At 42.4% G+C, this 288358-nt stretch overlaps 1 protein-coding gene and 1 pseudogene across 5 annotated transcripts; one reads left to right on the top strand and one right to left on the bottom strand.

Annotated features, from left to right (window-relative positions):
* Window positions 1-17933: 17933 nt before the first annotated feature.
* FGD3 (FYVE, RhoGEF and PH domain containing 3) lies at window positions 17934-207168 on the top strand. Of its 5 annotated transcripts, none has more exons than XM_060239800.1 (19): window positions 17934-17951; window positions 103053-103223; window positions 106780-106951; window positions 109027-109621; window positions 137889-137978; window positions 149533-149669; window positions 152592-152748; window positions 154142-154280; window positions 159758-159816; window positions 163375-163521; window positions 169664-169756; window positions 172474-172553; window positions 172907-172937; window positions 173776-173877; window positions 175298-175363; window positions 188235-188357; window positions 190745-190894; window positions 199922-200062; window positions 205909-207168. In XM_060239800.1, exons 1-19 carry the CDS (start codon window positions 17939-17941, stop codon window positions 206131-206133), a joined length of 2691 nt encoding a protein of 896 aa, XP_060095783.1. In that variant the 5' UTR covers window positions 17934-17938; the 3' UTR covers window positions 206134-207168. The 5 variants fall into 5 exon arrangements, with proteins under 5 accessions (XP_060095783.1, XP_060095780.1, XP_060095782.1 ...); XM_060239797.1 differs by lacking the exon at window positions 17934-17951 and adding an exon at window positions 44440-44545; XM_060239799.1 differs by lacking the exon at window positions 17934-17951 and adding an exon at window positions 44440-44545 and having other exon boundaries at window positions 199925-200062.
* On the bottom strand, window positions 96645-96795 carry LOC132573074 (U2 spliceosomal RNA; annotated as a pseudogene).
* Window positions 207169-288358: the final 81190 nt, after the last annotated feature.

The following is a 288358-nucleotide window of genomic DNA, read 5'->3' on the forward strand; positions in this document are numbered from 1 at the left end:
GCACCTGCTAGCATGGCCTTGGGTCAGCCATAGCTCTGGCAGAGGTTGTCCTTGAAGGGGAGCTGCTGTGAGAGCCCTCTCCAGCCCCACCCACCTCACAGGGTGTCTGTTGTGGGAGAGGAAGGTAAAGGAGATTGTGAGCCGCTCTGAGACTCTTCGGAGTGGAGGGCGGGATATAAATCCAATATCTTCTTCTTCTTCATCATCTAGTCCAACCCCCAGCACAATGCAGGAAACTCATAAATACCTCCCCCTAAATTCACAGGGTCCTCATTGCTGTCAGATGGCCATCCAGCCCCTGTTTAAAAACTTCCAAGGAAGGAGAGCCCACCTGTATATATTATACAAAGAGCCCACATACATATGTATTATTAGCAACCTCTGACACCCACTTGCAAATAACTATATCACAGGCCATGTGGAGGCTAAATAGACTTTTTGGTGCTCCCCAGAAAAATCTGTAAACTAAAAAAAAGTATGTGAGCATTTAAATCCCCCCAAAAGCATCTTTGGCAATTAATGGCAGCTGCACAGCCTAGGGCTCTGCGCTTAGTGCAGTTGTGGTGCCTGTATAGCCTGGGAGGGAACCATACTGGGCCCTGTGGCGATAGCAGTGCAGCCCAGGACCTGCACTGGGCCTGACATCCACTATGCAGCCAAGGCTTCTGTGTTCGGCCTTGTGACAGTTGAGCGCCCCAAGATTTGTTCTTGTCCTGGTGGGGGCTGTGCAGCCCACGATCCATCCTGGGCCCAGTGGCAGCCACACTAGGCATGCTACTATTGCTGATCCAACCTGGTCTACCAGCAGTGGAGATGCGGGTCTGGGAGTCACACTGGTGCAGGCCTGGTGAGAAAGTGGGGGCAGGGAATTCTCCCTCGCAGGCTTACAGTTGTCAATGCAGTTTTTGACATGAGGATTATTTTTACTCTTGGGAAAAAAGATCAAAGTGTTTAGAAATACTAATCTCCCTTTGGATTAGTTTGCCTATGCTGGTGTTGTGAAAAATATAAAAATGTGCCTCATTTAAGTAGGGTTAATTACGCAGGAGATTTTTAATTAGAGAAGCAGCCAGTGTACCAGTGCACAATAATCACTCTTCTGTCTCCTAAAAGTCTAAACAAAAGTGACCCAGATTAGCTCAGCTGCTCACCTAAAACTTCATATTATTTAATTAGCTTTCCAACTCACAACATCACGATAGCAAGAATTTAAAAACAAACTGAAGTAAAATGCCAGTAAGGATTGCCTAATGCAGGGGTCCCCAACATGGTGCCATGGCACTCATTGGTACCTTTCCCTGGTACCTGCCAAGGGTTTTTAGAAAGTGGGTGTGATCAGGTGGGCCTGTTGTCCAGCAGGGCTTCTGATTGACCACTGGAGATCAGATTGACTGTACAAATTAACATAATGTTTTGGTGGCAGCTTTGTTCTCTCACTCCTCTTTCCCAATGCATTTTTTAAAAATTGCACCTATTGTACTTTGCACTTGAGTTTCCTTTGTGTGTGGCTTCACCTTTTACTGTGGCCAGTTTGTGGCTGTGCCCACCAACTTGTTGACATAAATTGACGTTCTTCTTCTTCTGAGCACATGGTGATTTTTTTTCTAGGCTCACCCTTAATGTATACTGCTTGCTGCAGTAGTTATAACATATAGTTTCACGGTACAGAAATTCAGTATAAATTAATGCTTGTCTGGGTCTTTTTGTGACAATATTGTTTTCAGGGCTTTTTTGAGCAGGAATGCACATGTACACAGTTCTGGCTGGCTTGGTGTCAAGGGGTGTGGCCTAATGTGCAAATGAGTTCCTGCTGGACGTTTTCCTACAAAAATTAGTTTCTGCTGGGCTTGTTCTACACACACAAGAAAAAGCCCTGTGTGAAACAATGGTGACACCAGGGGTGTGGCCTAATATGCAAATGAGCACCAATTCATCTTGTGAGGTAGGTGGGGCTGAGAGAGTTCTGAGAGAATTGTGGCTAGCCCAAGGTCACCCAGCAGGCTTCAAGTGGAGGAATGGGGAATCAAACCCAGTTCTCTTGATTAGAGTCAGCCTCTCTTAACCACTACACACCACTGGCTCTCCCTTCTGTTCTTCCTTCATCCATTTTCTCATCACAATAGTACTGTGAGGCTGGTTGGGCTGAGAGAATATGATTGGCTCAAAGTCATTCAGAAAGCTTTCATGGCAGGATTGGAATTCAAACCTGGGTCTCCCAGATCCTGCTCCAACATTAACATGGCTGGCACTGGGTGTCAGCTGCTAAGCTCAAGTAGGTTCAAGCCATCTGAATGTGTGTTCATGTGAAACTTGCCTTTTAAGAATATGAGTTCTAATTTTAAACATTTGATTTATAAATAGGGAGCTTTTTAACTTAGCAAAGGAACTTTGTGCACTTAGCAGAGAATCATATGATGGCAAAAGCACATGAGGGTCACTCTGAGGATAACATCATTCAGCAGGGAATAAAAATACATATAAACCATATGAAAATTGCAAGGAAAAACTATCTATTTTTATTTTTTGAAGTTTGTAGCCTCAGATATTGTATAAAATGCATAGAAATTTATATATAGACTTACCTATCATGGACATATTTTGGAAATCTTCTGCAATGTGAAATACACAGCATCAGAGAGAATGGAACTGTGCATAAATGATTTCTCTTTAACATGAATGAGTGTCAGCATTATCACACAATATACAATATTGATGAGTTAACCTTTTATTGACCTGCAAATATCACCAGCTTTCCTGTTGTGTTATTTATCTCTTAGAGATACAAGGTGATTAACAGAAGATTCTGTTTTGCACTATAAAAGATTACTGCGTATGATCATTTGAAACATACTTATTTCAAATTAAAAGTGGAGAAACAAACAAAAAATTAAAAGCACTAGAAAATACTATTTATGTCAAACAAATGTATTTGTGTTGAGAAAATTCAGGAAAGTTCCTGGAAGCAAATAAAAAGAGAACATTAGAAAAAGTGATGGATACATGAATGTATTGTCCAAATTATTAATGCATTTAATTTTCATGAAAATTATATCAGTCACAATACCCAACAGAAGATAAAACTGAAGAGATCTTCTTCGTGGCTTCTGTGCATGCATACCTATGGGATATCACGCATCTGTGCTGATCCCATTTAGTAACCTACCAAGCTAAACACATTTTCATGCCATTTCTAGTGTCATGTGCAGGACTCCACCACACATGCCCATTAGAATGGGCACAAGGATCATGCCATTTCCTTTCTGACCATCATGCTGATCGTTGATAACTTACTTTCCCCCTTCTTTTTTGAGACCTTTTTTATTATTTTGTTTTCTGGGGTTTTTTTCTTCATTTCTATCTCTTCTGGAAGTGACAGTTTGAGGCTAGTGACTTTTATAAACTTTCCTCCGAACCAGGGTTGGGGCCATGCCTCCTCTTTTTGCTTTTTCTCTTTTCCTTCCCCCTCTCCCCCAGTTATTCCTGAAAACTGTCTTATGGGAAAACATTGGGGAGGGGGTATTCAAGCAGTGCTCCAAGTGTGGCAATAAGATCTTGCCTCCAGCTGGCCATTCCCTCTACCTTCAGTGTCCAGGAGAGGTTTACTGAACTAGGTCAATGTAATGTATGTGGACTCAAGTGAGAACTGAGTTGGGTGTTCCTGCCTGGCTCATTGGAGCCTGACAGCCAGAGCTTGCTTAGCCTTGATTATGCTGAAATCAATAAAGAGCTGATATTGCACTACCACCTTGCCTCATCATTGCCTAGAACCCACTATATTATAGTGGTGTCGAAGGTGGGATCCTGGTGAGCGGTCCAGCAGGCATTGCATCGCACATCGCTGTTCCGATCCAGCACCGCACTCCACACCGCCACAGCTGACAAAATAGCCGCTATGCCAGGACCGATTCAAGCCTTCAATGTGGCCTGCCCGGAGACCTGATTAGAGCAACTGGAGAACCACATCGACTACAACGAGGTCACAGGATGCAAGAAGAAGGCGCTGCTGCTCAGCTCCTGTGCCATGGATGTCCTAAAGCTGGCCCAAGGTCTAATGGTGCCCGTGACCCTCAAGGTGCCCATCTTCGATGAGATCATTGCGGCCCTCACGACTCACTTCGCCCCGCAACCAACTGTACTGGCCCACCACCTTGTTCTCGGAACGCTGCCAACAACCTAATGAGTCAGTGGCCGACTTCAGCACAACCCTCTGCTAGTTGTTGCTCCACTGTGACTTCCTGTCCTCGATGAAGCGCTTAGGGAACGGTTCATTTTCAGCCTGTGGGATGAGAAATTGAGGCGAAAATGGGTGGGTAAAGACAACACTGACCTAGCCAAGGCCACCAAGGAGGCTATGGCATATGAGAAATCAAGGAAGGAAGGAGTGAGCCACCGCCTCTGCACATTGGGCTACCGCCTCCTTGTCCGAGTCAGAAGACGCCGGGGAAGACGACGCACTCAAGCTACGGCAAGCAGCACAGAAGAAACCACGAAGTCATTCATCCAAGACCACACCTGCTTGAGAATGTGTCAGCTCTGGGGACCCCCACGAGCGATGTTCCTGCCGATTTCGAGACACTGCCACCAGTGCGGAAAGACGGGCCATCTAGCAAGGGTCTGCCGTTCCTGGTCCAAGCGCTCCACTCTAAGAAGTGCTGCCCAGCGGGATCTGGGCAGGCACCAGGACGCCGCCATGGCGGAAGACTCCACTCCATCGTCATCCATGTCAAGCAGGTATGCCAACTTCCCCTGCCCTCCCCCGAGAAATTGCAAGTGACTGTATTCATTGAGGGCAAGCCATGCAAAATGGAGGTGGACACGGGCTGGACAGACTATAATTTCTCTTAGGACTTTCCAAAGGTTATGCCCAGGGGGGGAAACCAAATTGCATCCATCCCCGTTTGTGGTCCGGGACTATCAGAAATGGGAGATCGCAGTTAAGGGAGTGGGGTTCTTGAGGGTGAAGTATGGTGACATCTCAGGAAGGCTGCCCCGATAGTTGTTGAAGGGGACTTGGGCAGCTTGCTGGGCCAAATGTGGTTTGGACCCTTAGGGATCCAGGTAACCGGATTAAATCAGGTTCCCACACAACCCAGGGACTTTCAGAGCATCTATGGAGAGTTCCCGGCAGTTTTTGATGGGACCCTGAGAAGTTACACGGGCCCCCCAGTGTCCCTGCAACTAAATCTGAATGTTCAGCCCATAAAGCTGAAGGCCTGGCATATTCCCTTCACCCTCAAACATAAGATAGAGGAGGAGCTAGACCTCCTAGTGGCTCAGGGAGTGTTGGAGCCGGTTGCTAATACCCACTGGGAAACGTCCATCATCACCCCAGTCAAGCCCGATGGCCATATCCGCCTCTGTGCGAACTATAAGTGCACAATAAATAAGGTGCTGCAAGGTCATGCCTACCCAGTGCCGGTGGTGAACCACGTGTTGGCCTCCTTAGCAGGGCAAAAATTTTCAGAAAATTGGACTTGGCTCAGGCCTATCAGCAGCTTCTGGTGGCCGCTGCGGCAGCTGAGGTGCAAACGATAGTGATGCATAGAGGCGCTTTCAAGGTTAAGCACCTCCAGTTTGGGGTCAGTGTGGCCCCGGGGATCTTCCAGAATCTAATGGACTTTCTTTTGAAAGGTATCCCTGGGGTCCAGCCATTTTTCAACAATGTGTTAATCACTGCAGCCACAGAGGACGAGTTTGCCTCCTGCCTCCGCGCCATCCTCCAACGTTTTGACTCAGTGGGCCTAAAGGTGAACAGGGCGAAATGTATGCTGGGGGTACCCAAGACTGACTTCCTGGGGTATTCAGTTGATGCGAACGGTATCCATCCCTCGAAGGAAAAGGTAGAGGCCATTGTGATGCTCCCACCCCCACAAATAAAGTGGAACTACAAGCTTTCTTAGGCTTCCTCAACTTCTACCACGCCTTTCTTCCCCACAAGGCAGCGGTAGCGAAACCCCTCCACCATTTGCTGGACAAAAGGGCCTTGAGCGTGTGGGGCTGCCAGCAGGCCACCACATTCCAAGTAGTGAAGGACCTCCTCACGTTGAACAGCCTGCTGGCACACTTAGATGAGCAGCTGCCTGTCGTTGTGGCCTGTGATGCGTCTCCTTATGGGGTGGGGGTGGTCTTAGCACATGTGCTGCTGGATGGCCATGAGGTTCCCATGGCTTACTATTCAAGGACATTACAAAAGCCTCAGCGCAACTACGAGCAAATAGATAAGGAAAGGTTGGCCATTGTTGCCAGTGTAAGGAAATTTCACAATTATTTGTACGGCCGGCCCTTCACCATACTCACAGACCATAAACCCCTCCTAGGCCTGTTTGCCCCCGACCGCCAAACATCCCAGCTGCTATCGCTCCTGGTCTTAAGGTGGTCCATTTTCCTAGCAGGGTATCAGTACGACCTACAATACCAGCCGGGAAAGGCTATGGGCCATGTGGATGCCTTGAGTCGGCTGCCGCTACCCTCTGGGGACCCAGATCTGGCGCCTGTGCACCAGATCATGTTGCTAGAATCCCTTCCGGACTGCCTGGTTCATGCAAAAGACATTGCTCGATGCTCGGCCAAGGACAAAATCCTCTCCTGAGTTCTCAACTGGGTGTGGAGGGGATGGCCCATGGGCCAGATGGGCTCAGAGTTTGCAGCATTTGCTTCCCACCGGGACGAACTATCGGTTCATAAGAGCTGTTTGTTATGGGGGGTTCGGGTAGTGGTGCCCCCTGTTCTGCTGCAGAGAGTCCTCACTGCACTTCACGACTCTCACCTGGGAAAGGCTCTTACCCACAGCTATGTCTGGTGGTCAGGAATTGAAGATGCCATGGAGTCTTGGGTGGCGAGGTGCCAACCATGCCAGGAGACCCAGCCAGCACTGCCCAGAGTGCCAGCCTAACAGTGGGAGTCCACACATAACCTGTGGTCCCGCCTGCACCTGGAATTTGTGGGGCCCTTCCAGGGACAACTATTTTTCCTAATAGTGGGCTCTTACTCTAAGTGGTTGGAAGTTGTCCCTGTTGCATCCACTTCCTCCTGGGCCACCATTACAGCGCTCCGCAGGGTTTTCGCCACCCAGGGGCTCCCAGACACTCTCGTCTCAGACAATGGGACCACCTTCACATCAGGGGAGTTCCAGGACTTCTGCATCCGAAATCTAATCCGGCACCTTAGGTCAGCCCCTTTTCACCAATGGCCAAGCGGAAAGGATGGTGCAGTCCACAAAAGAATCACTCCACTGCATCATCCGGGGGACTGGGAGGCCCACCTCGCTGAGTTCCTGCTAGCCCAGCACGCCATTCCCTGCACTGCCACCGGCCACTGCCCGGCCAAGCTCCTCATGGGCCGGCGGCTGTCGACGCTCCTAGACTGCATGCACCCTGATCGGGCCCCAGCCCTGCAAGAGATGCCCAACATGGTCCAGCACCCAGGGGTTTCGATATGGGGGACTTAGTGTATGCCAAGAACTTTGGGGGTGGCCCAGCATGGCTTCTGGCCAGAATCTCAAGGGTGCCGGGGTCAGTCATGTATGAGGTCACAACCGAGGGGGGGCCTCACTATGCACGGCACATAGACCAATTGAGGTCGTGGGAGGCGCCTGGGAACAAGGTCGAGGAAGACAGCGGGCCATGGGACCCACTGGCAGTTCTGGCTCCTACAGCACCCGACCCAGCAGTGGCTGCAATCCCAACCCCCGATCTTCCGCCAGAGCTGGAAGCATCTGGGAGCCTGGAACCACCAACAGAAGCTTCCGCATCCCCAGCCTCTCTACCATGCTCGAAGCGGCCGCCGCACCGCCACCACCTCCAGCACCCAGGCAGTCAACAAGGGAGCACCACAAACCTGCTTACCAAAAGAACTATGTATGTCAGGGCTTGTGAACTAGGAAGGGAGGGATGTGATGTATGTGGACTCGTGAGAACTGAGTTGGGTGTTCCTGCCTAGCTCATTGGAGCCTGACGGCCAGAGCTTGAGGACTTGGGAATAATGGGCAGCAGGATCCTAAACCCTACTGCCCTGCTCCAATCATGGGCCTCCTGCTGGTTTGTATGGACCACACAAACATTTGCACAGGAACACAGGTGTGTATATAGTTGGCCCAGTTTGGCAGTCTCATGCTTAGCCTTGATTATGCTAAAATCAATAAAGAGCTGATGTTGCACTACCACTTTGCCTCATCATTGCCTAGAACCCACTATATTATAGTCATGTATCCACTGCTCCAAATATTCCAAACAGACATGGAAAAACTGAGCAGCCCAACTCCACATTGCACTCCTTGAATTGGTGCTCTCAAATCCAAAAATGGCTTCCTCCCAGGATGCCCTGGACTGTGCATTGACTGTGACCCTTGCCTTGACATTGACTTCCACTCCATCAACATCTCAGACTCCTGATGAAAATCGATCAATGCTGAAATGCTCAATCCCAGTCAATGGTTTGGATACCTCCACTCCTGCCAAAACATGCAGGGAGGATAAGGAGCACAAGAAGGACAAACACAAGGAGCATTAAAAACACACCAATCAAGCCAAAAGTCCTTGACAATGCCCTGATAACGTGGCCCCTTTACTGTCTCCAACTTCTCAACTCACCCATATGAGGTCTGTCACCAAACTGAAAACTCCTTCAATTCAGCAGATTCGTCTCTCAGATTTGGAGCATGAGACTGATCTTGCTCAGTAGACCTCTCGATCAGAATCATCCAGCACAGAGAGAAGTCTTACCAAACAGAGTTGAGAAAAGGAATCTGTTGCCCTTTCTCTCCCATCCATACATTCTACAGCGTTCTGTTACCTTTTGGCCAAATGCCCACTACCTGGACCTGTATGTGCTCATTCCACAAGAGCTTTAGCTGCTTCCACTGCATTCCTCAAGAGCACTCCTTCATATGATATCTGCAAGGTGGCCACATGGATGACACCTCACATCTTCATGAAACATTATGTCCTGGATGTCCGTCTCACCCAACTTCTGTGGGATGGTCAGTGTGTCTAAGTCCCTTCCAGCACCCTCCCCTAGGTAGGTCTTTTGCTTGATATTCTTCTTTAGGTGTGATGCACAGAGACCATAAAAAAAGATAAATAGACTGCTTGCCTGTAACTGATGATCTTCAAGTATTTATCTGTGCATTCACCCGCCCTCCTTTCCCACTGCTGTTGGTCCTCTTGTTTGAGATTTTCTCTTACAGTGATCAGAAGGTATTGGTGGGATCCTTGCACTTATTCCCGTGAGCATGTGCAGTGGAGCCCCTGCATACGACACTGGAAAGGACACAAAAATCTTTTTAGCTTTGTAGGTTACCGATTGGGATTGACACAGGTGTGTGATATCCAATAGATGTGGATGCACAGATGACCACTTGAAGATCATCTGTTACAGGTAAGCAACCCTTTTTAAAATCAAAATTAAAAATCCTTAAATTAACACAGGCAGATAGACAATCAGTTGATTACATTGTTACTTCACAAGTAATCTCATACAAGGCAATAAAGTAAATGTTAGTCCTTATAACAGGAAAAGACAGTTCTTGTGTTAATATCTCGCAGTTTTCTATGCTGTATTGAAATAATCTGTGCATGATCTTTAGCCAGAATCTATATTCATGCTTTCTGGTCAGTTTGAGATCTCAAGAGGAATAAGCCAGGAATGTGCTATCTGTAGAACTATTTTGCAAAATGCATAAAAGGAATAGACACAGTGAAGCACTAAATTTAGTAATTAAAGAATTTGTTGCAGTGCTTGTTAAGAAACTGCAATTTTTATTTTATACCTTTATAGAGTGATGGTTCTTCCCAGACTGACATACTTGCTTCACAACATTGGAGTGTTAATTCCTTATAATTTTAAGTGCTTTGCAAAAACTTATTGCTGATGTCATAAAGGCAAGGAAGAAGGAAAATGTTAAATTAAACACTGCGCAGGATAAATGGTCTAATAGTGGGCTGGAATCCCAACCCCCTAATGTTAGTGGGTGAAGCATAATAAATTAAGTAAAGTATGATGATCTGGCTATAATTCATATAGAATTAGGACACCCTTTTGCAGATGAAGATAAAAGCAAAAATCAATCAATCCATCTGAGGAAGTATATAATTTTAAGAGAGACACCTCCCTTTGAAAAATGATTTTCTCTGCTCTCCCTTTCCCCTCCTCTTTCCTTCTGAATAGGTAGTGTGTATATATTATCCCCCCATAACTGTTATGCTGTCTTTTATTTGTATTGTTTTATACTTATGAATTTTATTGTATTTATTGTAATTATATATTTGTTTTAGATTGCTGAATGTTTTTATTGATGCTTTCTCCTGTTCGGAGCCTGGCCACAGGGGAGAGTGGGCAGTAAGTCTAATAAATGAAATGGGGGAGGGGGAGCAGTAAAGGAATTTTGTCTAAAATCTATTTTATACTGCTAGTAGTTGAAAGCCAAACTCAAAAAGTTTAATGAACAGATGGAATAGAGATTTGGACTCTACAGTTGATCCAGATGTTTGGAATTTTCTGAGAACGTTACCATTTTATTTCACTTGCAGCTCCATAAATATGCTATTAAAATGATAGTTTAAATCTCCTTTAATGACAGCAACAATTTATTAGAAGTTGATTATTACTACTGTTAATACTTTTCAATTGTGGTTATTGTTTCTTTTGAATTATATGTCACCAGTATCCTTTGTCTTAATTTGATAACTGCAGCTTACCTAGTTTTGGCTAGCCCTGGTCGCTCAAGAGAAAGATTAGTTGGGAAAAGTGACTGAATTATATAAAGTGGCCAGTCGTATAGTACTACCAAAATCAAGTCAAAAACTATTGGATGACCAATGATTCAGCACACAAAATGCTGTGTTGTAAAGCTATGATATTTATGACGTAAATATACTTAGCTTGTAATGATTTGTATGTTTAAATATTGTCATTCATAAAAACATTAAATCTGTATGTATAATTTGTATGCAAATAACAGCTTGAATTGATCAAGCTGACATATAAAAGTAAGTTATATTAGGTGCTGCAGTAGAAACACAAACTTCGTTGTTTTCAGTAATAATGAAAAATGTATGACATGTCTCTCCTATCATAACCTAGTCATCTGCTATCAGAGACTACAATCTATGTCTTAAGTTGGTTTGGCCAGATATGTTATCCTTCATCAACCTTGGATGGGAGGATGTGATGGCCATAATCCTTTGTAAGGTTTTTTTTAAAGGTAGTCCCCTGTGCAAGCACCAATCGTTTCCAGCTCTGGGGTGACTTCACATCACAATGTTTTTGCAGCAGACTTTTTTACGGTATACTACCGATCTCGGAAGGATGAAGGCTGAGTCAACCTTGAGCCAGTTACCTGAATCCAGCTTCCATTGGGATCGAACTCAGGTCATGAGTAGAAAATTTGACTGCAGTACTGCAGCTTTACCACTCTGTGTCATGGGGCCTGTAAGTTTTTTTTTATCAGTATGTAAAAACAGGACTCTTGCATTGCCTCAGGAGGCACACAGGGTTAGTAAGGAACAGACTTCATAAAAGAAAACAGTGAAGCAGTGTATTGAAAATATAAAGTTACAAGAAAATAAATAAAAGACTGAAGACTAAAAGAAGGAATAAAAAGAAATTACTGAAAAAGTAGAGAAATGAACAGAATACCCAGAAAACAAAGCTGCTGAAAACCCAATGAGATAAAATTGAATACCTGGAAATGGCTAGATAGTAATGCAATTGAACTGAACAAGTAGCATTCTAGCTTTAGTCTCCTTGAAATCCTTCTGTCCATTCTGATTTAAAGCTAAATTCCCAAAATGATTTTAAGTCTAGAGCAGCGTCCATAATTACCTCTGAGCGGATTCAGGAGCCTTCTCCTCTTCATTACACCAATAAAGAGAATTCAGATCACTCATCTTTCAGGCCCCCTTGACCTATGAGGCCCACCCTGTCCTGGATTTTCTCCCTACATTTCATTTGATCAGGTACCTCGGTGATGTACCAATCCTTAAATGAGGGGATAAAGACATGGAAATAATTTTCACTTTTGTTTACTTTAATATCCAATCTCATTTCCAAGGAGACAGTGTATGTGATGATAATATCCTTTGGACCAGCACCTTTGTATAACTTGATTTGGTTCCTCAACATTGTTATATTTGTGCTATATCTCACTTCCCTGCTCCTGTATCTGACATCTGGGTCTGCTTTCTTGCTCTTGTCCTGTCAATAAACACAAGTAATTTCTAGGATATTCGGGTACTTTTTTCCATGCCAGAATCCTAAGAAGGATGCAGCTTTGCATCAATGGTTCTAAGGGTCCCTATTATATAGAGGTCAGGTTCTGTTTAGGGTCTCTACAGACATGGCACCTTTCTGTAGCTTCTTGATCTTCTTTCGTATTTGTGTCAGCTCAGCAAGCATGTATTTTGTACCTATGTCTCTACTATATTCTCTTTAACAACAACAAAATTTTATTTGTATCCCGCCCTCCCCGCTAGAGCAGGCTCAGGGCGGCTAACAGCACAATTCAAGCTTCAATCATACAGGAATAAATAAAATTACATTTAAACAGTTTAATTAAAATTCAGATTAAATTTTAAAAGTTAATTAATAAAAGTGCTAATGCTATATTTGCTTTTATGATGGCAGTTTTTCTTAACAATTTCCTTCTTCTTCAGCGAAAGCCAATCGGAAGCGGATGGTCTTGCAGGCCCTGCGGAACTGTTCACTGTTCTTTAGTCAATTTCCAGTCCTTTCTCAGTCTCAAATTGTTTTGGATAACTGTGGGAGCATGTTCCCCTAGAAAAATGTAAACAAAACTTGTGATTCCTGATTGTATTCTAATCAGTAGTTTTTCAGCAAAAAGGGCTACCCAGGTTCTTTTGCAATTTAAATCCATTATGGTTCCACATAACCAGGCCAAGACTGAGCTAAATGCAAGTTTTAATCTAGTTCAGGAGCCTTGTCCGTTGCCTCTTGAAAAAACTCCAGACTAGGGATGAACACGGCTGGCTGATAAACTAGAGTTCATCATAAATATTGCCCGGTTTGTGGTTTGCGAAGTGATGTTTGTGAACTGAAGAACCCCCACAAATTGGATGCAGTTTGTGGTGGTTCAGTTTGGAGCCAGTCTGGTCTAGTGGTTAAGTGAACAGACTCATCTGGGAGAACCAGGGTTGATTCCCCACTCCTCTACATGCAGCTGCTGAGTGATCTTGGGTCAGCCACAATTCTTGCAGACCTGTTATCTCAAGAGCAGTTATCTGAGAGCTCTCTCAGCTCCATCTACCTTACAGGATGTCTGTTGTGGGGAGAGGAACGGAAGGAGATTGTCAGCTGCTCTCTGAATGAAGGGCGGGATATAAATCCAAACTCCATCCCACCAGTTTGCAAGATGGTGAATCTTTTTTTAACATTTCTTGTAGGATGCTGATATTAATGTTAAACCATGTTTTCAAGGTTGATAAAAACAAATATACTATTTTTTTGTTGTAAAAACAAAATAAAGTATTATTCTTTAAAATTGGTAATATTGGAGGGGAGGATAAATCCAGAAAAATGGTTATTTTTAATGTTTGTAATACTGGGAAGCAATGTAGCAGGAGAATTGTTAAGATGACAATTCCTAAACGTACAGAGATTTATTCTGCTGCCTTAAATAATACTAAAAAATTTAGAGTGCTAGTTTGATACTTATGCCTATATGTTGGTTAAACTCTCATTCTTAAACAAAGATTACAGTCCTAATGCAGAAAGTAAGTTACTGTGCAACATTTGTACAGGGTTTTTTTTACTCTTGCAGAAAAGAGAACAATATAGTCTAGCCTTCTTGCACCTGCATGCACTAGATTTGCAAGTTTTAAAACCATGCAATGTCAGTAGTTCATCTAGTATGGGTCTGAGACGCTTTGTTGGTATCAAATACCCATCCTCCTCCTCCCAGCTGTTGTTTACAGGGTTCATCATTGAATAGTTCAGAAAGGGGAATATAAGTTGAGTCGGGAATCAGGCTGCCCAGCTTGGATGGTGCATTGCTTGTGCTAGCCCAGCAGGTGAGGTGTCTGGGAATGCTCCTGGATGCCTTGCTCTCCAAGGAGGCCCAGGTCACCACAGTTGCCAGATCTGCCTTTTAGCATCTTCATCAGGTCAGGCAACTGGCCCCATATTCTTCCCCCAGGACTTGGCTATAGTGATCCATGCAATGGTCACCTCCAGGCTTGATTACTGTAACTCACTCTATGTGGGCTTGTCCTCATGGTTGATCCAGAAACTTCAGTTGGTGCAAAATGTGGCAGTGTGCCTGCTGATGGCATTGTCTGTGTGGGAACAAATTCAGCTGGCATTACACCAACTGCACTGGCTGCTGATTGAGTACTGGATCCTCTTCAAGGTACTGGTATTGACCTTCAAAGCCTTGTGCAGCCTGGGACCGATATACCTAAGGGACCACCTTTCTCCATACATGCCCAAGAGGGCCTTGTGTTCTGCCTAGCAAGATCTGTTGGCTGTCCCCAGCCTGAGAGATGTCTGCCTAACTTTGCCCAAGACCAGGCCTTTTTCTGCCCTAATCCCAGCCTGGTGGACCATGGTCCCACATGTGGGACCTTCTACCATTCCACAGGGCCTATAAAATGGAGCTGTTCTGCCAGGCCTTTGGCTCAGGCAGCTGGTGTCCAATAAAAAAGTCACCCCCTCCCTTGCTGAAGACACCACTTCTGTGCAGCCCAGAATAACAGAACATCGGAGTCCAGCAGCACCAGTAACTCAGATTGTGCGCACAACAAATTGTGCAACTGTTTTAAATTATCAAATGTATTTTAGTTATTTATGAATTATCTATGTTCACTGAATGGCCTAATTATTGTCTGTGATCCGCCCTGAGCATGCTTGTGAGGAGAGCAGAATATAAATCCAATAAATAAATAAATCTCTATTGACTAGAAATGTCTGTTGAATATGGAGTTTGGAATTGGTGAGAGCATATTCAGGGAACTGATCATTTGCGAATAGTTGATAAATCTCAGTTCATCAAGCATGTCCACATCAGCATTTCTGGACCATACTCTGGTGAGATATGATTGACCAGTTTGCATGGGATACTATTGAACAATCAACCCCCGGGTAAGTACTGCTAGTGATTTCCTTAACTGCAAGTTTTTCATTATTTAAGTATAGTCCTGCAGTGATAACCTTTTCATCATCAGTGAGCATCAATGACCATCCCACTTGCAATAACTGGTATGTGTGCCTCTTTGAGTTGTTCAGGAATCATTTGGTGGGCAAGTTGCTGCAAATTGAGTTTGTTCTGAGATGATGTCTATAACTTAGGTCATCTGAGCAGGAGTTCACATATCAGGACACTCCACAGTCCGTGTCACAAGCTCAAAGTGAAGGTCTTTTGTTTCCTTGCCACAGTCATCCAGACAGTCACCGGCAGCCTGGGACAGCCACAGAGGGCAGGGCCTTGGGGCACTGGGGAAGCGCATGCTTTTCCCTGGTCTGGCTCTTCCCTTTAGAAGCTGTTGTTGTAGCTGGGCCCCCTTGCAGTTGGTGGGTACTTTCTGCCCAGCTCTGGCGGCAGTTTGTACTTTGGTATATACAAATTACATGGAGTGACAGTACAGGTAATTAACACAAAGCAAAACCGACACTAGGCAATAAATTCAATGTTCGGTTCTTTAAGTTCTTCTAATTAGTTCCAGAGGTGCTTAGACATACGGGGTAAGTGCAAACCTTGTAATAAATATAGGAATAAGGGAAGTGAACTTGTTGCTACATAAAATTTATTCATTATATTTTATTAGAAAAAGGATAAAACGAATGCAAAGATCTGAATTCTTTCTTTGGTATCCAAAAAAATCTTGATTGAAGGTCAGCCTATGAATAGTGTAATTAAAATGTAATTTGTATCTTAATGATGACTTCATAAGTTGTAATATGTATCTTTATATTTTTATTAATAAAGAAGAAAAAGAATATATAGACACAAATCCTTTTTTTTCCGTTTTAACAATTTATTGAGGTTTATTGACGCTAATTCTTTCTTGATGTCTAAAAACTGAAAGTCAGCCTGTACATATGAAATAATATTGTAAATTATATTAATATTTAACTATTTTTGAATTTATTAGTTGTATCAATGCATAATATGTTTTGTTCTAGCTCATACTACTGATGAAGATTATAGTTTGTACTTTGGGCCATACCATTTTGGGGGACCCCCCTTCAGGGGTCACAGGGTGGAGCCAGGCAGTGTAACGCTCAGCTCAGAGGCTATTGCTCTACTCCATTCCCAGATGGTAGCAGTACCACACAGATGCTTGCTCCCCGGTGGGACAATAGGACTTGCCACCCCAGGTTCCTCATAGTGGGGCTGGAGTGGGGTTCTGTTAGCTGATAGGCAGGTTGTCTGATGCCTGGATCCTTGCCCCATGTTGCACAAGTGGCTGCAGCCAATACAGCTACGGCCTGTTTTATTCCAGCTTGTCTGTGCATGGGTTCGTTCTTGGTTCCCCCCTTCACCTCCTGGCCCTTAGGACTGCAAATCAGTAGCAGTACTGAGTAGGCTTCTCATTGCATTGTACTTGATGCCAACTGGGCAACGAAGCTTGGTGCAAAGTGTGCAGTGATACTATCAATGATACAGGTGTGGTGGTAAAATACTCCTTCAGTATATGTCTACCTTCTGCAGCAAAGGTTTAGATGAACTCTGGATCAGCTTCAGAGCTGGAGAAAAATGGCATTTCGTTTCTTTACACCAACTTCCCACCAACTCCTGACTGGAAGTATGCAGCGTCACTGTAATGTGCTCCGTTCTAACTGGTGATGATGTTTTAAGTTTGGGACCAAAGCAGTACCAATGAGAGCAAAGCCTAAGTTGGTCTCATAGCCAGCGTAAGTAGCCAGTTTCCTACCACCTGCTCTGGGGTCCACTCATTAGGATCAGTGCTCTTGGTTGAGTCATCCTTCCTCCTAACGAGGAGCAGCAGGGCCCAAATACTGTAACACTCCCTCACTGGGGTCCCCTGCTTCTACAAGGGACCCTTCTTGAATGCTCAGTTTGCATGGGGTACTATGCAATGATCAGCGTCCTCAGAACTGCTACTGATATGCAGTCCTAAGGGCAGCGGGGCGGGGGTGGGGAGAAGAGGGGAGACAAAAAACAAACCCCATTCACAGAGAAGTTAAAGTAAAACAGGCCATAGTTTTATCAGCTACAGCCATTGGTCTGACATCCCATCCACTAAACCAGGATGGAGAAATGCGAAGGACAAGTTATGTGGTTTAGCATCAGGCCTCTGCTCCCTTTCCAGCAAATCCCTTTCTTTTCTCAGCACAGCGGGGATTATTTAGCAAGAGGCCAGTGGAAGATGACTCCTTTTCAAAGGCCGCCTGAGACTGGCAACCCACAGAACTGGACAAAACACCACCTTCTTCCCACTTTGAGGTAGCCTAGCTGGCTTGGACCCCCTCCCCTTAGTGTGCAGTTCAGGCCCAGTCTTTTACCCACAATCCCAGCGGCCTTGAGCGGGGCCAGAAGAGTTTTTTGCTCTTGGCTGTGGGCTGGGAGGAAACCTGAAGCCGAGACGCCCCCCCCCCCCCCCCCCCGTGAGGAGGCTGCACCTGGCTCCTTGGCAGGCCGGGCGCGTTCCTTCGCGCCAGGTCGCACGCCCTCGTTGCCTGACTCTAACCGGGGACGAGCCGCTGCGGGGCCGGTTGAAGCGGCAATCGCCGCCGAGCCTTTTTCCGGTGGAGGCGTCTTGTCCTCTACCCGTCCGGTGCTTCAGGGCAAGATGCAGCCTCTGGAAAGAAAGCGCGCGCGAGCCAGACCGGGAGCGACTGCCCGTCTGCCCCTCCTCCTCCTCCTCGCCTCGTGAAGCTTCCTCCTGTGCATCGCCCGGTCGTGCTCTCCAGCCCTCTTCAGAAGCCTTTCCAAAGAGTTTCTGCAAGGAGAGGCGGGAGTGTGATGGAGTCGGAGGGTAAGTTTGGCAGTCTTCGTCGTTTGGAAGGCGGAAAAGAAATGTATATGCGAAAATTCGATTTCTTCTCATTGCAAGCTGAAGTTTTCCTTGTCTGCTCCAAGACAGCGTGCATGTGCTTCGCATCTCTGCGTCTAAGGAAAACTTTCCATGCAAGTTGGAACTTGACTGCCAGATTTCTCTACGCAAGAGCCAAGTTCTTTTCTGTCTCCCGTACTTTACTAAAAGAGTAGGGCTTTGTGTGTGTATGTATACGCACATACACACGTGTGAGCGCGGGCCGTGGGGGCAGTGTGTTTTCAGTGGGTTGGTTTTCTTTCAAAAGCTTCAGCATAAAAGGTTAGCTGGAGGTGTTAATGAAAACTTGCTCCCCAGAACTTTGTTTCAAAACTTGAAACTAGCCTGCCTGGACTAACAAAATTCAGAGTCCCACGCTTCACTTAATGAAGACAAAAAATGGTTTATTCTGGCTGTGCTTAGGAAGGGAACACCTTGTTTTAAAATGTTGAATTATAAAGGTTTGGAAATTATATTTTGGCATTGAACATCCTCAGTACTCTGACTTCGTGGTGTGTTCTGAACTGAATTGCATCTTCGTGCATGTTAATAATGATTGTATTGGAGATTTGATTCAGAGCATTTTGCAAAACGCTGTGTAGGGGAATTCCCATAGTTTAGAATTGCCATGCTGGCTCACATCAAGAACTACCTAGTCCAGCACTGTTTCTGTTAGTGGCTGGCAGAGATGCTTGGAAATCTCTTGAGCAGGGTGTGACGTTGACCAATTTTCCCGGCTATTTACTAGTTTGGTTTTTCAGCTCTGATGTATCCATTGTGAGAGGCAGCAACCAGAACTGTGCAACATATGTGACATGGAGTACCAGAACTTCACACAGTTAAAGCAAGGTTCACTCTGATGTTGACTTTTTCCTGTCTTGTTCAGTTTTCCACACCTTCCTGAATTGGCCTGTCATCTGTTTGCTTTCTTCAGTGCTGCACACAAATGTTATTTTCTCTCCCTCTGTTACATCCACACATAACTGATTCAACCCTGACCTGTGGAAGAGTCCTGCTTAACAACAGGCAACCTCAGATTATGGCTGGTAGTCTGCCAAGTTAATTGTGTGGTGGATTTGGCAGACTGGAGCAGCTGCTGTGTTCCATTATTGTTCAGTGGGAATGGACACCGAGTGCATATTGCCTCTTTTACTGAGAGGTATCCCAGGAGTGTTTGAAGCTTGAACCAATTTCTAAAGATCTCTCCAGAGCGATGAAGTTAAAGTTTCCTTTAGAAGACTAAGTACTCTTTCAGAAGGAGCTTCAAGTTCAGTGCTCAGGTTAAACTTGAAACTCAGTTCTTCCCTTCTCTCCTGACCTGACTACACAAGAACGAGAACAGGGGTGGCAAAACTGTGGTTTGGGAGACACATATGGCTCTTTCACACATATTGTGTGGCTCTTGAAGCCCCCACCGCATCGGCCAGCTTTGAGAAGGCATTTGCCTCTTTAAATCACTTCTCCAAGCCAGCCAATGGCTTGGATAATGCATTTAAAATTGCTTTCTTTCTACTTTGTCTCCCTCCTCCCCATCTATTTGTTTTCCTTCCTTGCTTCAGCTCTCGAACATCTGACATTTACCGTATTTTTCGGACCATAAGATGCACTTCCCCCCCCAAAAAAAAAGTGGGGGGAAGGGACGATAGGACGTACCTTCCTCCAGGGGGGGGGGCAATCCGCTGCCTCCGCCTCCGATCCCGGCGCTTGCTTAAGCATCAGAGCTGGAGCCAGGCAGACAGGCATGGAGGAAGCACCCGACCCCTCCGCAAACCCAGCGCTTCGCGAGCGCCGGCTGCGGAGGGGGCAGCATGCTTCCTCCGTGCCTGTCTGCCTGGCTCCAGCTCTGATGCTTAAAGCAAGTGCTGGGATCGGAGGGCGGAGGAAGCGATCCTGGCGCTTGCTGTAAGCGTCAGAGCTGGAGCCAGGCAGACAGGCACGGAGGAAGCATGCTGCCCCCTCCGCAGCCGGCGCTCGCGAAGTGCTGGGTTTGCAGTGGGGGCAGCGTGGAGCGATCCCAGCGCTTGCTGGAAGCAGAGCTGGAGCCAGGCAGGCGCGGGGGAAGCGCCGGGATCGGAGGCGGAGGCAGCGGATCGCCCCCCCCCCCAGGAGGAAGGTGCGTCCTATGGTCCGGAGCGTCTTATGGACCGAAAAATACGGTATGTCTTGCGGCTCTCAAACACCTACATTTATTCTATGTGGCCGTTAAGCAGGTTTGGCCACCCCTGAACTATAATAAGCCTTCCCAATAGGGGCCAAATTGTTAACATTAAAAAGCATGGTGAGACTCTGTTTTTGGCTCCTGTTTGTCCTGGGCAGGGAATAAAAGCATATGAGGTACAAATGAAGATCAGATGCAAGAGATCAGACTATAAAGTTGAATTACATTGCTTTAAAAACAATTAATGAACAATAGTGGAGAAGATCTTGGTATGCTGAACCCATGCTGAGTTGGAATATTATTGTTTTGCTTTCTTTTTCAAATGTACCCACCTAAAATTTTCTGGAGTTAAATCTTTTTGGCATGTGTTAATAATTGCACATGCTAGAATTGGACCTGCACATCTATATATTTAGGCACTTTTAAGAAACCAGTTGGAGCTATTAATACATATGTTGTACTTTCAGTTTTTCCATTTGATCCTCTGACCCATTGTGGTCTTTAGCATAGGCTTGCTTGTCTCAGCAAGAGCTATTTTAAAAAAGCAAACAAACCAAGCCTGAGATTAATTTTTAGGATATTTGAAAGCCTATTTATAAATCTCATTATTGGTTACATTTTCCATTTCCTTGAGTAAAAATGGCTATATATAAACTGAAGTTCTGTACCCCTCTAAAACTTTGTAAAATACAGTTGCTCACCCAGGCTCTGTGAGCTGTTGTGCTAAGGGCACAGAGTAAAAGAATAGCTCATTTACAAGTTGGGGTGGGAGCAGGGGAAGGCTTACTTATGGGGCAGCCTAAGCAAGTGCTCAGGGCTCCATGCTTAAGGCCCATGATGTCCAAGAGGTGGTATACTATATGACCTACTGAAGAATCTATCACACAGTGTATTGAATCAAAAATTTGAGTGTTGTTATCTATCTAGTCTATTTGTTGGTCATAATTACCTCCCTCCTCCCCAAATAATGCACACACATAATCAACCTAGCTAACATTTAGAAACACCTACTAACTTCTTTCCCCCTCCCCAAGTTATAGCTAGAGTACATTGTTTTTCAAGCCCAATACCATGCATTCACATGGAGATGTTAAATAAATCTAAAGCCATGATGACACTCCTATTATAATATTATTTTCCTTTTTTCATACATTTTCTATATTGTTTTGATGAATACTGGAAAGGAGAATAAAGTTAAAACACAAATTGTGGTGCATTTGTAAAGTGACGTGTATTGTGAAACTGGGTGCTCTATTCTTGTTCAGAGCAGGTGGTGTGGGAATAAAGGGGCCCCAGACTCACTAATATTGGTTCTGCCTGTCAGCACTTTAGGCTTCGGCAGATGTCTGTGCTCCTAGCTGCTGTGCCATCCCACTCACTTTTTCAGAATGTAGTAGGGATGGATGAGGAAGGGGAACAGCTGTAATTGTTTGTTGGGTAAGATACAATGGCCTAGCCTCCACCACCCCTCTAATTCTGAAGCAGTATTGGGGCATTCCAAGAAGACTCAGAACTGTATGCTGGGCTACAAATTAAAACTGCTCCCCCAGAGTCATCTATTTATATCTGACAGATTTTGCTGTATTAAAAAAGATTTGGAAGCAAGCATGTTCACCTGTAGGCAATGGTGATGTGTTTCAGGAGATCAGAGGAGCAGTGTGTAAGCCTAAATGCCCTCCAAACGAGGTTGGGGAATTAGTTAGGTGGGCACCTGGCTCACTAGGAATCTTTTACCAATGTATACAAGAATACACGTCCAGAAAAGTGATGCTTAAATATTTGGGACTCTAATTTAGTAAAACCAATTATAATTTATTAAGAAAAATATAGTCTTCCATACAAGATAAAAAATACACATACAATCATACACACACACAGTCCTAAGAAATATAGATAGATCGATAGGGGAACATAAAGGGTAGACACACAGGGTAATATTACCTATCGTAGTCTTCAAGGAAGGCTCCAATGGCGACAAAAGAGGACGGGGGAAATGGACCCAAAACTGTGGCCAGAATTGGGGATGGATCTAGACAGCGGAATTGGGATACTACTAGAAGCACACATGAGTGGAGTTGGGTCAGAGGTTATAAGGACTCCCTTGAGCCCTCAAGGGATGGGAGGTAGGAGGGAGGAGAAAGGGGAGGCTCTGCAATGACCAGGAGGACTGGACTATTGTAGAGCCAATAGCAAGTTCCTTGGTGGCACCTAATTGGGTACCTGTCTTGACCAATGAGCTTGCCTGGATCCTGGGTACCTGAAAGAATTTCCAGATTGAAACAGGCCGTGGGGTAGGCTCCAAAGTGACAGAATAGAAGTGATTACTGGGTGGGGAACACTTAAGATTAGATGGACTTATCTGAAAAGGTGACAATAGAGAATCAAATATTGACCTAGGTATCACCCGGTTTAGACAAAAGACTTGGCTCATGCAGGAGATGGTCTTCCTCTTTCTTAGTCTTCTTCCTGGCACCAATCTTTGTCCTGGGTTTTGTTAGACAAAGGCTTGAGTGGTCTGGCAGGATCCATGCCTGGATAAGCTTGATTGCCTTATGCAAAAGCTGAAGCAGCTGTTGGATATGGAGTCAGGAAAGCAAGATGGATTCTGGTGGTGTTAGCCTTTGGTTCATGGAAACAGGCTGGAAACTGTTTGCTTGTACAGTTCATGGTGGCATGGCTTCCTTTACTGCAGCGGCCAAGACTGGGCACACAAGGAGCAGAGTTCTGGCTAACACCCATCAGAGGTGTAGAATGCAGCTGCAAAGCTGAGGCTTATAGTATCCACATAAGCCTTAGAAACTGTAAGCAAAATCCACTTCTTAGAGCAGATGTGTGAGAGTCAAAACTCCAGGCATCCTGGCAACCATACTGGTGATCATGATGTCCATATGTATGAAAAGTAGGGGGCTTTCCTTACAAGTGCAGGAGAACTGAAATTAGAGAGGTTATCTGTGATGTTGCTGGTGGATCATCACTTCTGGAAAGCACAGATGTATGCCCTTGTCATTGTAGTGAACATGTTAGTGTAGCTCCTAAGACATGGAGATGATTAGATTAACATTACAGGTGAAGTTCATCTGCAGGCTGGCCTCATCCAGTGGTGCAATGACTACCAAGCATCCATCCTCTCCTACTACAGGATTACAGAGCATCTGAGGAATGAGAAGCAGAAGGAAACTTATTAAATAATTGACTTGTTCTGAAGCCAGCTAGATCATAAAAGACAGAGCAGCAAAGCAGCAGCAAAGTACTATTTTTCCTGTCATTTTGTCTGCAAAGTGCAATCCAGGAGATGTGGTCTGGATGGATAATGACCTAATCAGTTTATTGACACCTAGATACCATTCCTGCCAGTCTGGCATTTGCTGTCTGCAGCGCTGAGTCACTGGTTTGTGATACTCTGCAAGAGATTGGTAATATAGGCAGTCACATGTTAATTTTCACTGGTCATCAATTCAGCAAATATGAGCTACTGGAGATAAAACCCTTGGGGAAGCTTGGAGACTATTTAAAACTACAATCCTAGAAGGTTAGATAAAAATATATACCACAAGTCAGAAAGGGCACAAATAGGTATAGAAAAAGGCCTTAATGGTTAACAAACAAAGCAGTGGAAGCTGTGAAAGGTAAGAAGGATTCTTTTAAGTGGTGGAAAGCTACTGCAAGTGAGGTTAATAAAAGGGAACCCAGGCTGTGGTAAATTAAATGCAGGTCTGTGATCAGGCAGGCCAAAAGTGATTTTGAAGAGCATATTGTAAAAAACATATAGACCAACAATAAAAATTTCTTCAAATACGCTAGAAGCAGGAAACCAGCCAGGGAGGCAGTGGGGCCCTTGGATGACCAAGGGGTAAAAGGATTACTGAAGGACAATAGGAAATGGCTGAGAAGGTGAATACACTTTTTGCCTTCATCTTCACTGTGGAAGATGAGAAGTATTTGCCCACTCCAGAACTGCTGATTTCAGGAGAGGTGTTGAAGGACCTAAGTCAGATTGAGGTGATGAGAGAGGAGGTCCTATGACTGATGGACAATTTTTTTTTTATTTATTTAGAATTTATATCCCGCCCTTCCCACGAGTGGCTCAGGGCGGCTTCCAATAATAGATCCGACATAAAAATTAAACAATATTTAAACATGTAAAGGATTAAACATTTAAAACAGATAATTTAAATTTAAATACCAATTTAAAAACTGGTAAGCCCCGGATGGCATACATCCAAGAATTTTAAAAAACCTCAAGTGTGAACTTGTGGATCTCCTGACAGAAATATGTAATCTTTCATTAAAATCTGCCTCCATTCCTGAGCACTGGAAGGTAGCTAATGTCACCCCCATCTTTAAAAAGGGTTCCAGAGGAGATCTGGGAAATTATAGGCCAGTCAGTCTGACTTCAATACCAGGAAAGTTGGTGGAAATCGTTATTAAAGAGAGAATTAGCAGGCACATTGATGAACAAAAGTTATTGAGGAAGACCCAGCATAGGTTCTGTAAGGGAAGATCTTGTCTCACTAACCTATTAGAGTTGTTTGAGGGGGTGAACAAACATGTGGACAAAGAGGACCCAATAAATGTTGTTTACCTTGACTTCTAGAAAGCTTTTGATAAAGTTTCTCATCAAAGGCTCCTAAGTAAGCTCAAGCGTCATGGGGTAAAAGGACAAGTCCTCTTGTGGATCAAAAACTGGCTAATTAATAGGAAACAGAGTGGGTATAAATGGGCAGTTTTTGGAGTGGAGGGTGGTAAGCAGTGGGGTACTGCAGGGCTCAGTACTGGGTCCAATGCTTTTTAACTTGTTCATTAATGATTTGGAGTTGGGAGTAAGCAGTGAAGTGGCTAAGTTTGCGGATGACACTAAATTGTTCAGGGTGGTGAGAAGCAGAGAGGATTGTGAGGCACTCCAAAGGGATCTGTCAAGGCTGGGCGAGTAGGTGTAAACATGGCAAATGTGGTTCAACGTGGCCAAGAGCAAAGTAATGCACATTGGGTCCAAAAATCCTAACTATAAATACAAGTTGATGGAATGTGAACTTGTGGAGACTGACCAAGGCAGAGATTTTTGGGTCGTGGTAGATAATTTGCTGAAAATGTCGAGACATTGTGCGACTGCAATAAAAAAGGCCAACACTATGCTGGGAATCATTAGGGAATTGAAAACAAATCAGCCAGTATCATAATGTCCTTGTATAAATCGATGTTGCGGCCTTATTTGGAGTACTATGTACAATTAAGAGATGAAAATCAGCTGTTTTCTCCTTATAACCCAGCGCCTTACTGGCAAAAGCCAATGCAGACAGACGCCCCCTAATGGATCGCATGGCCAGTCCCTTACCTCGTAGAGAAACACAGTAGTGGAGCAACTGCTCCACCGGGAGGAGCCAAACGATGCAATACCCCACCTCAGCCCTAAAGTCCTCAAACTGCTGCACAGCATGTTCGTAAGACTTCCTGGTGCTAGGCGCAATGGCTAGGCTTATCACTCTGCAGGCCTCGGCTCTCCAATCAGCCATCGCTCCTGGGGCAGTGACGCCGCCTCTTGATCGGCATCTGGGGCCAGCTGATGAAACCTCTCCGTCTGTTTACGAGTGAGAGTGTCAGCCACCCTGTTATTCACCCCAGGAACAAGCTTGGCTAACAACAATATGTTAAGCCGCAGACAGCGCAGAGTGAAGGCCCTCACCAACCTCATAACCTGCTGGGATTTGGATGAAAGGGAATTAATGACATGGACTACCGCCATATTATCGCACCAGAAATGAACTGTGCGATTGGCCATATCCATCCCCCACAGCCAAACTGCAACCAGAATGGAAAAGAACTCGAGAAACGTAAGATCTCGTTTCACTGCTCCCTGCATCCAGGAGTCTGGCCAACCGTCAGGGCACCAATTTCCATGGAAATGGACTCCAAAACCCAAAGATCCAGCAGCATCAGACATGACCTGAAGCTCAGCTTCAAGCCTCATGTCTGTTCTCCAAAAGAAAATCTAATTAAAGGGCTCCAAAAATTCTTGCCAAACCCCCAAATCTTCCCTCATGCTGCTGGTAACCCGTATTCTATGCTAAGGCAAGCGTAAACCTGCCATGGCATCACAAAGCTTACGGAGAAAGGCTTGCCCAGGGGCAACCACTTTGCAAGCAAAGTTAAGATGCCCAACCAGCTGCTGCAACTCAATCAAGGAGACTTTCTGTTTAAGAAGAAAGGAATGAATCCTGTTCCTTAAGTCCACTAATTTTTGGAAAGGCATCCTGGACAGCTGCCCCAGGGTATCCAGCTCAATCCCCCAAAAGATCAGTTTTTTGGGCCGGACCCTCCGTCTTTTCTTGAGCCAAAGGAACCCCAAGTTCTGCGGCCAGCTCCATAAAGCCAGACAGCAGGCATGCATAGCGCCCAGTCCCCACAGGACCCACAAAAAGGTAGTAATCCAAATAATGAATGACATCCTGCAAACCCACTTTTTCGTGAACAGCCCATTCCAAGAATGTGCTGAAACACTCGAAAGTTGAAAACAATACAGAGCAGCCCATTGGCAATGCTCTGCCCATGTAAAATGAAACCGGGGCCCCTGAAAAGGGCACCTAAAACCAAATTTAAAACCTTTTAGCAGGTAAACGCTATCAGCCCTCCACGGGTACCTGGATAGCCAGTGTTCAAGCAGACCCACCTTTATCGGACTGGGCCCCTTTTCCAGCCTGATAACTTCCTCCCCCTCCTCCTGGCTTCTTTTGATTTTTATGTACCCAAGCTTTTGGGCAGTTATTGAAAGAGTGAGGCCTGCCACATATGGGGCATTCATGCTTGAACTGACAAGCCTTTTTACTGCACATTCCCTGAGAGCCGAACTCCCAGCAAAGCAGGCGGGGATGAACCACCTGCCCTGCAGAACTGCAGGAAGTTGCAGGTGACTTGGCCACCAAATGACCTCTGTCAGAGTGATCGCCCAAATTTGGCTGTGCAGGAGACATGACCTGCAGCCACAGCTGCTGGTAAATCCGGTCCCACTGAAGGGAAGGGTACAAAGCAGCCCTCATCCTGAATTTCTCATCGTACTGCATCCAAGCAGGCCTGCTAAACGTTGTGTACCTGTTATAAATTATGTCCATGTACTGGATGAGGGCGGCCGCCCTCCAAGGCTTAGCCCGTACAATCACCCCGGTGTAGATAAAAAACCCAGGCAGCCAATTAGCCCAAGTCCGATCTACTTTGCGCTCCTTTAACTTTTCCTTTTCTTTTTCATCTAGATCCTTCTAGACGAAAATATATAATATTATATATATATATATATATATATATATATATATAAAATAAATATTATATATATATTAGAAGCATATATATATATATTATAAATATTATATATATATTAGAAGCAGGAAACCAGCCAGGGAGGCAGTGGGGCCCTTGGATGACCATGGGGTAAAAGGATTACTGAAGGAGGATAGGGAAATGACTGCGGGGTGACATGATAGAGGTTTACAAGATAATGCATGGGATGGAGGAAGTAGAGAAAGAAGTACTTTTCTCTCTTTCTCACAATACAAGAACTCGTAGGCATTCGATGAAATTGCTGAGCAGACAGGTTAAAACGGATAAAAGGAAGTACTTCTTCACCCAAACGGTGATTAACATGTGGAATTCACTGCCACAGGAGGTGGTGGCGGCCACAGGCATAACCACCTTCAAGAGGGGATTAGATAAAAATATGGAGCAGAGGTCCATCTGTGGCTATTAGCCACAGTGTGTGTGTGTGTATATATATATAAAAATAAACAGAGTGTTGGACTGGATGGGCCATTAGCTTGATCCAACTTGGCTTCTTATTATCTCTTTTTTTGAGAAAGTGACTACCTTGCTGGATCAGGGGAATGCTGTAGACATCATCTATCTTGATTTCAGTAAAGCTTTTGATAAGTTTCCACATACTATCCTTTTTGACAAGTTCGTAAAATGTGGTTTGGATCCTGTTACCGTTAGGTGAACCTGTAACTTGTTGACAGATCGCACCCAAAGTGTGCTCGTGATTGGCGCCTCATCTTCTTGGAGAGGTGTGACAATTGGAGTGCCTCAAGAATCTGTCCTGGGGCCTGTTTTGTTCAACATCTTTATAAATGATTTGGATGAAGAAATAGAAGAAATGCTTATTAAATTTGCTGATGATACTAAATTGGGAGGGGTTGCATATACAGTAGAAGACAGAAACAGGATACAGGATGATCTTGACAGGCTGGAAAACTGGACTAAAACCAGTAAAATGAATTTTAACAGGGATAAATGTAACGTTCTGCATTTAGGTAGGGAAAATCGAATGCATGGTTATAGTATGGGGTAGACTTGTCTTAGCTGTAGTATGTGTGAAAAGGATCTAGGGGTCTTAGTGGATCATACGCTGAACATTAGTCAACGGTGTGATGTGGTGGCTAAAAGGCAAATGCAATTTTGGCTGTATCAACAGAAGTATAGTGTCCAGATCATGTGAAGTGATGGTATCGCTTTACTCTTCTCTGGTAAGACTTCACCTGGAGTGTTGTGTTCAGTTTTGGGCACCACATTTTAAGAAGGATATAGACAAGCTGGAACAGGTCTGGAGGAGAGCGACAAATATGGTGAGGGGTCTGGAGACCAAGTCCTATGAAGAAAGGTTTAAGGAGCTGGGCATGTTTAGCCTGGAGAGGAGGCAACTGAGAGGTGATATGATCCCCATCTTCAAGTACCTGAAGGGCTGTCATATAGAGACTGGTGTGGAATTGTTTTCTGTGGCCCTGGAAGGTAGGACCAGAACCAATGGGTTGAAATTAAGTCAAAAGTTTCTGACTCAACATTAGGAAGAACTTCCTGACCATTAGAGCGGTTCCTCAGTGGAACAGGCTTCCTCGGGAGGTGGTGGGCTCTCCTTCCTTGGAGGTTTTTAAACAGAGGCTAGATGGCCATCTGACAGCAATGAAGATTCTGTGAATTTAAAAAGGTAAAGGTAGTCCCCTGTGCAAGCACCAGTTGTTTTCGACTCTGGGGTGACGTTGCTTTCACAACGTTTTCATTGCAGACTTTTTACAGGGTGGTTTGCCATTGCCTTCCCTAGTCATCTACACTTTCCCCCCAGCAACTGGGTACTCATTTTAGGGGGAGGTATTTGTGAGTTCCTGCTTGTGCAGGGGGCTGGACAAGATGACCCTGGATGTCCCTTCCAACTCTATGATTCAAAGGGCCCTGCCTGCCTAGCAATTTTTATAGGCCCCGTCTGCAGCCTCAGTTCCCCCAGCCCCCTCTGGAGTCTGCATTTTTATCACCTGTTGGTGCTAAGCAGACTGAATGCTGGATTAAATTGGGCTGGGTGACTGAGGAAGCCTGGTGGTCTGCTGCTGACTGCTACCTACCCCAGGCTAGACCTTTCCCAGTCCTACTCCTGGCTTAGTGCATTGCCTGGCCTGGTTCCTGGTTCAACTCTGGGCCATCTGCAGCTGGACTTGGAAGCAGAAAGGACATTAAGGCCCTGTCTTTCTTGAAGGGATGGGATGATTTTTTTACTGATTCACCCCCCTCCCCCTTCTGCTTATATGTGGTGGTGGATATCATGAAAATTATGCATGGACTTTTTTAGCTCATCATCAGCTATTGTTATTTTATGTGTGGCCCAAGACAATTCTTATTCTTCCAATGTGGCCAGGGAAGCCAAAAGGTTGGACACCCCTGTTCTAGGGAGTCCACAGTGTTAAAACTGGTGTCTCAGCTGTTACCATTCTGCCTTGAGTGACTCTGCTGGGAATTAAGCTTCTTTAGTCATTTTACCTTCTAAGGAATCTACAGTATTAAAACTCTCCTCCAACACCACAACACTTATTAGTCTAAACTCATTTGTTACAGAGCTAGATCTGACATAAATGGGACTTTGTGGGGCCAGGCCATATGTGTCATAAACGTAATGCCAGATAGCAGAGATATAAACTTTATAAAGGATACAAACACAATTAAATATTTTTTACTTGAAATACAAACATGCTTAAAACTCTTGCTGTATTTTGTTTGAAAGGAAAGGTGGGGAAATAGTGGGATTTGGCAATTCAATTTTAAAACAAAACATCAAGATAAAGCACAAGGATCACACCAGAAATTAAAAATGTAAAATGCTCCAGGTGATCACACCAGAAATTAAAAATATAAAATGCTCTGAATCTAAGAAAATATGAAATGGCTGGGCATTGCAAGCTTCTCCCCCTCCCCATGAGTCTATTCAGATTGGCAATGGCTCTCCAGTGTAATATCCCCCTTTGGCTGTGGATTCCCAGATTAGAATACTCACTAGCCACCAGTTCTCAGGTCCATTCAGAAGAGACAAGCTGGCTTAAAGCATCAACCCTTTCCTTTGCAATGACACAACTGCAGCAAGTAACAGCTTCAGCTGGCCATAGGAACATTGGAAAGTGAAAATGAGTTCCACTCCATTGAAACACATCACAGCACAGATATGCTTCCTTCTCTCCTTCTAGGGTTGCCAACCTGAAGATCTCTTGGAATCACAACAGATCTCCCAACTATGGAGGTCAGTTACCATTAGGGTTGCCAGCTCCAGACTGGAAAGTTCCTGGAAATTTTGGCGTAAAGCTTTGGTAGGACAAGCTTTGGGAAGGGAAACAATCTCATCAGAGTATAATGCCATAGAATCCACCTTCAAAAGCAACAGTTTTCTCCAGGAGAACTGATCACTGTCATGTGTAGAGCAGTTGTAATTCTGAGTGATGTTCAGCTCCCACCTGGAGGTTAGCAGCTCTTGTTCTCCTGGGGGAAATGGCTGCTTTGGAGGGTGGACTTTATACCCCTGTGAGGTCCCTCCCTTCCTTAAACCTCATCTTCTCCAGGATCCACCCCTCAAATCTCTACAAATTTCCTAACCTGGAGTTAGCAACCTTATCTTCTTCTCACTCAGCAGCCAACCTACCTTTATCTGCCCCTAAGCTTTCCTTCTCTGCCCCCAGCAGCCTCTAGCTAGGAAAAGTGTGGCCCAGTTGTGTGGTGCCAGCCCCTGGGCCAGGCCCACTTGCATGGTAGGGAACCCTCAAGAACTTGTGGGGTGGATCCTCCTTCACCATGCCCAGGCCAGGAGCAGCTGGCAGCTTTCACCACTGCTGGGCCTGGAGCAGGTGCTGGCATCCACTGTGGCTGAGCTCCCTAAGTGTATTTTGGGGGAATTTAATCCCACCTATATATATTATTTTTGATTTAAGTGTTTTCTGAAAACTTGATGAGTCTCCCAAATTACAGAAAAATCTGTTTAGCATCTGTATGGCCCTAATCTGTATGGCCCTAATGGATTTAGGTGTCCGTAGATGGGGGCCACTTGTCACTATTAGTATATAATGTATTTGGCACAGTTACTTCTTTGCTTTTTTAACCTGAAAACTCAGTTTTCCGTCTCTGCAAGCATGAAGACTGGAAACATTTTATTTTAAAAAGTTGAAACCTGAGACTGTGTTGCTGATAGAATACTAGGATATGCTATGTAATATTCCTGGTAAACAGACGCTAATTCCATATGGATAATAACAATCCATGTATCTTATATCTTTGAAGTATAAAATAAGTAAAAATGAATTTTTAAAGAAGTAATAAAGTGGGATCTAGAGCAGCTGCTCTTGTAAAGGCAACATTCCCATTTGCAGTGCATTTTTATGAGCCATTTACAAATCCCTTCAAATAATACCTTGTAAATATAATATTAATAAAGTAGAATCAAGAAGCAATGCAAATAGATTGAGTTAGATTTTGGTACAGGTATGATTTGAACCAGTTCCTCTAATAATAAATGTCCAGATGAAACTCAGTGGCCAAGTTGTGTATCATAAAATGTGTTACTTCTTTAACTTGTAAAAATTTTAGTAAAGAAGTCTTGCATGGTTATTTTGCAAATTATGTGTAAGTGCTGATACAATTTGGCAGTGAGGCTTAGTGATTGTAAATTCCCAAATAATGTAATTAGATTTTGGTTTAGAGACATTCTTCTGAAGACTCATAGCTAGGAATAACTGTTTTCCATAGGACCCACTGTGCCATACTAAACAGTGCAGTGCTAAACAGAGCTACATCCTTTTAAGCCAATTGAATTTAATGGGTTTAGAAGGGTGTAACTCTGTTAAGGGTTGCAGTGTTATTCCCACAAGGGATCTAAACACAAACAAATCACATGCCATAATATCCTGGAACCTGTGTATAAATCTGATGTGAATGTGCATTCTCTGTCCCTGTGCATTCTTTTTCTACCATGTATCATATGCCGCTTTACACCTATTTTGTAAAGCAAATGAAAATATGCACCCTCATCTGCTGTTCTTCAGCTCTAAGAAATGGGTTTAATCCAGGAGTGTCAAACATGCAGCCTGGGGGCTGAATCAGGCCCCCAGAGGGCTCCTATCAAGCCTGTGGCCAGCTATATGTTATCTGCTTCCTTCTCCCTCTCTCTTGCTTCCTTCTGCATCGCAGCTTGCTTTGCCAAGCTTGCTCAGTTGCACAGGAGCTACAGAGCAAAGTCTCTATTTTCTCCATTGGCTGAGGCTTGTCCTTTGGGGAGGAAGAAGGGAAGGGATGGCTTACTTCAAAGGAAGCTCTGGCTCTTTCCTTTCTTCCCTAGGGGACCAGGAGGTGGAGGAGCCTCAGCCAATAGAAGGAAGAGAGGCTTGGCTGAGTAACTTTGCTGTGCAATTGAGAGAGTCTGGATTGCATGGGAGAGTTACAAAGAAAGCACCTTTAAGACCAACAAGTGCTAATGTTTTAAGCATGTTTTATTTTAAGTTTTAAAAAAATCTTTGTGTTTGTCTCTGTCCTTTATAAAGTTTATTTCTCTGCTACCTGGCATTACATTTTATGATGCACCTGGCCCAGCCCAGCAAGGTCTCATTTATGTTAGATCCAACCCTCATAACAAATGAGTTCGACACCCTTGGTTTAGACAATACCTTGAAGCTTGTGAATGTCTTTGAATTGGGGCCAGTTTAAGGGTTTTTTTCAGCCGAGGAAGCTGAGCACATGTTAAGACATTTCAGGTATCTGAACTATTAAACAACAGCACTGAAAAAGAACAGTTTACATAAGAACTACCTGGAAGGCTGTGTTATGTCTTGGCAAAGTAGACTGATAACTGTATTAGTATATTAGATGATAATACAAGTGAAGTTTGTCAACAGTATTACGCTGTTAAGCAGACTGCTAAAAAGTATTAACATCTGGTTCAGTTTTACACTGCTTTTTGTTGAGTTAATCAGACTGGATATTTGATAAGTAACATCTATTAACTATTGGTTTTCATTGCAGAGTTTACCTAAATGTGAAAACTAATGTTCCGTTGTAGAGATTTTAATTAGTGCATCATTATATTACTGTGCCAGCTCTGTGTTTTCCTTGATGAAAGTACTGAAATATGTTTAAACGTCTTCATCCTATTTGCTGGAAAAATCCTTAAAATATTTCTGTCCCCACCAGTCAAATGAAGCTGAAATAAAGCTTCTTGTTTTCAGATCAGTGTTCCTAGAATAAAGTGATCTATAATTTATGTAGTTATTTTTGCACACACATATATTCCTTTTAAGGTTTCCATCCTGTTCTCCCTTCCTCCATTTATCACATTTTTTTTGTTTGTATGGAAACTTTGAAATTCTAACCACGCTGGTTTCTGAGGATTTTCATGTCTAATGTCCAGTTTCTGCCCATTTATTGCCTTGTGTAGAGACACTGTGGCCTATGTAAAGAGCAGAAGTTCATTGCTGGTATATATTACTTTAAAAGATGTGCAGATGAACTGTTGGGAAGGCATATATACTCTGTATATGAATATGCCAACGAATCCTTCTTATGAGACAATATCCCTTCACTCAGCAGGCTCAGGATATTCCACCTCTTGTTCTATAGCACAGCCTGTAGTTGAGTCCAGTGTGAAGTAATATCATTTGGCATAGGTATTTGCTTAAGTAACACTGAACATTGTTTAATAACTATATACAGTAAAGCAAACAGTAAGCTGAGAGAGAAAACATGCTTTGTGGCAAACAGGGAGGGAGGGGCCAGTTCAATAGCAAACTGACACCACACAATGTATCACATCTTCTTTCCACCACCTGCAGTTACTTTTTACTTTTTCCATTCAGATTAGGCTACAGTGAACTATTCCAACATGAACAAGCCCTTGGTGCTATATGGCTGCTGGTGCTGGGTCTAGTGAAAGTTACTCTTAACTCACAGCTCAGTAAATCTATATTTATACTACCAACATGTAAAGACACGTCCTTTCTTTGACTAGTGGTCTTTGACTTATGGCCTTTGACTGGAAAACCAGAGCTTTTACATCTCTGTGTAAACATTTGAAAACAAAATGTTTGCTATATGAAAAGAAGTTTGATTGAAGATCTTTTCCCTAAATAATTGTGGTACTCAATGAAGCGTCTGGTGCTTTGTAGAGGTGTTCCATATTCTTTTTGTGCAGGTGAATGAGACCTTGATGGTATATGGCTTATGCTAGGATGCATAGTTTAAACAAGCACATTTGGGCTAAACAAGCAAGAATGTAAGCTCATGTGTGATTAATGCATAATGTCTGTTTTTATGAAAGTTTTTTTGTATTGTGTTTTGGTATATAAACAATATTCACTCTTTATTTTTTGATGTTTTTGGTTTACCATACAAATAAGAACATAGCTCAGCAGATTTTTAGTCTTAATAGCTGTACAAGATTTTGTAGAAGAGGATGGAAAAATATTTTGTTCAATCTGAGTTCTTCTATGGGTTGGCAGAGGCATATCTTTTGATGACACAGTCTCAAAGGCATTAAAAGACTTGGGCTAAAACCAGTTACAGGAAGTTGTATTGTAATAAGGCACTGTTAAATATTTTAAGGCCTCATGATTTTTTTTTAATGTTAAAATGAACAACTTGATGCTTTCAGGCTATATTTTATTTTCTTTTAAAACATTTTATTGTATTGTGATATATTTAATAACACTTTGATGGCTTCCCCTTAGATGGATGACTTCAGTTACAGAAAGTAATTTTATGCCTGACTGAGGCATGAATGAATAAAGTGCTTGTAATTTTGCTGTCTCATAGCCTTTCATCAGCATAGTGTAGCTGAATCATCTCTGCTTAAAGTGACCTCTGTGGTGTGATGCAACTGCAGTTTCATGCTGCCCTTTGTATCTTACTTGGTAAATGGGTGGTATTTGTGTAATGCTTGGGGGCTGGGGGAAGCATCCTGGAGATTTAGAGTGCACATTGTCTAAAAATTCAGATCTTAAAAGACCGAGCATAGAAAATTCCTATCATTGTGTGTGGATCCACTTGCTTGTTCCTGATCAACAGTCACACTTGCTGAAAACCAACTTTAGTAGGTAGCTGGCTCCATCCCCCCTCCCCCACAACCAGGAGCACTGCAAGTCATCCCTTCTTCTCCCAGCTAAACCTGGTGCAAGAAGAAGAAGAGATTGGATTTATACCCTGCCCTTCACTAGCAGAACGAGTCACAGAGTGGCTTACAATCTCCTTTCCCTTCCCCTCCCCACAACAAGTACCTTGTGAGGCAGGTGGAGCTGAGTAAGTCCTGACAGGAGCTGCTCTTGAGAGGAACACCTCTGTGAGGATTTGTTAGCGACTCAAGGTCACATCAGCAGGTGCATCTGGAGGAGTGGGGAGTCTGTGCACTTAACCATTACACCAAACTCCTGGTAAAGCAAGGAGGTTGACCTCAGAAATCAGAGGGACTGTCCAATCTATACAGTAATTTTTACTTGGTGATACTGGGGAAGGACTTATCACATCCACTGTGTTCCTTCTTCAGAACAAATCTATATAGTTCTCATAGTTGATTTCCACTTATGCAAATATCTGATGTATGGGCCAAGAGCCACAGTTCTTGATTTATTAAACATATATGCTGCTTTTGAAAAGGAAGTGTTTTAAAAACAGTATATAAATATATTTACAACAAGAATAAAATAAAACAATTCAAACATATATAGGGAAGCTATATAGCCAATGAAAATTGGTGACTAGGGTAATAATAAAACCTTCACAATGTGGAACTTGCATATCCTAAGGTTTAGTAGTGGTAGATCCTCTCAGCAACAGGAAGAAGAAGAAGATGAAGATATTGGATTTATATCCTGCCCCTAACTCCGAAGAGTCTCAGAGCGGCTCACAATCTCCTTTACCTTCCTCCCTCACAACAGACACCCTGTGAGGCAGGTGGGGCTGGAGAGGGCTCTCACAGCAGCTGTCCTTTCAAGGACAACCTCTGCCAGAGCTATGGCTGACCCAAGGCCATCTCAGCAGGTGCAAGTGGAGGAGTGGGGAATCAAACCCGGTTCTCCCAGATAAGAGTCCGCACACTTAACCACTACACCAAACTGGCTCTCAGTGGGTCTAAAGCATCCTTTACCTCTTTAATTGATCAGAAAGCAATTGTAGAAGCAACAACAAACAAGTGTATCCAGAATATCAGTGTTTCCAGCCAGTATCACCCTCTTTTTTTCTGAATTCAACTGGATTCTCACATCTGCTTGACTGTTACATTCATTCAGGTCAACAAATGAATGCAGTTAGAAATACTTTCCTAATACTTGAAAAATCTCAGTTACTAGACCACCTAACAAGAAATCCCAGCCCTTTCAGATTGCAAATCAATTTTGGACAAATTTTTGTTTTGTCCTATAGAAAAGTAATTGATGCCCTGGACCAAGGTTTCCCAGGGGTACAACCAATCAAGCCATGTTTTACTCTTACTTTCTAACTGCTATGGAAACCCTTTGATTCTTCTTTGGAACAAAAGAAGGAAGCAGCGTTCTTAAAACCAAAGCAATTGCATGCTTGGTATGCAAGGACTTGATTGCAGTGTCTTGAAAAAGTTTCAGAATAGCAGTTTTCACTTCCAGACTGCTCTCTTTTAGGCTGCTGTGAATTACTTGTGCTCCTAGAAACTGCTTTCACATCCCACTTCTAGCACTCCATCTGAGGTCCTCACTGAATTTTGAACTCCCACTACTGTTCTAGACCTTATTCCTCACTGTTACTTTAGTTCCTTTGGCTCTTACATTCAGCTGCCTTAAACAGTGCCCTTGAAAACTCCCATTTATTTCAATGAACTTTTCTCAGATAAGGTCAGTTCCTGCGAGAAAGACACAATCTTTGGATCTCAGGAAGGTTGTTATGGTAAAGCCAGGGACCTTTTCTCTTCTCTTGTGATTTAATATTGTTATACTTCTTGGATTGGGACAAATGTAAATCAAAAGAAATAAGATGAAAGCCAATTCAAAGAAAAGACAGGACAGGACAGTCTTAAGAGCTATCATTAACAAAGGACATGTGTAGGTTTTAAAAAGTTCCTTCCATTAGTTGGTCAAATTCCTATGGCTTCTAAATACAAATAGCAATGTTCACATAGTCCTAGCATATTGTATAACCTAATAAACACTGAGCATAGTCCACTGAAATCTGTGCAGGTATTCCTAACATTAACTTATGCTGCTGTTGCTTTGGAATGAAGGCCTTGTTCATAATAGTTGGCTATACAGAGTGTGAGTTCAAAGTTTAGAACATAGGAATTCTGCATGTGGCAACCGTATGCCACACCAAGAAAGTTAGGAGGTTCACCATATGAGCAGCAGTAACAGCCCACAGATGTGCCACATGTTACATGATTCCCTACCCCACCTCCTTGCTTGGTGTTACTTGAATCAATCATCGGGACTAAACGAGTACAGGATAGTGATGCATAAGTTAGGCCGTGATGATGGCCCAGCATAGTAGTGATGAGTGATGGACTAACCATCTGTTTTGTCACTAATCCACAATATGCTAGTGAAAGCGACATACATTTATTATTTTTGGCTGGCAAAGTAATTTAAACTTATAGGGATTGGGCTTCTTAGTAATAACAATTTCCCTTGGGGGAAAAAAAGGTTTTACTTGAAATGCATTTGGGATTTTTTTTTTAAAAAAAACTTGTTTCCTGTGTGGCTGCTCCTGTTCTTTTCTGAACTCATGAATTACCCAGGCACTCCATTTCTACTGGCTGTGAATTATTTTCCTTTGTTAATGATAGCTCTTAGGACTGTCGTGCTTTTTCTCTTTGAATTGGATTTCATCTTATTTTTCTGCAGTGAGTTTTTCAATATTGTTGCCTCATGTGTATGTGCACACTCACTCTGTCTCCTTGTCTGTACACAACCAAATAGAATAAATGAACCTGACAACCACAGATATAATCAACCATATAAATGTATTTAGGGAGAAACTGATTTTCTAAATGACATATACATTTTTTTGTCCTTTTGATTTCTTTGTTAGTTTGACTAAAAAGAGGGCGGGCAGACTGCATTATGCTTTCCTTCTGTAATATTTTAAAAGTAAGTGTTTACTCAGACTGTGATCCTCTCACACACATTAAGGCGTCAATCCTATGCTTGTTTACTGGTAGGAATGCCACCCTTCAGGTGGAACATGGGGATTTATTGGAATTACAGCTTATCTCCAGGCCACAGTTATCAGTTCCCCTGAAGAAAATAGATGCTTTGGAGGGTGAACTCTATACAATGAATCCTATACAATGAATCCTATACAATGAATCCTATACAATTGGAGGGTGAACTCTATACAATTTCTTCAAATATATTAGAAGTAGGAAACCAGCCAGGGAGGCAGTGGGGCCCTTGGATGACCATGGGGTAAAAGGATTACTGAAGGAGGATAGGGAAATGGCTGAGAAGCTGAATGCATTTTTTGCCTCCATCTTCACTGTGGAAGATGAGAACTTTTTGCCCGCCCCAGAACCACTAATTTTGGAAGGGGTGTTGAAAGACCTGAGTCAGATTGAGGTGACAAAAGAGGAGGTCCTACAACTGATAGACAAATTAAAAACTAATAAGTCACCGTGTCCGGATGGCATACATCCGAGAGTTCTGAAAGAACTCAAAGTTGAACTTGTGGATCTTTTGACAAAAATCTGTAATCTTTCATTGAAATCTGCCTCCGTTCCTGAGGACTGGAAGGTAGCAAATGTCACCCCCATCTTTAAAAAGGGTTCCAGAGGAGATCCAGGAAATTACAGGCCAGTCAGTCTGACTTCAATACCGGGAAAGTTGGTAGAAAGCATTATCAAGGACAGAATGAGTAGGCACATTGATGAACACAGGTTATTGAGGAAGACTCAGCATGGGTTCTGTAAGGGAAGATCTTGCCTCACTAATCTGTTACATTTCTTTGAGGGGGTGAACTAACATGTGGACAAAGGAGACCCGATAGATGTTGTTTACCTTGACTTCCAGAAAGCTTTTGATAAAGTTCCTCATCAAAGGCTCCTTAGAAAGCTTGAGAGTCATGGAGTAAAAGGACAGGTCCTCTTGTGGATCAAAAACTGGCTGAGTAATAGGAAGCAGAGAGTGAGTATAAATGGGCAGTCTTCGCAGTGGAGGACGGTAAGCAGTGGGGTGCTGCAGGGCTCGGTACTGCGTCCCATGCTCATTAACTTGTTCATAAATGATTTAGAGTTGGGAGTGAGCAGTGAAGTGGCCAAGTTTGCGGATGACACTAAATTGTTCAGGGTAGTGAGAACCAGAGAGGATTGTGAGGAACTTCAAAGAGACCTGTTGAGGCTGGGTGAGTGGGCGTCAACATGGCAGATGCAGTTCAGTGTGGCCAAGTGCAAAGTAATGCACATTGGGGCCAAGAATCCCAGCTACAAATACAAGTTGATTGGGTGTGAACTGGCAGAGACTGACCAAGAGAAAGATCTTGGGGTTGTGGTAGATAACTCACTGAAAATGTCAAGGCAGTGTGCGATTGCAATAAAAAAGGCCAACATCATGCTGGGAATTATTAGGAAGGGAATTGAAAACAAATCAGCCAGTATCATAATGCCCCTGTATAAATCGATGGTGCGGTCTCATTTGGAGTACTGTGTGCAGTTCTGGTCGCCGCACCTCAAAAAGGATATTATAGCATTGGAGAAAGTCCAGAAAAGGGCAACTAGAATGATTAAAGGGCTGGAGCACTTTCCCTATGAAGAAAGGTTGAAACGCTTGGGACTCTTTAGCTTGGAGAAACGTCGACTGCGGGGTGACATGATAGAGGTTTACAAGATAATGCATGGGATGGAGAAAGTAGAGATAGAGGTACTTTTCTCCTTTTCTCACAATACAAGAACTCGTGGGCATTCGATGAAATTGCTGAGCAGACAGGTTAAAACGGATAAAAGGAAGTACTTTTTCACCCAAAGGGTGATTAACATTTGGAATTCACTGCCACAGGAGGTGGTGGCGGCCACAACCATGGCCACCTTCAAGAGGGGTTTAGATAAAAATATGGAGCAGAGGTCCATCAGTGGCTATTAGCCACAGTGTGTGTGTATATATAAATTTTTTGGCCACTGTGTGACACAGAGTGTTGGACTGGATGGGCCATTGGCCTGATCCAACACGGCTTCTCTTATGTTCTTATGTTCTTAATCCCACTAAGGTCCCTGTCCTCCCCAGGCTCCATCCCCAAATCCTCAGGAGTATTCCAACCTGAAGCTGCAAGCCCTACTTCCCACTCCCTACTGGTGGCCTCGGGAGACCTAGCAACCCTATTTATTGGAATAAGCCCCAGGGAACTTCTGGGCAACCTGCAAAGGATTGCAGTTTGTATCAGTCTTGGGGGTGTGGGGGGCGAGAGAGAGAATTTTTTTGTGAGAAATCGTTATAGAATAACATCTGCATGGTTAAATGTCTGACAAAGCATTAATGCAGAATTCTGAAAACTCAGACTAGTGTTTTAGAGACTTGATTGTCTGGCCTAGGGCAGATGGGGAAATGCTGACCCTTAACAAGCATTAAGGAATTGATAGACATGTACTTCAAGCTCTCTGTCACGAATGAATCCTGTCTGTCTCCCATTATCATTGTTTATTAGTACCATTGTCCTTAGTCAATAAAAACCTGGGGGCTATTTGACCCAAGCTTTGAAATGTTGGGATATGTGAAGTTAAATTTCTGTAAAATCAGAGAACTTGAAAAGTGAAAACCTCCAGAAGCCTGTTTAAGTCTGATGAAATTGCTCACAGTGAATGCTTTTCCATATCTACTGACACACAAGGCCTGATATCTGTGTAACCTTTATAACATTATTTTAAAGTGCAGAAACATGACCAGCACTTCCGTTTGTTATATTAAGCAAAATGTAGTTTTGTTGTTTTTTCCCTTATTCTGCTGTGTTGGATGTCAAAAGAGATTTCCTACAGGATTAATACATTTTCTCTATGGGTTTCGGTCTGCTTGTTCTGGTGCCAGACAGCAAGGAGAGGTCACACTTAAATAGATTAGCAGGGGACAGAGAGAGATAAAACCTTATCTGAACTACTGGAATAGACAATACTTTCCATTATGTGCTTGCTGTGGATTGGAAAATAATGAAAAGGGTGTCTAATACAGTGATACAGCTGGCATACAATATAAATCTGTTGACCATACAGGTCTGCTTGATAAATTGTCTGATTCAAAGTAAGGAATGTTGAGGCCCTTTGCCTCTCCATGAACTATAGCTCAGAAAAAAGGAAGGCAAGGCAAGATCTTACCAAAGCAAGGATTCCTCCTACCTTGCCAGTCTTTGTTGGTATCTGTGCCTCTCCAAGCACAGAATTTTTGCCTTGGAAGGGACTGATGGAGAAGAAAGTCTGTGCTGCCATTAAGGTGTCATGTGCTAATGCAGGGACATAAAGCAGCCTGGTCCATGGCTCTTCTGGTCTTCCTTCAACTTGCCTCTTCAGTGTTTGTTAGACGACATTGCCTCCTTAGGAATTCCAAGTCCAGAGCTGCACTAGTAAGAATTGCATGGAAACCAGACATTTGCCTGGTGTTGCTTGTCTCATTCTAGCATTGCAGATATGGGAGAAGCTCTGCCTGGAGGAATTTTGCCTTCTAAACCTTTGTTAAAGTTATAGCAGTGAAGCAATTCAGTATGGTAAACCTGTGCCCCCTTGCCTCTCTGGCCTGTGATCAGTAATTTTGCTTCCAAAGCTCCTGGCCATAGGTTAACAACTTTTCCCTCTGACCGTTTGTTTTCACTTTGTTTACATAGCAAAGGGAGGGAACAAGTTAAATATTTTTGTAGTTACTGGATTCTCCAAGCAGGGGTTGTTTTGTAGAAAAATAGGTGGTGGAGCTCATTAGCATAACTCATTAGCATATGTCATCCCCCCACCAGCCAAAAGCAACCTAGGCCTTGCTCACCTGGGGGTATCCTCGGTGGCCCGCCCCACTGTCAAAAGGCCAGCAAGCCACCTGCCACCCCAAAAAAGGGTGTTGTGGGCTTCTCCAGGGGTTAATGAGGGCTACTGGGTGTGTGGCAAAACTCCTGGTGGCTGACTGGCTGCCCGCTCTTTTAATCCAAGGATTGTTATGCAGCTGCACCTACTGTTCAATGGACAAGGTAGGTAGGAGGAGCTGTCAGAAAAGTTCAGGAGCTGCGCTTCTTTGAGCTCCTGCTGAATTAAAAGCTTGTCTCCAGGCATTATGAGTTGTTTCTGTCAAAGGTGAGGCCCAGGAAGCAGCACCAACCTGGGTGCAATGACAAGAAAAAGGAAAGATTAAGGGACGCAAAGAACACACAAGACAAGGAATGGTGGCAACAGAAATTAATCTCACCTGGAAGCTTCTTACAAGGGGTCTTTATAGCACAACCTGTTCTGACCTTGATAGCCTGGCGGGCTGCTCAAATTGTTGCCACTTACACTGGATATGGTTGTCCAGATAGACTTATTTATTTATTGACTTCATTTATATTCTGCCATTCTCCCTCATGGGAATCCAAAGCTGCCTACATTGTTCTTTCCTCCATTTTATCCTGGCAGCAATTTTGCAAGGTGTGACTGGCCCATGGTCACCCAGCAAGCTTCCATGGCAGAGTGGGGATTCAGAAGCTGGATCTCCCAGATCCTAGTCCAATACTCTGACTGTTGCACCACACTGGATCTCAATTTAGTTCTCCCTGCCATTCATCAGGCTCAGGATCTGCTGTAGGTCTGAGTTCTCACAGAATGGTCATTCAGAGATTGCCTGAGAGTGACCTTCAGTTCTGCTCCTGTAACTGACTAGAAGATGGTCTATGAAGCTCTAGACAAACATATTGTCTGTTTCTGTTTACTGATATCTGAAAATCAGATATGGAGGAATTGAAGAACTACTAAAATATAAAGTTAGCAATGATATTTCAGGGTCTGTTTTTTTAAACAACGACAACATTAATTTGTGGGCAGTTCCTCAGAGTTCATAAAAGTTCTTTTCAGAGGCAGGTTAATGTAGTGTATAAATACATCAAGAGAGAACAGTTCTTGTAGTGAGGCCATAAGGCTGCACTTAGCCTTAACAGTATTAGACATAAACACTTATTATAACACCACACTTTACTCTCTGGCCTCTTTCTTGTGAGAAGGAAAAAATCAGGGACACTGAACTGAAAATATCCTCATACATAGATAAAGTTTCTCATCACTTACAAGGGGGTCAAGAAACATCTGCATGCATAATAGTTCTACTGTCTCCTTGGGTCAGTTTTTTTTTAAAAAAATGGTTAGATATAATTAAAATTAAAAGAGGTTCTGTGCAGTCTGTTAGTTAACTGCAAACTGCTGAATTAAATTTCTCATTCAAAAATAGTTTGCTGGTTTTGTTAGAAGCATTTTAAAAGGGGAAATGGGGTGTGGTAGTGGGCAGGAGAAGAACAACTTATACACTCTAGTGGGATTTTCTTCTTGAGAAGCTCTTGCTCTCATTTTTTTTGTAGAGTTGCAGGAGTTAATGAGCAACTTTGAGATATTCAGAAACGCTAATTTTCTGAAAAGTCAGCAGTGTACTGGCTCCGCTGCTTTCCGTTTTCTTAAAGAACAAGGAATAGTTAATCATTTTTCTTTAACTACGTACTGTTAAGTTAGGAAAAGCAGGATAGTGAACCTGTTTTGCAGTTCTTTTTTTCCACTTGGTCTTTAATTATTGCCTTGATGTGGCCCTCGCAATATAACTGTATAGTGGAATTTGGGTTTATTTTTTAAGACAGGAAATGATAAAGTGCTGTATTTTTTGGTGTGCCTACACCCAGGTGTTCCACTTGGAAAAAAGATAGTAGCAAACTTTTTTAAAAAATGTGTATGAAGATCAGAGGCTCACTTTTTCACAGAGTGAAGTTAACAAGAGAGTGCAGTTCTGCTAACAATCAACTATTCTGGGTATGGAAGAGCTTATGTTCGGCAATGTGAAAATGTAACTTAGCATTGCTCATAAGAGAATCTTGATGGAAAATTGCAGCTTTGTTGTATTTCTTCAGTTTGGAATACCAACAGGATTTTTTCCTTTTTGCCAACTGATCCATAAAACTTTGGCTGGTAGGAATGTCATGGGAAGACAGTAGGATATTCAGTGACTTTGGGGTAAAGGGCTAAGGGAATTCCTGTTTTACTACACTGCTTTTTAGTGTTGTTATTAAACCAGACTCATTTGTACTCAGTGCACTTGCTAGTCCTGCTTGCTGCAGTATTTTTAGGGAGTTCAGGTGGAAGAGAGGTTTGCTTTGGCTCCTGCAGTGATTTGGTCAGCTTGCCAGATGAAAAACCTGTCTGTCATCTTTGATAATCATCATCTACTGCCAGCTGATGCTCTGCAGGAAATTCCTAATTGTTAATTTTGGGGGGGATTTTTTTTTCACTGCCAATTTGACTTACTTTAGGGTTGGCAAGAGTTGCTCTAGGCACTGAGGCAGCCAAGAAAAGTAAGACATTAGATAATGCATGCAGAGAAGAGAGAGGCATTTCTTCTGTTTAGATTTCAACTTGTGTTAATCTTCCATTTTTCTCTTGCTTGAAGTCTATGAATTTTTCTGCGTCTATTAAAAATTGGCTAAGACGGAATTTTGTGAATGTCTGTATAAATGTTCTTGCCATGTATTTTAATCCTTAAACACAGGTTCTAAAGTTTCTACCTCATATTAAAATTCCTTCTTTTCAGACAGGGTTAAGGGGAAATAGAACTTTTCTCCCAGCAGGATGTGACAGTAGTTGCTGTGTTTGGAATTTGCAGGAGCATGCTGCTTTAACTGACATTAGCAGTAGGGGGACATCAGATGCTTTTTGTTGGTTGGGTCCATTAAATGTTTGGCTTATCAGTCACCTGACGAAGTATTTTTTGAGTGTATGTGCTTTGTACACTTAAACCCCATGATTTTCATATATTTTACTTACAGGGAATGCTTCCCACATTGAATTGTCTGCCAATAAACCTCTTCAGGTTCTGAAGATTAAGAACTATGTTTCAGGATACAGGCTCTGCGCAAGGCATTGGTTAGTAGGCCTCACTGTTGTCTTTGTACAAACCAACTGTTCCCTAGCACACACCCAACACTTTTCCAAAGCTGCACAAAATAAAGATTGTTCTAGTGGGAAGCATAAGCTGTATCAGATGTTGCAATAAACTGAGATAAAACAGATGTTTGTTGGCGTTGGACATGACCACAGCTTTTTTGTTATGCTCATGCACTACTGTTGTGCAAAGCCAGTTCAGTGTAGTGGCTAAATGTAGGGAAGCTAATCTGAGAGAACTGGGTTTGATTCTCCACTCCTTCACAAGCACCTGCTGAGTGACCTTGGATTAGTCTCAGTTCTCAAAAGAGCAGTTATCTCAAGAGCAGTCCTCGAAAGAGCTCTCTCAGCTTCACTGCCTCACAGTGTTGTGGGGACGGGAAGGAGATTGCAAGCCACTCTGAGACTCTGAGTGAAGGGCAGAGTGTAAATCTTCTTCTTGCTCCCCCCACCTCTTGTGCAAAGAGCTGGATTGAAAACGTTTTTGTTTGACCAAGTCCCAATTTCCTGTAACATCTGAATCCAGGCAGCTGGGTGAATTGGTGTTCGTTTATTACCTGAACATAAGAGAAACCATGTTGGATCAGGCCAATGGCCCATCCAGTCCAACACTCTATGTCACACAGTGGCCAAAACCAAAAACAAACAAAAAACCCCCAAGTGCCATTAGGAGGTTCACAATTGGGGCTAGAAGCCCTGCCACTTTGCCCTTCCCAAGCACCAAGCAGAGCATCACTGCCCCTGACAGAGAGTTCCAACAATACGCTGTGGCTAATAGCCACTAATGGACCTCTGCTCCATATGCTTATCCAACCCCCTTTTGAAGCTGGCTATGCTTGTAGCTGCCGCCACCTCCAGTGGCAGTGAATTCCACCCTTCACCCTTTGGGTGAAGAAGTACTTCCTTTTATCTGTTCTAGCCTGAATGCTCAGCAATTTCATTGAATGCCCGCAAGTTCTTGTATTGTGAGAAAGAGAGAAAAGTACTTCTTTCTCAACTTTCTCCATCCCATGCTTAATCTTGTAAACCTCTATCATGTCACCCTGCAGTCAACGTTTCTCCAAACTAAAGAGCCCCAAGCGTTTTAACCTTTCTTCATAGGGAAAGTGTTCCAAACCTTTAATCATTCTAGTTGCCCTTTTCTGGACTTTTTCCAATGCTATAATATCCTTTTTGAGGTGTGGTGTCCAGAATTGTACAGAGCATTCCAAATGAGACTGCACCATCGATTTATACAGGGGCATTATGATACTGGCTGATTTGTTTTCAGTTCGCTTTCTAATAATTCCCAGCATGGTGTTGGCCTTTTTTTAATTGCAATTGCACACTGTCTTGACATTTTCAGTGAGTTATCTACCACAACCCCAAGATCTCTCTCTTGGTCAGTCTCTGCCATTTCACACCCCATCAACTTGTATTTGTTGCTGGTATTTTTGGCCCCAATGTGCATTACTTTGCACTTGGCCACATTGAAACTCATCTGCCATGTTGACGCCCACTCACTCAGCCTCAACAGATCCCTTTGGAGTGCCTCACAATCCTCTCTGATTCTCACCACCCTGAACAATTTAATGTCATCTGCAAACTTAGCCACTTCACTGCTTACTCCCAACTCCAAATCATTAATGAACATGTTAAAGAGCATGGGACCCAGTACTGAACCCTGTGGCACCCCGCTGCTTACCGTCTTCCACTATGAAAATTGCCCATTTATACTCACTCTCCGTTTCCTATTAATTAGCCAGTTTTTGATCCACAAGAGGACTTCTCCTTTTACTCCATGACTCTCGAGCTTACTAAGGAGCCTTTGATGAGGAACTTTATAAAAAGCTTTCTGGAAATCAAGGTAAACAACATCTGTTGGGTCCCCTTTGTCCACATGTTTGTTCACCTCCTCAAAGAACTCTAACAGATTAGTGAGACAAGATCTTCCCTTACAGAACCCATGCTGAGTCTTCCTCAATAACTTGTGTTCATCAATGTGCCTACTCATTCTGTCTTTGATAATGGTTTCTACCAACTTTCCCGATGTTGAAGTCAGACTGACTGGCCTGTAATTTCCCGGATCTCCTCTGGAACCCTTTTTAAAGATGGTGGTGACATTTGCTACCTTCCAGTCCTCAGGAACGGAGGCAGATTTCAATGAAATATTACATATTTTTGCAAGCAGGATTCTAGACTGTGGTGTAATTCCAGTGAAGAATCATGGTTTGTGGGCAGTTTGTAAAATCCAGTTCATTCAGGCACCTGTATTCAGATCACATGACTGGAGATTGATTGATCCAGGAAGCTTTCAGCCCAGCTATGCAAATAGGAAGAGGCGGAAGTTGGAAGCATGCAAGTGCGGTGAACAACCTGCATTTTTGTCAAGGGCTGGCAGTCCTCTTTTTATGTTCCCTATGCCAGTTTCGGAGAGGTAGCGGAACTAGAGATCAAATTGCCAACGTTTGCTGGATTATGGAGAAAGCACGGGAGTATCAGAAAAACGCCTATTTCTGTTTCATTGACTACACTAAAGCCTTTGATTGTGTGGATCACAGCCAACTGTGGCAAGTCCTTATACAGATGGGAGTACCAGACCACCTCACATGTCTCCTGAGAAATCTGTATAAGGGTCAAGAAGCAACTGTCAGAGCAGGATATGAAACAACTGATTGGTTTAGAATAGGAAAAGGAGTTCGACAAGGATGTATATTGTCACCCTGCTTATTTAATTTATATGCAGAGTACATCATGCGGAATGCTGGCCTGGATGAAGCAGAAGCCGGAATTAAGATTGCCGGAAAAAACATCAACAACTTCAGATATGCAGATGACGCCACTTTAATGGCAGAAAGTGAGGAGGACCTAAAGAACCTCTTGATGAGGGTGAAAGAGGAGAGCACAAAAGTAGGCTTGAAACTCAAATTCAAAAAACTAAGATCATGGCATCCGGCCCCATTACACCTTGGCAAATAGAAGGGGAAGACATGGAAGTAGTGACAGACTTCACATTTCTGGGATCCAAGATCACTGCAGATGGTGACTGTGGCAATGAAATTAAAAGACGTTTGCTTCTTGGGAGGACAGCTATGGTGAACCTGGGCAGCATAATAAAAAGTAGAGACATTACCCTGCCACCAAAAGTCCGTATAGTCAAACTGATGGTATTCCCAGTAGTAATGTATGGCTGTGAGAGCTGGACTATAAGGAAGGCTGAGCGCAGAAGAGTAGATGCTTTTGAACTATGGTGCTGGAGAAGAATCTTGAGAGTCCCTTGGACTTCAAGAAGATCTAATCAGTCAGTCCTAAGGGAAATCAACCCAGACTGTTCCTGGGAAGGTCAGATGCTGAAGCAGAAGCTCAAATACTTTGGCCACCAAATGAGAAGGGAGCACTCCCTGGAGAAGATCCTGATGCTGGGAAAGACAGAAGGCAAAAGAAGAAGGGTATGGCAAAAGATGAGATGGCTGGACAGCATTACTGATGTAACAAACACGAATTTGAGCAGACTTCGGAAGATGGTGGAAGACAGGAGGGCCTGGTGTGACTTTGTCCATGGGGTTGCAAAGAGTTGGGCTTAACTGTGTGACTGAACAACAAAAATACCAGTTTGTCTGAATGCAGCTTTAGATTTTTCCTGGTATACAGTTTGAAAATGACTGGCACAAGAAGCATACACAATTACTGCAAAAACTTGCATTCATGACACTACCATATAGTATGGTTACAAAAATGTTATCGTAGGATGGCATACGTCATTTCCTCTCCCTATCTCTTACTGTGAAATAAGTTAGGCTGAGCAAGAGAGACTGGGCCAGGATCAGCTAATGAGCTTCATGGCAGAGAGAGGATTTGAACTGGTGTTTCTGATGCCCCAGACAAAGAGTTTTATACCACAATCCATCAGTGGAAAGCATTAATAGCCACAGGTCTTTCCGGCTCTCCCCTACCCCCAGCAGCTACTTCTGATCTCAGGAAAGTTTAATGCAGGCATCACAGGACCCATGTGGAGTAACAGCTTTGCCAGTCAACCATTTCATTGAGAGCGCAGATGGCCCACTTACTGGGAGTGGGCTGAAGAGTGGGATCAGCTACCTTGAGGTTTTTATTTTTTTATTTTTTTAAAAAGGAAGCTCATGTACCACATGTGATTAAAGTCTTCCAGGGCAAAATTCCTCAGCTCATGATATGGCTCACAGATGACTTTGTGAAGATTTTCATTCCCTGGAAGCTATACAAACTAAATTTCTTAGATCCCTATTTGGTGTGCCATGCGTTCCTAATGCCTTTCTTAGAGCAGATCCAGGGTTGATTCTCTTGAAGCATGTGACTGGTTTCAAGCTATATGCTTTTGGCTTTGGCTGAATTTCAGTCCGATTAACCTCACTAATTTTTTACTGACAGTTTCTGTCGAGGATGGATGAATGCTGCTAAGGAGAAGTTGCAACTTTATGGATGTAGTCCCACAATGCTACAGCATCTTTAACTTTGGGGACCAAACGAAAAGCAAATTTGGGATGCAGCCTTCCAAGTTAATAAGAGCATAAACTCAAACTTATCTGGCATCAGGGAACCACAGCAAAATTTTGTCCTGGCAGAATACCTTTATGCTTTAGAATTCACTAAATATCAAAGAGCCTTCACTTTGGCCTTCTTTAATGTCTTACCTTCAACTCTTCTGGTGGGGAGATATGCATGTACCCCCTATTCTCAGCTTGTCTGTCCTTGTCAGTTGAATGTGGTTGGAACAGTTAAATGGTTTCTATTCAGTTTATTTTATAAGGACATTGGTTCCTTATAAATCATCCCAATTCCATCCAGTTGTCCTTTAAAGTGGCCAGATTTTGTGCTTTGGCTTGTTTAATAAGGAATCACCTACTTAAATCTTTTTAATGAAATAGTGCACATAACATGGAAGTTACTTTATAATGAGGTTATGGGTTCTGTTTTCTTACTGTATTTAGACATGGTTCCTCTTATGTGTTGCTGTCTTGATTATGTTATTGCTGGCTGATCTGGGTTCATAATAAAATGAAGTTAAATAAATAGCTACATCAGGGGTGTTGAACTCATTTGTTATGAGATCGGATGTGACATAATGAGACCTTTTTGGGCAGGGCCATGTGTGTCATAAAACGTAATGCCAGATACTGGAGATAAAAGGCACAAACAAACACAACAGTTTTTTTTTAAACTTAAAACATGCTTAAAAGATTAGCATTCTTGCAATATTTTGTTTAACAGTCTCCGATAACTGACACCTCTTGCTTTGAATTATTGCTTCAAAAACTGGAGACAATGTCTGTGTTGTAGCAATCTTGAGTATGCTGTTCAAGTGTTGTTCAGGTGTGTAAGTTGCAAACCTACTTTTACTTTAGTAACATTCATTATAGAAATCTCATGGTCAGTGCTTTGAGCCTAGGACCCAGAGGAAAACATGAAATGGCTGGGCATTGTGAGCTTTTGTATGTAGTTGCTTCATGTGTACTGGTCAAGAACATGTGAAGGCACCATTTATTTATTTAATTTATTTTAGTAAATTTCTATTCCGCCCATTCCCCGTAGGGCTCAGGGCAGAGTACAACATATAATAAAACAATAAAATACAATAAAAACATTTTAAAACAGACAACTCAACAGCACTCAGATTACCATGACATCACATATTGCCCAGCCTAGCCATCTCACATCATGATATCTCATAGGGATGGCAGTTTTATTCCAGTTCCTAGCACAGATGACAATGCTGGCCGGGGAGGCCAACCAGATCAAGAATAAATGCCCACAGCCTCAGTTAAAAGCCTGGCAGAACAGCTCCGTTTTACAGGCTCTGCGGAAGGCTAATAAGCCAAGTAGGGCCCAGATCTCAATAGGGAGCTGATTCCACCAGGTTGGGGCCAGGACTGAAAAAGCCCTGGTCGTAGTTGAGGTGAGGCGGGCGTCTCTTGGGCCGGGGACGGCCAACAGATGTTGGGAGGCCGAACATAATGACCTCCTGGGCATATATGAAAAGAGACGGTCCCGCAGGTATGTTGGTTCGAGGCTGCGTAAGGCTTTAAATGTTAGCACTAGAACCTTGAAGCAGATCCGGTACTCGATGGGCAGCCAGTGCAGACTGCAGAGCACCAGCTGAATGCCCACCTGTAAAGGTGGTGCAGTCAGCAGGCGAGCCGCCGCATTCTGCATCCGCTGCAGTTTCCAGATCAGTCTCAAGGGTAAGCCAGCGTAGGGTGAGTTACAGTAGTCTAGTCTGGAAGTGACCATTGCATGGATCACTGTAGCCAGATCCCGGGGGGGATAGATATGATGCTAGCTGCCTGATCTGCCGAAGATAACAAAAGGCAGACCTGGCAACCATCGTGATCTGGGCCTCCATGGAAAGGGAAGCATCCAAGATCACTCCCAAGCTCCTCACCTTTTGGGTTGGCACCAGTGTGGCACCATCCAAAGTTGGGAGCTCAATGCCCGTACCCACCCCACCCTGACTCAGGTGCAGGATCTCCATCTTAGCTGGATTCAGCTTCAACTGGCTCTGTTGTAACCACCCAGCTATGGCTCCCAATGCCTTGGACAACTGGTCAGGGGCAGGGACTGGCCGGCCACTCATCAACAGATAGAGCTGGGTGTCATCAGCGTACTGGTGGCAACCCAGCCCAAAACCTGGGAAAGGGGGCGCATATAGATGTTAAATAAAATTGGCCAGAGAATGGCTCCCTGTGGCACTCCACATATAAGTGATATAAGTGTCCATCAGTGGCTATTAGCCACAATGTGTGTGTGTATATATATATATAAATTTTTTGGCCACTGTGTGACACAGAGTGTTGGACTGGATGGGCCATTGGCCTGATCCAACATGGCTTCTCTTATGTTCTTAAGTGGATGCCGCAAGGAAGTCTGCTCGCCAAGCACTGCCCTTTGTCCCCGTCCCCGGAGAAAGGAGGAATACCATTGCAAGGCCACCCTCGAACTCTGGCAATGGCAAAGTGGTGGGTCATAAGGTCGTAATCGACCGTGTCAAATGCTGCTTACAGATCAAGAAGTACCTTGATCCAGATGCCATTTTAAGTCATCTATGAGAGCAACTAGGACAGTCTCCGTGCCATGGCCTGGGCGAAAGCCAGACTGGAATGGGTCCAAGGTGGATGTCCAAGGAAAACCTGTAACAGTGTGTGTTTGTGTTTGTCTACAAAACTATAGTCCTCCCCAGAAAAATAACCACAACTGCTCTGTGGTAGTGCAAGAATAGAGAGACAGACATGTATAGTGGTCAGTATCAGCCTACTATCTGGAAGTTCAAAATCCCCAGTCTGCAAAGGAAATTTTTGGTCTGGACACACACTCTCAGTCTAATCTGCCTCACTGACTTGTTATTACCTCATCTAAACAGTTCACATTGCTTTCCTGCTTGGAAAGATTGAATCATGAAGACATGAATATAGTGAAAAGGGGGAGGTAAACCCAGTTGCACCTAGGAGAGCCCTGGTATAATGAGCCACTAACTAACTAACTAACTAACTAACTAACTAACTCTCTCTCCTGTAGCAAGGTAAAAAGTTCATACCTTATATATAACTTTTGTATCTCTCCCATGCAATAGAAGGAACTGGTCAAAGGATGTCCTCCATCCCCAGGGGACAAGGAGGGGGAGGAGCCTCAGCCAGTAGAAGTGAAGCTTGGGTCAGTAACTCTGCTGAGCAATTGAGATAGCCTGGCAAAGCAAGCTCTTCCTCTCCCCCTTCCTCCCCAAGGAAGAAGTCTCAGCCAATGGAGAAAATAGAGGTCTCTCTGTAGCTTCTGTGCAGTTGAGCAAGCCTGGTAAAGCAAGCTGCAATGCAGAAGAAAGCAAGAGAGAGGGAGAAGGAAGCAGATGACAGTAAGCTGCTCTTTGACCTGACAGGAGCCCTCCAGGTGTTGGATACAGCCTGTGGGCTGCATGTTTGACACCCCTGAGCTATGTGGTTTGGGAGGCTGCAGTGGGGACTGGAAAATGGGCAAAATCACTCTCTTCTGCCTCTTTTTACATAAGAGGCAGAGGGAGCAGTTTCATCCCTTACCTCCCCCCCCACCTTCAATCCCTCTTGGCTTGAGTGACCCTGGGAATAAGCTTTGGTGACCATGGGAATTTGGGTTTACTGACTCTGGGAATAAGCTTTTTCAAGACTGAAAATGTCTTCTGGGGTGAGGGGAGGGCCAGGAATATTGTGGATCCTTGCATGGACCTTGAAAGATTGTTGCACTAGATGCAAACCGACAGATTAACAGCTATATACTAAATAAATTGTAGTCATGGATGTCTGACATAAGAGACAGTTGTTCATACACTCAGTAAGCAAAGGGTCATAACAGTTCTTCAGTTTTTAAAAAGAAAACAGAAAAGTAAGAAAACCTCTGTTTACTATCTCAACTCTGTGAAACTCATCATTACTGTATCTATATTACAAATAGGGTATCTCAAGCTGTTGAAGGACTACTGCTGAGACAATTTTTTGCTTTTCCATCTAGTTGCCCTCTCAGAGCAAACTACATAATACTTCTTTGACTTCTGGGTTTTGGCATTTCGAGTTCGGTGGGATCCGCTGAGCTCGCCTTCAGCGGCCCCCTGAACCGGGCAGTAGGAGGAGTACCACAGCTCTGTCATCTCGAAGGAGATGCTGGAGGGGTCTCCTGACAGCAAGGGGCTTTACAGGAGCCAGGGAAACAGTGGCGGCTAGTCTCTGTTCCTCCTGTCCGCTCCGATGCTCCACCGCCACAGTCACCATGACGGCAGCTAGAGATGAATGCCTGACTGCTTTTTTCTTCTAACAAGCTTCTAGTACATCATTCTTCTACCTTAATCATTGAAATACTACCATGCAAGTAAGTCTATTTTCTAATACTACCGACTAATGGATTTTCTACCATAATATCAATTGGGACTGTTCAAAAAAGGGGAAGAGGAGGATATCCCCCCTTCCCCTCAAATGAGGCTTCAAAAAGACAGAGAACAAACTTAAGACATCCTCAATGACTTAAAATTGGATTAAACATAGATATTTCAAACAGATTTGGCTTACAATAAAACAAGCTATAATGAGAACATTATTTTATTACAATACGGTCTGAATAAAAGTTGGATATACCTGTAAGAGAAATGCATCTGATACTTGATCAGGACTGAAACGATTATGAGGCTTCCGGTCTGAGTTTTCAACAGAGCTGCAGCCCTCTGAATAAGGGGGGAACTTAATCCTTTGTTCAGGGTAGTAAAGAACCTTTTTGGGGTTCTCTGCCCACATTTCTCAGTTAGAGATTTGACCAAGATGACGCCAGAATCTCAGTTTAAATCTCAGACCTCAGCTTAAAATTTACAACGAAGGTTGTCTTTTTGAGGCTTTGCAGAGCCGGCAAGGAAGGGGAGCGTCATTCAACATCTACAAAGGATTAAGAGCCATTCAATTGGCTTAAGCATGTTTGGATCTCATTCTCTTTTGGGACTGATATGCATTTAAAAGAACAGGAAGACCGAAGGTGAAAGAACATAGCTGCTAAGGTACTTTGATCTTTATCTCCACTTCGGGACATTTCTAAGCTAATCTAAATAATAGTAGAAGCTGTAAAAAGCCTGAGCAGGGACGAAATAAGAGGGAGAGAAGAGACTGTTTAATTTGGACTCTGTTAATTTAAAAGCTTTAATAGAATTTGGAAAAGAAGGAAATTGTTATGAATACCCGTGGTCAGTGACGTAGGCTTCTGTGTTTTCGCTCTGTACTTGCAATCAACATAACAAGCATTCAAAGACTGCGATATTTGGAGAATGAGAGCTGAGCATTGTGACCCAGGAAGTGAAAGCTGATGGTGTTCTGATAGCCAATGTAACAAGGTTTGCAAAAATCGCGATAGCTGGAGAACGTGAACCAGGAAGGAGAGAAGACCAAGACCAAGAAGGAGGTCATTGCTAGGAATTTTTAACCATAGAGAAAATACGATCGCCATTTTGAAAGAGAGAAAATTGCCAAATTTGTTAAAAATCAATATCTCAGCCCAGGAAGGTAGGAGAAAAACGAAATTAGTCTTATTTTAAACAGCAAGTTCTAAGCTATCGGACTTGGTGCCGAATTTAGATTTGGAGACCTTTTGAGTTTTTTTTTGGGGGGGGGGTTATGTCAGAAGGAAGATTAACTCGTGCAAGGTCTCACTCTTTGGATAAAATGCAAAGCCAATTTGATACCATGGAAGCCAGGATTATGAAGGGTGTGGAGAAAATGATAACAGCTCTTTAAAAAGATCTTTAAAAAGATATTGGAGATCTTAAAAAAGAAGTTGAAGATTTTAAAGATGAACTAGGTATGGTTAAAAACAGGGTCAAGGAGGTTGAAGAGAAAGTGGATATACATGCTTCCACCCTGCTAAAACTCCAAGAGAAGGTTACAATCCATGACTGCAGATTAATGGAAACCCAAGTGCGTCTGAGAGGACTACTGGAAGGGGAGGAGACGGATTTAATGGATTATATGGTGAAAATCATTGCTGACTATTTAGAGGAAGATCCTGAAAAATTTAGAAATATGTTGGATAGTGTCTACAGAGTTAACTCAGCATATGCAAAAGACAAAGGCCTACCAAGAGACATTGTTATAAGACTAAGGTCCAAGGACATGGCAGGAAAAATTCTAAACAAAAGTTTTCAAAAAACCTGGGCAATAGAAGGGAGTAGAGTCAAAATAATGAAAGAGTTACCAAGACAAGTTATTAATGACAAGAAGAAAAATAAGAGACTAACAGAGAAGCTGTGTTCAGATGGCACAAGATACAGATGGATATTACCCGAAGGTCTGGGCTTTGAACAACGTGGAAGAAGGGTTACAATAAGGAATGAACAAGAGATGTATAGCTTTTTTGAAGAGAATAAAGACTCTGCACCATAATGGAGTACAAGTTACTATCTTGGAATATAAATGGACTAAATTCACCACAAAAAGGAAAAGCAACATTTCATTGGATTAAAAAACAAAAATGTAATATAATTTGTCTACAGGAAGTTCATATACAACAAAAGGATTATAAATTTTTGTGGAATAAACATTTGGGATTGGAATTTTTTTCATTGGCGGAACAAAAGAAAAGAGGGGTGGTCTTTTATATTAAAGAACAACTAGAACCAAAATTGATATTTAAAGATAAAGATGGAAGATATATTGCAGTGGAAGTGATGATGGAGGCAAAAAACCCATTGTTACTAGGATTATATGCGCCCAATGGAGCGAAAGACATTTTTTTTAAAGACATTAATTGACAGTTGGACGAAATGTCACATGACCAGATTTTGATGATGGGTGATTTCAATGGAACAATATAAAATAATATAGATAGATTTGAAGAAGATTGAAAAAGAAGAATGATAAAGAAGGAAGATTGCCAAATTCTTTTTTTGAGTTGGTTAAACAAGAAAATTTGGAAGATATTTGGAGAAAATTTAATCCTGAAGTTAAGAGACTATACCTTCTTTTCAGCAAGACATAACTCTTTTTCCAGAATAGATATGTTATGGGGCTCCAAAAGTTTGGGCCTCATAACTAAAAAAGTGGAGATACTACCAAAAGTTTGTGCAGATCATAACCCAATATGTTGGATTACAAAATTGCAAAAGAAAACAAGAAGATGGAGAATTAATGAGGACCTGCTACAAGATAAAGATACTGTGACCTTTCTAGAAAAGGAAAAGGCAGCGTTTTTTCAAATAAATGAGACTGATGATATAGAATTCCAGACGGTTTGGGACACTTATAAAGCAGTTATGAGAGGACTACTAATTACATTGAATAATAAAGATAAGAGGGTCAAAGAAGAGCGGTTGCTAGACCTACAAAATGAAATAAAGAAAAAAAAGGGGAATTAAAAAAAGGCCAGGAAAAAAGAAATTAATAAAGGAAATTACAATACTACAATCCCAAGTAAGACATTTGTTGAATAAAGAACTAGAATGGAATTTAAAAGTTTGCAACAGAAAATGTTTGAAGGCGCGAATAAACCCGGGAAGTACTTAGCCTGGCAATTGAAGAAAAAGAAAGAAAATAAAATTATCAACAAAATTATGGTATGGCAAATGAAAAAGAGATAGTTGATCAAGAAGGAATTAAAAGAGAATTTTTTAAATATTATGCAAATTTATTTAAAGATGTGAAAATTAGAAAAGAAAAAGTGGAAGAGTATTTACGAAATATCAAGACAGCATCCGTGACTGAGTATATGAAAAAGACTTTAAATGACCCAATAGAAAAAATTGAAATTGAAGCGGCAATAAAGGTAATGAAAGTAGGCAAGGCTCCCGGACCAGATGGATATACAACTAAATTTTATAAAACTCTTAAAGATGAGATAGTTCCAAAATTGCAAAAACTGTTGAATACGATAAGAGAAAAAGGGAAAATTCCAAATACCTGGAAAGAAGCTGTAATTTCGTTGATCCACAAAGAAGATAGAGATGTCACAAATGTAAAGAACTATAGACCAATTTCACTATTAAACAATGACTATTAGATTTATACAAGAATCCTGGCAGAGCGACTTAAGCAATATTTGATTAACTTTATAAAGGAAGATAAAGCTGGATTTCTCCCTAAAAGGCAAATAAGAGACAATGTAAGAGCTGTTGTAAATATTGTAGAATATTATGAGAAACATCCAGAAAAAGAGGTGGCTTTATTTTTTTGTGGACGCAGAAAAAGCCTTTGATAATCTGAACTGGGACTTCATGTTTGCAGTAATGGAAAAAATAAACTTGGGGGAGCATTTTATAAGAATGACGAAAGCAATATATACGGATCAGTATGCAAAACTGTGTATAAATGCAGACCTTACAAAAGAAATGAAGGTGAGCAAAGGTACAAGACAAGGATGTTCGCTTTCACCATTGTTGTTTATAATGACTCTTGAAATTTTGTTAAGACAAGTACAAGATGACAAAGAAATAGAAGGATTAAAAATCAGAGGATTTTCTTATAAGTATAAAGCATTTGCAGATGATATTGTGTTTATAACTGAGAATCTGATTCAAGTGATACCTTTGTTGATAGCTAAGATAAAAGAATATGGAGAATGGGCAGGACTATACATAAATAAAGAGAAGTCGAAATGTTTATGTAAAAATATGCAACCATGTAGACAGAAAGAATTGCATACTTTGACGGGATGTGAAGTTACTTCTAAAGTTAAATACTTGGGTCTAGAAATAACTATGAAGAATATTGATCTGTTTAAAAATAACTATAAAAAGTTATGGTGCAAGATGAACAAAGATATGATGAAATGGAACAGACTTAACTTGTCCTTGTTGGGCAGGATCGCTGCAATTAAGATGAATATTTTACCAAGAATAATGTATTTGTTCCAAACTATTCCGATTGTGAAAGATAGCAAACAATTCAATAAATGGCAAAGAAAGATTTCCAATTTTGTATGAGCCGGGAAGAAACCAAGGATTAAGATGAAAATTTTAACAGATACTAAGGAGAGGGGAGGTTTTCAGCTTCTAGACTTAAGACTGTATCACGATGCAGTTTGCTTGACATGGATAAAGGATTGGATAATGCTGTTAAATAAAAAAACTTTTATGGCTAGAAGTTCATGGGAATAAATTTGGCTGGCATGCTTATATGTATTATGGGAAAAATAAGATGGATGGTCTTTTTTCTCACCATTATATTAGAAATCGCTTACTAAATACTTGGATAAAATATAAGAAATATGGTGATGAGAGAAAGCCGCTTTGGATAGTGCCAGCAGAAATAATAAAAATAACAGCTGAATCTGATGAAGAAAGAGCGATGTCATATAATCAGCTGCTAAAGACTCAAGGTGATAAAGTTGAATTAAAATCTGCAGAAGATTTAAATAATAAGTATGACTGGTTTCAAATGCAACAAATAAAAAGCTTGATGGAAAATGATATTAAATCTGTTGGAATTAGACGTGAACAAACGGAATTGGAAAGGGTTCTGCTTGGAGATAACGAAAAATTAATATCGAAAGTATATAAATTATTATTGAAATGGTCTACAGAAGAAGAAGTAGTAAAATCTTAAATGATTAAATGGGCAATTAATGTGAACAGAGAAATACAAATGGATACATGGGAGTATCTTTGGAAGAACTCGATGAAAATATCAACATGTCAGAGTATCAAAGAGAACTGTTTTAAGATGATGTATAGGTGGTATATGACTCCGAAAAAACTGGCAAAGATGAGTAAAAAGATGTCAGATAGATGTTGGAAATGTAAAAATCATGAAGGTTCTTTTTTTCATATGTGGTGGACTTGTGAAAAAGCGAAAAAGTTTTGGCAGATGATACAACAAGAAATTTCTAAAATTTTGGGATACGACTTTAAGAAAGTTGCAGAGACTTTTCTGCTGGGATTACAAATGGAAAAATTTCCAAACGAAGATAGAACTCTAATTTGGTACTTGCTCTCAGCTGCTAGGACACTGTATGCGCAGTTGTGGAAGCAAGAAAAAATACCAGAGAAATGGGATTGGATTGTGAAAGTTTTATCGTGGAGTGAGATGGACAAATTAACAAGAACTTTAAGAGACTATGATTTGGATGTGTTTAAAGAGGAGTGGAAGAAATTTAGAGGATATATAGAGAAAGAGTGGAATGTAAAAAGACATTGGACAATTTTTTAACATGAATATGAGAAAAGAAAGATATTGAACTTTGATTGGTTAAGGGTACCTTTATAACTGAACTTAAGTATATAACCTCGGCGGGAGTCTAGTAACGGAGGGAGGGGGGATTGGAAAATATCATATGGGTTAGAGATAGTAATTATATAATTAGATATTGTTACCATATGTTATCAATAAAATTGTTTAAACACAAGGACTGAAACGACTATAACCAGAATGTAAGAGAAAAGCACATGGCTTGAGGAGATTTAGAAGGATACAATATCTGGAACTTTGAGTTATTTTTCAACTTTGATTAGCAGACTGAGTTATACTGTTAAGAAGATGGCATTGCAACTTGAAGTGATTGATAAAAAAGATGTTTTGGTTACCATATTCTCTTTAAAGTAGGAAATCGGTTTGCTGACATAGCTGATACAAAACAGAGTGGAAACTTTTATTTTGAAATACAGCAAAATTGATAATCTGCATGAGCGGAGTGGTAAAGAGACCCCAGAGTTGAGAGAAGTGGATAAGGATCCATTGGGAAAGGATCTGAAAGAAATCAAAATGGAGATAGTGTGCGCAGTTACAAAGAGGAGACGGAAATCAAGACTGATTAAAGTCTTTACAGGAGGAAGTGATGGCGTGGAGGCCTCATTACTTTTAGCAAAATGGATGAATGTGCCAAAGGGAGAAGAGGCAGACTTTATCAAGAAGATCAAGACCTGGAAAGCTTTCAAAAAGAAGGGATTATAAACTATTTCTTTTTTACATAATTGGTTACCATTGAACTAATAAAAGGGAACTGGCATGTGACTTTGAAATGGCAAGCGAGGTTTTTTTTAGAATCCGGATGTTTCGTTTCGGTTTGTCATGTTCATCTATGGCTCGTATATTTTTAAAGCTAAATAGAGCAATTTAATAGAGTGGGTTATACGATTTCTTCCCTAGGCAAAAATAAACAAGTGTGGGAGATGAGGCTATTACTGCTTATCAGACTTGTTTCTCTTAGAGGAATATGAAAATAGGAGTTATAATCTCCAAAAGTTTTTAAAGAATTTTAAATATTCAAACCAGACAAGTAATTTGGGTCAATTTATAATAAGGTGGAGAGTTTGGATGGTGGAGGTGAGCGTTTTGTCAGTGTGAGATATATTCTGTAAATAAATGTACATAGTTAGTTTTACAGCTACTGTGTGCTTGACTTAATCTCGTCGTCTTCAGTGACTTCACTCACTCCAGCAGCGCAGCATCAACAGAGCTCGTCCAAGCTCTCCGCTCTCCGAGCACAAGGCGAAGACTGGGAGGCAGAAGCGGAGACAGCCATTAAGGCGTGCCTGCTCCGCCCTCACTTTCCATAATGCCCTGCCCGCTCTTCCTCCTTATGAAGGGGCAAAACGGCCCCCGGAGACAAGACTGTGCAGCCTGCCTCCGGTTGAGAGCCGCATAGTGCCAACAGATGATCTAGGGCCTTATAAGATATCTGGGATCCCAAATGCAACCCTGAACTTTCCTTGAGGATTGCAAGCAAATACAGAATCATACTTATAAAATTAGAACATGGTAACATTAATATGCAAAGGATCCTATGGCTATATAAGGGGAATATGTTCATAATGGGGGATATTTCACTGCCTTTCACTTCCCAGAGCACAGACCAAAACGTGCTGGGGGATACTGTAAGAAGAGGTAGCAGAGAATATGGCAAAATCATCCCCCCCTGACATGTCTTATGTGGGTTGTAGGATATGGGTAGAAGGGGCCAAATCCCTCCTTACTCTTACATCAGTGGAGCTTTAAAAATCTATCGTTCCATTGCCTCCCAAAAATAACAATTAGAAGAAAGCTACTGTGCCTCTGGATGATTTTCTCTGCACATTTTTCTGAATTAGAACAATGAGAAGCATTTCTTTTCCATCATGAAGACAAATGTAATGTGATATATAAACAGTGGTTTTACATGTCAATGGTAGATTGATATTCTTTTCTGTAGATTTTGATTGAGTCTTGCTTCTTCTTTTGCAGTGCCATTTTCTGTTGCAGAAGTAATCCTGCACTATGAGGGATGTTAATCAGGGCTTTTTTTTTTTTTAGCAGGAACGCACAGGAACTCAGTTCCAGCTGGCTTGGCATCAGGGGGTGTGGCCTAATATGCAAAAGAGTCCCTGCTAGGCTTTTTCTACAAAAAAAGTCCTGGTGTTGATAGATACTTCTACTCATAGACGACATTAATGTATTTCAATGAGCTAAAAACTGCCTGGGACTGAAGGAAAACACTCCACAGTAAAGGACCACCTAATCATGAACTAAAAGCCTTGCATGCAGAACTAAAGCTGAAGATCCAAGGATACAGGCTAACAGGTCAGATTTAAATGCATCTGTTTGTAGGTGCAATATGGGTAATTACAGACTGGCACTTCGAGGCAACTCAGAGCCGAGTCTGAAATCGACCACAAAAATCCTTCCACACACAAAGATCTGCTGCCTGCCCTCATCCCATACTCACCCTGTCCTCTGACCTCCACAGTGTGACTCAAAAAGCTACCACTTCCGAAGTGCAAGCAAATATCTGAGCTGCACGCCAGTCACCTCCTTGGTGTCTAGAAGTCGAAGGGCACAAACGAGGTGCCTTGGTGGTGTGAAACCTCCAAGCTGCCCCAAGACTCATCTGGCTTTTTAAAAAAATTGTTCAGTGCGCACATGTGCATGCGTGCACACACATGCATGCACATGCACATGACTACTGAAAATGTATGGGGAAAATGTGATGGGAATGGTGTGCAATAGCCATTTGAACACGCCCATGTTGCTCCAGGAATGGGGATGGGGGCAGCTTGTGGGGGAGCATGTGGAGGCTCCAGGGTGGCTCTTTTCGAGCCATGCAGATTTGGAACACTTCCCATCCACCCCAAAATGCCCTTCTGTTATCACCCTATGTGTTCCAACAAAAGTTGCCCATTGATTTTAGAATCTCTGGAACATGCTCTGTCCTCTCCCATCCATGCCATTTTTCTTTTTTCATGCCAGAACTGTGAAGTAAATGCAGTTGTGCATCAGTCCACCAGATGACACTTGATGATTATGGTTCAAAATGTAATAAATTCCTACTGACTCCCTCCCATACGTTTTTCACATTGTCTGTTCAATTCTAGACATGTGCACTGCAAAATGCAGATGTTTTACATTTTTATCCTCCCTCTATGCCACTAATTTTAAAAAGAATAAAAAAAGAATGTGCTGTGTGTTTACTACTATTTAATTGGAACACTCAGTGGTAGAAGCTGAATAATGTCCAGATGTCTTTGTTGTAATTGGTAATGAATGAGCTGAGTCTATGAGAAAGAGAAATAAGTTAGTGATGTTCCCACCAGAGCTAATAGAACAGGCAGAATGGTTCACACACCATTTCTGAGGCTTGTTCACACACCATTTCTAAGACTTTTCGTTCAAGGATTAGTATCCCTCTATCTTCACCCCTTTGAAGTAGGTGAGATAAATAATCAGGTGAGGTTTCCAACCTTATTGGGGGGTGGGAATGGGGGGTGCTGGAAGGGGGTGCTCCTAGAAGCGGAGAGTACAGTGCTGTAATATATTATCATGTAGTTGTTTGTAAAGGTAAAGCAGTGCTCATTTTAAATGTGGAAGGAAAAGTGAAGTCCACTTAGTTTTTGTGCTTCAGTATATTTTGACAGCTCACCCTACATGCTTTCTGATTCATGTTACCCATTTTCTTTTCAGGATAACACATGCCTGAGAGAGAATTTACCAGTAATCAGAATGTAGTGATCAGAACATGACTTCTCTTGTGTGCTAAAATGCTTGGACTGCAAGAGCAGAAACTATCATTGTTTCTGTAAATTGTTTCAACACAAGTGGTGTATCTTTTCCTACTGCTTCCAGTCATTCCTCTCTTGTCCTTGCTGTTTATCACTTCATGTAGCATTTTTTTATTCTCCACTTAACTTGATACAGAAGCTGCTGTGCATGATCAGTATGATCAGTTTGCACGGTCTTTTCTTGGCTTGAAAGTGGATGGGTAATGCTCAGATTAATTTGGTTTGCAGCAGCAGGTCTGACAAAAACAGGTCTTGTTGGAAAATGTATATATAATGTTTAATTTCCAAGCGTATTTAGACTTATGTTTTTTTTTAAAGTGAATAGAATTAAGTTGCTTCTCTACATACAGCTAATGACCTTGTAGTAATGAATAATAGCAAGCTTGTCTGTTCTGTCACAAGTATGAGTGTTTCCTGTGTCTGTCATGCTGCCTTAGGCCAATGGTACATGTATATGATGCCCTCTAGTGGTCTGATGACAAGTTATCTATCACAGTGCTTTAAAATTTAAGAGGAGTATTATGGCACTTGGGCCTGCCAGGTGCATAATTTAATTCTCAGTCAGCAACAGAGGAAACCAAAAGAAAAGAAAAGAAAAGAAAAGAAAAGAAAAGGTGAACAGTGAGTCAAAAAGACCTGATTTGTGTCTGTGCAAAATTCAGAAGTGCACAGATAACAGCAATCATTCAGAGCAGTTCCAGGTGGGCAGCCGTGTTGGTCTGAAGCAGTAGAACAAAGTAGGAGTCAAGTAGTACCTTTAAGACCAACAAAGTTTTATTCAGAATGTAAGCTTTCGTATGCATACATACTTCTTCAGACCCCATTCCCTCTTCTGAAGAAGTATGCATGCATACGAAAGCTTACATTCTGAATAAAACTTTGTTGATCTTAAAGGTGCTACTTGACTCCTATTTTGAACAGTTGTAATTTTATAATATATGATATTTAGATAGAGAGATGTTCAGTTTCTGGGAATTTTGATAATATGGCAGAAAAATGGAAGGTGGTGGAAGAGAAATTGTTTAGTTTTTGTTGCGATGATTTACAGACCCACTGGAATTTGAGATTTATAGACTACAAATATGGACCCACAAGACTCGCAGGGGAGGAATCACTCTCCCCTTCCTGGCATCCCACCTTTGCTGCTGCTGGGTCTAACATAGCTCCCCTGTCCATTGCTTACGGACCTGGTGTGGTTCCCTGGCTTTGTACTTGGATCCGCTGCAACTTCTTCCCCCCAACACTGCTGCCATTCCCAGGGCTGCTACAGCTCCCCAAACCCCCTCCCATCACTGACACCATTGCCTCCAGGCTTTGTCCCAGCTTTCTCCCCCCCGCCGCCCCATTGTCACTGTCTCCAGGGCTCCTGCAGCTCCTGCCTCCACCTTCACTGACAACAGTATCATTGAGCTCACCATGGTTCCCAGCTTTGCCACCAGCCTACTGAAACTTCTCTCCCCCCCAGTTACTGCTCACTTACCCTTGGTTTCTGCAGCTCCTGAAACCCCTCATTGCTGACACCAGTGACAGACCCAACACGTTATGGCCCCTGTCTGCAGATACTGTTAGATATATAGATGGGGCCTGCACAGAAGACATGTCAGTCCTGATATTTATTGGTATGCAGCATACTGAAATTCTACCTGGATCTGACTATTGATGAGAAATTTCATACTTCTGTTCCAAGTTATTGTCTTTTAGAAGCAGAGGAGTTGGGGGCAATGTTCCTTCTAAGATATCTTAAGGGGGTTTGATGTTATACTACTACAAGAAACCTGGACTCCACACCAGATCCAACTAGAAGGGTACAAGTCCTATTCCCTCCCAGCCTTCAGGAGTAATACAAGGGGTCGTTTTCAAGCAGAATTGTCTATACTTGTCTCCTCACATTTTGCCTTGGAACACATCACTCTACAGGCAAACATCTCTATGGTGTAGGTCATCAAGCTTCTCCTCAAGAAATTCTCCTTACTTATTGCGAATTTATATGTACCACCCTCTCTAGATAAGCTAACTCTTTTGCAATATTGGGAACACTTGGCCACACTCATGGAGGAATTAAAGAAGAAATTTCCAACCATAGAAATAATTCTAGTAGGCGACTTTAATTCTAGGGTAGGAAAGGACTGTAGCATATTTTTAAAAGCTCTTGATTTTAACCAAGACGATACCCTTCCACCCATTTTCTCCTATCCAAGACGACACCCTTCCACCCATTTTCTCCTATCCAAGGATAGCCTTCTAAATTCAGCAGGCATCTGTCTTGCCAAATTCTGTATGCAATACAACAGAATTTGGTTAAATGGTTTGATTGGCTACCCAAATTCAGGAGAATTCACCTTTGTCTCCCTGAGGGGCTGTAGTGTAATTGATTACATTTTAATCTCTCCTTTATTGAAACCTTATGTCAAAAGATTTTACATTGGGGGATTTTATTATTAGTGACCATTTTCCCCTCATTTTGACTCTTCAAATTGGTCCTCACATTTATCCCTCCTGTAACTTTTCCTTGCAACCGTACAAGACTGACTTATCGCCCAGAATTCCATAAAATGCACAGTTTGGAAAACACAACAGCTTTTCAGATCTGGTCCTGCTGTAGCATTCAGGTCCTCTTTAATATGTGCATCTGACCCTAATGTATCTGTATCAACTTACAATTCTTTAACAACTTATATCTCTGAATCACTGAGTGTCAGTTCAGAGTGCCCAAAGAGAGGTGCAACTTTTCTAGTAAACTCTACACACCGATGGTTTGACAGAGAATGTAAAGAAACAAAAACTCTACTGCGTAAAGTTTACAACCAATACCACAATTCAAAGGCCCTGACCTTGCCATCACAATACTTTGAGCTTAAGACTCAGTTGCACCACCTTATCACAAAAAAGAGGTACAATTATATTAAAACTCAATGGGAAGAGCTATACCATGCTACTACCTTAAAAGATTCTAATAACTTCTTGGCCATAGTCTTGGGTGCATTCCAGGCCGATGACCCATCTATGTCTGCCATTTCCTCTTATGTTTGGTTTCAGCACTTCTCAATTCTGTTCCATCAAGACCTAACTTGTGTTGAACCATCTGATTTTCCTCTCGCCGATTTACCTGACTGGCCTCCTGTCCCTCCAGAGGAAATAAAATAAATAATTACACAACTGAAATTAGGAAAGGCTTCTGGCCCGGATGCCATTTCCTCCGAAATCTTAAAATTAGACCCAGACTGGTGGGCTTCTCTCCTTGCATCTCTATTTACAATTGTAGATCGAACTGGCATAATTCCCTTGGCATGGTTGAATGCAATAGTGGTCCCGCTAAACAAAAAAGGTGATCACACTGACCCTACCAATTACAGACTGATTAGCATCATTGGCAAGCTTTAATCCAAACGTCTATTAGTCAAGCTCAATCTCTGGATGTTGCAGGAAAAAATTCTTGGCCCTGAACATCTGGGCTTCTGCAAAGGGAAGACCACTTTAGACCACTGCATTACCGTATCCCATCTAGTCAACAAGTACACTGTGCAAAATAACCAGACATTATTTGTTGCTTTTTTAGATTTAAACGACTCATTTGATTCAGGGACCTCCTCTAGATAAAGCCAGATAAACTAAACATAGATAAAAGACTCCTTATTAAGAGATTACACACTTCTACCACCTGCCAGATCAAATGCTCATTAGCAGGCAACCTAACATCGAAGATTGCTGCCAATAAGGGTGTCAAACAGGGTAGCATTTTGGCTCCCTTTTTATTCAATCTCTTCCTTAATGACCTGGCTATTCAGCTGTCTGGTCCTGACTGCCATAGTCCAAAACTCGGTGTATTACATGTACCCTTGTTACTTTATGCTGACGATACGGTGCTGCTGTCTTGCTCTAGAGTGGGCTTAAAACACTTGTTGTCCCGTTGTGTTCTGTATTTTACTAGTAATAAGCTCCAGCTCAATTATGAGAAGTCCAAAATCTTAGTTTTCTCAAAAAAGTGGAGACTTTACAAATGGGTTACTGATGGTAAAGAGACAGAGCAAGTCAAGTATTTTAAATACTTAGGTATTTATTTTCAATATAATGTGACTTGGTCTACCCATCGCCAGTATGCAGTGAAGATAGCTAACATCAGTGCATCTGCCATAGCTTGTTTTTTTATGGCAGAGGTAACCAATTTGTGCCAGCTGCCATAAAAATATTCAAAGCCAAAGTGATTTCACAACTTCTGTATGGCATCCCAATCTGGATTGGATTTTATGAATGTACTATTGAACATGTCCAATCCAAATTCTTGCGTAAAATTCTGGGCATGCCAAAATGTGTCCCATATGCAGTTATCTGCTTAGAAACTGGCATGTCTTTAATGGTTACTAGTGCATGGCTCATGACCTTCAAATTCTGGCTATGCTTGCACTACAGCTATATCTCTCAAATGCTCTCTGAATTTAATCTGTCAAATTGGTCAGCATATATTGAGAGAAAAATAAAAGCATTGGGTTTATCCCTAGAACTATTGTCCATGCTGTCCTTCACCACCACAGTCCAAAAAATTAAAAACAGGTTGCTAGAAATTGAGCACCAAGACCTATACAGTCTGGCTAAGAAAACTTGTTCCCCACTGAGTTTTGAGATCTCTCTTAGTATTGGGAAAATGGCCTCATATCTATCTGTCTTGCAGGTGCCACAGCAGCCTAGAGCTTTTTCTCTTGCCAGATGCAACTCTGCCATTCTTTATGGCAGATTTAACAAGATAGCCTGCTCAGTCAGATGCTGTCTCTGTAAGCAAAAATGTGTGGAGTCAGTTACTCATATTCTTCTTTATTGTAATTTGTATACAGATCTTCGTCACAAGTATTTACATCCTCTTTTAGTTAGCATGGTTGATTGTTCTGATGCACTTAAGGTCTATAGACTTTTGAACGATACTTCATCTAGTGTCACTGAGAAAGTGGCTAAGTTTCTTTATTCTGTTTTAAAGGCACGCCAGAGGATCTCATAGAAATAATTTATGTTTATGCTTTTCCTGATGTATATGTATGCATTCATTCCATTTTATCTTTTTTTTTAACCAATTTGCTCTGATATATATCTATATATTTTATGCCAATAAAGGCTAACTTGACTTGACTTGTTCCCTCTAAGCTGCAGAGTCTTGTGAGCAAAAATTCTACTTTGTGAACTACTGGTATTAAAATTGTGAGTTGCTGGCATTAAAGTTGTGAGCTATTGTGTCATGAGCCCTGATGAGGAGGAGCTGGAAGAGTTGCCAGACCTGGACCTGGAAGAGTTGCCAACCAGTTCCTCAGCTGAACAAACAGCAGCTGGCCCATCAATCACTCTCCAGGCACCAGTATCAGCTGTTGACGATCAATCTCCTCCAAGCTCTCCTCCTCCCATCTCAAGAGTTCAAAGCAGGCTCCGGAAAGAACTTTCAGAGCAAAGACATGAGGCACGCCGAGGCTTCAGATCTCTCAGCCCTGAGTTCTAGCAGAGTCACTGACACCCAGGGAGCAGGCTGATTGAGACTCCCATATAGCTCCCACCCAGGACCTGGTAACCTTGTGGAAGCAACAAGTCTATTCTCTGGCTTGCATCCACGCTCCTTCCTGATCCTGACCTGCTTGATTTCCTTGGCACCCTGAACTTTTGGCTTTTGGACATTGACTTCTGATTCCGGTTTGTGATTCTGCATTGGTGACTTGGCTCCTGCTTGACTTCCTGGACTTTGACCTTGGACTGGCTTTGGACTCCTGCCTGCCTGCATCCTAAGAATGTGACATACTGCATAAATTATTGTGCTCTGGGGCCATTTTTCCTGAGCTAAGACAAAAATGTGTGAGTTGGAGGCTAAAAATCCATGAGCTAGCTCACACTAACTTGTTCATAAATGATTTAGAGTTGGGAGTGAGCAGTGAAGTGGCCAAGTTTGCAGATGACACTACATTGTTCAGGGTGGTGAGAACCAGAGAGGATTGTGAGGCACTCCAAAGAGATCTGTTGAGGCTGGGTGCGTGGGCATCAACGTGGCAGATGAGATTCAGTGTGGCCAAGTGCAAAGTAATGCACATTGAAGCCAAGAATCTCAGCTACAAATACAAGTTGATGAGGTGTAAACTGGCAGAGACTGACCAAGAGAGAGATCTTGGGGTCGTGGTAGATAACTCACTGAAAATGTCAAGACAGTGTGCGATTGCAACAAAAAAGGCCAACGCCATGCTGGGAATTATTAGGAAGGGAATTGAAAACTAATCAGCCCCTGTATAAATTGATGGTGCGGTCTCATTTGGAGTACTGTGTGCAATTCTGGTCACCGCACCTCAAAAAGGATATTATAGCATTGGAAAAAGTCCAGAAAAGGGCAACTAGAGTGATTAAAGGGTTGGAACACTTTCCCTATGATGAAAGGTTAAAACGCTTGGGGCTCTTTAGCTTGGAGAAACGTCAACTGTAGAATGACATGATAGAGGTTTACAAGATTAAGCACGGGATGGAGAAAGTTGAGAAAGAAGACCAGTGCTGATCTGGATAACCTTAGAAAAAGGTACTGATTGTTATCTACCATTCCGGGACTATTTTAAAGCAAACACAATAATATTAGAAGGTGGGAAAGAGAAAGTTTGGAAGCTTGGAAGAAGAAAGGAGAAGGGGTGAATTTTGGACTTTGTTAAATTAACGACAGTGTTAAAAATTGGAAAAGAATTTATTGTTTTGTCTATCTGTGGTCGTGGAGTGAAAACACCATCGTCAGAGATCTGCAGTTTCTACAGTCAACACAGGAAATACATCAAGTATCGTGAGACTTTGTTACCAGTGAGAACATGACTTGGGGCAAGCAAAGCAGGAAGTAATTATTGAAGAAGTGGACCTACTCTAGGATTGTATTACCATAGAAAAACATTGGCAGCCATTACTGGGAGGCTAAATGTTTAAAACATTAATATCTGAGCCTGTGAAGGTTGGAGGACGGCGAAATTAGGTTCATTTGAAAGGGCAAGTTCTAATCTATCAAACCTGATAGTTGAAATTTAATTTGGTGATATAAATTTTTTTTTGTTTTTTTAATGTCAGAGTCAAAGGTAACCCGTGCAAGGGCTGCCTCATTGGAGAAGATGCAAGATGAGTTGGAAGCAATGGAAGCTAGGATGGTGAGAGGGGTGGAAAAGATGATAAATGCTTGCAGAAAAGAACTTAAAAAAGATATTGAGAACTTTTAAAAAAGAAATGGAAGAGCTTAGAAATGAAACAGTGGTGGTGTCAAAAAACATGCAGAAGCTAGAAGGGAAAGTTAAACTCCAGGATTCCACCTTATTAAAAATGCAAGAAAAAATAACAATCCATGACTGTAAATTGATGGAGACACAAATATGTCTGAGAGGAGTACCTGAAGAAGGGACAGACTTAAAATAACATGTAATAAAAATAATTGCTGATTTCTTGGAGGAAGATCCTGAAGGGACTAGAAATATGTATGATTATATGTACAGAGTGAATTCATCATATGCCAAGAAAAATAACTTACCAAGAGATGCGGTTATATGACAAAAGAAATGGTGGGGAAAATCTTGAATAAAAATTTTGAAAAGGCATTGATAGTGGGAGGAAGCAGAGTAAGAATAACGAAAGAATTGCCACGACAAGTGATAAATGACAGGAGAACATATAAGAAATTAACAGAAAAACTACTTAACAATGGAATGAGGTATAGATGGATAATACCTGAAGGTTTGAGCTTTGAGCTACAAGGAAGAAGGATTACAATTACAAATAACACAGGAGCTACGTAAATTTTATGAAGAGAATAAAGAATTTGCACCATGATGGATTATAAATTATCTTGGAATGTAAATGGACTAAATTCACCATAAAAATGAAAGGCAATATTTCATTGGATTAAAAAACAAAACTGTAATATAATTTGCTTACAAGAAGTTCATATTAAAAAGAATTATAAATTTTTATGGAATAAACAATTGGGACTGGAATTTTTTTCATTGGCTAAACAGAAGAAAAGGGGTGTAATTTTTTTTTATATTAAACAAGAATTGGACCCCAAAATAATATTTAATAAAGATGGAAGATTTGTGGCAGTAGAAGTAATAATAAATGCAAAAAAACCTTATTATTGGGACTATATGCACCAAATGGTGCAAAAGATGTTTTTTTTTAAAGACATTATAAAACAACTTGATGAAGTGACATACGACCAGGTCATGATTATGGGAGACTTTAATGGAACAATTCAGAATACATTGGACAGATCTGGGGAAAAAAAATAACCATAAAGAAGGAAAATTGCCAAAATCCTTCTTTGAACTGGTTAAACAAGAAAACCTGGAAGACATATGGAGAAAATTTAATCCTGAAGTACGAGATTATACATTTTTTTCAGCAAGACATAATACTTTTTCCAGAATTGACATCTTATGGGGTACAAAGGACTTAGGCATAACTAAGAAAATAGCGATCTTACCGAAGATAGGTGCAGATCATAACCCAATATTATGAATTACAAAATTGTCTAAAAAAGTGAGAAGATGGCGATTAAATGAAGATTTACTACAAAATAAAGAATTAGTGACATCTCTAGAAAATGAAACTAAAGCTTTCTTCCAAATAAATGATAAAGATGATATAGAATTTCAGATGGTGTGGGATGCTTATAAAGCCGTAATGAGAGGAATATTGATTACATTAAACAATAAGGACAAAAGGGCAAAAGAAAAACAGATGTTGGACATTCAAAATGAAATAAAGAAAAAAGAAGGGAAACTGAGGAAAAGGCCAGGGAAAAAGAAAATTATAAGTGAGATTACAATACTACAAGCACAAATGAGACATTTGTTAAATAAGGAATTGGAATGGAATTTGAAAAAATTACAACAGAAGCCCTTTGAGGGAGCGAATAAACCTGGAAAGTATTTGGCCTGGCAACTGAAGAAAAAGAGAGGAAGTAAAATTATTAATAAAATTGTGGTTGATGGAAGAGAGATGGTAGATCAAGAAGGAATAAATAGAGAATTTTTCAAGTGCTAAATTATTTAAAGGTTTTAGTAAAGGAGGAAAGGATGGAAGCGTATTTGCAAAAGATTAAAATAGCACCCTTAAATGAATATATGAAAAAAAATTTGAATGATCCAATTGAAAAAATAGAAATTGAAGCAGTGATTAATGCAATGAAAATTGGAAAAGCACCTGGGCCAGATGGATATACGGCAAAATTTTTAAAATTTTTTAAAGAAGAATTAGTACCGAAACTTCAAAAATTGATGAATATAATAAGAATAAAAGGGAAAATACCAAATACATGGAAGGAAGCTGTAATTTCTTTGATTCCTAAGGAAGATAGAGATGTCACAAATGTAAAGAACTATAGACCAATTTCATTACTAAATAATGACTATAAGATATATACAAAAATTTTGGCAGAACGACTTAAACAATATTTGATAAATTTCATAAAGGAAGGCCAAGCAGGATTTCTCCCTAAAAGGCAAATAAGAGACAATATTAGAACTGTTGTAAATATTGTAGAATATTATGAAAGACATCCAGAGAAGGAAATTGCATTATTCTTTGCGGATGCAGAGAGAGCTTTTGATAATTTGAACTGGGACTTTATGTTTGCAGTAATGGAGAAAATAGAGTTGGGGGAAAACTTTATAAGAATGATAAAGGCAATATATACTGAACAATGTGCAAGGTTATGTATAAATACAGATCTTACAGATGAAATGATAATCAGCAAAGGTACAAGACAAGGTTGTCCGCTTTCACCTTTGATGTTTATAAGGACTCTTGAAATTTTATTGATGCAAATACAAGATGATAACAAAATAGAAGGGTTGAGAGTTAAAGGATTTGTTTACAAATATAGAGCATTTGCAGATGATATAATGTTTATAAATGAAAATCCTACACAAGTAACACCTTTGTTATTAGCTAAAATACAAGTATATGGAGAACTGGCGGGATTTTATGTTAATAAAAAAAAAAATCAAAATTTTTATATAAAATATGCAAGTAAATAAACAAAAGGAGTTGCAGAGACTAACAGGATGTGAAGTTACCTCTAAAGTAAAATATTTGGGTGTGGAAATAACAATGAAGAATATTGACCTGTTCCAAAATAACTATGAAAAACTATGGTGTAAAATGGATGAAGATATGATAAAATGGAATAAGCTTAATTTGTCATTGCTTGGAAGAATAGCTGCAATTAAGATGAATATTTTGCCAAGAATAATGTATTTGTTTCAAACTATTCCGATTGTGAAAGACAGTAAACAATTTAACAAATGGCAAAGGAAGATTTCGGAAGAAACCAAGGATTAAAATGAAAGTTTTAATAGATGCTAAAGAAAGAGGATGATTCCAATTACCAGATTTAAGATTATATCATGAAGCAGTTTGTTTAGTGTGGATAAAAGATTGGGTGATGCTGTTGAATAAAAAACTTTTAGCGTTGAAAGATCATGGAAATAAATTCGGCTGGCACGCTTATATGTATTATGGGAAGAAAAAGATGGATAGTTTTTTCTCTCGCCATTATATAAGAAATAATTTGTTGGATACCTGGATGAAGTAAAAGAAATATGGTGATGAAAGAAAACCATTATGGATAGTGCAAGCAAAAGTGATAAAAATAGCAGCTGATACAGGTGTGGAAAAATGGCTGTCATACAATCAAGTATTAAAAATACAAAGTGGCAAAATAGAATTGAAAACTGCTGTGGAGTTGAATAACAAATACGATTGGTTTCAAATACAACAAATAAAGAGTTTGGTGGAAAACGATATTAAAATGAAGGAATAAGACGAGAGCAAACAGAAATGGAAAAAGTCCTGCTTGGAGATAATGAAAAATTAATTTCAAAAACTTATAAGTTACTTTTAAAATGGTCTACAGAAGATGAAGTAGTGAAATCTCAAATGTTTAAATGGGCAATAAATGTAAATAAAGAAATACAGATGGATACATGGGAATATATATGGAAGAACTCTATGAAACTTTCAACATGTCAGAGTATTAAAGAGAACTGTTTTAAAATGATGTATAGATGGTATATGACTCCTAAAAAATTGGCAAAGATGAATAACAAGATGCCAGACAGATGTTGGAATGTAAAAAAAACATGAAGGTTCTTTCTACCATATGTGGTGAACTTGTGAAAGCGAAAAAGTATTGGCAAATGATCCAACAAGAAATTTCTAGGATCTTGGGATATAAATTCAAGAAAGCTGCAGAGACTTTTTTGTTGGGATTACAAATGGAAAAATTTCCAAAAAAAGATAGAACTTGCTTTCAGCTGCTAGGACACTATATGCGCAGTTATGGAAGCAAGAAAAAATACCAGAAAAATGGAATTGGATTGTAAAAGTTATGACATGGAGTGAGATGGACAAATTAACAAGAACTTTAAGAGACTATGATTTAGAAGATTTTAAAAGGGAGTGGAAAAAATTTAGAAGTTATGTAGAAGACGAGTGGAAAGTAAAGGGACATTGGACAATTTTTGATAATGCTTAAACTTTAGAAGAAAGAAGAATATTCATTTTATTTCTTAGGAATTAAGGGTACCTTTTAATGTTAGTATTTTGAGTAAATAACACTGATGGGGGTCAAGTAACGGGGGGAGGGGTGATTAGAAAGAAGCATATGAGATAGATGAAAAGAAGTTATTAATGGAAATCATTACCATATGTTATCAATAAAATTGTTTAAGCACAAGAAAATCCTGCAGGACTGAGGTTTTATTATATATGGACCTGGCGTTGCACAGTACCAGGAATGGAGACGAGTGCTTCCACTTGGCCCCCATACCCGCTATCATTGGGATGGGTCACAGGCTGGAAGGGGAGTGAGCCCTCTTGTGTCTCAGTCTCCTTCCATTCCTATTTTTTCCTGCTCCCTCCGCTGTACTTTCCCCTTCCCAGGAGCACTGGAATCCCCTGGCCAGACATCTCTTACTGATGGTCTTCACAGAGTCTCAGATCACCAGCAGCATGCACATCAACGTTTTCTGCTCCTCCCACCCACTCACAAAACTCTATCCACTAATATTTCCTATGACCTGATTAAAACTTGTTCCTACTGCTAATAATTTTTTTAAATCCTAGCCAATTAGTTTAAAATCCCCCACACACTATCTATCTAATTAATTGGCAAAATTTATATATCAGTTCAATATAGCAGATAAATTATTCAGTTTGGTCAAAATACAGTCATTTTAAAAAAAAAAACCCTTAGGATGAGCAGTAACATATGGGTAGGGTCATCAGTTTAAAGACAGTCTAAAAACACTGCGATATATCACAGCAGATGATTCATTAACTGGAGGACAGATTTAAAGTGCTAGTGCTCTTAAAATGCTAGTAGGTCTTAAAAAGTTAGAGTGTCTTGAAGTGTCTTTAAGGTGCTGGTGCAAAGTGCAGAAGTGGCAGAGTGCAAAGGTAGCAATTCTATCAAAGTGCTGGTGTGCAATGCAAAGTAGCGGTTCTTTTAAAGTGCTGGTATAAAATATAATTATGGTAGGCTTTTTGTAAAGTGCTAGTACAAGATGTCAGGGTAGCAGTTCTCAAAAGCCGGTAGCTCTCATGAGCCAGCAGGTTTCCCCTCCCTCTGGCCAACAACGCACCTTGTTGGACGTCACAATGACCAGAGGGGTTGAGACTCCCCCTTGAGCTCCTGGATGCTCTGATATTACATCTCCTTCCTTGTGACACTAGCTGCCGGGTCAGTCTAGCCCCTGTCCCCCATCGGGGGCTGGGGTGCCCCCCCCGGCTCTCATCCTGCACTGCCTCGCACTTTTCGCTGGTTTTCCATCAGCTCCTCGCTCCTCCCAGTTGAAAGCCTAAAATCCTCGCCTCTTTGCACCGCCACTCCCCGTCGTTGCACTCCGCTGGCTCACCGCTTCTACCGCTCCCACAACTCCGAGCTCTGACCACGTCAGCAGCTCCCTGCCGAGGGTCCAGGCCAGCACCGCACCAACAACCACTCCGCCGCCACGTACCGCCAGCTCTCTGCTAGCCTCGCCGACTCTCTGCTCCCGCCGCCCAGTGTCAGTGTCACCAAAATTTAGTTACAGCTTCTTTAAAGAAAACATGGAGGGCTTTACAGAGAGAAGGGTTAGATTTGCCCTTGCCCTGCCACGAGCACCCTCATGCCTTTCCTCCCTTCATACCAGTTGCTTGTGGGTTGGATTAGAGCCCTGAATGAGCCAGTTCCATCCTGCAGGCCATAGGTTTGACAGCCCTGGGTTAGATTCTTGTGTATGGCGATGGGGGAGATCCAAGTTCATCTCTGCAGTCAGCCATGAAGATCAAAGTTCAGTCACCATCTCTCAGCCTAACTCTGTCCTGTGATTGTCATGAGGCTAAAATGCTGGTGAGAGCATCTCGGTGAAAGGTTTGCATATTGATTGAGAACATGCTTTTCCATAGCTCAACAGCACCTACGTTTAGAGCCAGGAATCTGTTTAAGGAGTGAAGTTTATTTCCTTGAAGAGAACCCTGAATAAAAATTTAAAGTCCAAATGTTAAGAGATGGATTTGTATTTCTACTTTACTGGGACTAGTTACCAATTCATAATTTGATATGTCTGCTGTGGACAGATTTACATGTGATGATGGATATGTGCAGCACCAGAAAGCTTTGTTCTATAAAGAAGAACCAAGTAGCTTGAGCTGCATTTTAAAGGTTCTTAACCTGTAGTCCATAGACTTATAGCATAACATTTGCACCCAGAATTATTGCCATGCAGCTTTGTTTGTGTTTATTGGTTGGTCATAAAATAAAAGCTTTCTAAATGTGCCATCAGCTGGGTGGTTCTTTTATACAGATAGGGATTTTGTTTGGTAGTGACTGGTTAAAGTGGCTGTACATTTAACTGAATTATGATTGTATTGTTCAGTTGCCAGCAGTACAGTCTACATTGTTAGCTGAATCAAGTTGGATGTGGTACCGGTTCTGTCTGAGGGTGTCGGTTGCGAGTCTTGAAGCACTGGTGCCTGCAGAAAGATAGGGGGTTGATGTACTTCCATTCTCTTCTTCCCCTCCAAGAAATGCATTGGATGCTCACGTAGGCAATAAACATGTCTTTACTTCCAACAGTGCACCACAGCTTTCTGGGCTCTGCCACCAAGGAGTTCAACACCACTCCTTGTGTGTGCTTTCTCCACACTGTTAATCCCTCTCATCTCTAGCCGTCTCCCAGGCTCTGCACACCATGGCCTTTAATGCCCACCCCAGCATTTGGAACCACCCCTGGGATTGGGCTCTGCCACTCTCCATCCTCCTCTAGCTGGTCCAGTTTGAGCCTAAGGGAATGCCTTTATGGCTTAGGGCCACTGAAATGGCCAGCCAACCTCTGATATGTTCTGTGTGTCCAGCCAGGCCTGACCTGTGGGCTGATTCCTATAACCCCAATCCTCTTGGCCCTGCCAGCTCATGCTTGACCAGCCCTTGTTCTTCCAGTTGCTGCTTCCAGGTCAGGATTCAAGCCCCATATGCAGAAACATGTCACATTGAAACTTATAGTTTGAATTACCTGTTGGATATTCTGTTTGGACCACTAGCAAAGTCATCCCAAGCAGAATGCCTTTAAGCCCATTGACTTCAGTTGATGACAGTGTATATGAAAGTGGTACATGTATGCAGTGCAACAAGGAGGGTCATCCTTATTTATTCTGCCATCCTCCATCTTCATCCCTAATAGCCAAGGAAGTGCAGGCGAAACAGTGAACAGGTGCATATTCATTGCCAGCTGATAGGGGAGGGTGAAAAATTGATGTGCTTAGCAGAAAAGTTTATTCTGTTGCAGCACTTAACCTTCACGTTGCCAACTGTGGTGCAATTATGGGAGGATACTCTGGGAAGATAGGGCTACTTATATAGAGCTTCTGCCTGAAAACAAGAGGCCTTTAGCTAAACTTCTCTAAGCGGAAGCATTATGCCAGGAGTATTGAACTCATTTGTTATAAGGGTCAGATCTTACATAAAGGGCCAGCATACATTCGGGACTGCCTCTCCCCATATGAGCCCCATTGGTCTTTAAGATCAGCAACACAGTATCTTCTAGTGATCCCTGGCCCCAGAGATATCCAGCTTGCCTCCATTGGGGCCAGGACCTTTTTGCCTGAGCCCCTGCCTGGTGGAATGAGCTCCCTCGGGAAATTAGGGCCCTGTGGGATCTGTTTCAGTTCTGCAAGACCTACAAAGCAGAGTTCTTCCGCCAGGCTTTTTATTGAGGCACTGGATGTTGCCTTTTATTGGCCTTCCCCTTTCTGGTGGCTGATATCTGATGGACCTTGAGGCCTTATTGGTGCAATTGCTGGAGCAATCCTAAGTTGTATCTGAGTTGTTATATTTTAATTTTAAATCTTATTTTAATTATAATTTTAACTCTGGTTTAATTGTTTGACCTCTGTTGTAACCTGCCCTGAGCCTGCTTGGGGAGGGTGGGATATAAATTGAGGGAAGGAAGGAAATAAATAAGGAAATAAATGGGACTTTATCAGGCCAGGCCATGTTTGTTGTAAAATGTAATGCCAGGTAGTGGAGATAAAAGAACACAGACAAACACCATTAAAGATGCCATGCATCAGTAGGTTGATGCCCCTGTACTGTCTTTAACGGGGAGAAAACCCTTTCTGCAGTGTGCTCTCATGGTTATTTCTCTGAGCCAGCCTAGGACCCAGGGGAAAACATGAAATGGATGGGCATTGCAGGCTCCCCCCCACCCCTTCCCAGTTTACTCAGAGTGGCTGTGGCTTGCCAGGGACTCAGGTTTAAGTCTTTCTAATGATAAGCCACAGCCTTGTCCTTTTAACTGGAAGTGTCAGGGATAGAAGTTAGGACTCTCTGCATGCCAAGCAGAGACTCTTCAACTGAGCCATGACCTGGATAGCCCAGGCAAAAACATAATGCTGATTAAACAAACACTATCTCAAGAAGAATGGAGGGGCAGGGATTACTGATAACTCAGAACTCTAGCTGACTCATCCAGCTCCTGCCTTTAGCTCAATCAACACAAGAGAAAAGGCTCCATTGAGAAGGACAAAATTTGCAAGCAAGCCCCCTTCTCCTCAGCCAGTTCCCTGGATCCCATGGGAGAAATACAAAGGAAGCATTTTTAAGACCAGCGAGTGCTAAGCATGTTTTATTTTTAAACTTTTAAAAAATCTTTAATTGTGTTTGCCTGTGTTCTTTATAAAGTTTATATCTCTGCTACCTAATCTTAAATAGGAACACATATGGCCCAGCCCAACATTGCCCAGCCTGACAAAGTCTCATTTATGTCAGATCTGGCCCTCATGAGTTTGACAGCTCTGCTCTAAGGCCATGGCTTCAGCACTCATATTGAGAAGGAGCGCATAGCTATGTTCCCCTGTGCTGCTGCATGACACATGGCAGAAGATAGAAGACTTCCTATTTGAGGGGACAACCTTATTTGCTTCGTCAACTAACAACCTTCTCTTTCAAATCAAAAGCAAATAAACAACTCATTCATTTGGCATAACATCAGGTCCTGCCACTGTACAAGCCCTGACAGATGTACAGATTTCACCAATGGCAGTCACCATACTCTCGGCACTCACACCAGCAGCCTCACTCATTGCAGTATTCTGTGCAACATTTTTTTTCAGGGTCTGTGATCCAGAGCAGGCATTGATCCAGTCATGGAGGCAGATACTTAGCCTCCCAACATCAGCCACTTCCAAAGGAACAGCAGCAAATTCCAAAGGGCTCTTTCTGACTAGAGCTTTATAGTAGACCAATCTACTGTATTTAATGGTGGCTATTTTTAGTGCCAAATGGCAGGAGAGCATTCATGACACTTGGGTTTTGTCAGTTATTTCTTCAAGGTATAGATTAGAGTTTTGGTAATGACCACCTCTCCCAACATCCTGATCAGGCTCCTAATAGCTCAATGCCTGAGTTGAAACAGGAGACATCATCCCTTCTCTGGAAGAGAGCAGCACAGAGAGTCCCTGATTGAAACCCCATCACAAGAAAGATGGAGGTTTTAGGCTGTTTCTGATTATGAGGGGCCTGAATTTTTTCCTGAATGTTAGAAAATTTAAAATCCTATTGTTGGAGTTAAGTTTTATAAATGTTAACATTAAACTGCTGGTTTTGTGTGCTTCAGGATGCTTATTTCTTTTTATTCCAGGTTCCTGAGGTTTAAATACAATCATGTTTCTTAACAGTATATAATCCTTTCATATGGGCTAGCAAATGCCCCACTTTTACCATAATAGACAGTCTCCTAATTAGTTGGGGGAATTAACTTAAGGAGACAGAACTAGAGGTGGGTAAATAGTATCCCCAGTAATGTTTACAGAGATTTTTCTTTCAAGAAGACTCTTGAAATAAACTAGGCAGATGTTCCAATGACAAGATTTTTATTAAAAAGAAATAGAAGTGAGCAACATGCACACACACACTTAAAACACGAAAACTAGCTAACAGGAAATCAGGGAGGACAGGGACAAAGCAATTTTGGGGAAGGTTATACAATTAACAGTTTCAAAGAGGAACGTCCAAGGAGGCAGCAGCGAAACCACCAGTATTTCACGAAGAGAAGGCCCAAATGCAAGTGGGGGTGTGATGTTTTAACACACATAAACTGCTGTGGAGAAGAATGCTACAATTATAGGGAAAATGTTCCCTGAGTCAGTTTCACCTTTGTGCCCCTAAAACAATGCCTTGATGGGTTTTTGGAAGTGAACAGTGATGTGGGAGAGGTTTGATGAATTTACCTGAGAATGGATAAGGGGGAAATGAGACTGCTAACTGGTGAGATTAGTCAGTAGTTACTTGGGAGACAGACCTGTTGTTCTAAATTATGCATTTCTCTGAAGTGTGGAAAGGCTTGTGTCTGGCTGTGTCATTTTGGACCAGGCAGTGTCTTATATTTATGATTTTTGGAGATGATATTATATGAAAGGTGTTTCTGTATCTCTCTGTCTCTAAACACACTCTGCAAGAGGAGGATTCTGACTGCTAATACCACAGGTATTATCTAAATGTGTTGCAGTTATAGTAGCACACCTAAGGTCTGAAGGTTATTCTGTTTATACGTATGTGGATGACTGGCTGGTTTCTCACACTCATGTGAGAAACTGGAATTGCAAATATCCCTGATTATACAAACATGCCAGGAGTTGGGTTTGGTAATTAATAGCAAAAAATCAATCCTCTCAGAAGACTTCCTTTATTGGCGCCCTTCTGGATGCTACAGTGGCTAGGGCTTTTCTATGGGTAGATAGAGCTTTGCACATCTAGGCATGGATTAGATACCTGTCCAACAACTCGTTTCAATCAGTCCTGTTTTTAGTATTTGAGTATTTGCTGTCTCTCAAAGAGCAGGATCTGGTGATTGCTTCCCTTAAGGGACATTTAGCTGCTATATCTGCCTATCATGCCAAGGTTCACGACAGGATGCTGTTTTCTCATCCAGTGTCCAAAAGTATTTTGGGCCAATCACAATTCTATCAGAACTTTCTCAGCCGCACCTACCTCACAAGGTGCCTATTGTGGGGAGAGGAAGGGAAGGAAATTTTAAGCCGCTTTGTGACTCCTACGATAGAAAAAGTGGGGTATAAAAAACAACAACTCCTCCTCCATGCCTTTTTGTGTACTACTTAGGTAACTCAAGGGGGAGACCAGCTTCAGCAGAGACTATCCATTTCCAAATGGATAGTCTTTGCTATTAGGTTGGGGTGTCAGCAAACCAGTCCACCATATCCTCTGGAACTTTTGAGTGCATTCTACACAGGGGCAGGCAGCATCAGTGGCATTCTGGAGAGGCACCCCCTTAGAAGACATCTGCCAAGCAGTGGCGTGGTCATCATCAGACACCTTCATCAAGCACTATTCTGTGGACATGAATATGAGAAGAGATTCAGCAGTTGGCAGAGCCATGCTGCGCTCATTGTTCCACTGAAACTCACCCCACTTCCAAAGTAAGGAGCTCTGTAGTCTCCAAGTGTGGAACTACAAAGAAGACTGAAGATGAAAGCAGAATTGTAGTTACCTCTAACTTTTGTTCATCAAGGTGTCTTCTGTGCAGGCATGCATTCCCTCCGTCCTGTCCCACTGTGAGTTAATAGGATACAGTGATATTCATGACACTTGTGGCAGCTCAGGAGGACTGAGAGGAATGGAAGAGTTCCTCCCTGAGGCTCATGTGACCATTAGGCAGGAAAATGGCCCCTGATAAGCTCTGCAGGGGAGTGGCTTCCCCAGAGTGAAAACAAATACTGGAGTAGCTGTAAGAGAGTTTTTGGTAGCTGGCCTGCCCAAGTACAGTCCCAGTGTATGCCTGCACAGAAGACACCCAGAAGAACAGCTGTTACAGGTAAGTGCAACACTGTTTTCTTCATGACATCCAAATGCAGTGGTAATGGTTAACTGTTTATTTTAAAGAACTTTAAACCAATCCATTGATACAAGCTTATCCTTTTGCACAAAAAATTAAATAAAATATAGTCTGCAGAACTGCTCTGAGTACTTGTGTGTGCGAAGGAACCATATTTATCGGAAAACAATCACACCGAAATGTACAGACACCTATTACAGTAATACTTCTTGCTCTTCCAGAAGCCAGTTACTCCTTAATTTATTCAGAAATGTACAAAACAAGTCTAAGCATGGATCAAGGCAAAACATGAAAAACATTAAAAGACATTTTTAAAAGTCTTCTGTAGGCAACTTTGGGTCTACATCACCATCTTCAGTTTTCCGTAATGGTATCCTCTGTACATAGCTTTAATATTTTATGAAGGTCCTATCGGTCTCTATGCTGGATGCCACAGTTGTAACTAATAATGGCACTGATTCCCACTTCCCTTGTAGTGAAATAATCAATCTTCAGTGCAGTCCCGTAGGATGTTATTGATATGACTAGCTTATGTAAGTGTTGTCAAAAGATATGAGAAAGGTTTTTCCTCAAGATTGTTCAGGCAGAACTTTATAATGCATTTGCTCTGGGTAGAGTGATTATAAATTTGTGTAGTTCCTCCTCTTTTGCTTGCTCTTTGAAGAAGAAGAAAAAGATAAGAGGTATTGCAATATTTCAATCCATATGGGAGAAATGGTAGCATCTAAATCTTTTTTCCAAATGTCTTCCTAAGTGTATGCAATGTCCCATGCCAGTGTTGCATACTTCTTCAGGATCCATTGACACTGATGTGTGGATGCTGCATGAATTTGATATGATGCATAAGGTAAGAAGGTTTTAGACCTGGGGCTCTTCCATTTGGAGCACAACCAAGGGAAGGAACTTTCTAGTGGTTGTTATGTGGGGCCAATAATGTTTGAATCAGTCCTCAGAGGTCAATACATAGCTGGTATTTCTTCCGATGTGAGTATAATGAATTTGTCTCAGTATAAGGAAGTTTCGTATGTTGCTAAAAAGAGAATAAAGTTCAGATGTTTGAGAGCCACAAGACATGAATACAAGGTGTTTGAGAGCTGGGAGGGAGGGATGGAAAAGAAAGCTACTTTAGCTTTAAATGCATTCTCCAAGCCATCAGCTGACTTGGCTTGGAGAAGTGATTTAAAGAGACAAATGCCTTCTCCAAGCTAGCCAATAGGGTGGTGGGAGCTTTGAGAACCATACAAGATGTGTGAAAGAGGCACATGTGGTTCCTGAGCCACAGTTTGGCCACCCCTGTTCTAAGCCTTAAATGGAGCATTGTGGAGTTTCTAGAAAGTACAATCCATACAACATACATGTCCAGAGTAAAGTTGTAGCCAACTTAAGGCAGCCCTGTAGGGTTTTCAAGGCAAGATACATTGAAAGGTGGGTTGCCATTGTCTTTGCATTGCGACTGTGGAGTTCCTTGGTGGTCTCCCATTCAAGTACCAACCAGCACTGACCCTGCTTAGCTTCCAATAATCGGTTAGCCTGGGTCTATTCAGATAGGAAGTTATAAAATGACATGGTTTCTTGAGAGAGCATCACATACTTTTAAATCTGGAATCTTCAAAGCATTTATATATGTTTTAATCCACCCAGAGTCTTAAGGCTTTCTGTGTTAAAATTTTCTCTCTCCAAATGGAGAGTTTAGGCAGTGCTCACAAACCACAATAAACAACAACAACAAAACCCCCTTAGTGTGTAGGAGTCAGGAGTGCTAGGTTTTCAATCTAACATGAATGGTTGGAGCTGGCTTTTAATGGAAGCACTGACCTGATCCAGCCTGAGCTGGCAAGGTTAGAAGCATTTTAAGCATAAAGCCCATGTGGCATTAGAACCAGCTGTGGGATATGACCAGCTGTTGTCTCCTAAGGCTTTACTATTTGCTTTTTATTCCTTATGAAGTCTGAACTGTTTTTTCTTTAAAAAAAACCCAAAACCTCAAACAAGCAGGATTTCTGATACATGCTTGCAACTACCAGCAGCAGTGTTATAATTCCAGTTTGACACTCATTTTTATTTTATTATTCAACAAGTCCCCTCCTGTCCAGTGCTGTTATTTCAAACATGGTAAGTAGGCACAAAGACTTCTCTGTGGAAATACAAATAAAGCACTTTTCAGGTGTCCCAGTTCTTGATGGTGTGAGATAGCAGCAGCTGCCTTTAACCACCTCCATACTATGATTCTATGGCAACTTTTATGTATTTTAAAAGAGGCACACCAGTTCAGCTTCTCAGTGAAACAATTGAATGCTAAAGCAAATGCAGGCCTGATCTTTGTAGTAATAGTAAAATACATTTTCTTTCTTTCTTGCACAGCCCCCATTCAGCCTTCCTTCAAAGCTTGTCTCTGTTCACAAGCAGCATTTGTCATCAGGCTAGCCCCCTCCCCTTTCCACATTTATTTCCATGGTAACCCTTTAAAGGCATTCTGCAGCCTGAAAACTACTTTTGCTCTTTCATCATGCAAGCTGGCATTGTGAAGGGCTCAGTGCATTTCTACAGCTTCTGAATTAATATTGAAATAACCGGCATTTGGGATGCACAGATTATTTTTATTTTGGGGTTTTTCCCCCTCCCAAGCAAAAGCCCTGATGGAGACAACCTTCATACAACCTAGTGCCAGCACATTGCTTGCTGAGGGAAGGCAGTCTTCATTAATTGATTAACTTTGTGGGTAGGCATCATCAAGAGTGATCATTCTGCGAAGTCAACAGGGCAATTTCCCTGAATCCAAAGGAGAAAAAAATTGGGCAGATGGCTAGCTAGACTTTTCTGGTGAATTGCGGGTAAGCTCCCACACTGATCTATTGAAAATCTCTTTTTTTCCCCTTTATATTTTATGTCAGGTTTTATTTAGAAAAATTGAGTCTTAATAGACATCTGATTTTTATTAAGTTATAAATTTATGTTTTTGTTTTGTTTTTTAAAAAACACTAAATAAGATCTATTTAGCTGCATTTCCACTTGGGATTGTGTGTATTCAGAACGACACTTGGCATTCCACATTGTTTTGGTGCCTTTCCTGCTTCAATGACCTGGATTGACTTTATGATTTTTAAAAAATCAAATTGGTATTTCAGGAACACCTAGTGAGTTAGGCTTATTATGTGCTGAGTATGAAATTCATGGTTTATTAATGGTGTTTAACTGTGTATAACATATTAGATTAGTTGTTAAGGTCACCTTTAATTATAAGCAGATGTATCAGAAACTTTTTAAAATTTTGTGCCTTTGTTTATTGGAAAGCATATACAGGCTGTAATTTATTCTATGCATAGTGCATGAGGGCTTTAAAAATTACACTAGGGCAATTACGTATAGACTTGTTTTATAGTAGTAAATCCCTAGCTACAGTGTGTGGATTTTTTTAAAAAAATCTGAAGTACATAATGATTGGAGAATCACCATGACAACACGGTATCCATTTCACATTTCCATTACTATGCTGTGGGAATATTACAATTTACTCAAGTATTTTTACAGATAAAATAGTCAATACATCACTTTATAACAAAGGAATACTGTTTTATTCTTAAAATGATACTTATAAGCACCTTATGGAACCTTCAGCTATATCAGGGGTGGCCAATGGTAGCTCTCCAGATGTTTTTTGCCTACAACTCCTATCAGCCCCAGCCATTGGCCATGCTGGCTGGGGCTGATGGGAGTTGTAGGCAAAAAACATCTGGAGAGCTACCGTTGGCCACACCTGAGCTATATTATTCTCCATATATTATTTGCTTATTCACCTTTTGTGCCCTCTTCAGATTTTCCCCTTTGTATGGTTTAATTGTTCTATTATAGTATGTGTGTGCACACATGGATTTTTGCTGGTGTATGCAGGTATTTCTAATTTTTGATGTTAAGAATTCAGGTAGTGTATGCCAATAAAATCCATGCAGAGAGAGAGAGAGAGAGAGAGAGAGAGATTATTCCAGACATAATATGACCCTAATTGAGTGGGAATTGAAAATAATATGCTTGAATATATATCTTTTAAGGTACCCCATTCGCCTAATATGGACCCCATGCTCAAAATATCTCTTGGTCCTTGTGGAACTGTTTAAAATCTGCCAGAGGCACATACTGCAAATGTTTCTTCTTCCCTGTATCCTTGTAGCATGACCTCTCCCTCTCTGCATTCCCCACTTCAGTTCAGCATGGCTTCCTGAGATGGAATTAGAGCCATTTTTAAAAAAATGTGTTTACTTATAAATTTATGTGCAATTAGTATGCAAGAATTCAACAGCACACACTTGTTCCATTTAAAAATCACAGATGGTGGTAGAGTATCAAAAAGCTGAATTATTCATATGTAGTTATTGAGGTATTAAGCATCTATTTTGTGGTGTTGATCTATGAGATGCATGCCTATCATGACAGTCTCAAGACCTATGTGAATAACATACAGATGTTTAAGCTAAAGGTGTATCAACAGCTGCACCAGTGAATTATTTGAAAGCATGATGCTTAGTGGTTTTTGCATCAGTGTTGTGATGGCATTGTAGACAGATGGTTTCTCTGAGTGTTTGGAATCAAGATGTCAGAAATGTTTCCAGATGTGAAGGTTGGGCTAGAAAAGTAAAATGTTTATACCTGTGTGTATGGAAATCATAACTCGCTAGCACAAAGTTACATTATTTGGATTTGTGATAAATGTGTTATTATTAAATGATTAAGAATCTTCACTTGCCATTGTGCCATCCTTCAAGAGCACTTGTATAGCTTAGCATAGTGCTTTCCAGGCACCAAAGAACTGTTGCAGGAAGTTAATTTGTTACCATGGAACAATAATGAAAAGAATGTGTAGAAAGGGCAGTGAGTTTTACCTTGGAATTATTATGCCCATAAATTGGAAAGGGGACTGTCTTGCAATTCTTAGTTTATTTCTAGGAAAGCCTAACAGAAATATCTAAATGCAGCAGTTTAAAAGATGATAATGCTGGAGGTCTCCTACAAACTAAAATGTAGTATGTAAGGTCTGAAATCTGCAAACTTGATATAAACCAAGGTTTATTGATTTGTTGAAGGCACTTTAACTAAGGTGTTGCAAATATTACCTTGTCTTTCTTACATCAGCTCAGACTGGATCAAAGATTTGATATGTTGGGCAGAGTCCTCAGGTGTCATCCATCCCAGCCTAGTCTTCAAAATTAAACCATACCACAAAACCAGAACATAGGTATGCCAACCATCTAGGCTTCTGTGCTTTTCAGATTGTATGCCTGGGATTCTTCAGCAGGAGAAAACTTCTAATGCAGAATTACCAATGGAAACTCCTGCAGGTGGTTTGGGATTAATTATTCACAATGGCTCAGTAGGCATTTGCCCTAATTCTGTGGGACTGGAGGTAAAGTTTATGGGTCACTGAGTATTTTGTTTGATTAATTTTGGATTATACAGAAATATTTCAGGATCAAGTTTGCCGAAGGATTTCCTTTCCTTTCTTCTGTTCTTACCAAAAAATGGGTGAATACTTTCATATCTGTTTTGTCCAAATGATGGCTAAAAGGGGCCATTTTTAAAGGGCTTCCATTTCAGCTAACATTTTTTTGACCTTCATTTGATTTCATTTGGAGTCTCAAGGAGGCTAAACGGTTGCTTAGAAATCAATAGTGTTGTGCATGGGAGGTTGTTTTGTTTCTTTCATTCTTCATTGTCAATTACAAATAGACTGTTTCAGTATTAGGTTGTTTTGTTTGGGTTGGGTTCATTATTTCATTTTCATATTTTTATTTTCATAAATCTGTTTCATTATTATTTCCTGTTGGTTTCAGTGGAAGAACTCCCTTCCTTCCTTAGGCCTGTACCTTCTTGGTTTTCCTTAGAAACTGAATAAAACGCAGTGAAGTTGTAATATTCTTCCAGGATACATACATTTCAGATGGATAAAATAAAGGGGTTTCCCTTTTCTGAGACAATGAAAAGCACCTGTATTTAATGTTAAAGTCTAAAGGAGAAATAATAGGAAAGATTCCAAAGAGTAACAATGAAAGCACTGCAACCACTTGAAGTCAATGATCCCCTTCTATTAGGACTTCCTCCAGTGGGGGGTGAGAAACATGTCAGAAGGAAGGGGGTATTTGGATACAAACCAGTGGATTTGATCCAAAGAGTTTTTCTGCTGATGAAAAATGAAAGAGGAGTTCCCCATGACCAGTGTCAAAAAATAGCTCTGTTGCTGATAATGGGATCTTTGAGTAAAAAGCCATGTGAAATGCTGGCTGTAGAAAGAAGTGGAATTGGTGTGAGGATGATTGAAACGACTGATTGGATGCTACCAATTCCTAACATGTATATATTTCAAGAAATCAGGGAGAGGAACATATAGATGACTGCTAGATAATAATTGAATGTTCATTTTCCTTGCAGCACTTGCAGAGTTACCCTGCTTCTTGAAGAGATTATTAGTTTACTGCGCAAGTCTGTATTATCAGGGACACTCTGAGTAGTAGAGTGGGATGACCCAGATGTGCTGGTCATTTATTTTTGGCCTAGGTGTAGAGTAAGGTTGCAGGGTCTCCTTGTGGTTTGGACAAACTGTGGTTGAATTGGGTTTAAACCATAGAGTTTGCCCCAAAACCAGAGTGGCATCAAAAACTTCCAAGTGATGTCATCATGTCAGGGATGTTGTGTGGCAATGTCCCTGTTTAGGGGAGAGATTTTCCCTGCTAACCAGCTTGTCTACGGTGGGGAGAAGCCCCTGAAACCAGAGTTCCCCCTCTGGGACCTGGAGGCTGGCAACCCTAGTGTAGAGGGATTCCATGAAGTCACAAGACAAGGATGTGATAGTTTCCCATGGGTATTAGGCTGTCTTATGGTGAGAGGGTGTTTTATTGCACTTAATTCCCATCTGGATGCTATTAGTTTGTCTGTATTTTTGATTTCATAGGCTCAAGGAAGATAGGGGCTGCAAAGGTCAACACCAGCATCTTTATTAAACCCAAAATGAGTAGCTAACCAATGTGACTTCTTTAAAGTATGTACAGTATGCACATAGTGGCTTAGTCCTATAAGAAAGTGAGCAGCCACATTCTGTGTTCTTTAAAACTTAAGGCAGAGTTATCAAGTCCTCTTAAGATGAAAATAGACATGGAAACTTTCTGCCAATCAGAGTCAAGGAGACTCCCTGAGCCATTTGTAAACGTGTTTTGTATATTAAAAGTTTTCTTTGCTGTGGCAGTGCAATAGAGATGAAAAAGTTTGCTCTCTGCCCATAGGAAAATTACAACTGAATCTGTTTCCAGATGAATTTTTAGTCTTGCTGTTTTAGATCCAAAAGTGGCAACCAGAGACAAATGACATGAAAATGGGAGATTGTTGGTAAGGGTGATGCTTTGGTTGCCCAAATAGCAGTCACCCGGTACCATCTTCTGGAATTAGTTGGTCAAGTAAGAGCAGAACCTCCAAATCATGTTGCCCCCCTCCAAGCGAGCCTCTTTAGAGGGATACCATGGCCAGTGGTATTGAAAGCCACTGAGAGGACCAGGAGAATCAACAGGGATTCACTCCCCTGTCACTTTCCTTGTGAAGGTCATCCGTCAAGGTGACCTGGGTTGTTTCTATTTCAACACAGGCCTGAATCCATCTCCTTCAAAACTTCCAGTAGCAACCTCCCATTGAGGCACCTTGTCCAAGAATGTAGGTTGTTTGGCTCCAGGATTCTTTCCTCAGTAGGGATCTCATGGCCCCTTCCTTCAAAGTCATTAGAACTGTACCTCCCCCAGGGAGGCATTTTTATTATTTTGTCAGCTATATTTCTCATGTGTTGTGAAGTCTAGTCCCACCTTATACATGCTTGTATGGCCCTCTAAATTGTGCTGTAAATCCCAGATTCTTTGTATCTTGAAAACTTTGTTCTGGTTGGGGCAGATATTCCTAGTATAAAGTCTGCCAAACTGAGAATTAAACCTGATGTGTTGCTGATCCAGATGTCTTTCTCATGAGTTATGAAATGAGGCAGGGCCTGACTCTTTTTCAAGTCTAGGCCAACAGATACAATGAAAGCTGTCCATCTCTTGGAAACCTCCTTTACTAAGCTGCAAGCATCAAAGGACAGAGCTTGAGCAGCCATAAGAACAGTGATATTATATATGGTGGTTGATCAGATGGTCAGAAAAAATAAACTGTCAAACACTGGTCACTGAGAATGAGTGCCTACTTCATATTGCGAGTATTTAATTGACAGTAAACTGAATGTGTGTTGCTTTGCAAGCTGTGGGTTTGCTTTTATTATATTTGTTTTTAACTTTTAGCTGTCCATTTTGTGTACCAATGTGGTTTGCTTTCTAGGATATATGTCTGTACATCATGCACTGGCAGTTCTGCTTCTAGGCTTCCTTTATTGCACATGATGTCCCATCTGGCTAACATAATCTGTGGCTTCTTACTCTTAGCTATTTTTATCTTAAAGTCTCTCTTGCTGTTATTTTCAGTCAGAGAATGGGAAAATAATCTTGATTAGTTATTTGCCTTGCATTCATGCTGTATTATTGTGCTGGTTTGTTTTTGTCTGAAGAAAAATAATTGCCCTTTAAAATGACAAAGTCAGATAATTTATTCCAAAGGATGAATATATTTGTCATGTCCTTCTCAGCTGCTTCCCTTTAATAAATCTCAGTCAACGCTGCCTCCCAAATATGGTGATGAATATATGGTACCTTGTAGTGTTTATATTAGAGGGTTGGATCTGTAAATTGATTCCACTTTTGAGGCATCTATGTTTTGGTTTGATAGTTGGATCTTTTTGGGAGCTTTTATGGACTTTCATACAAATCCAACTGCACTTAATTAACTACAGATATGATTCCAAAGTGCCTTAGGTACCATGCAAACCAGATTGGTTCTCTAAACGTCTATTCAATGTCACAACAAAGAAGTTCTGCAGTCAGAAGACTGGAATGTAAAACCCTTTTTTGAAGTCCACAGTAGCTGCTAGATTTGTGAAAGGTATAGAGAAATTAAAAGGAGAATGAATTAAATGTGAAGTGTGTGTGTATACTGTGCTCAGATTATCATATTTCCTCTTGTGTATTTATAATTTATCAAACCATATTGAGTCTCCTCTGGGAAGAAAGTGCTGGGTACAAATTCTTAAATAAATGTATATAAACTACAGCAAGAACATTTTTCTTTGTCAAGAATCATTTAAACGTTTTCTCTGTGTAGGTGGAACTGGTGGCATTCCGCAATGTACAAGGCTCCAGTGATCTTCAAGCTACCTTGAGAAACAGATCACTTGTCTTGAATGTAGTAGGTTGGGGAGGGAAGGACAGAGTGGTGAGCAGGAAAGCTTCAAATGCTGTTGCCTAGGTTCTCCTCACCTCTCTCATGCTCCTGATGTACTGTCATCCTCACTGGTAGCCATGTTTTTAAGTATTACCATCTAAACCAGCATCTCCCATTTGCCAGGTCGTGACCCGGTACTGGGCCACGGAAGCCTCACTACCGGGTCACAAGAAAAGCCAAAGCTAGCCCCGCCCCCAGCAAAGTATGAGCTCTGTTCTGCTTCCTTCGTTTCCCATCTCTCTGTTGTGCAGAGAAAAGCTAGGCTTGAAGACTGACACAGGCTGCAAAGCCTGAGCTCCATTTTCCTTCCTTCCATCCCCCAATGTCTCTGTGTTGTGCAGATAAAAACTAGGCTTGAAGACTGACACAGGCTGCAAAGCCTGAGCTCCATTTTCCTTCCATCCCCCAAAGTCTCTCTGTTGTGAGGATAAAAGCTAGACCTGAAGACTGACATAGGCTGCTAAACCTGAGCTCCGTTTTCCTTCCTTCCATCCCCCAACGTCTCTGTGTTATGCAGATAAAAGTTAGGCTTGAAGACTGACACAGGCCACAAAGCGTGAGCTCCATTTTCCTTCCTTCCCCCAACATCTCTGTGTTATGCAAAGAAAAGCTAGGCTTGAAGACTGACACAGGCCGCAAAGCCTAAGCTGTTTTCTTTCCTTCCGTCCCCCAACTTCTCTGTGTTGTGCAGAGAGGAGCTGAGCTGCTTTTAAAGGCATGGGAAACACGGCCAATAAATATCCTTTTTGGAATAACTGCAGAAAAGCTTGTATGAACTTCATATAACTCAGAATTAATTCATTAATTGCAGTACAGTTCTCTGCTACCTTTCACAGCCCTGTGTTTCTGCCAAGGGAAAGGTATGAAAAATAGCTGTCCAAAGATTTTCTTGAAACCAAGCAAACTTGGTTGTAGCTTGAAACAGGGTTCCAGTAGTAGCAGCTGAAGGAAGGGCCTACTAAATGTGTCAGCATACTTTGAGGTAGAGCAGCTGCCAGGGCTCAGTGTGGGTGGTACACAGTGCTGGCATTCCTGATGGCAATGGCAATAGCACTCCCAACTGCGTACAGTGGCCAGAGCTGTTGAAAGGGTGTGCAGGTGGTGCAGGCAATTGAACATGCGCATTAGGAGTGCTTGCAAGCTGGAGAAGAACACACAAACAGATAGGTGCATGCAGGTGTGGGGGTGTAAAGAGCAGACCCTGGGAATATATGAAAAAGTTGCAGACTGCCCACTTTTCACCCCCATTTTGGCTCAGCATGAGTTTCAGAGAAATTTTTCTGAAAATGAAGTTACTTCAGAAGAAGAGGCAGGTTTGGGGGACTGCCCTGGAAATGACATCACTTGGCCCTTAACCTGGAAGTGACACCACAGGAAAAGACATAATTCTTGTCTCCCAGCTCCTCCCTCAAAGTCTCCTGTCTCCACCCCCAAATTTTAGTGGGCCATGAAGGAGAAGTGTAAAAATAACCGGGCCATGGGGAAACAAAGTTTGGGAAACCCTGATCTAAACAAACCTAGAGACGCAGGTCAGATCCTACTGGAAGAAATCCTACTGATTTTGGAATTTGCACTCCTTTCCTTGCAAAGGCCCGTAGCTATGGTGAGGCCCCCAGGGTCCCAGCCCCACCAGTTCAACACCAAGGCCAGGGTCTCAGCTCCACTATTTGCTACACCAACTTCCAATTCCAAACTGCAAGAGAACCCTCCAAGCAGGGGCTGTGTGAGAGAGGGAGAGACTTCCCCATCCTATGCAGATCTTGGAACCAGCTTCTCTTGCCCGGCAGTTTAAACCATTTGGCAAGAGGAGCCTCCATGTGGGGTCTGTCTGTGATGGGTCGGGGTGGGGGAGAGACACTTTCCTGCTGCAGGCTGATCTTGGAGCCAGGAGCTCAATGTGTGGGGGTGAGACCAATGGAGCAAACAAGCTGGGAGAAGGCATTTGGCTCTTTAAACTCCTCCAAGCAAAGCTGGGGGCTGGGGGGGGGGGGAGACTTGGAGAATGCATATAAAGTTACTTTCTTCTCACCCTCCCTCCCTTTCTTTCTCTGGCACCCCTAAATGGAAAATCCCAGTTATGCGCCCCACTAAATGAAAAATTGTGGCTATGGCCCTGCTTTAGTGCTTCTTAGAAGGCAACCATTAGTTTTAGAAGAACTAGCTAGTGTTTGCCTCTCCATAACTTGAAATAACATTCTTTACTTTATTAAGGAATGATTTTTAGGGCTGGTAGATTTCTATCAGCTTCTGCTATGACAATCACGCTTGGTGTGTTTTTATGGAAACTCAGTTCCTGTTATGAACAAGGTAGTGTGCATAATGAAGCAGAACTATAAATGAAGTGTCATTTTGAGGCTGGTGAAGTGAGAGCTCAGAGCTGGAAAAGGCATTTTGTTTCTGGAAAGAACTAAAGTATAAGTAAGTATTGATTCCCGCCCCCCCTCCTTTCAGTATTAAAAATGCAATTGCAGGCTGCCCTTGAATGCTTTATTTTGACCTCTGTAAGACACAGAGTCTTCATAGCATTTTGGTGCAAATAGTTCTCTATTAGTAAATGGTGCAAGCACTTGAAAAACAGTTCCTGTTAATCTAAACTTGACTAAGATGAATGTGTAGAAAGGGCAGTGAGTTTTACCTTAGCAGACAGTAGCATATTCGTGTGATACAAATGGTACAAGGCACTGATTGTAGGTGGTGTTTGTAAATGGTTTTGTGCTAACAAAATACTTGTCAGGTAATGAAGAAATTAGCTGTAACAACTCTTGACAATTTCCTCTTTCAGGTTTTGCTGATTCTTGAAGTGGAACAATAGATTTCTCACATATGTTTCAGCAGGGGTTGTTTTGTAGAAAAATAGGTGGTGGAGCTCATCTTGGGATTGTTATGCAGCTGCACATACTATTCAATGGACAAGGAGGTGAAAGGTTCAGGAGCTGCGCTCCTTTGAGCTCCCAGTGAATCTGAGGCCTGTGTTTCAGTGATATTTTGCAATTGTAGCAGTTCATTTTAAATAGTAGTTTCTTATGTAAACCAAATAGAAATTTTAAAATGATTAAATGAAAATCCAACAAAACATTGTACTTGGAGAAAAACAGGGTCTCCTTTAAAATTCTAAACAATATAAAGTGCAATATAGTATGGAGCACCAATGCAGCAGATGTTGTTAGTGTGCAACTCAGTCATTTGATTTGCCCTATCCCTATGAACTGAAGTTGCAGATGTTACAGAAAGCAGCAAAGCCATGGAGCAGCATTGCTCTTAGTCATCTTTTAAGCAGACCTGGGTATTTAGCAATTATGAGAAGCAAATGAGAGTAAGATTCTTCATTCTCTTCCTAAGCTCCAGTGCATCCATACATACACTGGGTGGTGTATTATCAGTGTTTTTTTTAGCAATCTTTTGTAACTTGATTTATTTAAAATTGGCTTGTTTACAAATAAGGTTCCTAACACAGTCATCAAATGCTAGGAAAATTGGGTGTATGTGCCAGAGGAGGTGGAGTTTGAGCAGGATATGATGCCATTTTGAGGTGAGGCAGCATAGAGTACCTTGACTATAAAACCTAGAGGATCTTCATAGAATGTCACCATCTAGAAGCTATTTTTCTTGCTCCTCAATTCCTAAAGGGAGGGAAATTGAGGCTGGGTTGATATGCTATGGCATACGTTTCTCTCATCCATTTAACTGTGAAAAATAGCATGCCAATATTGGTATCTAATTTAGAGGCTGGATTATCATTGCTGACGTCTGAGAATGGTTTGAGGGCACATGGTACTGTTATGTTGTGAAAACTTACACAGCAGATACCATGAAATCTGGCTGGTATATTATTGGGAGACTGCTTGGGAGCCTCATGTAAATTGTTCTGAGCATTCAACAGGAAGAATAGAACATTCATGGGACTGAATTCTTTCTTTAAAGTTCATTTCTAAATTAAGTGAATTTCCATTGCTGTATTTTCATTTTAAATTACCTAGTTTGAACTGGAATAATAAAAAGATTAATGACTTTCATTAGTAACCCAGGTTTAAACAAGTTGTCTCTGTTTGGGAAAATTATTAATTCTTCAGATACTACACTTGATCTTAGCCAAAAGGTTGAGAAGCTCTTTTATGTTAGCAAGACTCAATGTTCTACCCTCAGCGGTATAGTCTGGGAGGTTTGCCAACATCCCTTATCAGGATACAGTCTGCCCATGTAATGGAAGGCACCTTGAAACGGTCGCCCATGTCTTACTTTATTGTGATTTTTATGGGGAAGTGCGGGACTGCATAATCAAACCTATTCTGTCTAATTTTTATGGATTACCTGAAATGAAATTAGTTTTTTTCCCTACTATCTGACCAATGTTCCCATATCACAAGCCTGGTTGAAAAGTACCTTTAGGCTGCCATAACAATCAGGGAGCAAAAGACTAGATCCACTTCTTGATGTTTGACTGGTTTTTATAGCTGAAACTCCATGTAAATTTGCTATGCTGTACTTTTTATTTCTATGCCAATAAAGGGATTTGGATTTGGAATTCTTCAGATAACTCTCTTTTAAATATGTAGATGTGTGGTCTTTGTGTAGGAAGCCAAGTTGGCTGAATAGAAAAGCAATATGCTTCCTTCATGCATAATATGCCAAATAAGGATATGAAACCCTGCACCATGAAGGGGAGAATATTACTATAGTTTAAGCCAGGCTACATAATGTGTTTCTGAATGTGTAGCTGCCTGCTGTTTTGTTGCAATGTTGTATTGCTTTGCTAAGGCCAATTCAATTTTAGAGCCAATTTTGTAAGTTACTTGCGTGGCGTATCTGCTGCTTCCCCATGGCTGGATATTTTTCTGCAGTGGTAGTAATATCTATCTGGATATAACATGGAATGAGCTCATTTATATAGGATGGAGCCATGTCTGTGTTGTGTAGGCACCCTGGACTAGTTGTGCACCAGCATGAAAACACTACTGACTGAACTCAGTGATTTATATAGGATGGAGCCATGTCTGCGTTGTGTAAGCACCCTGGACTAGTTGTGCACCAGCATGAAAACATTAATGACTGAAGAGTGGTGCACATATGTGGACCACTCTTGCAACTGTGGTTTATTAAGATCCTTAAAGCCAGGCTCTAAAATTATGGTATGTAGTTGCCTTGCTGCAGTGTATACCAGGATATCAGCCAGGTTTCTGCTTAGGGCACTGAGGGAGAGAATAGAGATGTTAAAACCACAGATTGCTAATGCAAGACAAAAATTAAATGTTTGCAAGCCACATTAACTAGCCATAGTCAAAATAAAGCCATGCTTTTGAATTATATCTCATCAAGCCAGTTCAGACATGATATGAGAAGTTGTAGCATATTTTATCTGTAGGTAGTAAAACAAGGATTCGACCTGCAAAGGATGATTGAATCTAGCTTCTTCTGGCTATCTCAGCTTGCCTTATGGAACCCAGTTAATGGGCTATTACCTATTTTCTTGCCACCAAGACAGAAATAAGCAAGCCACTCGCAGAGGCCTGCTGAGTGAGGCCTTCCCTTCTTGGATGTTAGTAAAAGAAGCTGCAAGACTTTCATGGTAACCCTTTGCCTCCCTGAGTCGGAATGAAGAGTCGGACACAAGGTATTGGTATAACTAAGGGCCACTTTATTAAGTATAATAATAAGTGGCAAGGGCAACAAGAACTGTGGCCTGGTCTCAACAGACCGCTCCCCTGCCATTAGTAGGTGAGAGACCCAGCCCCCCCAGCCAGAGCTATGTGGCACAGCTCCTGCTAGGCCAGCCCAGCAAGGAGGCAAACTCCCAGAGGGCCTGACCACCAGACGCACATCTCAATGGAAGGCACCCTCTAGCCGAGCCTCCAGGACAGTCTGCATCCTCGCACTCAAGGGCATCAAACCCAAGGGCCGATTCTGCCAGACCCCTAAATCCCCAAAAGAGGGATGCTTTCTGGTCCTCCCCTAGCCGCATAGAATCATAAACCCATTAACAACCTGCCAAACTAAAGTGACCAACCTATTTTACAGCACCTCCCTATAGCCAAATCCACAGTCCACTGACTTGCTATGTAGGGTAGGCGAAAAAACAAACTGCCAATCAGCTGTGGAGCAAAAAATTCCTACCCGGCCCCCCAAAGTATGAGACGACCAGCACTTGCCGACATAAAAAACAGGGTGGGAGGGAGAGCTGATCTCAGCCTGGAGACTGAGTAGGGGGCGGATGGTGCTCCTGCTATCACAGCAAGCCCTGCCCCTTCAAAAACGCACCCAAATGGTCTGCGAAAGTCCTCCGTTTACTCCCAGGGAGGCAAAGACATTCCAGCAGCCTAGCAGCATGCTGCTGGCTGCTAGAAACGAATTTCTCACCAAAACCTGGAAAATAAATATACAGTTGAAATGGATTAAATCTGCATTACTTACCAGAGAAAGCAAGTACCAAACAGCAGCAGATGTGAATGCTGACTTAGGTTAGATGTAAAAGGCTTCAAGGAACACTTCATCTTCCCTCCATCCTGCCCCATCCCCAGTCAATTGTTTTAGAAAAATAAATATACATAGGTTTCTTGTATAATCCATTCTGTGGCTAGAGAATGGGCATTAGGGCTTCATTACTGTTTCTTTCCTCACCTCAGGGATGCATCCAAGGGGTGTACCACATTTCTGTGTCTTTAAGAATACGGAATTAATAAAACCACCTGTTGCCAGTTAGATTCATAGCTGAGGACGGGGAGCACCAGTGAGAGCCAAATGAAGGCAAGAGCAGTTTCATTTTTGAGGTGGCTCTTAGGCAGAGTGAGCACAGAGCATTAGTGGGAAAACATGCCAGAATTAAGCCTTTGTACATAATGTAAGGCAGAGATGTTCCACCAGGTGTTTGGTTGATGACAGTGACAGTTTTCATCTATCTGGCACTCCTGTCTTCTCCCCCCCCCCCCATCCCCCATGAGGCAGTGGCACAATCAATAGCTTAGTGTCATCCTGTTAGGTCACTTTATGGTATTTCTATTGTTTTAACTGTTAAATTGATACATGACTTCTTATTATTGTACACTGCCCTGAGCACTGCTTTGCATGGGAGGATGGTTTAAAAACCCAATTTAATAAATAAATAAAGCAAACTATATTTAAGATTAACTGTGGTTAATACTGTGGTTAATAAGCCAGTTTCAGATCCTGGTTTGAAGCATCCAAATTAACCATGGTATGATGGCACAAGCTTAGATGGTCAAATAATTATGTTTATACTTTGTTTAAGCTGTAGTTTCATGTTACATCTGCATTGAGACAGTGACTGATTTTAAAATTCAGTTGGTGATAGAAGTGTACCATTCTTATAAATTATTTTGAGTTGCCATTTGTTTTCTATGCCTAACTTGTTGCTGTCAGTATGTGTGTAAGTTGATAGAAGAATATGTTATTATTTAGCTTGTTATATGTGGCAGGATGTTGGATTTTTTTTTAAAGATAATGTATGTTTCTTGTTTTCACTTATTACGTAAGTGGTGGCTTTTAAAAAGGAAGTGGCTTTTTAATCATTAACTAGAAGTTCACTGAACTGTGTTCAGTGTTCTTCACAGTCAAGTTATTAATTTTTTTGAAAATGATTTTTTTAAACTGGTGTGAGTTAATTGAAGTATGTGAGATAATGGAGATATTTTCTTTTATTTATTTATTTATTCATTCATTCTTCGCATTTATATCCCGCCCTCCCCGCCGAAGCAGGCTCAGGGCGGCTAGCAACAATTAAACACCAAACAATAAAACAGTGAGCAAACAATTAAAATTGGCAATCAATTACCAGTTAAACAATTAAAACAGTTTAAATTAATTAAAACAATTTTTGGTGCTAGAGTTGGTACCATACATTCAGCGATGTTCAGCGATGTTGGGCATCTACTTATACTGTAGTTCAACTAAAGGCAAGTTGCAATAGAGCTGTTTTGCATGCCTTGCAGAACTGGGCAAGGTCCCGCACGGCCCTTACATCTTCTGGGAGTTGATTCCACCAGTGGGGGACAGCAACTGAGAAGGCTCTTTCTCTGGTAGCCTGCAGTCTTACCTCCCTCGGCCCGGGGATTGACTGTAGAGTCTGTGATCCAGATCTAAGTACCCTCTGGGGAACATGTGGGGAGAGATGGTCCTTAAGGTAGACAGGTCCTTGGCCATATAGGGCTTTAAAGGTGATAACCAGCACGTTGTAGCGAATCTAGAATACTATTGGCAGCCAGTGCAGTTGCCGCAGTCCTGGCTGCATGTGCTCTAGGCTTCCCAACCCTCCCGCCCTGGCTGGGGACCCCAGGATTTCCACCCTCTTCCCCCGCTCCCCAAAAAACTGGAAGTGGGGGGAGGGGGGAAACGGCGCCGGGGAGCATGGCAAGCCGCCCCATCCTGGAGCGGCGAGGCCGTCGCGCTGTGCCGCCCCCTCCCCGCCCACCGCAGCTGCTCCTCCGAGATGGGCCCAGGCTGAGCCCATCTCGGAGGAGCAGCCAAGAGGCGGCAGCAGCGCAGGCAAAACCAGGGGAGGGCGGAGGCAGGCCAGGAGCATGGCGAGCCGCGAATCCGGGCCCTTCTAGGACCCGGACTCACAGCTTGCCATGCCCCCAGCCCGCCTCCACCCTCCCTCCGATTCCACCCCAGAGGCGGAGCGGGTGAGGCCGCCGCGCCGCTGCCACCTCTTCTCCGCTCGCCGTGGCTGTTCCTCCAAGATGGGTTCAGGCTGAGCCCATCTCGGAGGAGCAGCCATGGCGAGTGGAGAAGAGGCGGCAGCGGTGCAGCGGCATTGCCCGCTCCAAGACGGGGCGGCTTGCCACGCTCCCCGGTGCCGTTTCCCCCCTCCCCCTAGCTCCACCCCAGTGTCTCCTGGCTCCACCCCCAAAGTCTCCTGGCTCCACCCCCAAAGTCCCCAGATATTTCTGGGGTTGGACTTGGCAACCCTAATGTGCTCCCGTATAGATAGACCCAATAACAGCCTGGCTGCCACGTTCTGCACCAACTGCAGTTTCTGGATCCGAGACACGGGCAGCCCCATGTAGAGGGCATTGCAGTAGACTAGTCTCGAGGTGACTGTTGCATGGATGACAGTTGCTAAGTCGCTGCGCTCCAGGAAGGGGACCAACTGTCATGCTCGCCTAAGGTGGAAAAAGGTGGATTTCGCAGTGGCGGCTATCTGGGCCTCCATAACCAATGTGGGCTCCAGTAGCTCCCCCAAGCTTCTGACTTTGGGCGCCGATATCAGTGGTGCCCCATCAAAAGCTGGTAGAGGGATTTCCCTCTACCTTTACTTAAAATATGCTGCTTTACCAATTTATAATTCAGAGCAAATGAAGGGGAAGAATATATATTTTGACAGAAGGCAGTAAGAATTCATTCACTTCTATTAAAACACTCATCATTTCACTAAGCATTGAAAATAATTAATTTAGACTAAGCTTTTCACTGTTGGTAAGGCCCCTCAACCAGTGGAACAGAATTTTCCTGCTTCTTCTCTACCTGTTATAGCTTGTCCCATAATGTTGCTACTGGGGGTATAGGAGACCCTCAGCAATAGCATAAGGGGCAAATTGGGAGTCTGAAGGAGGAAGGGGGAACTGGACAAAATTATACCTCCCCTTCCATTAGCAGAAAATTTAGTTCCAACCTAATAAGAACAGTGTTTACACCAAACACTTTCCTTTTAGTCCATACCCCTTTGAGTCATAACACCAAAGATTGCATGTAAATTGTAATTATGTTAGCTCTCTTTCTTGCATACTTTATATTAATTTAAATAAAATATATTATTCCACCTTTTGGTACATACATTAATAGTCCATACCATTAAAGGGAAGAACCAGCACTCTGAATAGTGCTTGGAAATTGAACTGATGTTGTGAAGTCCCACTGAGCTTCCTTGCACGACCCATCTGGGAACAGCATAATATTTGGGAAAGTTTTGATATGTTTTATAGCAGGAACATATACATACTTAAACAATAAACAACAGTCATTTTATGTCATTTGTTTTAAAATTTGGCAAAAATAATGACCTATGGCATATTTATCAGCTTGGTTACCTAGTTAGTAGTATTAATTTACCCCTGGTTTGAGGAAGAAAATGCCTTGCCTCAGCTTCCTGGTTTTGTTCAGTATCACCAATTTGTGAATTTTATGTTCATTACCATTCAACATTAGAGTATTTCAGAGACTAGTAAATATCTGCTTTGTAAATTATTAACTGTGAATTTCATTAGTCTAGCATTTTCATTTCAGCAATCCATTGTATAAAGCTAATGGTAAGAATGGTTTTATTTTAAGCTAATGTGTTACTCTTTTGTTCAGTAACAGGTTCATCTTTTAATATTGTTCTTTAACAATATTTATATTGGTCAATTCCTTTTTCCAGGTTTTCCCCATTCTTCTTTTCAAATTAAATGTCATATTGACTCAAGACCTGTCCTAGAAACATGTGGCGAACTGCAGTGCATTGAGCCTATACAATGTACACTTCAAACTGGAAGAAAATCCAAAACCAAACCTTATCTGGCTAAAAAATATCTTCTCCCTAAACCTCAAGGTATGTACTTGCTTCTTCCTGTATTCATAGTTTTTGTATTTATACTCCTGTAGCAGTCGCGTCATCCTTTCGAGGAGGTACTTAATCAAAATGGCCTTTGTGGCTGCATATTGGTGACTAGACTGCATGACCTCATCCAGTATCCACAAGAAGACCAGTATAAATTTCACTGTGAAGCACATTGTGTTTGTTGTGAGTTATTCCCATTGAGTTATTCCCCATTGAATAATCAAATGTTACTGTATCTAGTCCTGTGTTCTTCACTGTAGAGTCTACTACTTTTATTTCTAAAAAATTATATGAAGGGTCTAGAAAAGGGGCTTCTGGCAGCCAGCCCTTGCTATTCACACAATTAAGTTTCTATCCCAAGTCTGCAGGTGACTTAGATGCCTCAAGGGCACTAATTGGTGTGCAATACAAGGCCTGCTACCTGATTTAGCCTTCGGTTAGCTTTCCGCAGACAAGGTTCAGCCAGCCTTAGAAAACGTCATATTCAGTGTTTGCTTGTTAGACTGAGCAGTATATCTCTATGGGTAGCTAGGCTAAAGTCCTCCCCACTTTCTATAAATTTTTACCTTTGAAAAGCCACTTCTTGCCTACTTCTGCTTTTGGCAGGTAGGTAAATTTTCCATCTATCTGTGTTGCAGATGCCTTCTTCCTTTCTGTTAAATGCCTTCTTCCTTTTGGCCAAAGATATGAGAGATCCACTTTCAACCCCTGGAGTTTACAAAATACCCTGCTCCTGTGGTGCAGTCTACATTGGCACTACCCAACGCAGTATCAACACCCGTCTCACCGAACACAAGAGACACTGTCGCTTGTTTCAGCCGGAAAAATCAGCTGTAGCTGAACAAGCACTTCAAGAAGGAGACCACGTCATCCACTTTGAAAGAACTGAAGTCCTTTCTATGGTCTCACATTATCACACCCGCCTGAACAGAGAAGCTATTGAGATTTACAAACACCAGCACAATTTTAACAGAAAGGAAGAAGGCATTTTCATCCACCAATCTTGGTACCCAGCTCTGCAAAACACCCTACAGACTATAAATTGCAGAAAGTCACAGAACAACCAGAAAATTCCACAGAACAATCAGCACAGTCAACAACCATCTTCCTTATCTTCACACCCCTTCCAACCCTCCCAGCAATTAACACAGAACAATGGTCACATTCAACAGCCAGTTTCCTTATCACTACCCTTCCAGGAAGCCCCACCAAACAATGGGCACATCCACAAACCAATTGCCCTTTCACCACACCCCCTCCAGCCTAGAAATAGCAGCTCTCCAGCAGCCCTGGCCCCACTCAATGCACAGCAGCCAAGAAGGTCAGAGCGCCTGCTCCAGCTGCAACGCCACTGAGGATGTTCTCCGCAGCTGAGAACGAAACGTCTGGAAGGAAAACTTTCTCCAGTAGAACACCGCACTTGAGCCCGAAAGATTCTACAAACCCTAATGATGTTACCAGCCGTGAAAACCTGAAATCTTTGATAATGGGATCAGTGTTTCCTCTAAACTTAGTGTGAGCTAGCTCACAGTTTTTTAGCATCCAGTTCACACATTTTTGTCTTAGCTCAGGAAAAATGGCCCCAGAGCAAACTAATTTATGCAGTAGCTCACAACTTTAATGCCACTAGGTCGCTAAGTAGAATATATAGCCTGATTTCATCTGATTCGGAAGCTAAGCAGGGTGGGACACCATCAAGGAAGACAAACCACCTCTGCTTCTTGCTGGCCTTGAAAGCCCTTTGCTGGGTTGCCATTAGGGGTGTGCACTTGGTATAAACTGAGCCAACCCCCCCTCCCGATAAATAACTTATTGGCATTTATTGGTTATTCTCTCAGCTGGTTACCAAGTGGGCTACTGATTCAACTATTCAAAAAAGGCCACCCCCAAAAATCTTGAAAATATTTGGGATTTTCTGGGACCACCAGATAGCCACAGTTAAAGGGCACTCAAGGATTGCAAAAGGCATGTAAAGGGACCACAATCCCTTTTAAACCTGACTGCCCAGCAGAGCCCGCAGGATCGACTCCTTGGTGGGTTGTTAGGCAGTCTGGTCTAAACCCAGTAGAGCTTCAGCTCAGTCAATCTCAGTTTCAGCTGGCTTGCAAAGAGGAACCAGGCCAGGGTTGGTCAGGGTGGCAGGAGCTGACAGTTCTGTGCCCCTCAACTGGGGCTGGCTCTTCTCTGCAGCTTGGTTTCAACCAAGCTGCAAAAAGGAGCCAGCTCAGGATCAGCCAGCACAGCACGGCTTTCAGCTCCACCTGATCCTCTTGAGGTTTTTTCCCTTAGATCCATTGGACCAAAAAAATCCAGGAATCCCAAATATTTCCTGAATCCAAATACTGTACCAGTATTGAGATTCGGGAATATCAGGAAATATCGGTTATTTTTTTTGAGTTCATTACACCCGAACTTGAATAATACTGGCGTTTTTTTGCATACCTTTAGTCAAGTTGCAACTTGATCACGTTTTTTTAATTTTTACTATATTTATATTCTACCTTGCTTGCTGAGATTAAGTGAAAGTCGGTACAATCAATATGAAAGGACATCTAATATACAGTGTAAATTGATAATGTCAATATGAATAGACATCTAATAAGCAATGCATTAGGACAAGCAGGGCTTTTTTATGAGCAGGAATGCACAGGAATTCCAGCTGGCTGGCCTCAGGGAGTGTGGCCTATAATGCAAAAGAGTTCCTGCTGGGCTTTTTCTACAAAAAAGCCCTGAGGACAAGTAATACAGAATCTAGATACGGATATGAACTGAGATTATTTGCCTTTTACTCAGTTTCTCTGTAACTAGGTTATGGGTCGATTATGGAGCAGAAGGAATGCATGAACCTGTTGCTATGAGTTACTGTTTATATACTTGAAAATAAAACATGCAAACAAAAATGATTTAGTCTCATGCATATGGGTTCCAGCATTTTCAGAAAGGTTTATCACAGTAGGTTAAATGCACTGGTGTTTTTCTTTTAACAAAAAAGCAGTTGCAGCACATGGTTTTAAAGTAGGTGCTTTGTTACCCAGCAATGTGTTCAGTGTAGCAGCAAAAGAGGAAGGATATTTATGCAGATTATGCCACAAAGAGGTGGAGGAGGGGGAAGAAGAAAAATTCGGTCTGTTCTTTGCTTTCTGAACTTATATAAGGAAAAAATTGAGAGAAGATGAAATCTCTAAATCTCTAAAGACTTATGTTTGGGATTTTCTCTGGCAGAATTTGGTGTTTTCAGCATTAGTTTTAAGAGACATTCAGCACAGTGCTAAGGGTGGTGAAGTTTGCAAAACTCAGTTTCTCTGTGTGCTGTGCATCCTGTTTAGCAACAAGGAAGCGGTCACATTCTGTCACCTTTTGACAGAGCTACCAAAATGTAAAAGAGATGGCTACTACTTTTGGGTTTAAGACAAATTATTATGTTTTATATATAAACATATCCTATTGTGGCATTGCTTCCAGGACAGTAAAGTCACGATTGTTCCAATTTTTCATTGGAGTGATTGACTTTGTTGCTATTGAACCAGAATATTGTGGGTTTTTTTAGTACCTCCTAAACCTGTGCATCTCCAGCCGGCTGGGCAACAGAAAATTCCTCCAGCACCATCTCGACCTTTGCCAGCAGATCCCAAGTTATCAAAAAATCTTGTGACTGAAGAAGAAGCAACACAAACATCGGCAGACATCAGTAAGCTCATTAAAAAATTTGAAAGTATCAGGTAAGTATTGCTGTTCAGTGTTACTGATGTCTACTGGCCTTCCTTTTTTGTGAAAAAGATATTTTTAAAAATCTAAAAATAATGTATCAAATCATAACTGATACATTTAACTGTGTATCAGTCGATGTTAACACTACTTGTGCTAATTCTGTCTTGAAACTCAGGGACAATTTTTAACTCCTCTCAACAATGGCTGGTTGTTTATTGGTGAATGGTTGAAAGGGCATTTATCAGTGGAGGCTTTCTTTGCACTTCATTAAAAATTAATGGATTTCTGACTTCCAGATTTTATAACTAACAGTAGATGCAAGGATGCTGATGGACTACCAGCCATGAATCTAGGAATGAGCACAAATATGTTGCTGTATACTAATAAGCTCTTTGATTTTTTGCCCCTGGACTCAACATCTTTGAGGAACAGTTTGGCTGGTTCTGTAGAAATGGTTGATTTCTTGAAACTTACATAAGTACATTTTTCTTGAAGTGTACTTATGTCAGTTGTTGCATTGATGAATATTAAAAGGGGTCTACTATGTATGATTTTTAAAATGATTTTGCCCTCTTTGGATGTTGCCATTTTGATATGAACATAAGCCTGTTCATTTTGATATGAACATAAGGGGAGGATGGGATACAAATCTAATTAAATAAATAACATAAATATGTTCTTCATGGATCTTTTAATGACCTCAATATGAATTGCTTCCATTTTGGATTAATTTTGTAGAGTACAGTGACTCACTGAATATATTTCTTTAAATGCTTAAAGGCTCACATTAGTAGTTTTAATTTTATTATTTCTTTAAAACACTGAATTCTGTCATACTTGGTTACATGAAACAATCAGGGTCCTACGAGACCTGCCACAGTTCCGTTGGGCCTGTAGGACCAAACTGTTTGGTGTAGTGGTTAAGTGTGTAGAGCCAGTTTGGTGTAGTGGTTAAGTGTGCAGACTCTTATCTGGGAGAACCGGGTTTGATTCCCCACTCCTCCACTTGCACCTGCTGGAATGGCCTTGGGTCAGCCATAGCTCTGGCAGAGGTTGTCCTTGAAAGGGCAGCAGCTGTGAGAGCCCTCTCCAGCCCCACCCACCTCACAGGGTGTTTGTTGTGGGGGAGGAAGGTAAAGGAGATTGTGAGCCGCTCTGAGACTCTTCGGAGTGGAGGGCGGGATATAAATCCAATATCTTCAATATCTTCTTCTGTTCAAGCATGCCTTCAGTAGTTAAGGGGAGGTAGCAGATGTCCCACAGCACTGACAGTCCCACTGGACAAATATAGATATTGAGAAACACAAACATGCATCTTGGATTTTATGGTTAAAATGTGTAGAATTGATTTTATTGTATATTGCTTTTTAGTATTTGTTGTGGTTTTTAACTGTTGTTAGCCTCCCTGAGCCCGTTAGGGGAGGGCAGGATATAAATCTGATAAAAATAAAATAAAATAAAATAAAATGGTGCAATACAAATGTCTGTAGCAGTCATTCTGGTTATATTTTCCAAAATTCCCCAGAAAGTCCAGAATTTAGTTGCCTTGTAATTCAGTGAAAGCTAGTAGGTTGCAGGGCCAGTGAAGACTTGTTGATGTTTGTGGCATAAATTCAAATGGTGCTTCTCCCTATCAGCAGTTATCCATCCTTAAGTGGCTCCCCCAAAATTGGCCACCCTGAGACAGGCTTTCTCACCCATGCCAATGTTCAGGCTTAGAATCATATAGTTGGAAGGGACCTCTAGGGTCATCTAGTCCAACCCCCTGCACAATGGAGGAAACTCACAAACACCTCCCCCTAAGTTCACAGGCTCTTCATTGCTGTCAGATGGCCATCTAGCCTCTGTTTTAAAACCTCCAAGGAAGGAGAGCCCACCACCTCCTGAGAAAGCCTGTTCCACTGAGGAATCGCTCTAACGGTCAGGAAGTTCTTCCTAATGTTGAGCCAGAAACATGAGTAAAGCATGGATTTCTGACATCTTGATCCAGAAGTGTTATGGTACTTGCTAAAATAGATTGTTTGGGGCAGTTCAGGAATTGGCAAGGGGTAAATATAATCTAGAGTCCTTTTGTTTTTATTTGCAGGCAGCCTATTCATGTTCACAGAAATCAGTTAAATTTAACTTTTAAAATGGAACCTGGAATGGACTTGTCTAAACAGTGTTGCCCCAGTATCTGTGATGCAGTAACTTCCAGTGCCTCTCCTACAAATGAAAATAAAGAGATTGATGACAGAGAAAGCAGCATGTTGTATAGCACTGAAATGTCTAATGCAGACATTATGAAAATTAAAGAACTAAATATAGAAGATACCACAAACACTGAAGACTGTGTTGATGTGAGCATCAGCAAAACATCTACAGAAGATCTTGGTCATAAGGACTCCACTGTGGATCTAAATGGCAATGGCAAAATTCCCAATAGGGATAGCGGCATTGACAGTCCGTCTTGTAGCGTGGGAGGAGAGACTTTTCTGAATGAAGATGGTGCAGATCAGAAAAAAACAACTGTGTCTGGTAATCCAGCAGAAATGGAAACTGATAAAAAGGGCATCATTTTTTCTGCTGGTGCACAAAAGAGAGATTCTGCTCAGGATGAAGACAGTGATATTGATGAGGGGAGCAGTGAAGAGCAGGAAACAGCAGAGATGTCAAAGCTAGAAATAGTGGACATAAACAAGGTAAAATAATAACTTGCCTGTTACCTTCATTACAGCACATGAATCAGAAGTGTACTTTCAGAAAAAAACATTCTTCATAATATTTTCACGTTTCCTCATACTGAATCAGAACATTTGTATACCTGGTACTGTCTGTTCTGACAGGCAGTTATTCTCCAAGAGCCCTCAGGTAGAGTGATCATTTTTGTGTATGCAAGAAATTATTTCACCAATCAGCGATGCCCCCTTCCTTGTCTTTTGGTTAGTGTGTGTAGTCATTTGAAATGTTTTGCATAAATGACCTTTTACAAGAGCAGCATACCAGTATTATTGGCTAATGTGCAAACAGCCATGAATCAAACAAACCTTGTAATAAATTCCACAGGGTTTTAAAGCGTTATTTAGATCAATGGGTAATGAAAAAATACTACCAAGAAAAAAACTTGACAATCTGTTATCACAAAATGTGTTTTTAAAGCTAAAGCCACTGTACTACATTGTACTACTTTCTGCTTATTGGTCCCTAATTCCTGTCTCTTTGTATCCCCTTGTATTTGACTTCATCTGCACCATTATATTCCATGGATCATAGAATTTTACTGTCTTTCCCTACTTTCTCCTTCTGTCTGTTCCTTTAGATACTCTCCACTTCCTTGTCTCTCATCTACACCCTATGAGGCTTCTTTCCATTTCCCCTCTTCTTTTCAGTCCTAATCTGCAACATCCCCACCCACATGAGCACATAAAGCTGCTGCCTTATCATATATATAATAAAAGCCCAGTGCATTGGCATATTCCTCAATTTTTATTGGAAGATGTGGCAACCTTAGGAGTGGCCTTGCACTCTGTCTGTCACCCACCCCCAATCATTGGGTAGCCTCGCTGTGACCCGTCTACTGCCGGCCCTGTTAGGCCAGAACACTACCTGTCAGCCTCTGACCTCTTTTGGAGACAACTCTCTGCTGAGAGATTGGCCTGGAGCCTTACTGGTCGCTACTGCCTCTCCTCAGTCCATCCCCCCCAGCAATGCTGCTACCGTTTTGCCACCTCCAACTAATATTCCCCACCAAAGTTGCACTCGCCCAGTACCCACCCCCCACTGTTAGGGAGGTGAGGTATATATATTATATGACACACATACTTGCTTAAGTAACATTGAACATAATTGAATAACTACATACACTGAAGCAAACTGACAGAAAACAGTTAAATCTCTTCAACTGAAAGAAAAGGAATGTTCCATTGCAACAGGGGGATGGGGCAATTCAGCAGCAACAGAGAAACAGACTATATGCTGACTCTATCAATGCTCCTCTCCACCTGCAAATAGTCTTCACTCTTTCTATTCAAATTAGGCTACAGTGGGCTGCTTGCTTTAAGAGGCAGGAAGCCATTTGAAGGCTCCCTTTCGCTCCCCCGCACCTGCAAGTGGGAGGGGATGAAAGGTAGGCTGCTAACGGCTGCCTACCTTCCTGCCTGCTTGCCTGTCTAACTGTCATTTCTCTGTCTCCCTATCTTCGTTCCTTTCCCTTTATTTTATTCCTTTCTTCCAAACTTTAACATAACTCCAACTTCATTCATCCCTCTCATTCTTTCTCTGTCTTTGTCTTTTTCTTTTGTTCTATCTTCTAATTTTTCTTTCACTCCTTTCCCCCCTCTTTTTTCTACTTCCATTCTGTTCTTTCTCTCATTCTTTGTCTCTATCTCTGTCTTTCTGTCTTTTTATTTCATTCTGGCTGTGATCACACACACTAAATAATGTGCTTTCAATTAGGGTTGCCAAGTCCAATTCAAGAAATACCTGGGGGACTTTGGGGTTAGAGCGAGGAGCAAGGTTGTTACTAGCATAATTGAACTCCAAAGGGAGTTCTGGCCATCACATTTAAAGGGACAGCACACCTTTTAAATGCCTTCCCTCCATTGGAAATAATGAAGGACAGGGGTGCCTTCTTTTGGAGCTCATAGAATTGGACCCCCAATCCAATCTTTTTGAAACTTGGAGGGTGTTTTGAGGAGAGGCACTGGATGTTATGCTGCAAATGTGGTACCTCTACCTCAAAAAACAACTCTCCTAGACCTCCAGATACCTGCAGATCAATTCATTATATCCTAATGGAATCAGTCTCCGTAGGGAATAATGGAATGCCCAGCAGACATTCCCCCCTTGCTTTCTGAGTACCTTGAAGCAGGGGAAGGGCCTCCAAACCGGGGGATCCCCTGCCCTCACCTGGGGATTGGCAACCCTACTTTCAATCCACTTCCAATGCAGTTTCCAGCTGGATTTCCTATGTGAACTGGCAAAATCCAGATTGAAACTGCATTATTTAATGTGTGTGATTGCAGCCTGTCTACCTTCCTTCCTTCAATTTCTTTTTCTCTCACTCTTTTCTCCCCATCTTTTTCCTACCATTCATTCTCTGTCTCTCTCTTTCTTTTTCTTCTGTTTGTCTTTCTTCTTTCCTTCCTGGCACCTACACATTCACCACTACGCTCCCAAATATTTTTCTAGGGTCCATTGTATTTCTTCCTACAACGGGCTTTACTGCTAGTACTGAATAAAGACCATTGATCCATCAAGGACAGGGTGGTCTACTCAGACTGGGAGCAGCTTCAGGGTCTTAGGTCTTTCATATTGCCTACTACGTGATCTTTTAAAACTGAGAATGTCAGAAATTGAACATGAGGATTCACTTCCATTGAGCCACAGATCCTCCCTTTGGCCCTTTAGTTGGTTGAATGCCAGACCCTACAAATAATATGCATACTGTAATAAGATGCTTTCAAGTAAATAATAATCCACTTATGCATACCACTTTGTGTGTAATTATTCAATATAATGAACAAAAATAAAAGTGACAGTTAAGAAGAGGTTCAACAATAGATCCATACAAAAATTTCTAACTCATACAGACTCATAAAACAGGTAAGTACAAAAATGACTGTTCTCATTTCAAGAGACAGTTTGGTGTAGTTCAGTGCGCAGACTCTTATCTGGGAGAACTGTATTTGATTCCTCATTCCTCCACTTGCAGCTGCTGGAATGACTTGGGTCAGTCATAGCTCCCGCAGAGATGTCATTAAAAGTGCAGCTTCTGTGAGAGCTCTCTCAGCCCCACCCACCTCACAGGGTGTCTGTTGTTGGGAAGGAAGGTAAAGGAGATTGTAAACTGCTCTGAGACTCTGAGATTCAGAGTGAAGTGTGGGGTATAAATCCAATATCATCTTCTTTGATCACCTTCTTCTTGTCCAGGACTTCTCATGTGATTTAGTCTTCTGGTTGATTCTTGATGGTTTTTTGATGTAATTTGCACTAAATAGGTCTTTATGGACCTCTAGACATTTTTGTACCTACCTGTATTATGAAGACTGTGATTCAGATTTTTTTGTATGGATTCCTGTTGTTGAACCTCTTCCTAATTGTCACTTTTATTTTTGTTCATTTATTGAATAATTACACACAAAGTGGTTTGATAAGTGGGTTTTTATTCACCTGAGAGCATCTTATTGCAGCATGTATATTATTTGTATTGCCTTTTGAATACTGTAATCCTTCCTTGAATGCCAGACACAGCATAAGAGGTACCCTTATGTATCAGATCAGTGGTCCATCCAGTCCAGCATACTGTTTCACAGAAAAACCTAAAAATAGGTCCTGATGTTGTCAATTATTAATACTGCTATTCAGAAGTTTATTGTCTCTGGATGTGGAGGTTAACTTGTGACTACTGATGAATGTATCCTACCTCAGTGCGTCTAATTTCCTCATTTTCTTGATTGATTTTCTTTTTCATGCTTTATCACCTTTCTCTGGCAGGTGCCTTAGGCCTTTTAGACCTGCTTTAGAAGCTCAAGTGTGACTGCAATATGGGTCAGCTTGGCAGATGATACTCACAGCTTCAAGTCATGCAAAATAGGGAAGAGGGCTGATGATCAGTGTTCATGATGTCACAACTGCCTTTCATTCTCTGTTAGAATCTATTTCTTTTGTTTCTGAGGAAATGGGGTCTCTGCTAGGTGCATTTCTTGTAGCATTTCTCAGTATTTGTGCCACATACAAGTCCAGAGTTTCCCCCAATGCATCCCTTTCCCCCATAGTTTTCTGAATTTACCTCTTATTTGGCCTGTCCTATCATTTCCACACATCTCAGAGAGTTTTAGCCCTTGAATCTTGCAAGCCTGCTCCATAGCTGCATTGGGTCCTTATTTATTTGCATTATTCATAGATCAGGATGGGTTGCCATGTTAGTCTGTCTGTAGCAATAGAAAAGTGTAAGAGTCTAGAATCAGCTTAAAGACTAACAACATTTGTGGTAGGGTATGAGTTACAGCTAATGTCTTCACATAACCTTTATTTACAATCCGTCTTTTTCACTTGGACTCAAGGTGAGTTACACAGAGTGAATCAATACAATTGATAGGATGGACATTAAATGAATAATGCAATAGGCCTTAGAGTTGTAGAGCCAGTCAGAAGTCTAAAACCAAATTGAAGCAAAGCATAAGTATTAACATGACACATCAAATGATGTAAAAATTACATAGTACGACCCTGGTTTCTGCAAGCTATATGCAGAATTATAGACTACGGACCCTAATACTTTATTCAAGTAACTTTGTGAAACATTTAGTACTATGCATGACTGTATTGTCTGCATAGAAAAGCCCTCTTGAATAATTCAGTATTGCATAGTATGGTGAAATCCAGGAAAGTGAGAGTCTTCCTGACCTCTTCAGGCAAACCAATCCATGAGGTGGGAACCACAACAGAGAAAACAAATGTATGGACAGTTGTTAATTTTACCCATTTACAGAAGACCCTGCTCAGATGAGCAACACTGTCTTGGTGGACAGAGGTCTCCAACCTTTTTGACCCCAGGACCGGCCCGCCGACCGCAGCCCTAGGGCTGGCAGGGTGGGGGCACCCAAGTCAGCCCCCCTGCAGCACCTCCTCCTTCCCCCATTTTCCTCCCCCATTTCCTCCTCCCACCTTTGCCACTTTGCAGCCTCGCTACCTCCTCCTCCCCCATTTTCTCCTCCCTCCTTCCCCCCCACGCAGCGTCACCACCTATTAAAGGTGCAACTTGACTCCTACTTTGTTCTACTGCTTCATACCAACATGGCTGCACACTTGGATCTATCCTCCTCCCCCCCCATTTCCTCCCCTTGTTTCCTCCTCCCTCCTTCGCCCCCCCCCCCACACAGCCTTGCATCCTCCCTCCCCGTTTTCACCATTTTAAGACTGGGGAAGGGGCTGTGAAGCTCCTCCCAGGCCGACCCCCCACCAGGAAGGAGGCAAGGGCAGCATCCCTCGCCACTGCTGCTGCGGTTTTCCCGGCTGATCAACTGATCGGTGTGTGGGGGGGTTGGCCTGGGAGGCACTTCACCGTCCCTTCCCCAGCCTTAAAATGGTGAAAACGGGGCGGGGGGGGGAGGCATGGGGAGCAGCGAGGCTGCAGGGGAGGGGGCGAGGCTGTGCAGCCAATTGCAAACAGGCTGCAGCCCAGTACCAGTCCTTGGCCCAGGGATTGGGACCCTTGTTGGTGGAGCATTGGGGGAGAGGCAGGTCTCGCAGATATGAGAGCCCAAGGCCATGAAGGACTTTGTATGTTATAGCTAATACTTTAAATTGAGCCTGGTAACTTATGGGCAGCCATTGAAGTGTCTGCAGTATATGACTACACTCCCAATAATAGACAAACCATGGCATTCTGTGCTAACTAACCTTTATTTACAATCCAGATTGGTTTTGACAGGAGACCAATGTATAGTTCATTTATAATAGCCTTGTGCCAATGTTAATGTGGTGTAGATCCAAATGGCCAGATCAGCCATATCAAGGGACCATCTTTCAAGCTAGGCTGATTTGGTAGAAAGCTTTATTTGCTGCTGCATTAATTTGCTTCTTCAGTAACAATATTGGGTCCAGTATAACCCCAAGGCTATAAACTGGGTCAGCAAGGGTCAGCTAAACTTCCTCAGAAGAGGGGAGCACAATGCCCTTCAAGATCCCCACCTTCCCAACCAGAATTGCCTCAGTCTTTTCAGGGTTTAGTTTCAATTTGTTCACTCTTAACTAATTTACCACAGCAGCCAGGCAGCAGTTCAGGATCTCACCAGAGGATTTAGATAAGGATATATAGATCTGTGCGTCATCCTCATGTTGATAATATCTAACCTCAGAGCTGTGAATGATTTGTCTTAAGGGATTACATAGAGATGGTAAAGCTTGGGGGATAGAACTGTGCCTTGTGAAACTTCACAGGATAGGTCTCACATTGATGACAACTGGTCTCCAATAGCAACTGTTTAATTAATGAGCAGAAGGCTTAGAACAGATAAAAGGAAGTACTTCTTCACCCAAAGAGTAATTAACATATGGAATCCCCTGAAGAAGATGATGAAGAAGAAGATATTCCATGCTAACTGAACAAACAAAGCCTGCAGATAAGTGCAGTAATAGCCACAAAGAGGTATGGTCTTTGTCTACACTCAGATGGAGGTCATCAACTAAAGATAGCAGAGCTGCCTCTGTCACATGTCCTATCCAGAAGCCAAACTGAAAATGGTCTAGAGCTGAGGAATTATCCAAGAAGACCTGGAGTTGGTTTGCTACTGCTCTCTCAGTCTCTTTGCGAAGAAAGGGAAGGTTATAGACAAGGAGAAAATTGGCCACATAATTTTTCTATAGGGATGATTTTTTAAGTAGTGAACAAATAATTTCCTCTTTGAGTGGTTGAGGGAAGGTGCCCTGGCTGATTTATAGAGATACTAAGAGTGACTCTGACATTTGAAGTCAGTGACTTCTTTTCTGTTTGTTTCCTGAACCTTTCTTGTCTTGCTAAGGCAAAAGAACTTTTATCTTTCCTTTGTACCAGCTTACTGGTACATGAATCATGAGAACTGTATGTACCAAGGCAGTACTGGGAAGGGAAAGCACCTTCTCTGTATGGCTGTACAAAAAGAAAAATGCTACAGCAGGCCTTCAGTCAAATGAATCACTACTTGTCTATGTAAGCTATTGTGAAGGTAAATAAGTTAAATTGTAAAGCAATTTGCCTACTGTTCTTTGCATTTATTTCTCACATCAGTTTTTAAATCTCAACAGTTTTAAAAATTACCATTGACCACACTTCCTAGGATTGATGGAATGATGAAGAGCATGATAGTACAAAAGATATCACATTGCAATTTCCATGCCATTGCAATTTCCAACTTGCATGCATTTCATTGTTTGTGAGGCTTTAGTCTGTGGACAGTGAACTTTGGACATTCAGTTAGTTGGCAGTTTGTAGTACTGCACATTTCTTCTGTCCATATTCCAAAGGTCAGTTCTATACTTGACCAGTTGTGTCGCATGGAGGACTTCCTTTTTGTTGTCAATTTAATTGGTGTTGGTGGCCTCAGAGGATGCCTTGCAGCAAGGCCTCCATTAGCACAAAGGCCTAGAGACCTTAATTTTCCTGTTGCAACTATTGCTAGATAACTTTGGATCTAAAGGGGAAAAGAACATCTGTGGTGGCAGCATGCAGGGCTGGCATCTCTGTGAGCTTAGACAGAAACTTCTGAAGGGCTTGGGCAAGGCTTTTTTAATAGAAAAAGCCCAGCAGGAACTCATTTGCATATTAGGCTACACTCCCTGATGTCACCACTATTTTACACAGGGCTTTTTGGTAGAAAAAGTCTAACAGGAACTCAGTTGCATATTAGGCCACACCCCCTGATACAAAGCCAGCTGGAACGGTGTTCCTGTTCAAAAAAGCCCAGGGCTTGGGCATGATTTTCATTGGGCCTGGCTGAAGCAAACACATTTGCTTTTTTAAAAAAACACCCATTATGAGTCTCAGTGCTAGTGCTGGTTAATAGTCTTCCAGATTTACCTTTCTGATATTGATAAGCAGATCTCTGCCAGTGAAGGCCAAGCAGCAATTTCATCCCCTGAATAGCAGCTGGCATGAGAAGATAAGGTGGACCATCAAAACTAGGGATGGACTTGGTCCAGAAAAGGACCACGGTGGTGCGAGGTCCATGGGACCATGAACGATTCCCTAGACCATGAACCTCCACATTTAATGGACCAGGTCATGGTCTGTTTGGTCTGTGATGCCTCACAGCTTGCAAAGCTATTTAAATGGAATGAGTTCCCTTTACATGGCTTTTACAAAGCTGCACAGAGCATGAGCAAAGACCAGGTGGTAAACTGAAAGTGGATGAGCTTGCTGCTCAGCCTTTGCTTGCAGGTTTGTGAAAAAGTAATCCAAGGGGTTAAATTGTTGCTTGGCCTTCTCTAGCATGGATGTGTGGCTTTGCAAAAGCATTTTAAAAGGAACATGAGCAATTTAAAGGGAACATGTTCCCTTTAAATGGTTTTTGCAAGCCCCACCCACACAGACCTTAGCTCCTGGGAGGGTCATGGGAGGTCCGGGTTGGTGGGATGGTATGGACTGGGCTCACAGACCACAAACTGGGTCCAAGTCCATGGTCCCGTCCATGCCTATCCCTAATCATGACTGAGGTTTCATACATTCTCAAGGTATACTAACAAGGTATTTGGCTTGGATGGCTAGCTCACAAATAAGTCACAAGTAACATAGGTACACAGAGAGCCAAACTGCTGATAAAGGCATAACTTGTTACTTTTCGTCCTTAGAGCGTTGAGGCTACCACTGATTTGTGAGAATGAGTGCAGAAATAGTTTCCGTACATCCATATGCATGAACAGTGTACTAATATGAATCAAGGCAGAAAAGGGGCAAGAATGATTGATTGGTGTCATCGCAATCATTATTGGTAGAGTGATAGTGGACATTAAGGCGGAACCTGGAATTATCTTCTGAGAAATTGCAAGTCTCTAAGTACCTTCTGCTACCTTGCGCAGAACAAACATGATGAATAACCACATCGGTGACATAATGAAACCTATAGTGGCAGATCTTTAATTTTAACTATGAAGCTAGTAATGTATATTTACTGAGAGATTACACTGCAGAATTAACTAATCAATTTTTAAGTACAGATCAATATACTCAGGATCAGCTTTGCTAGCAGTTATTTAGCCGTGCACAGCTTGATGATTATACACTTTATTTTACATGAAGCATTTTTCTCTGAGGTTTTTCATTTCACATTTTCTACCAGTTTGAGTTGCACAAAATAAAATTCAATCTAGGCCTCAAAGGAATTTGTCTACAAAAATGGGTACCACATATTTCATTATTAGCCTGAATATTTGCATTCGAAATGAGAAATATCTGGAATGAATTTTAATTTAGTTGAACTTGCATCACTTAATGTGTGTTAGTGAATTCTGTTTATGCACAGGTCACCAAAATTGTTGGGGGATTTCTTTTGTACCCCAGCAGCACAAACCCAAAACTAAAACCTGCAGTTACCAAAACAACCTGCAGTTATCAGAAGGCTAATACATACTCACTAATAAGTTTTAAAACCTCATAGATAAACTTTCTTAGACTCCATGTTTAGGAAAGCAAACAGTTTATTACATTCCAAGTTTCTCCTTTCGACAGAAGGCTTAAAATATAGTTAGAAAGGCAAAACAGGAGATTACATTAGTACAGTTGCTCATACAGTTCCTTTAGACAGAAGGCTTCAAATGGATAGAAAACAGAAGGCTTCAAATGGATAGAAAAGGATTGTTAATTTCTTGGCTGGACTGACAAAGGTCCCTGCCTCTCATACAGTCAGCCCCTTCTGCTCAAAAGTGCAGGGCTTATAAAGGTTTCAGCCCATCCCTTTATCAGATCTACTGGGTCATATCAGTGCTTCTGATGTAAACAATTTTATAGCCAAATATAAACAATCAGAGCCCATATTGCTCTCTCCTTTTCACCTACTTTCTGGGTCTGATACATGGCCATTTCCTGCCATACCATATAAGGAGATTCCTGTCCTCAGAAAACTCTCAACTTTAGATTTTTTTTCTATTCTGCCCTGTTAGTAATATGAATGTATGATAGTGCTGAATAGCTTAGAACTCTGGTGGCCAAGTTCATAACAGCAGCCAAAAATCATAGAGAGAGAGCCAGCTCCAAGAAAAATATAGAGGCTTAAGGTGTTTGCAGAGCTTAGTGCCCATTGCGTAAGAGACCCAACCCAAAATTCTACGACATTTTCCCTCCTTTTGGGACTCATATGGACCAATATCATATTCCCAGTTATATATCTCATTTAGTTCAGTATCTGTTAGGACATAAGGTCTCTTACAGCATATCCTATACATACAAGAGCACATACAAAACACATACATGCAAAAACAGTGTAATAAGCTATGTTTGTACAGCAGCAGAAGAGAACCCCCCCCCCCATGTGTGAGGGGTTCTGACATTGTGAAGATATGAAATTTGGCTTACTCAGAATTTAATATTTAATATTTTTTAAAACTACATTCAATTCAGGACACATCTACAAGCAGATTTTTATATGTTGCGTTTTTTCTTTTAATATGAGGGATCACAGCCCATGCAAACCACACATTTTATGTATATGGTACTGAAAGACTCCATCTCCATTCTTTTCCAACTTTTCCAGCTGTGTAAAAGCTCAAATATGGATTTTCCAATCTGTAAAAAGTAAAGGGTAGTCCCCTGTGCAGGCACCAGTCATTTCCGACTCTGGGGTGGTTGCTTTCACATTTTCATGGCAGACTTTTTATGGGGTGGTTTGCCATTGCCTTCCCTAGTCATCTACATTTCCCCCCCAGCAAGCTGAGTACTCATTTTATGGACCTTGGAAGTATAGAAGGCTGAGTCAACCTCAAGCTGGCTACCTGAACTCAGTTTCTGCCAGGATCGAACTAAGGTCGTGAGTAGAATTTAGGATTGCAGTACTGCATCTCTACCACTCTGCACCACAGAGCTCACACTCTTCACATAGCGGCTGCTTTCCACACTTCAGAGTCTATGCTAAAGCAGCATGGGAGTTACTGATGTGCCGAACAACTTGCCTGGCTCAGGGAGCTGTGGTCTGGTGACATTACCTGCCTGCAAAAGGCAAGTGGGTCCCGTAGTTGGAAAGCTACAATTAATACAATTGTATTTGAGAAATAAAAGAGAGCAAGTGCTATCAAATAGTGCAAAAGGAAGGACCTCAGAATACACTCTACTCTTCCTCATTTTCTTTTCCCTTTTTTAGACCAAGAGAAAGAGTTCTTAAGGATGAATTGGTAGGGTGATTTCACTAAGGTTATGCAGAGAAATACACAACTGCAGGTTTGAGGAAGCTTCTCAGACAATTAGACTTCTCTGTGTAATTATGATTGGAAACCTCTCAAAAAATTCTTTAGATACAGATGATCACACTTTATTACCTCCTAAATTTGATTCTTTTTTTTAGTGGGTATAATAGTGTTTTCTTAATTATATTGAAAAAATATAATTTACTAGGAATAAGACCCATTGTGGAAATAAATACGAGCTGGAGAAAGAGGCTAAGGATAAGTGCCAGCCCTGTAGCCAGGATTTATAAATTTGGAGGATCTTTAACTTTTTTGAGAGGGGCAGTGGCCTTCCCTCTTGCCCCTCTCCCACCTGGAATCGGGGAGGAGGTGGTAACAGTGGCCGCAGCTCTCAAGCAGCCACTCTACCACTCTTTTGACTGCTCTCGCCACAGCTGCCCCCCTGAAATGAAAATCACATGAGAGGGGTAGTGGAGTAGCTGCCAGCTGTGTCCCACACTTTTTAAATGCCCCACTGATCAGCTGATTGGCAGGCCCTTAAAATTGTGCGGGATTCTGGTGACTGCTCTACTTCCCCTCCCACTCAATTTCAGTCAAGGGGGAGAGCCACCTCCTCCCCCTCCCTTCCCTGTGATTGAAATCATGTGGGAGGAACAGTGGAGTGGCCACCAGCCTCCTGTGCAATTTTAAGGGCCTGCTGATCAGCTGATTGGCAGGGCCTTTAAATAGTGTGGGACACTGGCTGCTCCACTGCTCCTTCCACATGATTTCAATCACAGGGAAGGGAGGGGGAGGAGGCGGAGGAAGGAGGAGACTGGAAGAGCAGGGAAAGGAAGAGAATGTTGCAGCAAGGCTGGGAAAGAACTGTCCTCAAGTGGTGGTGGCAGCAGCCAGCGGGACCTAGTAGGGGACCTCAGCCGGACATTGGTGGCAGGCCCCTTTATGGCTATGGGCCTGGTGAGTGCCCTGATCTTGGGCAGTCAGAGTCAATTTGCTGTAGTACCATAGCATGACAATGATCATGCAGATGCTGAAGTTCATCATTCCTTTCTCTCTCTTGGCTTGACTTCGCGAACGAAGATTTAAGAAGGGTGCAGTAGTCCACGTCTGCTGCAGGCTCGCTAGTGGCTGACAAGACCAATGCGGGACAGGCAGATCTGGCCACAGTGGCGGCAGGGAAAAGTCTGATTTGGGGTTGGTCCTGTAGCAGTGCGATTCTTCCTCAATCTCCTTTTGTCCTCAAGACCAGCTATGTGTGCGTTCTCAAAGGAAGAGACAGCCTGGTGGATGGTGTGCCTCCATGCTTTGCGATCTGAGGCTAGGTCAGACCACTGGTGATGGTTGATGCGACAGGTGCCAAGGGATTTCTTCAAGGAGTCCTTGTACCTCTTCTTTGGTGCCCCTCTATTTCGATGGCCAGTGGAAAGTTCGCCATACAGAGCAATCTTGGGAAGGCGGTGGTTTTCCATCCTAGAAATATGCCCTGCCCAGCGCAGCTGCGTCTTCAACAGAAGTGCCTCGATGCTTGTAACCTCCGCCCTCTTGAGGACTTCAGTGTTGGTCACAAAGTCACTCCAGTGGATGTTGAGGATGGTGCGAAGGCAGCGCTGATGAAAGCGCTCAAGGAGTCGCAGGTGATGACGGTATAAAACCCACGATTCAGAGCTGTAGATGAGGGTTGTCATCGCAACCGCTTTGTAAACATTGATCTTTGTGCCTTTTTTCAGATGCTTGTTGCTCCACACTCTTTTGTGCAGTCGGCCAAATGCACGGTTTGCCTTTGCCAGCCTGTTGTCAATCTCCTTGTCGATCTTGGCATCTGAGGAGATGATGCATCCCAGGTAGCTGAACTGCTGGACTGTCTTCAGAACTGATTCACCCACAGTGATGCAGGGAGGGTGATAATCTTCCTGGGGTGCAGGCTGGTGGAGAACTTCTGTCGTCTTCAGACTAACTTCTAGGCCGAATAGCTTGGCAGCCTCTGCAAAGCAGGACGTCATATTATGCAGAGCTGATACCGAGTGGGAGACGAGTGCAGCATCATCAGCAAACAGTAGCTCTCGGATGAGTTTTTCCATTGTCTTGGAATGAGCCTTTAGTCGCCTCAGGTTGAACAGGCTGCCATCGGTGCGATAGCGGATGTAGACACCATCGTCATCATCTAGATCTACTGCGGCTCTTTGAAGCATCATGCTAAAGAAGATCGTAAAGAGAGTTGGCGCGAGAACGCAGCCTTGCTTTACACCTGTGCCTATTGGGAAGGGCTCCGAGAGGTCATTGCAGTGTCCGACTTGGCCTCGCTGGTCTTCATGTAGCTGGATGATCATGCTGAGGAACCTTGGGAGACATCCTAAACGTTCCAAGATTTGCCACAGGCCTTTCCTGCTAACGGTATCGAAAGCTTTGGTAAGGTCAACAAAAGTCACATATAGACCCTTTTTCTGTTCCCTGCATTTCTCTTGGAGCTGCCTGAGAACAAATACCATATCGGTGGTGCTCCTGTTAGCTCTGAAGCCGCACTGGCTCTCTGGGAGGAGTTCTTCTGCAATGGTGGGCACCAGTCTGTTCAGGAGTATTCTGGCAAGGATTTTGCCTGCGATGGAGAGCAGGGTTATCCCCCGGTAGTTGGAGCAGTCTGACTTTTCCCCTTTGTTCTTGTGTAGAGAATGATGATGATTGCATTGCGAAAGTCCTGTGGTAGTTTGCCTTGTTCCCAGCAGGTGACAAGTACTTTGTGAAGTGTGCTATGTAGTACTGTGCCCCCATGCTTCCAGACCTCTGGTGGGATTCCATCAACTCCCGCTGCCTTGCCACTTTTCAGTTGCTTGATGGCTTTAACAGTCTCTTCTAGGGTGGGGATCTCATCCAACTCTGTCTTCACTGGTTGAAGTGGGGTGAGGTGGATTGCTGAATCTTGAACTACGCGGTTGGCACTGAAGAGAACCTGAAAATACTCCGACCACCGGTTCAGTATGGATGCCTTGTCTGTGAGGAGCACTTGGCCGCCTGCACTATGCAAGGGACTCTGAGCCTGATATGATGGGCCATATACTGCCTTCAGGGCTTCGTAGAACCCTCTTAAATCACCAGTGTCTGCACACAGCTGGGTTCTCCGGTGGTCTGGACAGTGGGTCGGTCCGACTACTGGGTATAGGCTCCTCCTCCTCTTCACAGGGTCGGGTCTTCAAACGATCCGGAGGGGGGGAGTGGCCTATACCTCCCAGCTCCCGCCAGTTTTTTCCCGGCCCTGCATGAGCAGGACGGGTTCTTCTCTAGCGCTCCTGAAGCAGTGCAGAAGATCCGGAAAGAAAATTTTCTGTTTGAAAACTTTGGCATTTGGGAGCGTAGGGGTGAGCCCCGACAAACCCGGCAGACGGACGAACGTGCAAGGCTACTCACGAGTAGACCCTGCGGCGGCGCGGAGGGCGTCTGAGGCAATCTGCCATAGGAGAGGCCCTTTGAAGCTCCGTTTCCACCCAGACACGAGTGGAACGGAGCGGAGGAGAAAGGCTGCGGCGGGGAGGACCTGCGCGGGCGATCTAGAGCCTGGGAAAGGGTTCCTTTCTCCTGCAGGCTGATCGCAAGCCTGGACCCTGGGCTGCTTAGCTTCGCATGCTTGACAGACGGGGAGCCCTTGGATATGGGCAAGGTGCTGCTAGATCAGCCAGAGGGCGAAGCTTAAAATTGCTGCCCTCCATTTTGAGTTTTTTCCCGCCCTTTTTGCTAGTGTCTCTTCTCTCACTTCCCTTATAGGGATCTGGTGTGCAGCAAAATGGCGGCTAGTTCCCAGAGCAACTCCCCAAGCGAATTTGACTTGCCTCTACTATCAGGAGCCCTGACACCTCAACAAGAGGCTCAGAATCCCGATCTTACAGGGGAGGATGCCAAGACAAACCTGTTGCAATGGCTATATCGTCCATACAAGGGGTGCGGGGGCATAAGACCTGGTCAGCGCATCCGCATATTAAAAAGTTTTTGAGGGGTGCTGCTCTTCTTAAACCTCCACAGGTGCACAGGTTTCCCTCGTGGAGATTGAATGTAGTCCTTCGGGCCTTGTGTGGGCATCCCTTTGAACCTCTGGCTTCCTGTGGAATCAAGGAATTAACCCTCAAAACACTTTTTTTGGTAGGCATCACCACGGCACAGAGAGTGTCTGAATTGAGGGCCCTGTCGGTTGACAGGGAATTCTGTGTTTTCCATAACGAAAAGGTGGTGCTGAGACCAGACCCATCTTTTATTCCTAAAGTCAATTCTGTTTTTCATAGGTCCCAGGAGTTGGTTCTTCCGAACTTTTGCCCCAATCCTCAGTCTTCTAAGGAAAGGGAGTTGCACTGTCTAGACGTTAGGAGGGCACTCAGTTTTTATATTGAGCGCACAAAAGAGTGGAGAAAGTCTGATTCTCTGTTTATTTCGTTCAGCAAAAAATCACAGGGACGACAGGTTTCCACTTCTTCCCTTAGCAGGTGGCTACGGGAATGTATTGTCCTGGCCTACAAGGCCCAAGGTCAGACCCCTCCAGATGGGATCATGGCTCATTCTCTGAGGGGTGCGGCAACATCAGCTGTGTATCGGTCCTTTCCATCATTAGAAGCTGTGTGTAAGGCAGCGACCTGGAAATCGGTACATACCTTTACCAGGCACTATAAGGTGGATAAATTGGCTTCAGCGGAGGCAGCCTTTGGGAGGCATGTGCTCCAGCATGCACTCTAAATAGGGAAGCCGGTCCCGCTCGGGGATGTTCAGCTTTGTTACGTCCCAGTAGTCGGACTGACCCACTGTCCAGACCACCAGAGAACGGAAGATTTGGTCACTTACCATGAAGCTTCCTTCTCGGTGGACTGGCAGTGGGTCGGTCCGGCCCGCCCGTTAGAGGTTGAGCGGCTTCCTGGGTTTGGGAGATGGATCTTGGAGCCTTGTCTGTTCCTTTCCTGAACAATATTGCTTTCTGTGTTGGCAATATTTCTGTTTCAATCTCCTATTTTGGTGGTGTATTGAAGCGTAATAAACGATTCTCCTTGTTCATCTGTCTCTGTATGTGAATGGGGAGGTTGTGGAACTTTTTTATTCCTAAGGGGTTGCGGCTTGGATACACCTGGCGGGAGCTGGGAGGTATAGGCCACTCCCCCCCTCCGGATCGTTTGAAGACCTGACCCTGTGAAGAGGAGGAGGAGCCTATACCCAGTAGTCGGACCGACCCACTGCCAGTCCACCGAGAAGGAAGCTTCACGGTAAGTGACCAAATCTTCCGTTCTCTCTGCAAGCTTGGTCCACCACTCGTTCTGAATGTCTCGAAGCTTGCGCTGGAGGTTGCTACATGCAGCGCGAAAGATTGCTTTTTTCCCGGGACAGGAGGGCTGAGCAAGATGTGCTTGGTAGGCAGATCTCTTTTTCGCTAGTAATTCTTGGATCTCTTGATTGTTCTCGTCAAACCAGTCCTTGTTCTTCCTTGTGGAGAACCCGAGGACTTCTTGAGAGATCAACAGGATGGTAGTTTTTAGGTGTTCCCAGAGTGCTTCTGGAGAAGGGTCTGCGGGGCAACTGGGGTCTTCAATTCTTGACTGGAGTTTTGCCTGGAAGGCAGCTTTAACTTCGGCTGACTGAAGGCTGCCAACCTGAAGCTTCCTCCGAGGGATACCTCCTCTCCTGGGTGTGGGTTTAAAGTGAAGACGGAGATTGCAGCGTACAAGACGATGATCCGTATGACATTCCGCACTGGGCATTACTCGGGTATGTAAGACATCTCGAAGGTCTCTCTGGCGCACCAGAATGTAGTCGATAAGGTGCCAGTGCTTGGACCGTGGGTGCATCCAGGTTGTCTTCAGGCTGTTCTTCTGCTGAAAGATAGTGTTGGTGATGGTGAGCTGGTGCTCCATGCAGAATTCTAGCAGGAGGCGCCCGTTATCATTGCAGTTGCCAATGCCGTACTCCTTTCCAGGCTTCCGAGTCTTTACCTACTCTGGCATTGAAGTCGCCAAGGATGTCACCTTGTCACCTGTAGTCACCTTGTCCTCTGTAGGGGTCTTCCGTACGAGGTTGTGTAGATCAGCATAGAACGTTCTTTTCTGCAGGATCTGCTTGAAGGGTTGGGGCATACACACTGAAGAGTGTTGCATGCTGCTTGTTTTGAAGTGGGAGGCGCATGGACATGATGCGATCTGAGTGACCTGTTGGCAGGTTTTCGAGTTTGGAGGCCTTTAATCAAAAGTGAATTGACCTATTGGCAGGTTTTCGAGTTTGGATTCTTTAATCAAAAGTGAATTGTTGCCTTTTCCTGTCATATTCAGCCTTGCTGCATTTAGCATCAGTGTGCACTTATAGTGTGATATGGGTTTTTTGGCCTAACATGGTTGTATTATGGTATTCCATACAGTGTTATGGTTGTGTTATGGTATACCATACAGTATGCACCTCAAGGCGGCCATCTTATGTAGGGGAATTGATCTCACTTCAGCTTTCCATCTTCTCTCCCCTCCCTGCACCTTCTACCTAGGAAACATACGGTCTTTCTCCACAGTGTGGAACAAAGCAGGATGCAAGCAACCTCAGCAGGGTATAATGACACAGAGTCCACCCTGTAAAGCAGCTATTTTATTCAGGGGAAGTTATCTCTGCCATCTGGAGAACAATTGTAATTCTAAGTGATCTCCAGCCCTCACCTGGAGATTGGCAATAAGGTTCCCAAGGAGGATATGGCTGGATTGGAGGGTGAAGTCTAAGGGAGGTCTCTGATTGAGGTCCCACCCCTCCTCAAATCCCATCGTCTCCAGGCTTCACCCCTCAAATATCCAGGGATTTCCCAAGCTGAAGTTGGCAACTTTTCTCCTTCCCAGCCAACCATAAACATACCTTTATCTGCCCCTCTGATAAAGCTTTCCATCTACTCCCCCTCTCCCTGCAGTCTCTTATCTAGTAAAAGGACAATCTTTCTCCTCAGTAAGGACCAAATAAGCTTACATCAAAAAAGCCCTGATTAAAATCACCTAGTCAACTTCCACAGCAAGAACCTGTGTCTGGCAGACACTGCTCTGAAGCACTAACTGCTATGCCACACTGGCTGTTATGGGGGGGCTGCTGATGAATAGGAGCAAGCAGGTAGGCTAAGTTAATTAGCATCAAGTCACCCAGAGAGTGCTGCCAGGCCTTAGGTAGGAAACCTCCAAATGGAGCCTGAAGATCTCCTGGTATCACAACTGAACTTCAGACAACAGGTCTCTTTCCTCCCTGGGGAAAATAACAGCTTTGGACTGTGGACTCTATGGCATTATATTCAGCTGAGGCTTCTTCCCTCCCCAAGCTCTGGCTTCCTTAGACACAAAATCTTCAGGAATTTCCCACCAAGCTGGAGCTGGCAACCCTAGTCAGGACTAGCCCCAATGAGTTCTCCCTCAAAGGCCAAAACAGGCCTGGAAGGGGTCTCCTCCTCCTTCTGTATTTTACCAGAACCAAACTTGGAATACTATGGTTGCCTAGCAACAGCCACTGAGGGAAATGGCGGACCTGGCAATACATAGAGAGAGAGAGAGAGGATGTCTGGCATGTATCACTTTTATATTAACAATACTTTGTTTACTTTGTTCACAATAAATTTGTATCTGCAGTCTTGCAATAGATGAATCTGCATGCTGTTAAATTCTTCAGTAGCTACTGGATTTCTAAAGAGCTTCCTTCTAGGGAGCCAGACAATTGATCTGTGTAACTTAATACTGCACAGTCTGTTGATCACCTCCATTCTGAGGTCTTGTGAGAAAAAATTAACCATTATTGATTTCAAGGAACTAGGAACTGAATCTGGAATCTTTTGTAAATTATGTATCACTTGTTTATGATCCATTACTTAATTACTTCATAACTAAGCACACATCCTTTAGATTACTTTGAAAAGTTTTGCATTATGTAACCATGATATTCTCTACATTTTTGACTCAATTCTGTTAGACTTGTTTGGTTTTTTTTAAAAAAAGCCCAGCAGGGACGCATTTGCATACTAGGCCACACACCCCTGACATCACCATTGCTTCATATAGGGCTTTTAGTAGAAAAAGCCCAGCAGGAACTTATTTGCATATTAGGCCACACCCCTTGGCTCCAAGCCAGCTGGAACTGCATTCGTATGCATTCCTGCTCAAAAAAGCCCTGGTCTTGATTATGGGAAATAAAATGAGTATGTTAGTGGGATTTTACTAAATAAAGTAATCATTACTTCTTTTGTGTACAAATATAGATAGGAATTAAAACAATACGATACTGAATTTGCCAGTAACTTTTTAAAATTAATGTTTCCAGCCAGTTTAATGAAATTTTTCAAGTTATTCTGACATCTTTGCATAAATGCTCTGTATCTTATTAATACAAAAGGATACAAAATGTTATACGAAAAGGACAATGATATGCTACCAGCATGAGCAGATATATGTAAAAAGCACGAAGGAAAACCTCAAACCAGTGTTGCATGCTGATACGAATATACTGTAGTAAGTAAGGGAAATGCTAAGGTTACCAGATGTCCTCTTTTTAGCTGTCCTCTTTTGGGCACTTTTTAAAAAAACAGATTAAAATGCTCTCTTTTGTGGTTGAAAAGTTATAAATATTCCTAGTTAACGGTAGTAGCCATTATCCCAGCTTAAATAGTAGGGATATTCAAAATGAGATTTGTCATAGTGATGAATTGTTTGAAGTAGTCAGTCGGGAAATATATCCTTTTTTAATTTTCAAATACAGTTGCCCTAAAACTTTTCATACACACACACACACACACACACACACATTGTTTTCATTAGGACCAGCTACAGTAATACAAAACAGTGTGGAAATTTACTCTTTTTTAATCATCTTAGAATATTTTTGTTCCTTACATGTAGTTTAAATATTCTTCATTCTTGAAGACAAATATTCAAGAATCTTAACAATGCAATACAAGAACATACAATTAAAAATCCAAGTTGTAAGTGAAAGGCCTATTGCACATCTTATTGCAGATTTTCAGACCAGTAAGCCTTTAATCTTAACTTCAGATTCTGTGGCCACCTTATGCACCATTCTTTTTCTTACGGTGTATTTATTTTGCAGCTACAATTTTAAAGATGTACTTTTCCAAATGTCACTTGTTTTGTTGCGGGGAGAGGGGGGGGCTGGCATCCAAAGTTTTTTTTAATTACTCAGTTGCCTTATCACAGCTGCACAGTAGCATCCAGTGAGCGCCTTTCATTTAAATCCTCATTCAGGTTTTGCGCATGAATTATTGTTAGTTCATTGAATGAAAGGAAACAAGAAGTAAGACACGCAACGGAGGAAAACTGATGTTGAATCTGACCAGACTTTTTTTTTAACTGATAAGCAATTGCAAAGCCTCATTTTCCATATTGCCAAACACTAGGGAATTCTCTTCTGTGTTATCGGCCCCTGTGAAAAATGGGAGAGTCACATGATTTCATAATATGGGAGTCACACGATTTCATAATATGGGGGGAAACATGATAAGTGTACAGAATGCACAGTAGAACCCACTGACATTGGCATTGGAAACTGATTGTTGGCAACCTGTGTGGACATGTACCTGGGCAAATTTGGCTGCAAGCCCACCATGTTTTGCACAGAACTGCAAGTTGTTTGGGAGAGGAGTTCTCTAGTAGAAGCTCTGGTGAGATTTTTTCGTCTAGTGCCACTAAATTGAAAAAAAATGGGTATTTTTGCTGGTGCCCTAGTGCAGCTGCATAGTAACACTAATTTCCTGCCCTTCCTTACAAATGTGCATAGTTTTCTCTTTGTGATTCTCTAATTTGATCCTGCACTTTGGTCATGGTCTTCGCAGTTTTTAGAGCCTGTCCTGTTTGGATTGCACTCTGTCCTCCAAATGGATTGATTTGAAGCAATTCTTAAGTTGGCAGTTTGCAGAAGGTCCATATGGCTCAGCCACCATTTTAACGTTAGGTTTCCGAGAATGGCAAAATCGTTCCCCTCCAAATTTTATTCACTAAAGCATTGGTGCGGGGGGCGGGATTCAAAGCTTTAGGCATCCCATGCCATTTCATGTCAATTTCACTCCATGCTGACAATCCCCTCCCCCTTATTTTACTTGAATGCAGCACCAAAATCATTTTTATTTTTTTGCACTGGGGATGGTATTGTTTTCCTCCTGTCTGATCCCCCTTTCAAGTCAATATCAGCAGGGAATGAACTTCACACAGCTCCTTTTAAACTCCCCCATTCTTTTAATTTTTTTTTTTTATCTAGTGATCCATGCCACTTGTCAATTTAAAAAAAAAAAAGAGGGCAAATGATCAGAGTGTAAACTTTCAGGGTCTTCAGAACTCTTACTTAGGCTAGATGTTAACAACTTTTCTGAAAAGTGGTGGGGAAGGAAAAAGTGTTTGCCCAGTGGGCAAGTATATTTACATGAGTGTCTTTGAACTAGTACTTTTATAAACAAGTCTGCCTTCCAAACATCTTTTCAGGGTCCATTTAATAATTCAGTGCCCTTTGAAGAAATGGGCTTGACGAGGACTTTCTTGGCCATCAATTTTTGTACAGTTCTAGGAAGATTAAATGCTCCTTGTCATGTTGCACAGCCCAACGCATCACTGTCATCATGCATTTATTACAGGATGAGCACATGACTGAATAATTGGAAGTCTTATCTATCTATTGTCCAATGAAACATGACAAGAAGGAGCTTATTAATTTTGATAATGCCTCCGTTTTCTGAGTTGCTGACATTTTATGAGATGTATTAGCCTTGATACATATATAAAAAAGAAATGACATGAAAGAGAGGTGATGGTCATTAATTCTAGCAATTTTTCCAGAGCATGCTTGGATGTTCTGAGTAGAACTGTGCTGTGTTATTTTAGCTAGGTAACCATGTTCATAATATAGGGAAGATGGAGGGAGAGAGAGCGCATATAGGATACATGGAAATGTACTGGCTCAGTGACAAGTGGTATCAGTAAGAGAAGCCCTTTTATATATTTATATAAAGTAGATAAGCTTGTTATATGGGAGTTCTCTCATTGCTCTCAGAAGATAAAAAGATTATGTTTCAAATTTCAGATGGCCATGGCATATCTCAACCAATGTATTAATAGCAATATGGTTTGTCTGTTCCTTTGTGTTTTCTCTTTGATACTAAGCAACATAATAGCCTTTAATTTTAACTACAAACACAAATAAACACCAACTTTGAAGTACAACATACTAGTAACATCATCTTTGTGAGAAGAAAAACTTTCATGTTATTAATCATATACATCTGTGTCATAAAAGCTCATAAGTGCTGTGTAAATACATGAAGGACCGAGCCAGAAAGGCTTGAGTGACATACTGCACAAAGGGATTTGATTGGTTAGCATCAGGTGAGCAGAAAGACTTGTAAACTGACTGCTGAAGAGAACTCCATATCAATTTAGCCGTGACTGTGGAAAGTTTAGCTCTGACTGGAGCAGTTTCATACTGACTGAGGACTGGGGAGGTTGGCAAGCAGGAGTGGGTGGATCAGGAAAGACCTCCATTTGAGCCAGATAGATCTTCTAGTTAGAGAGAAGAAATTCCATGCCCAGTTGATAAGGAAGATAGCTCTGAAGAGTGGAGTGATCCCTGGTATGTTTGGAGAAGGAATTTGGGTACTTGGTAGTTATCTTCCTGCCTTTTGAAACGACGCAGGGATTCGGGGGCTGGCCTTACAATGGCTTTCCTCTTTCCTTGAAGGTCAAGGACAAAGGGTGGCGATTGGGGGTGAACTGTCCCAGAGACACACGCTTGATTGCAGGGTGCCTCAGGGGGCGGTGCTCTCCCTGACGTTGTTCAATATCTATATGCGCCCCCTTGCCCAGATAGCTCGAAGGTATGGGTTGGGTTGCCATCAGTATGCTGATGACACCCAGCTCTATCTACTTATGGACGGCCAGCCTACCTGTGTCCCAGAAAACCTGGACCTGGCATTGCAAGCCATGGCTAAATGGCTCAGACTGAGTGGATTGAAGCTAAACCCAGCCAAGACAGCCTGGGTCGTCGTGGCCCGGGAAGGGAAATCCCCTTACCAGCCTTTGACGGTGCGCCACTGACAACGGTGCACAAGGTCAGGAGCTTGGGGGTACTATTGGAGCCTTTTTTGACAATGGAGGCTCAAATAGCAGCCACTGCCAAGTCCGCATTCTTTCATCTTAGGCGGGTGAGGCAGTTAGCCCCTTTCCTGGAGCATGACAATCTGGCAATGGTGATCCATGCAACAGTCACCTCGAGGTTGGACTACTGTAATGCCCTCTACATGGGGCTGCCCCTGTGCCGAACCCAGAAGTTGCAGCTAGTGCAGAATGCCGCTGCCCAGCTGCTATTAGGGCTTCCTAGATGGGAGCACATCCAGCCGGGGCTCCGGGGACTGCACTGGCTGCGAATAATATACCGAGTTCGGTACAAGGTGCTGGTTATTACCTTTAAAGCCCTATATGGCCTAGGACCTGCCTACCTTAGGGACCGTCTCTCCCCACATGTTCCCCAGAGAGTGCTGAGATCGAGTTCTCAAAACCTGCTTGCAATCCCCAAGCCAAAGGAGGCCCAACTTAAGTCGACCAGAGACAGGGCCTTTTCAATCACAGCCCCTTGCTGGTGGAACCAGCTACCGGAATAGGTGAGGGCCCTGCGGGACCTTGGGCAGTTCCGCAGGGCCTGTAAGACAGTCCTCTTCCGATTGGCATACAACTGATCGGTACTTGAAAATTTCAAATAGAAGGCTGTAGTATGGTACTTTGGTAAATGGCTTTGTTTTACTGTTTTTACTGGTTTATTGTTTAAATGTTGTAAATTGATGTATTTTAAAACTTAATCCTATGTTCGAATTTTTGTGTTGTGAGCCGCCCTGAGCTGCTTTGGTGGGAAGGGCGGGATATAAACTAAATAAAATGAATGAAAATGAAATGAAACCTGACGAGTCAGTTAAACTCAAGTGAACTGGAGCCTCTCATCTTGAAGATTCTAAGACTTTATGAAAAACTTTAAAACTCTCATGTGTTGGAAACATATGAGCTGAAGTTTGTGATTATAATACATTACTTCAGAGTTATATCTGATTCTACTTTGACAGTTCATCCCTGATTTCACCTGACCTTTCCCCCTCTAAATTGAATAAAACTTATTTATTTTTTAACATTCTAAAGCCTCTCTTATGCCATTTTTAGAAGAGTAAGTTAAAGAGGTGATCTTGTCTTTTCCTTCAAGTTCCCATGCTGAGCCAGCAGCAAAATACAATTAAGTGACAGATAAATGGACTGCTCAGCTAGGGAAAAAACGGGAAATGCTGCAACTGAGTGAGGGAACAAGTTGAAGTTGCCATAGCACCATTTTCTGTTAGCTTTTGATTTGATTCTGGAATACGGATACCAATATATTTGGTATTTTGTTTTTAAATAAGATGTTACTCTAATGATATGTAACATGTATTTAAATTTATCCAGTCCTTTTAACTTGGAAAAGATGTAGAAACACTGAAACTTAAGAAGAAAGTAGTGTGAAATGGTAGTCGTGAACACAAATAAATCCTGCATGATGGTTCCAATCAAGTATGATTAGCAGACTTTGTACAAAGTGAATCTGGCATGTTAGACAGTATTTAGAAAGCACAGGCTGCCTCAAATTGACTTAGCATAGATCTCATAGCCTTTTGGATTTAGTTGCAAGGGCAACAATGTAAGTCTTACTATCAGCTTTACTGGGGCTGGAAATCAACAAAGGAGCAGTTCTGCAATTAATTTACATTGCCTCGCAATGATTAAAAAAAGAAGCAAAGACTTGATGTTTTGTTTTTTACTTATCGAAATCACTTTTCTTCTCAGGGGGAGGCAGAAGATATTTCATAGTGATAGATAGTGACATCCCTTTTCTGCCAAATGGTAAAAGTTGTTTCACATGATGAGTTATTTTTTTAAAAAAATCCTACCAGCCTAATTTTACTATCTGAATGAATTGAACTTGGTTGTACACCTAAGACTGGAAGCCAAATGCTGGATAAATTGTTTTGGAATAGATTTCTGCTGCCTTGCAAGGGACTAACCCCCCCCCCCCCCCCAAACAAGTGTTGACAAAGGCTAGTCTGCTGCAGCAAAAGTGAAAAAGACTCATGGTCTCTTAAAAACTAGCTTACAATTGTGGCAAAGGGCTTTTGTAAGCAACAGCATACTTCATTGGGCACATAAAATGAACTGAGAAAGTTGGATTCATGTTGTTTCTCATGTTTATGTTTTTCACACAAAACCAGAGCTTGCCCATAACTCTGCCACCTTATCTTTCTGTCCTCTATTGCTTTTTCCTCTGTTGCTTTCAGCACTTTTCTTTTAACTCAGCTTATTTCTACTATTGTAAATGGGCTGCAATATGAATTCTCATATCCATGCTATCTATCATCAGTATAGGGCATCCTGGTCAGATAGACCACCAATTTTTTCATTTAAAAACTCAATTGCATCAACTGTATAAATCTAAGCAAGTGGCCTTTACACTGAAATGTTGGGAACCTCTTATTCAGGCTACACTAAATAATGATACCAGGAAATTTTAGGCTGTGGTATCTGAGTTAGCCCCACTGAGGACCCTGACCTTAATCTGACTGATTGCCCAGAGTGGCTACTAGTTTAGCCTCAGGAGGCTGAACTATTAATCAAGAGCATTAAAGCAGGGAAGGCCCCCGGGCCGGATGTTATTCCTCCTGAGCTGATCAAACCGGATGTTATTCCTCCTGAGCTGATCAAAGCGTTCCCTGAGTGGTGGGCCCCTTTCCTTGCTGCCTTGTTTACGATCATAAATATGACCGGTGTAATACCTGAAGCCTGGACTAATGCAGTAGTGGCCCCTGTATATAAAAAAGGTGATTGCAATCTCCCATGTAACTATAGGCCTATCAGCTTGCTTTCCACTGTTGGGAAACTATATGTGAGATATCTGGCCAATACACTCAATTTATGGATGTCTGAACAGCAAATCATGGGTATAGAGCAAATTGGTTTCTGTAGAGGAAAATCGACCCTTGATCATTGTGTAGTGTTAAGCCATTTAGTGGGTAAATATAGGAAAGGGAAGGACCCTAAGTTATTTGTGACTTTCTTGGACCTCAACGGTGCCTTTGATTCCATCCCAAGAGACTTGCTCTGGAAGAAACTTAGGAATCAAGGAACTGATTTGGAACTCCTTCTTCTAATAAAAAATTTGAGTACTAATACAACTTGCCACATTCGATGCTCGAAGGAAGGGGATTTAACTCACAACATTCTAATTAGGCGTGGAGGATTTTTAGCATATTAGCACCTTTACTATTCAACCTTTTAATTAATGATTTGGCTCCCTTTTTGAACCCTATAAATGGGCATAGTCCCAAACTTGGTGTGCTGCATGTCCCTCTTTTCTTTATGCTGATGATGCTGTGCTACTTTCCCTCTCGCACATAGGTCTAAAAAGGTTACTTTATCATTTTATGGACTATTATGAGTTAAACACATTGACCTTAAATTTTCAGAAGTCCAAAATCATTGTTTTTGGGAAAGTGTGGAAACCATCTAAGTGGACTATAAGGGGGCATCATATTGAGCAAGTTAAAACCTTTAGATACTTAGGAGTGCCCTTCCACTGTAACACTACATGAGCTGCTCATAAAAAGGGAGTGATGAAATCTATGAATAATGACGTATTAGCGATTACCCGGTTTTATTACACTAAGGGCAAACAGTATGTCCTAGCAGCCCTGCGAGTTTTTAATCACAAATTAGCTACTAAAATGCTCTGTGGGGTACCACTCTGGATTGATGTTGTTAATAAGGAAATAGAAAAAATTCAGTCTATCTTCCTTTGGAAAATCTTAGGCCTTCCAATGTGTGTCTCCTACACGGCAATGTTTCTTGAAACCAACCAAAGACTGCTAGAGACGAGAGCATGGCTAATAACATTTAAATTCTAGTTAAAATGGCATTTTAAAACCACTACTTATCCCAACTGTCTTGTTGGATAAATTGTTTTGGAATAGATTAATGCTGCCTTGCAAGAGACTAAACCCCACCAAAAAACAAGTGTTGACAAAGGCTTGTTTCTGTAGTCTTAACAGAGTTTCGTCAGTCTTCTAGGCTGACATCTATAGAAAAGAAAATAGCTATTATAGGGATAAGCTTTGATGAGATGCTTTCCCTGTCAGAAAAAGCTGCTTTTGTTTTACTTAAACAAAGACTCCTGGATACTGAGTTGCAAGAACTGCGTAGCTGTGCCTCTAGTAGATGTTGTCCTCTGAGATTAGGGACTCCTCCTGTAGGGGCAATAGCAACGCACCCTTAGTGATCTATATACCCGCAGAGCCTCTAGTGGAATCTTGGCAACATATTTTTCTTCCCCTAACCTTCATAAAGCCTTCATAGAGCTCGCTTTGGTGTCCTCCCTTCTGCTGTGCTGTTTGGGAGGTTTAAGAAAATTCCATATTCCAACAGGTTTTGTGGTTGGGGTTCAAGGGATATAGAAAATACTGAAAATGTTCTCCTGCAATGCACATTTTACTGTGATATTTGTGCCATTTAGTTAGATCCTCTTCTTCAAAATCATGAGGGACAATCTGATGGTGGTAAGACTCTTTTCCTATTGTCCTCTCATAGCCCTGAAATTATTGAGACTGTGGCAAAATATCTGTGCTGTGTTTCTAAGAGGAGAGGAATGTTTCAAATGTTGGGGTAATATATGTTTTCTCCCTTGCTGATTGTGCTGTTATGCTAATAAAGGTGGTTGTTGTTGTTGTTGAACTGGGCTGCAGGGGAAACTCTTAAAGCAACTGAACACTGAGGCTAAGGTTTATCGTTATGTGTTCCATTTTTGCTTTAAAAACTGTCCCACTCCAGATACGAATAGAAAGTCTTGTGCCTAAAAAAATGTAGATTGCCCCATGTCATGTACAGCCTCTGGCTATATTCTGACCTTAAATAAATTAATGAGATGAAACTGTGCATTACTGGAGCAATAAAATGGAAAAATGTTTTTTCCCCAGTGGAGATCATGTATAACTACAAGAAACAGGTACAAAAAGGACTCTGCTTCCTTGGTGTTCAGAAGGTATATTAAAAGTGCGCATTGTATTTTTCATTCCAGTGCTCTGAGCCACAAAAGCTGTTTAACATTGCAAATGAACTTCTTCATACCGAAGAGGCTTATGTTAAAAGACTTCATCTGCTAGATCAGGTAAGTGTGCCTCTACTGCAGGGGTGGCCAACGTTAGCTCTCCAGATGTTTTTTGCCTACAACTCCCATTAGCCCCAGCCAGCATGGCCAATGACTGGGGCTGATGGGAGTTGTAGGCAAAAAAACATCTGGAGAGCTACCGTTGGCCTCCCCTGTATTCTGTCCCTTTCCCCCCTACTCTTACATTCTGCCTTATTCCCAAAGTCTCATTTTTATCACTCTTTCAGGCCAATTTCCACCATACTATTGTTTTCTTATCCAGAATTGTTGCCTTTGTCAAAAATTGTCACGTTTACTCAGCTTTTCATGAGATCCACTTTACCATAGCCACACACATAGCTTTTTGTAATTGCATTGCTGCCGCACCAGTGGATTACATGATTAGTACTAGCTGTTTTGATTCCTGCCACAGTGGCTACCATAGATTCATCCATCATTGAATGAATGAGTGTTTAATGATTTGCTGAACTCCCACAACCACCTCAAAGAATGTAGGTCTTCTCAAGAGCAACGCAGTGCAAGTGGTTTCTGAAAACAGTTCATGCCACATAATGAACAGTGTCTGAGCAAGTATCTTTCCTTTGGTCATTCTGCAGCAGGCTTTCAAATTCACATTTTTTATTCCATTCCAGAAGTATGAGTTCCTTCATAGCATGCACACATTTTCTGGCAGAAATGTTCATCTGATTATAGGTGGAACACTGCAAATGATGATGAGTTTATCACTTGATGAAGAATTGAGTCAGGAATTACAAACATTATTGGAGAATGTCATTTTTTTTAAAACCTAGTGTTTTTAAAAGAGTTCTAAATTGACTCATAACATTAGTTGCATCTTATCATAACGTCTTTTTTGGTATGAGTCATAGACACTGCTTACATCACACAGAGCTATGCAAATGCCCCCAAAGAGGTTCTTGAAGCCTTAGGACAAGCTTAGAAAAGCTGCAGATCCATGAGAAAAAGGAGCCATTCAGTCTCTGAAATCTTTGATAAAGCTTTAGGAAGCTCTCCAGAGTGAACAGCAGAAAGCTTATAAAGAAAGGCTTTTTAAAATATATATTCTGTGGTAGCTCTCTTCCAATTCTGTTTTCTTGTTCTTTGTGGTGAGGCCCTAAACTTTCTTCTCTAAAGCCCAGTATTAAATGAACATTTCTGGTTTCACCAAGCTAAAGGAGTTGGAAACATAAAGTCTAGGAAGACTTACCATGAAATACCTTGAAAACCATTGATATTAAACCCCCAGCTGCTGGAATTAGAAGTTCTCAGGATTTGGTCAGACAATTCAAGGGTTGCATGGCTCCTTTCTCCCAAGGCTCCCAAATCCACTGGAATATTAGGGTTCGATCCTGTCAGGTCCTCTGTTTGATCTGACACAAATCTCATCCTCACTGCAAGCTCCATTCTGCATAACCTTATCGCTCCTCAAAAGGGTCCTCTCTCTTTCACCACTAAGGATCCAACCCAGTTAAATACCTTGGGTCTTGAATCAACAAATTATAGAATCTTTACTAGAGCTTAATGATCACATTTTTTTTCTGAGATAAAGAGTATTTGAAATTTTTGCAAAACATTCCCTTGATCTTGGATGGGAGGATTGCTAATGTTAAACTTAAACTTAGGAAGATCCAAATAGTAATGAGCAGATTTTGAGCTATGAGGGAATGCCTTTTAAATTGGGTGAGATACCCCTTTTGTTTCTTTTTTTATGTTCAACTTTCGTTTTTGAGAAAATGAAAGAAAGAAAAAAAAGAAAAAATGCATAAAATAGAGGGCTTTGATTTTCTCCACAATGAATATAAGTTTGATTACAAATGTTTCCCTTTATATCAAGAATTTTCTTCTTTTTGTATCTTAATATCTTAATCATCACATCCACAAATCATCAAATTGTTATTGTCTTTAACCTGCAAAAAGTCTATAAGGGGGTTCCAATTTTTAATAAACTAATTGTCTTTTCCCTAACCAACTTAGTAAGTTTAGCCATTGCCAAAAGGTCCAAAATTTTCTCCTACCATTCTTCTATTATAGGTATTGTTGGACACTCCCATTGCTGTGCATATAATATTATTGCTACTATAGTCATATATAGGAATAAAGTTTCACGTCCATCTATCTTAACAAAAAGGACTCTGGTTTCAGTTGTCTTTAAAATCTTCTGTTTGTATTTGTGTTGTTTTTTTTGCTTTCTTACAAATGTGATACAATGTCTCTTCATTATATTTCCAACATAAACTAGAAGTACCTTTGTATATTCTAGACAATTTCTTTGGAGTCACATACCAATGATATATCATTTTATAAAAGTTCTCCTTGAAAGATCCCCCTTTGTTTCAGTTTTTTCAAATTAGTTACATGCTTAATGTTCAAGAAGAAAAATAAAGATCTAAAACCTTGTTTGAGGTGATAGTACTGATAATATATTTAGAGAATCTGTTGTAAATATCTATGCACCAGTGGTGTAGTGGTTAAATGTGTGGACTCTTATCTGGGAGAATCAGGTTTGATTCCCCACTCCTCCACTTACAGCTGTTGGAATGGCCTTGGGTTAGCCATAGCTATTGCAGGAGTTGTCCTTGAAAGGGCAGCTGCTGTGAGAACCCTCTCAGCCCCACCCACCTTACAGGGTGTATGTTGTGGGGGGGAGAAGATATAGAAGATTATAAGCTGCTCTGGCAGTATAAATCTGCAGTCTTCTCTTCTGCTTTAAAATATAGAGGTATCTTTTAACTATCATAATAAAGGAATAAGGATTTACAGATGAATATCAGACCAGAGGAGTTATTGAAAATTGCTTTACCTAGACTTATAAGAAGATGATATTGGATTTATATCCCGCCCTCCACTCCAAATCTCAGAGTAGTTTGCAATCTCCTTTATCTTCTTCTCCCACAACAGACACCCTGCGAGGTAGGTGGGGCTGAGAGAGCTCTCAACAGAAGCTGCCCTTTCAAGGACAACTCTGCGAGAGCTAGGGCTAACCCAAGGCCATTCCAGCAGCTGGAAGTGGAGGAGTAGGGAATCAAACCCAGTTCTCCCAGATAAGAGTCCGCACACTTAACCACTACAGCAAACTGACTCTCTTATGTCCACAAGATTAAGGGAGAATTTTTAAATGCTTGTTTTAGTAGCATCTTACTTTGCTCTAAAAATATACAAGATCACTGTTGGAGATCTGGCTCAATCGGTGAGGATTTTGTTACTTTCTTTTGGAGTTGTGTAAAAATAGTTTTTTGGGGGGATTTTGTAATTCACTTCATTAAGGCTGTTAACGACAGGACATTTTGAAGGTCATTGATTCCTAGGGTTGCCATAAGTCAGAAGTGTTTTGACAACACTTAACAGCTGCACAGGATCCATGTTATATTATTGGGTTATATCAAAGACTGACATTTTGTCAGATTTGGAATCTGTCTTAACCCTACTTGCAGTTGTTAAAATAATCCTTCTGTTAGATGGAAGGGGGAAGGAGATCTTCCAGATCCAAAGATTAGTTGAATTCTGTTTGAGAGAATGTATTTCTTATTAAATTAACATAAAGAACATTTAAAAACTCTTCTGATATTTCTAATAAGTTTATGGACTGTTCATAATGTTTTGGAGATAAGGCTTTAGAGGGGATTTCTCTTTATGCTTTCTGTGAGCTACTTTGTACAATCTCTGTGTGGTATTGGTGTCTATATTTTGAGGAATTACAGAATCATTGTTATTATAAGCCATTGTTTGCTTATTAAATAACTGGAATAGTTATTAGATTTTTGCTGTTCATGATAATAGGGCCACGTTAAATTTTTTGTATCTATACGAGTAAAGTAATCAAGATGTAGAATTTATATCATAATAATATAGTGAGCTGGTAAATTTTGTTTATATTCTGCTTGTCTCACTGAATTAGGAATCAAGATATTCTGTATAGCCATGTGTCTCACTGAATCAATGTTATACATTACTCAAAGAAATCTGTATTTTGTATATATTTATGTTTCTAAATAAAACACATTAATATTCCTATTTCTATTAATATGCAGAAGTTTCATTTCACAATACCTTAAAAGGAAATTAACACTATTCATAATGTCCAAACATTATGAGCAAGATAAATTCCTATGCAATCACTGCAGTCATTTCCCGAGGTCCTGCTTTGAGTGCTGCCACCTTCTGAAGTTAGGCAGTTGGCAACTTGGGAGAGGGCCTTTTTAGTTACGGTGCCAAAATCCTGGAAATCTCCCCGGAAAGTCATACTGTTAATTATTTTTTTTCATGCTCAAGAGAACCAAATGCCTAGATTATCCAGCAGGATAGACCTTCACAACAATCTGAATTGCAATACTTGTCACAGATGTTGAGCAAAAATGGTCTAGGATAGTTTGTGGTTTATTTCTGCATGTCATAATGTAGCTAACAAAACAACCCATGTCTTCCAATCTTTTCCTGCACCTGTCTATGAGACATGAAAAGGGCCTTTTCCTTGTAACAAACTGGGCTTTTTCCTTTATGATTAAAATTCTGTTGACGTGGTACTGCCACAAGGAGCAAAAATTCTCAAAAACTTGATAATCCTGTGTGAAATATGCCCTCCCCCCAAGTTTTTTAGAATCTCTCAAAATACATTTATCCAACTTCATGACAACTGGTGTTTATCTGTTCCTTTTGTTCATACCTCATTCAAGGCCGGCCCTCTCATTAGGCAAATCAGGTGGCTGCCTAGGGCGCTGGCCTCCAGGGGTTGCCAAATTGGACGCCCCCCCCATGTGACTAAGTCAGGGGCAGCAGCAACTGGTACTGGGACAGACCTGGGAAGCAGCGGAGAGAACAGCTTGGCCACCCCCTTGCTCAGGCTTATCACCTTGCAAGGAGCGTGGTGGGGAGGCGAGGATTCCAGCCTGCCATGGAACAGCACCAACAGATCAGGCAGTGCAGTCGCTTGGTGATCCATGTGGCTGCTGCAGCACAAGGAGGAGAGCAGGCTTAACTGATTCTGAGCACTCTGGCTCGTCCAAAATAATGCCCCACTTTAAGCTGCAGAGCATTGAGCCACTCCGGAGTATTCAGAACTTTATACCCATCCTTTCCCTCGCCCCTTTCCAAGCTCAGGCTCCAACCATGCCTTCCCCTGCTTGGGGGACGGGAAGAAACTCTGTGCCACTTTTCTTCCCTTCCCTCCCACTGCTCACGTCAAAGAAAGAGCGCCCCCCCCCCAATTCCCCTCCCCCATTGAAGCTTTACTGCCAGTTAGCTGGGGTTGGCAGTTCAATCAGCAGATCCACTCATTCCCGATGGCTGGGCTTAGCTACTTACTGTTTTTCTCGTGCAAATCCCACCCCTTCATTGTTTCGGTCCACCTGCCTCTCACCTCCTTCCCTCTGCCTGAGTGCAGCAACAATTGAGTCCCTTGGCATCTGTATGCTGTTGATCTCACGGGAGTTCATCCCGCACAAATGGGTCCACCTCTCCCTTCCCCTCGCCTTCCTAGCTTGCCTCTCTGTGAGTCCAGTAGCATCTAAAGACCGAAACAAGGTCTTATTCAAGGTATCAGCTTTCCAGTTCCTTGCCCCCCATGTCTGTGTGTGTGTGTTCTGTATGCTGTAGATCTCCCAGGAGCAAGTGGGTTTACCCTCCCCCTCGCCTTCCTAGCTTCGCTCTCAGAGTCCAGTCAGTAGCATCTAAAGGCCAACAAGGTTTTCTTCAAGGTAACAGCTTTCCTGTGCCTTGTTTCACCCCCTCTGTGTATGTTTTGGATGCTGCAAATATCCCGGGAGCAGCTGGGTCCCACTCCTAGCTTGCTTCTCTGTGCAAACTGCAAAGCAATGTTTGAGTTCAGTGGCATCTAAAGACAACAAGGTTTTCTCCAAGTTATCAGCTTTCCAATGCCTTGCTCCCTCTCCCCCCCACCCCGTGTGTGCATGTGTGTTCTGTATGCTGCAGTTCTCCTGGGAGCACCTTCCCCCATCAGCTTTCCAGTGTCTTGCTCCCTGTCCCCCTGCCCGGTCTCTGTATTCTGTATGCAATGCAACCTTCAGAAATATTTATTTAAATGTAAGTTATTTCATTCTGCTCTCAAGATTTATGATTGCAGTTGCAGAGTACTGATTTTAACCACAGGGACTGTTGTTCCACTCTGTGAGTTGTTGTTCCAGTCCAAGGATGGTTCTGCTACTCTCAGTGGCTGTCATTCCAGGCCCAGAGCATTTTTTCTGGGTACAGAGACTGTCATTCTACTCTGGGGTCTGTCATTTCATCCCCAGAATACTTATGCTGTCCCCAAGGATGGTCATTCCATTTCGGGAAACTCATTCCCATTTCAGAAGGCTGCTTACAGAGTCAGAGTCCTACTCAGGAGGCTGTCATTCCAGGTCCAGGGTAGGTTTAACAAAATCTGTTTAACATTTTAATTGCAACTAACTTGAATAGCAGAGGGTAGCCTGATCTTGTCAGATCTGGAAAGCCAAGCAAGGGTAAGGGACACCACCAAGGAAGTCCAGGGTCACTAAGCAGAGGCAGGCAATGGCAAACCACCTCCGGATGTCTCTTGCCTTGAAAACCTTCTGGGATCACCGTAAGTTAGCGGCAACTTGATGGCAAAAAAGTATTTTAGTGGAGCCCATGCAAGTCAATTGGCATTCTGGGCTCCCATTATATCTGCTGATCTTTCAGGCACCTCCCATTGTTTTCAGTGGGTATTTCTGTCATTTGTTTTATGTAGTGTTTCCCCAATGTATGACCCTAGGAGTGCCGTCTTCTGTGGAGTGGCATGCTAGAAGATTTGGTGTGCAACTGGGGGTGGGGGGGGGGCAGAAGTTATCTTTGCCTAGGGCAGGGCGGCCAACGGTAGCTCTCCAGATGTTTTTTGCCTACAACTCTATACAAAAGAGACGGTCTCCACTTGTCCCTGGATGGAACCAGGCTGCTGGCGCTTAAAATCAAAAAGGTGGCAGAGCAGTTTTTAAACTAAATCTTGGGGGAAAGCTGACAGGAGATGAAATGTCTCTGGTTTGGGAGGACTCGTCTCAAAGAGATGAAGGGTTGGCTGCTATTATTCTACCGGGTAACGGACCAGAGTTGTCCACTTTGAAGGTGACAAACAGTATGGACTGTCTGCCAGAGTCTAGAGGCGGCAGGAGGAAGGTGGCGGGCCTAGCTTGCCTGGGAAATTATAGATGTTTGTATGCAAATGCTAGAAGTGTTCGAAGTAAAATTGGTGAATTGGAATGTTTAGTGTTGGGAGAAAACATAGACATTGTGGGAATTTCAGAAACTTGGTGGAATGAGGAGAATCAGTGGGACACGGTGATTCCTGGATATAAGTTATATTGGAAGGATAGGGAGGGAAGGGTTGGAGGTGGGGTGGCTCTGTATGTCAGAGAGGATATACGATCCAGTAAGACTGAGGTCAGAGAATTAGATTCACTTTTAGAAATGCTTTGGGTTGAAATAGAGGGCCCAAAAGGAAATTTAACTATGGGAGTTTGTTATCGCCCACCAAATCAAAAGAGAGAGGACGATTATAATATGATGGAAGGCTTAAAGATAGCGGCTAAACGTAAAAACTGTGTCGTAATAGGTGACTTTAACTACCCGCAGATTGATTGTGTTCTGGTCGAGAGAAAGAGATTGAGTTTCTAGATGCTCTCAATGACTGTGCTATGGAGCAGATGGTCTCAGAACCTACCAGGGGTGGGGCAATCCTGGATTTGGTCCTAAGTAATGCCCAAGACTTGGTGAGAGATGTAGAAGTGATTGCGCCTCTTGGGAGCAGTGACCATAATGTTATTGATTTCACCGTTTGTATAAATAGGGAGTTGTCCAAAAAGACCGCCACAACCACGTTTAACTTTAAAAGGGGTAAATACACTGAGATGAGGAGGCATGTGAGGAGGAAACTGAAAGGAAAGGTACATACGGTCAAAACCCTTGGGGAAGCTTGGACACTATTTAAAACTATAATCCTAGAAGCTCAGATAAAATACATACCACAAGTTAGGAAAGGCAAAAACAGGCATCAGAAAAGGCCTGCGTGGTTAACAAACAAAGTAATGGAAGCTGTAAAAGGTAAAAAGGACTCCTTTAAGTGGTGGAAAACCAGTCCAAGTGAGATTAGTAAAAGGGAACACAGCCTGTGGCAAATCAAATGCAAGACTGTGATCAGGCAGGCAAAAAAGGACTATGAGGAGCATATTGCAAAAAACATAAAGACCAACAATAAAAATTTCTTCAAATATATTAGAAGTAGGAAACCAGCCAGGGAGGCAGTGGGGCCCTTGGATGACCATGGGGTAAAAGGATTACTGAAGGAGGATAGGGAAATGGCTGAGAAGCTAAATGAATTTTTTGCCTCCGTCTTCTCTGTGGAAGATGAGAACTTTTTGCCCGCCCCAGAACCACTAATTTTGGAAAGGGTGTTGAAAGACCTGAGTCAGATTGAGGTGACAAAAGAGGAGGTCCTACAACTGATAGACAAATTAAAACTAATAAGTCACCAGGTCCGGATGGCATACATCCGAGAGTTCTGAAAGAACTCAAAGTTGAACTTGTGGATCTTTTGACAAAAATCTGTAATCTTTCATTGAAATCTGCCTCCATTCCTGAGGACTGGAAGGTAGCAAACGTCACCCCCATCTTTAAAAAGGGTTCCAGAGGAGATCCGGGAAATTACAGGCCAGTCAGTCTGACTTCAATACCGGAAAGTTGGTAGAAAGCATTATCAAGGACAGAATGAGTAGGCACACTGATGACAGAATGAGTAGGCACATTATTGAGGAAGACTCAGCATGGGTTCTGTAAGGGAAGATCTTGCCTCACTAACCTGTTACATTTCTTTGAGGGGGTGAACAAACATGTGGACAAAGGAGACCCGATAGATGTTGTTTACCTTGACTTCCAGAAAGCTTTTGATAAAAGTTCCTCATCAAAGGCTCCTTAGAAAGCTTGAGAGTCATGGAGTAAAAGGACAGGTCCTCTTGTGGATCAAAAACTGGCTGAGTAATAGGAAGCAGAGAGTGAGTATAAATGGGCAGTCTTCGCAGTGGAGGACGGTAAGCAGTGGGGTGCCGCAGGGCTCGGTACTGGGTCTTTAACTTGTTCTTTAACTTGTTCTTTAACTGGCTCTTTAACTTGTTCATAAATGATTTAGAGTTGGGAGTGAGCAATGAAGTGGCCAAGTTTGCGGATGACACTAAATTGTTCAGGGTAGTGAGAACCAGAGAGGATTGTGAGGAACTCCAGAGGGATCTGTTGAGGCTGGGTGAGTGGGCGTCAAAGTGGCAGATGCGGTTCAATGTGGCCAAGTGCAAAGTAATGCACATTGGGGCCAAGAATCCCAGCTACAAATACAAGTTGATGGGGTGTGAACTGGTAGAGACTGACCAAGAGAGAGATCTTGGGGTCGTGGTAGATAACTCACTGAAAATGTCAAGAAAGTGTGCGTTTGCAATAAAAAAGGCCAACGCCATGCTGAGAATTATTAGGAAGGGAATTGAAAACAAATCAGCCAGTATCATAATGCCCCTGTATAAATCGATGCTGCGGTCTCATTTGGAGTACTGTGTGCAGTTCTGGTCGCCGCACCTCAAAAAGGATATTATAGCATTGGAGAAAGTCCAGAAAAGGGCAACTAGAATGATTAAAGGGCTGGAGCACTTTCCCTATGAAGAAAGGTTGAAACACTTGGGGCTCTTTAGCTTGGAGAAACGTCGACTGCGGGGTGACATGATAGAGGTTTACAAGATAATGCATGGGATGGAGGAAGTAGAGAAAGAAGTACTTTTCTCCCTTTCTCACAATACAAGAACTCGTGGACATTCGATGAAATTGCTAAGCAGACAGGTTAAAACGGATAAAAGGAAGTACTTCTTCACCCAAAGGGTGATTAACATGTGGAATTCACTGCCACAGGAGGTGGTGGCGGCCACAAGTATAGCCACCTTCAAGAGGGGTTTAGATAAAAATATGGAGCAGAGGTCCATCAGTGGCTATTAGCCACAGTGTGTGTGTATATATAAAATTTTTTGCCACTGTGTGACACAGAGTGTTGGACTGGATGGGCCGTTGGCCTGATCCAACATGGCTTCTCTTATGTTCTTATTCCCATCAGCCCCAGCCAGCATAGCCAATGGCTGGGGCTGATGGGAGTTGTAGGCAAAAAACATCTGGAGAGCTACCATTGGCCATCCCTGGCCTAGGGCATCAGATAGTCTAGGGCTGGCCCTGAGCCCATTAACTTTCTTTTAAAAAGAAATACTGTGTTGAGTATGCTGGGAGAATGCTGGGCGCAAAGCAGCCACTACAGGTAATTTCTAAATTAATTATATAATCAACTGTAAAGTGTTAAACCTGTCAAGAGTGTCTGCTTTCCACATTTTGATAACTCATTTATTTCCTTCTCATCCTCAGTCTTTCCATTCCTAGAATGGGGATAAAACTGATCTACCTTATTGAGATGTTGTTAAGACTAAAAATGAATTTTCAAAAATGTCCTTAGTTACAAACTGGGCTCTTGGGTTCCATTAAACATTTGGAATTTAATAATTTGGTGTAGTGATTAATTGCTCAGAGTCTTATATGGGAGAAACGGATTTGATTCCCTACTTCTGCACATGCACCTGCTGACGTGATCTTGGGTCAGCAACAAATTCTCTCAGAGTTGTTCTCTCTCAGCCCCACCTACCTCACAAGATGTCTGTTGTGGGGAGAAGACGGGGCGGTAAGCTGCTCTGAAGACTCCTTTGGGTAGGGAAGGGCAAGGTATCAATCCAATCTCCTCCTCCTCTTCCTCCTCTTCTTCTTCTTCTTCTTCTTCTTTGTATTAGTATTATTAGTATTGTTATTATTAAGAGAGTATATGTGATATGCCTTAAAAACTGTATGAATGTATGGCTGTATAATTGTTAATTCCAACATAGCCTGCAAGAAAAGAATGATCATTAAATATTCCTGGATGTATTTGTTAATCTGGAGTCTTGATAGCTCTTGTACTCAGTGTCTTCATTTTGAATTGACAGTATGAATAGAGCTAATGGTAGTTATTTTGGGACAATTGACTTCCTGTTGTCTGTTGAATGTTCTGAGGTCAAATTCATCTAGCAGCTGATTCAGACGTTTCTTGTCCTCTTGTGCAATGCCTAATGTGGAAATAGGAGGAAATTGATCCACATTTTAGAGCAGCTTTTCCTTGGCAGAAATCAATTTTTTAACTAGTAGAACATTATGTAGGAAAGGTGCTCACACATATCTAAAGACTATCACCTTTCTTTTCTTTTCTTTTTTTTGAGATGCTGCTTCTGTATTAAACACTAAATGCTTTTTATCTCACTGTGTGTGTGTGTGTGTGTGTATACAGGTTCAGAATTAATTAGGTGGCATATTAATTGCAAAGTTTTGTATTACTTCATTTGACTGAGGCATCATCTTTTAAACAAACTGAACATTTTCTTGAATTCATCTTGTGAAAAAAATATTAAAAATAAAGATCTTAAAATATCATCCAGCTAGGTTTGTAGTGATGATATACTTTTGGGGTTTTACCTTGAGGAATTTTTCTTTGTGTTTGTATGTGCAGGTTTTTTGCACTAAATTGTATGAAGCGGGGGTTCCACCTGAAGTGGTAACAGGCATCTTTTCAAATATTTCTTCCATCTATTGTTTCCATGAACAATTTCTACTGCCTGAGCTCAAAACAAGGATTACAGATGAATGGTAGGTAAACCATATATTTTAAGCATGCTCTAGCAATTATAATTATAATAAAGTGCTGTAGTATGACAGATATGCTCTTAATTAATTGCACAGTAGAATGCATCTGCATCTTTCTGGTAGAGGTAATAATAATAATAATAATAATAATTTTATTAATTGCCTCAATCCAGCCGACGCAAGCACTTTGGTTTTTGTAACTTTCTTCATGCATCTGCACCAATGGCAGATCTGGGAGCTGAAAAGCCCCTCCCCCAGTAAGACAGTCAAAACCTTATGTTGCTGTTTTTGAACAGAGGCTGGGGCCAGTTAATCATATGGGAGCAGTATGTTCCCTATTGTCTTCAGTGCAGGGTGCCCTTTTATGGTTGCAACCATGGACTTTCCACTAACACTGAAATCAGTGGTGAAGCCTTGCATGCACAGCTTTGGATTTAAATTGTGGTGATTTCCACATGGAGACAGGCTTATATGGTTTCCCCATTACGGCTGCCAATACAGAACAGCAGCAACATGACTTCCAAAAGAGAGGCTTCCTTGCTTTTTCCCAGCTTCAGTTCCCCCACCTGTGCCATCTTCCCTCTGTCTGCTGGAGCTTTTTACATTTTTGTAAAAAAAACTGGTCAAAGCTCTCCAAAGGCTCTTAAGAAAACATCATTTTCAGAGGATAGGACAACCTGCTTAAGGAAGTACTAATGGGAATAAACAGACAACAGCAAGATGTAAATGTCCACATACACTTCTCCCACAATAATGTTTATTACTACTGAATTTGTTCATAAGAGATGAATAAAGTGGTAGTCACAATTGCAGTTCACACCAAAAGAGAAAATCCTATGTAAACTTACCTAGAAGCAGTGATGTAGGATTTCCTGTGAAATTTTCTGATTTAAATTTAAATAAATAATTTAATTTAAATAATGTTAGCAAAAGAAGGCAAATACAGTATTTTCTCCAATGCAAGACTAGTTTTTTTCCCAAGTATGTCAACAAAAGGGAGGGGGGTCATCTTACATTCTCTTACAGTTATGTTCACTTTAAAAATTAGCAAATTATTTTTTTTACAAAGTCATCTTTAATTTAGTGTCACCTTCCTTTTGAGCTATTATGTAACTATGCAAATTAGTACACTGTGCAAACTAGTACTTTGTGCAGTATTACACTGTGCAGGGCTTTTTCTGAGCAGGAATGCAGTTCCAGCTGGCTTGGCATCAGGGTGTGTGGCCTAAATGCAATTGAGTTCTTGCTGGGCTTTTTCTACAAAACAAACAAACAAAAAACAACTGGCAAGCACTGTAGCTTTTTCATGCTTCGTAACCCATATTCAGCCCTTATTACAAGATCGATTTGGAGCACAACAGCTCCAACAATTCTAGAAAGGCTATATTTAGATCTGGGAAAATATAGGATTGTAAATTTGACCATTTTGGAAAAGTTTCTTCCCCATATCTCTGCCTAGAAGTAAGCCCTATTGAACACAATGTGTCTTACTTCTGAGTAGACATGATTACAATTGTACTGGTAATTAAATTGTGTGTGTTAACCCCATCAAGTCACAATCAACTTATGGAGACCCCAGCAAGGGGGTTTCATGTAGGGTTGCCAAGTCCAATTAAAGAAAAATCTGGGGAATTTGGGGGTGGAGCCAGGAGACTTTGGGGGTGGAGCCAGGAGACATTGGGGATGGAGCCAGGAACAAGGATGTGACAAGCATAATTGAACTCCAAGGGAGTTCTGGCCATCACATTTAAAGGGACAGCATAATTCCCTATTATTTTTAAATGCCTTTCTTCCATAGGAAATAATTAAGGATAGGGGCACCATCTTTTGGGGCTCATAGAATTGGACCATCTGGTCCAATATTTTTGAAACTTGGGGGGTATTTTGGGGAGAGGCACTAGCTGCTATACTAAAAATCTGGTGCTTCTACCTCAAAAAATAGCCCCCCCAGAGCCCCCAATACCCATGGATCAATTCCCTATTATTCTCTATGGGAATCGTTCTCCATAGGGAATAATAGAGTGCCTAGTAGACATTTCCTTCCCCCCCCACGCTTTCTAAAGGGGGGGTGGGCCTCCATACCAGGGAATTCCCCCCTCTTTGCCCCCTCCCTCTCTCTCACACACACACACACACACAAACACTTACCTTACTTGGTCTTCTTCCAGCAGAATTTGCTGGCTGTGAAAAAGAAAGTAAGACTGCACAGGAAAAGAAAGGGAGGGGCCGTTCCTGTTTCCTGTGCAGCCTTAAAGGGCCGTTCCTGTTTCCTGTGCAGCCTTAAAAACGGATCCCAGGCTGTAAAACATGATTCCTGCAGGTATGTTCTCTCTCCCCCGCCCCCAGACTTTTTAAGAGCAGGGGAGGAGGCTGAAAATTCGGGAGTCCCCAGCCAGGGCGGGAGGGTTGGGAAGCCTAGTTTCATGTCAAGTGGAAAGCAGAGGTGTTTTACCAATATCTTCTTCTGAAGAGCCTTCCTTGGTCGTTTCTCTTCCAAATATCAGCCCTGGTTAATTTCTGAGAAAAGGAAGATTGGGCTATGCCATGCCTCTTTCCCTCCTGGAAATTATGTTACAGCTGTTCTAAATATACTAGTAATTGAAATACACATATAAATCACAATGTTTTATATATTATTTCTTAATTTGATGCAAGAGAATTGTCTCTATATCGTCTGTATATGCATGTTTTAAGACCATGACCAGGCAATTCTATCAGTATGAAAATCCACTGTGCTGGTACACTGTGTAAGCTGATACTGTGTACAGTATTATACCATACAAGCACTTTGGTTTTTCCATGCTTTGTATCCCATATTTAAGCCTTTAGTTTCTACTTCATATCTATTACCATATATTTAGGGGTCATTTTGTAGAAAAATAGGTGTTGGAGCTCATCTAGGGATATTTATTTATTATTCTACAGGAATACAAACCCACGACTAGGTGATATCCTTCAAAAACTTGCTCCATTTCTGAAGATGTATGGAGAATATGTAAAGAATTTTGACAGAGCAATGGACATGGTGAATACATGGATGCAGAGATCCTCTCCATTTAAAGAAGTTGTACAAAATATTCAGGTATATTATGAAATTCTTACCATTCTTAGCCAGTTGACATTAGACTTGAAGAGACAATGAAACTAGAAAATGATCCCATCTTACTTGTCCATGAAGCACACAATGTATGGTTACAAATATTATTTTGTTGTTATTAAGTTTAACTTTAATGGTATCTAAAAGCTTAAGCTACCAATCAAAATGAGCTATTATATCTAAACATAATACATAGGTATATAATTTTCAGAAAAACAAAGAAGTTTTGCCAGCTTACCTCATAACAGTATGTCAGTTTTTGGCTCTTGGGCTGTCAGATGCAGTTTGTCACAGGATTGAGTACTAAATCGTTGTGGTTGTGTAAGATTTTACTAGACTGTTGACATGAGGCAATTAAAGTTTGCATCTGAGTTAATGCAAAACATTGAAGTAAGCATTATTTATTGTCAAGAGTTTTTATAAATGTGTAAGATAGTTATTGCTTGTTGAAATTTTTTTTCAGAGCTGTTTGGTCCTTGATAATGGTTAGCCAGGATGTGTTACCAGCGTTTCCTTTTGGGCATATCCATTGCATTGATTGATGTCAACTGATTTAAATTAATTTATAATTCTTGTGTTTGGAAAGTTGTTTGTACTTTTGAAGTAACAAGAGAGATATAAGAAATAGTGATTCAGGAGTTTAAAGGCTTTCAAATCATATAGAGCAAAGATTGAATTTAAGTGTCAATAAAATGAGTACCCAGCTTACTAGGGGTAAAATGTAAATGACTGGAGAAGGCCACCCATAACAACCCATAACAAACCACCCATAACAAAAAAAGTCTGCCAAGAAAACATTGTGATGTGATGTCATCCCATGAAACAGTAATGACTTGGTGCTTGCACAGGGAACTACCTTTACCAAATCATAATTTACTTTTATCATAATTTTGGATTGAGTTTCATTGTGACACAATGACATGTATTCACTGAGCAAAGTTGGAAGTCTCCTGCAGCCTTCCTCCAATTTAAGTGTCTTTACTCTACTGGAAGAAAGGGAATGGCTTAAGATTTCCAAACTTAGGGACACTTTCTCCAGCTTAAGTGATTCTTCTGCCAAATGAGAAAGGAGGATGCCTTCAAACCTCCAGAGTAAGGAGATTTCCTCCAGTTTGTGACTCTTCCTCAGTGATAGCACACATGCAAATCTCACTGCAGTTCTATAGAATGTTTTCCTTGATTCCGTTTTTCATTTTAATCATGCAGTCGTCTCATCAATATGGTGTAAAAATCCATTACTGAAGCATGTTGATCTCCTAAGATAATATATTTAAAATCTAATTTGCAAATTTGAAAGCAGGTGTTTATTTCATTAAATTATTTGGATATATGGATATAACCTTTACTTTGTTCTACTCACCTTCACAATGATATGCAGAAACAAGAAATATGTGGGAATTTGACATTACAGCATCACATGCTAGAACCTGTACAAAGAATTCCCCGCTATGAACTTCTCTTGAAAGATTACCTTAAAAAACTTCCTGAGGAGTCACCAGATAGGAAAGATGCTGAAAGTAAGTACAAGTTTTATCCTCATGGTAGTTTTTTTTTTTAAAAAATGGCATTCAGAAATGGAGTGCCCATGAAATGGATCACAATTTTTAAAAGCTTTTTAAAATATATTTTCCCCTTTGTTGCAATTTGATATAGACCTATCTAATGACTTGGTATCATTCCATTCAGATTGTAAGCCTTGTAAATGGTAAGATATTAAATTGCTTTTAATTTGCAGCATCCAATGCTTGGGTAGGCTGAGGTCTTGGAGGGCACTGTGATTTCTTCATTTGATGGGGTCTAGCTCACCCCTGGTGACTCAGTCTGGGAATGTTGCTTAACCTAACTTATTGCTGAAGAAGCAAGTTAATTCATATGTAAAAAAGGCTTCCATCTTCATTCAGCCCTGAGGAAAACTCCTTATCTTGACCTGGCCATGTGGATCCATGTTATGGCACCTCAAGGATAGACTATTATAATGCACATGGCTCTGTCTATGAAGACAATTGAGACTCATTAGCTGATACAAACTGCTGCAGCTTATTTACTATTAGGGGCTATTTAGACTATGCATAGTATGCATATTATACCTATTTTGTAATCAATGCATTGGTTACTGGTTAATTTTTGGCCTCATTGAGTTCTGGTTATTACCTACAAAGCCCTCCATTGCATCGGACCATGGACTCTCTCACCCGCTTTCTCTGCTAAGACAGTTTTAATTTGAGCAACACCTTCCAAAGATGATCCTCACAGGGGGTGGAGCATCACTAAAAATGATGGATGTGTGTTAGGCGAGCTCCTGATCCACTCCCCCTTCTAAAGACTTAACTGTGACTACAGACAACTTGCAGCCACCAAATCCAATGGGAAAACAAATAAAAGGCAAAACGAAACAACTTTCCAAAGAAACTTCCACAGTAAAATCTTTTTATACTACTGAAAACTTACCTAAGTCCTTGGGCCTAAACTCCTCTAAAGGAAACAAGATGGTGCCAGTCCCACAGTTGGGAAACCTGTCAGGCCCAGAGAGCATGAAAATACACCACTCTGCAGGAAAGATTCAGCAGTGCTTAGTGAAGGCATTCATAGATACTTTCAGGAGTCGATAGCTGAACTTTTAAAACCAATTAATTCACAGCTAGATGAACCTGAAAAAGATCTGAATGAAACTATAAAGATGGCTGACACAGGCACGGAGTTGGGTCAGACACTGCAGAAGGAACTTATGAACATTAAGACTGTGGAAACCACGATAGATTAATAGCACTTGAAAACAGATGGAGAGCCCATAACCTGAAATTCCATGGTGTGGAGGAAGGGGCAGAAGAGGGTGACTTGGATTGTCTGGTTTCATGTCCAAATCGCTGGCAAAGACGATACAGTTGAAAGATGGAATTGGCCCAGCAATTGCCATGGTGGTGTTTCTGGGACCTTTGGTGATGTCATGGAGAGCCAGACCTAGTGACATATATTAATCCAGTTTGTGTATCCCCAAACAAAAGAAAAAAATTCTCGGAGAAGCTCGAAGGCAAGGCTCCTTTACCCACAATGAAAAATAAGTTTTAGACATTTCTCCAGAGGCATTGAAGAAGCAAAAGCAACTAAAGATCTTAGCAACAAAACTCTACCAGTCACACATCAGATTCTGGTGAAGTGCAACTTCAAACATTCTCACATATAAAAATGGAACTCTCTACAAAGCAGAAGATGCAGCCTCAAGAAGAGCCATGGTGGCATCTTTGTATCTGCAACTCACACCTGATGAGGATGAAAGCCTGAAGAATATCATCCCATCAGAAGAAGTATTCAACCCACTCAAAGCTTTTTGACTTTGTAATTGAACCCACTGGCTGGTGAAGTATTTCCACATTTTCTTGCCGCTTATAAACTAATTCATAATGTTGATATAATAGTTTTTCCTTTTGGACTGAGTAGTTTTTTTAAAGGTGGGAACTCTCTTATAAATAGCTATATGTATATAAATTACAACATAGAACATATATGAATAACCCTTTTGTTATATTGTCACACATTTTAGTATGGTTTACCTATTAACCTTCACTAACTGATTTAAGTTTAGTCTCTCAATAAACAGACCTAAAATTGTTCTCCTTATTAATATATTGTTTTTGAAATACACTCTCTAATACATAAGAGAAGGTAGTTAAATTCCAAGAAGACTTGTGTAATTACAGAATTACAGAATTATAAAATGACTAAATCAGTGATAAGATTTCATCTGGAGTATTGCGTTCAGTTTTGGGCACCACATGTTAAGACAAGCTGGAATGGGTCCAGAGGAGGGTGACAAAGATGGTGAGGGGTCTGGAGACCAAGTCCTGTGAAGAAAGATTGAAGGAGATGGTCATGTTTAGCCTGGAGAGGAGGCAGCTGAGAGGTGATATGATCACCATCTTCAAGTACTTGAAGGGCTGTCATATAGAGGATGGTGTGGAATTGTTTTCTGTGGCCCCAGAAGGTAGGACCAGAACCAATGGGTTGAAATTAAATCAAAAGAATTTCCAGCTCAACATTAAGAAGAACTTCCTGATGGTTAGAGTGGTTCTTCAGTGGAACAGGGTTCCTCAGAAGGTGGTGGGCTCTCTTCCTAGGAGGTTTTTAAACAGAGGCTAGATGGCCATCTGATAGCAATGCAGATCCTATTAATTAAGGGGGAGGTATTTGTGAATTTCCTGCATTGTGCAGGGAGTTGGACTAGATGACCCTGGAGGTCCCTTTCATCTCTATGATTCTATGAATTTAGAAAGAGTTATAAGAGTAAGGTTATGACTATGCAGACTTCTTAATAGTCAATTAGATGTTATAGTAGTAGATTGTAAAACATTAATTGAATAAGATATCAGAAAAGTAAGAACATTATTGTGGTATTAATACTGGATTTTTTGTAATATGATAACTCTAGGTTATGGACTTTATTCAGCTGTGTTCTACAAATGAACTAAATATATAATACTATTTACAAATCTTACCTTATTTTCTAAAACATTTAAGGTTTTCCTAGTGTTTTGTAAAATGTTACTATCGAGGACTATAACGCACTGTAAAGGTATATTATAATAGTTCATTTATGTCATTTTTATAAGAATCATAGAATAGGTATAGGAATTTAATTATATTATTGCACAAGAACTATAGAGTAAGATTTGGCTATAGGTTAGAAACTTAAATAATTTAGAACAATTAATATTTCAAGAAATTATACTATATATTATTGTTATAGTGTTAAAATAGTTATAGAACATATTTATAGGACATGGCATATCCATAGATATAAGAGTACAATATATACCAGTTGTTATTATATTTGATATAGCATTTATGATATTAATAGACTGCATAAAAGAGTTGTTTTCCATGTAAGTTTATAGGAGATAGAAATTAATCAGCAACTTGTTAAAAATAATTATTAAGTAAATAAGAATATGACTTTAACTTAGAAAATAGGTTGAAAATAGATGGCTAATCTTTATACTTAGTTTGAAAATCATACTTAGAAACAATAGTAAATTTATTATACAATATAGAAAGGAAGTTGTTTGTAATATTTCTTAGAAACATAGACAGGGGAAGAGGGAGGGGGAGACAGTATGTACCTAACTACAATTGAAAAGCTAAGTGAATTTAGCTCCCCACTTTAGGAAGGCTCTTAGGGAGAAACAATTTTGAACTGCCTACATTCTCCTTGGTAAAGGAGTAATCTAAAATTTAACTCCGGTAAGGAGTAAAAGAATAGATAATTTTGGTTGTTCTTGTTATTAAAGTAGTTTTTTTCCCATCAGGTTCACCTTGCACTTCATAATATCATTCCTAATATACAAATTGATAGGCAACTAACATCGGTTGAAAATCTTGTTAAAGAAAACAATACTAATGCAAAGGGAGTAATTTCTAAATCATATACTTGAGTAAATACCAAGCAGTGGACACAACAAACAAGCCAGCAACATGCTTGATCTAAAGATTGTAACATAAATATCAGTGAGACTCAATGGATTCCCTAATGCAATCTGGAAGACTCCTATGCTTCTGGAGGGCACATTTCATATAAGGAATAAATAGAGTTTTACTTGTCTGTGAAATTTTAGACCATTTTTTCTTTCTTATATTGCATTATTTATTGAATGTATTATACTGCTTTTATTGCATTGTTTTATAATCCTCAAAAAAGGTGGATAAAATGAAAGAAATAAAAAAAAAATCACTGAAAATTCAATTTCTCAATAAACAAAGGAGAGCCAGTTTGGTGTGATGGTTAAGTGCACACTTATCTGAGAGAACCAGGTTTGATTCCCCACTCCTTCACATTTATTTATTTATTTATTTAGTGGACTTATATCCCGCCCTTCTCACCGAAGTGTCTCAGGGCGGCTGCTGATGCACCTGCTGATGTGACCTTGGGTCAGCCATGAATTCTCTCAAAGTTTTCTGCTCAAGAGCAGTTCTGGGAGAGCTCTCTCAGCTCCACCTAACTCATAGGGTGTCTGTTGTGGGGAGGGAAAGGGAAAGGCGATTGTAAGCCACTCTGAGATTCTTTTGGGTAGTGAAGGGTGGGGTATAAATCCAATCTCTTCTTCAAAGTTGCTAGTGTTTATCATTCAACTATACCAGAAGGAAAAATTCCAAAATTCTAGTACCTGCCTTCATTTCTTACATGAAGGGATTACATTTCTTACATTAAGGGATTGACATTTTTCAACTTTGTAAATTCTGCTTACAAAGTTAAGTGAAATTGCTGTATAAAATGTTCAGGTGTCTCCCTAAACATACGGGTACAGCAGTTTCATAGGTCTGGTTTACAGGGACTCTAAAATGGCACTAACTTTCTTTCAGGTCTTCATCCATCATAGCAAGGATGGAGAGAAGGAGAATGGTTAGAGGACTCATTGCCTTATGCTGATCAAGTGAAGGGAAGCAATAGCTGGAGCTAGGTTCATTCTAAAATGAGTGCGTGCCCATGATGTTCACTGAAGTGTAGATTCATGAAAAGCACACCAGTTGAGAGGGAATGCTTCAAAAATGAAGGGACAATGTAAGAGGAGTGGGGTTCGAGTTGCACATGGAACAGCCCCAACCAAATTAAGGAACAGAAATTCCCCTGCATGCAAGCATGAATAGGAGTTCGTAAGCGTACATGCAGGGACCTGACCTATGTAAGATGTTCTGTTGCATGTAGCTTGTTACTGGATCTTGATAGCTGAATCCATTTCAACCTCCTTCTCCTTGACCTTTTCACCCAGTGTGCACTATTTATCTGAATTCTGTTATCTGGGCAGTATTAAATGGAACACTATGACATGCAAGCTTAATCCTGACAAACACAGGAATGTTGTGCAGTGGTGCCCTGCTTACAAACGTAGTGTTTGTGTGTAGTAGCATTTTTGCTGTCAAGTTGTAGGCATCAAGGACATAAAAATGACTCTATTAAATGATAACAATCTTAAGAATATATAACTGTGCCACTTCTTTATTGCAGAATCCCTGGAACTCATTTCGACAGCAGCAAACCATTCAAATGCAGCCATCCGAAAGATGGTGAGTAAAAAAATGTTCAACAGAATCATCGCATGAGCCATTAACTGAGGTCCTGATTTGGAGCAATGGCTGTCTCATTACCATATAGTACCTTAATGATCGTTTTCATGCGGAACTAAATTTTCAGATATAGATAAAGCTAAAGTACTATATGTGTGTGTGCTTCAGCTTTACCAGTATCAGAAAGTTTATTGTCCTGTTCTTCTTACTGTTAGTTATTTAATTATTTGTGCTGTGTTGAAGTTCTTCTTTTGTTTTGATGATCATTTTCTACATATTCTAAAAACGCTTATAAGATTTTAGCAAACTTAATTGCCTGCTGTACTTGCAAATTTTGTTAGGTCAGTTCAGACATTTAATCAGTTGAAGTAGGTCAGAAAGTGTGCTACTCCTTTAAGTAAGCATTTGTCTGCCTGACTATCATGCCATGCATCTACACACACTGGCACTACAATTCCCATCAGATATCATCCGCAAGCCATCAACCAACCATACAAAAAGCAACCTCCTTTGTCAATGGGGAGATTGGAGCAACATTTGGGAAGGATTGTGGCATCATGCCCATAATATATTTGTACATCTGAATGCAGGTTCACACATTTACTTTTCTGCACCATGGCAACGGGGCTTGTTTATGAAGAGTGACCCCATTCCTTATGTAGGTACTTAAAGTCAGGTGAATTGACTAAATTGGTCTTATATTAAAGGTTTTAGTGCCCTAAAATGTGAGATAAATATATGTATTAGGATTTTATTTGTAGAAAAAGCCCAGCAGGAACTTATTTGCATATTAGGCCAAACCCCTAACATCACCATTGATTTACATAGGATTTTTTGTGGGGAAAGCCCAGCAGAAAGTCATTTGCATATTAGGCCACACCCCCTGATGCCAAGCCAGCCAGAACTGCGTTCCTGTGCGTTCCTGCCCCAAAAAAGCCCTGCATATTATCAAGGAGACATCTACAAGGGTATTTTGTTCATAACTTGGGGATATGAATAGAGAAGTTGGTGGCACCAAAAGATGAAATACAACAACAAAGAAAATTTCAAGTAATTTCAATACTGTTAGATCACTAGGTTCTCCGTAAAGAAGTAAAACCTGCTCACAAGGCTTATAAACTCAGTTTATGAATTCTCTTTAACATGGGTCAGGAGAGAGAATCACAGCAAAATCAGGGAATGGCTTTTTGAGCAAGAAATACTGAAATCAGTGAGATTTGGTTTTCTGTATTAGACCTAGAAGACAGGTTCAGAAAGTAACATGCATATCAAGTAGCCTTTTTACCAACAGACAGATCTCTTGAGACAGTGGGAGATGACACGCCAAATGTATGCAGTGCCTAAAAATGATTATGCAAAGATTTTAATCTAGAAAGCATTTGAAATTATAAAGGATGTTTTATCTCCTTAGCAGTCAGAAGAAAACAAGAGTTTATCATTATATATTGATGTGTTGAATTTTACCTCACTTATTTCTTTGAATGTGACTTGTCAATCTGGTAGCAGTCTCCCCTACTTTCTTCTTAAAATATTTATTTGGTTTTGAAGAAAATAATTATAAAAGCAGCATATTACAATCAGGTCACATATTTCTTGGGTGCTCTTTACAGGAAATAGTTGTGACTTCTTCACTGTGTCAGCTTGGCTCATTACAACATTTCAGGGGAGATTTTATTTTCCCTACTGAGATTATCACAAGACTGGTTTTTTTCCCTCCTGTTTTGAATCTTCAGGCATCAGTTGATAATGAAATATTTTTACACATGTCATTCCAGAAGACATCTATTTGTATGTAAAGCTGAACAGAATTAAGTTTTGTGTTGATAAATAGGTTTTTGAGAGGCTGCCTCTGTGAAATATGCAGTTGGTTGAGCAGCCAAAGTCATTCATTATTAGTGCACAACATCAAGTTGGTAAAAGTAGTGTTTTACATGGACATTTTATAAGTTTGGCTTGGCTGTTTTTTGTTAAGGCCTAAGATAAAGGCTAGATGCACATACAACAGTAGTATTTGGGGAAAACAGTTTCTGCCTATTTGTCAAAAATCTAGGCAATGCACATAAAATCAATTGACAAACAGAAAATAAAAAAAAATTGTTATTGTTGAGAAAAGACCTTAGGTTAGAACTAAACTGAATTTGAGCCAGGGTGAAACTAGTATATTGTAAGCATTTTGGTTTGCTTTAGTAGAATATCTAAGCTTTGCACAATAATCCCGATACCCTAGTTCAGGGGTGTCAAACTCTTTTTCTATGAGGGCCAGATCTGACATAAATGAGACATTGTCAGGCCGAGCCATGTGTGTCATAAAATGTAATTCCAAGTAGCTGAGATAGAAACTTTATAAAGGACATTGACAAACACAATTAAATATTTTTTAAAAACTTAAAATATGCTTAAAAGATTAGCCTTTTGCCATATTTTATTTAACGATTTCTGATAACTGACTCCTCTTGCTCTGAATTATTGCATCACAATTTGGAGACAATGCCTGTTCTGTAGCAGTCTTGAGTATGCTGTTCAGGTGTGTGTGTGTGTGTAAGTTGCAAACCTACTTTTGATTTATTGACATTCATTACAGACATCTCAGGGTCAATGCTTTGAGCCTAAGGCCCAGGGGAAAACATGAAATGACTGGGCATTGTGAGCTTTTGTACATAAGTTGCTTCATGTGCTGGTCAGCCAATGGAGAAAATAGAGGCTTTGCTCTGTAGCTTGTGTGCAATTGAGCAAGCCTGGCTAAGCAAGCTGTGATGCAGAAGGAAGCAAGACAGAGGAAGAAGGAAGCAGATGACCGTGAGTTGCTCGCAGGCCTGATAAGAGCTCTCTGGGGGCCTGATTCAGCCCTCAGGCCACACATTTGACACCCCTGCCCTAGCTGGAATTAGTTGGGCATCATATGACATGTTATTATAGATTGTCATTCCCATGGATTAAGGGGGGAAATAGAAAGCTGAATTATTCAGAAGTAAAGGGGAAAAGAATAGTAAGGAAAATGGGTGTTTCATGTACTGATTGTCATACACACCCTCATTAATGCTTATGCACTACTGTCAAATTAAGCTTCATAATTTGTACATAGACTTCAGTACTCATCTCCTGGACTTGCACCATCACCTACTGAACCCAACTGGACCTATTTCAGAAGTTAAATTACCTTGAACTATCTCTGTGCCCTCTCATGTAATTGCTAGGAAATGTTTCATGGATGCCATGGAAAAAATTCACAGAGCTCAGCTGTTCATAGGGTCACTTCTGCTTATTCAGAACAAAGTGTGAACATCAGACCTCCATGGAGTGTAAGGCACTTAGCTTTTATTGCAGTAGCTATGAGAGCTGAACATTCATTCTATCTTCTTGGATTCGCAGGAATAAAGTTGCTTGCCTATCTTGTTGGAAGGCACGATGCTGAAAACATTTTATGTAATGAATGCTGCTTGTTTTCATGGTTCTTTCCCCTTGTGTGCCACATATAAAAGAAAAGGACTAACTAGATTTGTTTATAAGAGACAGGTGCTAGTTAGTTAGCTGAATTAGTGTTTTCTTTTATGGTTACAGGAAAAGATGCATAAGCTGTTAGAAGTATATGAACGACTTGGAGGAGAAGAGGATATTGTGAATCCAGCCAATGAATTGATTAAAGAAGGGCATATTCAGAAATTATCAGCCAAGAATGGCACAGCTCAAGATAGATATCTATTTTTGGTGAGTCATTTGATTTATTTGTAGTAATGTGTAGACACATTGTTTTCCTTCTGGCCAAAGTTCTCTCAAGCAAAGACCAGTTGCCTACATTCTTCTGATCAAGCAGCTTTTTCATGTTCTTCCTGTCACCTTGCTGTTCTTTGATATTTGGTGGTGGGGAGATAGGGAGGTAAAGCAAAATTGGCATTTTTAAATTATTCTTCCCTTGGTGTTTATGCTACCAAATACTAAACAACCCTTCGGTTAACCAGATAGTTGGAATTGATAATCTAAATTCTAGTGAGTTGTCATGAAGTGCCAAGGCTGAATATCAATTGTTGTTTTCCAAAGCTATTCTTAATGTAAATGTATGAATTTTAAGTATTCATATACTGCCTAACAACTCATAGGATTCTTTAAATGCCTTTGAGCAATTTTGAAGATACAGTAAGCCCAGAATAGATATTTATTTTGGGTATCTTCTTCTTCTACTACTTTTATCCTGTTTGCTCCATCTAATGCAGTTTACAATATAAAAACAACAATAGCTGATCAAATATAACAAATCTACCTGTCACCTAAAGGAAAGGGGAGGGGCAGCAGATGGTAGAAGTTTTTCCCTCAGTGGTACATTCTCTTCTCAAGGATTTTCTTCCCTAAAGCCAGTTCCCTTTAAGCTTCCAAGGCTGGAGGGGAGGAGCAGAGCAAGCTGTATGTTCTGCCTTTGATGGAAACAGTCTTACCCCCAAGCATATAACTACTACTAGATATAACTGTCTATTATGTTTTCATCTTACCCTTTCTCTGAGGAGACCGGGGCAAAATATATGGTTCTCTGTTCTTCCACTTATCCTTGTAACGATCTTTTGAGTTTGGGTTAAACAGAGAACTGCCAAGAGGCTAGAAATCACCCAACAAGTTTCATCGGTACTGGAAGGACTGAAATCAGGTTTCTGTATTCCAGTATTCTAAGCACTACAACACACTAGTAATAAAATACACCAAATAAATAGCCACAGCAAAATGAATCAACAATAATCAGAAAACTAACTTAATTACCAGGAAAGACCAAGTAACTTGATGTCCTCACCTGGTACCTAAAACTCAATAATGTAGCTCATAAAGGAAAATACTTTTTCTCTGGTAATCACTTTCTGGTTGCAGTCACACACACCAAATAATGCACTTTCAATCCACTTTCAGTGGACTTTGCAACTGGATTTTACTGTGTGAACTGGCAAAATCCAGTTGGAAAATGCACTGAAAGTGGATCATTCTGTGTGTGTGATCACAGGCTCTGTGTTCTTTCTTTGTGCTCATGTGTACATTTGCAGTGGTGTTAAAAAGTAGTAAAAAGCCCATGTATACATTTATAATGGCAATGAAAGGAATACTGAGAATGCTTTCCATGAGGAAACAGCCAAGCCCTGCAGCAGAGCACACACTAGTGTGTCAGAAAAACATGTAAAATTACTCTATATATGCTGAGGTCCAGAGAGAAGTTGCAGTTCATAAAAGAGTAATTAGGGTAACAGTATGTTCTCCCTCAGAGGCGGAGGTCATCTGTTTGGTTTTCCCCGTGTTCTCTAGGGAGGCAGGAAACACTTTTTTCTCCTTCCTTTCGGCACCTTTGGGATAACCATCTCATTTCAGTTTTGTTCCTGCCTTTTAAGGAGTAGCAGCAAAAAAAGGATTTGGCTTCACCTTTCTTCTAATTTCTATTGCTATTTTAAGTCTACCTACTTCATCTTCTATTTCTCATTTCTCTAATTCACTATTGATTCCATCTTTCCTTTCCCTCTCTGCCTACTTGTCTAATGAGGACCAACAAGGGATGAGTGTAATAGCCTCTATGGCTTCGGAAGAGTACTGCAATGGACATCATCTCCTTCACATCTAAAGCCATTGCAGCCACCTCAGTCAACAGACAACTCCTTTGGCTCAGAGCATAGCAGGCTGATTTCCTCTCCAAAACCCTGGTATCAGCCTGCCTCTTCTATGGAGAGAAGCTCTTCGGTGAGTCCTTAGGAAACATCCTTGTGGAAACAAAGGAGAAAAAGAAGTCCATCTCTAAAGCCATACATTGACCTGAAAGATGAGGATCTCATTCCTTTCGGTCCCAACATTGCTTGGCTAGATTTTGACCAAGAGAGTAAGAAATTATCTTGGGAACCCTCCAAGCCCTCCTTCAAAAGAAGCTCCTTTGAATCAAAATTCAACAAGAATATTTTTAACAAGTCAGACAGATCAGACTGTGATACCAGACCCAGACAGGCATGACTACCATTCTCTTCCAGTGGGAGCACGTTTGCTCCATTTCCTTCCAGGCTTCTCAGGCAGATTCTTGGGCACTAGAGATTGTATCTCAGGGATATACAATAAAATTCAGTTCCCTTCCTCCCAACAGATTCCTCAGATCTCCTATACTCAGGAATCCCAACAAGAGGTTAATTACATCCAAGGCATTACAACACCTACTGGAGATTCAGGTGATTGAACTTATTTCCCCACCACCACACCCAGGAGCAGGGACAAGGAGTCTATTCCATCATATTCATGGTACTCAAGAAAAATAGTGATAGGAGAGCAATTCTGGATCTCAAGTATCTGAACAAATATGTCAAGCTCTGTTGTTTCCAGATGGAAACCCTGAGGTTCAGAATGGACTCTTCAGCCTGGAGAATTTCTCACCTCCATAGACCTGACAGAAGCCTACATGTGCCAATTCACCCAGCTCACAGAAGCTTTGTATGATTTGTGATAGAGGACCTTCATTTTCAATACAGAGCAATGCCATTAGGGCTTTCTACAGCTCCCAGAGTGTTTTCCAAATTACTCATCAGTCCAGTGGTGCATCTAAGGCAACAGGGGATTCACATACATCTCTCTCAGGATGATCTTCTGGTTCAGTCCAACAACAGGACCAAATGCCTGGTGGACACAGCAGCTACCATCCAATGTCTACAAGATCATGAGTTCCTGGTGAATTTATCCAAGAGTGCACTACAGCCTGCTCAATGCATCAAACATCTGGAAGCAGTTATTGACTCCTCCAACAACACCCTGTTCCTTCCAGCTGCCAAGGCCAGTAAGATCAAGGAGACAGCAACATCTGTGATCCGGAATCAATCTTCAAGTCTTATGCTTCTGTCCTTCATAGGCATGGTCCAGTGGGCTCTCCTGTACTCCAGGGATATCCTTTGAGAGAGAGAGCCAGTTTGGTGTAGTGGTTAAGTGTGCAGACTCTTATCTGGGAGAACCGGGTTTGATTCCCCACTCCTCCACTTGCACCTGCTGGAATGGCCTTGGGTCAGCCATAGCTCTGGCAGAGGTTGTCCTTGAAAGGGCAGCTGCTGTGAGAGTCCTCTCCAGCCCCACCCACCTCACAGGGTGTCTGTTGTGGGGGAGGAAGGTAAAGGAGATTGTGAGCCGCTCTGAGACTCTTCGGAGTGGAGGGCAGGATATAAATCCAATATCTTCATCTTCTTCTTCTTCTTCTTTGACCCTACCAACTGGTGATCATGGAATGAAGGGAGATGACCTTGCATGTTCCAGCCAGGCTCAAGACCAGTCTACCATGGTGTACTCAGATGAACAACCTACATCGAGGCAAGGTGTTCCACATTCCCACCTTCATGGACCTCTTCACAGACACAAGCCTTCAGGGATGGGGAGCAATCCTCTAAGAATCCCCAGTCTAGGGTTTCTGCTCCTCATCAGACAGGAGCAGGAGCAATCTGCTTGACTTTTATACACTTCAAACCCATCATTGCCAAGCATCATGTTCTGATTTGAACGGACAACATGTCTGCCAAGGTGTATCTAAACGGAGCTCCAGGTTGTCCCAATTACACAGAGAGGCCATCCTCTGGTGGGCAGAGAGAAATGTATCCTCGATCTGAGTGGAACACATCAGGGGCCAGGTCAGTGTGCAAGCCGACTGGCTGAGCAAGCAGACTATTTGCAATAGAGAAGGGTTCCTTTATCTGAGGCTATTTCAATTAATTCATCAGCATCCTCAAGTGGATCTTTTTGCATCCCCAATGAATCATCAACTACCTCGCTTATTCTCCAGATATCTTCATCAGGAAATGGAACACATTAACACCTTGATGTCACCTTGGCCTCGGGGTCTGCTCTATGCCTTTCCTGCCCTGCCCCTGCTTCCCAAGGCTATTTGGAGGGTGAAGGAACTTCAGGCAGAGATTATCCTGGTGGCTCTTTTTGGTTATGTCACCCCTAACTCTCAATGCTGCAGGAGTTACCAGTTCAAGCTCCGGTCACTCTACCAGTCTCCATGGACATCCTCCACCACGGCCCAGCATAGCATCCCAAACCAGAATGGCTATGCTCAACCACATGGCAGTTGAGCAGAATATCCTACAACAACTAGGATGTTCTCCTGAGATGTCTGACACTATCCTAGCATCCAGAAGACAATCTATGGTTTGCATTTACAATACTATGTGGAAGGCATTTGTAAGGTGGTGCAGATGGAAGAAAATGGACTGTTTATCTCCATCAGTGGCCTTTCTTCAGTCGGGGCTCAAGGCATCTACCCTGCAATGGCAAATAGTAGCTCTGACCACTATTCTGCTTCCTACAGAAGTGTATAAACTGTCCAAACACCCACATGTATTACTTTTCCTGCAGGGGGCTGCAGTGAAGACTCCACCTCAGATATACCATTTGAACCAGTATGCGAAGTAAAATGGCTCCACATGAAAGTTCTTTTCCTAGTTGCCATAATTTCAGCTCGGAGAGTCTTGGAGCTTAGCCCCCTGTCAATCGAAATTGGCCTATGCATTTTCCATATAGACAAGGTGGTGCTCAGAACGGATTCCACCTTTCTTCCAAAAGCATCAAGATTTCATTGCTCTCAACAGATTTTCTTGCCTACCTTCTGCCCACAGCCAAAACATCCTAAAGAAGTTCATCTGGCATACACTGGATGTTAGAAGAGCCCTAAAAATCTATATTGCTAGATCACAAGACATATGTAAATCAGACTGCTTGTTCATCAACATCTCTCCTCTGAGAATGGGAAACAGAATGTCCAGGAATTCCATCGGTTCAATCCTGAAAGCTGCAGGTCTGCTGGTCTCCAGAGGCATTACAGCACATTCTTTATGCAGTGCTTCTACCAATGCAGTGTTCATTAACCAAGCTTCCAATGGTTATGTTACCTGTACTAGAGAATATGTTGCTTATTTTGGTATCACTGTGTAAATACTGTTCTTTTGTTTGTATATGTTTTCAAAAAAAATTAATAAAATGAAAAATTATGAAAAAAACCAAGCTTCTGTAGAGGAAATCTGCAGAGCAGCCACATGGTCTTCTATCTCAACATTCATTAGACATTACAAGATCCACACTATAGCATTAGCAGATGCAGCTTTTGAAGTAAGAGTTATGCAACACATTGTAACCATAGCTGAAGATTATGATGACCCACCCGACTAAGGGACACTGCTCTGGAAGGTCCCACACAGATGTCCTCTGCCTCTGAGGGAGAACAGTCTATTGGTGCTTACCTTTCCTCAGAGGTCAGGAGGATATCTCACTTCTCCCTACATCGTCATCTCTATTCAATCTGGTTTCTCTCTTCTTCCTTATCTGCATCTTTTCTTGGTCATGTTTCAGATAGTTCCTGTCATTACAGTTCTATTAATGTTTCTGTTAACAAGTTGTGTTTTCTAGTTAGATTATAGTTTAGCATGACTTTTACTGCTGCTTGGTCCCAAAACTGAAAGGGGCAGGTTATCCAAAAGGCACCAAAAGGAAGGAGAAAAAAGTGTTTCCTGCTTCCATAGAGGAACATTGGAATAACCCACACAGATGTCCTCCTGACCTCTGAGGAGAAAGAACCCTTCACAGTAAGTACCAATGGGCCATTTTCCTCCCAGTCTCCCAATAAACTACTTTAATTTTAGAGAAATTCTTATTGTGATAAATTTTCCTCACTATTTTAAAAATAAAAAAGAATAGTACCAATGACTTTCAACTTCTGTCAGATTTATAGAGCACTTGAAAAAAAATGAACCATATTGATCAGTGTAACTGAATTTTGTGTTCCTGGTATTTTTGTAAGTCATACTGCTTTGAGGTTAAATATTTAATATATTTTATGAATACCTCTCATGACTAGGATTTTCTGTTACAGTTTAACAGCATGTTGTTGTACTGTGTGCCCAAGCTGCGTTTGATAGGCCAGAAATTCAGTGTTCGAGAGAAGATAGATATTGCAGGATTACAGGTTTGTTACTTGATCTTTTCTTTTTGCTCATGTATGTTTAATCCATGGATTTAATCGCTAAATCCCCCCCCCCCCCGGCTGAAAAACAAACACTCTATGAACAAGGTAAAACAAAGGCAGTCCAGAAAGCAGAATTAACTGCTATTGTAGGCAGAACTGTAGGAAAGAGAGTTTGACATGCCCTGCCAACAGTTTTTAAAAATCAACTCAGGGAATTGTTTAATTGATACTGAAACACCTTTGATGACTGTGGAAAGGTGCTGAGAGTTTAATGCTGACTTGGGACAGGCAAGACATAAATACCCTTTCATTTAATTCTTATTTAAAATAATTGTAGACTGCCTCTCAACAAAAATGTCCTAGGCAGTTCACAACAAGATAGTAAAATGACACAATTGAATTTACAATATAGTTCCATATAGGACTCATGAGCCAAAATTCAGCACAAACATGAGCCATTTTGGAGCCCCCAAACTAATATTTGGGGGAAGGCATCTTCCCCGAACATTTACCAGATTGTTTTTCTGGTTCAGCTGTTCAGGACCATTTCAGTCTCACAGCTAAGCAGCGCAGGTCCACAGTGGGCGAGCTAGATTGAAATGGCTGGCAGCCATTTCACCAGTCAATTTTGCTTTCCCCCACTTTGAAGTGGGGGGAAGTAAAATGGACTTGTGAAATGACTGCAAGCCATTTCAGCCTAACAGTGATGGGTGCATCTGCCCCACCATTAAATTCATCAGTTCTGGACAGGCTAAATGGCTGCCATTTAACCCTTTCCAGGAGACCACCCCCCTCCCTTTCTCTTGGCCACAGCTTAGTAGACCAGCTTGGTTCAAATGGGGACCTTTTGGTTTGGTTCAGGTTTGGGGGCCACCCCAAAGTCCGAAGTGAATTTTTTAGGTTGTTCCTCATCCCTAGTTCTGTTTTAAAACCAGCAAATAAGAACAAATTAAGAACATTGCATAAAGTAGACAACAGCCAATTGTCAGCTGTTCAATTAAAAAGTGTCAGCATAAAGTAAATCAGCAAATGGGGATGACTGCTCAGTTAAAAACCCTCTGAAGTATGAAGCCTTGTCCTGGTGTCAAGAAACCCATTGATGGTACCAAGCATATAAAATGAGGGAGGGCATTCCATAGTCATAAGGGTGTCACTGAAAAGGCCCTGTCCCTCATAGCTGTCTGTCTTATAAGAACATAAGAGAAGCCATGTTGGATCAGGTCAATGACCCATCCAGTCCAACGCTCTGTGTCACACAGTGGCCAAAAAAACCAAGTGCCATAAGGAGGTTCACCAGTGGGGCCAGGACATTAGAAGCCCTCCCACTGTGCCCCCCCAAGCACCAAGAATACAGAGCATCACTGCCCCAGACAGAGAGTTCCAACAATACGCTGTGGCTAATAGTCACTGATGAACCTCTGCTCCATATACTTATCCAATCCCTTCTTGAAGCTGTCTATGCTTGTGGCCACCACCACCTCCTGTGGCAGCGAATTCATGTGTTAATCACCCTTTGGGTAAAGAAGTACTTCCTTTTTCAGTTCTAACCTGTCTTATGCTGGAAGGTGGCATGGTAGGGGCACATGATAAAAGGCCTCAACTATTATTGTGGTTTCTGGACAGAGTATATGGGGCAGGTGCTCTTTTAAGTAGCCATACTCTAGGTCATATAGGGCTTTAGGGGCCAAAGCCAGCACCTCAGATTGGAACTGGAAACAGACAATGAAGGACTTTAAGCCCTGGTGAAATATGTAGTCTAACCCAGCTAGCTATTTTGGCACTGAATTTTGAACTAATTTGAGGTTTTTAAACTGTTTTTAAGACAGCGCAATGTAAATATAATCTAGGACAAAAGTAGGGAATCTACAAGGCATCTACTTGTGCTTTTGAGATTTGGATCCCAGTTCTTAAGTATGTTTTCTCAGAGATGTCCCACCAGTTTCAGAATGGATTACAGCAGCGGTGTCAAACATGTGGCTCAGGGGCCAAATCAGGCCATTGGAGGGCTCCTATCAGGCCCCCGAGCAACTGGCTCTTGTCTGCTTCCTTCTCCCTTTCTCTTGCTTCCTTCTTCATCTCAGCTTGCTTTACAAGGCTTGCTCAGTTGCACAGGAGCTACAAGAGCAAAACTTCAATTTTCTTCATTGGTTGAGGCTCCTCCCCCTCCTGGTCCCCCGGGAAGGGAGGGAAAATGCCATAGCTTCCTTTGCCCAGTTCCCTGGATCCCCTGGGAGAAATACAAGAAAGCACCTTTAAGACCAACAAGTGCTAATGTTTTAATCATATTTTGTTTCAAGGTTTGGGGTTTTTTAGTTGTGTTTGTCTGTGTCCTTTAAAAAGTTTATATCTCTGCTACCTAATCTTAAATAGGTACACACATGGCCTGGCCCAATTCGGCCCAGCCTAACCCCATTTATATCAGATCCGGCCCTCATAACAAATGAGTTCAACAGCACTGGATTACGCCTTAATATTACACCTTAAAGAACTTAGTACCTGAAATGTTAGTGAAGTTGTTGTTCGGCAGTTAACACAGATGTTTTACTCCCAGTACCTTAAATTGGAGCCTCAGTTTCTTTTCTTGTTTCAAGTAACCATGTCATTGTTTTTACATTATTCTTCATTTAGAAGGTGTGAAGCTTGTGTGGGAGTCATGAAAATAACTGAAATCATCGCCCCCCCCCCAAATTCCACAATATTGAAATGTTTTTTTTCAGGTTCAAGAAATTGTCAAGCAAAATGTGGCTCATACATTCTCAATATTGGGGAAAAAGAGGTCATTGGAATTGCAAGCAAGGTATAGAATAAAGTGTATTCTATATATATGGATTTATTTTGACTAAAGTACCTCATTAAAAGCAGCAGATACAGGAATTTATTGTGCTATACTTTATTGTTTTATATAAGTAAGCTGAAAAAATAAGAGAGTAAAAAGGTTTGCTTTTAGTTATATGCAGCTTTCTACTGATTAAGTTGCATTTCAGATTTTATAATACATTAATTTTGTAATTTATTGTGGAAATCAATGTAATGAGTAAGTGATAATATTTGTATAAGTTTTCGTGTAAGATTGCAGATGTCAAAATTAAAATTGCTAATAGATATATAGTGCTGTAAAAATGTTACTCTGTGTGTGTTTTGACTTCACAGGACAGAAGATGAAAAGAAAGAATGGATTCAAGTTAGTATAACTATATTTTAACTATATCTTATTAATGATCTCACAGGTTGATGTAAGCTGCTTTGGGGAGATGAAATGGGGTATAAATGAAGTTAGTAAATGCATAATGAATATGGCAGGGAGAATACTCCCCCTCCCTGGCCCGCCACAGGTAGATGGCAGCATCATGAGTTCAGTATCCAGGCAGTTGTGAATTTGTCTTGCATACACTGGCATCAATACAATGGAAATTGAAGGGAAGTGAGTGAAGGAAAATGCCACATGTTCCCCTCTAGTGATGGGCACTACCTTCCATTTTCACATGGCATTTTTAAAGTTGCCAGAACCATGATTGAGCTGGAAACATTGACATGGGGGAAGGAGGATTCCTGCCTTCCCTCTCATACCATTTTCCAGAGCCAGAATGGCTAAGGAAGAGTAACTTGGTCATCTTTGGAGCTGCAGACAGGCAAATTACTCAACTTCCAATCATTTCAGCTCTGGGAAATTATACAGGGGGCAGGTGGGAACTATTATCCACCATGCTATTATCCCAGGTTTAATTGGGTTCCTGAAAAATGTCCTTTCCTGAAGTTGCAATATGACTGGAGGGAAAATAGGTTGGTTCCAGGGAGTCGAAACTGACTTTGTCAAAAAATGTAACATGTAGTTTGGTACTGTGTCCCTTCATTTACAATAGAAGATACGGGTTTTACAAATTCACCTGGTGTGAGCCTTGCTTCAAAATTCTTAACATCGTAGAAACAACACTTGAGGACTGTCTTCTACCACTGATAGGTCTTTCCTCTAAAGTTAAACACTGTATACACTTTTTTTTTTTCTGGGCATTGCATTCCAGGTCTTTCAAGCAACAATAGAAAAACATAAACAGAACAGTGAAACATTTAGAGCTTTTAATAATACTTTTTCTCAAGAAGATGAACATCTCCCAGATTCATCAGTAAGTGTTGAATGATCATTATTCCTATGGTTCCCCCCTCCTCCCCCGCAATTTCTGCTTAAATCCACATTTTCAATTTTGGTATAAATTGTACTTTCAAATGCACGTGAACTGTGTTATTTTGCTGATAAATTGGGTAGCCAAGCACAGGTTATCTCTGATTTTGAGAGCCACTGACAGACAGATGTGATGTTGTGTTATACAGAAATGATTACTAATTTTCAAGTATTTTAAAACTTTTGGTGGTCTCATGGGCAGATAAGCAGTGGCTGGTGTGATATTGTGTAATAGCTTGTATGTCTGGTATTTAAACCCATGTTCAAATCCTCCCTTAGTTATGAAGTTCATTTTATTATTTGATAAGTAATCTCTTAACTAGGTCTCTTCCTGCTCAAGACCTTTGGTCACAGGAGCTTAATAATAAAGGAAAGGAAGAAAAAGGATTATACCTCTATTACAGAGTGTTTGTTGGGATAAATGCTGGTATCAGTCCCTTGGTGGAAGGATGGGAACAATATAATAACGTATACTATACAGTGTATCATATGTAAACTATTTGGAATGACCATATTACTGCTTATATTTGTAATGTGATTAGCAAATATTACATGTGTAGGAAAGCATCCGTGATGAGTGAAATATCTTCCAATAATTTGCTTTGGCATTTGTCTCTGCCAGTTCTATGATCTATACCAGCTTTCTGCAATTACACCATATTGTGAGCACTAGTTAGTGACTGGGTGGGAAGTTGGCATGGCATAGCCCAATCTTGGCAGATCTTGGAAGCTAAGCATTGATAGTTCTTGGATGAGAGGTTATCGAGGAAGGCTCTTCAGAAGACAATGGTAAATCACCTGTACTTTTCACTTGCCTTGAAAGCCGATTGCTGGGGTTGCCATAAATTGGTTGCAATGTGATGGCACTTACATACATAGTTAGTGACTAGTGTAATCATAGCAACACCCCCACTTGACTTAAACAGGATTGCCAACTTCCAGGTGGGGCCTGGAGATCTCCTTCTATTACAAGTGATCTCCAAACAAGATCTTGAGAAAATACCTGCTTTGGAGGGTGGGCTCTATGGCATTATATCCTGCTGAGGTCCTTCCCCTTCTCAAACCCTACCCTTCCCAGGCTCCACCACCAAAATCTCCAGGTGTTTCCCAACCCAGATCAGGCAACCCTGATTATACATCATGGGATATCTTGTAAGGGCCAGGGAAGGATGAGGGGTTATCATGTTGTACTGATACAGTAATTGTTGGGCCCTTCTGAAAGGCAAGGCCTCATAAGACTCAGCCATTAAGAAACTGTAGTTATAATCTCAAGAGTGCCATTAAAATGCTCTCTTCTTGAATTAATATGCTAGCGAACTCCTTGTCTTGCTACTGAAGAGTTTTCTTATGGCTTTTTTCCCTAGATAGCAAGCACCAGTTCAGTGGAATCCATGCCAGGGACAGATGGCAGCAGCAGCACATCTGGAGGGGTAAGTAGTTGCCTCATTTTAAAAAATGTGAAAATACTTCAATTTAAAGAGAGAGAAAATACTGTAACAGACAATGTCATATGCTTAGTCTGTGTAGTGATAGAATTTACAATTCAGAGGCATTCCTTCATATGTTACAGTGTTAAGGAATTGGCAATTTGTGGAAGTATACCCCTCCACCAAACACACATATACAATATCAGATACAACTTTTAAAATTACTAGAATACCTTTGAAAACATAGACTTGTCTCTCACCACCACTCTTGAATCTTAGCCAGTCCTTGTGTATCTTGAGTGAGGGGAAGGGTTTCCCTCTCTGCCTCAGAGTGTGAAATTGTCAAGGCAGCTGGAAAAGAACAACTGGCTATGGAGAGAGGGGAACAAAATCAATGCCATCCCACTATAGGCAGCTTGCCTTTTTCCTGGGTGGCTGTCGTGGCGGCGGTGGTGGGTTTGCTGTCTCTTCTCCAGACAGTTGCCTTGGTGCTGGCAATGGAGGCTGTGGAGAAAATGGTGGGAGACTGTTGGACACGATGGAACCTTAACTGTCCCACAGCTTAGAGAGGCTAGCAGCTTACCAGTCCTGCAGTTCCTTCAGCATTTTGAGATAGCAACCATAAGTCTTACCAGGCAATAATCTTACTCGCTTTCCTGGAACATGGGATGGATGTCAAACTGGGCAGTGGGGCTCACAAGAGCTGTAGGTATCATGGCAGAGAGCCACATGTGGCTCCCAAGCCAGTGAGTCTCAGCATTTTAAGCTATTCCTTCCTTCCTTACCAGGACAGGTATTTAGATATAGAATGGGATGATAAAGGGCAAAAACAAACAACAACAACACAAACTTGAGCATGGAAGATCAAAAAGAATAATTGTTACCCTGACCTGGCTAGCCGAGGCAATCCCGATCTTGTCAAATTTCAGAAGCTAAGCAGGGCTTACTCTGAGAAGTATTTAGATGGGAGACCTCCAGAGAATACCAGAAGCAGGAGGCAGAAGCAAACTATCAAGCCACTTGTCTGAACACCCTCCATGCCGCAGTAGGAATCACTAGAAATTGCCATGACTTGAGGCATGGGAACACACACACAAAATGCAAACAAAAAAAAAATTGTCAAATGGTCAAGAATATCAGAGAAACAAGGTAACAAATGAAAATAACAAGAATGGATTATTGTTAGCCCTTTAAAGACTGTAGGTCCCTGAACGCCAGTGCAAAACTAAAAAATTACTGCTGGGTGTATTTGTACCTGCATATGACTGAGTTTAAGATTAGATAAGAAGATAAGCTTGGTTGTACTAGCTGATTAGAAATCTTTGAATTATCAGGAGTGCTATTGGTTTTCTAACTGGTAGTAGGAAATCACAGTATTTTTTCTAAAGAATTTTTAGTATAAAACATGCAAATCTTAATTCAGAACCAAGTTAGTTCATGTTTCTTTTTCGTCTTTCATGCTCTTGATACTGATTGACATAGGAGGCAGTGTGTCATATTCTCAGGGTGCAGGCAGGCAAAAGTCCAAAGCCAGTCCAAGGTCAAAGTCCAGGAAGTCAAGCAGGAGCCAAGTCACCAATGCAGAATCACAAACCGGAATCAGAAGTCAATGTCCAAAAGCCAAAAGGTCAGGGTGCCAAGGAAATCAAGCAGATCAGTAAGGAGTGTGGATGCAAGCCAGAGAATAGACTTGTTGCTTCCACAAGGTTACCAGGTCCTGGGTGGGAGCTATATGGGAGTCTCAATCAGCCTGCTCCCTGGGTGGCAGTGACTCTGCTAGAACTCAGGGCTGAGAGATCTGAAGCCTCAGCGTGCCTCATGTCTTCGCTCTGAAAGTTCTTTCCAGAGCCTGCTTTGAACTCTTGAGATGGGAGGAGGAGAGCTTGGAGGAGATTGATCGTCAACAGCTGACACTGGTGCCTGGAGAGTGATTGATGGGCCAGCTGTTGTTTGTTCACCTGAGGAACTGGCTGACAACTCTTCCAGTTCTGTTAAACCCTCCAGCTCCTCCTCGTCAGGGCTCATGACACAGTGCTTCTGGTTTTAAAATTCATCAGTAGGGGACAGGCTCCTCTCTTTATTTCAGCTCTACCGTACCAGGTATTTCTGTTAATCAGAGCTGTCGCTTGATTAAAGAAATGTTGGTCAATTAAGCATGTGAATTTAATCAATTACTTTATCAGCTGCTTGAACTTGCATATATTTTCATATGAATGAGAATAATACTTCTGAAGAACAGAGCATGCTTTTTTTGCAGGAGGCGCCATCTCGTTGGTGGAACCACCTTCCAGAGATGGTGCGAGCCCTGCGGGACCTGAATCAGTTCCGCAGGGCTTGCAAAACATTTCTTTTCCAGCTCGCTTTTGAGACAGAACCTGATTAACCTGACGTGTGGCCACCCAGCCATCTTGTGGATATTATGACTTACAGTATTTTAGCACCTAATTTATATATTTTATCTATTTTAAAAATTTATTATGTAATTGATTATATTTAAAACTGTCTACATTGTTTTACTTGAATCATGGAATTCCATGTCTGCCTTTGACGGGGGAGGGCGGGATATAAAAATAAAGTTATTATTATTATTATTATTTTGGAAATGGCATTACTCCTATATCAGTGTGGAGAAATGTGCCTTCGAAGATGACTTCTGTGGTTTGATAACTATAGCTTAGAGGTTATTTTTTTAAAACATGCTTCCTAATTAATCAAGGGAAACTTTCAGCAAATCAGTTGAGCCCATGTTTTTCACACTGTAGCAAACAAAAGCTGCATAGTGCAGCAAGCAACTTGTATCTACTCCAGAGGTCCTTACAGGTCATAGTTTTAATAAAACATATGGAGAGAACTTGAGAAAATAAGCTGTGCCGTATGTTATCTGCAGGGTATGCTGCCAGAATGATTTCCTAGGGGACTGGGGAGGAAGGAGGAGGCTGTGTTGCTGAACCTTTTAAAAACCTTTAAAAGTATAGATGCACCTTGCAAGTGTCAACAATGAATGAAAACTCTTACAATACTTAATGTGAATGATTAAATACTTTATCATAGAGTGTTTGAAAGTGGTGCAAGAAAAATGCAAGTAGTTGCTGTTGTATGGCTATATGCACGAGTCTTACTGATGCATGTATAGCTCACACTGAGATAAAGAGACATCTTGCTGTTTTGTCAATGTGCTTTTTGAGGGGGAATAAAATAATGACATGTGCACTGTCTTCTGAGGCCTGGTTTTAGAGCACAGTGTGCTGTACTATTATAGAGTTCAGTTCTCTTGGATGCTACATTTCCCTTTAGCCTCTTAGCAAGCTCTGGGCAAATGTGAAGCTGGGAACCAACATGAACTAGCTGCCATGAAACAATAGGAGATGCTGCTGCAAGTGCCTGAAGAAAGCCACAATCACCCCAAGCTGTGGCACTGCAGTACTGTGGCCCGTGACAAAGAGTTGTTGCAACTATTCCCAGTGATCCATCCATGGTGCTTCTTAGCCATCAGTGCATTTGGGATTTACTAAGACTTGACTACTTGTACTGGTATGGGGAAGGGCAATAATTGTGTCAGGTGCAAGGAGGAACTTTCACTGAGCACTTGGGCTGTGCTTTCAACAATTGTTAAGATCCTGTGAGAAGTGAGAAGCACTTTCTCGTAAGCATTTTTATTGATTTAAAAATCTAACATTAAAAAGAACATCAGCTTTTTATGTTTTCAGTTCATAGAAATCTTGTGAATACTTTTGTTGCAGTCGTATGACCTCTTTAAAATTTCATTTTAAAAACTTCCCAGTACTATGCATATCTGTTACAATAAATATTGCTTGTGTCTTCAGTTGCAGCCTGTCTGCTAAAAATAGTGCTTCTTAAAAATTACAGTAAAAGCATCAAAAGAAACTGAAACTAAAGTTCATATTTCCACATCCTCATTTATTTTAACATGTTGGACAAGAGCCCCCACATGAATTGTGCCATCTGAAAGGTTGTGTTAAAAGTGCAGCCTTTTTTGCTTTAAAGCTTATGCAGCTAAGCCACTTGGTGGTAGTGGTAGTCAACACACTGGAAGCAGACTGACTTCCTCATTCTCTCCAGCCTGCTAAATAAATATTTAGCAAACTGAGATATAAATAGCTTTAGCTGGAAAACTGTATACCCTGTTGCTAAAAAGAACAGGGGTGAAATGTAATAATACTAAAATACGTTAGTACATAACTACAGAGAATTTTCATTCAAAAGACAAAACTGTTTCTGTGGCTTTTAAATGTGACTATCAGTACTACTAGCAGAATTACCCATCTTCAGCATCCTTTATACAGTGTTTACACATTCAATTCTGTGTCCTGCAAACATTCCCTAAAATGTAAACTCAAAACCTGAAGCATTTACATGGGTAAAATAAGTGGAATAAGTTTCAGCATATTCACTGAATATGTAAAATGTAATATAAAAAGTTACATAATTTATGTTTTAACAAGTTATATGATATAGCAAGCTGGGAACTCATGACAGAGTGAGAGATGGGGGTTAGGCTAAAGAACTGGCAAATCCACCCTCCAACCCAAGTCGTCTTGCATGGGATCCTAAAAGCTCTACATTCTTATGCTTGCAGACTGCAGCGTAGCTGCTAGGCTGCATGAGCAGAGTTTGCTTCCCTGGATGGGAAGAGTCAGGGGGCGCCCGTTTCGGCGCGCAGAGAAAAAGGGAGGATCTGCGCTCCTCGTTGGCTCCTTCGTCTTGGCAGATGATCGGCTGAGGCTTTTCTTTTGTTTTTGGTTGGACGTTTGTTGGGGCAGTCAACTGGGCAGCGGCGGGTGAAGCGTTGGCTGGAGTGTCGCTGTCGGCTGGAGCGTCGTCTGCAGTGCTGCGGGCTGGCGGTGGCATTGGAGGAGGTGGAAGACGTGGCGTTGTCCTTCTTGTTGGCTGAGTCTGCCTAGGGTTTGGGGTCTGCTGGGGCAGGGGTTGTGGAGCCCAGGGGTTGGTCTTTCCCCTTTTAATTTTTTGAGGGGTGGGCCTGTGGGGCAACCTGGGTTTTTTTTTAATTATTGCCCTTGAGGTTGGCAAGTGACCATTTTGGAGAGCCTCCCCCCCCATTTTTTTCCTACTGGAGACATTGGTGTGCAGCAGAGGCTTTTGTGGCCATTTTGAGTTCCCTTTCTTCTTCCAGGGGGAAGCCATTTTAGAGTGGAGCTGCAGGAGGCCATTTTATGGTCTTGTGCTTGCTATTTAGATGGCTGGTGGAAAAGGGTCGGGCAAGCCCAAAGGAAAAAAGCCAGCACCTAAGGCGCCCAAGGCTCCTGCGAAAAGGCCACCAACGCCATTATCCTCTTCTGATGAGGAGGGTGACATGGTGGTTGATTCCAATATTGCTTGTAGATTGAGAGCATTGGAACAGGCAGCGGGCATCCTTTCTCCAGGTGGGGAGGATGGTGTGAGGCAATCTAAGAAGGGTAAGCAGGCGAGTATTCTCACCAGGCTGTCTATTCTTGAGGGCAGGTCTGGTGGAGTCGTGCCTGGCAGGGACACTGGCCTTTGCAGTCCAGAGGTGGGTTTGATGGCGGCTGGAGCATCAGGGGTCGGTTTGCCATTGGTTCCTGCTGGATTTGGAGATAGGTCGGGTGATAATTTACAGGCGGGGCCTGGGCAGGTTTGGCCATGTGGAGCATAGGGGCCTGCTTCAGCGGCCGGGCTGGGCGCTTCCATGTCAAGCGCAGGGGTACCTGCCTCTTCTGCGTTGGGTGCGTTTCAGAATTGGGCTTGGCCATTTGGGCAAGGTGTTCCTGGTGTGTACCCGAGCGCAGGGCATCCTGGCATGGCTGGTTCCCTTTATGGGGGCACCCTCAACATATGGGATGGTGCCTTTTGCTGCTTTGCCGTTTGGGGAGGTTGCCTTGCTGCTGGGGGACCACTTGCTTCCCGCAATTAGGGAAAAAATATTAAAAGGGGAGTACGTGGATATTTTTTCTCTTCTCTTTCGGGAGGTTGAGAAAAAAGACAAGGAAGAATTGGATGAGAAAGAGAAGGAAAAATTGAAAAAACGGAAGGTGGACAGGACCTGGGCTAATTGGCTTCCTGGGTTCTGTATTTATGCCGGGGTGATTGTGAGGGCGCAGCTGTGGCGGGCAGCATCCCTGTTCCAGTATTTGGACATAATTTATAAGGGCTATACGGCCTTTAGTGGACCAGCCTGGTTACAATATGACCAGGAATTTAGGATGAGGACTGCCCTGTATCCATCCCTTCAGTGGGATCGGATCCATCAGCAGCTTTGGCTGCAGGTTATGTCCCCGGCTAGGCCTAATCTGGGTGATTGCTCTGATAGTGGTCACTTGGTGAGTAGATCATCCACATCCGCTGCTGGTTCATCAGGCTCTCCCCACGGTGCAGCGGGGCAGGCGATTCAACCCCGCATGCTCTGTTGGGAATTTGGATCCCTTGGGGTATGTAATAGGAAGGTGTGCCAGTTCAAGCACGAGTGCCCCATGTTTGGTAGTTCCCACTCATTCGACAACTGCCCTAGAGCCCGTGGGCGTAGAAATACGAAGAAGCCTGGCAGGAGTGGAGGTGCCTTTCCAGCTAAGAAAGGGGCCCAGCCCGATAAGGGTGGGACCTCTTGAGCAGTGGCTGTCGAGGTACCCTAGAAGGGTTGATAGTTTGTATTTGTTAGAAGGTTTTAAAGTTGGGTTTAGGATCCCTTTTCAGGGTCCTCGAGTTCCGTTTATGTCAGGAAACCTTAAGTCAGTTCAGGGCTTGGAGCAGGTCGTTAAGGACAAGATTGCAAAAGAGCTGGCTGAGGGAAGGATACTGGGTCCTTTTTCACATCCTCCAGTGAGTACTCTTAGAGTCTCACCTTTCGGTGTGGTGCCTAAAAAGGCGCCTGGTGAATTTCGTTTGATTCACCATTTGCCTTTTCCTAAGGGGAAGTCCGTGAATGATGGGATCCCGGAGCACTTATGATCTGTTAGGTACACCAGCTTTGACCAGGCTATTGCCGTGGTGCGTTGTTGCGGGGTGGGGGCAGAATTGGCAAAATGCGACATTAAGTCTGCGTTTCGCCTTTTACCTGTCCATCCTGATGATTTTGAACTTCTAGGGTTTTCTTTTGAGGGTCAATTTTACATGGATAGAGCATTGCTAATGGGCTGCTCTGTGTCATGTTCGGCTTTCGAGCGTTTCAGCACATTTTTGGAATGGGCTGTGCAGGAGAAAGTAGGTTTGCAGGATGTCGTTCATTATTTGGATGACTACCTTTTTGTGGGTCCCGGGGGGACTGGGCGTTGTGGGCAGTTGCTGTCTGGCTTTGTTGAGCTGGCGGCAGAGCTTGGGGTTCCTTTAGCACCTGAGAAAACTGAAGGTCCAACCCAGAGGTTGACCTTTTTGGGGATTGAGATTGACACTATTGTGCAGTTGTCTAGGGTGCCTCTTCAGAAAATAGTGGAGCTGAGGGCTAGGATTTCTACCTTTCTTCTTAAAAGGAAGGTTACTTTGTTGGAGTTGCAGCAGCTAGTTGGACACTTCAACTTTGCTTGCAAAGTGGTTGCTCCTGGGAGGGCTTTTCTTAGTAGGCTGTGCGATGCTATGGCAGGGTTACGCTTGCCTCAGCATGGAACTAGGGTCACCTGCAGCATGAGGGATGATTTGAGGGTTTGGCAGGAATTTTTGGAGTCCTTTAATGGAGTCTCTTTTTGGAGGGACGATATGAGGCTCGAAGCTGAGCTTCAGGTCATGTCGGATGCTGCTGGTTCCTTGTCTGATGCTGGGTTTTGGAGTCTATTTCCGTGGATATTGGTGCTTGGATAGTTGGCCTGACTCCTGGGTAAAGGTTGGTATGAACTGGGATTTTACGTTTCTCGAGTTCTTTCCTATTTTAGTCGCGGTTTGGCTGTGGGGGAAGGATATGGCCAATCACACTGTCCATTTTTGGTGTGGGGGAAGGATATGGCCAATCACACTGTCCATTTTTGGTGTGGTCCACGTCATTAATTCCCTTTCATCCAAATCTGGCCGGGTTATGAGATTGGTGAGGGCCTTCACTCTGCGCTGTTTGCGGCTTAACATTTTGTTTTTAGCCAAGCATGTTCCTGGGGTGAGAAACGGGGTGGCTGACGCTCTGTCTCGTAAACAGATGAAGAGGTTTTGTCAGCTGGCCCCAGATGCCGACAGAGAGCTGGGAGGGCTTTTACAATTTTACATGGATTTTTGTTTATACATTCGAATGGTAGCTCATTGACGAAGCATCAGTTTTGGTCAGTAACGTCACGGGCTTTGGGTGAGTTGGGGTTGTCTGGGCTGTGGTTTGGGACCCACTCCTTTAGAATTGGGGCAGCCTCAACAGCGGCTGTCATGGGGTATCCTTCCACTTCCATTCAGAGATTGGGCAGGTGGCATTCCTCGGCCTATAAGGCTTACGTGCGACCTTTTATTAGGCTGTGAGTGACTTGGTGTCTGTTTATTGTTGGTTCTGTTCTTGTTTAACTGTTTTTTCTCTTTAGATGCTGTTGTTCCTGGCCAGAGGAGCCGAGTTCTCATATGCGGCCATAGCCACATGTTTTGGGCCACTCATCAGGCTCGGAGAACTGCGGTTGGCTCTCAGCTGGGACTCAGCCAGCATGTGTGTATCGAATGGCGGGGGCGCCGGGGCCTTCAGTGGCCGGGCCTGCTGCCTTTGTTGTGTAAAGATTGTGTGGGGGGTCCTCCTCGGGTTTTAATTGTTCACCTGGGAGGTAACAACCTGGGACTCTTAAAGGGCAAGGCCTTAGTTTGGCAGGCCCGGGATGATTTCCAACACATTCGGGAGTGATGGCCTGGGACCACCATAATTTGGTCAGCCATGCTGCCCCGCCTGGTGTGGCATTGTGCTTGGGATCCTGCAGCTATAGAAAGGGCCCGGTATAAGGCTAATAAGGAGATCAGGAAGGTGCTGGAAAAGGGGTTGGGCCACTATTTGCCCCATCCGGACATTTTGTTGAAATTTCCTGACCTCTACAGAGGGGATGGGGTCCATCTCTCAGAAAAGGGTAATATGCTTTTCCTGAGAGATTTGCAGCAAGGGTTGCAGGTGGCTTTGGGCCTCCCAGTGGGCGCTAAGCCCTAAGTAGAGACTTGGCGTTAGTAGTGGCAGGTTTTGGGGGTTTAGGCCACTATGCATCTAGGGGAGGACTGTGAAGCATCCCCCTTTTGGAGAATTTGGGGTCTGGCATAATCAGTCTTCAGGTTTGAAGTCCCGGGTTTGGAGAATGCAGACTGTCCGGGAGGCTCGGCTAGAGGGTGCCTTTCTGGCGAGACGTGCGTCTGGGTTTGGGCCCTCTGGTGCGTGTCTCCCTGCTGGGCCTGCCTGGAGGGAGCAGAGTAACACTCAGCTCCAGCTGGGGGGCTGGGTCTCTTGCCCATTAATGGCAGGGAAGCGGTCGCGGTGACCCCTGGCCAGGCCGCTGGTGGGGTACCCTTGCTGTTTAATAAAATATTGAATAAAGTGGCCCAATTTAATACCAATACTCTGTGTCTGACTCTTTATTCCATCCTTGGGGAGCAATGTTTGAACAGATCCGTTTCCCTCTCTTCTTTAACTGACTCAAAGCTGCCCAAGGGAATGAACATGCTAGCTCATCAGTGTGGGCCTTTCCTGCTTTTAAAAATTAATATGTTTATTTTTTTCTGCATACCTGGGAAGTCCCTCCCCCCCAATCTGATGAGCACTCTTTTTAACACTGCGGCGTCCTGGAGAGAATGCCTATGCATAGCCCTTAGCATCCTGATGGGGGATAAATCACATTTTTCTGCATTTTTGGGAAATCCAGTGTTCACAAACATCTGCCCTTGTTTGTAGGTGATCTTATTTCTCCACTCATACAGAAACATATTGCCAGGTATTCTGCCTAGGTTTTTTTTAGGGCATTTAGGATATTCTGCAGAGGAATTGTGCAGCAGCTAAGCAATTTTGCAATAAACTAGTGACAGCTATTTTGCAATAAACTAGTGACAGCTACTGTAGCAGTTTGTTTGGGACAGTGAAAAAGTAAAGTTGCAAGCTGTTGACACAGTTGTGATTTCTGACTAATCCTAAATGATCCAGCAGCAAAATTCTAGCTTGTGGTGGATTGTCTCCTTAACTAGATTGGTCTACAAAGCCTGAAATGAATGCCATTAATGGCTGCTCATTTAAGACTCTTGTAACTATTTGTTTCCATAATAATTCCTATAATTTACAACCACTATAAAGTACTGTACTGAAATAATCCCTGAGTGTGTGACCAACATATCCTTTCTGTAATGGGAGCATCAAGGATGTGTATGCAAATGTCCTTACAAAATCTATAATGAACTCCATAAAGTTTAATAACAAGCTATATATGTACTTAATAAAAGATTAACACCTTGCTCTTGCGGGGCAAGAAAAGATGTTAATATGAATGATACAGCTTTCTCAAGTGAGCTTAGTGGTTAGTTGTGAATAGTGGTATAGTTTGCTGCTTTGCTCATACTGGATATTATTAAACAAATAAAATCATGATTAGTTTCATGGAGTTAGATCCTGATGGTTTTCCACTCACACAAGGGGCTTCTATCAGTGGAACACTAGTTTGCTCTTTACATGCAGGTGTGGAGCAAGGAGAGCCAACAACTTTAGATGAGATAATAAAAGTCCAACTTTATTTACATCGATCCAAAAGGAGATCTGCAGTCCCTATAGGCCAACCCCAATCCAAACCCATTCACAGTGTGGACAATTGGTGGGCAAGAGTCTGGTCTCCTCTATTTACATCCCAGATTTTACAGATGGGGCTACCCTTGCTCCAAACCTAGAGACATCACATGTATACAGCTCAGGCTGCTCCTTACCAAACCTTCATGATGTTTGAGGGATGTGCATCAGTGTGGTATAGAGAACCAGCATAGTGTAATGGTTAAGAGCACTGGATTCTAATCTGGAGAACTGGGTTTGATTCCCTACTCCTCCACATGAAGCCCGCTGTGTGACCTTGGGCAACTCACAGTTCTTGCAGAACTCTCTCAGCCCCACTTACCTCACAAGGTGTCTGTTTTGCATAGAGGAAGGGAAGGCGATTGTAAGCCACTTTGCGACTCCTTAAGGTAGAGAAAAGCAGGGTATAAAAACCTACATTTCTTTTTCCTGTCCTCTTAGCCACTGGTCTTATGGGTCAAGAACAGTGGCACCACTCAAGGAGTCTCTGTCCCAGGTCCATGAAGGAAGCAGATGAAGTAGCGTTGGTTTTATACCCCATCCTTCATTACCTGAAGAAGTCTTAGAGCAGCTTACAATTACCTTCCTTTCTTCTCCCCACAACACACCCTCTGAGGTAGGCAGGGCTGAGAGAATTCTGAGAGAATTGTGACTGACCCAAGGTCACCTAGCTAACTTTATGTGGAGGAGTGAGCACTAAAGCCCCAGGCCTGCTCTGAGGAATACCACTTCACCCAATAAATGATACTTCAGGGTTGTCACCAAAGCTGTACTGTGTGGGAAAAGCAGCTTTTCCCACACTGTCGTGACCACAAGGGAAAGATCAGCTGCTTGGTCCCCCTTTATCTGCCTGCCCCAATGGCTTCCAAGAGGCCATGCCACAGATACCCCAGGAAAATAGAAAAGCCTTGGTCCCAAAGATGGGGCCTATGTGCACTACCCCTGCTAGCCCCTGCCCTGCTGGAAGTACCAGCTATACCAATGTGGCCTGTTCAGATGGTAGGGGTTCAGATGGCCCAACACTGCATGAATTGAAAGGTTCACCAGTCATGTCAAAGTACTTATATGCTTCTTTGCAGTCCACCACTGCATTGCCATGCTGAATCCCATATTGCATCATGCTCTATGTACCATACAGTCCCTCTGTACTTGATGGGGTCTGTCTGGGATTCCATACAGTCCTGTCTGCATTTAGCATTTGAGAATATCCATGCACTTTGCAGTATTGTACACATGCACAATGATTTTTGATAGCCTACTGGACCTATGTGCACTGCCCCTGCTAGCCCCTGCCCTGCTGGAAGTACCAGCTATACAATATGCCAATGTGGCCTGCTCAGCATTTGGTCCTTGAGTGGCACCCACCTCTCTGTTGCCCTGGAGTGGCACCACTCTCCCTGGTGTTGGGTGTCGCTTCCCTTATTAATCCTTTTGGGAACCATCAAAACCATCCGAAATGTCTCAGATGGTTTACTCTCTTTGGAGAGGAACATACCTACTACTGGTGATACGGTGCTGGACTGTAACCTGTTCTTGCACAGAGACACTTCTATCTGTTGGAGGTGCAGCCTCACAGAGATTCCTTTCAAAAAATTTTATCTGCTAGCCTTGGGATGAAAGCCTTGCACTCAGTTTGGGAACCCAGAGCAGGGCAGGGATCTCCAACCAAAGGAGACTCCAGGGCTCTTAGGCCTAAAGGAGGATGAGCATGGCTAGAAGACCAGGGGCAAGTTGTCAGAAAGGAGAGAGTGGCTCTATAAGGAAAGAGACCATGCACACACCAACTGGTTTAGCACCCTTGCATCCTGAATGCAAACCAGGGGGAGGACACATACCTGGAACAGCAGTGATACCTTGAGAATGTAATTGACTTTTAAAAATTTCTGTGCTACCATGCAGCATGTTAGCAAGTTCAACTATTGTTAAGGGTGTTTAATAGCTGTCTAGCTTCTCTTGAAAATGTCAAGGATCATTTGGCTATGAAAGTTTTTATGGGCCAAAGTTTACTGGCAGAGCTTGGGTCAAGGTACCTCTGGCAATCTTCAAGAACCTCTGCTGTTTGCACTTGTTAGACCTCTGCCATACTGAGGCCAGATTTCCTTTTTAAAATAACATGACAGGGCTCAAGTTGTCCTTTACAGATTTGCAGTAATCTGATTTAAGTCATTTTTATTTTTTTTCTTCCAGCCTGAGTGTTGCAGGAAATCTTCCAAATCAAAGAGAGACAAGGAGAAGCAAGCTTGCAAAAGCTGCAGTGAAAGCTTTAATTCGATTACCAAAAGACGTCACCATTGCAAACAATGTGGGGCAGTGAGTATTGGGGTGAAAGCTCAGTCTTTTCTGAATTGCTGTTACTGTACTTGGAACAAACTAGATGTTCTCTATCAACTTCTTCCAAGAAGAAAATATTATCTATTTAGGGAAGGCAGTCTTTCCCTGTCTCCTGCCATTTGGCTTAGTTCATCTGTTTTTGTGCTACGTGAACAAGCCTGAGGACTCCTCAGATTTGCATGCCACTCCCCTTCAAGTCATATGCTAGTTATTTGTTTCCTGGTTTCCAGCAAACCATAGCTTGCCATTACATCAGAATCAACAATATAAAACAAAATATCCCATTCATTATTCTGCTACTTGACTATCTGGTAGTTTAAACTGAGGTCAGACATTGAGAGAGGTGATGATACTGACAGAAAATATTTCCAGTTATAGTCAAACTGATATTGCAACCAAAAAAGCATTTCCTTGATGGGTTTTTATTATTTGCTTATTTTGCCAACTTTGTCAGTAAGACTCAAGGCAGATTTCAGAATGTCTTTCTCACTACATAGTTTCCACCAACCTTTAGCGAAGGCTTGAGAAGAGTTTTCTTGCATCTGTGTATGCAAAACTGCTAGTTTTCCTGAGCTGTTCTCTTCTCTGATGCTGTTTCCTCCATTTCTTTACCCTTACTGACACATAGCATTCAGTGACAAGCAGAGAACAGAGTTAAATTAGTGTTAATCCCTAAAGAAAGGCAGGAAATACATACCAGTGGTTCAGAATAAGTAGAGGCTTTGGTAGGTGTTTGCATGCCCACAGACTGTCCTCCTCCTCTGTTTTGATCATGCTGCTAGACATCTTCCCTTATTTTCTGCACTTGAAAGACAGTAAGTTATTTACCCTTGAATTATTTACCCATAGTGCTTTTTTAGCCTCCCAGTTGCCACAGAATTAATGACATTTGTCTCTGCCAGTTCTCCAATGAGCTGATGAAGATGGCTAAAATAGACCCCTGTGTGCTTCACTTGTATATTTACCAGTGAACAAGCATGTTCAATGCCAGTATTCACGTTAATTTATCTTTTTTGCGAGGTAGTAATATTCTGCTGGTTTCTTTGAAATTGTAATCAAATTTTATTTCTTTCCCTTTATGCTGCTTGTGCATCCAAACTAGCAGGATCAGTATGGTTGGCCTCTGTAGAAATGCTTCTAATTGTGAAGTGTTATTCACCTGCCAGTGTGCAAGTGCAATTCTTTATATATATGTACTTTCATTCACCTCTGTTTCCTTCTGTGGTGAATCCTTGTTACTTTGAATAAAATGATTTGCTGTGAACAACTGCAGCTATATTGGTTGCATGCATCAACTTTAAAAATTGTATACCCCCAAAATCTTATTGGTCTCTAAGGTGCTCCTGGACTCGAACCTAATTGTTTTACTGCAGACCAACATGGCTATCCTCTGAAACCAGCGAATAAGTATTGGTGCATTTATAGGGAAAAGGTCAGCATAACCAAATGATAGAAGTGCCAAATTGGTTCTGTTCATGTGTGTTTGTGAGATTATGAATATAAGTAACTGAATATGATTGAAGGTGATGTCATATTTACAAAGCACCAAGAAGCACCATTCCATAAACTGGACTACTTTAAATTTATATTTGAATGAGATTCCAGAAAACTTCATAAATATTTAATCCACTGTAATCAGAAAGCTTTTCATAACTGAACAGAAAAGCAGGTCCATATAGGTGTGTGTGTCTTTTTCAGTAAACAGAACCTTTAAAAAAGGATGGAGCAGCAAAATTATTCTCTGATTCCTGGCTTGGTGGGGAAAGGAATGTCTTGGGTACCAGTCCTGCAATTGTTATGCTCTGGCCCGTTGTTCCAGGGGGGGGCAGTCCTTTCAACCCCCTTTCCAACTGTATGGCCCCTCCATTGGAGGGCCTCCAATATGTCCCCTTATCTCACTACCACTCTGAACAAGTAGTAGTGTTGCTGCTGGTCTCTTCACTTTTTTCTCTCCCCTTCCCTAACACAGCATGCAGAGCAAGGGGATGAGGAGTCAAGAGGCCTCTGTCTCTCTGAGAGAGTGGTGCATAAGAAAGGGATGGGGAAGCGGAGCTGCTGTGACTGCCCAGGCAATGTGGGGTTAGCTTGTGGGATTCAAGGCATACAGCACGGAAAATCTATAACAACTAATGGACTCAAGGCAGCTTACACTGCTAAGAGCCCAGGGTCGCCAAACTGGGTGGCCCCCGAGCCCCCTCCAACAACAAATCCTGCTGTAGGCCCCATCAAACATGAAATCCTGCCTACAGCTCTGGTTATGCTGCAGCTTTTCAGCCTCCCACCCCACCCCAAATCAGTAATACAGCAGTTGTAATAATAAGGAGATTTTGGTTCAACTCAAGAATGTAATTCTCTCTCTTACACAGGTTATCTGTGCAAAGTGCTCAGAGTTTAAACCACTTGCTGATAACAGTCGTCACAACCGGGTATGTAAAGACTGCTTTCAGCTACTGTCAGCAACCCCATACTTGGGCAATGAAGCCGCAGGGGAACAAAAGAAAAAGAACATAACAGAGGTATATTTGTCTTGTCAATTAACTTAACACATATTGGCTACCTCAGCAGAAGCATGGTTAAAATCCATGTGTGTTCTTATTTAATGTCTATTAATATTTTTGTACCTCATTTATTAATTTGTCTACCGGAGGATTGTATGAATTTAATTATTTCTTTGTGAGCTGTCAAAAGAGGCCATAGCAGGTCTGCACTAAGCCATTTTGACCCAATTGGCAAAGTGTTGGTCTGTTTATTTATTTGTTTAATTTAAAACATTTTTATGCCACCTTTCCACCCAATCAGACAATAAACATCAAAATATTAGAATATTTAAACAAAATACAGTTAAAATATAAAATTCAATTAAAAACACATAAACAAACAATATTAGAAGGAGGGCCCAAGCCCCGTTATTGGGCATATGCCAGATGAAAGAAAAAGTCTTCACCTGCTGGTGAAAGACACAGATAGAAAGAGACAAACAAATCACCCTGGGGATGGAGTTCCAGAGTTCTGATGCCACAACAGAGAAGGCTCCTTTGATGAGTCACCACCTATCCATCCTCAGATGGTGAGGGGCAACCAAAACAGGGTCTTCAAGGATAACCCTAATTAATGGGTATGGGAGAAGGCATTCCTTGAGGTGTATTGGTCCTATGGCATACATGTCTTTAAAGGCCAAAACCAGCCCCTTGAATTGCGCCCAGAAGCAAGTTGGAAGCCAGTATAGGTGAAACAAGACTGGTGTGAAATGGTTCCTACAGTCCACTCCAGTCAGTACTCTGGCTGCAGCATTCTGTACCAACTGTAGCTTCCAGACAGTCTTCAAGGTCTACGATTTGGGGAGATTGCTGAACTAATTCCAAGGCTACTCAAGATCAGTTCTCAAAATCCTTTTTGTGTGCAGCAGTTGCCTGTACTGCCATGTGCAGAACCACACGTGTGAATGAAAATGCCCCTTGCAGAAATTCATGGGAATTGAGCCCTGTTCAGAATTCTCCAAATTTATAGTACAAAGGGATACTTTTTGACATAACAGCGCAAACCTTCATAGCATTACCATTTGATTACTTGATCATCACATAGTGTTTATTATTTTAGGCCCTCCTCTTATTTTCCCACTAGAATCAAAGCTGCGGTTCGGCTTTACAGATTTTCCTCCACAATACCATGAAAAGACTTTTTTCCCTCATTCTTACTGCCAAAATTGGCTGTGACAATCTGCCATCTTGACTGCTAAATTCTCATGTTAGAAGCATCCTTCATACCATACCATATACGTTCCATCATTTCTCTAGAATGACTTACCTACAATGGAAAAAGTATGAAGGCCACAATAACGTAGAATTTGGGATATCTATGAACAAAATTCTTTGGTTATATGGATAAATAAATGGCTTTTATGGGCTTTGTTGATCTCATCCACACTGAAATATACCTCTTACAATTCCACAGATAGCTCTAGTAGCATTCCATCATAATTTACAGAAAACCATTGCAGTGGAACTATTTTCTATAACTGTGAAAACCATTGCCAAAAACCAGGAGATATATATATCCTAAAAGCCATGAAAATGTTTCACTACCCAGTGAAATATGACCTAGGGCTTTACTTCAGAGAGCAGATTACAAGCTGTTCAAATTCAGGAGAAAGGAAATACTTATCCTTAATAGGGTTAGTGCTTTGTTAAGTCTTTGAGTTTCATGTAAAATGCACAAGGGAGCTTCATAAATGAAGCCTTGTCTGGTCTGTGGGTCCTTTTTAGGAGTGTGGGTTTTTGGTTTTTGGTTTTTTTTGGGAGGGCGGGGTTTTATTAGATAAAAAAAAATTCGGTATTTCTGAAAAACCCCAGATCCCAATACTGGTATGGTATTCAAATCTGGGATCCTGAATTTTTACAGGTCCAGTAGGCCTGAGAAGAAAAATACTGATTTTTTAAAAGGCAGCCTGACCCTAGGACTGGCTTGGCTTCTCCTGCAGCACAGTTTAAACTTGAATACTTACACCAACCACCAGCACTTTAAGAACTAAACCCTACCTCACCTCCAACTTTCACCCCCACTGCCCACGGACTATAGATCACCACTAGAATTATTATTAAGAATGAATTAGATTTAAATTGATTAGAAACTGGATTTATTAAATTGATCAGAAATTGGATTTATTATGTATTTATGTTTTTAAATGCATATAGAATTTAATCAACTCAATTGACTATTTATTCACGTTAGCACTTTAGATCAGTTAGGAATTGGACTTTATTATAGTGCTAAGTAGGAACTATTATTTACTAATCAAATTGGAAGATTATGGTGAACTAGACAACTGGGAACAGAGGACGAAGGTGGGCAGGAGATCTATGCTGTGTATCAATACTAACTAGTCAGTGGAATACGATCAGTGGGAGAATAGGTCGGGATGTCCGGTCAGGGGATCCCAGTGCTCCTGGGGAGGGGAAGATATGACGGTGGGAATGGACGGAGAGGTGAGAGAAGGAGGCTGAGACAAAACAGTGCTCGGCCCCCTTCTAGTCTACTTCCCATCCCGACGGTGACAAGTAGTGGGACCAAGAGAAATTGCCCGCGTCCGACACTGGTGTTATGCAACGCCAGGTCTATAAATAATAAGACCGAAACCATTAGGGACTTCCTGCTTCGACAGGACGCAGACCTGGCTTGCGTGACCGAGACCTGGGTACAAGAGGGGGAGACGACGGCACTCTCCCAGATGACCCCCCCAGGTTACTCGGTCTTTCACCAGTCCCGGATTAGCGGGCGGGGGGGCGGGGTGGCGGTACTCATACGGGAGGGTTACTCCTTCCGGGCTCTCCCGGCCCCAAAGATCGACGGTATTGAGTGTGTTGGCCTGGCGTGGGATGTCGGGGAGAGGTTGGCGATCTGGCTGGTGTACCGTCCGCCTAACGCACCGGCCAGCGCCTTACCATCCCTGATGGAGGCGGTGTCCGGCTGGGCGCTGGAGTACCCAGGGCTTCTGGTCCTGGGCGACTTCAATGTCCATGCCGATGACCCGGCCTCCACTCAGGCGATGGACCTAGTGTCTTCCATGGCGACACTGGGACTCTCCCAATTTGTTACGACTCCCACGCATCAGGCTGGGCACACATTAGATCTGATCTTTGCGACCGGGATTCAAGTGAACGAAATCGCAACAGAGACGATACCATGGTCGGATCACTTAGCCCTCAAGGCTCGTATGGAGACGCTACCACAACCCTGTAAGGGCGGAGAGCCTATTTTGGCTCGCCCGCGGAGCTTGATGGACCCGGAACGGTTCCAAATGGCTCTTCGGGATCCTTGGCCCCCTGGCGATTCCCTTGATGCCCTGGTCGATGCCTGGCAAGATCGGCTATCCGGGGCAATCAACGAGATCGCACCTCGACGTCCTCTGCGCCCTCGTTCAAAGCTGGCTCCTTGGTATACCTTGGAGCTACGCCGGTTGAAACAAGGACTCCGACGACTAGAGAGGCAGTGGCGGCGCACTCGTGACGAAGCGGCGAGAACATCCTATAGAACGTTTATGAGGTGGCAGTCAAGGCCGCGAAGAAGAAGTATTTCGCGGCCAAGATTGCGTCTGCAAATTCGCGCCCAGCACAATTGTTTAAAATAATTGGACAGTTAACCACACTGCCCCAAGGCAGACCAAACGTTAGAGAATTGGAAATCGGCTGTGAGGCTTTTGCGAAATTTTTTGCAGACAAAATCACGTCGCTCCGCCAGGACCTGCCCATCACCTTGGATACAGTATGTGAGCCCGAGGCCCCGTGCCTGTCTTCGGATTTAATCCTGGATCACTTCAGCCCGCTCAGCCTGGAGGAAGTTGACGGAATTCTCTCCTCTGCACGCCCTACAACTTGCGATTTGGACCCATGCCCCTCCTGGCTAATTAAGTCCTGCCTGAGGGAGCTTGAATGTCCTTTACGGGACATCATAAATAGATCCCTCACAGAGGGGCGCTTTCCATCATCTCTAAAAGAGGCTTTGGTCCGTCCCCTCTTGAAAAAAAGTACAGCGGATCCGGTCGAATTGGCAAACTACCGACCGGTCTCTAATTTACCATTTTTAGGTAAAATTATAGAGAGGGCAGTGGCGTCGCAGTTGCAGAGCTTTCTGGATGACGCTTCCATCCTAGACCCTTGCCAGTCCGGCTTTCGCCCGGGTTACGGGACGGAGACAGTACTGGTCGCCCTGGTAGATGATCTCCAACGGCACCTGGATCGGGGCGGTGTGGCGGTGCTGATGTTGTTGGACCTGTCGGCTGCGTTCGACACGGTCGACCATCGGCTACTGACCCGCCGCCTCGCCGATGTAGGGGTGAGGGGGTCTGCCTTACAATGGCTTGCCTCCTTCCTCGAGGATCGGGGACAAAGGGTGGCAATTGGGGGCGAGCTGTCCCAGAGGCGCACACTGGATTGCGGAGTGCCTCAGGGGGCAGTTCTCTCACCGATGTTATTTAACATCTACATGCGCCCCCTTGCCCAGATTGCCAGGAGACACGGACTTGGGTGCCATCAATACGCAGATGACACCCAACTCTATCTGCTAATGGACGGCCGGCCTGACTGCGTCCCAGAGAATTTAGACCGGGCCCTGCAGGATTTAGCAACCTGGTTGAGGAAGAGCGGGCTGAAACTGAATCCAGCGAAGACAGAAGTCCTTTGTCTGGGTCGGGGCGCTCGGGGAGGGGAAATACTTCTCCCGGTCTTCGACGGGGCGCCGTTGAAAGCGGCGCACCGAGTTAAGAGCCTGGGAGTTTTACTGGAGCCTGCATTATCAATGGAGGCCCAGATTGCAGCCACTGCCAAGTCAGCCTTTTTCCATCTAAGGCGGGCAAAGCAGTTGGCTCCCTTCCTAGAGCGCCAAGATCTGGCAATGGTGCTTCATGCAACGGTCACCTCGAGACTGGATTACTGTAATGCCCTCTACATGGGGCTGCCTCTGTGCCGAACCCGGAAGCTGCAACTGGTGCAGAACGCAGCGGCTAGACTGTTGCTGGGACTCCCTAAATGGGAGCACATACAGCCTGGGCTGCGCGAACTGCACTGGCTGCCAGTTACATACCGGGTTCGTTACAAAGTGCTGGTCATTACCTTTAAAGCCCTATATGGTCGAGGACCTGTCTACCTTAGGGACCGTCTCTCCTCATATGAACCCCAGAGAGCACTGAGGTCAGCCGGGAAAAACCTGCTGACTGTCCCCGGACCGAGAGAGGTGAAGCTGCAAAGCACCCGTAACCGGGCCTTCTCCTCTGTAGCCCCGAGCCTATGGAACCAACTTCCAGAGGAAATGCGGGCCCTGCGGGACCTAGAACAGTTCCGCAGGGCCTGCAAGACCTTCCTCTTCAGACTGGCTTTCCCTGATCGAAATGGAAATTACGAAGGAAACCGCCATCAGAAAAAGTAAATGTAGCACTAGCACTTTTAAAAAATTAACTTAATTTTAAAGCCTAACCAGATTTTAATTAAATGTTTGATGTTTGATGTAGTTTTATTCACCTGTATAATTTGGCTCTGAGCCATGTTGTTAGCCGCCCTGAGCCTGCTCCGGCGGGGAGGGCGGGATACAAATAAAATTTGTTGTTGTTGTTGTTGTTGATGTCAGAACAAGCTGGCTTCAGGATTTGAGTGTGGTGGGGAGGCAAGAGAGGATTAGCTGGGGTGGCAGGAGCTGAGAGTGCCCCTTAGCTGGAACAGGCTTGTCTTGCAGCTCTCAGCTCCCACTACCCCAGCCAATTTCAGGTTTGAACCAAGCTGCAAGAAGAGCCCATCAGCCAAGAAGAGCTCACCAGATGGCTGGCACCTTCCTTTCCTTCCCTGTCCCCCCAAGGATTTTCTTTTCCTCCCCACTATATGCTCTGATGGCCTGGAGGAACACAAGTAGTGTGATGCCATTGGGCTGTGTTTTTATTTTTTGAAATTTTATTGTTTTAAATTGGATTGTTATGTTGTTTTAACTTGTATGTTGTTTTTATCTGATGTATAGCACCCAGAGCCCGGCTGGGTATAGGATGGGGTAATTAAGCAAAATGAATAAATAATAATAATTTGGTATAGCTGAATTTGGAATATATCCAAATGAAAGCGCCCCCCCGCAAAAAAAAAAATTGGCTTTATTTGGGCTCAGTTATCGTGGTAGCCAATCAGATTCTCTGATTTCTATTCAGCTCAAATGATACCTGAAAGGGTTTGGGTTTTTTTTTGCTCAATTTATGCCAAATGCACAATCTGGTCTTTTTTCTAAGAGTTAATTGATTGGAATCTTATGGATTTACATCCAAGCTAATGTCTCTAGGATGAGGGGTACAAGGGGACTTTTTGTAATGTTTTCCTGAAATTAGTTTGCATGAACTCAAAAATACTTGAGTTTTGTCAGTTTTTCTATTAGTGTTTCTCTAGAGATATTTCATACAAAAGCCTAGTGCAAATAGGACTAGTATTTGCATTTACTGTAGTTTTTCCTTACTTTGGTTTCCTTACTTTGGTTCCATTACTTTGGTTTTCTTGAAAATTATTTAGTTCCCTCACTTCTTAGTTGCATATTACCAAAATGATCTTTTTCACTGTAATATCTACAAGCTGGATGTTGAATCTTGACTTCAGTGAAGGCTAGTGAAGACTTGCTAATTTCAATGAGGGATGCATGATACCTCTAATATTTGTAAGGGCATTTCTGCAGAAAGGTATTTTTCTATCTCAGGTGCTTTCAGTCAGCCCTACAGATATCACCCCTGACCACAAAGCAGAGCCAGGGGACTGCAGGGTATGTACAAGTTCACATTAGATAAGTGATAATTTGGCTGTGACAACTTCTCTCCTGATTGGGATGCAGTTCTCACATTTATTCATGTTAAGATAAGAAACTGGGAGAAGCTCTCTGATCTTAAAGAATTATTCTGTTTGCAAGAATTGCTTGCACTGGAATGCATGAGTAACAGTTGTCTCTCATCATTCAAAAGTTATTGATTTTGTCATGATACCCACTGGAATTTTTAATGGCAAAATATGTTACATTCTTTCACTGTACAGTTTTTAAATTACTGGGAAAGCATTGACACCTAGCATTCTTTATAACACACTGGATGTTGTATAATGTAGTATTTATTTTAGTAATCTGTGAATTTTAAGACTATGGGTGAGGTTTTTGTGTTAAGTTTTGTAATCAAGATCTGACCCATATACCATTTCTAAGTATTGTAGTGTTTCTGAATCTGGACAGAATTATTTTTGACAATTGGAAGCTAATGAAAAACTTCCAATCTGGCAGATTTTTGGTGGCTTACATTATGCTTTTATTTTTCCACAAAGCAAGAGGAGCAACCAGGGGAAGACTAACTTCAATTGGTGTCTGACAAGGCCATCCAAAACAATTAACCCAGCTTCCAGCCAAACAGTATTGTTTCTGTTGGCATTTATGTATACCACAAAGTAGAATTTCTGCCAAATATTATACTCTTTTGGTCACTTTCAGGAGTCTTTCTGATTTGTGTTAGCTAAAGACAATTTACGGTAGCCCTCTCATTTTCTGATTTACCTTCTGCCAGGTAAATTCTCTGATTTACCTTCTGCATACAATTTAACATAAGGCAGAGGAAGGGATAGAGACAGATGGTTAGCTTCAAATTCTATTTTTCTTTCTCCAGCAATAGGAAGTCCACTGGAAGAAAGACTTGGTTGCACTTGCTCACAGTTTAGGTTGCAAAGACTGTTAAGGAGGCTTTATGGTGATAGACATGCCTTTCATGCCGAATGGTGGAACAGAGACAGAGGCTTAATGTCCTCCACCTCTATGATACTTTAACACATGTGCATGCAGACTCAGTAGGAGAGAGAGCAGATCAAAGATTACACCATCTCAGTATGTAAGAGGGAGCCACTAATTTGAGTTTGTGTATAAAACAAGGAGGTGTCTTTCGCTTTAAAAAGAAGGGAGCACACAGAGTGGAACTAACTCTGTTCCCTCCTCACTTTACATTTCTTCTTTTTATCATATATTCTCTCACCTTGGCTCTGATATGAGTCATCAGCTGGGCTGGAAGGAAAATTTTGAAAGAAACAAGAGGGCAGCAAGATAGTGGGAAAGAGATTTAATTCCTTCTATTTAATTCCTTTCATTATTGTAACAAGACCACCACCAGATCCTACTCCCCTTTGTTTGTCATTCTTATGTTCAGATGGAACTAAACTGCGTCAACCCATGTGAATTTCAAAGCTACAAATTTGTTTTCCCCCTTTATTTGCCTTTTCTTACATTTTAAGACATTAACAAGGTCCCAAAATTTAAAAAAGGACAAATTGTTGTGGATTCCTCTGTTACTTTTATTGTCTGGTGTCTTCATAAAACAGGAAGGACAGCACCAGGCAAGCTGTGGAGAATTAGCGGTTTGAAAGGACTTTCTAATTAGCTGAAGACAAGCATACTCCTTTCCACTAAAATGTTGGCAGTATTAGCTTCCTACAAGATGCTAGACTCAGCTAGAGAGGAATTGGCAACTTCTAGGAAGGTGTTCAGTTTGTTCATCCCGTTATTTTGACTTTGCTCAAAAGATTTTTTTAAAAAACCTGTGCCAGTTCCTTTCCACTATGCTTTGGCTGTTTAACTTTGATTTGTGTGTGTGTCAAAAAAGCCCTTATTCTTCCCCCACAACCAGACATTTTCTCTTATCATTGCGACATTGCACCCTGACTCCTTTCACTTGTGCTGAAGCAGCTTCCTCATTAATTTACGATCTCCTCCCAGCCTATTTTAAGTGTGAAAGAAGCTGTGTCATCTTAATTGCTATTCTCAGTTTACACTGTGGGAGATGAATTCCAGCTAAACATTCTCCAAAATACAGCACTGCAGCACTTGCATTTAGGTGCATAATCTGGATACTATATGAAATTGAATCTCTGGTATACTTTGGTAATTACACTTTTGTACATGGAATGTGCATGAAAAAAGATACTTGGATGTAAACATATGTATAAATGCCTTCAACATCTGAGGGTGACCAAAATCTGTTTGTTTCTTTTTTTAAAAAAAACCCCAAGAAGCAAAGCATTTTGGGAGCAGAGAACAGTCTCTTCAGCAGCCAGTTGCTGTTCCAAGAAAAAGGGAAAGCATGGAGTAAAGTGTGGCTCACTGTTCCCAAGTCTGAGCCACTTGTCTTGTACATGGAAGGAAGAAGTCAGGTAAAATCTCAGGGTATAAAACAGCAATGAAAAATGGTCATGCTGAGAAATGGGCTAGAACAGTAATTCTCCAATTCTGTTTCAGGGCACAATAATGTTCTGTGAGAGGATTGCTAACATTCTACTAAATCATTGAAGGTTCTTGTGAGCTTAGGAGGGAAGCTGCCTTCTGCATTTCTGCCTGAATCACTGCTATGGCCTTTTCCATTAGCTTTTGCTGGGGGCTGGTAATTCTTCCCATCACCTCCTGAAATGTGATTGAAGCATTCAGTCATTCACAAGACACAGGGATGTGGCAGAACGACCTGCTCTCAGCAGAGGCTTCCCATTGTACTTCAGTTGAGTCACTACTGTGAATGTCTTCTGATCGGTGACTCAGATCTCAAACCACCTATTTGCAGGCAATAAAACTGAGCTGTGCAACATGGCAGACATGCAGAATATAATTTAAACTGAGCCTCTATGTGTGCAATTCCACTATTTATGCATTAGCCAACTGTTGCAGTGCTGCATGGAACATGAATCTCTGATGTGCTAGTATGTAAAGCATAGTTTTTGATGGGCGATTTTAAAATAGAAGCTGGATAGTGCAAAGCCATATATACAAGTTCTGTACCTCAACATCAAGTTTAAATCATACTTTATACAGAAGTACTGGTGTGGTGTTCTCTGAGTTCATTCTAGAAGTAAATCTTTCCAGCTGTAAGAGGGAAGTATGCTTCTAGTTTTATGGGAAATGTATAAGCCATGGCTTAGCGGCAGAGCATTGGTTTTGTATGCAGAAGGTCTCAAGTTCAATTTCTGACGTCCTCAGGGTCAGATAGGAGGTGAAGTGAAGACCTTCTGCCTGAGATCCTGGAGAGCTGCAGCATTCAGACTAGACAGTACTGGGTATAGTATAAGGCAGCTGTGTGTTTGTGTTTTCAGTGTGTTTTGGTATCAGAAGTTTGCTTTCAACAACAGAATGACCTTGCTGTCTTCCAAATTTAGCACAGGCTGCCAGAACCTTCAAAATTACTGTTTTTTGGAAATAGCTTCACAAGTGTAGCAGGAAACGCCTGCTCTGTCAATTAAAGCAGGTGCTATGACAAAGAGGCTTGAGGCGAAATCAGGAAAACAGCCAAGCTTTATTTGATACGCACGTGCGGGCTCAGACCAGGATGGGTGTCTGAGCAATGATCATGGCGGCGCGCAGGCCTTATATCATTTGCATATTTGCATGGGCTACATTGAAGCAGGATCTGGTGACTCTGAAGTAGACCTTCAGTTCGATAAGAGGCCTTCAGTTTGGTTCCCAACCATCTACATCCACCAGTTCCCTTTAGTGTGAAATCTAAACCACAAACATCTGTGCTTAACCACAAGCTGCTGCTGGTTTCTCTTGTGGTGACTTCTCAGTTCCTCTTATTCTCTGTTTGCATCACAGCTATTTGCTCCTATTTTTCTCAGCTAAGCTAAAGCTTTTTATCATGGCAAGCAATTATAAGCCAATATCTAGGCAAGTCCAGGCATGTCCTGATAGGCCCCTCTTCTATTGATCCTTGTATCCTAATACATCCTCTTTCCATGATTCTAAAATACTCTTTCCAATATTTCCTTCTTGGCTCCTGCCTCACAAGCATCTCACTTTCTTCTGAACTGGATAAAGCTATGATAATTATTTATTTTCCTAAGTTTTAAGAGTGCCATGATTTCAAAATGAATATTTCAAAAGGTTTATTGATCTTGAAAACATTCACTCCCTATAGGAAGAAATACCACAAAGCATCAGTTACTTTAAATCTTCATCTGATTTATGAAATTCTAAGTCTGACAGTATTAGACCTGTGTAATTGCAAAAGTGCTGAGAATGTGTTTTGGTAATGTACAGAACAACTAGGTTTCCTACTCACAGCTGCATCCCATTTACGGAAAGAGATAGGATTAATACTACAATAAAAGCAATCTTCAAGTTTTTTCACGGCCATTTACACTGGAAGGATAAAGAGAAGCATGATGGGCTGCTCTTTTTAAGAGGCTTAGAAGTGCTGTCCTAACAACTGAAGAACTGTGAAGGGTTAATTTGACACAGAGCCAGTGAGCCTTGAGTGACAGGCTGCTCCAAGCAGTCTGTTTGGTTAGCATCAGCTGAGGGGGTGTTACTGAGAGGCACTGCCTGATAAAAATGGAGTACCCCAGTGCAAATAAAGAGAGAAAGTCTCCTACTTCTGTTAAACAAAATGGAGTCTGACCAAAGACAGGCCAAGAAAACACTCCATCTAAACAGGTGGAGTGGACCCAGTAGAGAGCTTGTTTTGGTTGACACCTGAAGTCTGTGTCTCAGCATAGTTTCACCCATTCCCCCCTCCAGCGCCTCTGCCCAAACGGGATGCATAATAACATGGAAACTGCGGGTAAGTACTACTCTCACTCTGATCTTCTGCTACTTGCCAATTATCTCTTCCTCCAGCCTATCACCTCTACCTTGCTAACTCCAATCAAATGCATAATTTGATTGATCCTACCCTTAAAGGTCTTTGATCCCTTCCCAAGTGTCAGCCAAAAACCGGTAACAAATTATTCAATTGCTCCGAGCTTATCATCTTAGGAAAATGTGCGAAGTTTCCCAACATAACTATTCAAGATAGCCATCAATGGAACATCAAAGCCCCTTGGTAACTAACGACCCCCATCCATCGAACCCCTATATAGTTTGGGTCAAAAACCCACCTCGGTGTGCATTCTGTAGGGCGCAATTTGCAGTCTGTACCACCCGTTACTCCTATAATTGTGTCTATAGGGCGCGTTACGCTGGTCGTTCGCGTTCCTCTCCGTGTACTTTCCATTGAATGGATGTCTCCTCTTCTGGATCAGGTGAATATTACCCGCTTCAACAACCCTTGAATTCCTTTAAAGATAACCTCTATTTTCTTAGTCTCTTGATTGCTTGTACAAAGATCTCTCTGTGTGTGTATGTGTAAATCCTCTTGCTACATATCCTAAGTAAACACTATACAAATATAATTGCTTGGACTAGTCTTGGTTGAAACCTGAACTCCGTATCATTGAAAGAAAAGATCTTCACTCCTAAATTCACTCTACCTAGTCTCTTAGCTAATTTTCCCATCAAAATTAAGAGACTTAAAAGCATTGCCTGTAACAGGTGGAAAAGGTATTGCGAAACATGGATGCTGAAGAGATTCAGTCAAATTCCTGCCTTAATTGAGAAGAGATGTGTACTGGAACCATCAGAGAATAACCATGACAGGAAAAGGTTTAGTGCTGACAGAATCAAATTTCTACCTTCACTGAATGCAGTTTGAATTTATCATTAGCTGAGAGCAGTTTGAACACAGACAGAGAACTGGAGGAAGGTTTGGCAAGAAAGTCTGGGTAGTAGGGGATGGATCTTCTAGAGAGAGAAGAACAATCTCTACCCAGTCAAACAGGGAGAGATATCTCTGAGGAGTACTGAATTCCCTGATCTGGTCTGATTAGAAACTGCCTATAGAGACCTTAAAAGTCAGTACTAGTGTTCCAAAGAGATGGGGTTTGAGTCCTGGGAAGAAGGTACCAGCCTTCTTGGCACAAAAAAGAGTCAGTGATTATACAAATAAAGTGAATTAGAGTGTTTTGGGGAAACTCTAGATCAAAAGCTTCTCAATATAAAGATCTGTAAATAAATTGGAAACCTCTAATTAGCCTGATATATATAATCACAAATTTGTGCTTGTACTAGTTTTACATCAATAATTTCAGCTCCTGATTTCACCTGTCTTTTCCCCTTGATGTTAAATAAAACCTTTTGTTATTTTTGAATTTTAAAAGCATCTCAAGTTACATTAAAAGGCAATCCTATCCCTTCCCTCAGGTTCCTAGGCTGAGCAACTAGGCTAAATCTTACTGACAGGGTGAGACAGCCAAAGTTTCTTCAGGGGAGAAGAAAACACATGACCAGGGCTGCTCAATCATTAAGGGAACAGAAAAATGGAGGGAAAATTTTGCCTCTTAGGGAGAGAAGTGGACAAGGTACATCATAAGGAGAAATATGTTGACTGACAGAATATGCAGGAAAATGGCTGTGCTATCCTATCTGGGGTGAATGTCACCATGAGGGGAGTGCCAATAAATGCATATCTCAGGAGGCAAACAATGATGACAGTGATGAGGAGTGAGCTGCTAATGATGTTGCAAGCACACAATAGGTTGCCTTGGGAGCACAGCTGTTTTATACCTCTACTTATACCTTTTCTCTTTTGTCAAGTAGTAGTTGCTCTTTTTTCTTCTCTACAGAATATGAGGTACTGCAGGGTACTTCAACTAAAGCAGCTTCAAGAAGTGGCTGCTATTACAATGCTTTGGGGGGGAATGTTGGCTTTCTTTGAAATGCTCCCTTTTTTCTTAATTCTGGAGGGATGGAGGTGAAACTAGCAAGGGAATGTTGCCACTACTAAAAGAAACTCCACTTTCAGTTTCCAAGGCTTACATGTCCCAACTCCAGTTGCATCCAAATTTTGTAATGATCATTGCCAATCTCTTTTAAAAAAAGGCAAAACCCCATCATCTCCTAAAAGGGAAAAAGACATAACATGAATCTCTTGCTTTCATGCTTATTTTTAGTATTGAAAAAGCTTAATAAGAATCATTAAAGGGAAAGTGATAATGCATAGGTCAGACATAACATTAAACCATGATTTATTTCAAATATTTGGAATAAGGCCCATTGTGGAGACAAATGCAATGGGCTGTAGAAAGAGGCTCTGGGTGAGTGCCCCACACACACATCTCAAGGAGAACTGACCTCTGCCATCTGGAGAACAGGTGTAATTCTGAGTGATCTCCAGCTCTCACCTGGAGATTGGCAACAGTGGTTCCCCAGGAGGTAATAGCTGACTTGGAAGGTGAAGTCTATGGGATATCCCTGACTGTGGTCCCACCCCTCCTTAAACCCCACAGTCTCTAGGCTCCACCCCTCAAATCTCCAGGGATTTCCCAACCTTGAGTTGGCAACTATCTCTCCTTCTCAGCCAACCATAAACCTACCTTCATTTGCCCCTCTGACTGCAGCTTTCCATCTCCTCTCCCTGCAGTCTTTACCTAGGAAAAGGACAATGTTTCTCCTCAGTGAGGACCAAAGCAGCTTACATCATTCTCCTCTCCCCTTTTAGTGATACCTTTCAGACCAACATTATCCTCTGACAGCGTTGTTGGTCTTAATCACAGGAATTCAATCTGTGTCTTTCACTTTCCCTTCCTATCTGTGTGTGTGTGTGCTCTGCTGCTACAGGACACCATTCACCCCCCCTCCCTTTGTGTCTGATTGTTTCCCTTCCAGAGGAGGATAGAGAGGAGTCCTTAGCCTATCAAGGGAAGGCTTTCTCTGGCTCTTTCCCTCCCTCAGCCAATTGAGGGAAGGGTTTTTTTTCTCTCCTCTGTGAAGCAGTGTGACAAGTGGCATAGCCAATAGGAGAGTAGGGAGAGCCAGAACCAAGGTTCATTGCCTTTTACTGACAGAACCAGCTTGGCTGGCTAGCAACAGCCACTCGGGCAGGGGAGAGGAGTGGACTCAACCAATGGCACGCAGATACTCTTGATTTATGGTTTGATGGGCCAAAGATTGATGAAGTGCATGCCCAACCAATGGGAGAGCTCTATTTTGCCAAGGTGAAAGGACTTTTATATCTATAGGATGTTTAGTTTGTGACATCAGGATTTGGCTGGTAGATTATCACTTAAATCCTAATTGGTCTAAAAAAATGAACTACTGTTGATGTGAAGTGGGTACTGTTATTCTGAAATAGGTTTGTTTCTTGAATTCTTCTATTTTCATTATTTTTCTCTTTTTTTGTCTCTTTGGTGTTTATCAGGATGGACCAGTTTTACGCAGCATACCCCTACCAGGATGTGAAGTTGATTTTCCAAATTCTGGCGAGAAGTTTGACTCAAAATGTGTTTTCAAACTCTGCCATTCCCAACAAACTATGTATTTCAGTGCAGAGGATGAAGAGCAGCAAATGAAATGGATGGATATTCTCACCAAAGCATCTAAAGGGGAGATTCACGATCCCAGTGAAAGAGCCAACAATCCCTAGAGCTGATATTCTTTAAGGTCCAAGCTATACTTGGGATAGAGAGGGAAAATAACTTGAACTTGTTATTCTTGGCACTTTGAAAATCCATATGGCTTTATATTTCTGTATGTCTGTTTAGGAAATTCAGTAGTTTCCTTCTCATACATTCACCACATACAGTACTGATTGTCTGGCATATATATGTTATTTGATGGAATAAGTAAGTGTAGTTGTTAATGGTGTTTATATTGATCTTGAAGAAAAATGGTGAAAAGCATTAATTTTTTCCAAGGTAATTGGAAAACCATCTGCTCTCTCCCCTCTGCTCTCCTCTCTCCTTTTGTATTTTTTATTCTTTTCCATTGTTGTTTGAGTGCAGGATGTGTATAGTCTGTGAGTTACAGAAGTTAAATGTTGTTCAGGGCTTGTGGCTGGCCACGGACACTCTTGTGTTGTCCTACCTTGTGGGATTTTTTTCTTTTTAAAAAAAGAAAAAGGGCTCCTCTCTGTCTTATGAGCAACATCATGGATTTCTTTCTTCTGGTTAAACTGTCTGTCCTTTCTTGAAATGACTTTTTTCCACAAGACAAATGCTATAGAATATATTTCTAAAGTCTTCTCAAATCCATTGCAGAAAATCCTTGAAAAGTCTCAAATATCAAACATTTCTACATAGATATAGACACACTCACTTATATAGAAATATATTTGGGTTTTTTACTTTTACCGACAATTTTATTTCTTTATATGATCTTCTTTATAAAGTATTCAAGCAAATGTTTTATACTTCAAACTGGGATGTTACCAGTAAATGAACATTTTTAGTACACCCATTAAGGTGACTTTTTTTTAGAACTGTTAACTGTTTTGAGTAATCAAGGATTTATTTATATAATTTGTAAATACCACACATTAAGAATTTTTTACAAAAACTGATCTGATTGAGACTTAGTCCTCAAATTAAGACACTTGTACAAACTGAATTTGTAACCTGTTTCATGTGTATCTTGGTTTGCGGAAGTATTTATGTATGCAAATAAAAATCCATGCCATTGATTTTTGATCTAATGTCTCAAAATATAGCTAGGTTTATTAGGACCAGGACATTAGAGCTTGCCATGTAGGCCCTTCTTACAGCATGAAGAGGTTGGGGGGAAAGGGAGACCTTTTGTGGATATAATTGGTGAGCCATGAATATTTCCTGTGGATGATTGAAGATGTTGTCTGAAGAGAATTATTCTGCCTTTCTATCAGCCTGATTGAAACTGATATTATGAGGGGCAAGAGTGGAGCAGAGTTACTTTATGTTGGACTGGTGGTGCGCCCACTCTCCCACTACTGCTGCAAACCTCATCAGGAACCATTTCTGGATTAAAAGGCATTTCTGCTGTTGTGTTGTGTTTTCAGTAAGGCAAGTGGTAGGTGGGGATGCCTGAAGAGTTCCAAAGGCATATAAACCAGTGAAAGCAGTTTCCCCTCAGTTCCTTCCTCCCTTTCTAAGAAAAGTTTTCTGTTCCAAAGTGGCAGAAAAGAGCACCTTTGGCTAAATGGTATTGTTTGTTGCTGCTTTGCGTGTCAACTGGAATATGGTGCTGGTGAGGAGGATTCAGAACTCAGAAGGGAGGTGCACAATTTTTATTATGATTCTGGGTTTTTTTCATCCATTCATTTTAGATATTAATGATTTTGTTTTCATTGGTTTTAATGGGAATCCTTTCTTCTTCTTGTAACGTTGCTTCTTCCACTTGACTGGGATGAAATCATCAGGAATTTGTACTTCATGCTGAAAGGATCCTTCTGGCTGCATTTTAGATAACATCATCTTTCCTAGGCAATTAAAATTTCCTCTTGCCAGAAAGGGAGGTGTTTGACAACCCAAGAGAGTTGGTACAAATATTTAGTGATACATAAGTAGACGCTTATGTATTTATATGTCTGCTTATTCTTGTGAGAAGGAAATGGGGATTATGTTTTTAATATATAATGGAACATACGTGAGGGAGACAAAATCCTGCTCTCTTCCACGCTATATTTTACTCCATTCTAATGTTTAAGCATTTTTCTCCCATCCTGGCTCTAATAATAGATGTGAACTGGGCTGGGAGAAAAATGCTGAAACTAATGGAGCAAGGTGAGGAAAGGTACAAAGGGTGGCAATGTTTAACTTCTTTACCTGTATGCCTCATTTTGGTTAACCAATAGACACTCTCTTTATAAATGAACAGTTGGCCTCATCTAGTTTCATTAACTGGATTTTACTGAGAAAACACCAGAGGAGAGGTAAGGGACTGCAAACTCCAAATCAACTTCCCTTGGACTGGGCAGCTCTGGAGCAGCAGGAGGTAGATGTGGCCAGCCGCAGGGAGGGCATGGAAAGTGGCTGCTACTGGTAGCTTCTGCAGCGTCCCATCAGCCAAGCTGATGTGGCTGCAGAGCGCCTATGCCTAGGTGCTGGAGCAATAGGAGGACAAGGGCTGGAAGGAGAGCCTGTCCACTCCCTGGTGGTGGTGGCTGTTGCTGCTGCAGCCGCACACATGGTGAGTGTGATGGAATGTGCACCGCTGCTGCCCTGAGGAGACTCCCGGCCACCACCTTCATCATCGTCCCTTCAGCACTTTGCTTGGACTTCTTTTCCCTAGTGAGCTGAGAGAGTTTTGGGGTTGGGACAGAAGGGAGGATGAGTGAGTTTCCCCCAGGCAAGGTGAGGCTGCCACTATCACTGGCGGCCCTGACAGAGGAAAAGAAAGCAGGTGTGAGGGAGGAACAAATTAGCAATACGCAAAATTTTGAGGGAGGAGAAGGAAAAGCAAAGAGAAGTATAAACAGCCGTGAGTGATATAAAATGATAGTTGGGCCAGGTGGTTGGGGAAGGGGAGAGTAGAGATATCATATTCATTTTTGCCCCCGCGTCCTCCCCCTAACCTAAAATTTTATTCCCTGGGCCTCCCCGTCTAAAATTTTCTGGCTATGGGCCTGACTTCTACGGATTCCAATTGCAGCCTTCCCCGCCCCCCCTATATCATATCCCATGGCCTTTTTAAGGTTCCCCTTCAAGAGATGATTTTTGGCAAGCTCGGGGCTCTGGAGGATGTAGGGAAAGTCAGCAGATGTCCATTCTGCGAGGTTCACTTAACATGGATAAGTTTAGATTCAACTCAGCATCCAGTTGCATATCCCAGCTTCTCATTTGCTGAGAAGTATGGGTAGACAAGTCAAGTGTCTATTTTTCCTGAGGATTCTTTGGACAATGAGCAATAAGAATGAACTACAATAAATCACAATAATCTCTGTCCTGACATGAAGCCTTTCAAAGTTTAATTCCCTTTACTGAGGCACTTTACTTTTGCCTTCCTGATCAGTTTGGTATCTCATGCAGTAGAAATTCTCAAAGTATAAACAGCCATGAGTAATAACACCTATAAGGTAGAGAGTAATTTTCCTTTCAGATGTTCGATGGCTCTCTCTGTTTTCAACTGAAACTATACAGTCTAGTCATAACTGAGTTTAATATCAAAGGTGGAAACAGGAAGTGAGGTGGGTGTTTACATGTGATAAGAAAGGGAGATAGTTGCTGTTTAGTTGTTTCTTGAACGTGATTCTTTTCACTATGGAAAATAATAATGCTTTTGTCTTTGTTGAAACATGATATGCTGAAAGAAGCCAGTTCTAGCAACAGACTAATCATGTGAGTGGAAATACTATTTAATCAGACTTGCCAGCCAGTAGACCCCATTCCATTTTATATCATATAAGGCTTCCTGGCTAGCCTTGAGCAAGAAGCTCCCTCCTTAACATACCTAGTTGGGCGAATAAAATGCTGCTTAGTATTCCTTGGAGGAAAGACTAGTAATATAACAATAATAATTACAGTGTGCAGATTGTAATTGCTGAATTGATAGTCCTGCAAGAAGATGGGCTGGAGGGGAAAAAAATTAAACTTCTGCAGATACCATAGAAGAGGAATAATTCTATGTTTCCATACCACTAAAACTTTTAATAAAATCCTTTCTAAAATATGAAAAATTGAAGTAGATAATATTGCTGCATTCTTGAAAAGTTTCCTGGGTCAACAGAAGCCTGGAAATCCTAGCCTTCTTTATCTCAGTGGTGCTAGCTTTCTCCATGATGTGAATTTCTCAATATAAGGAAGCATTCCAGTACATTATGAAGTAACATAAGAAAACTAATATTTTCTGTTGCAAAGGCATATAACTTCCACAGTGGCAGAAAGTGCCATCAAGTTGTAGCCAACTTATTGTGATCCCAAAGGGTTTTTAAGGCAAGAGCCATTCAGAGGTGGTTTGCTGTTGCCTGCTTCTGTGTAGCAACCATGGACTTCCTTGGTGATCTCCCATCCAAATACTTCAGAGATTTGACGGTATTGGGTTAGCCTAGGCCATCCAGATCAGGCATATTTCCCAGTGGCCTAATGTAACTGCTATAGTATATTTGCCATCCAGCTTCACCACAGTAAAATAAGGTTACCTCTTCCTATTGGAAATGTCTAAAATTCTCAGGCAAGGATGATTAGTTTTCCTGCAAGGGGCAGCATTTCAAGAACATAGCACTGCGGTGCCTAAGCACATTGGGGAGCATATTTTTCCTTAGGTATGCTGTGAACTTTGACATGAACAGGATCATCAGGCAAACTTATTTGCTCACTGTGAGGCAAAGCACTCCTGATCCCTCTCAAGGATTAATGTTATTAATAAGAGGCCTCTGCCATCTTGCAGGTGTTGCTAATTGGGTCTGTCTGCCTACACAGTTCTTATCTTCAAAGCCAAAGCTAGGAGCCTGGTAATTAACTGTCCATGAGAACCTGTGGTCCACAGGATAGGAGAGGGAGAATCAGGAGTGATGAAAGTAATCTTCTAGAGCAGGGGTGTCAAACATGTGGCCTGGGAGCCAAATGAGGCCTTTGGAGGGCTCCTATCAGGCCCCTGAGCAACTGGCTGTCATCAGCTTCCTTCTCCTTCCCTCTTGCTTCCTTCTGCATAACAGCTTGCTTTGAAAGGCTTACTCAATTGCACAGGCGCTACAGAGCAAAACCTTTATTTTTCTCCCTTGGGGAGGAAGGGGGGAGAGGGAGAGCTGGCTTTGCCAGGCTCTCTCAATCATACAGCAGGGCTACTGAGCCAAGCCTCTCTTCCTTCAATTGGCTGAGGGTCCTCCCCCTTCTGGTCCCCTGGGGAAGGAAGGAAAGAGCCAGCGCTTCCTTTGCCCAGTTCTCTGGATCCCATGGGAGAAATACAAGGAAAGCACCTTTAAGACCAATGAGTGCTAACAGGCCTCAGATTCAGTGGGAGCTCACAGGAGCACAGCTCCTGAACCTTTCTGAGAGTTCCACCTCCTCCTGAGAGTTCCACCTCCTTGTCCATTGAATAGTATTGCAGCTGCATAACAATCTTTGGATGAGCTCCACCACCTATTTATCTGCAAAATGACCCCTGAGTGCTAATGTTTTAAGCACATTTTATTTTAAGATTTTTTTAAAATCATTAATCATGTTGTTTTGTGCCCTTTTAGAAAGTTTATATCTCTGCTACCTAATCTTAAATAGATACAAATATGGCCTGGCCCAACAAGGTCTCATTTATGTCAGATCTGGCCCTCGTAACAAATGAGTTTACACCCCTTTTTTAGAGGTTTCCATCAAGAACATATCCTGATTGGGTATCATCATCACCTAATGCTTCTTGGCCAAAAAATAATAATTAAGCCAAGAGTCTGGACAAAACAGCTATCTTGGATTCTGCTAGACTAAAGGCCTGAGCTATGATTTGTTTATATTGCAATGGACAGCAATGTAGAGAACGATTATGCCTTTGATTTTGGCCATTAAGGTTGGTAATATCAGATGCAGCTATGTGAAAGGTGTTAGTTAAGTTAGTATTTCTTGTTTTCTTACTGCTTGATTTTAGAGATTCATGTTGCCTATAGACTTGTTCTGAAATATGTTAAATAAACTACAAATAATTTTAGAAATTCTGCTTGTGTGCATTAGCCCTGGGAACCCACGGGGTCTGGCGTTGGACTCCTTGACACTCACCTATTTCAATTAGATGTGAAGTGAGCTCCTGATCAGATTGGTTCAATGAGTGTTGTCAAGCAGCTTTGTGCTCACACAGCAGCCTCTGTGATGTTGCAGCATCCATTATTATATTTCTGACCTATCAACCTCAAGACTGTTTGCTCTGGCCATAAAAAAAAATATTGTAACAGATGCTCTATACTATTCTTACAGTTAGGCAATATTCCTGGTTTTGTTATGTAACAGAGCTAGTGGACTGAAAAAATTATGGATATGTACTTCTGTTAAAATCTGAAAAGGGTGCATAAATTTGTGTGAGCAGAATGCAAACGCACACAGAGTAATCAACATCATAACAAGCCTCAGTTCAAACAGATGACCTACCCCCTTTAACTATATCTTTTAAAACTGGCAGCAGATGAATAGAAGGGGAGAGTGGCTGTTGCAAAAATGCACAGCAATCATTCAGGAAAGCAGCATAATTATGCAAAATAGAACATTCAAATTTGGACGGATCCAAGCAGCTTGCTGAATGATTGGGCCCCTTCTCACAACCAATCAGCAGGTTGTAAGCCTAATGGATGGATGCTGACCAAGCCCCATTTTACAATGGCCTGAATATCGGGGAAATGTGGAACAGTAGGAAGCACTGGCTCGACCACCCTGTCCCTGTGCCTTTAACATTAAGTGTATAAATTAAGCAAGTGATACTTTACCTCTCAGCCAGTGATACAAATGATTGCTTGATCCATGAATAGCTTTACATGCCTGAGCTTTCAGCTGCTAAAAGAGGAGCAAGGTTACCTAAAATGCTGAGAACTCTTGAGACAGTACAAAATCCACTGCACTTTCTCATTATATGGCTGTTGTGAAATGAAGTCACAGGGGGACAACAAAAGGTAAGAATGTGAGCTATGAAAAAGGCATCAGATCTGTGGGGGAAAATACTACTTGCAGGAAGGGACAGTAGGCCTGGGCAGACAACCCATCCATGCCTTGACTCATCACATGGAGGTAGAGTGGGCTGGCCTAACCCCCTGTCTGCACCACATTTCCTGGTCATCTGCATTATGCAAATACCAGTGCACACACACCCACCACATGATCAGCAGTATGCAGAAAGCAGTATTGCTGATTATGGAGAGGCACTTCCTTTGTGCATTTGGATCATGCAGATCACTTGGTGATTACACGGGGGTGGGGGGGGGAGGGAGGGCAGGACCACCATGCTTGTGCCTGTTCTACTTACCTGTGTTGTGAGCCTACCATGCAGATGTCTCATCTACACAGGGCTGGTGTGATAAACTTAATATGTACTTTTTAGTAAACAGCCGAAGAGAGCTAAAGAAATCATCTTCCTTTAAAAGTACATGTCTGCATGACCTTGTCATTAGGTTCTCTTTCATCATTCCTTACCAAACTCACTATAAAAATCAATGTGCATTAGTTATTTGAATTTCTTTTGTGCTCTCTGAGCACATTTTCTTTAAAACCAGTAATTTAGATGACATCCTTAATAGATATCCAGGTTATGGCTTTGTATCTCACAATATATCAATTGTTCTGGCCTGTTCTTAAGAAGAATAGATGCTCAGGCAGAAACATGAGTGGCTAAATGCTTCCCAGACAACACTTTCTTAACTTTCTAGCCCAGCTTTCTTCCTGATTTAACTATTTTCACTCTTTAGGAATGCTTTTGTGGAAGAGTACTGTCCTTTACTACCTCATCTGTTGTTTGTGAAAACTAGAGATATTTGTATTTTGTGGATTGAGGTGCATTTAGTGTATCAGGCTCTCAGGCTCAAACCATGTCATGCAACTGATATTCCTAAAAAGTGAACATTATTATCAAAATTATTATCATTATTATCAAAAACGCAGCTTCCACTTGGGCGACGGACTTAGTGTCTTCCATGGCAGCACTGGGACTCTCCTAACATATAACAGCGCCCACACATCGGGCCGGACACACGTTGGACCTGATCTTTGCGGTGAGAGTTGCAGTGGGTCAGATTTCTGCCGAGGCAGTGCCATGGTGTGACCACTATGCCCTGAGGGCCCGTGTGGATACTCCACCCCTACCCCATTTAGGCGGTGAGCAAGTTCTAGCTCGCCTGCAAAGGCAGATGGACCCTCTGCGGCTTCAAATGACTTTATGGGATCCGTGGCCCTCTGGTGACTTGTTAGATGAGCTGGTGGAGATCTGGAATAGCCAGCTCTCCACAACCATTGACGAGATCGCTCCTCGACGTCCTCTTCATCCGCGTTCACGATCCGCTCCATGGTACACCCAGAGCTGCGATCAATGAAACGACGACTGAGATGACTAGAGAGACAATGGCAATGCACTCGTGACGAAGCTACGAGAACATCTTATAGGTCATTTATGCAGACCTATGAGATGGCAGTCCGGGCCACAAAGAAGGCTTACTTTGCATCCCGGATTGCGTCTGCGACCTCGGGCCCAGCACAATTGTTTAGTATAATTCGGTCATTAACAATTTTACCGCAAGGTAAACCAAATGTGGAATTGGAAATTGGCTGTCAGGCTTTTGCAAGTTTTTTCGCAGATAAGGTCTTGTCACTCTGACGCAACCTTCCCACCATAATTGATACAGTGAAAGAACTTGAGGCACCGAGCGCATCTTCTGGTCCAATTCTAGATTCCTTCAATCCACTCAGCCTTGAGGAAGTCAATAGGATCCTTTTCGCTATACACCCTACGACCTGTGGGTTGGACCCGTGCCCATCCTGGCTTATAAAAGCTAGCCAGGCATTGTTATGTGAGCCACTACAGGGTATTGTCAACAGATCCCTGGTAGAAGGAATCTTTCCCACACATCTTAAAGAGGCTGTGGTCCGTCCCCTCTTGAAAAAACCATCTGCAGATCCGGCCGTATTGGCGAACTATCAGCCAGTATCAAACCTTCCCTGTATGGGTAAGGTCATAGAGCGGGCAGTGGCAACTCAGCTACAGGGATTCCTGGATAACACTTCTGCACTGGATCCATTCCAGTCTGGCTTTTGACCAGGTCATGGGATGGAGACGGTTCTGGTTGCCCTCATAGATGACCTCATGTGACATCTGGATCGGGGTGGCTCAGCGGTGCTGTTGTTATTAGATCTGTCAGCTGCATTTGATATGGTTGACCATCAGCTACTGACTAGCCGCCTTGCCGACATGGGGATTCAGGGGTCTCCCTTACAGTGGTTGGCCTCCTTTCTCCAAGATCAGGGACGAAGGGCGGTGATAGGGGGAAGAATCATCCCAAAGGCACCCACTTATATGTGGTGTGCCATAGGGTGCGGTTTTGTCCCCGATGTTATTCAATATCTATATGCACCCCCTTGCCCACATTGTCAGGAGGTATGGGCTGGGATGTCACCAATATGCAGATGACACCCAGCTCTATCTATTGATAGGTGGTCAGTCTGACTGTACCCTGGAAAATCTAGACCTGGCTCTTCAAGCTGTAGCATCTTGGCTCAAGCTGAGTCAGTTGAAGCTGAATCCAGCAATGATGGAGGTTCTGTACCTGAGCTGGGATGGTCTGGTGGGGGGGGAGATCCCTCTGCTGGCTCTTGACGGGGTGTCACTAATACCGGCCCTTAAGGTAAAGAGTTTGGGTGTGCTCCTTGAGTCCTCTCTTACAATGGAGGCCCAAGTAGCAGCCACTACTAGATCCGCCTTTTTTCATCTTCGGTGGGTGTGGCAGTTGGCCCCTTTCCTGGAGCACAACGACTTAGCAATGGTGATCCATACTACATAAGAACATAAGAGAAGCCATGCTGGATCAGGCCAGTGGCCCATCCAGTCCAATACTCTGCATCACACAGTGGCCAAAAAATTTATATATATAGCCACTGATGGACTAATAGCCACTGATGGACCTCTGCTCCATATTTTTATTTAACCCCCTCTTGAAGCTGGCTATGCTTGTAGCCACCACCACCTCCTGTGGCAGTGAATTCCACATGTTAATCACCCTTTGGGTGAAGAAGTACCTCTTTTTATCCGTTCTAACCCGACAGCTCAGCAATTTCATTGAATGCCCACGAGTTCTTGTATTGTGAGAAAGGGAGAAAAGTACCTCTTTCTCTACCTTCTCCATCCCATGCATAATCTTGTAAACCTCTATCATGTCACACCGCAGTCGACATTTTTCCAAGCTAAAGATCCCCAAGTGTTTTCACCTTCTTCATAGGGAAAGTGTTCCAAACCTTAATCATTCTAGTTGCCCTTTTCTGCACTTTTTCCAATGCTATAATATCCTTTTTGAGGTGTGGTGACCAGAATTGCACACAGTATTCCAAATGAGACCACACCATCGATTTATACAGGGGCATTATAATACTGGCTGATTTGTTTTCAATTCCCTTCCTAATTCCCAGCATGGCATTGGCCTTTTTTATTGCAATCGCACACTGTCTTGACATTCAGTGAGTTATCTACCACGACCCCAAGATCTCTCTCTTGGTCAGTCTCTGCCAGTTCACACCCCAAGAATACGGTCACCTCAAGAATAGATCAATGTAATGCTCTCTACATGGGGCTACCTTTGGCGCTGACTCAGAAACTACAGCTAGTGCAGAATGCTGCGGCATGGCTGTTAATGGGGCTCCCCCGGTGGGAGCACATTTGGCCAGTGCTGAGAGAGCTGCACTGGCTATCGTGTTCCGAGTCCGTTTCAAGGTATTGGTATTGACCTTTAAAGCCCTCTATGGTCAGGAGCCTGTCTATCTGCAGGACCGCCTTTTTCTACATGTTCCCCAGAGAGCACTGTGTTCAGGGACAAAAGATCTATTGTCCATCCCTGGACCAAAGGAGGCTAAGTTGCAGCTGACGCGAGCTAGGGCCTTCTCGGTGGCAGCATCAGAGTTGTGGAATGCTCTCCAGAGGCCATAAGGGCCCTGCGGGATCTCTCTACTTTCCGCAGGGCCTGTAAGACCGAACTGTTTCAACAGGCCTTTGAGATCTAATCGGGAGAAAGCTGCCACCCTGCATCATTATAGAGTACTATATTATCATGGCTTATATTATATTGTAGTGATACAGCACCATGAAATGAAATGTTTTTTAAAAAATTAAATTGTAATTATCTTTTATTGGTTTTAATCTGTAAAAATGAATGTTAGATGCCTGTTAAAATAAATGTATTTAAAGATATTTCCTTGCATGCACACAACATTGGTAGTATAACTGACATAGCTAAGAAACCCTCATCTGGCAGTATCTTTTCATTTTGCAAGCATCTAACACACTTATCCAAAAAATACAGGGAGAAATGCTTTGTCTCCTGGCTATGCATTTACACAAGCCTTTCTGTCATGAGACCAGCCATTTATAACCTGCAATGTTAATTGTAACAATAAGGGCTGGTGAGAACTCCATCCAACTGTATATAGAAAATTCTGGCCAGATTTTGATGGGAAAATATAGATTGTTTAGAGAAGTGAAAAAAAATCATATTGTGATATTATTACCAATTTCTATTCCTTTGTGTTTTTACTTATTTCTAGGTTAAATACAATCAGATGAAGTATGACCTCTACCCTGGCTTCCCATTCCTTTTGTCTCATTTGCCTCATGTAGATGGAGATTCATGCGTTTTATTTATGTACTGTAGATGCTTTTATAAATAACAAATTATTGAGTCCTATTTTAAGAGAAAAGTGGCTTATAAATGCCATCAATAACAAGTAAACAAATAATGATCCAACTGTCTCTGGGTTCCTTTAGGCTCACCACAGCACTCTCTGGAATTCTTACATGTGCTCAAAAATAACCCATGAATGTCAATAGGACATTGCCCCCCAAGTCGGAATAAAGAGACGGACACAATTAGATTGGTGAAACTATGGGCCACTTTTATTAAAATAACCAGCAACGGCAAGGGCAACCGAACTGCGGCCAGGTCAGGGCCAGGGGTCTCCTCAGACCGCTCCCCTGCCTTTTTCAGCGGGCGAGAGACCCGGCCCCCCAGCCGGAGCTGTGAGCCACAGCTCCCGTTAGGCAGGCCCAGCAGGGAGGCTCGCACCGGAGGGCCCAAACACCAGACGCGAGTCTCAGCGAAAGGCACCCATCCAATCGAGTCTCCAGGACAGTGCATTCACATACCTCGGGCCACACCAAAGGTTGATCCTGCTAGACCCCTAACTCCCCAAAAGGGGGAGGCTAACTGGTCCTCCCCAGGCCGCATGGTGCCATAAACCCCGTAAAACCTGCCACAACTAAGGCCAAGTCTCTACTTAGGGCTTAGCACCCACAGAAAGGCCCAAAGCCAACACAAGCCCTTGCCGTAAATCCCTCAGGAAAAGCATATTACCCTTTTCCGAGAGATGCAAGCGGTGGCGGCAGCAGCCTGTGCCCGTGCCGGCGGCGCCGGCCGCTCTGGTGCTGCCGCGGCAGCGGCAGGCACCATGAGGGGGAAGCACCGTCCCTCCCCTACTTCCAGATTTTTGGAGAGCAGGGGAGGAGGCTGCCAACCTGGGGGTCCCCCGCCAGGGCAGGAGGGTTGGGAAGCCTACCCAAGAGCAAGGGTGTGGGGAAGAAGAAGCAAGGCCAAAATGGCCGCCAAACACCAGGGAAAAGTACAGCACTCAAAAAATGGCCACCCCAAGCACAGGGTATGGGGAAGAAGAAGCAAAGCCAAAATGGCCGCCAAGCACCAGGGAAAAGTACAGCAACTCAACAATGGCCATCCAAAGCACCAGGAACGGGGAAGAAGCAGCAAGGCTAAAATGACCGCCAAGCCCCAGGGTAAAGTACAATTACAAGCACCCTTGAACCCATTGACCAATAGCCGCCTCTCAAAACGGCCACCGAGCCCGGCTGCTCACCACTGTCTTGGCCAAATGGCCACCTAATCCCCTGACAGAATGAAGGGGGGGGGTCCAAAACTGGACTGCTGTTTATAGAAGGCGCTGCTACTAGGGCCCCTGCAAAGGAAGCTTCCCTCAGCCCAAAGGGCACCCTATAACCCCCCTGGGCACATAGCCAAACTTTAAAGAACAATGCTCCAGTGACGCACTCCGCTCAGCTCCGCCAATCCACGCGACGATCCCCAGCCTCCCGGCCTACACAGCCCTCAAACACTCGGAGCGTGCAAACACCCTCCCAGCCCTTCCGAAAACGCCGAGAGGACTGCACGGCGTCAGACGGGGCTTCAGCAATAGCGCTGAAGCCCCACCCCCTAGAGACACGCTCAAAAGCGCGCCAAAAAAGTCCGCTCTCTCTCCAGGGGGGGGCAAAATTTCCCCTCTAGCCAAGCTGCGATGCAGCGGGCTCAAGGAGGCTCCATTCTCCCAAGTGCTACCCGCTTTCTGAACATTTGCTTGCAGTGCTTCAGCAATATTGTGGCAATGGCACAGCCTCTATTGCTTTAACACTGGTATTTTAGTTACAATTGTAACCAAGGCTGGAATGTGAAAATAAAATGTCTGCCTTCTCTGAGTGCTTTCCTTGATTATCTAACGCTTCTTCTAAATAAATAAAGGAGCAATGGCAGTTGAGAAGGTGCTAAAAATGTAGGCAATCAGTTCATGCACATTTTATATTCTGAAGGTCCCTACTCAGCCCTTTAAAATTGGGGAAGCTGAATTTATATGTGTAGAGTTTAATCTGTAATCTCTGTTTCCCACTGACATAAATGTCTTCTGTAAATATGCAGTTGTATCTTCTCTGCTTGGCATCTTGTTTAAAAAATATTTCTCCTGAGGCATTATTCCTCTCTGCGTTCTACACTCTTATCTATCTGAAGCTATGAATTTTCTCTGGTGGTTTCCTCGTTCCAGTGATTTGTGGACCAGGCTAGTTGACATGGTTGGATTGACCCTGTGTGTTCTCTTGTCAAATGTTATGTGTTTACAGAAGTAGAATTGATTGCACGCGCACACACACACACACCCATCTGCAGAAATCATTGCTATTGGGCAATGTATAATTTCCCATACATTGTGAAATCCAATCCTGCTTTGTAAGGCTAACTTGCTCAAGCTCAGAGCTATTCCCTTGCTATTTCTGAACTATTCTCTAGGCCTTAGCTGGGCCTGTCTATTGTCTAAAGCATAGCCCTGCTGAGAAACATGCAGGCATTTCTGGATTTCCTAAAGTATCAAGTCAGCACAGGATCAACCTGACCTTCCAGAAAGAAGAGTGTCTTATTGTATTGTATCCTTAGACTGAGCAAGAGATAGCAAGGTGACTGGCTTATTGAACTTGAAGGTTATACATCCATAAAGAAACTAGCACCTGGAGGAGCAACCAGTACCAAAGGATGTAAGGTTCCAGAAGGCAACATTCTTCTCATTCTTCCCAAACACCACACATTGACCATGCAGTGAGCATGCAGACACCGAGATGCTCAGCATGCTAAGGTGATGTAATATAGGCATGGGGAAGTTGATTTGAAAGCCCCATAAAAACAGACCATTAGAACAGTCATGATCGACACTCTCTCCTAGAGAGCAGGGGGAGTCATTGCCAGCCAACCTTTGGGAAACGCAGACACCGAGGAGCACTCCATAAATACCCAGCTTTCTCTCTGTGTGTGTGTGTGTGTGTGTGGCAGATACTTCTCTGCTTCTGAGGGTGGGTAGGGGGGGCTCCTTTGGGAGGAGAGTTAGCCTTTGCCTCTTGGGGAGATGGGAGGTCTGCTCCAGTGTTTTGTCTATTCTGTTGTTGCACAATAAATTGTGCTTCACCCTGACTGGATAGCCCAGGCAAGCCTGATCTCATCAAATCTCAGAAGCTAAGCAATGTCAACCCCGGCAAATATTTGGATGGGAGAACTCCAGAGAATTAGAGAGTTAGAGAGGCAGGCTATCAAGCCACTTCTCTAAACATCCTTCATGCCCCAGTAGGAGTTGCCAGAGGTTGCCATGACTTCCAGGCATGGGCACATACACATATACCCACACACCAAAGCATAAATAAATAAATGGTGTTTCAACTGTGCATTTGTCTGTGTTTACTAGGTAGCAAGGGTCAGCAGGAACCTCCAGTAGTGAACAATCCTGCCCCCTCACCACAACAGAGGCAGGTGCAAGTGATTTCCCCTTGGACTGCAGTGTTGATTGGTGGGACTACTCACTGCAGGCTACTCCCACAAGATGGGAGACTTCCAGAAAACACTCCCAAAATCCTGCCAAATGTCTTGATGGAGAAAGCTCTTCCAACTAACATTAGATGGTGCTGTGTCACCTTTATTCCTTTCACTGTTGTGTTCTGGGTGATGCATGGTAACATCACAGATACATAGTGGTGTTGGGGTGCATTAGTTGATTCCTTCCATGTATGGCCAACATATGGCATTGTGGGCATGCCACTCTGTCATCTGCATCACTATGGACTGCAATGCAATTGCTATGCTTCAGTTCCAGTTCAGTCTTTTAAAATGTCCTTTCTCAACTGAAAGTACATAGGAGACTGACTAGCTAATTCAGTGTCACACCTCCATCAGTGATGTGCTTGTACTACAGAGTTTATGACTGAGTTGCTTATCCATCCATGCCTTGGAAAAAGTATTACTGCTTACAGGTGGCAGAAAACACAAAGCATTTCAATTGACAAATTAATTTGTTTTTCACTTTTAAAGGAAATTGATAAGCCAAGGAAAGTTTGCTATATAGAAAGTGTTGGATAGTGTTGTATAGCCTTCTTAATTATATACTTGACAAAGAAGCATTTGGAAACCGCTGTATAATTTTTTAGGTTTTGGTCATTATTTTGATCTGTAGTAGTAATTAAATAAGATGACAGTGGGCAAGTGACTACTTTAACACCGAGGTTGTTCAGTAGATAATGTATTCACAGAGTAAGTCATTACCTTGTTTAAACTCAGACTCTTAAGGAACTATTAAAGTATTAGGGAGAAGGCCATCATGGGCCAAAAATTCCCCTCATGTCTAATCTCTGTTCACAGCTACTCTCGTCCTTTATTCTGGCTTTCAGAAGTTCTTTCTCATTAAAGGTAAAGGTAATCCTCTGTGCAAGCACCAGTCGTTTCTGACTCTGGGATGACGTTGCATCACAATTTTTTCCTGGCAGACTTTTTACGGGGTGATTTGCCATTGTCTTCCCCAGTCATCTACACTTTCTTCCCAGCAAGCTGGGTACTCATTTTACCGACCTCGGAAGGATGGAAGGCTGAGTGAACCTTGAGCCAGCTACCTGAACCCAGCTCCCACCGGGATTGAACACAAGTCATGAGCAGAGCTTGGACTGCAGTACTGCAGTTTTACCACGGTGCACCAGTAGTAGGCAGTAATTACTCTGGGTGTTCCCTTTCTAGGGTTTTGAGACCAATTCTGCTTGATGCATGTATTTGTCTTAAAAGAAGATGGTTATGGACTGATTTTGCATCATATTATAATATTTGGCATATTTAAAAACACGCACCAGATTTAAATTCAATAGTGGTGCATTCCACTGTTGTCAAAAACATTATCTTCAAAATAATAAAGCTGGGAGGAAGGAGGGAGGGAGCTAGACTGTCAGGGTGATATTGTTTTTAATATACTAAAGTTGGGAGCTTTGGTTTCAAATATTTGATAAACTCAAATATCTGTGCCTTCCCTCAAAACATAATCTCATTCTAGAATCTAGCTTTGTTCTGCAGGGCCTGTATATTGCTGGATAATGAAATAACAGGCTGTCTGTGATCGAAAAGGTGGTTTATTGGTATAGTTGGTTGCATTGACAGTGACCTGTGCCATAACTCTCACTAGAGAGTGAACAATAAATCATAATGTTCCTATACTTGGAATCTATCTACCATCCCTACACTGCTGTGCTACAAATAAATAATTATGGGAACTTTGGCGTTTGTGAGACTCAGCAGTTTTTAAAACTACAGTTAAATTCAAGCAAGGTATGGACTATTTGGAACAGCGAGGAGGTAGGAGTCACAATAACTACATCCTAGCCATAAACGTTATAGGATTAATAAATCATTCAAAATAAGTGTTATGCATAAACATCTGGAAACATCCAAGTTGCCTCTGGGATAAATTTGAGTTTATCCCTTTGAAGTCAACAAGACTCACAACATGTGGATAAACCTTTTGGGAGAGGATGGGATAGTACATATTAAATTGTACTAGAAGTCAGCATCCTAATATAAATTCCTTATGCTCCTCCATTGGTCAGTCTACATCTGCATTCTGAGTTTGTAGAATGTGCATGTGAATCATATGCATTTGTCCATGGAAAGAAGTTCCCCTAAGGTCAGTCAATGTGTTCTGTGTGACAACCAAAGACTAGTACTTTTAAGGAGGATGTAATTTAAAGTACTTTTTGTGTGGTGGCAATGCTGGTCGAACTGGGATTTAGGCAGAAGATTGCTGGTGATTCCCATGTACTGAACCTGTCATTGTTCACTGCTTTTTGAATACCAATATCATACCAAATGTATGATATCAACTGTTTTCAATATCATACCAATTGTAAATCAAAATGCTACATAAAATAATAATATAGTGCAGGGGTGTCGAACTCATTTGTTATGAAGGCCTGATCTGACATAAATGAAACCTTGTTGGGACAGACCATGTTGGGTTGGGCCAAGCCATGTTGGGTTGGGCCATGTGTATACCTATTTAAGGTTAGGTGGGTAGCAGAATTATAAACTTTATAAAGGACACAAATACAATTAAATATATATATATATTTAAAAACTTTAAACATGCTTAAAACGTTAGCACTTTTTGGTCTTAAAGGTGCTTTCTTTGTATCTCTCCCATGGGATCCAGGGAACTGGGCAAATGAAGCGCTGACTCCTTCCTTCCCCAGTTGACCAGGAGGGGGAGGAGCCTCAGCTAGTAGAAGGGTTTGGCTCAGTAGCTTTGCTGTGCAATTGAGAGAGCCTGGCAAAGCAAGCTCTCCATCCTCCCCTTCCACCCCAAGGGAGGAGCCTCAGCCAAAGGAAAAAATAGAGGTTTTGCTCTATAGCTCCTGTGCAATTGAGCAAGCCTTGCAAAGCAAGCTGTTATGCAGAAGGAAGCAAGATATAAGGAGAAGGAAGCAGATTATAGCCAGTTGCTCAGGGGCCTGATAGGAGCCCTCCGGGGGCCTAATTCAGCCCCTGAACTGCATGTTTGACACCCTTGAATAGTGGAATTACCAAATAATCAAAATGACAGTTTCTAATAAATGCCTTGTGTCTTTAAGTTTGTTGTCTACCTGAAAACTTTCCTTAAGAGTTGCTGAACATGATTGTAAAAAACAGTAGAAAATAACACAGTAGCCACAATTAATGCACTAAAACTTTGTTTTGCATTATTTTTTGAGGTTAGATCTCTGTGTACTTTATAGCTAACGGTGCACTCATTTTGAACGCAATAGAGGTTGCGTATATTTCAGCAAAACTAAATAATGAAATGGCCTCTTCATAAACAGATTTGGAAAGCAGTCCAAATCTAATTGCACCCATTTTATGAAGCTTTAACTTTTTATCATCTGACAAACCCCCTCACACACTTGCTTTGGTGTTCAAGGTTGTTTCACCAAGCTACAATAAATTGATGAGTGGGGGGGTGACTATTAGGGGTGTGCATTCGGTTCGGCCAAACTGAATCAACTTCCGCATCACCCCTAATTCAGCTGTATATGGAATCGCATACAGCCGAATCCAATTGGGGCCCATTATGCGGGAGCCAAATATGGCTCCCTGTTTGTTTGTTTGTTTCGATTTATATCCCGCCCTACCCCACTGAAGCGGGCTCAGGGCAGCTCACAACACAAAATTCTAACAATAAATCAGAAATTAAAATACATTAATAATTTACACAATAAAATAAACACAATTCGTCAGCGTGTTATCCTACAGTCTTCCTTAAAATTCAAATATTCAGATGCCGGTCAGTTGTATGCCAGCCAGAAAAGGACTGTCTTACAGGCCCTGCGGAACTGCCCAAGGTTCCGCAGGGCCCTCACCTCTTCCGGCAGCTGGTTCCACCATCAGGGAGCTGTAATCGAAAAAGCCCTGTCCCTAGTTGACTTCAGACGGGCCTTCTTTGGCCCAGGGATTGTATGGAGGTTCTGAGAACTCAATCTCAGTACTCTCTGGGGAACATATGGGGAGAGACAGTCCCTAAGGTAAGCAGGTCCTAGGCCATATAGGGTTTTAAAGGTAATAACCAGCACCTTGTACCAAACTCGGTATATTATTGACAGCCAGTGCAGTCCCTGAAGCCCCGGCTGAATGTGCTCCCATCTAGGTATAGATATTCGGAAGTATACGGAAATCCATGGAAAAGGTGGGACAGGGGCTTCTGTAGCCTCAGGGGAGCTGCTTGCTTCCTTTCCCGCTTTTGGTAGCTTTTTCCCGCCTCTCCCATAGCCTCCCTGGGATCAGGGAGGGGGAAGAGGAGCCCCAGCAGCCAATCCAAAGCATGCATTTGCAAAATGCATCGCAAATGCATGCTTTGCAGGGCTGTTGTGTAGCTGATCCCCCAGCCATCAGCAACATTGTTGTTCTTTTGATCTTTTGCTTACTTGGGTATCCAAGTAAGCACTGTTGTCTGGCCAATCACAGAGCAGTGCTATTTTTTTGAAACTGCTCTCTGTAGGGCCAGAGAACCTTTTTAAGGAGTCTGCCTGGCTGGACTCCTCCATTGCTGCTGTGTTGGTGTGTGTTGGTGTGAGAGAGAGATTGTGCTGTGCTGGCCCTTGGCTTCAGCTGCCTCTGCTCTCTCTTAGCCTTACCAGACTTGCCTGGAGTAGAGAAGACGTCTAAGGTAAGATAGTCTTGGGGTTCTTGTTTTTATTTTAGTTGATAAAAGGACTTTTTAAGACTCAGAGTCCCTTTACTTATCAGATTTGGGTGGTGGGTAGCTTATTTGGGGTTAGGGTTAGGGGGTTCTGCTGGGGGAGGGGGCCTGGGGTGGGGTTTTTTTGCCAATTTGCCCATATCTTACTTTAGTGAGAGGACTTTTAAAAGTGCAGTGTCCTTTTACTTTTCCTGATTTGGGTGGCTTGGATTTCTTGGGCTTAGGCTGAAGGGGGTTTTTTTTTTGGGGGGGGGGTTGGTAAAGTTCCTGTATTGTTAAAAGTTAAGTTTTTTACTGTTTTAAAAGGATTCTGTGTTTGATTTGTTGCTGCTGTGTTGTGCTGCTGTTGTTCCTTTTCTCTTCTGGTTCTGGTTCTTGGAGGGGCGGGGGTGCTGTTTGGCCTAATTTTCATTGTTTAAAAGGCCACTTTTTAACAGTTGAGTTTGTGTTGGCCTTCCGTTTGGATCTATTCTCTATTGCTGCAGGTTTTGCATCCTCCTGTCCTGTTGTCCCCCTTTTCCTGGTTCTGGTTTTAGGGGGAGGAGGGTGTTGTTGACTGATTTGGCCTGAGGTTTCTTATTGGTGAAAGGGCCACTTTTTAACAGTTGAGTTTATAATATTTTTTTTTATAATAATAATTTTTTATTTCTATCCCGCCCTCCCTGCCGAAGCAGGCTCAGGGCGGCTCACAACATAAAATGCACTGTACATCAGTTATACTTATAAAAACATAGTTAAAACAAATTATTAATTATTAAAATTAACATTTAACAATATGGTGTTAAAACATTAGGTCTTCAATGGAATTCAGTGACTAAAAGCATTTTCAGCAGCATTTCCTAGCTTTGTCACTAGTTGAAGACCATCCTGAAGAGGTGGGTCTTACAGGCCCTATGGAATTGATCTAAGCATCGTAGGGCCCGCACCTCCTCAGTTTTTTGGCCTTCTCCTGTTGTCCCTTTTCCTGGTTCTGTTTTTTTTTGGGGGGGGGGGAAGCTGGCACCTGGGTGAGAGACCCAGAACCAGCAGGCTTGTTGTGCTTGGCCAGCTCTCCCCGTGTTGTTTGGGGCAGGGCTGGAGAGCTGGCATCTGTAGATTGTGTGTTCTGTGGCAGGGAAGCTGGCACCTGGGTGAGAGACCCAGAACCAGCAGGCTTGTTGTGCTTGGCCAGCTCTCCCCGCGTTCTTTGGGGCAGGGCTGGAGAGCTGGCATCTGTAGATTGTGTGTTCTGTGGCAGGGAAGCTGGCACCTGGGTGAGAGACCCAGAACCAGCAGGCTTGTTGTGCTTGGCCAGCTCTCCCCGCGTTCTTTGGGGCAGGGCTGGAGAGCTGGCATCTGTAGATTGTGTGTTCTGTGGCAGGGAAGCTGGCACCTGGGTGAGAGACCCAGAACCAGCAGGCTTGTTGTGCTTGGCCAGCTCTCCCCGCGTTCTTTGGGGCAGGGCTGGAGAGCTGGCATCTGTAGATTGTGTGTTCTGTGGCAGGGAAGCTGGCACCTGGGTGAGAGACCCAGAACCAGCAGGCTTGTTGTGCTTGGCCAGCTCTCCCCATGTTCTTTGGGGCAGGGCTGGAGAGCTGGCATCTGTAGATTGTGTGTTCTGTGGCAGGGAAGCTGGCACCTGGGTGAGAGACCTAGAACCAGCATGTTTGTTGTGCTTGGCCAGCTCTCCCTGCGTTCTTTGGGGCAGGGCTGGAGAGCTGGCATCTGGGTTTGCTGCAGCCAGGTTGTGTTTTGAGCAGATTGTGTTTTGGTGTGGCAGGGTTCATAGAGTAGATAGATGTATATAGTGCATTTGGGTCCTATAGAGATTCTCTGGTGTGAAGTTAGGTTTGGCTTTAGGTGCCCCAAGAATTGGACCCCCTGGCCCAATCTTTTTGGGACTTGGGGGGGGGGGTTGTAGGGGAGAGTCCCCTGCAAATTTGGGGGCTCTCCCTCAAACCCCCTCCCCTCCAGGCGGCTTCAAATATACCCTATTTGCCATTTGATTTCAATGGCCCATAGGGTATAATGGGGCTGTATATTCGGAAATAGCCGCGCATCTACTGTATATGCGGCTATTCCGACTACGGAATTCAGAAATATACGGGATTCCGTATTCCCCCCCCCCCCCGTATATTTCTGAATCCGTGTACTACCGAATTTTTTTTTTTGCACATCCCTAGTGACTATGTTAGAGTCCTACTGAAGTCGTAAGTATTCTGGTTACAAATTGAAACCTACTGAGAATGCTGCAGGCATCCTGTCTGATCTATTTCAAATAAAAACATTTTAGAAATATATCACAGTCATAACGTTAAGACTGCAGTCGAATGCAAGCTTACTTGAAAGGAAGAAGCATTAAAACAAACTCACAAGTAACTGTGGTTGGGAAAGATGGATATTGAGCAAGATGTATATTGAACATAAGCAGGTATACATACAAAATATGCTGAAAAATGAAATATTCAAAGCTTTTGTTGTATTGTATTTCAAATTCATGGCTGTCCCTTTCCCCTCATTATTTTATGCAGCAACCAATACTGGACACACACAATGCAATCCTAGACAGAGCTGAATCCTTCTAAGCCCACTGAAATCAATGGGCATGGAAGGCTATAACTCTGCTTAGGGTGTCACTCACAGAAATCCAGTGACTTATTCAAGTCACTTTTTGTGCAATGTGACTTTTTATATGAATTTTATAAGCATTGTTAGATATTGTATTTGAGATCTTACATTGTTTGCATTGTGTATAGAATTCCTGTGTATTGTTCTGTCATTAGCAGCAAACAGCATTGTCACCATAATTTCAACAATTGTTGGAACATGTTAAACAGTTATTCGTGGCCCCTGACTTGTGTGACTTATACACCTATCTTTTGCATCCTTCTGGGCTCTGTGCCTTGCTTTTTGAGTTCTGATTTTGGGCATATCAGAAAAGGGGTGCCTTTCCTGGGTGTGAGAGTCCAAGCCTAGGAGGACTGCTTAGTAGAATGCTCAAGAAATCTTTGGGCTTCTGGCAAAGTCAGGATGGGATTTCTCCAACATTTCTTGCAGTGACTGATTTCTTAAAGACAGATCCAGGTGGGCAGCTGTGTTGGTCTGAAGCAGTAGAGCAAAGCAGAGTCAAGTAGCACCTTTATGACCAACAAAGTTTTATTCAGAATGTAAGCTTTCATGTGCTCTAAGCACACTTCATCAGACAGTTAGGACTGCTTGCCATTCCATCCTACTGTCTGATGAAGTGTGCTTAGAGCACACAAAAGCTTACATTCCGAATAAAACTTTGTTGGTCTTAAGGTGCTACTTGACTCTGCTGATTTCTTAAAGCTATAGTCTAACACAAGAAAGTATTCACAAGAAATATTACCAAATGTTTTCACTTGTAACTAATTTACTAGATTATCTCCCTGGTTTCCCACTCCTAAACTGACAATTAAAGGTCAAATATGAATGGTTCAGTAAGCAATAATTTTTGTCTTTCTTCATCCTGCTTCATCCTGTTGTTTTATTAAAATTAATTTTACTTAGTAATAATCTCTATTAACAATCTGCATTAAATTAAACATTACAACAGCACTTCACAAATTCTCTACCTAGATGCTAATTTTCAAGGCGGCATCGATTCCCAAATAAAAGTATATCAGAGGAGTTACATGCTTCCTCTGTTGTTGCTGCCACCCCAATAGGTTCCAAAGTAGGATGCAGTGGAAACAGCTCTGTAGCACAGCTTGATCCCCAGGTAGCAGGGCCATCAGAGGAGGAGATGGCAGCACTCACAAGTCACACATAACAACCTAGATGAGAAGCCCTGCTGGATCAGACCAATTGTCCATCTTATCCAGGATACTCTCTCAACCAGTTCCTCTGGAGGGTCAGCAACAGGACATAGAGGCTGAGACCTTCTCCTGATGCTGCAGAAGTTCAGTGCCTCTGAATGTAGAGGTTCCCCTCAGTCATGCTGACAGACCACTGATAACACCTTACATGACTCCTGTAAGAATGACTGCTCGTGTGCTGACTTTAACAACTGAAATACACTCTATAAATACCAATTATAACAATTACAAAGAGGATATTTGTAGATTTTTAATGAAACATTTGTCTGCAACGCATGATCTACTCTTGTAAATGCAGTTCCACATATCAGGGCCTAGACATCAGATTTCATCCTATGGCTCCAGGGAGGGAGCAGATCAAAGGGAGGAAAAACCAGGCAGACAACGTTTGTTTGTTTGTTTGTCTGATGCATTAAAAAGACATCCTGGGGTCCCCTTCAATAGCTTCCTTCTCCCTCCCCAACTCTTGCCACTGACAATTACACTGTGGTTTCTCCTCCCCATCGTTGGCATCAGGCCTGGAGCAGCTCCCAGCACCCAGCCTGCTGTGATTCACCCTCACTAATTGCTGCTGACATCACTTGGGCTTCCACAGCTCCCAGGCACCTCCTAATTGGCATCAGATATGGCTCAGCTCTCAGCCTCCATTACTGCTGCAGCTTCTTCCTCTGATCACTGCTGTTTGCAGTTACCCCCAGCATCCTCTCTGCCTGAAACAGGTAGGTGCATTGTCCGCACATGCTCAGACAACACTTTGGGGTTTTGTGAGATTTAAATCACCACCCCTATTGTGTCTTGCATTTCAGTCCCGAAATTACAACGCAGCAGGATGCTATGGAGGTGACCAGTAGAAGTCCACTGGTCCCCGGATGTAGCTCCGCAAATATGCTCCGCCAATCAAGATCTGTGGTGGGAAGTTTAACTGGCCAGGATTGGACCTGGCCAGACTGAGGGTTGTTCCGGGGTATGTATATAATTGGGACCCGGCCCGCGTTGCCTTGGGATGTACTCGCTAATAAAGCATGTTGCCTTCAACACGTCTCATCACTCAGTACATTACAACCCCAATGTATTTTTAATTGTTTTTAGATTTTTTTGTGAATGCGAGGGATTCCCCAAGTTTGGAGGACAATTTCCTTTTTGCCACTGTGGGCCTGATCTGCAGATTTAGGTACCTGCAGATGAGCTCACACGTGGCAACTGAATATATAGATTTTTGTTTCATAACTAATGAGACTGTGTGTGTGTAGATGGATTGTGTATATGAGCAAGTGGCATCTATCATACGCACCTGTACTGGGACCGAAAAAATGGTGCTTAGATCCTAAACGCTGTCATGCATTACAGTTTCTGTGCTTGTGAAGCAAGCAGGGGGAAAAATACTTCTTGTACTAACTTTTGGGAGGCTAGCCATGGTATGTGCCCACATACCCAGGCTACCCTGACAAACATTTTACTTGGTAAAAATTTAGACCACCTGGGTATTTAAAGACAGCCAACAACAGCCAATCTAATGGGGAAATTGGGAAGCAAGAAAAACTTTTGAAAGCACCAGGGAACAAGAAGACAAAAGGTGTGGTCTGGATCAGGCACAGTCAACATAGTTCTGTTTCATTTGGCTTGCTAAGCTCTGCCCTTCAACCTGATCATTTTGTTGGTCCAATACCAAGATCACTAGTAACTTGATGTGGTCCATCCTCCTCTATTGCCAAAGAAGGCTGTATCTCTTGAGGTGGTTTATGAATGACTTCCTACAAATTTTCCAGAAATAAGCTCTCAATAATATCCCAAATGAATTTTGTTATAATTACTTGCAAGTCAAAATATCTCACCTGTTTGCATATATTAAGAAAGTGGGACCCCTATGGAAAGACATTTTTCCCATAAAGTGAGTGTAATGGAAAGGAAATTCAAAGATTAAAACATTCCACTAAAGGCACTAAGGATACTTTGCAACCTGTCAGGCATGCTGCTCCAACTGCATTTTTTCCCCTGGCAAAGCATTGAATCATTCCCATGAACGAAGTCGCATTTCTGAGTCATACAGAACTGACAAAGAGGTGAACTGGAGTGGAACTGACACTTTCAGATCCAAAATATGGCAAGTTGGACTAATGAATTACTTTCTTTAACTGTAATACACTTGAAGCGTCTTAGTGTCTCTGAGCTGCTAATCTGTCATATACACAAATCTGAAGGGAAGAACTAAAAAGTAAATTTGCTCTTCATTTTTTTTTGTCTTTGTCTCATGTGCATGTTAAATCTGATTAAATTTGATTATGTATTAAAAACAAATATGCTATTTGGACAATGTTGATAAGAGAGAAGACCTCCTCAGCTGTGGTACCCTGCTTTGGGAACATCCTTCCATGGGAATCTTGACTGCTTTCTTTGTTTTGAACTTTTTCTTTGCCAAGACTCTTGGTCCAGAAGAAGGAAGGAGATATTCTATGTTATAAAAGCTGGATGTTTAACACAGTGACTAAGAAGGTGAGTTAACGAGCTCTCAGTCTGAATCTCACCTTCCTCATTAAGAACCAGGCTGGCGGTAAGAGTCACCAGGTCTCCTGCTTCAGTAGGAAAGTTATTTCTCTCCCCCCCCCCATTCTCACCACCATTCAGGTAGATGGCAGAAGAAAAATGGGGGGGGGGGAGGTGCAGTGATGCCATTTCTGAAGTGAATGGAAGTACTATCCAGAGGTGGAATTCTAGCAGGAGCTCCTTTGAATATTAGGCTATATACACCCTGATGTAGCCAATCCTCCAAGCGCTTACAAGGCTCTTTTTTGTAAGCTCTCGGAGGATTGGCTACATCAGGGGGATGTGGCCTAATATGCAAAGGAGCTCCTGCTAGAATTCCACCCCTGGTGATATCATTGCATTGCCAGGGATGCTTTATCATTCAGCCCAGGCTCAAACAATAGCCAAATGCTAGAGCATCCCCAGTGATGCACTGATGTTATGTCCTACTGCTCCAGAAGTGACATCTTCACATTTCCCACAAGGCCACCCCCTGACTGGGTGAGTCCTTCTGGTTGCCAGCCTCATGCTGGCAATGTTAGCTGACATTTGTCAAACTAGTTTTTCAGTCTCTTCCATCTACAATATGGGAAAGCAGTATGACATAGCGCAGACAGTTATCTTTATTTAACTCTAATTCCTTATAATATATTGTTTTTAGAAAGAGGCTGTATAGCTGTTTGCACACCTGAAGATTTCATCAACTGATAAACTAATTTACTTGAAGAATAACAGTGATACACCTGAATTTGTAGCAGTACTGCATATTCAGACTGCCATTGCAAATTGATGATTGAGTTATCAAGTAGTTTTTGATGCCTGTTCCTGCAAATAGATTTTAGAAAAGTGAGAAATGAGAGCAATCAAAATGAAGCCATTTAAAATACCTTATAAAGTTCGGAGATTCTACTGTGCCAGTTTCAAAAGACTCTGTATTGGGGTGGCCAATGGTAGCTCTTCAGATGTTTTTTGCCTACAACTCCCATCAGCCCCAGCCATTGGCCATGCTGGCTGGGGCTGATGAGAGTTGTAGGCAAAAAACATCTGGAGAGTTACCGTTGGCAACCCCTGCTCTATATAACTGACAATGTCAGTTGCTTAAGTATTGCCATTTGTCCTTCAGCCGTTAGCTGTTCTTTGACAGCTCACAGTTGCAAAGAACCAAACACCAGAAGATCAGGTCATAGGGTAGATGTGTGACTTATTCCACTTCTGTGTGACTGAAGAGCAGCTCAGTCTGATTACTGCCAACACCAAATCAATTTGTCCATTACTGTTGTAATGCAAATAGCACACTCAGTACAGTTGAACTGACAGTACAGTCAAAAGGACCCACTTATTTTCTTGCTCAGAATGAAACCAGTATCTAACTGTAAAACTGTAGTTTTGATCTGTGTACATCAAATTATCTAATGAAGAATTGCAAGCAAATTATATTTGCCATTGAATAAAACAAAACCTCAACACTTTTGTTTTTCCCCCACCCATAATATCATAATTGCCAAAAATTGCACTGCCATACCAACATGTAAGCATAGTCTGTTTCTTTGTCCTAGAATGCACGAGGTGCAGGGCAAGTCAACCAGGCTGGAGTGCAAGTGAGATGAGGCATGGGTACAGCTGGCACAGCATGGTCAGAGTCTAGCTTCCAGGTCAAACATGATGTAAGTAATTGGGCAGCAGCAACAGCTTCATACACAAATTCAAAAAACACAGTCAAAGCACAGTCCAAAGTTTCAGATTCACAAGTCAGGGTAAGTGGCAGCAAGGTCAGTGATGCATTGCTTCCACCTCCAGTCTTGTCCTTTCTCCACCCTTTATAACCGAGACATTCATCTTGCAGCTGGATTGTATCATGCAGGTGTACACACACCCATCCTCACTGTCTGGATCCAGGTGTGGCTGGGCTGCTAATCTCATGCTCCACCATCTTTCCTACATTTCATGTTGGAACCTCCTTCATCTATGCCTGAAGTATGCTTGAAGTAACACCATTGCAATTTATCTGATTGTTTTATTGTTTATTGTGTATTTTATGTTGTTAGCTGCCTTGAGTCTGGATAGAACAGGCAGGATAAAAATCTAATGTGAATAAATAAATAAATATACTCACACATATAAATATATGTGTGAGGTGGGGAGGATGCTTCCTGATACTGAATCATGTAGAGCTGGGTACTGCTATCAGGCTGCAAATGGTTGGTTGGTGTGTAGAAGTAGCTTCCTCTAGAAGAAGAGGAGATTGGATTTATACCCCACTCTTCACTACCCAATCACCTTCCCCTCCTCCTCCCCACAACAGACACCTTGTGAGATAAGTGGGGCTGATAGAGTTCTCTCAGAACTGCACTTGAGAAGAACAGCTTTGAAAGAACTTGTGCTTGACCCAAGGTCACATCAGGAGGTGCATGTGAAGGAGTGGGAAATCAAACCTGGTTCTCCCAGATAAGAGTCCACACACGTAACCACTTCACCAAACTGGCTCTCACTGACTGCAGGCTGGGATCTTCTTCACATGCCCATTCCTCTTCTGAAGAGTCCTCTGCCTCTTCAGGGTTAACTGGCCTACAACATTCTTCACTGCTACCATCTTTTACTTGGATGTTCTATTCTTGGAATGGTGTCAGTAAACAATGTTGAATAAAAGCTTTTCCACATTCTAATTTTCCTCAATTGTGCATTCCTGTTGCTTTGGGTTGTTGTTGTTTTTTAACTGCTCTGCACATTTTGCTCCCTCCAGTGGTCAATTGGATATTAAATCAGTTAATGTCCATCATATCTTCCTGCAGATTTAAAGTGCAGGTTTTTATGCTGGATATAAAGTGATATAATATCAAATCAACCACTAGGGGGAGCCAAACTCATGCAGAACAGAAAAAATCCTGAAGCAACAGAACCACACAAATGAATAAACCAGTCTGCAGAAAAAGTCCTCTCAGGAAATGTTGCTTTTATTTGCCACAACTGTATTAATGTCATTGAAAAACTTGCTAAATAAATGAAAGAAAACAATTAAAAAGAATGAATGGCCAAAGCAATGTTAACTGAAGAGGATTTAGTAAAGACTACCATTCTCATTTTGTTACCAGAGATATAGCCCTATTAACATTCATATTTCCCTATAGATGCACATCTGGAATATGCAGCAAGTACCAACACTGCACATGCCTGCTGTAATATGCATTGTAACAACCATGACCAACTCCAGTTAGTATGCTTGCATCTTTTTATTTTCTCATCAGTTGGAGTGTAGTTTACAGGCAAGTAAACATTGACAAACCCCAGTTACAGCCCAGTTTTTTACTCTTCCTACAGCTTTCCTGAGCCAACCACTGGTGCCCTCACTCACTGTTCAACTTCCTCTTCCTTCATGCTCAGTCCAGTGCTGGATACCCCAGCCTGAGTTAATAGAATTTCCTGGTAACAGACTCCCTTGATCCATAGCATCCTGCAACCTCATCCCCAACACCTGTTCCCATGCCAAAACTTCCCTTCCATCTGTTGCCAGCCTTTCTTTCCCTAGCTGCTCCGTCAGGGAACTCAGAACACCTTACTTAGCTTGCCTGTCTTAGAGGGATCTCTCTCTGGTCACATGCACCATGGTTCATTTAATCTACATGACTGAATTCTGGCTGTTACCTATGAGCAGCCCCATATTTTTCCAGTGTTTGCATGGAGATTGGTATAAATATGAACCAGTTCATTAAAATCTATTGCCTTGCCCATAGCACTGGATCCATGTGGCTATGAAATAGTTTGTGTCCATAGTTTTGCCTGTTGTTGCTTTATGTAGTCCATAAAGGGAACCATGTGCCCTGGTCTGTGAATCACAGTCCTTGTTGTTTAGGAAGAAAGGAGAGATTGTTTAATTTAAGAAGGTGTACTTGCAAAATGTTATTCCTGTATGAAAATTCAAACAGTCACATATCTGGAAACAGCACATGTGTGGTGTCATGTGAATTTACAAGTCCATATATAACCTATAAGTCCATGTTATGGCCAGTTTATGTGGTCAGCCATTATGTATTCCATGAGAGGTTGTACAAATGGATATCACAGTCATTTTAAATTGCATTTCTGACCTTTGAAATGTTAGCTGTCCTGCCCACTTTTAGCCCACTTTTAGCTTTTGCATTTCTGACCTTTGAAATGTTAGCTGTTAGCTGTCCTGCCCATGTCATCTGCAGTACCTGTTAACAGTCTATAAATATTTTATAATAATAAAACCTTAGTGGTATTGACCAAATGGAGCTCTCAGATTGGTTGATGCCTGCACTCCATAAACCATTGGCCCATCACCTGCCACTCTGCAGCTCTGCACTCCTATCAACTCACTCCCCTGTCCGCTGCCTTCTACAGGCCTGAGAACACTGAACAAACCACCAAAACAGCCTTACCTCAGAGACACATCTCTGACACTGTCCTCTCCATCAACTGGCCTCAGAAAGGGCTGCCACTCTACTAAAGGTAAAGGTAGTCCCCTGTGCAAGCACCAGTCATTTTCACAGCAGACTTTTTACGGGGGTGGTTTGCCATTGCCTTCCCCAGTCATCTACACTCCCCCCCCCCACAGCAAGCTGGGTATTCATTTTACCGACCTCGGAAGGATGGAAGGCTGAGTCAACCTTGAGCTGGCTACCTGCTGGGATCGAACTCAGGTCGTGAGCAGAGCTCTGGGTGAGTTGATGCCACCTGACTGGCATGACTTAACTAGGCCTGCCTGCTTTCTCCTGTTCAGCAACAGCCCACTATGACAGCCACTGTAACTTAGCAGTTGCCAACTCCAGGTTGGCAAATTTCTGGATATCTGAGGGGTGGAGCCTGGAGAGGGTAGGGTTTGAGGAGGGGTGGGACCTCAGACAGGTACAATGCCATACACCCTCTAAATTGGCCATTTCCCCCTGGAGAACCACTGTTGCCAATCTCCAGGTGAGTGGAGAAAAAAGCACACTTCTTTATGTTTACAAATTAAAGCACTTCTAGCTTTCAATAAAATGGTGAATCCCACTGTAGTGCTATTTGTCGGTATTGAGAGAGAGAGGAAGTACACTATTTGAGAGTAAAGGTATATAAGGTGTGAATGGTAAAAATATTAACCTTGGAAAAAGCTCCTTAGCGAAACAGGAAGACTAGACTGGTTTTGCCTGTTGTTGCTGGATTGCTATTATTATAGCTGTATGTAGCAATATATTTGCACACAGTCTAGAAAGGATTATTAATTACCAAGGATAAAGTAATGGACTGTTCTTGTGTGAATCTGATTGGAGATTTGTACTTCAAGATCAGGAAGATCTCAGTGTCTACACAGACTTGAAGTTTTGTGCTGACAGTAAAAAGGATGAGTAACTGCAAAGTGGGATTCATCGTTTTATTGAAAACTAGAAGTGTATTAATTTATAAAAAGCATATATACACAGATGCTTGTGCTTTTTTTCTCCTGCTCCTATTTCTGTGTGACTTTGTTGCCTGCACAATCTCCAGATCACTGGAGATCACTCAGATCACTGGAGATCACTCAGAATTACAACTGGTCTCCAGATGGCAGAGATCAGCTCCCCTTGAATTTGGAGGGGCGGGGGGGGGGGAGTGAATGCCTTCAGTTGAGTGGGTGGGAAGACAGCAAGGGTGGGGACCTCTTTCTAGAGCCCATTGTATTTTTCTTCACAATGGGCCTTACGTATATGTATAATTCATATGATCCTTCGTGACTAGTAAAATCAGGTAGCATGTAATACATCATTAGATGATATGCACTGCAGAGTGGGGATTTGAAGTGCATTTCCCAGGTCCTAATCTGAAACTCCAACCACTACACTAGAGTGGTTTTCCTGGGGTGGCTGCTTTTGAATAGTAGCAAGCAGCAGAGCCTGAGTAGTAGGGTTGCCAATCTCCAGGTGGGGGCAAGGGATCCCCCAGTTTGGAGGCCCTCCTGCCACTTCAGGGTCATTAGAAAGTAGGGGATGGGGGAGGGAAATGTCTATTGGGCACTCATTATTCCCTATGGAGACAAATTCCCATAGGAATAATGGGGAATTGATCTGTGGGTATCTGGGGCTCTGGGGGGGCTGTTTTTTGAGGTAGAAGCATCAAATTTGCAGCATAGCATCCAACATCTCTCCTCAAAAGACTCTCCAAGTTTCAAAAAGATTGGACTGAGGGGTCCAATTCTATGAGCCCCCAAAGAAGGTGCCCCTATCCTTCATTATTTCCAATGGAGGGAAGACATTGAAAAGATGTGCAGTCCCTTTAAATGTGATGGCCAGAACTCCCTTTGGAGTTCAGTTATGCTTTCACCTGGCTCCACCCCCAAAGTCTCCTGGCTCTGCCCCAAAAGTCTCCTAGCTCCACCCCCAAAGTTCCCAGATATTTCTGGAATTGGACTTGGCAGCCATACATGTAAGTTCTGTGGTACCAAGTGACCTGGTGGTTGCTGCTAGAATGCCCCTGATTTATCTGTCCTCAAAGGCCAAAACAGCCCTGGGAAGAGACCCCCTCCCTCCGCCTTTTATTGACAGAAACCAACACTTGAAGCCTGGCAACACTGTGTGCTTGCCTAGCAACAGTCAATCAGGGCACTCCCCCCCTTAAATCTACAGGCACTGCCACTATCACTGAAAAACTGAATGTCTAATGGGATAATAGAGTGAATGAATGAATGACAAGGACATCTCTTCAGCCAGAAGCCACTGAAATTATAACAATTTATCCTGTTCTGTGTAACTGAAAATAACTAGGGCTAAAGAGACCCTGATTTAGTTCTGGGACATATGAAACTATACTGATCATTGGTCCTCCTGGCTCAATACTGTCTACTGTGACTGACAGCCTTTACACACTCATGCCAAGGACTTCAAATATACCTGTTTTAATCCTGATACAGAACATAAGAACTTAAGAGAAGCCATATTGGATCAAACCAATGGCCCCCAAAAACAGGTGAATCCAGAAAAAAAACCAAACGAATCCAGCTAGCGTTTTTGTAATGACACATAACCTGGATATGGCCCCATCATTTATTTTGTAATTTCTATTGCTCATTTCCTTCAACCTCATATGATATCCTAATCATCCTTTTTTATTCTTCCTTTTTATAGGGCAGAAACTCCTTATCTTCCTTGCCCTCCTTTTCTTTTCCCCTTTTGCTTCCTGAGATCCCAGGCTATTTGCATTTTGCTTTTCCAATTCTAGAGGTTGGCATTTTTTTTTCCAGTTTAGACCTGTATTGCACCATGCAATCTTTTGCATTGTTTTAAAATAATATTGGCTGAGAAGGTATTCTCATGTGCCATGATTATTTGATGTACACTGATTGCTCAAGTGATGATTTGCATGAGTGAAAAGCTAGCATTGATCAAACACCACCGACAGCTTCATCATCTCACATCATGCCAAGTGCACTGTTTTCATTAATAAGCTCAGCTGATCTGACTTTACATGGTGAGTGGCAAATGCTATGTTATCAAGCCACTGACAAGGAAAGGGCTACAATGGGATAGCTGAAATAACGGTAATTGTATCAGAAACTGCTTCACTCAAGCAGATTCTCACATAATTCCATCTTTTCAAGGCCCCTAGGTTACAAAGGTAATGTGGATCATTCCTAAATGGTTCGTGTCAAGGTGAGGATGCAGTCAATGTGCAAATAACAATGACAATCAATACATGACTTTATATCCTCTCATCTTAGAATTCACCCATGTCTTTTATAAGGAATGGATTAATATGGAGGAAAAGTTTCTGCACTAGTTAAAGCATACAGCTGCTTCATATGTTTTCTGGATTAGTGGGATCTGGCTGGGAATAAGCAAAAGAATGCTCAAACCTATGTACACAAACTTTCAGGGCACATGGATCACTTCAATGGGATTACTTGGGATGGATTCCTTGGAAGCTAATAATCTTACAAAATCAGTCTGCTAATCGATATTATTAGTTTTAGTGGGAAACCAAGAATGATCTGGTGTTCCCACAAGAGGTGTCCAAAAACCAGATTTTCCTTGTTTGCAATGTCAGTTTGCTATCGACTGATCACCTCATATGATCACCTTAAAGATTTGTTTGCGATTCAAAATGAACAGCGTTTGTATAGTGGCTGGCTGAGTAGCCACTGTTGATGTTCACAGTTCAATAACTTGCTTGACAATAAATGCTACACTTGCACCAGCACATTTGGTGATATTCATCAGTCAGCAGTATTCATCGTGCTGGCAAATGCTGAGAATTTACTGGATTAAAAGCACAGCTGCCACGAAGCAGGGCAAGAACGCACAAACAATCCAGTCAACACAAGTAAGCTGGTTGGGCTCTGGGAGACAGAGAGGGAGATAAAATATACCATACAAAACCAAGACATGTTTCTTCCTTCAGTGTCATCCCAGCAGGCTTAAAACAGCCAAAGAAAGCAAAGTCTTTGCATCTAGACCCTGTTTCAGGTGGGCTTCCTGGCATCAGAGAGGGATGCAGCCAGAGGCCAACCCTCTGCTTCTTTCCTGCCCAGCTTCTTCCTTTGTTGAAGTAAAACCTTTGACACAGCCTGTGAAGCAGCAGGCACAGCTGCAAAGAATGAAATTATCCTCATACAAAACCAGAAAGCCCTCCCCAAACCTGCTAAAGTATAATGATTAGCAGATTGTGGCAAAGCAGTGCAGTGCAGGGAAATGCCAGTATGGATGATCCTACTTGGTGGGAAGATGTGCTAACTCTTCTGATTGGTTGACATGCCTGTGTAGGCAAATTTCTGCTGCGCCTCCTGCTGCCCAAGGATGTGAAAGCAGGGAGCCACCGGAATAATTGTACCTGATTGCAATGTCTGGGCCACTCTTGAATATCAAAACTGGGGGTCAGATTGAACATACACAATGTTAACAAAAGTTCATTGTTTGCATTGGATCTGGATTAGTAAATACTCAACAGACTATTTCTAATGAATAAATGGTGAAAAAAATGGATTGATAACAGAAACAAGACATCAAATGTGCATTGAGATAACATAAGGTGGGACAGGAATTTGGATTCAAAGGAAGCTGAGTCAGCTGGACTGGAAGACAGAACAGGTGGGACAGGAATTTGGATTCAAAGGAAGCTGAGTCAGCTGGACTGGAAGACAGAACAGAGATACTGAAGACAGAACAGAGATAATGAGTATGTTTTTGGTTTTTTGCCTTTCCTTTCCTTAAATTACGTTGCCTTGAGAGAAGACAGATTATAAGGGTGACGATGCTTGTAGCCTGCGGAAGAGTGGTGGTTTTGTCTGGGTCTGTTTGGGTTTTTTGTCTGGTCTGTTACTCATTGAGCAAGGTCTGTTTGCCTGGGGCTGATTGCAGGTCCCATCTCTGCAGTTGCTGCTAGGAGGTGGGGGCTGTGAGCCCCTGAACTGTAAGGCTCCTCCTAGGCAGAGGCACAAGCCAAAGGACAAGCTGGGATTGGGTCTGGGGACCTTCCATCACTCTAGATACTATTAAACCATTAACCAACAGGAGAGTGGGGGCTACCTGTGTTTTGCAGAGAGTGCCACATGTATGATTATTTACCCACTGGGTGGATATAATGGGTGTGTGCTCGGTGCATGGAGCTCATGGCTCTCATGGAGCAGGTTAATTCCCTTGAGGCTAGGGTTGCTGACCTGACCTGGAGAAGCTGAGGGAGAGAAAGAGGTTTGGGGAAGAGACCCTTAGAGACTTATCAGAACAGTCCCACTCCTGTGTTGACAGCTCTTCTGCTATCATGGAGGGTGAGGGTCTTCAGGTTGGAGGAATAGAGATGTGATTCCTTAAAAGAGACCCTTACTTGGCCAACAAATCAATATCATCTCATACTAAGAATACCACTGGAGACTGAGGAGAGGTGGGATTCTGGTAGTAGGTGATTCAATCATTAGGAATATAGAAAGTGGGGTCTGTGATTAACATTTTGACCATATAGTGATTTGCCTGCCTGGTGCAAAGTCTGCAGACATCACATGCTGAAGATAATTTGATAGATAGTGCTGGGGAGGAGTCAGCAGTCATGCCACATGTTGACACTGGGAAATGCAGTTGTGGAGTCCTGGAGGAAAAAATAAATAAATAGGCAGAAAGTTAAAGGCCAGGACCTCCAAGACAGCATTCTCAGAAATGCTGCTGATTCTACATGTAGGGCCATCTAGCCAGACACAGATTAGGGGTCCCAGTGTGTGAGTGAGAGAGTGATGCAGGGAGGAATGATTTAGATTTGTTAGGCACTGGAGAACTTTCTGGGACAAGCCAAACTTTTACTAAAGTGATGGTCTTCACTTGAAACCAAAAGGGAACCAGGCTGCTGGCTATTAATATCAAAAAGGTGTCAGAGCAGCTTTTAAACTAATCCTAGGGAGGGGGCAGCTGATTTGGAACAAGTCAGTCCAAAGAAGTGATTGCATAAACTCTCAGGGTAATATTGATAAGTGTAATAGAACTTGGGAGTGAGGACATGATGGCAACTGAAGGGCTAAGGGAGGTGAGGGTTACTGGAAAGGGAAACACATTATATATGTCTATATGCCGGTGCTAGAAGTCTCTGAGCCAAGATTGAGGAGCGAGAGTGCTTGGTGTTCAATGATAATTTAGATACAGTCAGTATTTCAGAAACACGGTGGAATGTGGAAAATCTAGGGCAGGGGTGTCAAATGTCCAGCCCATGGAACAGAACTGGCCCGCCCAGAACTTTAATCAGGCATGTGGGGCTCTTTTCTGCCTCCTCCCCGTCATCATCACCCCTTTGAAGCTCTGAGGCTGCTGAAGTTCCCAGCTCCTTCGTCTTTGTAGGCTGAAGCACGAAGCAATTATGGGCTTGCAAAGCTGCATAGGAAATGTAGAATGGACTTTCCATTAACATATCTGTGTTTTCCTTACGGCTTTGTCTGTGCTGCAATGTATTTTAATGGAGTGCAGCTCAGTTTCACTTTTCAGTTTTTATATGGCCAGTTAGAAGCTGTTCCTTTTGGAGTTGAGTGACCTTGTAAATAAAGAATTGATTCTTTGAGCCAGCATGACTCTGCTGAATGGACCTTAGAACTGGTGCCTAGTAAGTACTCTAACCTGGGAACCCACAGCCAAAGAGGGATATTACACTGAAGAGCCATTGCCAATCTGAGTAGACCTAGGGGCAGAGGGAGAATCTTGCAATGCCCAGTCATTCCATGTTTCCTAAACCCAGAGCATTTTATATCTTTGGTTTATATTTTTAGTTTCTGCTGTGATTCTTGTGCTTTTTCTTGATGCTTTATTTTTAAAATTGCATTGCCAAATCCCATTATTTCCCCACGTTTCCATTTTAAACAAAACATTGCAAGAGTTTTAAGCATGTCTGCATTTTAAGTAAGAAATAATATATTTAATTGTGTTTCTCTGTATCCTTTATAAAGTTTATATCTCTGCTACCTGGCATTATATTTTATAATATGCATGGCCTGACCCCACAAAGAGAATCAACTGACAGTTCTCATGATGGAGGGAAGCAAGGAGTGAGGTCCCACAAGGATCAGTATGGGAGCTGGTATTATTTAATTTATTCATTAGTGATTTCGAACTAGGCGTGAATAGTATAGTGACCAAGTTTACAAATGATACCAAATTATTCAGGATGGTGAAAACCAAGGATGACTGTGAAGAACTCCAGGAGGATCTCCACAAACTGGGTGAGTAGGTGACAATGTGACACATGAAATTCAATGCTGCTAAGTGTAAATTGATGCACATTGTGACAAAAAAATCCCAACTTCAAGTAAAGGCTAATGGGGTCTGAACTTACTGAGACTGAATGGGGAAAGATCTTGAGGTCGTTATGGATGGCTCAATGAAAGTGTCAACCCAGTGTGCTGCAGCTGTGAAAAACTCTGTTAGGGATTATTAGGAAAGGAATTGAGAATAAAACAGCCAATATTGCAATGCTCTGTTGTGATGTAGCCTCATTTTGAATACTGTGTACAGTTCTGTTCACTGTATCTCAGAAAGGGTATTGCAGATCTGGGAAAAGTACAGAGAAAGGCAATCATGAGGATTAGCGGGTTGGTGCATATTCCCTATGAGGAAAGTTTGAAGAGTCTGGGACTTTTCAATTTGGAGAATATACGACTAAGGGGGGGGGACTAAGGGGGGACATGATAGAGGTTGATAAAATTATGCATAGAGTGGAGAGAGTTGACAAATAAATTTTTATCACTCTCCCAAAATACTAGAACTTGAGGGCATCCAATGAAGCTGATGCATGGTATATTTAGAATGAACAAAAGGAAATACTACTTTAAACAGAGAGTGATTAAAATGTGGAATTCACTGCCAGAGAATGTAGTGATGGCCATAGGAATAAACAGTTTTAAAAGACTATCAATGGCTACTAGCCATGGTGATTGAGGGGAACCTCCACATTCAGAGGCACCAAGCCTCTGAATCCAAAACAAGCAGGCAACATCAGGGTAAGGCTTCTCCACCATGTTGTTGAGCCTTCAAAGGAACTGGTTGGCCTCTGTGTGAGATAGGATTCTGGACTGGATGGGCTATTGGTCTAATTCAGCAGGGCTCTTTTAGTGTTCTTACTCAAAAACCATGACTGCATAGCTCAGCTCATGACTGAAAAAGGCTTTTCACTTTGTCTTCATTTTTCAGAGAGCATTAAAAGATGGAAGATCTGCCCAAAATATAATGGCTCTTTTGTTCTTTCAGGGAATGATTACATTTTCTGGCTTTCTTCAATGAGCAGGAAGTAATAGCAGAGCCCTACAATATTTCTATGGCAGCCTAGCCCTAATTGCAGCTTGTATAAGTGGCGTTTTTACATTCTGGTCAAAATCCAACTCTGGGTCAAGCATTTTATTTTATTTTTTCCTCATTTTACAGCTTGTGCTAGCTGACACTAAGTTGTTATAATTCAGCAAGGGGAGTGTTGATAGTCGACCTTGTTCCTTTATCTATTTCCCTTGAACATAGCAGAAAGTCACATTAATCGTGCAGTGCTGGGCATTTATGCAGCTAATCTTCCTCATACGCCTGTATTGTTACTTGGCCCTCAGCACTCACCCCCTTGTACTCATACTGGTATGCAATGTTTTCTAACCTGTCATTGTCCAGGTCAAAATGCGCTAAGAGTAAAATGTGCTGTATACAGGGCTTTTTTTGAGCAGGAACACACAGGAACGCAGTTCCAGCTGGCTCAGTCTCAGGGGGTGTGGCTTAATTTGCATATGAATTTTTGCTGGGCTTTTTCTACAGAAAAGCCCTATGTGAAACTATGGTGACATCAGGGTGTGTGGCCTAATATGCAAATGAGTTCATGCTGGGCTTTTTCTGCCAAAAAAACCCTGGCTGTATGAAACTAACAGGAGGCAAGACGCAGCAAAAGTAGGTTCCCGTTATGTATTTTGTTTTATTTTAAATGAACTGATGACTTAACATCATCTTGCAAAAGTAGGCTAAGAACATGACAGCTTGTTTAAATGAATGGAGAGGAGAGGAGGTACAGTGCAATGAACCCTATAGTCACCTAGGTTGACCAGCTTTTTGTTTGTAAGGAATACTTTTCCAAAATAAAGACTTACTATGCTTCAGTGATCAGTTGGTGGTACTAGTATGATGTGGTGTGGTTTAACAATGAGAGTGTGTTGGCCAGCACACTGGCAACAGTGAGAGTGTGATACCTAAGCCTGACACAGATCTTCTCCACTTTAGATGATGAAGACTCAGGTGACAAGGTCACCACAAATGCCAGATCCAGCCAGACTGTCCTCCTGTCTCCCATCTTCACTCACTTTCAAGTCTCATGGAAACAAAAACTGTTCTCCTTAATCAAAAAGATCATCAAGAGATACAACCCATTCAGGCAAATGGACCTTAAGAGATAAGGAGGTGATCACTGCTCACCACTTCCTTGCTCCCATCTTCCTTTTTATTTCACTTAGTAACAGGTTTTGTTGTTGTTCAGTTGCACAGTCAAGTCTGACTCTTTGCGACCCCATGGACAAAGTAATGCCAGGCCCTCCTGTCTTCCACCATCCTCTGAAGTCTGCTCAAATTTGTGTTTGTTACATCAATAACACTGTCCAGCCATCTCATCTTTTGCCGTCCCCTTCTTCTTTTGTCTTCTGTCTTTCCCAGCATCAGGATCTTCTCCAGTGAGGGCTCCCTTCTCATTTGGTGCACCTACACAATTCATAGCCTTTTATGACAGATGAGAAAACCAACCTTGCAGTGGAAGGCTACCTTTCCTAAGCTAAGAGTTATGGTTGCCAAGTTCAATTCAAGAAATATCTGGGGACTTTGGGGGTGGAGCCAGGAGACTTTGGGGGTTGAGCCAGGAACAAGAGTGTGACAAGCATAATTGAACTCCAAAGGGAGTTTTGGCCATCACATTTAAAGGGACCTTTTAAATACCTTCCCTCCACTGGAAATAATGAAGGATGGGGGCACCTTCTTTGAGGGCTCATAGTCCAATCTTGTTTAAACTTGGAGGGTATTTTGAGGAGAGGCATTGGATGCTATGCTACAAATTTGATGCCTCTACCTCAAAAAACAGCCTCGCAGAGCCCCAGATACCCACAGATCAATTCTCCATTATGGGAATAATTGAGTGCCCAGCAGACATTTCCCTCACCTCCCCCCCCCCCCACTTTCTGATGACCCTGAAGTGGGGGGAGGGCCTCCAAACTGGAGGATCCCCTGCGTTCACCTGGGGATTGGCAACCCTACTAAGAGCAATTTCCTTGCAATTTCTGAGCCATTCTCTAGGCCTTAGCTGGGCCTCTATTATCTGAAGCACAACCATGTTAAGAAACATGCAGGCATTTTTGGGTTTCCTAAAGTACAAAATCAGTACAAGGTCAACCTGACCCTCTGGAAATTAGAGTGTCTTCTTGTCTTAAATACTTTATGCTGAGCAAGAGATAACTAGGAGACTGGTTTATATATGGTTGCAGGTCTGTGTTGGAAAATTCCTGGAAACTTCTCACAATACAAGAACTCGTGAGCATTCAATGAAATTGCTGAGCAGTTGGGTTAGAACGGATAAAAGGAGGTACTTCTTCACCCAAAGGGTGATTAACATGTGGAATTCACTGCCACAGGAGGTGGTGGCGGCTACAAGCATAGCCAGCTTCAAGAGGGGGTTAGATAAAAATATGGAGCAGAAGTCCATCAGTGGCTATTAGCCACAGTGTGTGTGTGTATATAAATATATAATTTTTTTGGCCACTGTGTGACACAGAGTGTTGGACTAGATGGGCCATTGGCCTGATCCAACATGGCTTCTCTTATGTTCTTAACTTTGGGGGTGGATCTGGGAGATGGTGGGGTTTGGGGAGGGGAGGGGCCATAGCAGGGTACAATACCATTAGAATACTGCAAAACAGCCATTTTCTCCAGGGGAGCTGATCTCTGCCAGCTGGAGATCAGATGTAAAAGTGGGGATGCAGGGAGCTTTCAGACATGCATGTACTTGGCATGTTCAGGGTGATGTAATGTAGGCCCAAGGAGATTGGTTTGGACACTCCAAAAAAGGCAGAGACTTAGAGCAGTCATCATCACCATCTCACTGACCCTCTTCCCTGTGAGGGGAGAGCTACTGCTGGTATCTGAGAAACCCAGGCACCACAGAGTGCTCCTATATCTACTTTTCATGTGTTTTTCCCTGCCTGGGAGGGAGTGTGGTAGAAGGGGCTCCCTTAGGAAGGGAGCTGGTCCCTTGTCTCTTGGGGTGATGGAAGGTTTGCTGCATTGCTTTGTCTATTCTGTTGTTCCTCAATAAACTGTACTTCAACTGTGGATTTGCCTCTTGTGTTTACTGGGCTGAAAGGGTGAATGGGAATCTCTCCAGTAGTACACGATCCTGCCTTCTCCTGCAAGTGAAGACTGGCCCCCAACCATAATAGAGTTCCTCTTGGGTTGCAGTGTTAACTGGTGGAACTACACACTGCAGGCCACCCCTGCAAAGTAGGACAGCTCTAAGAAACACTCAAACCCAGAATCATGTTTAACATTCAGACAATACAAAGTTATAAAAGGTAAAGGTAAAGGTAGTCCCCTGTGCAAGCACCAGTCGTTTCCAACTCTGGGGTGACGTTGCTTTCACAACGTTTTTATGGCAGACTTTTTATGGGGTGGTTTGCCATTGCCTTCCCCAGTCATCTACCCTTCTCCCCCCAGCAAGCTGGGTACTTATTTTACTGACCTTGGAAGGATGGAAGGCTGAGTCAACCTGAGCCAGCTACCAGAAACCAGCTTCTGCCGGGTTCAAACTCAGGTCGTGAGCAGAGAGTTTGGACTGCAGTACTGCAGCTTTACCACTCTGCGCCCTGGGGCTCTTATAAGCAAAGTTATTGTAGTAGGTAAATAACGGATCCCCACATATTGCTTGGTATGAAACGATTGACATCAAAGCAGAACTTAGCCAGCATAAGCCTTCAAAATGACTAAGTTAATGTAATATAATTTGTCTACAAGAAGTGCATATTAAACAATTGGATTACAAATTTTTATGGAATAAGGCTTTGGGAGAACAATTTGTTTCATTAGCTAAAGAAAAAAAAAGGGGAGTGGTTTTTTATATTAAAAAAGAACTAGAACCCAAACTGGTCTTTAAAGACAATGATGGCAGATACATTGCAGTGGAAGTGTTGATAAATGGAAAAAAAACATTGTTGTTGGGTTTATACGCCCCTAACAGGGCGAAGGATGTTTTTTTTAAAGACATTTTGCAACAACTTAACCAAGTGACTCATGAACAAATTATGTTAATGGGAGATTTCAATTGAACCATTAACAACTCTCTGGATAGATCTGGAAACAAAAAGAAGAAAGATGGGAAGCTACCAAACTCCTTCTTTGACTTAATAGAGCAAGAAAGTCTGGAAGACATCTGGAGAAAGTTTAATCCTAATGTACGTGATTATACCTTTTTCTCAGCAAGGAATAACTCCTTCTCAAGAATTGATATGTTATGGTCCACGAAGGGCCTGGGACTTATTACAAATAAGATGGAAATTCTTCCGAAAATAGGTGCAGACCACAATCCATTAATGTGGTTAGCGAAGGTTATGAGAAAGAGCAGAAGATGGAGAATAAATGAGGATTTGTTGCATAAAGTGGAAGTAGTGGAGTCTTTGGAAAAAGAAACTAAAGCTTTCTTCCAAGCAAATGAAGACCAAGAGGTTAAAACACAGACCGTTTGGGATGCGTATAAAGCAGTGATGAGAGGATTACTAATCACATTGAACAACAAAGACAAAAGAGCTAAAGAAAAGCAACTGAAAGATTTACAAGTAGAAATAAGCAAAAAAGAAAAAGATCTAAAAAAACGACCGGGGAAAAAGAAAATAATGCGAGAAATCACAATTTTGCAGAATCAGCTGAAACATTTATTGAACAAGGAGGTGGAATGGATGTTAAAAAGGTCACAGCAAAAATCATTTGAAGGTGCTAATAAACCAGGGAAATATCTGGCTTGGCAACTTAAGAAAAAAAGGGAGAAAAAGTTTGTGAATAAAATTTGTGTGGAAGGGAAAGAAATTGTAGATCAAGCTGGAATTAAAAGGGAGTTTTTTAAATTTTATGCCAAATTATATAAAGGTCAACAGATAAAAAAAAGAAAAAATGATGCCTATCTGCAAAGAGTAAAAGTAAAGCCCTTGAATGATAATATCGAAAAAATCTTGAATAAGCCAATTGAGAAGGTTGAAATTGAAGCAGCGATTGGTTCAATGAAATTAGGCAAGGCTCCAGGTCCAGACGGCTTCTCAGCAAAATTTTACAAAGTCTTGGCGGATGTACTAGTACCCAAAATGCAAAAGTTGATGAATTGTATTAGAGAAGATGGGAAGGTACCAGATTCTTGGAAAGAAGCGGTTATTTCATTAATACCAAAAGAAGAAAGAGACTCCACAAATGTTAAAAATTATAGACCGATTTCACTACTGAATAATGATTACAAAATATTTGCTAGAATTTTAGCGGAAAGACTCAAACAGCATTTAAACATTTCTATTCAGGAAGAACAAGCAGGTTTTCTCCCCAGGAGGCAAATAAGGGACAACATCAGAAATGTAATAGACATTGTTGAATATTATGAAAAACACCCAGAAAAGGAGGTGGCCTTATTCTTTGCGGATGCGGAAAAAGCTTTTGACAATCTTAATTGGGACTTTATGTTTGCAGTTATGGAGAAAATGAATCTAGGAGATGATTTTATAAGGATGATTAAAGCAATATATACAGAACAACAGGCAAAACTTTGTGTGAATGCCGACTTAACTGAACAACTGAAGATTAGCAAAGGCACTAGACAAGGTTGCCCTCTATCTCCATTGCTGTTTATAATGACCCTAGAGGTCTTGTTGACTCAGATCGATGAAGATAGTGAAATAGAGGGTTTGAAGTTGAAAGGTTTTTCCTATAAATATAGAGCCTTTGCAGACGATGTGATGTTCGTCAATGAGAACCCAGTACAAGTGATGCCTTTGTTGTTAAAGAAAATTAAAGAGTATGGTGAGCTAGCTGGCTTTTATATCAATAAAGAAAAATCGAAAATCCTTACTAAGAATCTGACACTAAACAAACAGAAAGAATTACAAAATGCCACTGGATGTGAAGTTGCCTCCAAGGTAAAATATTTAGGTGTGGAGATGACGATGAAAAACATTGACTTATATAAGAACAATTATGAAAAGCTCTGGCATAAAATAGAAGGTGATATGTTAAAATGGAACAAACTAAACATATCCATGCTGGGGAGGATATCTGCAATTAAAATGAATGTTCTACCAAGGATGATGTTTTTATTTCAAACTATCCCAATAGTGAAAGATAAGAAACAATTTAATCTGTGGCAAAGAAAAATTTCAGAGTTTATTTAGGCGGGCAAGAAACCAAGAATTAAAATGAAAATCTTAACAGATGCGAAAGAAAGAGGCGGCTTCCAACTACCTGATTTAATGCTATACCATGATGCAGTCTGTTTGGTATGGATTAAGGAATGGATGACTTTGATCAACAAAAAATTATTGGCACTAGAAGGACATGGAAATATATTTGGTTGGCATGCGTATATGTACTACGGGAAAGAGAAGATGGATGGTTTTTTCTCACATCACTATATAAGGAGGAGTTTGCTGAATACTTGGAAAAAATATAGTAGATATGGAGATGAGAGGAAACCACTTTGGATTGTGCCAACTGAAGTAATAAGTATGCCGCAAAGTGTAAAGGAAGGGAAATGGGCATCATACGAACAACTGCTAAAGTTCAAGGGGGGCAAAGTTGAAATGAAATCGGTTGAAGAATTGCAGGACAAATTTGATTGGTTTCAGCTGTTACAGATTAAAAGCTTGATAGAGAAAGACATTAAAAGTACAGGTATAAGACGAGAGAAAACAGAAATGGAGAAAATGCTGCTGGGCGAGAATGAAAAATTGATTTCAAGGATGTGCAAACTGTTATTGAAATGGTCTACAGAAGAAGAGGTGGTGAAGCCTCAAATGATTAAATGGGCGATTAATTTTAATAAAGAAATACAAATGGAGACATGGGAACACCTATGGAAGAATTCAATGAAAATATCAACGTGTTATAACATAAAAGAGAACTGTTTCAAAATGCTGTACAGATGGTACATGACACCTAAAAAGTTAACAAAAATGAATAATCAAGCCTCAGATAGGTGTTGGAAATGTAAAAAACATGAAGGTTCTTTTTACCACATGTGGTGGACTTGTGAAAAAGCGAAACAATTTTGGTCAATGATTCAACAGGAGATCTCGAAAATCTTGGGTTATAATATTAAGAGAGCACCAGATGTCTTTCTGGTGGGATTACAAATGGAAAGCTTTCTGAAGCAAGACAGAACATTGTTGTGGTATTTGCTTTCAGCTGCGAGAACATTGTATGCGCAAATGTGGAAGCAAGACAGAATACCTGAAAAATGGGACTGGGTCTTAAAGGTTCTTAACTGGAGTGAAATGGACAAACTTACTAGAATCTTAAAAGACAACAATTTGGAGAAGTTTAAAGAAGACTGGAGTAAATTCCAAAGTTTTTTTTTTTTTTAATAAATATTTTTATGTTTTATTGACTTTAGTACAATTGGCCATTACAGCATATGGATGTTGAAATTACAAATAACCCTCCCCCCCCCAACCCTCCCCGTCTTCTCTTAGTCTTTTCCCCTCAGCCAAGGGCACAGAGTCCTGATCTTCCACTGAATGTCCTTCCTTGTTTCTCCTGAGATCCACTCTAAATAAGGGTTCCATCTGGTCTCGATTTCCTTGGCTTTATCTTCCCACGTGGAATCCTTGTTTATTGTTGCCACGATATCAGACTGTATGTAATCAAACAAATAGCTGTGCCAGATTTCTATTGACCATTTACTTTTATCTTTCCACCCCAAAGCGATGACCGCCTTCCCCGCTAATATCATTGCCTTGACAAGGTTTTGCATGGGTCTACTTAGTGCTGGACTTCCTATTGTACTTAACAACATCATATTAAAGCCAATGGTTAATGGTACATTGCAGACTTTCTTAATAAATTGAATAATTTCCCTCCAAAAGGGTTTAAACCTCTTCACACTCCCACCACATATGTGCAAACCAACCCTTAAATTGTTTGCAATGCCAGCACTTGGAGCTCACTCCTGGAAATATATTGGCTATTTGTGCGGGAGTTTTGTACCATTTTGTGAAAAATTTATGTTCCAGTTCTTTAAATTTGGTTACTTTAATCCTTTCTAGACCATCCAAGATTTTCCCAGCCAACCCCTCTGTTAACTGACCTTCATGACTCCAAATCTTTTGTAAATGTACTATTATTTTATCTTTATTTGAAATCATTTTTCTGTATATTAACCCCACTAGACCCTTCCTTTGTTTGGCCATTACCTTATATATCTCTTCCATTGGAGTGTCTAGCCAAAGCTCTCCCTTTTCACTGATCGTCTTAACACTCTTGTGCAAGCCTGCTATGATTAACCAGTATTGATTACCTAAATCTTCTATAATTTCCTGTAAGGGTTTTAGTTTACCACCCCTAAACATATCGTCCACTCTAAAATAGCCTTTGTTTTTAAGCCTTTCCCACCATTTTATAGCATGCACCTCCTTAACAATAGCTTCTAGGGGGCTCCACCTTGAAACCTTCCCTAGCCACTGTGGGTACCATTTCATCCAGGTTTCTAATGCTGCTCTTCTGGGCCCTATAGCTAATTTTAGATCTTTTGTCGACACTGTGGAAAAAAATCCAAATCTTCCAATGCCACTGTTGACCGCATTCTCGAAATTGATCCACTTCTGTACCTTATCCTCACTCAAATCTAGTAACGCTCTTGGTTGGAAGGCCTCATAATATTTACTTAAATTTGGGATTCCCCAGCCTAATTCTGATTTAAGGTTGTATAGAATTCTCTTATGAAACCTACTGTTTTTATTATTAAAAATCCACTCTTTGATTGCTTTATTCCATTGTTCAATTTGATTTTCCCTCAAACCTAAGGGTAAGGTTTGGAATAAATACATTAACTTTGGTATCATGAACATTTTAAGAGATCTTATTCTAGATGATATCCCTAGTATTTTATGATTCCAATTATTCATATCCCTCTCTATTTTCTTCCATATTTTACCATAGTTCTCCTTTATCATTTTGTCCATATTTTTTTGGAGGACTATCCCTAAATATTTTAATCTCTTGGCTCCCATTCCTATATTCGTAATCCTATTTATTTCCTGTTTTTCCTCTCTATTAACATTAAGGTATAGAATTTCTGATTTTGCCATATTCACTCCGAGCCCTGAACACTTTTCAAAATCATCTAAAATTATCTTAATCTCTTTAACTCCGTCTTTTGGGTTAGACATAATTACTATGATATCATCCGCAAATAAATTAATTTTCATTTCTTCAATACCTGACTTATACCCCTCTATTCTCCCGGCATTCCTAATTCGCTCTGCTAGTTGCTCTATAGCTATTATAAATATAAGCGGGGATAGTGGGCAGCCTTGTCTTACCCCCCCTTGAATTGGGAACGCTTGTGAGTGGTCAGTGTTGACTCTAACTTTGGCCTTACCTCCGTTGTATATTTCCTGTATAGCGTGTAAGAACCGTTCCTCTAAACCTATCTTCTTTAATATTTGCCACAAGAATTCATGTGAAAGAGTATCAAAGGCTTTATAAACATCCAACTTTAACAGGGCTATTTTTTTCTTTTGGCCATGGTGCAATACATTTAAGATATTTCTAATAGGGTGGGCAATAGATCTACCCTCAATAAAACCGTATTGGTCCCCTTTTATGATTGACGGGATAACTCTCTTAAGTCTATTTGCTAAAACCTTAGCAAAAATCTTATAATCTTGATTTAGTAAACTAATGGGCCTATATGAGCCTACTTCTTCCGGATCTTTCTGGGGCTTTAATATCAAAATTATTTCTGTTTCCTTCCATGAGTCCGGGGCTTTCTTTCCTTCCAAGACTTCGTTAAAAACTACCTGCAATTCAGGTGCTATAATTTCTACCATTTCTTTATAAAAGTCAGAAGTAAAGCCATCCAGCCCTGGTGATTTACCCTTTTTGAGCGCTTTTATTACTTCCTTTATCTCTTGGAGTGTAATCTCAGCACCCAGTGAGGCTTTTGCTTCCTCCTCTATAATTAGCTTAGGTGCGTCCCACACCTCCGTTATATTCTTTTTCATATATAAATTTTTATAGAAGTCTTCAAATGCCTTAGTGATTTCCTTAGAGTTTTGAGTTATACTATTATTAATTTTAATAGTTCTAATTGATTGTTTTGCCTTTTTAACTTTCAAATAATTAGCTAATCTTTTTGCTGTATTAATGCTATTCCTCTGGAAGTCGTTCTTAACCATTATTTCCTTTTTCCACATTGTTGCCATATCTAGGGCCTCCAACTGTTTTTGAATCTCTTTAATTCTAATCTGTAAACTAGGATTACACTTTTCCACTATTTCTTTTTGTAACTCCTCCAATTCCTTAAGTTTTGTTTGCCTTTTTTTATACCATTCACTTTTTATATCTTTTTCCTTCCTAACCAAATGGCCCCTTATTACCGCTTTAGCAGCGTCCCACAATATATTAGTTGACACAGATCCTCTATTTTCCTTAAAATATAATTTTAACTGTGTCATTAAGTATTCCCTATCCTCTTTTTTTGTCATTACCAAGTTGTTATACCTCCAAGGTCTATTTTTCGAGGGAAGGTTTAATTCTAATTCAATACTTAGAGGGGCATGATCAGAGATCAAAATTGGATGGGTCTTGATCTCTTTAACCACCATATTGTTATTTTTTTCCAAAATTATATAATCTAAGCGGGATGCTGTTTTATGTCTACAAGAAATATGTGTCGGGCTGGGTCTCGTATTGATGAACTCATGAGCGTCCTTCAGGCCCCAATCTCTTAGGTTAATACTATTATTCTTGGTTATGTCCATATTTAGATCGCCCACTACAATTAGTTCGCCCTCTGAAAACTGTTGTATCTTCTTAAAAACCAAGTTTAAGAATTTCTTTTGTCTTTTATTTGGTGCATAAACATTTACTATAGTGAATTTTATTGCTTCCAGCTTAAACTTAACTAAGAGGTATCTACCTTCCTTATCTACTAATTTTTCCATGTTCTCCACCTTAATGTCCTTACGAATCAATGTAGCCACACCTCTAGCTTTGGAAGTCCCTCTTGCTTCTGCTAAAACCTGCCACCTCAGATCTTTTATCAATGGTTTTCTATCATTTATTTTTTTGTGAGTTTCCTGTAGGCACAACAAATCTATTCTTTGTTCTTTAGCCATTTTAATTACTCTGAATCTCTTAAGATTTGATGTTAGACCATTCACATTCAGTGAAAGGACTCTTAAAGATCTATCCATTCTCTTTATATGTAACAGACTTGGGCCCTAATGGCTGAGGGTATTTTTCTATACTTCTTACTGAAACCCCGCCCCCTATTCCCTTCCCCTGTGGCACAGACAACTTCTTGGATGAAACCATCATCCTGTCTTCCACCTTCCTGGGGGCACGCATCCCGCCCTCCCCTTCAAGCTTATAGCTAAATTTAGCTCAAAATATTTTATACTTCCCTTTAGTAGTCCGTTCTTGGCCTTTTCTCTTGTCTACTTGAGCTTCCTTCTCCCGGGTCCACATCGAGCTCCACTGTTTCTTCTTCTTCTTCCTCTCTTGGGTCTCTCAGGTCGTCTGTGGTGATGCCCAGGCGAGTGAGGAGATCTCTTGCTTCTTTAGGGTTGCGGGCCACCAGCCTTTTTTCATCTTTAAAAATAATTATTGAGGAGGGGTACCCCCAAGAGAATTTAATCTTGTTGTCATATAATTTTTGCCCAAAGGGTCTCATTTGCCTTCTCTTTCTGATGGTTTCCTGACAGAAGTCTTCTCTCACCCAAACTTTCCTTCCTCTAAAAGAAAGGTCTTTCCTTTTTTTCAAAGTCTTGAAAACTGTCTGCTGAGTCTTTTCCCTTGAAAATTTAATTATGACTTCCCTTGGGGCACCCCCATCTTGTCTCCTTTGCAGTCTATGAGCTCTCTCAATATCCTGAGATTGCAGAGTGACTCCTTGCTCACCCATCCAGTCTATAAGGGTTCCTTCCAGGAGCTTATTATTTATTTCCTCTGAAATTCCACCCAGGATCAGATTCGCTCTTCTGTTACGATCAGAGAGCTCTGTAAGTTGCGAATTCAGCTGGAGTATTTTTTGTTTATTAGATAAGGCCAGCTCATTAGCCGAGATTGCAATGTTCCGTGTGTCCTTCAGCTCTGCACTCAACTCTGTAAAAGCATCCCTGAGTGATTTAATTTCAGATCTCATCTGGTCCTGGGACGACATTATTAAAGTCTGGAAAGCTGATATCTGCTCAGATAGCTCTTTAATTGTCTTAGCCATGATAATTATTTTTGGGAGTTACCCGCGACCGCTGAGTAATTAACCAGGGCGTTGCCTCGTTAATTTGATAGTAAAAGTTGTTGTCTTACCCTCTGGGACCCCAGAAAGGAATTCTTATGATCTTCAGACCTTCGTAAGTAAGCTCGTTTTTCAAATAGACTTGCCAAAGAGCTATTTACATTCTTTTGCGCTAATTAAAATTCCAGTTCGAAGGGGAGGACGAGCACACAGCCGGCTTAGTTAACGCATGCGTACAAACCCCGAGTAAATTCCAAAGTTACGTGGAAATACAATGGAGGGTGAAGAGCCACTTAGTGGTTTATGACAACATTAACTGAACTTTAAATGATAAAGAAGAATTGTGATTATTGAATTAGTAGAATATAGTTACATGGTAACTATGTATATATGAGTTAAGATAAAATCAAGACAGTTGGAATTCCGGAGTTATAACTTTGGGTTTTGTGTTTAATAAGCACTAAGGGAATTATAGAGTTTTATAACTTTGGGTTTTGTGTTTAATAAGCACTAAGGGAATTATAGAGAAAGGGTTAGGGAAAGATGACTCTTTGTGTAAAAATTTTATAATGGTGAAAAGATATTTAGTAGTGCATGACAACATTAATTGAACTTTTAATGATAAAGAGGTACTGTGCTATTGTGATAAAAGTATTAGTAGAACATAGCTACGTAGTAAATATATATATATGAGAGTTAAGATAAGACTAAGATAGAGGAAGCCCTGGAACTGAATTAATAATTATGTGCGATGTGTTTAATAAGTGCTAAGTGATTATTAGTGAAAAGGTTAGTGAATTATATATATATATATATATATATATATATATATATATATATATATATATATATATTCTTTCTTATTTCTTCACTAAGATTCTATAATTGTGAATTTACCTCTAATATGCTTTTAATCTGTTTTAAGTACCGGCGGAGGTCATGAATAAGAGTGGGGGGGGGGGAGGAAATATGTAATGTATTGGAGAAGTATATTTGAATCTGAATAGGTGAATGTACTTCAATATATTGCAAAATAAAAGTTTGGTCACAAAAAAAAATTGACTAAGTTAAAGTTTTTTCTTATACAGACCATTTTTATTCAACCCCCAAATAAGCAGCCAAGCCCCCGGGCTTATCTACTCAACATGCCCCCACCTTCCTGTAATTTTATATACGTCCTGCCTTCATGCATTATCAGTTTAGCAAGAAGCTTCTCAGAGGGGCCTCTTTTATCTACTTTTTACAACCTTCTATCCACACCCATTTGGGCTGTGTGGCCTCCAACAGTCACTCTAAATGTTGCATCAGACATTCTTTTTGCTTTGAAAGGCAAGAGCATACTTTCATTTATTATTATAGGGGTATTCATTAATTATTCAGGGGTCCCTCTTCATTATAAAAAGCACAAAATTATGTGAAGGGTTCACAAAGCCAATCCTCGAAGCTAAACAACCCTGTACCCTCCAGTACTTACACTAGCAAGCAGATTAACAACAAACCAAGATTATGAGCCATTCCCAAATGAAATAGAAGGCTAGAGATATTCATTTATTTAAAACATTTATATGGAGCCTTTCCACCCACATTGGGTCCCCAAAGCAATGAACATCCAAACATTAAAGCATTTAAAATATTAAAATAGCATTTAAAATATTTATACAATTTGATAAATACAAGGATACACACAAACACAATGCAGAGTAATTATCAATTTGGGTTTAAATAAACCTTAGGGCAATCTTGTATCTCAAGGCCATTTCTTATTTGAACAAAAGCTCTATGAAATCCCAGACCAAGTAGCTGGAAAGCAGAAAATTCCAAAGGTGTGATTTGTGCATCTGCCTTCTGACCCAAGTTACTCATAGAATGATCCAATCTTAGCTAGTGAAATAAATGAAGCAGAGAATTTGCAGAAGACAGTTTTGATTTAAACTTTTTAGCAAAGTTCCAGGCCAAAGTAGCTAGTGACTTTGTCAGCTTTGAGGTGGAGAGTTGGGTGAGACACGCAGCACGGGGCTCCAAAAATCGCACTCAGAAAAGATGTCTAGTTTCTGAGACTAAAAGCTTGCACAATGCAGCCAAATAGGAGCTGGGATACTCATTTTGGCATTATGCACCTGGAGTACCAGGAGAATATGTTGCCTACCTTAAGCCCTATAACATTTCTGTCTCTCATGTGCATTCAGATTCTGTTTGGTTTGGAGTAGTTGTTTCGCTAGGAAAAATATTGCTATCAGGGGAGGAAGTGGGAAGAGCCTGCTAGCTCAAGTGGCAGCTGAGAAAAATCTTATTGACTTTGTTTCTTCTTCCTGCAGTGCTCACACAGGTGGACCTAGAGACTCAAGCCCTTGATCATGAGCCCCAGAGACTAAGGTCTCATCTTTTGGCTCTTAGCCTGAGGGTTGTACCACAGACCTGGGAGGAAAATCTGCTCAGAGAGAAAAAAAAATCTGTTGAGAGAGAGTATTGTTTACTATAAAGCCTGCTCTGCTCCCTTGTCATTTTTTTCTATTGTATTTGTATTTTTATTGTAAGTTGCTTTGTGTCCCATTGGGTAAAAAATGGGGTACAAATAAATAAATAAAATACATTCCCAGTACACAATGATGGACTAAAGAAAGGAAAGGAAGAACTCTGAACTAATGTATAACTCAAGACTTTTTGCGGTCCCAGTTTCCCATTTCCAATAGGGCATGGCTTAGCCCAAGGATGGCCAAATTTGCTTAATGATGGAGGCACATAGAATAAATGCCAGATGTTTGACAGCAGCAAGACATGAATGTCAGATGTTTGAGAGCTGAAATACATTAACATATGATGTTGGGAGAGGGAGGAAGGGATGCAAATAAATTGGGGAGGGAGGAGGGAAGGAGAGGTGGAAAGAAAACAACTTTAGTTTTAAATGCATTCTCCAACCTGCTGGCTGGCTTGAAGAAGTGATTTAAAGAGAGAAATGTCTTCTCCAAACTGGTTGATGGGGTGGTGGGAGCTTCAAGAGCCACACAACATATGTGAAAGAGCCATATGTGGCTCCTGAGCCGGTTTGGTCACCCCTGGCCTAGCCCATGTAAGGATTACTATGTGGAACATATCAAATGTTTAAAATGTACTGCATAAATATGGACCGTCAGTGAGGTCTAGTGATTATCAAGCACTTGGAAAAATTGAGTTCCCTAGTCATGACCCTGTTCTGAAGCCCACTGGTTAACTCTGGGCCAGTTATTCTCTCTCTCAGTACCTCAAAATGTTTCTGTGAGGATGCATAGAGACCCCAGTATGCTGCCTCAAGCTTCTCAGACAAAGGGTGGGACAATATCTGCTAGACAATAATATGGTACAATTTACCATTTTTAAACAATTCCTCTAAACCTGAAATTTCGCCGGAACTTACCTAGTAAGGGAAATCATGTTGTGAGTTAAAACAAATTTCAAAGAAATCCTATAGAGGAAGCAAATTGGGTCCACTCCCCATTCAGTCAGGTAGTAGTGAATTGTTAAAATACCACTATGTCTTTTCCAGTTAAGTGCCTTGCATGCCAAAAAAGGATCTCAGGAAAAGACTCCTGCACAAGACCTTGGACAGTTAATGCCAGGCAAGAGGAAGAAAGTGTTGAAGTGCCAACTTGGTATGCCTGACAGCAAGGTCAAAAAGCATTCTTTTTCTGACTTGCCTACGTAGTGAGTGATGTCAGCACATAAAATCCACTGAACCTGGATCTACACTGTAGGAATAGTCTTCTGGTCAACTATTATCATAATAACAAGTGCCTCAGCACCAAGTAGCTTATTTGATCTCATTTCCCCTCAACAACCAACCCATCATATAGAAAATGTAGGTCTGCACACGAATGCATCTTCCTTTCAGTGTGCAAGCAAAAGAGGGGAGGAATTCACTTGGATTCAGGTAGCTGTATTCTTACTTTTTATCAACCAACTGGAATGTGCCAGATTTGCCAAATTTGACCTTTAACATGCTTTATTATGATGGATGAAGATTCACAGAAAAGATAGGAAACAGGCTATATTTGCTGCAACTATGAGCAGATTATTCCTTAGATCCCAATTGTATTTCACCCTTTTTGTCACGAGCTGGGGCCAGGCCAGGCAAAGTCCAGGGGCAGTCCAAGGTCTGTAGCTGGTGAGCAAAGAGGGTTCAAAGCGCCAAAACCAAATCACAGTCCAGGTATCACAGGTCAGAGGTTTAGAAGCCAAAGTCAGGGGGTCCAGAAGCCAAAGCCAACATCAAGGGGTCCAGAAGCCGAAGTGGCTGCTAGAACGTCAGGTAAGTGACTAGTTACTTCCGCAAAGCCTTCTCCCAAAGCCCACAGCTATATAGCCCTCTGCTGTCTGTTGCCCATTTGGACTAATTGCTGACTCAGAGGGCGGCCAGGATCCTGCTGAGACTCAAGCATCCTCACTCCTAGAGGGGCCAGGATCCTTTTAGAACTCAGGGCTCAGGGAGCATCTTGCTCGTGAGCGTACCGCCCTTCTCCGATCCCTGAGGTCCTGACGAAGGTGGTCACGCACACGAGCCACCCGAGAGGGCGAGGCAGGGGGGCTTGGGTCTTCTCCAGTAGGAGGCAGGGGCACTGGTGCCGGTGGCAGGGGCACAGTTTCTTCTGCAGGCTCAGCTTCTTCTGCAGGGTCCCCAGCACCCATGACACTTTTACTCAGGAGCCCAGATTTTAATCCCTAGGGTTAACTCATTTTATCCTCAAAGCAACCCTGGGATGTAGATGAAACTACTAGCCCCATACTGGCCAGGGAACTTAAGGGCTCAACAGGGGAGTTGGAGCCAGAAGTCTAGTCCAATTCCTGTCATCTAGCAGTTTCAGCTTCACAGACCCTCCTTTGCTGTTGTGGGCACTTCAGACACACCCATTCATTTGGCTGGTTTTTTGTGGCAGTTGAATTATATTGCCCATTTTTGTCATCATCTGGAACACTGAGCTGTCTCTTGCTCTGCAGTTTGCCAGGCAAAATATGATGCATTCATTCACTCAAGCATGCCAAGTTTGCTACACTGGCAGAGAGATATGAAAAGCTGTTACGAAGACAGAAGGAGCTAAAACCATTCATTTTATTGTTCACCAACCCACTGGAGTTAGCTTTGTTGGCAATTACATTGTACAGCATGGGCTTCAGTCTGTCAAGAAAACTTATGAGGAAGCATGCCTTCATGTGCAGTAGAAAATGCCTTCATTAACGGAATTCTTCAGCGATAGGAATCTTTTCAGAACCTTCTGTATCTGTGGCTCTTCAAGCTACATATTTGGATGCACAACAGCTTTCACAGGAAATATCAGAAACTATTAACAAAACAGACTCAACTGAGAGATAAAAACTGATTTGTAGAGCTGCAGGTGGTCACACATCTTCCCAGCAGCCCATCCAAGCTCCTGTTGATTAGACAGGGTCTAGGAATTGGCTATTCTCTCTCCTATCAGCTGAAGTCCACAGCATAGACAGTCAAGCCCAGGTCTCTTCAGCCTGATAACCAGTTGCAAGAGGGCTTAGGCTAGATATAGGAAAGCAGTAGAGCTCATGACATTCTACTAGAGAAGGCTGAAGGCTAAATGAGAGGTTTACGTAATCTTGCTGGGGTATGTATATGTTCAAGCTCCACCTCTCTAGAAGAGAATGCTAAGAATTCAAGATATAGCCTTATGTTTTGGAGATGGGTTGTCTGGCAGGTCTGGGATGTTTTTGGCATTTTGTGGTCTCCATATGGTTGATGAGGCAAGGCCCTGGGAGCTACAGCTGGTTCTGAGGCAATGCAGTCTGAGTCAGAGAGCAGATGAGAGAAATGACCTGATTTCTTGTAACTTTTCCTGGGTTTTGAGGGAAGCGATCAGATTTCCCTCACAATGAGGAAGAGTCAAATTTCTGGTCTATGATGTCTTACTTCTCACCTCAGAAGTGGAATTCAGCTTTGGGGAAAAGGTTCGAGGGGCAGCCCTTCATCCTTAGAATGTGGTCATAGAATCACAATGCAGAAAATTTACAAGTACCTCCCCCTTACACACAGGGCCGGATCTAGGGGGGGTTAGAGGGGTGTGCTTGCCCCGGGCGCCGATGGAGGGGGGGGCGCCAAATTGGGTATGGAGTTCATTGTATTCTATGGGACCGTAAGATAGAATGGCCCATAAGGGGGCATCATTTTTAAATTTTGTCCCCCCTCAAAAAACATGTAGATTTGGTCCTGCTTACACATACCCAGTGACCCCTGCTCCAGGCCCAAAAGATGTCAAAAACCCCCACAAAACCCTCTAGGATCCTTGGCCAAATTGGCCAGGAGAAAAATTGCTGCCAGACCCCAAACTGGTGAATAGCAGTTGGCCAATGCTGTGCAAATTGCACTGGCTACCAATCGAGTACTGGATCCACTTCAAGGTTCTAGGGCTGACATTCAAAGCCTTATGCGGCCTGGGACCGACATAGCTGCAGGACTGCCTCTCCATATATGAGCCCTGGAGATTACTATAATCGACCAACGAACATCCCTGGCCCAGAGGACTTCCGCTTGCCTGGATCAGGGCCAGGGCTTTTTCGACCCTGGCTCTGACCTGGTGGAATCAGCTCCCCAAAGAGATTCGGCCCTACTGGATTTGCTACCATTCCGTAGGGCCTGTAAGATGGAGCTATTCCGCCAGGCTTTTGGTTGAGGCAAACGGGCATCCTCACTTTATTGTTACACCATCTATCTGGCCTCCCCTACATTGACCTATTGATTCACCATCTCGATTTCAAGCTGACAATTATGACATCCATATCTTAATCTGTAAAGTGTGCCTGCACTGCCTATGCTGTATTTTATCTATGCTTGTTTGATTGTCTTATTGTTGGGTTTTTAACCATTTTATTGTGTTTGTAATCCACCCTGAGCCTGTCATGGGAAAGGGTGGAATATAAAACTACTAAAATAAATAATAAATAATTTCCCTGGGCATGTAAGAAGAGGCCATGAAAACAAAGTACTGATTCAACCCTTCCTGCCTTCTTCATGATCTGCCTAAGTTCACAGAATCAGCATTGCTGTCAGAAGGCCATCTAGCATCTGTTTAAAAACCTCCAAAGAAAGAGAGCCCACCACCTCCTGAAGAAGCCTGTTCCACTGACGAACTGCTCTAACTGTGAGGAAGTTCTTCCTAACTTTTAGCCAAACACTCTTTTGCTTTAATTTCAACCCATTGGTTCTGGTCTGACCTTCTGAGCAGGGCTGGCGCCAGGCTTTTTGGTACCCTAGGTGAGCCCCTCCCCCACCTCCTGGCTCTCTGGGCTTCCAGGTCCCTCAGCAGGATGGTGACCTAAAGGACATGATCTTGTGAGCTCCTCTGCACCACTCGGAGTTCTTCAGCCTCCTTGCCATGAACACCTCTGCCAGTGCTACCATGGCTGCTGCCTTGCACTTCCAGCCACCTCTGCCACAAGCCCCACTGCATTTCCATGGGCCCAGCCTGGCTGAACTGGGAGCCCACAGCCAAGACAGAGGGAGTCCCACCAGACATAAGCACCCGCGAGTCCCACCACTGGGAGCCAGGGCGCCCACCCTGGGTAATGGGGCCCATGTGGGGTTGGGTGTTGGGTGTGTGTTTGTGCATGTGGGGAAGATTTGGAGCAGAAGGCAGCCAGGCCAAGGGCAAGGAGGGTCTGTCTGCCTACCTTCCAACTGCCTCCCATCCACCAGGACAGATGGTAGGAGGAGACAATTCACAGTAGTAGTAGGAGCCCCCTACCTGACCCCCACACTTCAGCAGCAGCAGGGGCACACCTTACCTGACTGGCGAAGTTGAAGGTGGTGCAGGTGGCAGGCAGCCCAGGATGCTGCAGCTGCCCCACATAGAGGAGATCTGACACAGTGGTGCTGGAGGGCTCCGCAGCTGCCAGGGTGGGAGGCAGCCTGAGGCACTGGGGCTGGATCCCCTGGCACCCAGCTTTTGTGCTCCAGCTACTGGTTTGCCACGAAGGGAGTGAAGGAGACTCACTCCAATGGCCACCTCAACCCCCATCACCAATTTGGCACCCCCCAAAGGCCACTGCCCTAGGTAATGGCCTAAGGTCACCTAGCAGGTGCATTGGCCCTGCTTCTTAGGTCACTTGGATCTGTTCTGGACATATGCCTTAATCAAATACTAATCAAACTCTCCCTATCTAGTCTGCACTATACATTAAAGACCTCTGGTAAAGTGGGGGGAAATAGAGTAAAGGCTTGATTTGACACCTCCCTTGACATTATTTTTCCAGAAATGTGGTCAAATGGCTTTGCCTAGCTTTCTAATTTCCATCCTTGGTGGTTTGCACCTGGCCTGACTGAGCTTACGTAAGATGCAAATTCTGTTTTATTTGATTATTAAAAGAAGCAAAAAGATTAAGTTTAATCCATACTATGACTTTTAGAGAAGCACATAGATAACAAAGTAATTAATATTCTAGCTCACAATCAAGTAACTGCAGTTTTCTTTATTAATCATCTGACTTTGATTATCAAATTAAGTTCAAAAACATTTTCTTATTACCAAATTTATGTTAATTTATGGGGGTGGGTGGGGTGTTGGGAGACAATAAAGTAAGTGTGAGGTAAGTTACAACTTAATAAATAAGACACCAGTCAGTTTCAGTTTGCTTTATTATGGTCCATGACCAAATACACAGCACAATGCAGGCCAATAACAACCACATAAAAATTGTAAAAATCAAGATGGATCTAAATAGTTAAAACGTAAGATATTTAAAAAATAAATGTGAAAATAAAATATAGGACATTAGTATAAATAACGAGATATGACAAATAATACAGTAGTGGTCAAACATCTTCTAGCTTAATAAATATAGTACATATAATAAAAAGTTTAAAAATTATACAGCTCCAGAAAAAATATTAACTAGAATACACTGGTTAAAATTACAATATGTTACCTCGACATTAACTTGTAAGAACCATAAAATGCAATTTGATTGCATGGGAACAAAATTTGGCAACTTTATGCATGGTCTCTGTATTTATATCAGTTTCAGTAGCATTTGTGATGGTATACAGAGTACTCAGGCATTTAAGAAAAGATAAAATACAAGCTTGGAAAAATTCAAAAAACAGTCAGTTCAGGACCCCTTCTTTACATAATCCTCACAAATTCTCCTAGCTGCCGCCATAAATTTGGCACAATTAATTGTGAATTGGGGGTTAAAATCTGATAACAGCGTCTTTCTGATTTTGAAATCAGAAAACCCGAGACATCCCTCCAACAAAGAATAAATGTACCTGGCTCGTATGCCAGGGTATAGGCCACACCCAATCAAAACATGGTCAATTGTTTCAATTTTATCTGCACCACAAGGACAAACCCGCTCAGCCATAGGCACCTTTCTAAAGCAGCCCTCAACGACTGCTGAAGGAAAGATATTACAACGGGCCATAGAAAAGGCCCTTCTGTGGGATGGTATTGTTAGAGTTGAGAGATAGGGGGCTGGAGCAAACACATATCTCCTTTGAGGGGGAGCTAGATATTCCGGGACCTTGGCAATATCATTCTGTCTCTCAATGTCTTGTAGTCTCTGTTTGACTATGGCCATTATCTAGAGAGATTCAGGTGAAAAGCCAAGCATAGACAATTTCTGATGGATGGCTCTAACCCAAGAGGAACAATAACTATCCTTTAAAATCAACGATGTGATATTTGTGGGGCAATGGCTGAGATTAAGCCAAGTGGTGATTTAAAGTAGGCTCACCCTAGCCTCTATCCTTAGCAAGCCAGTTCCCAAGCGTAGTACTGCATTGGAAACGCAGGTTGGAAAGTGGAAAATGGTTCTCAAGAATTTGGACTGAATTTTCTCAAGGGGATCAAAACTTGATAAGGATGGACCCAACATAGTTCCATAGGTGAGTTGGGGTATTGTTTTGGCCAAGTAGAGTTTTAATGCAACTGGTATAAAATGCCCCCCATTCGTGAGAAAAAACCTAATGGTGGCCTGCGTCGATTTGCGACCAGAATTGGCAGCATATTCGTGGTGAGCCTTTTTTGACCCTGAGGATTGAATCATGACCCCCAAATATTTGTAAATTGTTACCTGTTGTAGACTATGGTCATTTATATTCCATCTCCTTAGCCTGGGTTTTGGGCCAAAAGCCATTACTTTTGTTTTCTGATAATTAATCTCTAAGAGGTTATGATCACAATAAAGACCAAATTGAGCTAATGCCCTTCTAAGGCCTACTGGTGTTCTAGACAGCAAGATTGTGTCATCTGCAAAGAGTAAGGCTACCAGTTGCCTATCTGCCAGGGAGGGGGGATGAGTATCGACTAGATGGAGGTTGCTGATCATATCATTAATAAAGATGGCAAAAAGGGAAGGGGCCAGCATGCAGCCTTGCTTAACTCTTTTTAGAGTTGGAATAGGGTCAGTAAGGAGACCTTGCTTATTGCACCTGACCCTAATAGACGTGTTGGTATATAATGCCTGGATCAGGAATAAAAATCTCCTGTCAATTGAGGTGGCACTTAACTTCTCCCATAATTTCCCTCTGGGAATGGAGTCAAAAGCAGATTTTAAGTCAATAAAGGCTGCATAAAGAGAAACCGTTCTGCTGGTTGCGTATTTTTCTATCAAATGTGATAGAATCAAATTATGTCCCAACGTGGATCGTCCTTCCCTAAACCCAGCCTGCTCATCTACCAAATACCTTTCTTGAATCAGCCAGCACGGCAATTTCTCTAGAAGATGGCTAGCGTATAATTTGCCCAGAATACTCAAGAGGCTGATCGGCCTATAATTGGCTGGATTATCCTTCTGCCTGGACTTAAAAAAAGGAATGATGATAGCCTCTCTCCAGGCCTCAGGTAAATTCCCTGTCAAATCTATATATGTAAACAATGGGGCCAAGAGAGAGGACTATCAGTCTATATTATCTTTCAATAGGTCTGGGGGAATAAAATCAGGGCCTGGAGCTTTGCCTCTCTTGAGTTTACTGATCAAAGATCTAACTTCTCCAGCCGTCACTGGAGGCCAAGGTGGCAGGTCTGAAAGGGCCTCATGAATCTGGGGAACCGCAGAATGGTGGGGATCAGAGTTCAGCACTTGAAAAAATGATTCCCAATTCTTGGGGGTGACAAATGAGTCAATGGGGGAGATATCTCTGCAGGAGTGGCTCGAGATCAATTTCCAAAACCCAGTCAAGATCTTCTCCTTGGATGACTGTATAATGCTATTCTACAGCACTTTCATGGCCTCACGCTTCTTTGTGGCAATCAGTTGTTTGTATAACTTCTTGGAGCATGAAAGATGGTATTATGCACACAGAGAATCAAAGCCCTCAGAGTTCTTATATGCATGATACGCTGATTTTAGATCTTTTCTTGCTTGCTTGCATTCTTTATCGAACCAGGGCTTGGAGACGTTTTTGAATCTACGATGTTGAACAGAACCATCTTGACCCAGTAATGGTTTTATGAGTTGGAGGAGATGGTCGAAGGGGATCAGAGGGTTCAAGTCATGGGGAGTATCCATAATTAATTTTCTATTGGAGCAAGCATCCTCCTTCTCCAGGGCTCCCCTCACTGTTTGTGCCAACTGATTGGACCACTTGGCGCGGCATCTCATTTGTTGGACTGGAACCAAATGTGGGCCCATCGTAATACTATGAAAAGTCTCTGGAACTAAAGGAGCTAGAATGAGTAATAGTGGAAGATGATCGCTTTCTAGTTTGGGTAGAACTTGTAGGTGAAGAACCTTGGAAAGTAATCTTGGGCTGGCTAGAAAATAGTCGATAGTACTGCATCTAGTGCCGGCTAGAAAGGTGATCTCCCCAGGATAATCACCTACTATGGAGCCATTCAATATGGAGAGGTCAAACCTTCTAGCCATCCTTGCTAAGCAAGCCCCTGCAAAATTTACCCTGGGATCAAAAGACACCAGTCATTGCTAGAAGAGGGAGAGGCCCACCTTTAACGTTTTCTGTCTGATTTCCTATTCAACACCCACTAGTGCCAAACTATGAATGTGTGTTCCTTCAGCTTACTTCTCCACAGGTTTATTTATTTATTTATTTATTCCGGGATTTATATCCCGCCCTTCCCACGAGTGGCTCAGGGCGGCTTACAACAAACAATAAAACAGTAAAATCGGAATAAGATAGTTACATTTAAATCAAACATTTAAAAACCTAAAAACCTTAAAAACCTTAAAACTAGTATTAACTATACGGTAATCACAGATATCTAGAGAGCTACATTAGTCCAGTCAGGCGTAAGCTAACCGGAAGAGGGTCGTCTTACAGGCCCTGCGGAACTGAGTAAGATCCCGCAGGGCCCTCACCTCTTCCGGTAGCTGGTTCCACCACATAGGGGCCATTGTAGAAAAGGCTCTGTCTCGAGTTGTCTTGAGACGCACGTCCTTGGGCCCGGGGATATTAAGGAGATTTTGGGTGCCAGACCTCAGTACTCTCTGGGGAACGTGTGGGGAGAGACGGTCCCTCAGGTAGGCAGGTCCCAGGCCATATAGGGCTTTAAAGGTAATGACCAGCACCTTGTACCGGACCCAGTATGTTATTGGAAGCCAGTGCAGAGCCCGAAGACCCGGCCGAATGTGTCCCCATCTTGGGAGGCCCAATAACAGCCGGGCCGCGGCATTCTGCACCAGCTGCAATTTCCGGGTCCGGCACAGGGGCAGCCCCATGTAGAGGGCATTGCAGTAATCCAACCTTGAGGTGACCGTAGCGTGGATCACTGTTGCTAGGTCGTCGGGGTCCAGGAAGGGGGCCAACTGCCTTGCCCGTCTAAGATGAAAAAACGCGGACTTGGCAGTGGCCGCTATCTGAGCCTCCATCTTTAGGGACGGCTCCAATAGCACCCCCAGGCTTTTGACCCTGTCCGCCGGCCTCAGCGGTACACCGTCAAAAGTTGGCAGGGGGATTTCCCCCTCCGGCCCCCGACGGCCCAAACAAAGGACCTCTGTCTTCGCAGGATTCAGTGTCAGTCCACTCAGTCTGAGCCACTCAGCCACGGCCTGTAATGCCTGATCTAGGTTCTCTGGGGCGCAGACCGGTCGGCTGTCCATAAGTAGATAGAGCTGGGTGTCATCAGCATACTGGTGGCACCCCAGCCCGTACCTCCGGGCAATCTGGGCAAGAGGTCACATATAGATGTTAAACAGCATCGGGGAGAGAACCGCTCCCTGGGGCACCCCACAATTAAGTGAACGCCTCTGGGATAGCTCCCCCCCAATCGCGACCCTTTGTCCCTGACCTTCAAGGAAAGAGGAAAGCCACTGCAAGGCTAGCCCCTGGATCCCCGCATCAGCGAGGCGGCAAGTCAGCAACTGATGGTCGACCGTATCGAACGCCGCCGATAGGTCCAACAACATCAGTACCGCCGAGCCACCCCGATCCAGATGCCTTTGGAGGTCATCCACCAGGGCAACCAACACCGTCTCTGTCCCATGACCCGGGCGAAAGCCGGACTGAAGTGGGTCAAGGACGGAAGTGTCCTCCAGGAAAGTTTGCAACTGCCTCGCCACTGCCCTCTCAATAAGTTTGCCCAAGAAGGGCAAGTTTGAGACCGGCCTATAGTGTGCCAATTGGGCCGGGTCTAGAGATGGTTTTTTTAGGAGGGGGCGGACCACAGCCTCTTTAAGTGGCGCTGGGAAAAGCCCTTCCGTTAGGGATCTGTTTATGATATCCCGTATAGGATATCTGAGATCCCCCTGGCAAGATTTAATAAGCCAGGAAGGGCATGGGTCCAGTTTACAAGTTGTTGGGCGGGCAGATGAGAGGATCCTGTCGACTTCCTCCAGGCTGAGGGGGCTGAAACAGTCCAGGGTATAATCCGAAGACGTGCTTGGGGCCTCGGTTGTGTTAACTGTCTCAAAGTTGACGGGGAGGTCGAGACGGAGTGATGCGATCTTGTCCGCAAAGTAGTTCGCAAAAGCCTCACAGCCTATTTCCAATTCACTAGAATTTAGTCTGCCCTGGGGTAGAGTAGTCAAATCTCGAATTACTTCAAACAATTGTGCCGGGCGCGAAGTTGCGGATGCAATCTTAGCCGTAAAGTATGTCTTCTTTGCGGATTTGATTGCCATCTCATAGGTCTTCAAACTATCTCTATAAGATGTTCAGGTCACTTCGTCTCGAGTACGCCGCCATAGCCTCTCTAGTCGTCTGAGGTCCCGCTTCAATTGCCGCAATTCCTGGTTAAACCAGGGAGACGGTTTGAGGCGAGGGCGCAGAGGACGCCTAGGCGTGATCTCCTCGATAGCCCCGGAGAGTCCATCGTTCCAGGACTCAACCAGAGCCTCCAGGGAATCGCCCGTGGGCCAGGTATCCCGCAGAGCCGTCAGGAACCGTTCCGGGTCCATCAGGCTCCGCGGGCGAGCCAAAATATGCTCTCCGCCTAAACGGGTTTGGGGTGGCATATCCACACGAGCCTTGAGGGCAAAGTGATCCGACCATGGCACTGCTTCCATTGCAATGTCGTTCACTTGTACTCCCGCCGCGCAGACCAGGTCTAACATGTGTTCCGCCTGATGAGTGGGCGTTGTAACAACCTGGGAGAGTCCTAGTGTCACCATGGATGACACCAGATCCATCGCCTGGCTGGAGGCCGCGTCGTCGGCATGGACATTGAAGTCGCCCAAGACCAGAAGCCCTGGGTACTCCAACGCCCAGCCCGCCGCGGCCTCCACCAGGGATGGCAAGGCAACGGCTGGTGCGTTAGGCGGTCGGTACACCAGCCAAATCGCCAACCCCTCCCCAACGTCCCACATCAGGCCGGTACATTCAATGCCCGGAATCTCCGGGGTCGGGAGAGCCCTAAAGGAGTAAGCCTCTCGTATGAGTAGTGCCACTCCTCCCCCCTGCCCGCTAGTCCAGGACTGGTGGAAGACCGAGTAACCTGGGGGGGCCATCTGGGCGAGAGCCACGGTCTCCCCATCTCGCACCCAGGTCTCAGTCACGCAAGCCAGGTCCGCATCTTGCTCCAGTAAAAAGTCCCGGAGGACGCCGGTCTTGTTATTAATGGACCTGGCATTGCATAATACCAGTGTCGGAGGCGAGTAGATTCGTCTGGTCCCACTACCTGTCACCGTCGGGATGAGACGCAGGCTGGAAGGAGGTCGAGCACTCTCATGTCTCAGCCTCCTTCGCTTATAAAACTGCCTGCTCCCACCGTCATACTCTCCCCTCCCCAGGAGTACTGGAATCCCCAGGGCAGTCATCTTCTGTGGTGGACCCTATTCGTCGACTGATGGTGACAGAACTCGGCAAGTAAAGTGCTGCTGTATATAGAGTACGGAGTAGTAGATGTAAAGTGTTAAAGTGCAAAATTCCACTCCTTATATTATAGGGCTCTAAAAAGCTAAAGTGCAGCAATATCAAAGGTCCAAAAAGTGCAAGGCGGCAAAGTCCAAAGTGCGGTAGTGCCCAGGAAGGTGCAAGGCGATAGAGTCTAAAGTGCAAGATATAAAGTGGCAGAGGAGAGTATTGGATCTCAGGTTAACTGATTAATCTCCACAGGTTAACTGATTAACCTCCACAGGTTAATTGATTAATCTCCACAGGTTAACTGATTAATAATCTACCAATTAAAGTTAAAACCAATTTAGTGGTGCAAATCTAGTGAGGACTTTTTTGTAGGAGTTGCTACATAGACACATTGGTACACAGGACTGGGCCTCAGAATACCAAAGCCATCTCAGCCACAAATAAAATTCCAGCACCCCCTTGATATGACATTTTGGACATGCTGCAGTTATGGAGGCCAATGTAAGCAATACATCTTGGCTAATAGTCAAGGTTTGAAGTAATGGTTTGCTTGGCAGACATTCAAATTGAGGGACTATTCTGCTTTTTTTGGGGGGGGGGCAGATAAAGGTTGCCATGGTAGTTGCCATGGTACAGCCTTTTAAAAAATTGGAACTAGTTTTTTCAAATCACTTAGGGTTGCCAGCCTCCAGGTGGATAAACAAACCAGTGAGGAGCATGGTGTGGATAAGGGAGAAAAGCCAGCTGGCTCTATACAAACCCAGCCTCACACCAAACAAAATATAGAGATTCTGTTCTTTTAGGTCAGTCCTTAAAGAGTCCAACTCATGTAACTAATTCAAAAATATTTGTGAGCAAAACCTCGGTGGATATATACAAATACAAAAAGGAACAGGTATCCAAACATATACAGCAGGTAAGTCTTAAATATGTGAAGCCAGTCACAACCACTTTCTGAAATCAGAAAATCTTCTGTCCTGAGTACTGTATTTGATAATAACACAGTCTCAAAGATAATCCATCTTGTTTCCAGATAGCAGCTGACGAACAGAACTGTTGTATAGAGTCTCGCTTCACTGTTCACCTTATCCAAGCTTTACAAAGAGCAGGAAATAAATTCCAAACAGGAACACTCTCCACATTATTTCCATCCATCCACAAGGTTACAAAATTTCATGGAGCCTGGAGATCTCCTGGAATTACAAGTGAGCTCCAGATAACAGAGACTAGTACCTCTGAAGAAAATGGCTGCTTTGGACTCTATAGCATTATTATGGCCCAAATTATTATGGCCCAAATCTCCAGGAATTTCCCAACCTCTAGCTAGCAACCCTGAAGTCACATGATCTCTCTTACATATAGCAACTCATGGTCATCCTGCCCATTCCAATCTTTGCTGAGAGAGCAGTGGTATTCCTGGAACTTTTCTGGCATGCCGACTTTATTGACTGGTACACTTAATCAAACACTAGCTAACTTTAACTGAAGATGAAATGTGGCCATAATAAACTGTCATCATAAACTCTTCTCCTCTGTCATCAGCCATCAATTGAGTTAGTACACTGAGAAATTCCGATTGGAAACCATGTTGTTCAACATATTAAATTAAGAGAGTCGCTGTGCAATTTATTCTTTTAAAAAGGCCTGACGTTTCTTGACACATAGTGTCAGAGTAGTTTATAATGGGAAGCAGCACTCTATGACACAGCAGGGTTTCTGCCATGACAAGATGACAGCTTGCCCATATTTCACTTGCATGAAAGTACTCCACAACTGAAATGCAGGGTAAAAAGCAAGAAGTGAGGGGAGGTTGCTGGAGGTTATCTTCATTTGTGTTGGCTCTCCGGCAGCCTTTTAAGAATTTCTGCATTAATAAGGGAGGTGATAGAAAATGTAGATGCCTTATTGCTTTGGGTTCACAAGCCGCCCTATTACTCAAGACAATTTGCATTGCTATTATTGATCCCAGCTTCGAACATGAGTAGTGACACTAATTAAAGTAGTGTTTACATCAGTTCCTGGTCATTTTAAAGCTATTAATTTGAGCTGCTTTACTTTTCAGTGCCTACAACTTGGGCTACATCACTGTTAATGATTCCAGATAACACATCCTCCAATGAGGAAAAAAGCACTTCTCAGTGTTGCTTGAGATTCTTTGAAATCAGCATAGCATGATATACTCTGCTTATTATAAAGGCAGAATTAACTGTTGTGATTTGCTGTCATGCTCCTGTTAAACTTCTTTCCATTTTAGAGCACAGATGTGAACACCTTTTTATTTTTTTAAAAAATCATTGCTAATGCTATTTTGAAACAAAATCTAAAGAGACTAGTGCTACATAAATGGTACCACAAAAATAGAATTCCAATTGAAATTCAGGTTTCCAAGTGGATCAAAACAGGACTCTAATTAAATCACAACTTATCAAAATTCACAAATCTATCCAACTAAAAAAAAACAGTATTGTTCCCAATGATTAGGGAATTGTGTGCTCTTTGAACCAGACCAAAAGCATGAAGCCCAGGGTCACTTCCCTTTTAAACTTCCACATTCTGAGGTCAGGGCATTTGTCCTGTCTGTACTCATTTGCGCAAGATTGCAGCCAGCTTCTTTACATGGAATCAGAAGCTCTTGCAATCTACACAAATGTATCCCACAAGATAATTGTTCTGCAGAACTGAAGAAATATTTTCTGCTTATTTAGGGATAAATATATTGGGGTAAAAAAAATTGAGCAGTAGGGAGTGTCTGATTAATCAAAGCTCAATTAGAGATGCTCTAATATAAAGTGAAAATAATCTAAGTCATAACTACTGCTGGTGTAACATGGTAAAACTCCACTGAAATCAGTGTAAGATTATTCATACTTGCTAAGGTGCTAGGCCAAACTTTAAACATAGATCAAAGTGACACATTGGAAGAAAATGAATCAACACTGCTGACAGAACCTCGGCATGGGAATTGTAGGAACTCAGCACTACTAGCTACGCAGCAGTCTGATTAAACTATTTGACAGTGGTAGACAGACGCTATAATATGGTTTCCAAATTCAAGACTTGAATCAGTTTTTCCCCCTTTTCATTCTTTTGATCCCATGCTCTGACTTTTCATCGACAGGGATGGGCACAGACCATACCACGAAGCAAAATTTGTCATGAATTGTGCTCTGTTTGTGGTTGTGAACAGACGTTCATGATGGGTCTACCCTCACAATAGGCTTGCCAGCCCCCAGGTCCTGGCAGAAGATCCTCTGGTTTTGCATCTATCCAGCTGACTGGCGAGGGGAAGTCCTGCCCCACTAGCAATGATGTACCTTTCCATCTTGGCAGGTTTAGAAACTTGCGAACTGCTTGTGTTTTGGAAGGGGTGTGTGTGTCTGTAAATCTCAGCAAGACTAAAGCTGCGGGGGGAGGGGGAGCAGGCAGAGCCATGTGCCTCTTCCCAGTAAGTGTGTGACACAGGAAGAGAGAAAAGCCAGTTCTTCTGTTCGTGTTGCATTCCTTTCAGACATTATTTGCATAGTAAAAGGGATAGTAAAGAGTTAAGTAGAACCTGATTATGAGATAGAGGAAAACTCCAACCTCTAGACTGCTCTGCTGAGTACCTTCATTTTCCTGTATTAGTCTGAAGAAGTTGATTGAAATACAGCAGATTGCTACATCCGGTAACTCCTGTGAGTAAATTGCCCAGTGAGATAACAAAAGTGTGGGCTTGTAAACTGTTTATTTTATCTGCTGTGTGTGTGTGTTCACTTTCATTTAGTGGAAGCACAACTGCTGGGGAAACTTTTGAAGGCAAAAAAAGAGGAGGAAATAAAGACTGTATTCATGGGAACTGCACTGCTGTGTTTTTATTATTTATTTGGAATGGGAAAGTCTCCCAGCTCCACCCCCAAATTCTCCCAGCTCCATCCCCAAAGTCCCCAGATATTTCCAGAGTTGGACCAGGCAAGCCTATGTCACAAACTTCTATGAACTTTTAAAGCAGTTTGTGGCAATTCCTGGTCATTCATGGATAGAGCAGAAAATGAGGGTTTAAAGGGACTCTGAGTTCCTTTAACTCCCTGCTTTCTGCCTCCACTCCGTGAAAGTAGCAAAAACAGCTGAGCAACAGGGATCAGCCTGTTCCCCACTGCTCAGCTGTTTAAAGCTTTCTTGTGCTGCTTTTCAGCTGTTTTTCAGGCTTTCTGCAAATCCTGTTTCAAGGGACTGTGGTCCCTTTCAACAGGGCTTGTGGGGCTATGAACCATAAACTGGCTCAACCTCCCAGTTCAATTTGGTTCATAGTTTGGCCATGAACCACAAACCAACATGAACTACATTTTTCTGGTTCATGCCCAACCCTAGTCACAGATCTTCCTCAATTCAATCAGGAATTTTCTGTAGTTATTTTACTTTAGTTCTGTGGGAATTAAAGATACAGGGGAAAGAATGCAGTTATAAAAATATACACATTTTCAAAACAGAGTTAACTTACACATGGAGTGAATGAAGAAGAGGTTTTTATACCCAGCTTTTCTCTAGCCTAAGGTATCTCAAAGCAGCTTACAATTGCCTTCCCTTCCTCTCCCCACAACATGCACCTTGTGAGGTAAGTGGAGCTGAGAGAGTTCTGAGAGAACTGTGACTGATCCAAGGTCACTCCGCAGGCTTCATGTGAAGGAGTGGAGAATGAAACCCAGCTTTCCAGATTAGAGTCTGCTGCTCTTAACCACACCACTGCACTGGCTCTACATCATTCTGTTTCCCTTGTTTCATGCAAAGCATTGTTTTAATTGGCCACTGTATTTTTAATCTGATTGCTTCCATTCAATTTCATAGAAATATTATTAAGCATGTAAATATTGATGCAGAAATATCCTAAATTGTTCTAAAGGATATGTAGTTTTGGCTCCCACTTAAAGACCCTGGTCAAAATGACTGGAAATAAAGTTTGCTTCAGTTTTTACCAAAACTGTAGATGAGGGGAGCTAAATCATGCCCTTCACCCACTGCACCTCTCTGCACTTCGTTCTTTGAAGTATTACTGGACCCTAGCCATGCTGGAAGAAACCTGCTTCAAAGAATGGACCACAGTGCGGTAATGTAAGGATGGTGGCCCACATTTAGCTCCCCTTATCCACCAGAGGGCATATGAATGAATGTGGACTTCTTAATGTCTAGCATGGCCCTAAGTATGTGTCACTGCTTACATACATATTATTTCTTCCTGACTACTGAGTATCTTTTCTTCATTTTCCTTTTGTTGTTGTCTACCCATCATATCAAAATTTAGATTATAAACTTCTCAATGCATGGACCTGTTTTTTTCTTATGTTAACTAGTAAACTCCAACCTACAATAATACAAAACTCCTAGTTAATGAACAGTAGTATAACTTTGCAATGAACAGTGAATCAGAATAGACTGTCTGCTTACAGGCTGTGCCTGTAGAAAGTCTTGCATCAGTCTCTGTTGGTCTAACTTGAAAGAACTTAGAAGAGGCTTTGATATTATTTGATATCCACACTGCTAGTTTCCTTAAGGAAGTCAACGTTAATAATTGTGCGTACATTCTGATCGTGCCAGAATATTTGCTTCTTGAAAGACAAAATATCTGTAATTGCCAGCAAAGCTGATAAGCTAAAGTGCTTTTGAAAGATTATCAGGCTCTTGAGCTGAGCGCCCTAATGTCCAATATAAATCAAGCTCCAGCTGAGCATACTCAGCCATCTATAAAGCAAAGAGAGTGAAAACTGTTCAGCTTTATCTGGGATTAAAAGGAACCTGAAAAGGTTCTGAGCCTCATGTTCACTAATTGTCTCTTGTCTTTTCTCTTCTCACCTAGAGATCCCTGTGAACCTTGACAGCTTTGAAACAGAAATTGCTTCTAAAAATATTTTATATGATCTTCACATCTGTGGCTCAAAGCCCTTTCCAAATGGTGATTACACATGTTAGGCTAGAATTTTAAGTAACACAGGCTTCTAACCATATTCCTGCATTTCATTCTACAATATCAATAAAGCTGTGGTCAGAGGCGGGCATTTGAAGCCTTTGAAGATACTAAACCTTTCAACAACTGATATGTCAGACTGAGGGTGTGGTCACACATGCTAAATAATGCAGCTTCAATCCACTTCAGAAACTGAAAGTGTATTTTGCTATTTCACACAGCAAAATCCAGTTGGAAAGTGCCTTGAAAGTAGATTGAAAGTGGATTATTTAGACCCATTCTGCAATAGCAGTTACTCTGCCCCTGGGCTTCTGCTTTCCCTGGATCAAGCTATTGATTCACCATCAGTTGCTGTGCAGCCGCATTTTGACCACGGCTCCCTCCAATTCTCCCTGTGGATACAAGTGAGAATGGGTCCAAGTGTGTGTGACTGCACCCTGAAAGTTAACAGGCTAGGTAGAGTACCAATGGAAGAACCAAAAGATGAGCTAGCATTGTAAACTAGGCCTACTTTACAAGTACTCAGAACAGAGATCAGATCAAGCCTTCTGGTAGGAACCAAGTTTAATAATGTTTTAACCTCATCTCTGCTATAGGTTACCTTAGGCTACCACATTCCTGCCCCCAAAGTCTAACAATGTCAAACAACTTGAACAAACAGAATTAAAAACTAACCAGAGATACGGGATAGACTGCCTTATCTCAGAGGTCAGCAGGCAATGGGATTACTCTGCTCAGGCTTCCTTGGCAGATACTATCTGCAGGCTCAGTCACACAAGTCATTTCCTGAGTCTCTTTCAGCTCTGAGGTGAAGGCAGCACTGCAGTGTCTAAAAACATCATTTCAGCCAGGGCTCTTCCAACAGTACTATGTGGTATTGTCCAGCATACAGGAAGAAAATTGGAGTTTTGTAAGGTTTGGCCTGTGATGTTCTTTAGTGTGGTTTTCATAGGGTTGCTAAGTCTAACTCAGAAAATATATGGGGAGTTTGGGGGTGGAGCCAGGAGACTTTCACATTCCCTAAAATAAATTAAAAATACTGCAGTGCAGCCCCCCTGAATACATTTCCTCATCCCCAAGCAGCTGCATGTCCCCCCCCCTCTCTCACACACACATACAGAGAGAAAGAGAGAGGCCAAAATAAACAGTTTGCAATCCCACACTTATGTGGTCTCACTGGGGCAATTTACTCATGTTGCTGAAGTTCCAAGTTCTTCAGAGTAACACAGGTTTCCCTTTACTATGCAAATGATCTCTCTAAATATTGCAAAATAAACAGAGGGTCTGGGCTGCTTTCACAGCTACTATGTTGTTCTGCCAGCTCACCCCACCCCCGTTCAGCCTGGCCTCTACAGATTTAAAGGCACAGACACTGTCTAAAAAGTAAGCCTTTCCAAGCATCTTCTTAAACCTTCTGAAGTCAAAAGGCACATGGTGACTGTTGGTGTGGGGCTTTCCCCTGTTGACCAGCTGGATTTGGTTTGTGTTGGGTTCATGTTTGGGGGTGGATCCTCATGTTTAACTCCACCTCCAATAGTTTGGTATATCTCCTGCAAATCAGGATATTAACAGGTTACCCCAGGCAGGGAGGGAGGGCTTCACATTTTAAATCATGCCTGTTCTGATTTTGCTTTTCCCTTTTCTCATTTAAACCCATTAACCTTGTTTTTGCCATGTTCTGTTTCCTTGCTCCAATTTTCCCCATAACATACAATTTTTTTTCCAGTTTTATTTGGGCACCAACAAATCTGCCAATGTTACACTTGGAATGATGTACATTAGATAAGATTGCATGTAAAAACAGTACAGTATGCATATACAACACAAATGAAGATACAAAACCAACAGCAAAAAGCGGAGAACCCAAACCTTCAGCAAAACAATAGATGAATACAAAAAGAACATGAACTAGGGAATGTTTGCTCATCCCTAGAGGAGGGCAGCATCGAGGGAGTGCTTCTATGATGCTTTTCATCATCATGAAAAGTACTGAGCATAATCTGGTGTCTAGAAGGAAGGGGGGGGAACAGAATGGAATGAGGTCAGTCACTGCAGCTGAACTGTTTAGGAGTTTTGCAGTGTCAAGAAAAGAACAGTTCTAGAGAACAGGAAAACCATCTTGTAAGTAGTCTGAATGACAGCCTTGCAGCTAAAATACTACCTTTCTTTGGAAATGTGCTGTCTATTTGTGTTCAGATCTTCACACAGTTTTATTCTCATGTCTACTTATCTGCCCATTACATTTTATTACTGTAATTTATAAGCAAGTCCCTTAATATTTCATACTCTCTACTGTATGATGTTATCCTGATGCTATCATTTATAGAGAAGAAAAAAAATCAGTTCTGGCACATCATAATATATCTGCTACACTTGGACCGAAGCCAAATGCCACTGAATTCAGCAGTGGCCTTTAATAAGAGCTGGCTTGGGGCCTACAACTAGGATTTCTGGCCCTCCAGGTGGTAGCTGGAGATCTCCTGGGATTACAACTGATCTCTGGGTGACAGAGGTCAGTTTATCTGGAGAAAATGGCAGGTTTGGAAGGTGGACTCTATGGCATTATACTAGGGTTGCCAAGTCCAATTCAAGAAATATCTTGAATTTGGGGGTGGAGCCAGGAGACTTTGGGGTGGAGCCAGGAACAAGGGTGTGACAAGCATAATTTAACTCCAAGGGAGTTCTGGCCATCACATTTAAAGGGACAGCACACCTTTTTAAATGTCTTCCATCCATAGGAAATAATGAAGGATAGGGGCACCTTCTTTTGGAGCTCATAGAATTGGACCCCCTGGTCCAATCATTTTGAAACTTTGGGGGCATTTTGGGGAGAGGCACTAAATAGTATATTGAAAATTGTGTGCCTTTACCTCAAAAAACAGCTCCCCCAGTGCCTTTGAAACCTCCAGATCAATCCCCCATTATACCCTATGAGAATCGATCTCCACATAGGGAATAATGAAGTGCTCAGCAGACGTTTCCCTCCCCCCCACACCCCGTTTCTGGCGACTCTGAAGCGAGGGATTGGCCTCTCTACTCAAGAGTTGCTGCCAACTTCTTCAAAGTAACACAGACACACCATCCCAAGAGGAAGCCTTTCAATCGAAGACTGAAGCCTCCAGAGATGGAAAGGCACATTGTCCTCTGGGGGCGGGGCTTCCCCCCACCGGCCAGCTGACTGGGGGCAGGAAGGAGCCTGGGAAAGCGGAAGAACCCCCCCTGGGTCCTGGGGATTGGCAAGCCTACATTATACTCCACTGAAGACCCCCCTGAGGGAAATGTTTTGATGTTTGAGCTGAAGTGAAACCCAATGTGCAAGGGTTAACTTTAGCCAACAGAGAAGCAGGAGTGAAACTTAGGGATGCTACATATTATAGTGAAGTCTCTGTGTTAGACAGAGTTTGATACATCTCAAGGCCATCTTGGCAGTGAGAAATAAAAGTGGGACCACTGAGCATGCTTAATAGCTTTATGCATATTCAGTTTCACACCCAGCATAGGAAATTGCTTCATTTGCATGGACATGGAATACATGTTGAAGGTGAGGGTTCATATTAAGGAGCTGATATATAAATTATGTATGTAAGGCATACCGGAAAGTTGTAAACCTTGCTGCTTCATCCAATGAGACAGCAGGGGAGGGGCCTATCGATCGGGATCAGGATAAATTGCATGGAATTTTGTTAATGAGTCGAGCTTGCCTGATGTATTGCTGCTCCTACTGATCTCAGTAAATCTATGAAATGGATCTACCTGACTGACTTCGTTTTGGAGGTTCAGGGGGAACCCATTTATAACAATTGGTACATTGGCCAGAAATATATGTATGCCTTGGAGGTTGCCCACCCATCCAGCAAACTACCATCAGATTTTCTGTGGTCTGCTGATGCTCTGTTGGCTGGGCCTGGGAGACAACCAAGATCCCAAGTCTATCATTGAAAGTCAGTCCAGGGAGATCTCAGGCAGGGTTGGTGCCTGCTCAAAGGCCTAAAAGGTGAGCTCGCATTTGGTGGAACAGAGACGTCTCACTAATTAAGGTAAGTCCATGGGAAAAGGGGGAAGTGAAAGTTACAGAGCAAAAAGAGTGGAGGTGTTATTGGTACTCCTCAGATTCCACCCAAGGTGAGAGAATCTGAAGCAATTAGGGGAACAGTTAGAGATTCCACTCTACAGTCTGATGGAGGTTTATGTTAAAAGATTGAGGTGGTAGGGATTTTGATTGCTTTTTGTGTTTTTGTGTGGCCACACCAAAGGGAACTCTCTTGGCTAGAGCCTGGATACCAATTTCCGGATGTAGCCAGGAGATCTCCTGGAATTTCTACAGATTGCAGCTGCATTCTTAAAATATTCCAGAAATTTCAACTTAGACATGGTGATTGGGTGATTTTTCCCCCAGAGAATTCTTTAATAGCAAAGAAAGTATCTATAGTAATGAGTATTGGGAAACAGAAGGGGGAGAGAATTGGTCAAAACTCCCCCCTGCCCCTCATCGGAATATTTTTTTTCTCTTTTCCTTTCTTTCCCCTTTTGTTCTTGTTAATATCTGGTATATGTAAAGCAGTGACATGTCTTCTCACTTAGTGAAAATTGTAAGTTCTGTCTTGTTTAAGTAAACTAATTTGGAAATGATGTTGGAACATTATAAAGAAATACAGAGAATGTTGTCTGTAAAGTTAGAGATTAAAGGTGTTTGGAAGGTAGTAATGCGCTAATATAGAGTTTGCTTTCATGGTTGGAGCTGAGCAAGATAACTGTGGCACAGAAAGTTTAAAAACAGCTGAAAGTTTTCAAAAGTTGCTGAAGGAGAGAGTGTAAAAGGGTTTGAAGGTTAAGCAGGTTGTATTAAAAGGGGGGAAGAAAAGGATTTCTTCCTTTTTAAAATTGGTGTTAAGAGTTTGTTTTGGTGCAAATATTTGTGCAGCTAAAATGGATTCAATTGCTTTATTTGTAAATAGACCAACTTTGGGTTTTTCTCCTGCCAGGAGGCTGGCGTCCTCCAGGTCCTAGCCCCTCCTTTTGTAATGTTGGGAGGCAGTGAAATATGTAGGTAAGACAGAGGAGTGTGTCTGAGGGTGCTTGCTTGTTGTTTGCTTGTCTTTTATGCACAGAGATTGAGGTTTTTAAAGTTTTATAAAGTAAAAGAACAGTTGTAGATAAATGAATTTTTTGTAATGTTACTATTTCAGAAGGCAGTTCTTTCCAGTTTTGTTAAGCATTTTAATTTTAAGCATTAATGGCTTTTAAACCTGGTTTTTATAAGTGTTCTGTAAATAAACAAAGGAGTTGTTGAAGCACATTTGGTAAAAGAAAAAGTGAAATGTTTAGGTCATTTGTTATAAGGAGCAGTAGATGCTTTGACCCTAAATTGGTAGGGGCCAGTGTTCCCTTTGGGCTGGGTTGACATGGGTTGGCTCATGGATTTTTGGCTTCCAACTCACACTTTTTGTAAAAGTGGTCCCAGAGCACAGTAATTAATGCCAGTAGCTCACACTTTTTGTACAAGACTCAGAAGTTTGGAAGAAACATTGGTAGGGGCAATTGGTAACATGATTATACCACCAACTAAACACGAGTTAAAATGGATTTTTAAGTTTTTGTGGAGTTTAAAATTTGTGATTTGAAGATCATGTTGTAAAAAAAATTGCATAATTAAGTTGTGGAATAAAAAGTGAGAAATTTTAATTGGACCCCCAGTGGAAATAAAATTCCTTTAAGAAGTCTTAATTATGTGAATTTGGGATTTCTAACCCAAAAGTGGCCAGGAAAGATCTCCTAAATCCAGCGGGGTGAGAATGGCCACCTTGTGTGCTGCCTGGAGAAATAACTTTTGTTCAGAAATAATTTCAATAGTAGCTTATAAACAATAAAACAGAATAATGATAGTCATTGGATGACAAATTCCAGATTGCTGAAATATGAAGCTATATTGCTAAAATAACAGGATCTTAATTTGGACCATAGCATAAACAGTGAGTTGAACTTCATATTTGAAATCTGGAGACTTTAAAAGATTAAGTTAAAGAGGAATTTGTGAATTTCCTGCATTGTGCAGGGGGTTGGACTAGATGACTTTGGAGGTCCCTTCCAACTCTATGATTCTATGATTTTATGAGGAACATGATGGTATAAAATTTGCAAACCTCCAGATTAAAAGCTAATTGTTCCTCTACCCCAGTGCTCTTTATAAATGGTTCTTTCCAGATGGTAGAGGAGAAAAGATGTAATGTTGTGAGGGGGAGAAAGGGTGGGGTGGGGGGTGGGGGTAAAAGGCAAGGACAATTATTTTGGGATGGTCTGACTAAACCTGTACATTATATGTTTTAAAATTTAAACTTTATTAAAGGGAAAGAGTGGTGTATTTAGGTTGATAAAACTCTTAGACATTTTGAAGGGAAAAAGGACATGCTGACCAGTAACCGTAAACAATTAATAAAATTCAGGCCTTGAATTCAGCAGGAGCTCATAGGAGCACAGTTCCTGAACTTTTCAGATGGCCTCTCCTCTTCCTCCCCACCTATCTACCTTGTCCATTGAATAGTAGGTCCAGTTGCATAACAATCCTTGGATGAACTCCACCACCTATTTTTCTGCAAAAAGACTCCTGATGAAATTAATATCAGAAATATTAAGGACTGGTGAAGCAAAGGGAACAGAACAGTTAGGGTTGCCAATCCCCAGGTGGGGGCAGGGGATCCCCCGGTTTGGAGGCCCTCCCCCCGCTTCAGGGTCATCAGGTCATGCTGGGAACTTTATTATTCCCTATGGAGATGTATTCCCATAGGAAATAATGGAGAATGGATCTGCGAGTATCTGGGGCTCTGGGGGGGCTGTTTTTTGAGGTATAGGCCCCAAATTTGCAGCGTAGCATCTGGTGCCTCTTCTCAAAATACCCTCCAAGTTTCAAAAAGATTGGACCAGGGGGTCCAATTCTATATGCTGCAAAAGAAGGTGCCCCTATCCTTCATTATTCCCTATGGAAGGAAGGCATTTAAAAGGTTATCAAAGATTTCAGGTTTTCACGGCTGGTAACATCATTAGGGTTTGTAGAATCTTTCGGGCTCAAGTGCTATGTTCTACTGGAGAAAGTTTTTCTTCCAGACGTTTCGTTCTCAGCTGCGGAGAACATCCTCAGTGGCGTTGCAGCCGGAGCAGGCACTCTGACCTTCTTGGCTGCTGTGCATTGAGTGAGGCCAGGGCTGCTGGAGAGCTGCTATTTCTAGGCTGGAGGGGGTGTAGTGAAAGGGCAATAGGTTTGTGGATGTGCCCATTGTTTGGTGGGGCTTCCTGGAAGGGTAGTGATAAGGAAACTGGCTGTTGAATGTGACCATTGTTCTGTGTTAATTGCTGGGAGGGTTGGAAGGGGATGTGAAGATAAGGAAGATGGTTGTTGACTGTGCTGATTGTTCTGTGTAATGTGCTGGTTGTTCTGTGAATTTCTGCAATTTATAGTCTGTAGGGTGTTTTGCAGAGCTGGATACCAAGATTGGTGGATGGAAATGCCTTCTTCCTTTCTGTTAAAGTTGTGCTGGTGTTTGTAAATCTCAATGGCTTCTCTGTTCAGGCGGGTATGATAATGTGAGGCCGTAGAAAGGACTTCAGTTCTTTCAAAGTGGATGACGTGGTCTCCTTCTTGAAGTGCTTGTTCAGCTACAGCTGATTTTTCTGGCTGAAACAAACAAAAGTGTCTCTTGTGTTCGGTGAGGCGGGTGTTGATACTGCATTGGGTAGTGCCAATGTAGACTGCACCACAGGAGCAGGGTATTTTGTAGACTCCAGGGGTTGATAGTGGATCTCTCATATCTTTGGCCGAGCGCAGCATGTGGCGGATTTGTTGTGTGGGTTTGAAGACTGTGTCAACATTGTGACGTTTGAGAGGGAGTAACCTTACATACAACAGAAAGCTTGGGAGGAGACTTTGATCCTGTAATCCTTTCTGATATGCCTTCCTGAAATCAACAGGAGTTCGTTTCTAGCAGCCAGCAGCACGCTGCTAGGCTGCTGGAACGTCTTTGCCTCCCTGGGAGGAAAGGAAGGACTTTCGCAGCCCATTTGGGCGTGCTGTTATAGCAGAAGCACCATCCTCCCCCTACCTCAGTCTCCAGGCTGAGATCGGGGCAGACGGAGGTCCGTTGGCTGTGTAGCGGGAAAGCCCTATTTATACGTTACCAATTTCAGCCGGATCAATAACGGAGGCAGCGGAGATGAGGTATCAGGAAAACAGCGTTCTTTATTTAACGTGCACGGGCCCTTGTACACGGGCATCAGAGAGAGTGTGGACTCTGAGCTCTGAGCAGCAAACCACAGTCGACTGCCGTCCCCCAAACCCATCCGTTCATCCAGCACACCTCAGCTGCAAAAACCGCAAAACACGCAACACACATCTCCGCACCCGACCCGCCCGCGGCCAGGTCCAGCCCTGCCCGTCCACCACCCCGCCCGCCCCCCACCCCACACGGGCTCCCCCCGGCTGCCCACCACAACCTCCGCTCCTTCCCTCCAAAATAGCATCATGTCTGTCATCAACACACACTCCACCTCTCACACACCTCCCACACTCAAATCCCTCCAAAATCCACCCAAAAGCCTCTCCAACCATGTCACCCCCCCCACAACCGCCGCCTCCCCAGACCACACTCCCGCCAGCCTGCATGCACCTCCCCCGCTGCTCCACAGAAAAAGAGGAAGCCTCCCGGCAGCAAGCCCGCAGCCCACCCCGCAGCAACCCGTCCCCGCGGCCCGCCCAGGAAGCCACAAACATCCCCTCCGCTCGACAACCAGCCGGCCCCCCCTCCCCCCAGGCAGCAGCACACAAAGACTCCAAAAGCACCGCTGTCCCACCCCACCCACTCCAAGCACTGCTGAGCCACATACACTGACCAGACATTGATACAGATTCGCTCTCCCCCGATCCACCGCTATAGCTGCTCTGCCGTGTTTGTCAATTTTAGGGCTGGGAGGCTGAGCAGCGTGTTAGCTTGCTCCTCTGCTGCCCTGATCGGATCGTAGATAAGGCGTGCTCCTGAAGAGTGGCCTGGACGGAGGCTGTAGGGGCTTGTCTCAAGTTCAGTTGCTGCGATTGGGCCTCTGATAAGGCCCCAAAGCTGGCTGTTTCTCAGCGTTGGACGGGGTGGAGTATTGGAACAGGAGCTCCATTCCATGGCTTGTTACTTCTTTCCCTTCTCCTCCCCCCCCCCTCAACTAAGGATTTGAGGGTTCTCAGGGTGGTAGTGTTTTTCTGTGCACTTTTCCCTTTTAGTTTTGCCAAGGGGAGGAGGATTTTGTATGGGGCCAAATTTTGTTTTGTGGGCTGTTTTGGGCTGAGTCGGTCATATTTGCTTCTTCTTCATAAGGACAGCGACCATTTTGGGGGCAGTGGCACAGAGGCCATTTTGGGGGTCTGTTTCAGTATAAGGCAGCTTCATATAAGCATCCAGTATCAGCTTCCACTGGCTGTTCTTTGTGAAGGTGTAGGCAGCCATTTTAAGTGGTGCCTGGTGCCAGCCATTTTAGGGCAGCAGCCATTTTAGGGCAGTTTCAGTGAATTCAAGGGGCATTTTTTAGGGGCATTTTGTTAGTTTTTATTCTTATCTAGGTTTGCAAAATGCATGGGAAGAAAGGGTCTGGGAAGCCTAAAGGCAAGCAGCCAGTACCCAAGGCTCCTAAGGCCCCGCCAAAAAGGCCAGCCCCCATTTCATCTTCTTCTGATGAGGAGGGTGATGAGGGGGTTAATATAGCTATTCTGCAAAGGCTTTCAGCATTGGAAAAGGTGGTGGGCATTCCTTCGCCACAGAGGTCAGGCTTGGGCTTGGGAAAAACCTCTAAGGTGGCATTGCAGGCTGATATATTAACTAGGTTCATCCTTGAGGGCAGGTCTGCAGGACTCGATGCTGGAGGAGTTGAGGGTACCGGCGGTGCAGAGGGAAGTGCAGCTTTGTTTCCAGCGGATGCCGGAGCAGGGTCAGCACTGGTGCCGATTGGATCTGGGGGTAAGGCTGGGGGCA

This window comes from Heteronotia binoei, chromosome 5 (genome assembly GCF_032191835.1).
Source record: "Heteronotia binoei isolate CCM8104 ecotype False Entrance Well chromosome 5, APGP_CSIRO_Hbin_v1, whole genome shotgun sequence".
Classification (NCBI taxonomy): Eukaryota; Metazoa; Chordata; class Lepidosauria; order Squamata; family Gekkonidae; genus Heteronotia; species Heteronotia binoei.

Coding starts and splice junctions, on each gene's coding strand:
- FGD3 (XM_060239797.1), top strand. CDS start 44,455: ATGGAAAATTGCAGCTTTGTTGTATTTCTTCAGTTTGGAATACCAACA. Junction 152,749..154,141: donor AAGTTGTACAAAATATTCAG/GTATATTATGAA, acceptor AATGATATGCAG/AAACAAGAAATATGTGGGAA. Junction 172,938..173,775: donor AAAAGAAAGAATGGATTCAA/GTTAGTATAACT, acceptor ATTGCATTCCAG/GTCTTTCAAGCAACAATAGA.